General features: G+C 45.2%; 5 protein-coding genes and 6 long non-coding RNA genes across 13 annotated transcripts; 7 read left to right on the forward strand and 4 right to left on the reverse strand.

The window, feature by feature from the left end:
• Positions 1 to 6,589: 6,589 nt before the first annotated feature.
• LOC135365749 (uncharacterized) lies at positions 6,590 to 28,971 on the forward strand. Its single transcript, XR_010413920.1, has 2 exons — positions 6,590 to 6,675; positions 28,821 to 28,971. It is a non-coding gene; the product is annotated as an uncharacterized LOC135365749 (long non-coding RNA).
• Positions 28,972 to 38,934: 9,963 nt separating this feature from the next.
• Positions 38,935 to 46,283, reverse strand: LOC135365760 (uncharacterized). The gene is made up of 4 exons (XR_010413921.1): positions 43,576 to 46,283; positions 43,289 to 43,426; positions 42,993 to 43,229; positions 38,935 to 40,518 (listed from the first exon to the last, which is right to left on the reverse strand). It is a non-coding gene; the product is annotated as an uncharacterized LOC135365760 (long non-coding RNA).
• A 24,600-nt stretch (positions 46,284 to 70,883) lies between these two features.
• Positions 70,884 to 73,308, forward strand: LOC135365771 (uncharacterized). The gene is made up of 5 exons (XR_010413922.1): positions 70,884 to 71,269; positions 72,212 to 72,386; positions 72,462 to 72,752; positions 72,835 to 73,074; positions 73,139 to 73,308. It is a non-coding gene; the product is annotated as an uncharacterized LOC135365771 (long non-coding RNA).
• A 12,611-nt stretch (positions 73,309 to 85,919) lies between these two features.
• LOC135378036 (uncharacterized) lies at positions 85,920 to 90,532 on the forward strand. Its single transcript, XM_064610868.1, has 4 exons — positions 85,920 to 86,371; positions 87,636 to 87,770; positions 88,102 to 89,259; positions 90,515 to 90,532. Exons 1-4 carry the CDS (start codon positions 86,111 to 86,113, stop codon positions 90,530 to 90,532), a joined length of 1,572 nt encoding a protein of 523 aa, XP_064466938.1. The 5' UTR covers positions 85,920 to 86,110.
• A 19,948-nt stretch (positions 90,533 to 110,480) lies between these two features.
• On the reverse strand, positions 110,481 to 180,724 carry LOC135365782 (venom metalloproteinase antarease TserMP_A-like). The gene is made up of 14 exons (XM_064598518.1): positions 180,635 to 180,724; positions 178,722 to 178,894; positions 170,414 to 170,506; positions 170,191 to 170,314; positions 147,319 to 147,363; positions 145,615 to 145,739; positions 137,519 to 137,590; positions 137,315 to 137,457; positions 137,198 to 137,253; positions 136,202 to 136,310; positions 135,985 to 136,152; positions 130,963 to 131,104; positions 112,434 to 112,544; positions 110,481 to 110,582 (listed from the first exon to the last, which is right to left on the reverse strand). Exons 1-14 carry the CDS (start codon positions 180,681 to 180,683, stop codon positions 110,544 to 110,546), a joined length of 1,449 nt encoding a protein of 482 aa, XP_064454588.1. The 5' UTR covers positions 180,684 to 180,724; the 3' UTR covers positions 110,481 to 110,543.
• Positions 180,725 to 182,612: 1,888 nt separating this feature from the next.
• On the reverse strand, positions 182,613 to 184,061 carry LOC135378040 (uncharacterized). Its single transcript, XM_064610881.1, has one exon. The coding sequence runs from the start codon at positions 184,059 to 184,061 to the stop codon at positions 182,613 to 182,615; it is 1,449 nt and encodes a 482-aa protein (XP_064466951.1).
• A 508-nt stretch (positions 184,062 to 184,569) lies between these two features.
• Positions 184,570 to 190,359, forward strand: LOC135378049 (uncharacterized). Its single transcript, XM_064610893.1, has 8 exons — positions 184,570 to 184,735; positions 186,093 to 186,250; positions 186,543 to 186,706; positions 187,173 to 187,257; positions 188,079 to 188,243; positions 188,359 to 188,580; positions 189,956 to 190,130; positions 190,286 to 190,359. Exons 1-8 carry the CDS (start codon positions 184,570 to 184,572, stop codon positions 190,357 to 190,359), a joined length of 1,209 nt encoding a protein of 402 aa, XP_064466963.1.
• Positions 190,360 to 197,384: 7,025 nt separating this feature from the next.
• Positions 197,385 to 211,696, forward strand: LOC135365798 (uncharacterized). Of its 3 annotated transcripts, none has more exons than XM_064598519.1 (6): positions 197,385 to 197,804; positions 197,969 to 198,109; positions 201,911 to 201,986; positions 204,274 to 204,369; positions 206,939 to 207,034; positions 211,440 to 211,696. In XM_064598519.1, exons 1-6 carry the CDS (start codon positions 197,437 to 197,439, stop codon positions 211,512 to 211,514), a joined length of 852 nt encoding a protein of 283 aa, XP_064454589.1. In that variant the 5' UTR covers positions 197,385 to 197,436; the 3' UTR covers positions 211,515 to 211,696. The 3 variants fall into 3 exon arrangements, with proteins under 3 accessions (XP_064454589.1, XP_064454593.1, XP_064454598.1); XM_064598523.1 differs by having other exon boundaries at positions 197,972 to 198,109; XM_064598528.1 differs by lacking the exon at positions 204,274 to 204,369.
• Positions 211,697 to 229,583: 17,887 nt separating this feature from the next.
• LOC135365824 (uncharacterized) lies at positions 229,584 to 236,992 on the reverse strand. The gene is made up of 2 exons (XR_010413944.1): positions 236,867 to 236,992; positions 229,584 to 229,879 (listed from the first exon to the last, which is right to left on the reverse strand). It is a non-coding gene; the product is annotated as an uncharacterized LOC135365824 (long non-coding RNA).
• Positions 236,993 to 267,380: 30,388 nt separating this feature from the next.
• Positions 267,381 to 267,776, forward strand: LOC135365831 (uncharacterized). The gene is made up of 3 exons (XR_010413949.1): positions 267,381 to 267,422; positions 267,549 to 267,665; positions 267,730 to 267,776. It is a non-coding gene; the product is annotated as an uncharacterized LOC135365831 (long non-coding RNA).
• Positions 267,777 to 276,155: 8,379 nt separating this feature from the next.
• Positions 276,156 to 276,443, forward strand: LOC135365838 (uncharacterized). The gene is made up of 3 exons (XR_010413954.1): positions 276,156 to 276,206; positions 276,273 to 276,285; positions 276,377 to 276,443. It is a non-coding gene; the product is annotated as an uncharacterized LOC135365838 (long non-coding RNA).
• Positions 276,444 to 288,358: the final 11,915 nt, after the last annotated feature.

Below are 288,358 nucleotides of genomic sequence, written 5' to 3' on the forward strand. Positions count from 1 at the left end.
GTACATCACAAGGCACTGCGTTTGATAAGTGGTGCTTTCCCCACGTCGCCGATGGCAAGCCTCTATGTCGAGATCAACATACAGGGTGTCCCAGAAAACGTGTCATTGAATTATAATAAAAAAAACTACACCACCTAGAGTCATGCGGTCAATGGCATTTGTTCTTACTGGGTTTTTGCCACCTCCTCGTGTGAATGTCGTGTAACGTAAGTTTAATTATGTAAATTTTTGCAAGCGTAAGTCGGAAATTTGCCTAGTAAAGGTCACTTTTTTACCCCACCAATGTGAAGAGCAATTGAATGAATGCAATGAAGCAATAATGAATTTAGTCAAATTATTGACAGTTGACCGGGATATTCAGAAGCTATCCCATCGGAAAAAATAGCCGAACATCATGCTCTACGGAGGTCGCACAGAATAGCGCACGATGAATTTTTCAGCGCGATCTTTGTCAGTCCGACGAAAGGAGGTTGGAAACCCAGCCCTCCCCGACGTCGCAGAGGGAGATAAAACAGGCACGGCTTATCACGTCCGACTTTCGCTGGGATAATGCTTTCCCTCTCCCAATTTAGGAACTGTTACTTTTTCTACTATCACTCTGTGAGCTGGCTTCGGAACCTCCTTTCGTCGCACTGAGAGCGATTGCGCTCAAAAAGTCATCGCGCGCTATGGTCCGGTGCTCCGAAAAGCATGATATTCGGCTATTTTTTCCGATTGGATAGCTCGTGAATATCACTGTGAATTATCATGAATTTGAGTGAATTCGGCACGCTCTTCGTATTTGTGGGGTAAAAAAGTGACCTTTACTTGGCAAATTTCCGAGTTCAGTTCGCAAATATTTACGTAATTAAACTTGGAGTACATAACATTCCTATTAGGAGGTGGACAAAACCTAATAAGAACAAATGCTGTTGGCCGCATGATTCTAGGTGGCATAGTTTTTTTATTATAATCCAATGACACGTTTTCTGGGACACCCTGTATGCTCACTGGAACGAAAAAGATTTTACTTATCTGTTTCGTACCCTTTGAGGGTAAGAGGGCATCCCAACAGCCCAGCCATTTTCCGTGTGGAACGCACACGCGTCAAGCAGCTCTTTTGGAATAAGCCCAGCGTTGTTCCCCCATTTAACATGCGGGTTCTTCAGGGATGCGATGCTTATAATTTTACACATAATGATTTCACTGCAGTACAAGCTAGCCCACGAGTCCCACCGTGGCAATCTCTTCCATGTTTTAATCGTTCCCTGACTGTGTTCAAGAAACAGGACACACCACCTGACACACCCTTAAAGAAGTCTTGGGCAACACAGACCTTTTTACACGGATGGTTCTAAAACCACACACCTCAGTATCAAGTGCAATGGTAATCGATGGATTCACGGTTATATAGTCTACCTCACATACTCTCAGCTTTCAGTATACCGAGGTGTATGGAATAATCATCACTGGAGACCGGATATTCATGCAAATGCATATTTTTTCCCGAACATGGCTTACATTGGGGGTGACATAAAAGCACATTTGAGCGTTGTCGCAAACGATTTGCAGCATGTTTTAAGTGCATGGAAATGCATATTTCATACGTTGCTGCATATTTCCCTGCTCGTCAGATATGACGTATCGATCTGAACCATATTTCTCTTTGCAAGCCGCCGATTAGAGACTCGGCATCGTGCCGTCTGCTGTGATTCCTTCCCTGCGAGCGTCGACGCCACTCTGGCTGCGCCTAACGCAGCTTGTGTCCTCTCTGGCTGCCACAGAGAGTATGACGCGTTCTCTTCTCTGGCGCCTACCGTGCGTCTGCCGCTTTTACGTCGTTTCCTTACGGTGCCGAGATCTAAGTCATCAATTTCGTGCCTCTACAAGAGATGGACGACAGAGAATCCAGATTTGTGCACCGACGGAAAGATATTATTCTGCAGGATTTGCGAGAAGAAGGTAAGAAAGGAGCGTGCATGGAACGTTCAACTATAGACGAGCAACACTTAAGCTTCATTCCTTGCTATATTTTTGCTTTAGGAATAGCAAACCGACCTTCGGTCAGGCTGACCTTTCCGGAATAAACATATATCCCCCCCTCATCCCTTGACGTTTACAATGCATGGACTTTCATGCATTGAGGAGAATTACGAACGAGAATCTCTCAAGCAAATATGCGTAAATGGGGCTCGCTTTGCGACGCAATGTACGCGCAAAGGCGCCTATTAACGACGCAAAATCAAGGTCGTTCTTTAGTATTTACTTCACAGAAATTCATTGTCAAGGCTGTTTATGTTTCCTGACTCAATTTTTCTTTTTTCTGTCTCTTATAGGTCAACGCAGAAAGGAAGTTCCAAGTGGACCAGCATGTGAGGACGCAGTGCCACATTTCTGAAAAGGCAAAGAGGAGCAGGACTTCACAACCCCTACTTGCCCACGCCGCGAGCTCTCGCCCTGAGTTTGACGAATTTTGTGCGGACCTCTCCGAAGCCGTTGTCGCTGCTAATATTCCGTTGTGCAAACTCGAAAACCCGACGCTAGGAAAATGCCTTGAGACATAGGCGGAGAGTTTTCAATATGCCGGAGGGGGCCGGGGCACAACGTCCTCCCCTCTCCTTTCATGCAGAGAGGTCGGGTAGGGTGTCAAGAAATCCGTGTTGCGACATTGTGAGGCAAATTTTTACAGTATTTTCAAGATCACTCGCATGAAGCACGCGATTCTTGGGATATCCCTCGAAGCTTTTATGTTGAGTGTCATCTGGGTTGACTTCCCGGAGGGCCCCCCCCCCCCCACCTGGGAAAGTTCCGGGGGGGGGCACAGCCCCCCCCCCCCCCGCAGTCGGCGCCTATGCCTTGAGAAGTATACTCACAAAAAGATACCGGTAGAGTCAACTCTCCGCAAGAATTACCTGCCTCTTTTGTACGAGAAAGCCGTGACCGAAATAAGGTCTTCTGTTGGAAACGGCCCAATGTGGGCTGCTGCAGATGAGACGACGGACGCTTGCGGTCGCTACGTAGCGCATCTTGTTGTTGGAAAACTTGATGAAAATCAAAGGTCCAGGCCTTATCTGCTTCCGAGTCGAACACTTAAGAAAACACACCACGGCACTGTAGCTAGATTCGTAAACGATGCTCTCAAGCTACTCTGGCCAGATGGGGGTGGAGAGAACTTTAGGATATTTTACACAGATGCAGCTGCGTATATGATAAAGGCTGCTGACACCCTGAAGGTTTTCTATCCAAACCTCGTGCACGTAACGTGTTTGGCGCACGGCCTCAACCGCGTGGCAGGGGAAGTTAGGGGGCTCTACCCACTCGTCAACAGGATGGTGTCAGTCGTGAAGAAAATTTTTGTGAAGGCGCCAAGTCGAAGAGAAACATACCGAGCAATGATGCAAGACGTTCCTCTGCCCCTGAACCTGTTGTCTCAAGATGGGGCACCTGGTTGGAGGCAGTCGACTTCTATACAACTCACTTCGACGACTTGAAGGACGTGGTGAACACGTTCAGTTCCGAGGACAGCAGCGCTGTCAGAAAGCACAAGCGCTCTTTGAAAACCCAGTTCTAGCTGTGGAGGTACAGTTAGTGAAAACGCACTTCGTCTTCCTTGGGCGAGCCATCCGGAAGCTCGAAACGGGAGGCCTCCTCCTCGTGGAATCCTTGGATGGGGTGAAAGATGTACGCGAGGAGCTCGCAAAGATTACCTGTCCAGTCGGCGCAAAGGTTGTTAGAAAATTTGATGTCGTGCTACAAAAGAATCCTGGGTTTGCCGTTCTCCGAGTACTCGACGATCTGTTTGCTTCGGTTCCTAACGCCACCCTACCGAAGGTTGTGCCCGCACACCTACTTTCAGCCTTCAAGTATGCTCCACTAAGAACGTGCGACGTAGAGAGGTCATTTTCGAACTATAAGAACGTTTTTACTGACAGGCGCCAGAACTTCACTCCAGACAATATTGAACGGTATCTCGTGGCAAACATTTTCTTCAACAGTTCCAATCACTGAAACACGGCCTTGTATTATTTTTTTCTGAATATCCCGCTTTTCGTTGTCTTTCATTGTAACCCCAACATATCCGGTTAAATAAAAAGGACATTACATTTAGAAACCACTCGTCTCGGCGGCGGTGTGCGAGATCGCTTCATATACGGCTCGAGTTTTTACCGCATATATGACACATTTTTACTGCATGTTGTGACCAGGTTTAGTGCATAGTTGCATGGATATTTCATTACTTTTTAGCGCATATAAATCCGGTCTCTAATCATCACACTGAACTGCATCCTACAAAGTGACACAAAGTCTTCGGTCATTTACACATTTTCTCCGAGTTCTTTTCAAGCAGTAGGCAACATAAGGATGTCCAAAAATCTTTTTGTACAGATGGCACAGTGCCTTGCTGGTAAGGTAATAAAAAGGGCCTGTCTTTAACATTCTGCTGCGTACCCAGTCATGTGGGTACACCCGGGAATGAACTCGCTGATTCAGCTGCTACAGCTGCCCATTCATCTGAGGTCAGTTATTTTGATATACCCTTTCATGACCCCCGACTAGCACTTATGAGGAGCATGAATAGCAAGTGGCAGCAGCACTGGGATGACCTGCGAAGCAACAAACTTGGTCTAGTTAAAGCATCCATAATGAAACTAACACTAATACTTAACATATGCTTATAAGTCCCAAACGTCGCCACACCAGCACTGGACAGCTGTTTCTGCCTTATTGGGCCATCGTCAGCAGTACGCAGGTGGGCGACGTTTGGTATTTAACTGATATTTAACAGTCGTCTCCACCAAGTTCTTTCTGCCAGGTTAAGGATTGGCCACACTCATTTGACGCACGGTCACCTCCTCCGCAATGAAGAACCTCCGCATTGCACTCGGTTCGGAGAGATGAAATCTGTCCTCCACATGCTCAGCACGTGTCTGCGTTACGTGCTCAGCACGTAACTTTCACGAGTTTTACACCTACCATTCACCTCTACATCCCTCCCTTTTGCTGGGAGATGAGGCTCTTCTACCGTTTGAACGGGTTTTTAACTTCCTTCAAAATATTGTTCTTTTAAACACATTGTAGTTTTATGGTTTAATTTTATCTCCATTGATGCTTTGGCTGTATAGTTTTATTTTAACCTGAATCCGTATACTCTTAACTAGTACTTTCCTTATCATTGTCTTGGTGCATTATGGCCTACGTCGCTCGTGCGCCAGAAGAACCTGCACCATCACCACCACGGCATGAGGCGGCACGGTGCACCTTCACCCTCTCACATTGGGGATGAAGGAAATACGCGTCTCCGAAGATGCGCAATGAATAAAATAAAGAAAAAACGGTGTTCCTTCACGAATATTTTTTGCGGACGATCTACCGAACGGATTTTTGTTCTGAAAACGGCTACGATATCAGGTGACCGAAAGGAACAGATGTTCTCATGGGGACAACTTCGTAGCTTTTATAATTAAAACGTTTATTGGAAGTTAATTAAGACATTGTCTTAGGAGTTTGCTAATGCCCTCCTAAGGAGTGCCCTTCAGCATATGCTATATTGCAATTGATTTCATCTCGGAAAAAGTAGTATACAGGGTGTCCCAGAAAACGTGTCACTGAATTATAATTAAAAAACTACGCCACCTAGAATCATGTGGTAAACGGCATTTGTTCTTACTAGGTTTTCGCCACCTCCTGATGTGAATGTCATGCATCGTAAGTTTAATTATGTAAATATTTGCGAACTGAACTCGGAAATTTGCCAAGTAAAGGTCACTTTTTTACCCCACCAATATCCAGAGCGTGCCGAATTCACTCAAAAATTCATGATAATTGACAGTGATATTCACAAGCTATCCCATCAAAAAATAGCCGAACATCATGTTTTTCGGAGCGCCGGGCCATAACGCGCTACGACTTTTTGAGCGCAATCGCTGTCAGTCCGAGGAAAGGAGGTTCCAAATCCAGCCACAAAGTGACAGTAGAAAAAGTGACAGTTCAAGTCGGACGCGATAAGCCATGCCAGTGTTATCTCTTTCTGCAGTGCCCGTGTGGGCTAGGTTTCTAACCCCCTTTCGTCGGACTGACAACGATGGCGCTGAAAAATGTGTCGCTCGCTAGCTCCGTAGAGCATGATGTTCGGCTATTTTTTCTGATGGGATAGTCCCTGAATATCACTGTCAATTACCATTAACTTGAGTAGATTAGACACGCTCTTCACACTGATGGGGTAAAAAAGTGACCTTTAGTTGACAAATTTCGGACTTTAGTTCGCAAAAATTTTCCTAATTAAACTTACATTACACGACATTCACGTCAGGAGGTGGCAAAAACCTAGTAAGAATAAATGCCGTTGACCGCGTGATACTAGGTGGTGTAGTTTTTTTTATTATAATGACACGTTTTCTGGGACACCCTGTATATATATTTAAAAAATATGTTCACACTTTGCTTGGACACCCTGTATATAGATAAGCTTGCCGCTCTCCCAATGGTGGTCTTGAACAAGAGAAATGGGGCACATTCTATTCATGGACATTGTTTAGGGACATAACTATTGAATTCCCTTTCGCAGTTGTAGCCCTCATGCTTTTGGCGATGGTAGCGATGAAAGATAATATGGACGCCGAGTACGACCCATCACTTTATCCTGAATTCTACGACTACAACTTCGGTCTCAAGCCCTGCAGCATGGAAGGCGAAATGGTGATCTCTCTTTATTTTTAGCATTCGCGGCAGCGGGAAAACTTAAAAGGAGCGAAAAGTGAATATGAACCCATCGAAATGTTATGTTCATCTGAAAGCTTGTAAAATAGAATCTGTATTTTAGGACCGTATTCTAGGCATGTGTCGTCGAGTTCCCCGTTCCTGTTAGTTTCTTGCAAGTCAGTTCACTTCTAGGGGATGTAGCCTGTCACGTACAGTTCGGTGATTTTGAGGGGTGATGTCTTTCTATTTTTACCTTTTCATCGTTACAGTTTTCTTTCTCCTTTCATTCATTTCATTTCCTTTGTGGGAGTAGCAGAATTCGTCAGGTGACAAATTCAATATCTTCCGGGTTTTTTTTTCTATAATCAAACTCAAACTCATGTAATGTTAAAACGTGCAAAAAAAAAAAAACTCCCTTGCAAGAGCCATATGTTTTAAGGAATTTCAAAGATTGCATGTCGAGGGTGCTGGTGAGAAACCGTGAGTCTTGCAACCATTTCGTCACCGTGCCATCTGTCGAAGACGCATGCAACGCGAGCTCCCGCTCGCAAATCCGGCAAAAACAAAAGCAGATGTGGGCACCTGGGACCTGATTCTTCGTAGACATTGTAGCACCTTCCGAACCTGAGTGCACTATAACTCCGCATTTTCAAACCACGTGCAAACAGAGCTTCTGTTCGTGCGATAGCATCGCCGGAAAGTATGTGCGTCGCGGCAGAACCATCTGAATTTTCCACAGAATCACCGGAGTCGACGCCGTCCTCATTATGAGCTGATTGTGTCGGGAACACGGGCTGGTGAGTGAAATTAACATGTATCAGGAGAAGTACTTGTGTGAGACGAAACAAACGCGATGTCTTTTCGTAGTTCAGGTGTTCATGCGGGAAGTGCAATCCAATGCATACCGTGAACCCGACTTTGTGTTGCTGTCAGGAAGAGAAAAGTCCTGTAAAAAGCAGGTGAACAACTTCATCACCACCAAGGAAGACACCGACATCATGCAAGTTTAGCGCACATACACCCAAGCAAGGAGTATGAGAACATAGGGTAAGGTGGTGCAAGATGAGACAGAAATTTGCAATTGAATATGGAATTTTTATTTTTCGTGTTTAAAAAATAAAACTAGCCATAGGCAGATTCCGAGAGTTCTGGAGCTTCTAATCTGTAAATCAGAACGGATGTAGCCGGTTCTAAAATAAACACACAACCAAAAAATAAAAAAATGCAGATTGTCTGCTCTTGCCCCAACCCTTGGGGCAAGACGAGACATCACTTGGGGCAAGATGAGACACGAAGTAGTAATGGACTATACAAATTGGTTTTTGCAATCCAAGCAGCTTCACACCGCCCACATGACGTGCAATAAAACTACACAGCACCCGGTGCTATTTCCCTCTACCGTCCTTTGCAAACAAGGCACCGCCAGTCTGATGTGTCGCTGGTCGCTCGCTTTTGAGTGCGCCTCTGCTTTGCTGGAAATATCCCAGGAAACGGGAAAATTTGCTGGGAAGTACTAGGCTATATGCAAAAAAGAAATATCTGAGGAACAAGCATAAGGCTACCTTAGTTGACTTCTCAGTTTCTAATTTACATTTAATTTAAATTGTATTAAACTTAAATTACATTAAATTGTCGCGTCTTGCCACGTACATATCACCTGATTGATTATTTTATCTGTTAAACACCGGGTAACCAGGAATGCCCGTATTTTGCATATATAAAGATCAATGAATAAAGAATGAGGATGTTGACTTACATTGACAGAATAATCGTGCGAGAGGCTATTGCACAGATGACAAGAATAAAGGACTACAGAAAATCGCGCATTTTTTGCGGGACTTTACATTCTAGGCAGAAGTAGTCGATTTTTTTTTTCTCGTCACCACAAACATCAATCCTGATGATACTCATGTGCAATAAAGCGGACATGCAGAGCCACTTATGAGTAAAGTTTCAAGCGCATGGAGCAACGGCTATGTGCGACAGGCGGCGTGGATCCCAAAATGTCACGTCTTGCCCTGTGTATCATCTTGCCCCACCTCACCCTACGTGGCAGCGACTTGAACAACTGAGTTTTAGAAATTCGTCTTTGCTTTTATTTTGACGTTGTTCGATTACATGCTCATTGAGCGCAATGGTGGAAAAAGCTTGATATCTGTAGGAAATTCCGTTGTGTCTCTTATTGGCAGTGCACGAGATAGATATGAGGTGCTCTGGGGGAAGACACCATTGAAAGATTCTCCCTGCTTCAGTTGTGCATGCTGTTAGGGAAGTTTTCCCATCATATATCTATAATGGTTTTGCAGTTCCAGACTCATAGAACTATAAGTAGACACTGATGCCAGCACATTTGCATTTCTTGATTGTTGCAAGTTTATTTTCTCATTGATTTTCTGTTTTATTTTCAAACGGCTGCACGACATTATAAATTATTATAATTAATTTGTGACTGGACCGTTAAGTAGCTTTGTAAGTGTATCTGAATATTTGTTTGTACTCATTCCTTGTATAGCATGGCGGCTAGAAGATTAGATACATTTTAATCAGTGCAGTTAGGTGAACTAAGTTAACTTTTTAGATATTTGATAATATCAGGTGGAAGTAAAGGCAAAATAAACAGTGCTGGGCCATTCTAGCCGAAACCAGTCAGAGTTGTAGCTCGACCCCTTTCGATTTTGCTGAACAAATTCTGTGCATTCCCTTAGGCGTGTGTACGTAGAATACGAACGGTTTTTTTTTTTTTTTTAAGATTTTGCTTTCTTGAACGCTGAGAGCCCCGCGAACTCCCGGCTGTCGGACAGGAAACACGGAAAAGTGTTGTTCGGTCTGAGCGCCCTTCTCTCACGTACAGATGATATTTCTGCGCCTTCCTTGCCTGGTGTTAGAGAAGAAGGGTCTATCTGGTACGCGAAGGACATATGGAACGAGAACAAATCTGGTCACGTGGTAAGAGCTCGCGAACGGAGTGCGTTTTGGGCCAAATTTAAGATTACTTTTTGGCAAGTTAGCATTCTCGCAGGAGCCCGAGATAATTTATATCCATTAACTACTGCATGGAGATCACTTTCAACCGAAAATGTCAAGCTGATCTGTGTTCATTGTTTAAATCAGTAATCGAGAACATCGACAATTCGTAAAACAATGTCACTTTTGAGACTGACTTTTCGCATACCTGAGGTTGTCTAGGATGTGAAAAAAGGCGTGCCATTTGTAGAACAGACCCTCTCCTATAACATATAAAAAACTACAAGTATTATTTTTTGGAACAAGAAAAAAAAAATCGTCCGTACATTCACATCCCGCCCTGCCAGGCACCGCTACCGTCTTTGAATCATTTCTGCATTGATATTTTCTTTCTACTATTTTATTTCTATTTTCCTGCGTTAGTTAACCATCAATATTTGCACAGAATCGAATTTCTACAATATTGTCGCTACAGGACATGACACTATTCTCAAAATAATGTATTGTACTGTCGTGCCCCCCTTGTCCTGAAGGCCGAAAAAAATTATGGCATTATGAACACTGCCTTCCTTTCTACAGAGGTGACTGTTTCACCGACGTGCATTTGAGTAGATCAAATAGGCTCAAAATCAGGGTGTCGAACAACAAAAATACGGGTTGGGTTGGGTTTGGGTTTGGGTTCGGGTTCACGGTGCTTGGATTTTGTCTCGGCTCAGTAAGGGTTCGGCCACGCAAAAAATCGAACCGGTTGAAAGCTTCCATTTTACATCTCCCATAAAAGTGCTTTTATCAGCAAATGCGTGTCTAGTAGCTTACTGCTGCTGTCTGCATTGACATTTTTAGTGACCAAGTACTCCCTTTTGTAAGAGAAAGGATAACTGTATGAACACTTGCAAGTAGCATCTACGCTGATGATGCGATGTAGTCACGCTACTTTCTGTTCTCGAAATATCTTTTTTTCACACGCGTAGTGCCGGCAAGATACACTCAAGAGCAGCCTAATAGCAGGGGCAGCATTTAGTGTACTTACCGGCACACTGCATTCGCAGCGTGAACCGATCTGAAACCGTACTGAAGCATGTCGAAAATAAGTCTGCCAGCCTAGCTCTGTTCGGGCTCACAGCAGTGCACAAGTTAATCCACGACACGAAGGCAATGTGTTACGACACAATTGCACTACCAGTAAGCAGAACTACATTTACTTTTCAAACGACGACCAATCAAACAGGCACCGTCCTCCTTCTCCACTTCTCATATTTCTGACTTTTAATTCTTACTGCTTACGTGCACAGGGAAATGTAGGGCGCTTGCTTAATCACGTATTCGTCCTATAGAGCTACACAACCGGCCTACCCCATTCCCGCTTCATTCGACCGCGTGGCACTTGCCGCGGCGCTCACGAGGACAACTGCGCTTCAGTAAGTTAAAAAACATGCTGAAAGCATATTTACTATACGTCCTCGTTACTTCTAGGTGAAAATTTGTAAAATCCATGATATGGAGACCGGTGTGTACTCGTTGGGGGGTTGCGAGACACTTGAGCTCTTATGCTGACTTTGATGACCGACCCGTTTCTTTGCAAACCGGTTACCGCTATTATTTTTTCTGGTGCTGCTCCGGTTAGGGTTCAACAGTGTCATAAAAATTTCGGTTCGGGCTCGTTTCCGGTAAGAATAACAGTTCGGGTACAGTTTTCGATTCGGGTTCGACACCCTGCTCGCAATAATGGTACCTCCTGGTATCATGTATGGGACGTGCCACACTGTGCCTCCTCATCAGTACTTGTCCTTCCAAACGCACGTCTTCGGTGGAGTGCCACAACAGATACACACTCTTCAAATTGTCTTTCATCCAAAGGAACAGTTGTGAAGGGGCCAGGGTATGTCCACTGAATGGTCGCTATAAGCTAGCCATAGCAGCCAACCTTTTAACGGTACCGCCCACGCCGTCGCATGGTCCCTTACCGTGAGATGAGGCAACAAAGTGCCACCTAGCGTCTATGCCGATGTCATGCTTGTGAGGCAAAGATTTGCATTTTTTTTCTCCTGTTTTTGTATTACGACGCAGCACCATCAGAGAAATAACAATTTTTTTTCTGACGTGAGGGAACTGCGCCTTAAGTTGGTCAATAAATAAGCTCTGGACAGTGTCGTGAGTCAGGCAATCTGAAACGATGACGAAGCTGTTATGAATTAACGATTGTGAGTTCTCAGTGGAGCTCTTGCGGTAAACAACTATGGTATGAATTGTTGCTTGTGTCTCATTCCACTAGAATGACTGTGGAGTACTCCGCGCCGCGAAGTTATAGTTTTCAGCGAAATCCATCATTACAATTGCAACGGTCTCTTGCTGTGACGATTTGAGGTCTTGAAGGAATTTCGCTAGCGCCTTAGCCACAAAGTGATGCCACTTCAGGCTTTCTAAGTCTTCCACAAATCGCGTGCAGAACTCGTCTCGTGGTAGGATGATTGTGGATAGTACGAGCCGCCTCCCGGGCATCCATTGCTTGAATTCCAAAGCATCTTTTAAAAGGCCAAAACGGGATGTGAAAGCGCTGAATGTTTTCCGCAGCGCATCTTTTCCGGGACACTGGCGGCACTTCCTTCTAAAGTTCGGTTCACACTAATGGGTTCCAATGCATGCGCGCGGCTGCGTGCGTATGCCTTGGTATTCCTCTTCTGCTTCGGCCTGGAGCGCGGTCTATGACTGCCATACACGGGGCAACGCACAGGATGCCTACTATGGCAACCCGCACGCGCACGCATTCGAACGCAATAGCGTGAACCGGGCTTCATGCAACCTTGGCTTTCTGTATCACAGGCTGTTTTTTCAATAAGGCTTTTGAAGTCGTCTGATATACCGGATGCATGCAAGAGACGCTTAACATTCTTGTGGTGCATACAGACACGGATCGCATGTGTACTAGGGGCACCAGCTAGTAGGAGGTCGCAGGGAAGGGGATGTTGAAAATCCTACTTGTCGTACAGCAGGATCCTGTTTCGATAATACATAAGCCACCCTGAGGTTCGTCAGCATTATCCTCTTTTATTCTCCTTGCTGGAGCTCTTTTTTTCCGGGAAGTGAGTAGGAGATGTTGTCATCCATGTAGAAGTCTCTTATGGTGCTTTTGACACTCTCACTGATTGAACGACGTTGTTGCTCCCCCAAAACACAATCATTCTCTCTTAGTCTCACTGCTTTCTGCGCCATTCATTCATGGGCTTTAAAGTATTTCATTACCTGTCCACGGCTCCATGACCTAGGTGCTAGCTTCTTCTCGAGATCTCTTTCTGACCTTTTTCTTTCGATTGTGGCAGCAACAGTTTGTAATCCTTCGCCAAGCTGTTCTCCTCATACACCGAGTCGATGTCCAGTGTCTTCCTCAAGTGTCACTGAAACGCCTTTCTGATATTTTGTATCTTCTTTTGGGCATATCCTCAACCGTGAAGGGAGGCAGGCGGTACCTGTGATGTTTCGCTTGTAGTAAATATTGCATGTCGGACACATACGGTTACCAGGGGCAAGCAGCGGGCACATAACAACAAAGTCACGTGAGATTACGTACGTCCCGCAGCATTTCTTCTTGTGCACTGTGAATGAGTCACCAATGCTAAGCACGCATTGGATGTGAAGGTGTTGTGGCACCCCTAAGGGCCACAAGAACAGGGTTCACGAAAGGGCAGCAGAGCTCTGAAAGGTACAGCGAATGAACGTTTGCAATCGTGCAATCCCCACCGTATATCGCAGATCAAATAATGTAGAACGTACAACGTCATATTAGAGGCTATCGGTGTCTAGCTAACACGTGGGATTCCTGACATTGGAATCTCTACGTCGGGCTGCTTGCTTGGAAGAACCAGCGGGCTATCTGACAGCAAGGTGATTCCACCGAAAATCAGCCAAGCATGGAACCCCGACATCGCCGATCTCACCGTAAAAAAAAATATGTGTTACCACATCGCAAATGATGAAAAAAGACCATAAAAGAAACTTCCATATTATAATCGTTCTTGAGGGAGAGGAGGAGGAGAAAGAAATGCGGTGTATTGGCGCCTGGTCGTTTCGGTCTACTTTGAGCGCTTCCCAAGCGGCAGCGGTGGGCCGCACGGCAGTTATTTTTTTTATGCTTATCCTCTGGCAGGCGGACAATGGATTGACGGCTTCTTACTGTTCCGGCGCAAAGAGCCACTATTTGAAAAAATGCCAAACTTGGGTGAGAGCGTTAAAATGGCTTCATTTTGAAGCGTTCTGCCGCGCAGCCGACTTGTCGCACATACATGTAACACACACCGTTGTGTTCGCCGTTAAAAGCTCTTTCTGTTGGTATCAAAATGATCATCATTTCTTCAGCGCATCGCATCCATATTGCCCTGAACACAGAAGCGGTTTCATAAAATTGGCAGATTTAGCACGCTTCTGACCCAAAAACTCCACCAAAAACATGCCTCGATTTTTTGCAGAAATCCTTTCCCCGCACACTCACAAAAAATCGTGATTCGTTCTTTATCGTGCTTCACGTGGCGATTTTTTAAATGAACGCAGGGTACGCGCCCTATGGGGTCGCCTGCCGGGAACACCCCAGCGCTGAATTCGTGCGCGCGCTGACCGAAAGCGGTTGATATCTGTAAAATAATTTTAGGAGACAACGTGAACAATTTCACGTTGCGCTTCGTATTGTGGCCTATATGCGTTTGGAAAAAGCGTTTGGACACTTCCTGGGTGACCTTGCACTTCGACAGCAGTCGACGTCAAAGCTGTGGGAACGTGCACCCGTTCTTCAACCCACGCCCTTGGAGCCCTATGTCACGTGTTCACATGACCGAAATGACAATTTTGACTCAAAAAGTGTATGTGTACTTCCAATTCATTCCCCCTTACCTGCACCGCTCGGACAACAGCACAACCTCGTCACCTACGCTTCGCGTCTTTAGGTTCGATCTGTGTGTGAGAGTTGTTTTCATCGCCTGTGATACCTTCTTCTGAAAAGAATGAGTTCGGTGCACAACAGTGAACGTGTTTACTGTGCAGACTATTGCCGTCGACACAAGAAGAATGTTCTACGTACAAAGGACTTCCTATATGTGTCTAGCATCGGTATGAAAGCCCTGAAATCTGCTCTTGGTGCCGAGAGGACAGCGAATGCACGCGAATCGGACATGATCTGCAGAAACTGTTTTGTTCACCTAAAGACTTTGATGCAATCAGAGGAAGTGACAACATCAGTGTCGTCTGGAAGCAACGGCGATTATGTGCCTTTCGCAACGCCCGACGAAACTATTGGAGGAATTAACGAGCTCATACAAAGACAAGGGATCGACGTGACACCAGTGAGGAAACGTAAAAAGCCTTCAACGCGGTATCTGAAGAAAAAGCAGATGGAAATCAGTGAAGCAGTTAACGTGAAGACGCGCCGACAGATCGAGAGGGCTTTTGACGTTTCGCTTCCTGGGATGTCAAGTTCCAGCAAAAGGCTGAGTGAGGAGCTGCTTCGGAACATCAGAACAGCCTACGAAGAAAGCAAGTCACAGTAAGTACGCTGCCAGATTCTCACCCTGCTTCATTCCTTCATGTCAGAGCGGGACATACAGCAAGTCATTCCAGAAGCAACGCCGTATATGATTCGCAAGTCGAAGTGACTGTATTGCAGAGAAGCATGTGTGGGCAACACCTGACCCCTACGAAAGGGGTCACCTGAAGGAAGAGGACTTGCTAGCAGCGATGAGCTTCTACACCGTGGATGAGCTGGACTGCTCCGTCCAGAGCCCAAGAGCAAGAGACGTCGTACAAGTAAAGGAAGGGGGACAGAAGACGACTAAAGCAAAACGTTATATGACCTGTTCTATCCGCGAAGCGTATAGGAAATTTAAAACAAAATACCCTGATGTGAAGCTCAACCTAAGCAAGTTCTACTCAATTCCACCGATATGGGTCAGTGTAAGTCCCTGCAGGGAAGAATGCGTGTGTACATATTGCGCAAAATTTGAATTGACAGCGGCCCCTAGTAGCACGCATTGTTGCCGTGACGTTGAAGCAACATTACAAATGTTGTCCAATGTGGCGGAACGTTTTGCAACATTCGTTAACGTTATTATAATATTACCAAAAGCGGGCCAATGTTACTATCCATTTTACGATGTTCCTGCAACGTGGCAGTGCAATGCTCCCCCGTTGTTGCTAGGGAACAGTGTCTGAATGTTCCTCAGTCACCTTCGAGCAACATTACTCATTCAAGCACCTGACCGTAACATATAGTCGCGCAATATTTTGCAAGACAGCTGTGAACATGTTACTTCAAACACAGCGCGAACGTGGGTAATGTCCCCTTTATAGTTTGTTCCCAGCAACGATGCTGGAGAACATTTCCACAACGTTGAGACAGCGTCCCAGTAATATTTTTGCAACACAAATACAATCTTCCATCCGCATCCGCAACAGATGTCAAGCTAAAGCAAAATACAGATAGTCATGTCACCAGTGTAAATATGTATGTCGTTATCGTTTATCTTACTGTTGTCGTTGTATATTCAGAATTTTATCTGTGTTGTCCTACGAAGTTAATCAAGTAAAATGTGTGCACGTGTACGCGTGTATGCAGTTACTTTGAAGTATCCTCCGCTTTCGGCGCGCACACGAATTCGGCGCGGGGGGGTTCCCTGCAGGCGACCCCGTTGGGTGCGTATCCTGCGTTCATTTAAAAAATCGCTGCGTGAAGCACGGTCACGAAAGAATCACGATTTTTTGTGGGTGTGCGGGGAAAGGATTTCTGCGTAACATATAAAAAAAATCGAGGCATGTTTTTGGTGGAGTTTTTAGGTCAGAAGCGTGCTAAATCTGCCAATTTTATGAAACCACTTCTGTGTTCAGGGCAATATGGATGCGATGCGCTGATGAAATGATGATGGTTTTGATACCAACAGAAAGAGCTTTTAACGAACACAACGGTGTGTGTTACATGTCTGTGCGACAAGTGGGCTGCGCGGCAGAACGCTTTAAACTGAAGCCATTTTAACGCTCTCACCCAAGTTTAGCATTTTTTCAAATAGTGGCTCTTAGCGCCAAAACAGTAAGAAGCCATCAATCCATTGTCCGCCTGCCAGAGGATAAGCATAAAAAAAAAACTGCCGTGCGGCCCACCGCTGCCGCTTGGGAAGCGCTCAAAGTAGGCCGAAACGACCAGGCGCCAATACACCACATTTCTTTCCCCTCCTCTCCCTCGAGAACGGTTATAATATGGAAGTTTCTTTTATGGTCTTTTTTCATCATTTGCGATGTGGTAACACGTATTTTTTTTACGGTGAGATCGGCGATGTCGAGGTTCCATGCTTGGCAGATTTTCGGTGGAATCACCCAGCAGAAAAAGAAAAAAAAAAAAAAGAAAGAAAGAAACTACGCCACGAAAGCCGCACCCAGTTGTCGAATGAGCAGCTGAGTGTGATGACGAAAATAGAATATTTTTTTCTTGATCAAGAAAAAAAGAACACCTGTAATTTTTTTCATGTGTTATCGGAGAGGGTGTGTTCGACAAATGGCACGACTTTTTTCACTTCCTAGACGACCTCAGGTATACGAAAAGGCTGTCTCAGAAGTGACATTTCTTACGAATTGTCAATCTTCTCGATTACCAATTTAAACAATCGACACATATCAGCTTGATATTTTTCCTTGAAAGTGATCATACAGTAGGTAATGAGGATAAATCTCGCCCTTGCGAGAATGCGAACTTGCCAAAAATAAATCGTAAATTTGGCCCAAAATGCGCTCCATTGTCGAGCTCTCCCCACGTCGCCAGATTTGTTGTCGTTCCATATGTCATTCGGTAAGCTAGATAGACCCTTCATCTCTAACACTAGCCATAGAAAGCGCACAAATGTCGTCTGTACCTGGTAGGATGGCGCCGGAATAAAGAACACTTTTTCTTCCTTGGGCGAGTTTGTGGAGCTCTCAGTGTTCAAGAAAACCAAATCTTTAAAAAAAAAGTTACATACACACGCCTCAGGGAATGTACACAACCTTTTTTTTTTTAAGAAATCGAAAGGGGTTAAGCTACAACACTGGCTGGTTTCAGCTAGATTGGCCCTGCACACCTAGAAATGAACTTCACCGCATAGCCAACAGATATCGTTGTCTGCCCTGATATGTTGAAAACGGGATGCGTACGCCATTTTTGTGGCAATTGTGAGCAGCATAAGTGTCCCAAAAAATGCGCACGATTTCCGTTTTCAACAGGGCAGATAACAATATCATTCGAGAAGATGGTTAGTTAGGAGCGTGCTCTGAGGTGAAGTTCACTTTAAGATTGTGCTACAAAATGCCAAAATAATTTATGTAATAATAATTCTCTGGAATTCTTTTCTTTGCACTTGTAATTTTTTGGCCGTTAAATATGCTGATACTTTTCCACGCAGTAAAACCATTTAATAATCAAACTATCTTGAACAGTCCCTGCGAATAACTGCACCCATATCCGTTTCTTTTTTTCGTTTTTGCATCAGTTGTCTGATTCTGTGTCTGAGATACTCCAACCAAATAGACCCAACAATCCTGCAAATAGAAACTACACAAAATAAAGTACTTTAGTTTACACAATTTACACAACGGTCTTGTCAAAACATTTAATTCAAATAATTACATCGCTGAAGCAACAACATTTTGTCACATACTCAAAATATACCTAAACACACAAGGTTTTCATTTCTATTGTTCAAGACGCTTCCGGAGAAGACGGCAGTTTCAGCCTCTCTTATGCTTTGCAATACTTCACACAGATCTAATACCTGAAACAAAGTAACCAAGAGAAATATAAACGGGTTTGTCTTCTTCTGTTTAGGTTAGCAAACATGGTGTGTTATCAGTTATCTTCTCTTGTATTCCTTTGTTGACGAAAAGAATAGAGGAATAAAAAGGTAGCACAACTGTCATCTTCATGAAGCTGTGAGCTTCTCTTCAGTCTACGAGGGAAACATCTTTACAAAAGCGGGAAATCTCAATCGAGTAAAATTTCACACTGGATGTTAGCACTCTGTGTGTAGTTTCTGTCCACAAGTAGGAGTACAAGTTTTCCCGCCCAAATTAACCCTCAGGGGAAGCATATTGTGAGAAAAGCTGTAGCACCGGCGAAAAATGATGTATTCTTGCTTTCGCCTCCTGTTCTGTTTTCTTCTCTTTCTCTCTCTTCTTTATTTCTGCCAGGAAGCCGCCACTTTTGGACAAAAGAAATATACTTTGGAAATAAAAAATGCATAGACATTTCATCGTTCGTTGGGTACTTGGCAGGGAAAGTACAGAACAAAGTATACTTTTTCAAGGATACTATAGTTTCAACAAGCTCTCGATTGGTGACAGTTGCTACATATACGATCCTCCCAGCTGTTCTGTACAATGCCTTTCCAAAAGAACTGGGGATATTCCGATCGTTGCAATGGCTTCCTCGTCACGAGATAACCTAGTTGAACGTGCAGGCTCTATCCCAAATGTCAGCGATTCCTCGTCTTCATCCCACAACAATGCTGTTGTCGAGCTTTCCCGTGATCCCCAAAATGTTGGATCTCCCATGTGCCTGCGTACTATACGTGACGGGAATCGTTCCCAATAGCCATAACACAGGGCCCACTAGAAGTCGCTCAACCACCCCCAGAACATCTGTTCTGTATACCAAAATCTGTGGTTTAATCAATAAACGGGATTATCTTTGCTCCGTCATCGACTCATGCGATGCGGACATTATCATCCTTACTGAAACCTGGCTATCAGCTAAAATATGTAACTCTGAACTCTGTTCCTGTTGTAAACACTGCACTATATATCGTTCTGATAGACCTAGCAGATCTGGTGGCGGGGAATTGATTGCAGTGTCAAATAGTCTTGCCTCCTCTCCCGCACATATAGATTGCAATCTTGAAACCCTGCGGCTAACTGCTGCTTGCTTACGCAAGCCCGTAATTCTTGGCATTTGTTATGGTCCTGCTTCAGAGAATAGGTTTTTCGTTAACGAGCTGTATGACGCATTAAACATTATAAACGTACGTTTTCCTAGTACACCCTTGTTCTTGCTGGGCGACTTCAACTTTCCAGCTATACTTTGGAGCTCGCCTTCGCCTCACGTATGTGTTAGCTCTGGTGACGCTGCTCATTTCATTAATCTATGTCACGACTTTAACTTGACCCAGTTAGTTACTGCATCAACTCGAATAGTTGGAGGGGGTCCAAATATTCTTGACCTTGTCCTCACATCCCACCCCGCTTTGGTGTCTCATATTTTGTACCTGCCTGCCTTAAGCGACCATGATATGCACTTTTTCATCAACCTGCCATGTGTTTCCCGAGTGAGGCATAACAAAATCACCCGCAATTACAAGAGGGCTAATTTCGACATCATCAATCTCGAATTAGGCAGTTTTTAGACAATTTCATCCATGAGTTCTGCGATCGCCTGCTTCAAGAGAACTGGACCTTATTTACAAATAAGGTTAATGACCTTGTTGATCAATTCATCCCTCTCACAACAATTGTAACCATGCCTGAATCTCCATGGTTCAATCGCACCATCAGGCGATTAAGAAATCGAAAAAGGAGGCTTTTCAAAACCTCACGGCGTTCGCGAACTCAACCCAGCTGGTTGCGCTACAAGATAGCCGCTACAAAACTGCCATCAAGGACACAAAGCTTACCTTCTTCTCTTCAACTCTATCGCAGTTATTAACAATCCGAAGCAATTCCGGAACGTTGTCAATAAACAGGTGCCCTCCTCCTTATCTTTAACGGATGATAACGGTGCGGCTGATCACCAACTCGACACGATCACGTTTAAAAAATCCTGAAACACGCGCCTGCGTTAGGATATCCATCCCCGAATTTTGATATACAAATGATCCGAAACTGAAAAAGCGCGCCTGAGGAGCGCATCATCTTCGCCAACGGAGGCTTATCTGGGCGGGGAGGCGCTTTATCTGGCCCGCAGGTCGGTACCTACTCCAATCATCTCCATCGCTCCAAATCACGTCGCCCTCTGACGTGAAATGAGGGCTCCCTGCGTTCCAGGTCGCCGCGGTTTCGGCTCATTTGTCTATCAAAATTCGGGGGCGAATACATTCACGCACGTTCATGTTTCTGGATTTTTTAAATGTGGATTGACTTTCAACTCTCTCATTCTGACCTCCCGTTTTTAATCGAAATGCCCTAATTAAAAAGTTCATTAATGACTTTAGGTAACTAGCATCTTGTAGTTGCATACTTTCTTCGATAGGATGTCAGCCTGGCCGTAGAACGCAACAGCAAAAACGACATATACTGCTCTCATAGCTTTTCTAAAAAAATTCTGTAACGGTTAACACACACACACACACACAAAACACTATGTATATGTTCCCTCACATAGCCAGAATGCGGCGTTAAGTATTTCCCATTAGAATGTTTCGAACACATGACTGTTTTTCTGCAATAACAGTATCTTGTTCGAGATATCCGTGAATCCCAACCTCAAACCTTTTCGTCTGCTTACCGTCGATCGATTGATGAGCTTTCCCTATGGTCAAGTGGCGCAAATGCCATCATAAGTGACCACTCATCGAGTCATCAACAAGTAACTATCAGGTGGTAAAAAGATCAAACGAATGGTATACTGATGTTTGGTCATGTTTTCGCCAGGGCCGGCGCCTCCAAGAAGAATAGACAACCTTCTGAGTGCTGTTGGCATACTCCACCAAAGCTTGGGTCTCACAGGAATTAGGAGTTGCTGTTGTTGTCTACCCCCTTCTTCCATTTTTCCAGCCACATGACGGCTTCTCCTACAAAGCGTTTGAGAAAACGAAAATGCTAGCAGCATTCGCGGACACCCGTCCCATCGGCGCGCTTTTATGCTATGGTGGAAGGCGGCCTTGCAGTGGAAAATTGCGCTTATGCCAATTAACAGCGAAAGGGAATACAAATTTCAAGATGTCATCGTCTAACACGGATTTAAACACCATCGGAACACCATGTAAAGAAACCCTGGAAACATAAAAGGTGCTAACAGGATATAAGTCTAGTGCACCCTAGCCAAATGAACATTAATGCATTGCGCCTATGAGGTTTCGTGGATTTTTGCACAGGTTTAGAGTCGACACCAAGAGCGTGGACTATTCTTTCGGATAGTAAGTCAGCCTTGGAGGCCCTGGCATCGTATTCGCCCAAAGTTATCAACGACATCTACACGGAAATACTGTCGCAAATACTGCACGCCATACTGTCGTCTCTAGGTCACAGTGTGGTTCCAGTGGATTCCGGGCCACGTTGGTATCTTGGGGAATGCCCTCGCCGATCCTGCGGCCAGGTGTACTCGTGCAGCTGGGTCTGTCACTTCTGTCCGCCTTACCCCGTCTGTCTGCCGGCTAGCCATTCACCGATACTGCACAAATAGCTCTCAGGCCTTTTTCCAAGACGCTGCCAGGACGAACCCTTTTCTGCGCTCGATTGGCCCTACGATGACCCACACACTGGCCGCCACCCCATGGAGGAAGAGCCCTTGCTCCACAGGCTTCGACCGACTGAATGTGGCGCGGACTTCACTGCTCCTCTTTAAGATGGGCCACCTTTCGTCACCCAACTGCCCCACCTGTCATGTTGAAGGAGACATCCCGCACTTGCTGCTCAACTGCACCCGTTACCGCCAACATCGTCTTCTCCTACGGTCGCGCGTCGCTCGACTCAGGAATTCGGACTTTTCCCTAGCTACGCAGCATAGTCAGGTGACAAAGACACTTGCTCAGTTCCTGCTGATCTGTGGCCTTCTGGATGAACTGTGATCAATTTCGCGTTTGTTTTCCTTTTTGTTTGTTTATTTATCTTTTTGTCCGTCTTTCTTTTTCTTTTTTTCCCTTTCTTTCCTGGGAATAGCAAGTCGCCGTAGCGCAGCCTAACCTTTCTCTCCTATGTTTACACTATGATTTTTCAAGACAGTCAAATTATTAAAATGTCATCTCCTATTTTGAGTCAGTATGTTCTCCAGGCCATATGCCAACCGCAGCACGACTTGTAACTGTTTACCCTGATGCAAAGATGTCACCGCGACGCGATTCCTTTCCTATAGGCGCTCCACGGACTAAGTCCGAGTATTATCGTAATACCCATGACGTTCTTTATACAAACGTGATAATTCTACACTTTATATCGTTTTGAGATTATACAATTTGATAAAATTGCCCGTGTGCCCCATCACTGTCAGGGGCGGATCTAACCCACGCTTGGGGCAGGGGAGGCGTAGTTTCATTGTCGAAGCGCCTAATAGGGGTGGGGAAAAACTGTGTAACCTAGCGTTTCGGGGAGCATTTCGGGGGGAAGGGGGCCACTGACCAGAGTGCACGTCTCGGAGACGATTTTGTCGAATGCGACCTCTCGGGGTGCAACAGGAGAAACAGGAACGCCTTGGCATCATGATTATTTAATAAAGCGGTTTCGCACGCTTCAAAGGGCTCTAGTACTGGCTTTCCGAACTTTCCGGTTGCCTCTGTTACAGCCGCAGTAGGACGGCATGGCATAAACCGTTGATGATATCTCGTCGGCACCATGATACAAGTCGTTTCAGCCGCTTAGGACATTTTTGATTGTATTCTTATTTGTCATGATATTAAGCACCGAAGATGATGAATTTGCCATTTTGCCATGACAAGTGCAGTTCTGGAAACAATTTTGTCCAACGCGCCCTCTGTGGTGCAACAAGGGAAATAAGTACGAGGCTGAAACTCCGTGATCATAATTTCACATATACACTTTACAAAATCAGCTTAGGAGATCTTCGACATCATTCCTATATATCAGATGATATTAAGCCCCAAATTTGATCGAACTCGTCAATTTGCCTTCGAGAGTGCCGTTTTGGAGGCGATTTTGTCAAACGTGACCTCCTAGGATGTAACAGGATAAACCGGCACGTGGCTCAAATTCCGTGATCTTAATTTCGCATATACCTATTATTCAACTTATCAGTCAACTTAGGACATATTTGATATTATTATTGTATCAAATGATATTACGCGCCGAAGCTGATAAAATTGGCTATTTGACCCTGACGAGTGCCGTCTTCCAAGCCATTTTGTCAAACGCGACCCCTCAGGGTGCAACAGGGGAAAGAGGTCCGAGGTTTAAACTCCGTGATCTCAATTTCACATATACATATTACGGAATCAACTTAGGGCATATTTGGTATCGTATGTAAGTTGGTGAAATTGAGGAAGATCGTCGCATCACTCTGCCTGATTAACAAGCAACTAAAATGATAACAGGAAAACTATTCTGCTTCGCCGTTGTCTCGCTGCGTTTTCCCTCTGTGTTCCACGTCTTCCATGTTATGAAAAGTAGCGGTAGCGGAGAAAGAATCTTCTGCTACCCATATTTGTAGGAGAAATACCTTTTCCGTTACCAATTTAAAATGTAGCTAGATCGCTACTCCGCTACTGAAAAATGTTGCGAATACGGCGAAGTAAGTTTGGGGAACTCACTCAATCGTTAGCGTACTCTCTGTCGAGTGTCACTGAAATATACCGTGTGACTGCACACGAATGACACTTAGCGCAAGTATCACTAAATTAGTACACTATCACGAAAGAAAGGGATACATTTACGCTTACGTCTAACCTTACCCTTACTAAGCGTAAATTTCGACAAAATGGCTGACGCCGTATCCGTCAACCTCTGTTTTATTCCTAGTACCCGTAAACGCGCCAACGCGGCATCGAACGAGACAGCGTCGCACGATGTAGTGGGACGTTGCTTGAACAGCTGTGATTCTCCAAGCTATCTCCGCGCTACAAATTCATATGCGTACACCTATTGTCCACCGTGCTGCTGCCTTATGCGTGATGATCATCTACGAGCAGATCATTTTGTTATAGGTGAGACTCTTTTCGCTCTCCTTTTTCTCGGATGTGGGTTTCTCGCCGTTGAAGCATCTGTGTTAACGACTCCTCAATCCGTTCTTGTAATAGGAGTTCGAATGATTATTGTGTTGACAGGAAGCAAATGGATTTTCTGACTTGTAAAAAGCGGTCACGGTTTTCGATAACGTGGTGCAGGTGGTGGTCGTGCTGCTGCAAAACACGTGTGGAACGCCACTTCTTAGAGACCTAAAATGATTTATGCGTTTGACAATACTCAGCTAAATGTTATTTTAAACGACTAGAGTGTTTCCAGTATAGTAAGTGGTTATTGGAGTTCATGTTACGTTTATGGTTATTTCATTTAAGCGGCCTGGGCGGAGATGGACTCACGTCTGGCAAAGAGCACCTTATCGGCATGATTTATTTCGGCGTTACCATATTTACGAGATTAGCTTTCCCATTTAAACACTAGAAACAGTATCAGTCCCGCGGTATATACCGCTGCACAGACACGTGCACCCATTTGACAATACCACAGAGCACATGAATGACATGATAAAATGATTTACGCTTGTAACAAAATTCAGTTCGATGTTATTTAAGGGACGAGAAAGATTTCAGTATGGTATGTTTGGCAGTCCATGTTACGTCTGTGACCATTTCATGTAGGAGGTCTCTGTGGAGATGACTCAGGTCTGGCGAAGGACACCTTATCTGCATCATTTATTATGGCGCTAGCATATTTTCGAGATTAGCTTTCTCATTCAAATACAGTATCATACCTTTGGAATCAACTGTTGAACAGGCATGCGTAGCCATTTGTCAATACCAGCCAGCACATTATTTTGCGCTTCTGACAATAAACTTATATGTCCAGCACCTCCAGGAACAGGACACGCTCTTCGTGGTCATGCTGCACTGCATAAGACCCGGCATGCACCCTCAGCTTAGGTCGTGCTCCTAAAATTTGTACTGTGCGACACATTGTGGAGAGAAGTACACAAGACTCTACTCCGTCACGCATGTACACCAGTACAACCCACCTGTAAAGATGACTTGTAAGTTGTGAATACTTCATGAATAATGATGCGTTGCTCGATAAATGCAACGTCTGAATACGCTGAACTATACTTCAGTCGTTATAGATAATTAGTTTATTACATGTCTGCAATAGATTTCTTTTTGTGTGTACCTCGATGCCTCATCCTGTGATATGTTCCTGTGTTCCTATGTTCTATGTTCCATATCCTGTGCTCATGAAATGTTTTTACATTATAAACGTCATTTAATCCAATTACTAGCTCATATAGCTAGTCTACAATTTATATTTTGTTCTGTTGAAATGTTGTGAAGATGCACAAATGCCATTTCATATTAGTCTAAAATATTGCAGGTATTGTAATCTGTTGGGCTCTTTCCTCCAATAAAGTGGAATTATTTGGTGAAGTTTTGTTGTATTATGGTTTAGATGCGTGCTACTTACGCTGTGGGAAATACTTCCATGAATTCAGATGTTCTGGTTTAAATGAGATAGCGGCGTACGCGGGGTATGGTGAGAGGATGAACCCGGTTCAAGTGATGCACACGTGCTTCCTATTTTTCTTTTGACCGTCGCAAGAACTCTTGTACAGGGTGTCGACCTTTACTATAGAAGCAATTTTTAAACATAGAAAAATCACTATTTCCCAGTTTTAACCAATGGCGATGTACTCTACGCCTAAAGGCCCACGTTTAGAGGGCACAGCCAAGCTTCTGTGTCGATGCATTAATTAACTTTCGTTAATTAACTTTTTTTAATTATCAACGATAGAAGATGCGGGAGAGGGAAAACACTGTCTCAGGGGGGACAGATTGCATGGGGACAGATTGGTGCGACAGCTGTTTCCCACCCCCATACACAGGAAATGAAAACGGGAGCGCTTCTACTTGAGCGTCGAAGAATGACCACCAGAGCACCTTATTTCCAGGCCCTTTCCTCGCCTCTGCCTGCTTTTTTTGCCAACTGCCTCAATTTTTGTTCTGAAAACGGTAACGTTACCAGTGACCCCAAGGGATGTTCTCATTGGGTCAGTCTTCTATCGTTGATAATTAAAAAGTTAATTAACGAAGGTTAATTAATGCATCGTCACAGAAGCTTGCCTGAGCCATCTTAAGGTGGGCGTTTAGGCGTAGAGTACATTGCCATTGGTTAAAACTGGGAAAAAGTGATTTTTCTAGTTTTAAAAATTACTTCTATAGTTACGGTTGACACCCGGTATATTACTTGATTTGCGCAAGAACGTGCCTTTTATATCTGTTATTCACGTGATGGATGCGTTTGTCTGCGTCATACGATTTTGCAGTGCAGTACGCCTACCTATTGTGGCGTACTTGACTGTCAACTGCAACGTCTTTTGGACGAGCAACAATCTATGCCTATACCATGGATATCGTTTAAGCGATAACATATAAAAGTGAACGGGCTTCCCTGCGTATACATGCTTTGTGCACCTATGTGGTACTGCTGACGAGTCTCGGATGATACGAACTCTTTTTTCATGCCGTGTGAGATTCGTATCATCGAGATCCTGCTGTAGCAGCAGTTCTTTTTTTCCTATGAAACGGTTTCGCATCGTATGCCGTCTTTGCACACACAATTGCACCCCCAGAATGCCGCACAGTACGCATCATATCTGGAAACCTTAGGCGCCGCGTGATGTCAGCGTCCCTTGAGCACGCAACAGCTGCAATGCAAAATGGACAGGCAATCCGATTTTCCGGCTACTGCTCTGGAGCTGCTTTGTGATGCTTTTGGCAATCGGGAACCACATACCCGTTTCCAGAACCGCCGCCGTAAAACCGCATTGCGGGCCATTTCAGAATTGCAGCCATTGCCTGTACAAGGACCGTGAGGTCACGTGACGTCTAAGGTACTCAGGTTTGACGCATACTATGTGGTATTTTTGGGTACAGTAAGCGGTATTATAAGGGTAGCCAAACAGCCCATAGAATAACTGGTATCAAACGCCGCTTAAAATAAGGGTAAAAAATGTGACGTTTTTTACCCTTACTATCCGTCATCCTAGTATGCGTAAGGTGTTGACCCTTAGAATATGGGTCAAAAATTTGATGATTTTTGACACGTACTATCCGGTTTATTTGTGAGAGGGTACGTGGAACGTGGGGGGGAGGGGATATGTTTATTTAAAAAAAAACAGGTAGCAGGAGAGGTGTAACAGGTGTATTATATTCTCGCCGAAGTGTGCATATATACTTCAATCTGAGCGAGCTTGATCATGCTGACAAAGGCCGGGTGACACAATATCTAGCTTATCATTGATAAGGTTAATTGAAGCTTGATCATGCTGTATAATAAGTTATCTATCATACAGCATGATCAAGCTTTGTCGATAGTATGGTCGAGGGGTAAAGTCTCCGTGCGACGATCGAACGTGATGCCCGAACGTGGCGTGACGACCATCACGTGACGAAAACCAGCTTATTAACACGTTCTGTATCAACATAAAAACACAAACACGAACATGAAACACAAACATATTGCATTAGATCGATTTTAGCACCCGATGACACCAGAAATTGAGAGAGGGGTCAGGATATCCAGATTCCCCACTAAATCCGCCCCTGCTTCGCATGAATAGGCACTACGTCTGTGTCTCCTAAGCCTCTATGAATAAGATTCCTGGTGCCGCTGTGAAGCTCGAGGGGTCTCTGCTCATTCTCACCTGCTTTCCTCATCATCTTTCAAGCCATCACCCAAAACATGTTTGAGTGAACTAGCCTTGGCACAAAAACGGACCCTTCGAAGGTGGTGGTGGGGATAATGTTGGGTAGACCCTTTACTAGTAGACAGTAGTAAGTGAGACCATTTAATATAAAAATTCGGTTAAGGTTATAAAACACACTGCATATTTTGCCTCTTGTGTCATTCTTGCAAAGCTATCCGTCTTGTATGATCGTGCGAACCAAATGGACACTGGGACCTCGTCAGGCAAGCAGCCTTTGGTCACGCGACCCATCCAGAAGTACTCGAGAAAGAAAGAAAGAATTTGAATTGCGAAAAAGTCGGTCGCATATTTTCAGACCACAGCTTTCTCGTCGGTGCCCATTTCTTGGGAACACGGAACCGTAATACAAAGTTGAATATGCGAAAGGACAAGCGACGACAAGCGTTGAGCCATCCCCTATCGCTTCCAAAAATGCTATCTGTCACCCTATTCTGAGGCATCCTCCTGACAAGTAGCACATGGGAGCTCGCTTCATCATCACTAGGCCTTCCAGTAAGTTGTGTCCTCGAAGAGCGTCCTCAAAGTCTTTTGCTTCTTTCCATAGTGCGTCGAGAGCAAGACGGGCGGTCCTTTCTGCTGCACAGGCACGTGCGCCCACCTTGTGAGTGAAGGGGAGACCCAGAGAGGAATATGCGCCGCCAACACAGAGAGCGCCTAATACAACTGTGTGTTCCAATAAAGTTCCCTCACCCTCACACGCTTGCTGGGTACATGGCTTCAACTGGAAGCACCTTCAAGAGGGTGCTTCCGGACACAATGCGTACTGATTTCACATTCCATTGTCTACAGGCAATTAATTCCAATGAAAAGTCATGATACCTGTCGTTTTCGGAAGCCGCACTTCAAGGGCGTAGAACTTTAACCTCCCGGACGGCTCAAGTGGCAGTAGCTGGGGCAATGTAGCAACTTATTTGTATCAGGGTGTCAGGAAGAAAAGCGTGTCAAAGGCAGAAACAACTAAGAAACAGACACAAACCACATCATCTCCTCCGAACTGGAACGAATTAAAATAAATAAATAAATAAGCGAGCTTGAACATCCTAAGCAACAAGCAAAAGTTGAAGCAAGCCTGGCAAAAGTCTTGCTGGCCGATTAATAGTTCGGGGCTGTAAAGCCGGCCGCCTGCGTTTTTCTTCCGCAAAAGCTGAGTTTTCACGCCCAGCGCGAAATTTTGTATGTCACAGCTGCTCATAGCGCGTGATTCACTGCATCAGAGCAGGTTTGCTATTTCACGCAGCAGTCAGTTCACGGGCGTCCATAGCAACCCATCACGGCGCAGCAAGTCACTTCTGGTTCCGCTCCAGCATCCTACTTCCCTGTCAGCAGTGGCCGCTCTTACGAAAAAGCTGCAGAAGGACATCTCCAAGTACAACAACTTTCGCTCGTGTGGGTCCATTTTACCGGATGCAAATCAATTACAACGGAACGCACACAACAACCATCATTTCAGGACGGAACAGGAAGGAGAGGAGAATGTTGCCAACACTTCGTAAAGCACAGGCATATACCGTGCTATATCGTACAGGCGTATTTTTTCACGGTGCGTGGTCATGCAGTTTTATGCAGCGCGATATTCACAGAAACACTCACCATGCGGGCCGGCCTTTACGTCGCGAGAAAACTGCGATCATGAGTGAGGCCACCGTTTCTGGGTTTGTTCATTAATTGTGCCCACCTGAGGTTTCTTTAACGTCCGCCGCAATCTCGTCACACGGCATACCACATTTAACTTCCCTCCCGGAAGACGGCGTGTCTGAGCAACTTGTACCCTTCCACCAAGTTGCTGGCGACCTCGACCGGGTTTGAACCCGCGATCTCGGGATCAGCAGGCGGACACGCTACCGACTGAGCCACCGAGGGCGGCTTGGCTGGCCGAACTGACCTTGGTTGGTACACAGACTTGTACACGTTACCGAAAAAATTAGCTAAATACCTTACTCGTTACCACGAAACAAAGGGAACCAAATACAATGTATATCTAAATAGGTAGCATAACTCCCATACAGGTGGGTCAAAGTCGCCATCTTGCCATGTGTTTTGGCCCATTCCCCGCGTAAAACAACGGGGATCGCCATCTTGTGGGACAGTTGTTGCCAACATCGCAAAATCTGCCACCTAGATTTGTACCGAAGTAGAAATTATCTGCAAACAATGTGCACCGATCATGCTATTTCTCAAAATAGCCACTTCAATCCGTATCCAATCCAGCGTGAGTTATGGCTGCCGTCGCTCCTCAATGGGTGTGTGGATGTGTTCACGGTATTTCCAATCACTGCGGACGTACGATCCTGTGCGTTCTGTGCAGTTGTGTCTGTGGACTGTGATGTTCCTTAAATATTGTGATGCTCGCCAGCCAGCTGAGGCTGCTTTGGATGATGTAGGTGAAGAAGGTGCCCAGCGTAACTCTACGACGCATCTCCCTACGACGACATTGTGCGAAGAAGTGACTACATTTGTGCATTCATGCCCGTCGTCCTGCGTATGTTGGCAAAACACTTCTTCGTTAGTGCGCAGATTATGCTTTGTGATTGCCAATGAACGGCAGTACTTGAAGTAGGCAGCTTCGTTTTCGCTTTCGCAAGTGAAGAATGTTTTCTGTCACAAGTGCTTTGTGAAACAATTTTCTTCTGCAACGACCCTGAAAGCTATGTTGCGAAGATTTGCCAATGAAAATTGTTTCAAACACTATTCGTAACTACAAATATTTTTGCGACTGAGTTGTGGAATAATAACACACAGTGTATGATAATGATAGACTGGATTTATTCGCAAATATATATTTGGTAATCGGTTATATTTGATAAAGCAAGTTGCATAACCACTTCGAATCCCTCGCAAGTACTCCATGAATCAATTTTAACCACCATGTAACTTTTCTCTTAAAAGTCTGGTTTGGAAGTGGAACCGCTTTCATGCACCTCTTTTTGCAACCGTATCGTTCACGTCATCCCCTTCCACACTCAAAGAAAGGGTGTGTTTGACGGTGTGTGTTTAGCTGTATCGTAAAAGACCTTTCCCACCATCCAGTCTGATGACATTCCTATTCACACGTAGCATATACCTTTCAGTTCTCCACATATGCAAGCATATTGACGTAACATGAAAAGAGACTGATTGGTGATTCACATGAGTTAACAGAAAGCCTGATTGACTAGATATAACATGAAAAACGGTTAAAACTTGGCCTGGTTGGTGATCACGGGAAGAAAGTTGCAGAATGCCGTAATCATATAGTTTACTCTATACCGCGAAAGTGTGATAAGGTATATATCGGGGGAATCATCAAGGTGCATAAACAGAGCGAGTGTTTTGGCTGGTTGATAAAGCACTGGGGTTTTTTCAGTTGTTTTTAATTGAAAGGTGCATGAACACTCGTTTAAAAGAACATTCAACTAATACCTCTAATAGATACGGTGCATTGGGGGACCACTTATTGACATGTGGATATGACAATGAAAAAATGGCTAGGAAGCAAGCGAGCTGGTGAAGATGATGCATAATGTAAAAACCCCGAGACTAGAGAACACGAAGGGACAGACACAAACGTGACTTCGTGTTTGACTTGTGTTCGTTTGACTTGACTTCATGTTTGACGTGTGTGACTTGTGGGAAAAGACATCGTTTTTGTGTCTGTCCGTTCGTGTTCCCTAGTCTCTGGGTTTTTACAGTATGTGTGGGATGTCAAGCAGAATTCCAAAAAACAAAAATTTTGTTCAGGTGTAAAAAACAAAGTAGCCTTCTCTTTTGAGAGGCGCATGAGATAAAAAAAGCAGGTAGTAACTGCGTCAGTAACCCCTGTATTTATCTTTGTGGTGTAAACAGGAAGTCCAACATGAGGGGGAGAGGAGGTCTCATGTATTTAAGGCTTCGTTTCACAAAATAAAAATTCTTTGGTTGGCAGTTCAGTGTGGTGTCCTCATCGTTTTTGTGTTCCGTTCTCGTCTTTTGCTGCGCAGGGGGTTTTATCGTTTTTAACTATATTAGACGTAAGATGTGAAACAGTGATTACGTTCACAAAGCATATGCACAAATGAAGTTTACTTTGTTGTAGATCACTGATTATAGATTTCTTAACAAAATTTGTTTGCTTCGCTGTCACATGAGTCGAGGCATTCATACAATTAAGAAATCTGTGCAGATGTAAAAGATAAGTAAATGGTTCGTATTACACGTTACTAATATCTGCAAAATTCATATTCACCCACCCATATGCTTGTTGCTTTTTCCACACAAACTCTTCCTACTTGATAGAAGTGAAATATGGAACACCGTCATTGCGTACACAAAATGTGTGCACACATAGTGGCATTACTGTGCTGGACATAACTACTTATTGCCTTGAAGTAAAATTTGTTTATGTATGGACATGTACAACATATCTGGCATGGGCTCTGTCATGTACCATGCTCGTTACCTGTGTCTGACTGGTACGTCGTTCCGAGAACTTTGAAATCACGCGCACTGTGCCTTCACTAAAATATCTCACTTGTGCACTTCCAAAGCGTTGTCTCTATACGAAAATCTAAAATGCACAGATGACAAGTGGTTGCAAAGCAACATATGCGCTTTGCCTGTATGTATGCTCATCACAGTGAAGAAAATTTTCTCCAATAAGGGGGGATAAGCTATATTGAGACTGCTTTCCATACTTAGAAGTATGCTCTTCCCACTGTGATCAACCATCATACCAATATACGCTTACTGTAGGCTACTCGTTTTGGTGCAGGAAGAGGGTGAGAGTTCGTCACTGCTGTACCTTAGAACTGAGCCGCTTGAGTAATCACGATAGAGGAAAAGAGGAAGCATCATGTCAATGATATGTAACGTTTTGGTAGATGTCTTGTTTTTCTTTTTTTGCTATGCCTTCTCTCTGGTCCATGGAGGCTTCACATCAGGATTATGCCATCGAGGTGTGGTCACATTTCGTGGTCTTTGGACGTCTGCATTTATCAATTAGGTTTTACCCTTAGCAGTATTGTAATGCGGAGTGTTGAACGTTCCATCCTCCCCCTCCTTTGCAAGTATATCAAAAAATTTTCAGACAGACTTTGGCTCAACATGTAGTTCCAGATGTGCCTGCATATGATAGATATGTAGCACGCCAAAACCCGCAACCACGAAACCGAAACTATCATTCTAGCTTGTGCATTCGTTACAATGCGAGCGTTACAACAATCGCTAAGAATGTCCAAGGCAACATGGGTTAGTTATTACTAATTTTTACCTGTTTACTGCATCATTTTTCAAGAAATTCGTTTGTTTAAGCAAATATGACAAAGAGACAACAGCGGCGTTTTTTTGCCGCCGTAACTGGCGAACTTCGGGTTTCCGGGTCTGGCAACTGCGTTCCACAAGATGGCAGCCTCCGCTGTTTGACGCTGATTTTACGGCAGCTTGACCCACCTGCTCCCATAGGCCCCTGTGTCTTCAGAATGACGCCATGATAGAGACGGTCAGCGCCATCCATCCGTTGCGTTGAGATGACGTCAGCAGTATGAATAATAAGCAGTGCATAATTAGCCATGGCACGTTTACTATGGTGAGCTAGAAGGACTGGTGTGTTGAACGGCGGTTGCAAACGGGTCGTGCCGACAGGTGGCTACGAAGGGCTCGGCTCGCTCTCGCTGCGCGCGCCCTCGTGGTCACGTGGCCCTATCTGCAAAGGGCAACGCGGAGAACCCTAGAGTACCTGCGATAGGCGAAATTGAAGCAGTACGCCGCAAATTCGAGCGAAAGAAAGATGTGCGCGTGCTGGTGTGTCACGCTGATGAACTCGATAAACTTGATAAACTGCTGACAACGGGGCGTGCTTGAAGTCGGTGCAGGGTTCCGACTAGGAATGGGCAGTGATGTTTTCGTTTTTAATGTATGCTAGAGGTAGCGCCTTAATGTTCAGGAAGAAAATGTCAGTCGATGATTCTCCCGTTTTGGCAGGTGGCGAAATTTTCGCTACAATATTTTGAGTTACCTGGTTACGTTTGGATTTCGTTATACACCCCGTTCCACGCTGCTTGTAGTGAGTGAATGCAGCTTGTGTGCGAAACGTTAAGGTATCCTTGGAATTCTTTGGTGTGAATAAGTTTCGCACATAGAGACACACTGAGATTTAATATAGTATATGTTCTGGAAATCAACTGATGTCGTTCCCGTTGAGATCAGCTATTTTCTATTTTCGAAAACATAGCGATACATGTTAATACATTCAGAGTGTTTGAAACTGTCGAGGAACTAATACTTAAACCAACTCGTGTCACCCAATTACAGAAAGTGAAGAATCATCAGAAATTTACGTTTCTATGAACAGAAGGTGGCTGAGTTGAAAAAAAAAACAGAAAATACTCATTTAATAATGCCTTTGTGAATAAGGAATGTGGCACAGAGAAGATAGGTGGTAGAAACTGTAGAACGGTAGGAACAAAGGAACTGTAGAAATGTAAACGGAACGCTGCTTGATCGTTGCATTGCCGTGGTTGTCCGGCTTCAAAGACAAATATGTGGATACAGTTTATCGCGAAACCATCGGGGGAAGGCGTAACACTGAATCGATACGTCCTAGTAACAACAGCCGGTGATCTTGCCTTATTTAGTGACTCTAATCTTGTCACATACCATCAACATTCCCGAAATGATGCAATATATCGCGTCAAAAAAGTAAAAGGAGCATCAATGAGACTCCTTGAAAAGGGATTGCGAGGATGAGTACGACAATTAGTAAATTCTACACAGGGCAGGTGCTAGGGGTGTGCGGGGCCTGAGGCAAAGGCACATCGCGGGGCCTGTTTCACACGATTAAGTGCACACTTGATAGTTAAAAAAATAAGTTATCCCTGGTTGAAGGCTTCGTGCGCGGGTCTATGCAAGCGCGGGACTTAAGGCGATCGCCTTACTGCCCCCCCCCCCCCACCTACCGCCGGCCCTGATTCTACACGAGGTAATCATTGTGAACATCGTAGGATGAGGTTGAATTCCAAGTGGCACAGATATTCCAAAGATAACTGACGTGATTTTTAGTTACTTGTGGAGGTAATTGCACGCTAGTTGCAAGCAACCGCATGCACATCGTGCACACACATACATGGGATGATGATGGGACCCGCAATTAACCGTCGCCGGTACATTGCTTTTCCAGAAGATCGTTCGCTCTACCGGTACAGTACACGAACTGGACAAAAGTGCTTGTTACAGAAAACTAGAGCTGCGTACAGTATATGGTTGTGCATCGAAAATGACATCCTACAGTAATTATCACAGTTGCGCGATGGCATTCACACCAGCAACCTGGGTGCCAACTGCCAAGGGCACTTGAACAAACTAAGACGTCCATCGGCCAAACTTTTTCTCAAGTGAGAGTATCCAAATGGCACTGAAAGCGTCACGCAACATTACATAAGGACTAGCATGAACCATGAGTTAGCTCGAACTGCAGACTGTGGTGACTAGATTAAGTATTGCTCATGTAAGACCACTTCTGTCATGGGAAGAGCCAGGATATTTTGAACGACGATTGTGCAGTGTACTTGCTTGACACTTTAGCGCTAAAAATCTACAGCGAACGGAAAGTTCATAAAAAAGAAAGTACTTCAAGTATAACAAGAAATATCCGTAACATAGGTACAGTAAAGAGTCCCTAAATTTGGAGAGAGATTCACGTGAGTTGCAGTACTCGAGACCTTGTTAGGACACTTCACATCTCTACCTGCAATTCAGCACTTCGCCAGCTTTTCTTCCATTCGGCACACTCAAATATTCTACATTTGTCTCTAGAAAAACGCTTTATCTGTCCGCGTTATCACGTATTGTGGTCTGTGACGAATGTCGCTGCTTTCTTTTCCTTTTTCTTTCTTATTGATAAAGAAAAGCTTTCTGCGCGCGCGCATGAACAACCCACGATTGAAATGCTCCGTTGTTTCATGATGTATCACTATTTCTTTTTTTTCTTTTTTTTTTTTCTTAGCATCTTGAGAACGAATAATACTTTCTCACTGCCTGCACCTTCCCACGTTAGAGCTGGAGAATAACCGCAGAAGAAAGGCACTGTGACGCAGGGCATTACATAAATATCAGTGATGGCCACTAACTACTTCTACAGTAGTTTAACTATAACTACTAACTACTTTGCGATTGAGTAGTTTAACTAGTAGTTCAACTACTTTTCTGGGGAGTAGTTAAAACTACTTCTTTAACTACTGCAATGTAGTTTAACTACATCTACAACTACTTAACGTTGTCCATCAACACCAATCCCTTGTAGTGTTCTTGGACACCTAAATATGAATCACAAGCAATGATTAACTTTGGCTCAAGCCATTGCTACGATCGTCAAACACAAAGCTTGCGGGGAAATTCTTTTTGTGCCTACGCGATAAACTAAATTGCAGAATTATTTCACAGCAAATGAGGCTTCACTAGACAAGCATTATTTATTTATTTATTCACATACCCCAAAGGCTATACCCTGGGGGACACCAGTTGATACGTGACAAAAGGACGAGGAATGGTTGTTCACGAAAGTGGACTGGAGGCGGTCAGTTAAGAACGTATTAATCCAGGAGAGAACATGTGCATCAAGGCCTAGTTGTGAGAGTTTAACCATTAATCTAGCGTGCGGTACAGAATCAAAGGCTTTAGCAAAGTCCAGGAACACGGCATCTGTTTGAGTAGAACTGTCCATATTCGAGTGGAGGTCGTGGATAAAACCAGCTATATAGTTGTGAGAATTTTTTACGGAAGCCATGCTGGCAGGGGGAAAAGTAAGCATTTGACTCTAGGAAGTTGATTACCTGCGAATATATAATGTGTTCCATGATTTTGCAGGGGACGCGGGTAATGGAGATTGGTCTATAGTTCAACGGTGAATGAATGACACCACTTTTATGCACTGGTATTATCATTCCCCGACGCCAGTCTTCTGGCAGAACTGAACAATTAAGTAGGAAGGGAGTTGCGTCAGGAGAGAAGCCGCCGATATTTCGAACAGAGACTGTTCTTTTTCTGGGCACCGTCCTCATCATTGGCATGGTAGGGTTAGGTGTGACGTGTTCAAAGGTTCATGCGAATTGTCCCTTTAAATCATGCCAATGATGAGGACGGTGCCCAGAAGAAGAACGGTCTCTGTTCGAAATATCGGCGGCTTCTGTCCTGAGGCAACTCCCTTCCTACATCTCTACCGGTTCGCTGGATTTCTACCCATCTATGAACTAGTAAGTGACTGTTGGAATATTGCAGCAAGAAATCTGCTCGAGTGAGCCTTTCTGTTTTTAAGAATTTTGCTGTTTATTCCATCGAAACCAGCAGAGGAGGAAAACTTGATGGAAGAGATAATCTTTTCAATGCCAGCAGGAGATATCGCTATAGGTGACATGCTATTGAAGATGGATGTGTGAGGCGCGGCAGGGGGAGTTGTGTCTTCGTTGGTGAACACGCTTGCAAATGCGTTATTGAAGATAAGAGAACATTGGTTATCTCTAACAAAATTACCATCACGATCTTTCAGTTGGATGTTTACCGATGGAGATTTTGGGTTTATAACTTTGTAGAATGCTTTGGGGTTGTGCTTCAGGAGGTTAACGAGGCCCTCGCTATAGAACCTGCGTTTTGAAGAAGTCACCAATGAGATGTATTTCCGGGCGCACTCTTGATATTAGCAGTGATGATGCAGACTTACAGCGCTTAGCAAGCCTGTACAGACGTTTCTTTTTACGGGCGAGCACTTTGATTTCATGATTGTACCATGGGGCATGACAATGTGTCTTGATGATAATGGAGGGTATATAGGCCTCAATAAGTGCATTAATCTTGGATTTGTATAAATACCAGTTTTCCTCAACTGTCCGTACTTCAAAATTAGCGAGAAAGTTAGCCAAGTAATTGGATAATTCAGAATTTATTTGGTCGTAGTTACCCTTATCGATCTTATGCGTTTGCACGAGGAACGACGGGGCACGCTGGGGACAGGTATTGTAAAGTGTAGTACTTTGTGATCACTCAAGGCGCATAGAGAAAATACAGAACCTACTACAGTCGGACCTCGTTTTATGAACCCTCGATATACGAATTCCTTCAACTTACGAACGGCTCCACAGGGAACCAAACTTTTTTCGTGTATTTTGACCTCGTTTTACGAACCCTCGATATTCGAACTATGAACGGATTATTAGGGAACGGACCCAAAGTAGCCAAGCCATTCTGACCTCGATATACGAACGGGCGTGATGAACGTACAGAGGACCAGGCCAATGGACCGGAGGATAATGAAAGTTCCTCAGTACATGCTGCCGAGGTCAAACATACAATGTCCCAACGTCGCTACGTTCCACAAACATGATTCACCATTTCCTGAAAGAAAAATTCGGGCGTTTACAGCCGAACGGTTGTAAGTTTGAACCATGTTTCCGAGATGGAAACATCTTGCCGTTCCAAGAGAAGGCGTTAAGTCCTGACAGCCGGTGATAAGCGTAATATTTGCCGTTGGAAACAGTCTCATCCGCGCGCGATACCATACGTTTACAATCGCGCACTTCGTTTGCGTTGTATTCCCTTCCCCTGACAGAACCACACTAATCACCCAGGACAAGAATACCAGACGAGAACAGAGTGAAATAAATCATATTAGGTTTAATGAAACATATCAATTCGAAATACATACACTTATCGCAGATTTTGGCAACTCCTAACAGAAGGGCATCTTGATGACCACACGAAAATTAGGAAGGTTCACTTAAGGCCCACTTCTCACCTAGAGCTATATATGTACACGTAGTGATTAGAGGTTTCCATTTCTTTAATGAGTGGCCATTATGGGTTCATTGCAAAAAAGAAGAGAAAAAGACATGACATTGTTGGTGCAGAGCTGATATCTGCTAGCACTCACGCTATGATGGCCGGTCGTGCCATGACGATTTTTTTTTCGCGAGGCCAGCAACAAGGGGGGGGGGGATGCATTGTATTCATGTGTTCACAGGTGTTAATCTTGGTCTACAGCTCCGAGATGTGAACGTCGCTTCCTGTTTAACCCGAAAAGTGTGCGAACTCCGTCATACAATGCACGGGCACACGGCCCGGATACAGAGATGCACGGATAAACAAGCCCACTGTGACGCATGCGCAGGGGAGCGGGATACGGAAACGTACTCGGGTGGTAGATGATTTCGTATATGTGCACGAGTCGGACAACATATAATTTTTCTACATTGAAGTTAGGAATAACCTGTTCGTACACACTCACGCCATGCCATTGTTGTGAAGTTTTTTGTTTTGTTTTGTTTACGATCGTAATTCTACTACAAAAAAAGGGGGGGGGTCACGACTCCCTTAATGGAGTAAATGGCTTGTCCCAAGGAACACTCCATTTTGGAGCAAAAGATACACCCCCTAAGGGGAGTAACATGCTACTACATTTGTGTGGTGTAACCGTGACACCCACTGAAGTAGCTGCCAGCACCTGCAGATGTTGTCCTGACGACCTCCTTCGGTATGGTTCAAATGGAGTTCCCTTCATACCGGGTAAGGTATGCACACTGCCTCTGCTGTGGGAGCAGCAGTGACACTACCCTATGGATCCCCATTAATGCTGTGAAATGGAATAGCAGTAATGCCCACTAGAGGAGTTGATAAAATGCCCTATGGGGATGTTACGGTCATGCCATGCAAGGAAATTTGATACAACCCACAGTGACAGATACGCTGGGAGTAAATACCTATCAGTGGAGTCAAGACAAACCCTAACATGGAGCAATTCCAATGCCCTCTGCAGGCATCAGTGAAACTCCTCTCTCACCCTCTGGAAAAGGGGTGATTCTTACTTTCGCACAGGATATCGAGTATACCTTCCCGACAGGAGCTACCAGCTCATGGAAGGCAGGCGTGTTCAAGTCAATTCATGCAATGGAAATTGGGGCAGTTATATGGCATTCGTAACGGCTTCCATTTAGCACAGAACGTGGAGAAGGTTTATTTGGTATCCTTAAAGCCGCTTTCATTTTCTAGCTTGGTTACCACGCGAGTGATGCCGTGGACTCTTGTGCCAGCCCAAGGACATTTTCAAGAAATGTGAACACCTTCCTCAATCGCCAGGAGTAATGCATGTTATAAACCCAATACAGCGACAGCACAAGTGCCACCGCTGCATTGAGGTTTGTAACATTCACCGAAAAGCTCTCGAGCCGAACCATGATTGAGGAAGGTGCCCACAAAGCAGCAGAGACTTCTGCGCAGGGGTGTGCAGGGTCAGCAGCCAAAGGGTCCTGCAACAAAACAGAATGCTCAGTTTCTTCACCAAAACATGCATGTGGATGACTGCTTGCAGCAACGACACTATCACGTACAGCTATAAATACAAAAATAGAAGTCCATAGCTTTCCACGATTCTACAAAATTTTGCGGAATAAGTAACCTCCAGTGGAACTCATTTCATTGCTGAAGTCCATGGAACGAGTTACCGCAGAACCACATTATTTCTCAGTTTGGGCAATACAGTGCCTGCCTGACACAACAAAGCTACGTACCAACGCTGTCCTGCAAAGGCCAGGCAACAGGCAAAATTGCGAAACGTTCAGCTGGGCTATCGCCAGCAACTCATAATGCGAAGAGAAGGAGATGTTGGGGAATGCACTTACCGCACGTAAAGGTCACGTGGCTGCGAGAAGTGTATGTGCATAACATAATCTACAGTGCATACAGAACTAGTAAGCAAGTTAGCTTTTTACCATGTCATTAATTTTGCCCACACCTTTAAACTCTAAGTAAACATTTTGAATGCTTCTTGAACTGAAGTATACTAGGGCATCGGTATCTTTTTTGTAAGCGAGGATGTGGCCTAAGGGCACTGACAACCTGTACCACTGTGTGCAGTATTATTAGGCAAATTCTCTTCCTCAGGCAAAATGATCTAGTTAAGACTCGGGTTCTGAGGAATTGCAATAAATGTTCGACGTGGCTCTAGAATGCTTGAAATTGCTAACATATTGATGCGCGATCGCAGAACAATTTAATGTTAAGTTGGAGGTGGTCCGCCGGCTTGCTAGGAACGTATTGAGAGAAGACTACGGCTGACTGCCAAATATTTGAGAAGAATTAAACTAAAAGGGGAGAGAAGCCCAATATCCTCCGGTGCTACCACACCTACAACAAAACGTTAAATTGTTTTGTGATCACGTACCAATACGTTAGCAATTTTAATGGTTCTCCACCCCCTGAAGCACTTCTTAGAATTTTTTTCTCTTCAAAGTCAGTTCAGTGTCTTTCTTGACCAATTTTCCCGAGGAAGAGAAGCTGCCTAATAATTCCGCATGCCCTGATACACGATGTCGATGCCCTTAGGCCACACCCTCACTTATTAAATAAATACCAGTGCCTGGTATACTTCAATCCAAGAACCATTTAAGTTTACCTAACTTAGAGTTGAAAGATGTGGCCAAAATTAACGATATGGTAAAAAAAAAAAACAGCTTGTCAAATAATTCTGCACGCAGTGTATATTTTTGCACATACGTGGCCAAGACCTTGATCAGACATATTTTCTAATCTATAATTCATCCATATTCGTCGGCTGCTTCAAGCGAAACCAAATACTTCAGGGACCATCGAGCTTGAACCACTCCTAACCATTCGCACTTGGAGTGCCGCGTATAAATAAACCAGAACACCTTTTAAACAATCAAGGAAGTGCTGCACATTGACTTACTACAACGTCAACTAGAACCGTTGCACACCATCCTGAACATTTTCTCCTAATTTTGGCACATCATGACCACAAGAGGCAATATCACGAGACACCTTTAAAAAATTTCCCAGTACATTTCATTTCGTGGTTTGCCAATTTTTTGACCATATTTGACACATTTCTAGGGAAACTTCGTCAAGTGGTCCAGGCTGCATGTACAGACGCATGTAATTTTATTAGAGATCCCACGTTCCTAACCTCCTGATGGGTTGCCATTATGTCATGTGGTGTATGAAGTTACTGTTGCGGATTGACTTCACCAAGAATAATGTAATATTTGGAACACAGGCATCAAGTTCTGGCTGCCACGACAGCAAGACTCCCACAGCATCATCCCCTCAATACTGCCAGATATTGCAAGCTATTTCTGCGTGAGTGTTCATAGGCTTCCAGCATAAATTGATGTCTTTGTTCCGAACGTTCCGTTGCTCCTGGCAAAATCAAGCCAAGGCGAGTATTTTCTCCTCGAATTTGCACCCCAAACTGAGGTTCCCGTTTCTGGTTAAACCCCATTGCTACGTGCAAAAATGCACCCAAGCTAGACACCTCAAGGCAGCGACAGACTAATCTTTCACAAAATACGCGGTTGATTATTTCTGAAACTCTGGATAAATGGTAGAACAAACGGTAATTCTACAATGAAGCCTGATTCTCCACAAGTTCAGTCTGATCATTTTCCCACCTGAAGTTGCATGATTCTTTTTACATGAAGTTATTGGCCTGATTTTTACCCCAAATTAAAAAAAATAGCTAAATAAAACCCGAAAACTAGGACCTAGAAATACGTCACATGTCATAACAGATGCTCAAAAGTAAGTGACGAATGTGGCACCCTTAAAGGTTATATGTACACGTTACCTGCACCACTCGACAGAGTTTAGCCTCGTGTTTGTGACAAAAGACAGTCGGATACTTTTCGGACAGCCCTCGTATGTAATAAATAATGACGACAATCGAAGCGCACACACTATGATGCCCAAGCGTTTTGTTCCTCACCTCTGTTTCTAGCGCCAAAGCAGGGTACTCAGAAAGCACATCAGCAACGGTGAGGCACTGTCGTTCATCACTATCCTTCTACTCGATCAAGCGGCGTCTCGCAGCATGTGTTCTGGACATTGCATCTGTGATACGATCCCGGCGCCTCTCCTCAGGGCTCCTTCGCATTTCTCTGACCATGAAGAGGCAGTGGGCAGCTAACGCGTCACTGTCTTCCAACTGGTCTTCCGACGGAACCTTGGAGTGTGAATTGAAAAACTTAACCTCGCCAGGGGCGGATATAAATAGAAATATACCGTTGGACGGATGCAGCTGCTTGTGGCTGAAGTCCTTTGGCCCTCCTCCTCCTGTCTCTTTCTCTTTCCATATTTTTCCCGCTGTGCCTGCACCATCTGAATATCACTCGGCGACTTCCGTTGATCCTGTGTCCTGTTCTTGAAGTGGCGCCACCAAGAGTTCAGAAATAACAAGATACATATGAAACAAGAAAGGAACAGGATACAGCTTATATCAAGTACAATTGTCCAGTTAGCACATGTGCCACCTTATAACAAGTGTCTTTAATAATTGCTAGGACACTTACAAATCCTGTGCCTTTGACGTCACGCAGCGCTGGATAGAGATACACTAGCAGTCGTGCCGCCTCATATAACAAATTTCTTTTTCCAGGGTATCTGGGGGAAAGGGTGGTCACACCGCAAACATGCTATAAAATTATTGCATTAACCATTTAAACTAATTTATGCAAATACAGTGTCAAAATGTGGAAGTTGTGCCTTGTCTGCATGAGGCTCATTATGTTTTAACGAAGGGCCAGCCACTTACAGAGAGTGGCGGCAGATGTCCATGTGCAGCTACCTTACTATCTTCGTTCTCAGTTGATCCGACAGTTCACCGCGCTTTAAGGCGGTGCATCACCACCGACGCTCTATGGGAATCCCCATACATTTTTCAACTCGTAGTGCCGCGAAAATTTGGTTGATCTCCGTGCAACTGCTTTTAAATGGGAGAGGATGCTTAGATCTAGTGCCTGATCGAAGCAGATTTTGCGTTTTAGACTCAGAAATTTTTATATCGTCGTCAAAAGGTTTGGGAAAAGCTATATTTCGAGATTCCGCTCGCTTACAAAATAGAGCCGCCCAAAATCGAAAATCTGGCTCGATCACGCACTAGAAAAACATATAAAGAACCAATACCAACAAAAAGATTTCATCTATGTTAAGCCGTTGACTCGGCACAGGAGTTCTTGTCAGGTATGGTCATCAGTGGAGTACGTCCCTTCAGAATGGGAAGCGCAGTGCTGCCATCTATCATCGAGTGTGTCGTCACAAGCAACAACAATTTGACCGCTGGAAATGATATACCGCTGCACATGGGCGGAAGACGACGACGCCGACGTTGACCATGACGCGGGAGCACGGGCACGGGCAGCGTAGCCCAGCCCCAAATTTTGTTTATTGTTTGTTCAATGATGCTCATTTTCTCGGGGAACAGTAGATGAAACTTATTTGTCTTGGAATTCCCAGTCGCAGCCACAGAAATGTGGAAGGATCATGCTTGTAAAAAAAATAGTGGCGCTGGATAGGTTATACAGTGAAATCTTTTCTTTTACAGTGGATGCCGGAAACCTGGCAGCGCTTTTAGCACTCATCCAGTAGGATGTCAACGGGAAGGGGGGTCTATTGTTTCATGGGACAAAATTACAATAGTTATTTGAACCGCACTGGGTATCCCCTCGTCCCATGACGTGGTTAGGAGCGCGGATCAAGTGCGGTCCCCTAGACCCTAAGGATTTGGAATTTCGGGTGGCGGATGGAGCTGGTTGGGGCAGATTTCAGACACGTCCATAACGTTTAGTGTACGATAAGGTACAGCGGACAATTTTGATGGGCAAGTGTGCATATATGCTTCGGCTGAGAAAAGTTATTCAGGATCGAAGTTGAATCAGAATGGAAGCTGAAATGGAATCGGAGCACTTGGGACCCAGGTCGAAGTACGGTAAATAAATTGATAGAAATGTTGGCTCCCTCAGATTGCGAAATGAATATCAGCGTTACGACGTCATGAGCGAGCACTGGGATGGCAGAAGCGTCAAAAACCGGCGGCACGGCAAACCCACAGTGCCGTCTTCCTCACACCGTTACACAATGAGGGCGTCAGGGCGGACACTGATGAACGTGAGCATATGATGACAGTAATACCCTAGTGGTACCTCAGAAAGTTATACATGTGTAGTTGCTCGCACGATGAAGCAAAGATTACAACACCTTGATGCTCACATGCGGATCAGTAGCTTCAAGGCGCTCGGAATCTATCACGCATTCAGTTGTGCACTTGCGGACATGGAAGTCGTTTCTGAACGCAGAAAAGGACTGCGCAGTGAATTAACACTGCAGTGCAAAATGTGCACACTAAAGGGTGTCGCTGACACTGAGGTTCCAACAAGCATCGGACAAGATCATATGGACGTGAACACCGCTGTAGTTTTGGGAGTCCTCTCTAGTGGAACAGCATATTGAGCCGATGATCAGTTATGTGCCGCACTAAGCATGCCGTGTATGGTGACCGGAACATTCGCGAAATATCAGGACCAACTGGCGGACGGTAGCAAGCGTACAGGACAGAGTCACGTACCGGAACTGAGGAAGTGCGGTCTGTGGAAGTGCGCGCATGTCTACTGGTACCAGATCCACGGCCAACTCCACGTATAACCAACCGGCAGTACTGCCTCTTCGTTGTAGGTACTGGACGACGCCTTTCGGAACGAGAAAAGGGTGGTGTACCTTGCGCGAATTTATAACGACTACCTCCTGCCAGAGCCGATTGACCCTCGCTATCCGAATTATGCGAATTAGGGCTCCCGATTACAGAAGGAAGTACGCTAAGCCAGAAGAATTGTAATCAGTGTACCGTGTACCTTTTGCTAATCGAGACAAGCTCATGTGATGTCGGCAGCCTCGACGACGACGTGAAAGAAAGCTAGAGTGGATTTATGGAAGTTCCTGCGCGGATAGGCAAGGTGACACTCACAATGACAATTTGTCATGAAATGCTCTCACTCCGAGATCCACGAGCTGAAGGTCATCTCCACACGAATGGGACATCAAAGACCCAGTTCACGGCTTGCTGATCTGTACATGGGCGAAGTCTGGGGCCGTGGTTAGTGACGACCAGGATGAGCACAACAGACCCGAATTATATACTCGACCAAACTGGAAACCTCAATTCGCACTTTACATTCCAAGCAGCTGTATGGTCCACACACACACATCTTCTTCTTCTTCTTCTACCAATGAGATAATGGCCGTGAGCCACTAAGGGAGATTTTTCTCCTCTACCCTGCTTTTCTTCCCTTTTCTTCTTCTCTTTTGCCTTTCTCCTCCTCCTCCACTGATGTCCAATGATATGGGAAATGCTATGCAGCCTCTTTGCAGTTTTATTTCATTTCCGTTGACTCTGCGAGTAAATCAAGCGTTTTGCACCACCACAACGTGGTCTGAAATTCGTAAGCCCAGGGTGACAGGAAATAAAGAAAACAGGTTGCGGTTTCGTTTCTCAATTTCCGAGTAATGTCGGTAGGCTATAACATGTCGACACAAACTTGTTTCAACCGCGTCCTCTCCAACTTAGGTTTTTTGTGTTACGAGAGATTTCGTTTATTACATGCGCAAGCATTGCAGAAATCACACGAAACGACTGGGGACTAACCCTTCGCCCGACAACAGCACAGCACGGAACAGCAACAGAACAACGAAGAAGTTCAGGAGACAGCTGGACAGCCTGTGCGCATTCAAAAGCCGCGCCACTAATTGTTCCGTCTGGCTGCGCGATATGCGTGTTCACGGTATTGGACTTGGCATGGGTGAGCACGAGCGGTCATATGTTTGCACAAGATTTCGCTTGGCCCGTCGCGTCCCAAGTGAAAACAAAAATAACACAAAAAGAAGACGTTACATCAGCGGTACTGCATTTCCAAGCAAGCGCCAAAATGTTGTGAAGCGGTGACTGCGCAAATCATTTCGCTCGCTGCTCCATCCCTCGGCTGTAGACGACGAAGTGCCGGCTGCTGCTGCAGATCGAGTGGGGGAGTTCGAAGTAAATATTCTCCCGGAACTGCGGGGCAAGAACCATCAGCCCTGGAAAAAAAATTAACTGTTCAAAGCATTCATTTCACAGTGGTGGGTACCACATGAAAAGTAATGCACGCTTAAAAACCGATACCGCATAACTAGGGCCACACATTTTCGGGACATTGTTTCACCCAAATTCGGGTTGCAAGTATAAGGCTTTATAGCCGTGTGGTCAAATTCGTGCAAATTGGGGTTCAAAAAACTACGCACAATGAAGGTCACAGGTAAGAAATGGGCCTTATTCGGTTGCGAGTCATACTTAAATTGTTCCACTGAACGTTATTGTCAGCGGACATATCCATGAATATAAAGGTTAAGGCCTAATGATCCCAAAGTCAATCTTGAGTAGCACATCATTCAGTTTTATGCTTTCCTTGGTGTTAGCAAACCAAACAAATTTTTAAAGCATTTACGAATACTGAAGTAGACAGTAAATATCGCATGTGAAAAAGCTCCTGAAGTTTGTGTTGCGGGGAAAAATCAGGTTTAACGCTACGATTTCTGGCACTATACATAACACGGGGAATAGTCTCATGCCAGGTAATAGGATGAAACGAGCCAGTTTCAACAGCATGCGCCAATATGCCAAGGGGCCGCGCGCCACGTGCTCAACGCCATTCAATGCCGACACACTACAAGCACAGAGCCCCGTCCAGAGGTAGCCACAAGCTCCAATTCGCCCACAGACACAACGAGACACCGGCTGCGTCTACTAAAGTAGCGCCGCTGCCGGCGCTGCCAGCTGATGTCTAATTTCCGTCTACTAGAGCAGCGCGCTTGTTTGGTGGACAACCTGCTGCGACAGCGCCGCTGCTCCCGCTGAGCAGCGCGGGCAGCAGGTTGGGAGCATAGGTGGGCATTTTCCTGCGGCCTCACTCATCCTCACCTCACGAAGCACGGACTTTACTAGCCTCACTCACCCTCACCAAATTTTCCTCACCAGTAACTTAACCTCAGTCGCCCTCACCCTCACATTACATTTCAAATTTTCCCATCACGAATCTCACTTCAGGGCATCGGGATCCCGAAAGGCCTCACCATCCTCATCCTCACATACCTTCACCTAATGAGGCTATTCACGACCCTCATGGGCTCACGTATCTTCACCTCATGAGGGTCCTCATCCTCACTTGTCCTCACCTCATGAGGGCTCTCATGGCCTCAGGAGTCCTCATCCTCACGTGCCCTCACCTCATGAGGGCCCTCATGTCCTCACGGCGCCTCACGTACATTCGCCTAATGAGGACCCACATGGCCTCACGTGTCCTCGTCCTCACGTGCCATCAGCTCATGAGGGCCCTCATGGCCTCACGTACCTTCACCTCATGAGAACCCACATGGCCTCATGTGTCTTCAAATCACTAGGAGACACGTACGTGAGCCTCAAAAGAAGTTTCCGTCATGTTCACATGAGTCGTCGGCGTTTATCTACTGTGTCGGTAGTTGGGACTAATGATACTGCGCGGCATTAAACTGTTTACAGGGTTTCGTGCTGTGCTTGGATAAATGTGCCGACAGTTGTTACTGTCACAGTGAGGTTTAACGTTAGTGTTTGGTATCAGTAAAGTGGAGCACGAAATACTACAGTGCAGATGTACCGCTACGGAAATGATAGGGTGGCGGCGGGGAATAGTGCTTGAAGAGATCCTGTACTCGATTCTCAGAACCGTATGACGCTGCTGCCAGAATCGGAGGATACGCTCACAGATGAAGTGTTTGGGCACAACGATGGTACTTAATCGCACCTGCAATCAGGTCGTGCCTTTTTATTGTTGTTTTTTCTTCTCCTTCTTTTTCATTTCAAAGGCGCGCTACAGTCACGGGGATTCCAGTTTTCCTGGCTTCGTTTTGAGGAGACAAAGAAAGATTTTGAAAATTCTTACAACTCCATGATCAAAAACCCGAGACTGGGGAAAAGACGAAAAACAGACGACGCACACAAACTCTCAATTTCAACGTCTGTTTTTGGTCTCTTCCCCAGTCTCGGGTTTTTCATCATATATCTTTTTTATTGTTATTTGTTTGTTCTGCTTTGTTAGTTCCTTCCTTAGTACTTCCTTCATTATTCCTGTCGCACAGACTTTGGGGAGCCCGGTAAAGGCTGCTTTATATTCAGCTTTATGCTGTTAAGAACAAGAGATGTCAAAATAAAAAGAAAGCCTCGTTACATTCCCAGCAGCGGTAACATTTGTTTAAAAAGAAAATACAAAAACACTGCACATGGCACCTTTGGCACGACACAGCACGCGTGTGTCCAGTTGCAATCATTCGAAATTAGCGGGGGAAAGCATCTGCACGCGCTTTCGAAAACGCGGTACAGGGCCTCTCCAAACGAGGCTGCTATTCCAGTAAACAGGCAGAAAAACGAATCCACAAGACGTAGTGTGGCGCTCAAAACACGACTTCGAAATCGTGTTCCCTATTCTCGGGGTTTTATCTTATGCAACAACATAACGTGACCGCCTAAGAGAGTCATGACTGATCTGTAAGGTCACTAATGAAAAAATTCGCATGCCCAGATTCTTCATGGTAGCCTTCATACAGGGTGGTCCACCAACCCTGATAGAAATTCATAGTAAAAAACGTAGGCCCTGGAGAGACATGCGGTGAAGGGATTTTTTTCTGCCAGTAACTTTTGTCACATATTTGTAATATTTTTATTTCATTTTAATTGACGGAAAGTTAATTTCTTGAATTGAACTCCGAAATTTCCCAAGGCAATCTAACGTATTCTTTGCGGAAATGGGTTCCCCGTCGTCATTTTACTCAGTACAGCGCATAACCCCACTCGTAATGCAATGGTAATTGCCGAAATAAATTCGCCGAAAATCGTGGAAATGAGAGCCCTTGGCACCGCCTCTTTTTTGACGGCTCGAAGTTTGAGCGCAAAGCTGCGAAGAAAGGAGGTTACATTGACACGCCACACGAGGGGGAAAGGGTTACAAACCCAACCCACAGAAGAGTTCCGCTGCCAGGTATCAGCTTTGCCCACGTCAGTTTCAGGGTCGCGCTCTTTTTCCTTTATTCGTGTTTTGCTCAGTGTGTTTGTTTGCTTTGGGTGCGTACGCGGCTATTTTCACTATGACCGCTGATAGCGGTCTCGTAGTTTTTCTGCACCACCTTATTGTCATGAACCTGTGTATGTGTGTGTGTGAGAGAGAGTTGTATGCGCGAACGCCTGTCAGCTCTCTTCTTTTTTTCAATTCGTTTGTTTCAACCATGCTACGGATTTCTTTACATTCAACACACTTCCTGTGTACTTTGATTAGGTTATCATTAGCGTAAAAGCGTTCGAAGCGTTCGCCATCTGCTGCAATGCACAGGTGGGCTCTCCGAATTGTATCTTCCACGGTCCTTTTTATTTCGGATCTGGAAAGCGACGAGCAGAAAGCAGTGATTTTCCCCTGCTGGTCAGCCGGCGATCGTGGTTCGCTTTTGTATACTTCGTCTTTGATGCGGCCCCAGAGGTAAAAGTCCATCGGCGTTAAGTCAGGAGGCCTGGCGGGCCATGACACTGGACCAAATCGGCCAGCCCACTTCTCCCGGAACATGTGACGGAGCAGCTGTGCTGCACGCCGCGCGCTGTGAGGTGGAGCCCCATCGTGCTGAAACCATACGCGGGTCTGTTCAGCAAGAGGCAGGTCATCAATAAAGCTGAACACGGCATCTAAAATTTCGCTACAGTAGCGGTTGGCATTTAGGGGTCCCGTGAAAAAGATTGGCCCAATAATGGCTCCGTTATAAATACCGGCCCATACATTCAATTGTCGATGTCGGACCCCTGGGTCCGACATCGGATCCGGTTACAGAAATCCAGCCGTTTCTGGGTGTCGCCCGGCTGGAAATGTTGATGAAGGCTCACGTGGTATGGGTGGAGTTTGTGCTTGTGTAGTATCCTCAGCACACTTGACTTTGATGTCTGTACTCACTTTGCCAGGGTGCGCAGACTTTACGTGGAGATCATCTCCTACTTCTTTCAGGGCCTGGTCTGTTTGTGTCGACTCACTGGCAGAGATTGGGTGTGACCGGCTCTGGGTACCGGAATGGAAACTTCCTGTTGTGGACAGTCTCGCAAGTGCACGCCTTATGGTACAAGAGCTCACCACCCTAGTTCCTGGAAGCATTGCACTGTATTTGAGGACTGCTCTGTCATAGTCCATACCTGCAGCCCCCAGAGCAATGATCATCCTTGTTTTTTCTTGGTTGGAATACACGGTGCTTGCCATCGCTGCCGTTTACTTGTTCACTGCATTCACTGAGACCGGAGTGCAAAACGGTCCAAAAATGTATTTCCTTCCCTACCTGTCAACACGTCGGGTGACCTCATTTTTTATAAGATAGCTCTGATTCCCGCACTCACCGCGGGTGTTTGTTCCGTGGGTAAGGCTTGTAACCCTTTCCCCCCTCGTGTGGCGTGTCAATGTAACCGCCTTTCTTCGCAGCTTTGCGCTCAAACTTAGAGCCGTCAAAAAAGAGGCGGAGCCAAGGGCTCATCTCCACGAATTTTCGACGAATTTATTTCGGCAATTGCCATTGCATTACGAGTGGGATTATGTGCTATACTGAGAAAAATGACCACGGGGGACCATTTCCGCAAAGAAAACGTCAGATTGCCTTGGAAAATTTCGGAATTCAATTCAAGACATTAACTTTCCGTCAAATAAAATGAAATAAAAATGTTACCAATATGTGGCAAAAGTTATTGGCAGAAAAAAAAAATCCCTTGACCGCATGTCCCTCCGGGGCCAACGTCTTTTACTATGAATTTCTATCATGGTTGGTGGACCACCCTGTATACGGAGGAATGAAACCTAAGAACGGAACATGGCGATCCTCGAAGATCTTCGAATTTCCATTGGCCCTTCGCGCAGAGTGATGTCATCTGACGCACACCTTCTCCAAGCGAGGGGATACAGTGGCTTCCCTCCATCCGTGAGGCTCTTCAAGATTGGACCCATGACCACATCCGTGAGGTTCCTCACGAAAGGCCTCACGGCCTGATCCGTGAGGTTCCTCACAAAGGGCCTCACGGCCTCAACCGTGAGGTTCCTCACGAAGGGCCTCACGGCCTCAACCGTGAGGTTCCTCACAAAGGGCCTCACGGCCTCATCGGTGAGGTTCCTCACAAAAGGCCTCACGGCCTCATCGGTGAGGCTCCTCACAAAGGGCCTCACGGCCTCATCTGTGCGGCTCCTCACGGAATACGTTGTACCCTCACGTATTGATGGCCTCACGACGACTGGCCTCATGAGGGCCCTCACGGTGGGCCTCATGAGGGACAATGCCTCACGACTGTCCTCATGAGGAACTTTCAGCGTGGTCTGGCCTCACTCACCCTCACCTCATCGTCGTGAGGTGAGGGTGAGGCGTCCTCATGACGGTCCTCATGAGTGAGGCCGCCCAGCTATGGTTGGGAGGTGATGCGCGCTTCTGCTGTGCTGAGCATAGAAATCATAAGGAGAGACTAGAAGCAAAGGCCTGAGAAGGAAAATGGGAGAGAGCAAAGGAGTTGAACGGAGGGACTTTCCTCCTCAACGGCAAAGCGCGGGCTTCGCCATATTGTAGTAGCCGAAGCCGACCGGAAGTGCATGAGCGCCAGATAACCAAGCCAATCCACAAAAAACAAAAACAAAAATGGCAGCCGTTGCAGTTACGTATTCGTTTTTCTGCCTCCCGAATGTGCCTCTCCAAATATTGTACGCTGCAACGTCATGCTAGCCTTTTATGTCAGGTCTCGTATACCTGTTTCAACCGCAGGTTGTGCTAGCATGGCAAATAATGTCTGTAAACGTGTACGCTGCGTAATTTCTTACGGGGATGGAACGTCAATACTCAGATTTTCAGTGCGTGTTACCGATATAACTTGGTCTGTGCAAGAAGTTTAGATATTGTAAGCTACTCTGTCATATTGAAAAATGCATGAACGGTGATCTGGATTGCTATGTGACCTCCATTGGGCTCGGCGTTCTTCACTAAGCAGACGTACACACACACACAGGAAAATGGGAGGCCTTAAAGGTGATAGGCGCTGTCATAGTTGTAGCATAAATTTTGAGTAAACGTAGGACGCTTGGTGCCTAAATATTAAAGGAGAATTTGCATATGTAACGAACATGACTGGTTGAACTCGTTTATTGTTCTTGTCGTGACCTCCGCCTCACTGGTTCATGAAGAGCACTTGTTTTGTCAGCTTGCTCTTGGATGTAGGCTTTCTGGGATTTCTCTGCTATCTTGCGGGACAATTCGTGCAGCCTCAACAGCAGGAACCGCTTCATGATCACTTTCACCAGTGAGATGACATGTTCGGGCTCAGAGCTGTAGTGGTCCAATAGATGTTCTTGATCTATGTAGTGGACTTTATGGTAGAGTTATGCTACATTGTTCATGACAATGTGATTAACCAAAACAGACTTCTGTTCAATTCATATCGACTTGAAGGAATTTCACCGCACGTATATGCATGTAGAGACTGTTTTCAAATCTGTTGCTTGCGCGCTCTCATTTTCACAATTTTTTAAATCCTAATTTCACAGGCTGTGGACACTGCAGTCATCTGCTCTGGAATGACATGAATGTGGCACCGTGCCTGGCAAACAGGTGAAAGCGCTTCATCACCTTCAGAAGAAGGTATCGCCAGAGTGTGGAGACAAGCATTAATAGTAAAGCTTTGTACCACAGTACAACTAAACAGTTTTCAGTATTTGCTTATTCATTGTAATACCTGTTTCCTAGGTGCACTTTACTGTGTGCTACAGTACACATTTAGTAAGTGCAACAGCCAGTATCCAGCACTTCTTGTTTGAGCAAAGCGGTAATTTGACTAGTGGACTGCACTCTACAACAGAGTGAATATCCCTGTGCACCATGGTGTGTTTGAGTTGACCATAAGTTTCAGCTAATGTGATGTTTGACTGAAAGAGCATCCACTGTATAATGCTCGAAATTGAGGTATTGATTTTGAACTTGCACGTTAGTTACACCTCAGTCATAGCTATTGCATATCTCTGACATTAGTAAAACGACGATAAAAAGCGGAGTGCTCCCTTGCACTTCTACCATCTGACATTAGTACTTTTCTGGAACTGTTACTTACTTGTACTATAATAAAAATCTTGATTATTACTGCCTACTCCTGCCAGAGGTGACAAGATGTAATTATGTAAGTAACTAAGAAAACAAATGTAAGTAATTATTTTATTGACAGGCATTGTGTGTGTACACGACCTTATTCTTGCTCCAACATTGCTTTCATCTGTCCTGTTATTCAAAGACCATACCACTTTTTGCATATGAAATAAATTGTAATGTACCACATCTTGTTCGAGTGTCATTCCTGCATATTTGGTGGACAAGTGTAGAATGAACATCATGGACCCCCGACCAGTTGCAAACGCTGCCAATACCCCGAAAGTGTGTATTGAACTCTGCTTCACAAAATAAAATTAATATACTACTGTGCTGCTGTCCTGTTTCCAGGAGAAAACACCTGGCTTCAGCCATTTCTTGTTGTGGCTAAAGTAAAATCATGAGGGCTTGAAGTGTTTGTAACATATCCTTTGGGTCTGAGAAGGGTGAAAAGACTGCTCAGATACAGTTTGAAACCACTGTCTCAAAAGTATGGGGTCATGGTGGGGAAACCTGTAATATTGACAGAAGTACGACCTATGGCACCTCAACAATTCCCATCGCCTATGAATAGAAATACTGATTTGATTATTTCTATGTCTCCGATAAAGGTGTTAGGGAATGTCAGTGAATAATGACAACTCACTTGTGGAAAGATACTCCAGATATGGCACAATGACTTGCGTGATACCTTGCGAGCGCAAATGACATGGGCATGACTTGTACCCGAAGCACAAACACAGTTCGGGAAACAAAACTCCAGATACAGTGTAGCAAGATTCGCAAGTTCACCAGCCAACACCAAACACCTTATTACAAACGAAGAAATGTTGACATGACAACAACAGTGGGAATAGTGGGTATTGCCGGTGTACACTGAAGACAAATATTCACCACGATCCTGCGGCCTGGGAAGCTTCCTTGCACTGGCTTAGTGATGGGCGATACTATCGAAACATTCGATACTATCGATAGTTTTTGACTATCGATTGTTCAACTATCGAGTGAACCGAAATTTCGATAGTATCGCGATAGTTTTTCGGACTATCGATAGTGTCGTGACTGCACTTCACCGAGCTTCACGTCGCTTGAGCCAAGCCAATCCAGCACACCACACTATCGATACTTTTATGTGTTTTAGATTTATTTATTTGCCAATTCACTCCGAAATACAGGGTGGGTGCTCTAAAAGGTCAGTCATATTTTCGTGCGTGAAGCGATGCTTCCTTGACCGATACCTCGTTGACGCACAGACTTCCACTGCCTCAGAGTAAAGAAGTTATGCTCAAGAAACCTACGAAAAATCGTGGTTACAAAGCACTGTGCAAGAAAATAAATACGACCACGCAAACTTTCGTTCCAATCCATCGGTATAGCGCATAGGAAATACATGAAGACGAAAGTTTGCGTGGTCGTATTAATTTTCTTGCACAGTGCATGGCAACCACGATTTTTTTGTACATTTCTCTGGCACAAATTATTTACTGTGTGGTGGCAGAAGTCTGTCTCTCAAGTAAATATAACGCCACAGGCGAAAATGTGACTGACCTTTTATTGCACCCACCCTGTATTCACTCCGAATTTAACATTTTAGCTTCTGTCTTTGAAAGGGAAACTTCCCGCGAAATTTGCGTTTCGCTGCTGCAAACTACCAATAGTTTGTTCACTAAAAATTTAAATTTTAGCATGTTTCTTTTGAAGACGATATCTTCTGAATTCGCGTTTCGCTCCTGCAAAGTATCCATAGTTTATTCACTCCGAATTTATAATTTCAGCATGTTTCTTTTGAAAGTGAAACCTTCTGAATTCGCGTTTCGCTCCTGCAAACTTTCAATAATGCATAATGTAAAAACCCCGAGACTAGGGAACACGAAGGGATAGTTCGCTCACTGCGAATTTAAAATGTTAGCACGTTTCTTTCCAAAACGAAACCTTCTAAATTTGCTTTTCGCTCCTGCAGGTTATCAAAGGGGGAGGGGGGGGGGAAAGAAAAAGAAAATGAAAGAAAGAACGAAATATGATCATGGGAAATAAATTATTGAGTTCATGAAATATGAAATATCGGAGTATTATACATGTACAATGCTATAAAGTGGGCATTTCTGAGCAAGTATTAGTGGTCGTTAATTCTCAAAAACCCGTATTACCATGACGGTAACAAACTAATGATAGTTTGACAGCGTATGCGACAGCTCTGATTAATGCTCCAATGCCCCAATGTTAACTATACGCGTAGTGCACAACAGAGGTTCTCGTCTGTTTTCGGAACAGTTCCTCTGTTTTATGTAATCAGTTTTTTCATGCTAACGGTCCGAAACTATTTCAAAAATATCAATACTGTGCAACTATAAATAAAGGCATTTGATTAGATTGATAATACAACTTGGAGCAGTGACTTCTACATTTTTGCAGCAAGCGGCTTTGGACTGTGTCCAGCTTACTATCGATAGTTCAAACTATCGATAGTTTTGAGCAAAACTATCGATAGTTAAATGAGTAGTCGTCTCAACCATCGATAGTACTATCGATAGCATTTGGATGACTATCGCCCATCACTACACTGGCTTCAAAACTGTAATCCACATTTCCAGGAAGCAGGCCATTACATTAAAAAAAAAGAACTACAGAGCCAAAAAGAATCTCTCGGCAAGCTTGTGCTGTGAGATGCCACCCCTTCCCCGGGGGCGCCGAGCCCGTAAACCATTCCAATTCGCCATTCCAATATATGTAATATTTTTGCTGTGTTCGCTATTCCAATGACACTCCCCTTTTGATATCTTGTTCTTTCAATGTGTATTGTATTGTTGACTGATTAGATGAGTCACAACATTAGTGAGCCCATCTTCCTTATCTTAGCCTACGACTCCCTATATCCTTAATTTACTGATTTTCTTTATGTGTATTAATTGTGTATCATTGTGTGAAAAGAAAAGAAAACAAGCCGTCGCACCCGAAAGTTGAACGTAAGAGCATCAGGCATAGAAATTTTGAGGAGAAATTATCCTTATGATTTCTATGGTGTCAGGGCCCCATGTCTTTAGCGACGACAGAATGCACCTGAGGCGGTATGTTTGTTTGTGTGCTTACGAGGCTCTTCCGGGAGAGACGAATATTTTTCGGCTGTGGCGGCAATACCACAAAGGAGGGACCGCCAGGATTACCATCACCAGGGTCAAACCAGTCTTCCAATCGTTTCATTACCCCGTCGGAGTTTCCCCTAATTCCACATGTTCTAACGTTCTAGTCAACGATTTCTGGTCAGTTATTTCAGCCGCATTGTTTCTTGTGATGCAGCGAGCGTCAAAGTCGCACTCTGCGTAATTAGCTTTAGCCGGTAACCGCGGCCGGCTGTCGACAACTCCGGAACCGAAACTGTCCTAGCTTCCCCTTGCACTCAAGACCGCCTTTTCTTTCTAGAACAGGTGATTACAGCACGGGAAGGGCGCAGTATTACTTACTTCATGTTTATTTTATGCTTACTGCACATTTGTTTCCTCGTAAATTGATTACAGTAACAATATTCACCATTGAAACCGAGCTGCCAAGGACAGCGCGCAGACAGCACTGGCACATGGCAACACTGGCCGCCACAACATGGTGCCTCCCTCGTCTTGACGCAGAGCCAGCGCCATCTTTGCTTCTAGCCTCTCCTTATGATTTGTATGGTGCTGAGTGACGTCACACTAGAAGACGACGGAGAAGCTTCACCCGTGTCGTTTGAAAATGGCGTCCACTTCGACCGCCGGGCTGGTTGCAGTTTGCATACGAGCACCAATCGCCACGATTAATGCTTTGATATCGCAAGAGGGAGCGAAGACTGCAGTCCGTATAAAACGAACTTTTTCTTACTTTTCGTAGAATCTGTGTGCTTTGCTGGGGTGCTAAGATAGCGCTCGTTTCAGCAGTGCAAGGTGCAACAAAGCAGTGTAGTTACATACATTATATGATATGTGGGCACAGAAATTTAGACAGCAGTTATGTTCATGTTAATGTATACTATAGGTGGCTACCGGAATCGTCGGATAGGAAGGGGGTTTGTCAGGAACGAGCAAACTGGCTCACGCCACGTTTCGAGTAGTATTGGATAAACACGACTTAACGAGCAATATGACACCTTCCTCCTCTCTCACCCCCCCTGTTACCCCCAATTTTGCAATTTGCACCCCCACCAAATTTTTTTTAAAATTTTTTTTCGATTTTTTCACTTAAAATCGCTCATACACGCATAAGAATGTGATAATAGAGCGTAGAATATAATTTTCAATTAGTAAATTCAATTACTATTCATTCCAACGAGAGAGAGAGAGGAGGAAAATATCAAATTATCGTTAAGTCGTGTTATTCTATAACGAGACACACGAAAAGAAGCGCACATACGCATAAATGCACTTTCTAAACTCATTTAATAATTCAAGTCATTACTATACACATTCAATTCATTAATGTGTCAGTCCAGGTTCGGTAACAGCATCAGCCCATGGGCGCCGCCATTTGCAAAGCGTCACACCAGGCAGGTCGGAAAGCATCACGTCAGGTGGCAGCACCGCTGTCATCATGGGGACTTCCGTGGAATGCAGAAAGAAACAAAACAAAAAAAAGTGCTAACGAGGGGAAAACACGCGCGAAAACAGGCACACACAAACAAAATTTTCACCATCGCGAATATGTGCGGGCATGCACCGACGAGAATAGCAACAAGGGTCATTGACAGAATGGCGTACAAGGGAATTGCGAACATGTTTGGGCATGCACGGACAAGAATAACAACAACAACAAGGGGAAGACTTTCTACTAATCGCAACAAGGTAAATCGCCAAACATACACTACTCCAATACACGCTGTCAAGTAATCGCAGTTAGGGGGTAGGTAAACGCGACAACAGAAGAAGTATTGAAAGGACAACTCACCGGCACCGAAGTATTTCCACACACATCACTCAGTCAAAAACAGTCGCTCGTCACGAAATTCGTGGCGAGGAGAGCACCAACAACATGACCGCCACTCAGAGATCCACCCGAAGCAATGAAGCGTCCGTTAATTTCTCCGCCAGGGCATCAGGAGCTCTGCACTGTCATTGGTCGTGACGTCATCCGTTCCAAAGGTCGTCCAGAGAGGAGAGCTTCGCAAATCCCCCTCTGTTATTCATTAAATATAGTAACCAATTATGACGTCACTGTTTATAGAAATCTTGCATTAAAGCGAAATCCAGACGGGTGCGCACCTACACCACAACCGTTGCCCTAGCTTCCCCTGCGAGAATGAAGCACTGGTCTACCAGACACCGCGCTGTTTGACGTCATCATTTCCTCCCATTGTCTTAGGCTGCTCCTGTGAGCACCCAACCACCTCCCAAACGGTCAACGTTTCAAAGTTCGCTCTTGCTATCAGGAGTGAAGAATGCGCGCCAGACAAGAGTGCTTCATGCTCCCTGGTATTAATTGAATTTACATCGCCATATTATTTTCTTTACTGCGCTATTACTGATTTTTCATTCTTACATTAAAGATTACAAAAACTACTACTACTACAAAAAAAAATGCTCTTGCTCCTGTTATTGAAGATCATATGAAATTACTATAATTTTTAACAGTCATAAATTATATTCACTCATTAAAGGACACACCATCCATGCGCAAAGGCTGAGAAAAAAAATAACTGAGCCTTGCAATTAAGCGCTATTTCCTCGAAGACTTACTAAATGACTAAATAAACATATCAAAAAGCGCTTTTTCTACTTTCAATCATTGTGAACCATATCAACATTTTTTTGTACAACAATTCAAGAAACTAATCATCGCTCTCTTCATGGACGCTGTTGCTTCTGTCTAAAATAACTGCCCCTATTGAAGATGAGAAAATAATAAGCGAGCCTGGACCACTGAAAGTGATCAATAGGCTTACTCAATGCGCGAAAATCATATTTTCTTTCTGATTTTGCTCTTTAAAAGTAGCGCACTATCCACAAAGCGCGATCTCAGTTGTCTCGCGACGTAAACCCCCAATTATTATTATTATTATTATTATTATTAACCATAGAGCGCGCTAAGTTTTCCTCAACCCCCATTTCTGCTTGCTACATGATGTGTCATGCAGTGACGCAGGGCAAGAATGAAAATATTTAGCATATGAAACGCATTTTCACCATTCCGTTTTGCAGCTTGCTTCCATGCATGAGCAGACACACAACCCTACCTTTTTTGTTCACGTTCGCTATGAAATTTAATTACTATTACTTGAAATGGAACAAACTGCAGCAGATTCGTCTCACAGAGACGGAAATTTGCATTGAACGCTCAGATACCCGATTTTCTGCGCTACGACTGCAAAATTAAGCACCATCATCAACACATAAGTCATAATACGTGTCATGCCTTATCGAGCAATGGGCATACCGACAGGCATGACAAAACACAGAACAAACACACATTCCCGTTTCTACGGTCCGAAAATTATGGAACCGCGTAATTGTACGCACCCTGAATTTTACCAGGAAATCTAAACTTGAACAGAGCTAAAAGCCCGACAAAAGCTAACACGGACAAACAACAACTGAAAAACAACAATTAACAAACACACCCATTCGTTTCTGCTGTCTGATTTCGCGCTAAATGCGTGAGCGATTCCAAGAGCAAGCACACCGTTTGAAGAAAGCCTAACAAATGTAGCTCAACACAGCCCTCGCCACAATAGCCGGGTGGGAGGCGGCACAATTCACAAAAAACGACTTCTCTTGCTGATTTTGCTTTTAAAACACGGTTAACTAGCAATTAAGCGCTCCAAGTTTTTCTTACTTCTCATTCCTTCCTGCGTCTTCCGCGTCCTGTCATGCAATGAAGCATGGCAAGAATTAGTAACTTTAGCATATGAAAGTCATTTTCACCATTCCATTTCGAAATTTGCTTCCATGAGCAGGCACACAGCCGCCCGTTTTTTGTTCACATTGGCTATGAAAATCCAATAATCATACTTACTTCCAACAAATTGCAGTGAAATCCAGATTCGATTCACGGAGACGATAATTTCTACCCTCTGCGTTAAGCGCCCAGATACCCGTATTGATGCTGGAATTGTAATAGCTATGACTGCAAAACTTAAGCACCTTCATCAACATAACAGTTATAATGCATGTCATGCTTTATCGAGCAAAGGGCATGCACAAGAATCGTGAAGCATCACAAGATACACGCTAACAAACAACAACTCACAGACACACACACACACACATTTCTCCTCTCAGAAAATTATTAAGCAGCATAATACGACATACTCTGAATTTTACCGATAAAACTAAGTTTGGACACAGCTACAAGCACGACAAACGCGCAGTCTATCAACCTACAACAATAACTGACGGTTAACTAGCAAACACACCATTTAATTCTACGCTAAAGGCATGAGCGATTCGATAAGAACAAAGCACACCGCTTTATGAAAGCCTAACAGCTATGTAGTTTTAATACGGCCCTCGCTGCGATAACAGCGTGCAAGGCTCATAAAATCGGTGCGAATCCTTGTAAATTAGCGTGCCCAAAACAAGCACTTCACCTTGCCCGCAAGTCATTCCACAAAGGACTCTATTAAAAAAACGCGCGCGCGATAAACCTCATTTTTTAAACTAATATTTCGCGCAATCGTACATAACTTCTTCACTCGACCGACAGGAATAGGCATACACAAAGAACTCACTTGCCAAGTGGGGTCCCCGCATAAAATACGCCCGCACACAACAACAACAACAATAAATGATGACGATTAGATTGGGTGTGGTGGGGTGCTGTGGTGGGTTGAGGCACGCACACAGACACACATACAGACTCACATTTTTCATTACACACAACGAGCGTCGCGAGTCTTCACAGTCACAGAAATCCATATTATTTCTCTAAGTCAATAATTATTCATCGCAAAACACTGCCCATATATACTATGTATGCAGCCATGAAACAATAGAGCTTCGGTTCGGATGTAATAGGATTCACCGTCTGCCGACCGACGCGTACGATAGAGAGAGAGAAAAAAAGAAAGAAAAACACGAGTGAAAGCAGGCCAGGAATGCGCGTTGGCTATGGCTATGCGTACAGAAAAAAAGAAAGAAACGGTGCCATCATGCTCATATGCAGCATCTCTAATACCATCTCCCTATTATTATTACTATTTTCAACAACATCAACACCATAATACAGATGGGCTACACGAAATTCTGCTTCTTTCCTTTTCCTTGTATTCGCTTCCACTAAAATCATTTGAAGGAATAATATACAGTGGAACAGGAAAATGAGAACAGAATTTCAGCATACGCTACACGCTGGTTCACCTAACAAGCTCGAAACCTTTCTGAATATATCCTGCAGGTACTGGAATAAAGATTTATCGCAAAGATAATCATCTGCTGCACGTCGTATTTTTTAAAATAAGAAATGGTAAAAACACTCGCTCTCAGCGTGTTAAACGCTATATGTAGCAAATAATAACAACAATATCAGGGCATTTTTGTTCTTTATTTCGTTATTTCCAAGAGCTCATTACTTTGTGCGAGCCATAGAAAAATTAAAAATTTCTGCTTTGCTGCCGTTAAAGTAGCACGAAAACGCACTCGAATAGCAAAGTGCATATTGTCAAGCATAACAAATGCACACGCTAACGACAACAATAACTACTAACAAACACAACCCTTCATTTCTACTGTCTGAATTCGCGGTAGAAGCGTATAAGTCCTTTCACAAGAACAAGCACAGTGCTTGAAGAAAGTCTATAACGAATGTAGCTCAACGCAGCCCTTCCCACAACCACCGTGTTGAAGGCTGTCTTTTCTTTCTGATTTTGCTTTAAAAACGTAGCTTAAACAGTTTTTCGCACATAACATTTCTGCTTGCTACGTGACGCGTCCTATCATGTAATAAAGCAGGGAAAGAATTACTAAATTTAGCACACACAAAAAAAAATGTTTTGCGATACCGATTCGCAATTCGCTTTCATGAGCAGGCACATCCCTTCCCTTGTTTGTTCACAACTTTACAGCGCGCATGAAATTTAAACACGATTTCTTAAAATGCAACAAATTACTGCAGAATCGTCTCACGGGGGCTGGAATTTCTACCATCTGCGTTAAGCGCTCAGATACCCGCATTTTTGCACAAATAGCAAAATAGCTATGTCTGCAAAAAGTAAGCACCTTCAACAAGTTCATAGTTCCTGTCATGCCTTATCGAGCAATGTGCATGCCGACAGGCATGACAAAACACAGAACAAACACACCCATTTCTGCTGACAGAACTGAGCCGTACAATGAGGCACGGAGCAACCCGGGCAAAACAAGGGCTCACACATTCAGTGAGCAGTGACTACTCCTTGATCAGCATAATACCGCATACTGTGAATTTTACCCCAAAAACTCAGCTTGAACACAGCTACGGGCATGATAAATGCACGTGCTAAACAAAAAACTGACAAACACACGCTTGCACTGATACAGTCTGAACTCGCGTCAAGTGAGTGCCAGCATAAGAACAAGCACTCCGGTTCTTGCTGTTGTTGTTGCTCTTAACTAACAAATGTAGCTTGATGCAGCTCTCGCTGTGATGACCGCGTGGAAGGCTCATAAAATCGATTCGAATCCTGGTAAAATAGCGCGTCCACAACAAGCACTTCACCTTGTTTGCAGGGCACCCTGTACCCATCTCTTTTCAGAAAACGCGATAAACTTTATTTTTAATCAATATTTCGCGCTACAGTACTTTTCTTTCACACGAAAAGGCGTACACAATGCGGATATTACTTACTTACTTTTCAAGTGACTTCCTAGCTTCACAAATACACACGCCCACACATATTTTTCATACACACAACGAGCGTCGCCTATTCAAACTCCCAAAAGTGTCTTCCCAGCCACATTATTCCTCGGGTTATATCCAATAATTATCCAACGACAAAATACGCAACACACATATGCGCCAGTGGTACAAAGGACAGCGCGTCTTCGCACCGGATGTAATAGGAACTTCCACGCAGATGACACCGGCTAAAAACAAATAAAGCAGCTCAGAAATGAACATTGCCATTGCGTACAGAAAGACATCGAGCTCCATGCAGTAATAAAAAAAGATGATTAACACAGAATTGGAATTCGTTGCCTCTTGCTTTATTCACTTACACACACAGCACCTCTAAGCCATTTTTAAACCAAACGAGAATGCATGTATTCATTAGTATGCTATAATAATCGTAACAAAAAAGAAAAAAAAGAAAGGAATGCATGTTCGCTATACATCCATGAGAAAACGGTGCCGAGCTTTTGCGCAGCAGTTATGATACAGAAGGGTTATGTTTGCTTTTATTTCGTTGCACCCATATATTTTGCAAGAATACGATAGAGTGGAACGGGTAAATGCGATCATCATTCGCTACACACTGTAGCTGTCATCATTTTTCAACCAATCCAGTTGACATGTGTTCGTCAGCATACGACCTTTCACTAGATAGATAAGTTGCTAATGACACTCACAAAATTGCCATACCAACATCATTGACTGCAAGCTTCAGTGCCCAACAGAGCAATGCGCGCCCATCAGCATGCCTTGGACTCACTTCGCACACATACGATACCTTTCTTAATATGTCCTACTGCCACCGGAATCAAATGTTTATATGTTTATCGCAAGGATAATCATCTGCCTCGTGTCGTATTTTTTATTTTTTAAGAGACGCCAAAAGAGCCTCACTCTCGTCGTGTTAAACAGTACGTAGGGACTGATACAATAGAGGGCAGGGTAATTTTTATTTATTTATTTTATTTTTTCTTTAGAGTTTATTACTTTGTACGAGTCATCTAAATTTAACATGTCTGCTTTGCCGCTGTTAAAGTGATGAAACAGTGGGCTCGCACGGGGAATCGGTAACGGACCGCGCGCGCGATTGAGTCAGCGTATTCAAACCGCGAGAACGGGCCCGCATGCGGCTCGCGTGGGGACGCGGTTCAGGCGCACTGTTTCATCACTTTAACAGCGGCAAAGCAGACATGTTAAATTTAGATGACTCGTACAAAGTAATAAACTCTAAAGAAAGAATAAAATAAATAAAGAAAAATTACCCTGCCCTCTATTGTATCAGTCCCTACGTACTGTTTAACACGACGAGAGTGAGGCTCTTTTGGCGTCTCTTAAAAAATAAAAAATACGACACGAGGCAGATGATTATCCTTGCGATAAACATATAAACATTTGATTCCGGTGGCAGTAGGACATATTAAGAAAGGTATCGTATGTGTGCGAAGTGAGTCCAAGGCATGCTGATGGGCGCGCATTGCTCTGTTGGGCACTGAAGCTTGCAGTCAATGATGTTGGTATGGCAATTTTGTGAGTGTCATTAGCAACTTATCTATCTAGTGAAAGGTCGTATGCTGATGAACACATGTCAACTGGTTTGGTTGAAAAATGATGACAGCTACAGTGTGTAGCGAATGATGATCGCATTTACCCGTTCCACTCTATCGTATTCTTGCAAAATATATGGGTGCAACGAAATAAAAGCAAACATAACCCTTCTGTATCATAACTGCTGCGCAAAAGCTCGGCACCGTTTTCTCATGGATGTATAGCGAACATGCATTCCTTTCTTTTTTTTCTTTTTTGTTACGATTATTATAGCATACTAATGAATACATGCATTCTCGTTTGGTTTAAAAATGGCTTAGAGGTGCTGTGTGTATAGCGAATCCAGATGTATTCTTTGCTCAATTGCTTGACTCACTTCTGTAGTATTGTTTCAAAATATTTTGGTGTAAGTGAATAAAGCAAGAGGCAACGAATTCCAATTCTGTGTTAATCATCTTTTTTTATTACTGCATGGAGCTCGATGTCTTTCTGTACGCAATGGCAATGTTCATTTCTGAGCTGCTTTATTTGTTTTTAGCCGGTGTCATCTGCGTGGAAGTTCCTATTACATCCGGTGCGAAGACGCGCTGTCCTTTGTACCACTGGCGCATATGTGTGTTGCGTATTTTGTCGTTGGATAATTATTGGATATAACCCGAGGAATAATGTGGCTGGGAAGACACTTTTGGGAGTTTGAATAGGCGACGCTCGTTGTGTGTATGAAAAATATGTGTGGGCGTGTGTATTTGTGAAGCTAGGAAGTCACTTGAAAAGTAAGTAAGTAATATCCGCATTGTGTACGCCTTTTCGTGTGAAAGAAAAGTACTGTAGCGCGAAATATTGATTAAAAATAAAGTTTATCGCGTTTTCTGAAAAGAGATGGGTACAGGGTGCCCTGCAAACAAGGTGAAGTGCTTGTTGTGGACGCGCTATTTTACCAGGATTCGAATCGATTTTATGAGCCTTCCACGCGGTCATCACAGCGAGAGCTGCATCAAGCTACATTTGTTAGTTAAGAGCAACAACAACAGCAAGAACCGGAGTGCTTGTTCTTATGCTGGCACTCACTTGACGCGAGTTCAGACTGTATCAGTGCAAGCGTGTGTTTGTCAGTTTTTTGTTTAGCACGTGCATTTATCATGCCCGTAGCTGTGTTCAAGCTGAGTTTTTGGGGTAAAATTCACAGTATGCGGTATTATGCTGATCAAGGAGTAGTCACTGCTCACTGAATGTGTGAGCCCTTGTTTTGCCCGGGTTGCTCCGTGCCTCATTGTACGGCTCAGTTCTGTCAGCAGAAATGGGTGTGTTTGTTCTGTGTTTTGTCATGCCTGTCGGCATGCACATTGCTCGATAAGGCATGACAGGAACTATGAACTTGTTGAAGGTGCTTACTTTTTGCAGACATAGCTATTTTGCTATTTGTGCAAAAATGCGGGTATCTGAGCGCTTAACGCAGATGGTAGAAATTCCAGCCCCCGTGAGACGATTCTGCAGTAATTTGTTGCATTTTAAGAAATCGTGTTTAAATTTCATGCGCGCTGTAAAGTTGTGAACAAACAAGGGAAGGGATGTGCCTGCTCATGAAAGCGAATTGCGAATCGGTATCGCAAAACATTTTTTTTTGTGTGTGCTAAATTTAGTAATTCTTTCCCTGCTTTATTACATGATAGGACGCGTCACGTAGCAAGCAGAAATGTTATGTGCGAAAAACTGTTTAAGCTACGTTTTTAAAGCAAAATCAGAAAGAAAAGACAGCCTTCAACACGGTGGTTGTGGGAAGGGCTGCGTTGAGCTACATTCGTTATAGACTTTCTTCAAGCACTGTGCTTGTTCTTGTGAAAGGACTTATACGCTTCTACCGCGAATTCAGACAGTAGAAATGAAGGGTTGTGTTTGTTAGTAGTTATTGTTGTCGTTAGCGTGTGCATTTGTTATGCTTGACAATATGCACTTTGCTATTCGAGTGCGTTTTCGTGCTACTTTAACGGCAGCAAAGCAGAAATTTTTAATTTTTCTATGGCTCGCACAAAGTAATGAGCTCTTGGAAATAACGAAATAAAGAACAAAAATGCCCTGATATTGTTGTTATTATTTGCTACATATAGCGTTTAACACGCTGAGAGCGAGTGTTTTTACCATTTCTTATTTTAAAAAATACGACGTGCAGCAGATGATTATCTTTGCGATAAATCTTTATTCCAGTACCTGCAGGATATATTCAGAAAGGTTTCGAGCTTGTTAGGTGAACCAGCGTGTAGCGTATGCTGAAATTCTGTTCTCATTTTCCTGTTCCACTGTATATTATTCCTTCAAATGATTTTAGTGGAAGCGAATACAAGGAAAAGGAAAGAAGCAGAATTTCGTGTAGCCCATCTGTATTATGGTGTTGATGTTGTTGAAAATAGTAATAATAATAGGGAGATGGTATTAGAGATGCTGCATATGAGCATGATGGCACCGTTTCTTTCTTTTTTTCTGTACGCATAGCCATAGCCAACGCGCATTCCTGGCCTGCTTTCACTCGTGTTTTTCTTTCTTTTTTTCTCTCTCTCTATCGTACGCGTCGGTCGGCAGACGGTGAATCCTATTACATCCGAACCGAAGCTCTATTGTTTCATGGCTGCATACATAGTATATATGGGCAGTGTTTTGCGATGAATAATTATTGACTTAGAGAAATAATATGGATTTCTGTGACTGTGAAGACTCGCGACGCTCGTTGTGTGTAATGAAAAATGTGAGTCTGTATGTGTGTCTGTGTGCGTGCCTCAACCCACCACAGCACCCCACCACACCCAATCTAATCGTCATCATTTATTGTTGTTGTTGTTGTGTGCGGGCGTATTTTATGCGGGGACCCCACTTGGCAAGTGAGTTCTTTGTGTATGCCTATTCCTGTCGGTCGAGTGAAGAAGTTATGTACGATTGCGCGAAATATTAGTTTAAAAAATGAGGTTTATCGCGCGCGCGTTTTTTTAATAGAGTCCTTTGTGGAATGACTTGCGGGCAAGGTGAAGTGCTTGTTTTGGGCACGCTAATTTACAAGGATTCGCACCGATTTTATGAGCCTTGCACGCTGTTATCGCAGCGAGGGCCGTATTAAAACTACATAGCTGTTAGGCTTTCATAAAGCGGTGTGCTTTGTTCTTATCGAATCGCTCATGCCTTTAGCGTAGAATTAAATGGTGTGTTTGCTAGTTAACCGTCAGTTATTGTTGTAGGTTGATAGACTGCGCGTTTGTCGTGCTTGTAGCTGTGTCCAAACTTAGTTTTATCGGTAAAATTCAGAGTATGTCGTATTATGCTGCTTAATAATTTTCTGAGAGGAGAAATGTGTGTGTGTGTGTGTCTGTGAGTTGTTGTTTGTTAGCGTGTATCTTGTGATGCTTCACGATTCTTGTGCATGCCCTTTGCTCGATAAAGCATGACATGCATTATAACTGTTATGTTGATGAAGGTGCTTAAGTTTTGCAGTCATAGCTATTACAATTCCAGCATCAATACGGGTATCTGGGCGCTTAACGCAGAGGGTAGAAATTATCGTCTCCGTGAATCGAATCTGGATTTCACTGCAATTTGTTGGAAGTAAGTATGATTATTGGATTTTCATAGCCAATGTGAACAAAAAACGGGCGGCTGTGTGCCTGCTCATGGAAGCAAATTTCGAAATGGAATGGTGAAAATGACTTTCATATGCTAAAGTTACTAATTCTTGCCATGCTTCATTGCATGACAGGACGCGGAAGACGCAGGAAGGAATGAGAAGTAAGAAAAACTTGGAGCGCTTAATTGCTAGTTAACCGTGTTTTAAAAGCAAAATCAGCAAGAGAAGTCGTTTTTTGTGAATTGTGCCGCCTCCCACCCGGCTATTGTGGCGAGGGCTGTGTTGAGCTACATTTGTTAGGCTTTCTTCAAACGGTGTGCTTGCTCTTGGAATCGCTCACGCATTTAGCGCGAAATCAGACAGCAGAAACGAATGGGTGTGTTTGTTAATTGTTGTTTTTCAGTTGTTGTTTGTCCGTGTTAGCTTTTGTCGGGCTTTTAGCTCTGTTCAAGTTTAGATTTCCTGGTAAAATTCAGGGTGCGTACAATTACGCGGTTCCATAATTTTCGGACCGTAGAAACGGGAATGTGTGTTTGTTCTGTGTTTTGTCATGCCTGTCGGTATGCCCATTGCTCGATAAGGCATGACACGTATTATGACTTATGTGTTGATGATGGTGCTTAATTTTGCAGTCGTAGCGCAGAAAATCGGGTATCTGAGCGTTCAATGCAAATTTCCGTCTCTGTGAGACGAATCTGCTGCAGTTTGTTCCATTTCAAGTAATAGTAATTAAATTTCATAGCGAACGTGAACAAAAAAGGTAGGGTTGTGTGTCTGCTCATGCATGGAAGCAAGCTGCAAAACGGAATGGTGAAAATGCGTTTCATATGCTAAATATTTTCATTCTTGCCCTGCGTCACTGCATGACACATCATGTAGCAAGCAGAAATGGGGGTTGAGGAAAACTTAGCGCGCTCTATGGTTAATAATAATAATAATAATAATAATAATTGGGGGTTTACGTCGCGAGACAACTGAGATCGCGCTTTGTGGATAGTGCGCTACTTTTAAAGAGCAAAATCAGAAAGAAAATATGATTTTCGCGCATTGAGTAAGCCTATTGATCACTTTCAGTGGTCCAGGCTCGCTTATTATTTTCTCATCTTCAATAGGGGCAGTTATTTTAGACAGAAGCAACAGCGTCCATGAAGAGAGCGATGATTAGTTTCTTGAATTGTTGTACAAAAAAATGTTGATATGGTTCACAATGATTGAAAGTAGAAAAAGCGCTTTTTGATATGTTTATTTAGTCATTTAGTAAGTCTTCGAGGAAATAGCGCTTAATTGCAAGGCTCAGTTATTTTTTTTCTCAGCCTTTGCGCATGGATGGTGTGTCCTTTAATGAGTGAATATAATTTATGACTGTTAAAAATTATAGTAATTTCATATGATCTTCAATAACAGGAGCAAGAGCATTTTTTTTTGTAGTAGTAGTAGTAGTTTTTGTAATCTTTAATGTAAGAATGAAAAATCAGTAATAGCGCAGTAAAGAAAATAATATGGCGATGTAAATTCAATTAATACCAGGGAGCATGAAGCACTCTTGTCTGGCGCGCATTCTTCACTCCTGATAGCAAGAGCGAACTTTGAAACGTTGACCGTTTGGGAGGTGGTTGGGTGCTCACAGGAGCAGCCTAAGACAATGGGAGGAAATGATGACGTCAAACAGCGCGGTGTCTGGTAGACCAGTGCTTCATTCTCGCAGGGGAAGCTAGGGCAACGGTTGTGGTGTAGGTGCGCACCCGTCTGGATTTCGCTTTAATGCAAGATTTCTATAAACAGTGACGTCATAATTGGTTACTATATTTAATGAATAACAGAGGGGGATTTGCGAAGCTCTCCTCTCTGGACGACCTTTGGAACGGATGACGTCACGACCAATGACAGTGCAGAGCTCCTGATGCCCTGGCGGAGAAATTAACGGACGCTTCATTGCTTCGGGTGGATCTCTGAGTGGCGGTCATGTTGTTGGTGCTCTCCTCGCCACGAATTTCGTGACGAGCGACTGTTTTTGACTGAGTGATGTGTGTGGAAATACTTCGGTGCCGGTGAGTTGTCCTTTCAATACTTCTTCTGTTGTCGCGTTTACCTACCCCCTAACTGCGATTACTTGACAGCGTGTATTGGAGTAGTGTATGTTTGGCGATTTACCTTGTTGCGATTAGTAGAAAGTCTTCCCCTTGTTGTTGTTGTTATTCTTGTCCGTGCATGCCCAAACATGTTCGCAATTCCCTTGTACGCCATTCTGTCAATGACCCTTGTTGCTATTCTCGTCGGTGCATGCCCGCACATATTCGCGATGGTGAAAATTTTGTTTGTGTGTGCCTGTTTTCGCGCGTGTTTTCCCCTCGTTAGCACTTTTTTTTGTTTTGTTTCTTTCTGCATTCCACGGAAGTCCCCATGATGACAGCGGTGCTGCCACCTGACGTGATGCTTTCCGACCTGCCTGGTGTGACGCTTTGCAAATGGCGGCGCCCATGGGCTGATGCTGTTACCGAACCTGGACTGACACATTAATGAATTGAATGTGTATAGTAATGACTTGAATTATTAAATGAGTTTAGAAAGTGCATTTATGCGTATGTGCGCTTCTTTTCGTGTGTCTCGTTATAGAATAACACGACTTAACGATAATTTGATATTTTCCTCCTCTCTCTCTCTCGTTGGAATGAATAGTAATTGAATTTACTAATTGAAAATTATATTCTACGCTCTATTATCACATTCTTATGCGTGTATGAGCGATTTTAAGTGAAAAAATCGAAAAAAAATTTTAAAAAAAATTTGGTGGGGGTGCAAATTGCAAAATTGGGGGTAACAGGGGGGGTGAGAGAGGAGGAAGGTGTCATATTGCTCGTTAAGTCGTGTTTATCCAATACTACTGTTTCGAAACGAAAGCGATGTTCAATGTTCCTGGCGTTACCGTCCCAACGCGGAGTTGCCTAAATGAAGCTGCACGTATAGCTGCGTCAACTCTGTCTTACATGCAGACGAGAACTATCTGCGAGACTTCCTCCAGCGCCCCAGTGCAGTCGGCAACGACACTGCGGTGGGCCCCATTGCACATGAGCTCTTGTGAAAAATAATTTCCTTGCACTTACTCGGATTTACTGGTGCACGACACAAAGAAAATGAAGTTTTGTCGACTCAAGACCGTGGATATAGGTAAAATATTTATGGGCTGTGACAGCCAGCACCATTCATAATACGTGAACATATGTGCTATGTTGTGTGTTCCAGACGCCCATTCAAGGACCCCAGCAAGCACCGCTTCATTGCTTGTACTTACTTACCTTCACCTTCCTTCAATGAAGCGGTCAATGAAGGTGAAGGTAAGTAAGTACAAGCAACGTAAACAAAGGGCCCTCATATCTTGTGTCACAGAATTCAAGTGGACAACCGAGAACACACTACTGCTTTTGAATACTTATAGGCTTCATCATCACCAGTACATAAATGCACCGCCAAGGCAGAAGAAGGAAATGTGGGAAGAAATTAGCTGAGACATGAAGAAAACTGGAGGCTATAAAGGTTAATTGTGTAAATGAGAGTTATATATTTTGGTCAATCACGTTTGAGAGGGATCTGTGTCAATGTTTCTATTTATTCGTAGTGTCAGGTGATGCTTGCTCAAGAAAGTACAGAAATTTATTGGCCACCTACAAAGGCATCACAGACAAGGAGTCAAAAACTGGCTAGCAACACAATAAGAGGCAGTTCTACGGCTTCTTCTCAGAACTCTTCCAGTGTGACCCGAAAATACAGCCAGTGGCGCTCCTGATAGCCGGCGCCCAGTACTCCGCCACTGCTGCGACAGTGCCTGAGGAGCAGTCAGTGGATGAGCACGGTCACTGTAAGGAGAGACTTCTTAACAGTACTCTCATTACAAGTTATGATAGAAACTCCTTACTTTACAGGACTGGCGCCATCACAGCACACTGAGAGTGCCACACAAGCATCAGGTGACATGGAACCCCCTTCTAACACAGTGGAGACACCACAAAGGGCAAGAAGAGAGAGGAGACCGGTACATCACCAGTCTGAAGAATTTTTAATTGAATTTAAAATGTATCGGAAAGAGGTTGTGGAAGCCTTGCACGAACGCAATGCAATCTTAAAGGAGCATTAAAGTGGTGTCTAACATCGCCAAAAACTGCTGTCATTTTGTAAAGCAGTATGTGAAAAGCATTCCCACAAAATATTTCTGTCCAAAGATGTTTCACCACGGTGCAATTAATTTGGAAAATCGCTGCCGCGGTGACAAGCCGGAACGCTCCAACTGCAGACCACACCCACTCTATTGTGACGTTGGTGGTAGAGAGCCCCTCATTCGTTCGTAGGAAAAACCGTCTGCTACGAACATTGCGAGCTGTTTCTTGTTGACTTCTATTCTTTATATGATTTATATCACGTTTTCAAAAAAAAAAAAAAAAAAAAAGCATATATGCAGCCTGAGAAAATAAGACTACGGTCACAAGAGTAATATATCCGTGGCTTCTGTGCAATCTCGGAATTCACAGTAGCAGAAAGCAAGCGATGGCGGCGGTATTGTGGCGCCACCTGTTAGCCACTGAACCAACTGCGCGGTGAAAACGGTCAGACAGCCTGCACACTGTCGCGAAGCACAAGGTTTTCGCTGTACAAGCGCAGTTAATTCCGGGCTGCACCACTCGTTCTTCCCGTGGTATCTGCAATCCCAAAAAATCGTGGTTCTGTCGTGGTCAGCCTTCAAACCCTCCGTTTCGGACATCACGTAGCCGGAGAACGCATGGCGTCTCCGAAGCGGTAGCAGACGCTCCGGCCTGCGCGATGTTGCTCACCTCGATCATGTGATCCCAGGTCCAATGGGGAGCGTCCTTTCTACTTGTGTCACATAGTGACGCGCGTGGTGGCGCTCATCACGTGCCTATCGTGAAGGCGAAAGAGGGTGTTTCGCGCACGGGAGGTTCGGCGAGCTATTGCAGGCCTCCCAATTTCGCTACGGTTGCACTAATTGTGGGAAAACTGTTTTCGGCCGCCTAACATTCCATACTGACCAAAAACAGAAACAAAGTTGTGGGCCTCTAGACTGCTCCTTTAAGGGACATTCGAAATGCTCTCTGCACCAACCCTGATGGAGTATGAATAAAGGGAAGAATACTTAACAGTTCGATGCAATCCAGTCACACTTGTGAGATGCTCTGGACATGGCTGACTCTGTATGTTCATCCTCGATGTCTGCTGGGTCTTCGACGTCCAGGTCAGCTTCACTGACCCCATCAACCTTTAACACATGATTGTGCAGAACACATGCTGCTGTGATGACCTGCAGAGGGAATGTGCACTTGTGTTACAACTTCATAATTCTACTGTGCATGCTCTCTACAACACCTCATTGATGAGGAACAGGTTATCCATCTCGAGGTACTTCAGTCTGTGAAATTTTCCCTTGAGAAGATCAAAGGCCCTCTCAATGCAGCTATGTGCTGAGCTGTGGACCTTATTGTAGTTCCGCTGCACAGAACTAAGGTGGCCGTTGTCACGGTACAGAGGGAGCAGCCACGGCAGAAGTGGGTACGCCGAATCACCCAGCAAATGGAGATTTGGAGGGCAGTCGCTCTGCAATTTGCCCGCCACCGCACTCTTTTCGCCACACCCTGGCGTCATGATAGATGCCTGGGCACCCAACACATATGTCAATGAATGGCAGGATGTCGTGACAAGTGCTTGAAAAAACAAAACAAAAAAAGGAGGTCGACAGGAACTAGTCAACTATAGGATATAACATGCTAATGGGCCATACTTACCTTGCAGAACTATTGATGTGAACTTTTTGCGGTTATAGTAGGCGTCTTTGTCTTCTTTTGGCTCCTTTATGGGTATGTGGCAGCCATCAACACACCCAATAATTCCTGGGAAGCCTTTATCATCCTCAAACCGTGCAGCGGTTTCTGCATTTATATAGAGCTACATGAGCACGGTACCACTTGGCTGGCATAGCCGCAATGTGACTCAAGTTTTATGAGAGCGCACTAAAAATCCGACTAATACAAGAATCAGCGGCGACGTTGGAAAAATTCACACGCGTGTATCACTGGTAGTGCTTAATTACCTTTCATCACTTCATGTGTTGGCCAAATTATGAAGTCCGGCGCAATTTTTACCAGCCTCTGCACGTATTTTACGTAGGGTGGTGGGCCAGTCACCTGCTTACGCCAAATCTGTCGCCAATTGTTCGGAACGGTTCTTTCCCCGCAAGAGTCCAGATAGTAAGCAGAAGCCAGACTTCTGGTTCGACAGCGCACGTTTTGCATTCGACTGTCACGATCTTCTGCAAGAGGTCCTGAAATATGAAAGTAATTGTGTATCTTCGCCACACGGCAGTCTATTGACGGCTCCCCGTCGATGGACTGTTTACATTCTACTGCTTGGTTAGCTTATTTTAAATGCTGTGCGAGACATCCTGAAGTCACTCTTGAACTGGCAGTCATTGTTGTGTGGGATGTCCACAACAAGGCTGCTTTGAAGGCAGTTCATGTACAGCTCTTCTGCTTCTCTCTGCATTGTGTGATTTACAATGACCACGGAAGCCGCGCCGTCAAGGCACAGATTCTCGTCAGTTTCGACGGCTTCAGATATCAGAAGCATTAACTACCGCTGACGCGTCGTCACCTGCAGCGTACCCGCCATCTTAGCGTCTAACAAACCAGCAGGTGCTACCGCTAGCAGCGCCCTCTGCGCCTGCTGCCAGCGCTTTTTTAGTAGTCGTGACCAACGAGTAGACATAAGTTGTACAGGGTCGGCCACACTTAAGAGTATCGCGGGAGCGCATGACCTGCAAGTACGCCAGCGTCGCGCAACGGATGATCCTGGGTTTGAGACCTCGCGCATGCCTCGCGCTAGCGAACGTTCGCCACCTCCCGGTTGGGTCCGTCATTGCTCTCGTAACACTGGCGGGCGGGGAGACCCACCTGTTGTTGCTATTCAATCTCTGCTGGCGATGTTTTGATCAGTGCGTGGCGCGGCGTATTCTTTTACTTTTCTTCTTGATTACGATAAGACAGAGATTACGTCGCGCCCCGCACCGATCAAAACATCGATAGAATAGCAACAGCAGGTGGGTCACCCCGCCTGCCAGTGTTACGAGAGCAATGACGGACCCAACCGAGAGGTGGCGAACGTTCGCCAGGCGCGAGGTCTCAAACCCAGGAGCATCCGTTACGCGGCGCTGGCATACTTGCAGGTCATGCGCTCCCGCGATACTTTTAAGTGTGGCCTACCCTGTACACGCTAAAGATAACGTAGAGAACGACTACGTACCGCAGACACAAAAGAATTACAAATTATAACCTGACAACGAAACAAGAAACAACTCATCGGCCGCCACATGCATCCAGAATCGCTATTAAAAAGTAGTGCGGTAGTGGTGACAGTGGGGGACCCTTACAAAAAAATTGAGCATCTTTCTACAGGAAGTGGGTAGAACATTAATCACCCAGCCATGAGACTTTGTGTAGAAAGTATCCAGACTGTCTACCACCCACGTCACCTTTCTAAGGGCTATTGGAACACACCTTTCTGTAGAATGTCTACCGACATTTGGTGACGGCAAGTCTATCCACTGTCTGGCCAAAGTCTATCCACTGTCTGGCCAAAGTCTACCCACCAGAGATGCCCTTTCTACCGAAAGCACGCTGCACTGCAGTCACTCCGTCGTGAGAAATTCCACCGAATCCTCACACACATGCTAGTCAACAACAACAGAAACTACTATGCACTCTTCAATTGCCATTTATATATGCATATTGTTGTCCATTACAACATTAGTATTGCACAAAAAAGTGTGGCCAGATGTGGCACAAAAAAATGGGCAGTTGGGGGCTGTGTTGGGGGCATTGCCCCCCCTAGGGGCTTTCCACTTCTTCGTATTTCTTGTTCTGTTTTTGAAGGAGGGAGCTTAGGGTCCTTTTTATTGGCGCATCAGAACACTGGAACACTGAGCAAGTCTTTCCTGCAAGGTGAGCAAAAAGGATTTATCTATAGAGATACAATGACCTAGGAGATACGTTTGGGCAGAATAAAATTACACTGAAGCTGCATGCAGACCACCTGTACAATATAAGACATGCAACCACCCATTTTGTCCCTGCTGGTAACCTGCAATTGCGCTCAACTTGTATGCTTTAAATTTTTAATACAGCTCCATATGAATTGTCGGTGCACTCTGCAAGTATCTCGGGTCTGTGCATATCTCCTCTCTCAGTTATTCCACTTGAGAAACCTCACTGGCCTTGGCAATGCCCTCCCCGTCCCCACTCATGAACAGAGACACGGTTGCAGAGCATATATCAGGCTTCAAGGCAAAAGTCTGCAACACTGACATCAGGCTGTTTATATTCAGACCCTGAAATTTTCGGTTTTTGTTCTTTTTTTTTTTTTTCAAATTCTGTGGTAAAAAAACCAGGCAGAAAAGTTATCAAACTGAATTTTGGAGGAAAGTGGGCCCTGCTATGGAATTGACGTTCGTCCTACTGTTTGTCTGGGGTTCCAGAAGTATCAGAATCTGAGCTCAACTGCGTAATTTGTGGAAGATTAGTATTGCCTTGAGCCTATTGCCTACCTTTGGTGCAATTTTGCAGGCAGTAGTTAACCTCAAACCTCAATACAGGACGCAAATTCGAAGAAAAACAGGGGAAACCCTAAAACTTCAGTGCGTATTCATAATGTGAGAAAGCAATATCTGTTGAAGTTAGTAAGTTAATCTTATGACCGACAGTTAACGCTACTATACCCATGTACGGGGAGCAGTCCACTACTATTTCATACATGACCTGCAACAAGGCTAATTTTCTACATGCACTTTGGAAAACAATACAGGCTCCTGTGGGTACACCTATGCACCTCTAGCAAGTTCATCATTCAGTGCACATGCATTGTGTTATAAACATACACTACGGCAGAACGCGAAGAGAGACGGAGACGAGAGGTCTTTAGCACCAGGCAGGTCTCTAGCTACAAAGGAGATCTCTGCTGACGAGAGATCTCCTATGTAGCTGGGGACCTGATAGGTTAGCCCAAGTCTTTTTGTGTAATTAAACTTGTTGCTAGTGGACGCTATGGTTGTGTCTCCCCATCGCTCTTCATGTTCTGCCGTAATGTTTGCTTCTCACCAACACGCTCTCCACCTTTTTGCACTTCTGTTAAACATTCTTGAAAACGTAAAAGTCTAACAGCTTTTTTTGTTCTCTGCAATGATGGTGCAAGTCAACACACGAGAGTGATGCTTTTATTCCAGGTTATTATTGGTAAAAGAAAAGCCATGATTAGTTAAAGGGAAGTTGGTCTATATGTCTCGTGGAGGGTAGCTTTGTGTTACTCTAAATTCTTTTTTTGCTGGAAGTGCAATGCTTCATTTACATCATTACTGCACAGAACCACTCAACAGCAGCAACAGGGCATATAAGTGAAACATAGAGTTAAGCTGCAAAATGTTGTTGGATCCAGTACGCTACACCAAAATGTGCTCTACATTAACAATGCGAAACTTTTGGCAAACATACCAAGAACTGCTTTTACACGCCTTGGGTCCAGGGCATCTTTTTCTTCCTGCCCCTTCCCATTGTTGGCGGGCTTTCCAAAGAGACTCTTTTTCTTCAATTCTTCTTCCGTGAAGAGCACCCTCAACAGCGCACGTGCAAAACGGCATGCTGAGCCTCTGTAGGTTTGTTCTAGACGTGCGAGGGTGGATTCTGGAACCATGACACAGTCCCCCAAGTCAACCTGATGAAGGTAGGGGAATAAGAAAAGATAACTTTGCACACGTTTGTAAAAGGTAACAACAGTGCACAGTGTGCATACACAGCAGTTGAGGTACTGATCTTGACCAGGGGCTAAATAGAAAGTAGCACTTTTAATTGGATGCTGAACACTGATACAAGACTACGTACAGGCTGCGCTGTATTTTTGGCAATAGAACACTTCACAGACAGAGCAATAAAAGTAAGTCGGGCAGTATTCTTCTGCTACCATCAGGCGTGATATGAAGGTATCACTTGTTTGTAAGTACCAGAGATGGCCTCCAACTTCCGTTTACTGCTCACACTGTCGTATGCCCTGATCAGTTTTTAATGACACACCCTGTATATACAGTGTCTTTTTCATTGCAAGCATAGCACTACCTAAAAAGGGCAATATAAGGCTGGAAGTTATCTTTTAGGTGCAACTTGAGCTAGAAACAGGTGTGACACAAATAGCACAAATTGTAGCGACCATTTTGCTTTGGGTGCTCTGTTTGTGGAACACTGGTTCCAACAAGAATGACACCCTGTATAGATTACATATGCAACAGTAACGGATGTGCTCAATGCCATTCTGCTTCCAGACCGCCATCTGGTCCTGGTAATTTTCTTTCATTTTAACTGAACTAAAATAAAATTTCTTTAATTGAATTTAATAAAAAATTTCAAAATTTCCAAAGCAACTATGATTTTCTGGGTGAAGCTGAGAAAGCATATCAAATTTTGGCAAATTTACTGTGCCCTACTCTGCAGAGCATCGGAAATAACATACATACAGGGTACCCAGTGAGATACTAGTAAAAAACTAGTTAATAAGCGTGTCTATCAAACTTTACTCTTTTTTAGGTTTTTTCTGACAATTTTCACAGAATTCACTGGCTATCACGGTTTTGTTTGACACGGGCAGAGAAATTTGGGCCTGGACCGCTTCCTGAAGCACAAGGCCCAGCCGAGCCCTGGGCTGGAGGGCTACGACCCACTCTTTTGCAACTACACGTGTTGTCGGTGCCTTACATGCCTTAGACTGTGCACTTATGACACCCGTCCCCGCTTTCATAGCAATAGTAGTGGGCACGTTGGACCAATAAAAGTTCAGGCCAACCCCAAATTTGGCAGAAGCATATGGCCCGCACAAGCCTGGCCACCTAGCCTGTGTCAATCTCTGCCATCCATAACGTTGTTTTACGTCCAAGGCCACTCAGCAAACTAACCATTAACGGAAAATGTGAATCTGACACTGAGTCCCACAAACTGGGATATTGCACCAAATCCGCATTAGTAAACTTCCCTACCTTTCGAGGCATTTTGATATTTTCCTTGACAGTTCCCCAACTTTCACTGCCATGTTGAACCCCCATGACAACTTCCTATCTTCCAGGTTGGTTGACACAACTGTCATCATCATTACATAATATAATGAAAACAGTTATATAACATAATTAGGACGTAGCCTGCTAACATAATTATGGAGATACACCGATGAAACCTAGCACAGTAGGTGACAAAATGTTTGTGAATGTCATCGAACTGGTTGTCAAATTTTGACATTTTCTCAGTGGACACCCTGTAGAATGGCAAGTGTTTTTTGGCTTCTCCCTTCCAATGCTGTGCAACACCGCCTTGAAAACAAGCGACAAAAGGGGGAAGCAGCGTCGCAGCTTCTTTACAGCAAGGAAAGGCGTCCAATTTTCAGACTACCGTCATTAGGCAATTTCTTCCTCCTCAGGGGATGTTTCATGCACAGTTTTTGACATGAAGAAACAGCATTTTTTCCTCTTTCAATAGGTTTTGTTAGCCATTTTGTCGGAAGCAATGAAGGGTGAAATAGGACAAACATATCGTGTTTCAGTCTTGACCAGAAGAATATGAGGCTGTTACTGTTTCTGAGGCGACAAAATGCTGTTGAGCACATTCTTAATCATTGTGGAGACACTTGTAAATGTTTTACAGTTTGGTTGGGACACCCTGAACAGAGATGCAATTTACATACTGTTGTGCTGTGATAATCTCCAGCCTCTACCAGATATCATGGGCTTTGAAGTCCATGCTTTTTCTCTCTTACCTCTTGCTTCCTCAGCTCACCATTATTCATCTTTTTTTTTAGTTTTGTCAGCTGCTGAGCAGCCACTGCCCTAAAAGTGACTTCAAGCCATCGACAAAATTATCACACGTGATCACCTTAAATACGCCATGAAAGAACTCAGCTGGGTTGGTGACAGCAAGTTTGCTGCACGTTCAGTGCTTAGCTATGTATAACATACAACCATGACCTTCCTCATGTTATTTTGTTTATAACAAATTTTGAAGTAAACTACCCCACTCCACTAAATATGCTGGCACATTACACTCCCAACACGAAATGAGTGATCCCAACACCAGCACTGGGCAGTGTGCTTAGGTAAGTTTGGTGAATTTTAGAAAGAAGTTCCCAGATATTTTCATTTGACTAGCCACTGGGTATCAAGCGATGCACATGTCCTCTAAAATGTCACTAGCATGCACCTAAGCACCTATTTGCCTATGTTTACCATGGTAGGCTCGCGTGTGGTGCTCTCTCCTGGGCTTTTTATGTTCCTCACGATACGCTTCAGTGTTCTCACTGTTCTTTGTAAGTCTGAAAATTAAGCAGTTGTTATGCAGGGCCTGCACATATCATCATGCACTCATGACCACTGTTAGCATAGGGCTATAAAAAGCAGGAATCGCTCAGTGGGTGTGGGCTAGTTAATGGGCCTCGCTTTGGTTAAACAAGACCTGGATGCTCACACTTGCAGAAAACGATAAATTGCAGTAATAGATCCAGGTAGGACAACACAGAAGTCAGGGCAACAAAGGAAGAATGTCCCCAATGTTTTCACCAATTCCCACAGCCTTTCCCACATGACATCATGGATATCATTTTGTGTTCAAATGAATAAATGACATCGTGCCACTACATGCTATTGCCACACAACAGTTTCAAAGGACAACTGGAGAACACACAAAACAATGCACAGCTTTCCCTCTTTCTCTGCACGTGCCAGAAGATGCCAGAAGCTTCAAGAGCCATTGCCTGCTTTTTTGTTGATGCTTGTGTTGCTTCTGGAATTTTCAGCTCAGTGTTTAAAAGCATGTGAGCTCCCAGCCAGAGCATTCTTTTGTTTCAGTTCGCTTCAGAGAGCTACTGTTTTAGTGCCCTGCAGCTAAGCAACTCAATAAACAGTGCAGGTTTCCCCACAAGCTCGACTATGTCAATGGTGTAGACCAGAACATAGCGCTGCTTCCTGTTTCCTCCTCACTCCCTCTATTATCCTGGCAAAACAAAAATGATAGCCAAGAACTCGATAGCAATACATTTGGCAGGAGTGATGATGTTAGGATGCAATTTTAGGGAACGGTGGGAAACAATTGATTCAGATATCTGACAAGCAACTTACAATCAGAATATGCAGAGGTGAGGAGCACTTGTGGTTACAAACCGTTTTCGACATCTGGGTATACTTGAATTTCAACCATTAGAAAATACTGTGTTCCTTAATGTTCCCTGCTGCTTTTCGACATGTGGCTAGCCAATCCTACCACCCCTAACTCCGAGATATTGTTGTTTGATTTAAATACACTGTAATAAAACGCTGCTTTGAAGTCAACAACCGTGGTTGGTTTGACCTCCAACCCCGTGGTGGAATGGCTGTATTCGTACATGTTGTTCCATGCGGTCTTTAGTACTTCTCAGTTGGTGGCTACCAAATTCTACCATTCTTTATTCCCTTATATCAAGTGTTGGCAACTGGAAACCAGAAAAAAAAAAAAAAAAAAACTTAGTGGATCATGCAATTTAAGTTCAAAGGAGGGTCACGGTCTTGGAGAGCCCATGGTTGAGATGGGGAGGAAGCTTCTCGTGTGTCTAGTGAGGTTGCTTCCGTCTTACAGCGAGGGGGAAAGGCTGGTGTCAGAGGTTATAGGCGTCCCCTCCCTCTCTCTGGCTACACTGACACCATCGAAAACGTTCTGCTGTGTGGGTCAGCGTAACCTGCACTGATGGGTTCTCTCGGCACCATGCTCACACTGCCGCACTACACTAAGCCTCACCGAAACAGCCAGTGGAGTTCACCATATAGGATTCTTCATTTTCGGGTTTATGCTTTTTCAAATTCTGGAGGGAAAAATCAGGTGCTATTTACGCCCAGGAATTTTGAGAGAAATCGGACGCTATGATCTCTCTTTGATATGTCACTGTGGAATTTTCAGGTGAAACGAAAAGGTATAGGAAACAAGCCACTGCTGTGACACTGGGTTGAGAAACAAGAATCTTTATATTTCCGCTCGTAACTGCGACAGTGAATGACTGCCGTGTTCAAACACCTGCTCGAGCCCCACAAAAGCTCGTCTCTTATACTCATGCAGGAGGGAATCATAAATGGAGGACAAATAGGTTGTCACAAATAGCTCTCTTTGCTGATATTATGATTAATTTTTCTAATGGTTTACCGAGAACGACAAGTTTAAGAACCTCAAGGATTGCAGGTAGATATAGTGTTTTACCCGAATTCTTGAATATTTGTGCGGGAGGAACTATCATGAAAAATCGGTTTAACCCAAAAACGGAGAACCCTAACCATATACAAAGGAGATGTTTACAGATGACAAAAAAACAAACAAACAAAAAACTAGAATCAAATTAAAGAAAAGGAACAACTGTGGTTCAGTCTGCAGCACAGTGGCAAGACCAGTACGCAGAGGTGGGCGTTTGTCCTCACGACCCTCGCCCTCACCTCAATTTTCTGGGAAAAAGATTTTTCTCACCTCACCTGAAATTTTTTTAAAAATATTTTCCTCGCCTCAAATTTTTTTTAAAGACCTCATCAGAAAAATTGGCCCTCACCTCACCTCAAATATCATGAGGTGAGGAAACCCTCACCCTCGCACGCCCTCGTGAGGGTGCTCACCTCTGGCAGTACGTCATCCCTCAGGAAAATTTTTCTTAATTTTAACGAAAAACACATTTGATACTTTCTGGTATGCTTTAGACAAATGCTCGGCCTACGAATTTTGCGCATTAAAGTGATTTGTTAAAAACACCTCCTTTGTACATTTTTATTTCCATAACAAAATGAGGTCCAGATGCCAAGTTATTTCCTTGAACTAGCCACTAGTACTAGACTAGTCGTCAAATAGTAAAGTCTAGTAGATGCTCACCACCAAAGTAAAAATAGCCAGTGAAATCCAGTTTGTGGATACACTGTTAAATTCCTGAGGTTACAATGAACTGACTTTTGCGGCACCAGTTTTCGCGCCCACACTGGGGCAACAAGAGCCATGACTTTGCTCAGCCATAAACGTAAATTTCCTGCACCAGAACGCAACAAGCTGTAATGCTCTATGAGCTCTCGGTGAGTAGCAGCTGGCCCTAGATGGTATGATTGTTTTCTGGTACATGACGTTCAGTGGAACCTGGTGTCTAGACAGTTAGCGTAAGAGCAGAAAATACTCTATTGTGAGGCATCTTGTGTGACCTAGGAGCACCCCACTTTTTCATCCAGAAAGAAAAGACAAGGTCAAGCAGGACCTTGATGTTTTCGTGTAATATTGCCCACCTACTTTCTATGATGGGCTCTCTTAATTTTGGACTTCAACCCTCTGGTGGTGGAATGCTTCAGAATTTAAAACAAGCCTTATCAATCCCACAGATGGAACAAATATTCGTGTCCAAATTTAATGGTTCAGCAACATGACCAGGCCTACTGTTATGGGATAAGGGACGTAGGAAGCTCACTGTTTAACATAATTTCCTCCTCACAGGAATCTTTACTCAGCCCTATTCCCTCCCATACTGTATTGAAGCGACTTATGGCGGAAAACAAATCGTGACAGATGAGATAATGGCCACCAGAGCAGAGCTTTGCCAGCCTATCTAGTGCACAGACCACATTGAAATCAGAAAGGAAGCATTACCTATCATGTCTTGCTGCTCCGCAACCTTCCGTTCAAGGTCTTCGTTCCGTTTCTGCAGGTCTTTTACTTGGTCAACGTGGTTGCAGCAGTTGACCTGCTGTCAAGAAAGTTCGACTAATATAAGTTTCAATTTATAAATAACACTATATTGGACATATTTGATTCTATGTGTATCTGGCGACACAAGGTTGATTCACTTATTGCGTTTAATGGAGCGGATACTTACGTTTTATGAAAGTCAACCCTTTGTCAGTACGCACTTACTTTAATTCAAAGTTATAACACACCTGTGATGCCTGGGTCGATGCTCGCGCTGCCAACCTGTTTCGACGCCGCTCCATTTTTGATAGTTCTCCTGCAAAGCACCGTATTTAGTTCAGTTACTGTTAGTGTTGATCCGGTACTATCCAGTTTTCGAATCACACAGGACAGACGCCTACGCTACGTTCAGACAGAAACATACGAATAATTACAACAACTGTATTACACCAGTTCAACTTCTTCAATCAACAAATGCTCACCTGCAGCTATAATATAGGCTTCTGCTGGGGGTTCCTTGTCCTTCCAAGTTACCATGAATGTGCGTCCCGCAAGCGTCTCCACTACAGTCGGATCAGTCATAATTTCTGTTGCCGTCGCGACATCGGTGATCTTTCTTGTGGGGTACACGTCCCACGCCTCAGCCGTTGCCCATTTGACGAGAATGTGGCTCATTTGTGTTACGACAGAACTAATCAATGATTAAAAGTGGCCCAGACGCCCAAGAGCGAAAGAGAAGTGCAAAGCGCGGGAAGTCCAGACGTGGATTCTTAAATGGCTTGGCTTGTCTTGCGATACTGGCGATACCATCTGGGGGTGGAGGGGGAGGAAATGTTTTAATGGTTTCAGTCATCCCTGGACGAAAAAAAAAAGAAACATATGCAAAGTATGTCTGTAGAAATTATTATTACTACCAGTACTTCTCGGTGCTGTCGATGACCGTGACCTAACATCTCCCGACCATCCCGACCCCGACTGCGCAGCTTTCGCTTTCGTCGGCTTTGCTATCGCGCCTGTCGCGTCTGCAGACGAGTTCGTTTGTTGTTTCAAAATGTATGCATTATCTGCGACGTGGTAATGTGGTTTAGATAGTACGAATGATAGTATGAATGATATGCCGGCGTCCCTTTCTCCCTGTTAACTATGCCGAAAAGATATCGACAATGGTTGTTCGACGACAATGTTCCGAAACCACGCACGACGAAGTTCAGGCACGAAAGAAGCGCCAGGATGTCGTCGCTTTCCTCGGAGCTTGAGCATGCACCACCGACTGGTGACGAAGGACCGAGCGAAGCTCCCGGTGAGGGTGGCAGCGAAACATCAGGTGACGAGGATCGGCAATCAGTGTGGGAAAGTGGACAGGTGGACTGCGGAGCAGGAAGCAGCATGGACGACACAAATATAGTGAGTACGACGTGCTTCCGTTTGTTATTTCTCTTCTTCTTCTTCAGGGGTAGGGTGTGAGATGTGTTGTTTTCGTTACTTTTGTACGGAGTCGCACACACCGTACGTCAACACAGCGCTAGGGGGGGGGGGGGAGCGGTCTTAAGGAAATTTCGTGCTTTGCGGCACAGCATCATCCAGGAGATAGGATTTTTGCGTAGGGAACACAGCCGTATGGGGGAGGGGTCCGTACCCCTGCCCCCTCAGTTCCAAACTTCAGCATGGGGTTCAACTGGTCCACCCCAGCAAGCACCTGCCTTTTGTCCACGCGGACACCCTTTGGAAAAATATCCTGGATCGGCCCTTGGTAACTACTTACATTTCAAAGAAAAGTATAGCCAACCGAAATTTAGTTACTCTTTCTCTGAAAGTAGAGTGAAAGTATCAGTGAAAGTAAGATGCTTTCAAAAATGAACTGAGCTATAGCTACAGTCAATTCCTAAAAATAGTACTTAAGTTATATCGCTGCACGAGTCGACCTCTTTAGGCCAGTGTCCAGCTAAAGCGTCTCGTGTCTGGCACGTGCATGGCCCGAGCCTAAACAGTTCCTTAAGGTTGAAGTCCAACCCTTCTGGCCCAGCCTGGGCATGACAGTTTTCAACTTTTCAGTCTGAGCTACGTTTTTGCTCATCCTCAGATACCAAATTTCAGCCACATAACCTGATTTTATAATTTTTCACTTGCTATAGCAGAGGCAGACCTTACAAGGGCACGCACTGCCAAGTCTGAGCCCAGCACAGGCCCACTGAACTCAGCCTTCACCCATGGCCCGGCCTGCCTGAAAATCGCGGTTTCATCTATTTTGGGTCACAGAACAAGGAACAGGAGTCGAACACAAAAAGGGATTTTCCCCATTACACACACATGTAGCACCCACGAAACTCTGAGAACCTACACTAGGCTTCTCTGGTCATGTACCCTTCAGGGGTTGCCATTGTCAGACTTAACCTGTTGATGCACTTGTGGCTTGCTCGTTAAGCTAGGCTGATCTCTTTGGCCAGTCACAAGAGCAGTTTGGGTTTTCTGGATACATACGTTATATTTAACAAGCCAGTTAACGAGTATGAAACTAGTCAAAGTCACTGACAGATTACTTGTAATTCAACCAATACTGCATGATAAGAATGTCTAACAAAACCTTGTTGACATGTGAACCACTTGGCACATATTCAAAAAGACCAGACAGTAGAGTACAGAGTAAGAATGTTTTCACTCTCGTTTACAGGGCGCACATAGAAGTGATACCCCCAGACAACAAGAGGGCTCTCTTGAATGGGCAAATATTACAGAGAGCTCTTCCACTGACACAAGTGATGACGACAGTGCTTCCATGACAGAAGATGTTGCGAAAACAGAACTGGTAAGCAGTGTGATTCAGCCTTTGCTGTGTGCTTGTTGTCCTCTGATAACAACTGTTTCAAAGAAGACTCTTAGAACAATGAGAATGACTCTGATAGCCTTAAGGGACAGTGTCGTTGTCGTTGTTTCCGGAGCTCCTCTCTAATTACGTTCACAGGCAAAAGGGATTCGTGGTCGTACTGGTCTCTTCTAAAAAAATAATTATAATCATAGAACTTTAAAGAAATACACACACTAGTGTGTGTATGACTGTTGCCTTCGCTTTACGACATCATTCGGATTGAACAAAGGCATGCCTTCTCCAAAGTTGACTATGACTATTTCTTTTACAGGATGAGCCGCTTTACCCTGGATCACGGATCACTAGAGGAGAAAGCTTGGTCCTGATTTTGGCACACAGCCTTCGCCACGGCGCAACAAAGGAGGCGACAGAAAGTGCCTTAAAGCTTCTTGAAGCCCACCTGCCTGAGCATGCTGCATTACCAACATCCAAGTACCTTTTTTTCAAAGAGTTTTTGTCCAGCCATCAAACGATGTCTTATCACTTTTACTGTCCAAAGTGCCTTGAATACCTTGGTAGCAGGGAGGAGGAACCACTTCGCTGCAACACATGCTCTGTGGAGTTTGACATGAACACGCTGACTAAGGAGTTCAGCTATTTTCTTTCTTTTGATATTGGTGAGCAAGTGAAAGAAAAGCTTTCAGCCCCTGAGCTTGATTTTAAGCAGTTGTCCAGGTCTCTTGCTTTTGATGTGGGCGAAATCACAACAAGCAAAGGCTATCACGACTTACCAACTTGTGACAATGACTTATCAGTAACCTGGAATACAGATGGTGTACCCCTGTACGAATCCTCAGGCTACAGTATATGGCCACTGTTGCTACAGATCAACGAACTGCCCCACACACTCCGCTCAAAACACATGCTCCTGGCAGGGCTATGGTTCGGACCAAAGAAGCCAGTCATGAATACCTTCCTAAAGCCTTTCGTTCATCAAATGAACATCTTATCAAGTACTGGGATTGTTTGCGTAGACTCTCAGGGAAATTCAAATACAATTCGCATCTTTCCTGGTCCATGTACCGTGGACACAGTAGCCAGAGCCATGGTCATGAACATGAACCAGTTTAATGGTTCACATGGCTGTGGCTGGTGTGTCCACGGAGGTGAAGTTGTGCCAAAGGGGCATGGCCATGTGCGTGTGTACCCCATTGTGTCACCCCAACCTAGTGCTAGAACGCACCAGTCCTTTCTGGACTGTGCTTCTGATGCTGAGGAGTCTGGAGAACCTACATGGGGCATAAAGGGTCAGAACATACTGTTTTTGTTGACGTTCTTTTCATTTCCAGCAAGTTTTGTCGTTGACTACACGCATGCTGTTTGCTGTGGCTTTGTGCGGCAAACAACATGCATGTGGTTTGACACCAGAACAGCCTTTTCCTATAGCATTGGGTCTCTTGTCAGTGAAGTTGACAGACGGCTTCATGATGTACGTCCCGTGTGGGAAATCGCACGACTGCCTCGGTCATTAACATTACGTAGGTATTGGAAAGCCTCAGAGTGGCAGCACTGGCTTTTATTTTATTCACCCATAGTTCTGCGTGGGCTACTTCCACATGCCTATTATGATAATTGGATTCAGTTTGTGGGACTTATGCACTTCTTTCTGTCAGACACTATCCCAACAGAAAAGTTGAGACAAGCTCGTAAGGACATGATCTCTTTCTTAAAACGGTATCAGGAGCTTTATGGAAAAGAACAAATGACCTACAACTCACATCTTTTGCTGCATCTTCCCGATTCTGTACAGACATGGGGGCCCCTTTGGAACTATTCAGCATACGGTTTTGAAAGCATGAATGGGCAGCTTGTGCGCTTTGTAAATGGGACACGTTACGCACAGTGGCAGGTAATTGAAAAGTTTTCATATCTTTCTGCCCTCCCATTGCTTTGGGAGAAATGTGCACACTTTGAAAGCAAAGACTCCAAGCAGGAACTAATGCAGTACTTTCTAAAGGGCTATCATCTAAGAAGACATGCAATCAGTATTGGAGGTGTCGTCCTTTATGGAAAGGGTAAAACCGAGGGTCAAGGAATGTCATACAAAAAAGTTCGCATTAGTGGGCTAACATACTGTGTGCAGTCCCTGGACAAGTCACGACGCCATAATTCTTACATACGCATTTCTGGCAGCTTTGGGATCATCACCAAGATAACAGCAGTGTGCAGCCTGCGGCATAGTCAGTGTACCTGTGCCAAACAGATCGTATTTCAAGTTACGAGGCTTGCCACAGCACGTTCTTTCCTTGATTGTTTCTGTGGAACGTTGGTATACGAAGTTGTGCACACTGATGAGGTGCTAGACATGGGAAGCGACCATGTAGAAAAGTGCATTGTCCTACAGCATTCACCAAAAATCTTGCTGTGCCCTATCAAGCGTGCATCTATTTTTTCAGCAATGTAAGTTGCATCTTGTTAACTTCCTCTTGCTAGCTCTGTATCCAGTATGCACAGCACACAACACACTATACTTCTCTCCAAAGTTAATAACACTGTTCCACACTGGTTTTGGTTCCTCAAGCACATGTTTGGGATCACGTGATGTCCGAGAACACAACTCTGCTACAACTGCTACACTGCTACAACCAGTTCCTCGCAAATGATGTGCAGCTTCATTTTGTAAAGATTTGCTGTCTCACGCATTATACTCTCCAGAGTGCTAAGCTGTATGTTTCCAATTGCAGTTTCTCCTTGCCAATTGATATTTTTGTTTTTTTCTTTCTGCCATAACAGTATTGTGATGTGGAACTGGTATATTGAGGCAAGGGAACGATGTGTGTTACTTTCTGTGTAGCCAACGTGCCATGATCCGAAGTACTCTATAACTATGTAAATAATTATGTGACTCCTGTGTAAATAAGAGCTGTGTAACACTGCCATATTCATGCTTGATATCTTGTTTGGGTGGTGCTGCTATATATTGTTTGGATGTTTTGCTACTGTTTTGTGCATTTATTACTGCTTTTTCAAAAGGCATGTGCCAAGAAAAAAATTCACGTATGTACCCCATGCTGGGTGTTCTTTTTTTATTTTTTTTATTCAATACAGAGTGCTTCACAAACACAGTGAGAAAAAGACGAGCACTACTGCAACTTGAGTTATAAACTTGAGTTATCAAAAATGGAGCTGGTTTGTAGGTCAAGTAGCAGTAAAGTAGCACATTTTTTTCTTTGTGTTATTGCTACATTGCTATTGCTGTCTTTGTGAAGTGCTGTATATCAAACTAAAAAAAAAAGAACACCGTCTGTTACTTCATTCAGAGTTCGATACGGGCCAGACATAACGAAGGCGCAGCCACAGGCCCCTCCATTTCTTCTCAGTTTTCTAAATTTGTGTTGCACAGGTGCACAACTGTGAAAGGTGTGAGGCAGTTTACAGACAAGTGCCAGCTGCTGCTGCTTTGTCAATGTCCTGTTTGTTTCATGTCATTACATAACTGTGACTCATAACATTGGTATTAAAAATTGTTCCACTCACTGTGGTGCTCTAATTTCTGTGGATTTCACTTATGCTGCCCCATTGCATAAACATCTGCAGTCCTTAATTGTAGAATTATTTGTGATAGAACTCTTAATCAGAAATTTAGAAACTTTTTCTTAGTGAATATAATATTTTATTTGTTTTTGAACGTCTCGCTTTTACAAACTCAGCTCAAGTTAGCTTGCAAGGTCAAGGTCAAGTTAATGCCATTAACGTGTAATGTAATCAGTAAGTACATTCGAAATTATTACCATCCGTAATGAACAGCATGAAAGCGTTATTGTAGTAGTACATTGACAGTCTACCAACAGTCTGTATACCAAGTCGTTAAAATGACCACAGCGGTGAAAGCCAAAGCAAGTATACAAGAGGTAGGTAGACTGTTTGTATACCTGGTACAAAGGAAGGAGCAAACCACAGGAAGGTGACATGGTATAAAAAAAGTACATAGGAGGACCACTAAAAGGTGAAAACTGTTTTTGTAAGGGGAGGCCGGAAGGTGGTGATAATGATGATCTTCCTGGTTGTCCCCTTTGTAGCTGCCGGACAGCGCTGAAGAGCCCAAGTATGGATTTAAAAATAAAAACTATGTATTTTAACGGAATTTCTGTCCACTTTTTTTTCAACCACAGTTACAACCTTACAACCTTCTCTTCGTTGTCCTCACTAGTCCTCACTGCACCCGTGACCAGCATTGCTGAGCCATATTACGGGACCGCGCGTGCTACGGGCTGTAGAAGCCCCAAACACCTCAATTAAGGATGCCAAAGGCACTTCGCAGTAGGCAAAACATGCACACTTCTCCGTTTATGCTGGGCTGCGTGCTATTGATTGTGCTACATCAATGCTGATCACTTACGGAACGACATTAACAGACACATTACGTGCCACGCCGGTTTCCAGCTCTGCCGACCTGTCTCTTGTTGCAGAGACCAGTCTTATCTTGTCGTTGTCTGTAACCACCGGCACCGTCTCCGAAATTCAGATACTCCTCGAAGCCTTTGTCGTAAATCTCAAACAACGATCAAAATGGCAAAATTATACACAGAGATTGCCGCGCAGAAAGGTATGCATTGGCTCATAAGTCACAGGCAACAAACCCTTACCTAGAGTTGCAAGTTGTCGTCCACGACGTCGCTCAGATCCGTTTCCAACAGGGCAGTCAAAATGTCGAGCCTCCTCCTTTTGCCGCCAACGTTAATAATTCGCTTCTTCTCTCCAAAAATTGCAAGACAAAACGGTGTGGCCATTGCGCCGGGGTGACGAGCCGTATATAGACGCAGGGCTCCAGCAAGGCGGAAAAAAACCTGATGCACGAAGCAGAAATGAACAAGGAGGTCCGGGTACGGAGTTCTAACGTGGCTCATTGACCCCACGAACGTGGTCAGCACGTGGAGCACAAGGGAAACGGGAAACCGTCAATGGCAAAGAATGTGAGATTCAAGGAGACTAGTTTTAGCGGTGTTACGGCACGAATACTTTTCGCTTGTTTTGTGAAATTTAACCAGACTATAGGCACTAGACTAATGAAGTATCCAGCGACTGTACACCAAAATCTTTTCCTGCATTCGAGCACTATGCGCATCGATCAAACGAAGTTGTCGGCGGCAGCACGTCAAGTGGATTGTGGTCCGAAACAGAGCTGCACATGATAGTCGTGGGTTCGGCGAAGAATGATGCCGTAAAAAAACAAACGAAAAAACAAGGGCGAAAAAAAAAAAAGGTTCCACGCAACTGCAATCATCATAAAAAAAGAGATAGAAGGAATCGACTTGGCACCGGACTGGCGCGTCACAGGTCACACGCGTGCACATGGGTTCTTCAAGAATAGTACTTATAGGGGATGTGTAGTCCAGGATACAGTAGCGCAACAAAACGAGAAGTCTTGCTGCGCCGAGCGTCATAAACATGAGGAGAAGCTGCGGGGCATAGCGTGCCCTTCATTCAATATGACAATAGGTTGACCAATAATGCAAGAACAGCCCTCGCTGGCCAAGGGTGGATCTGACGGGCCGGAGCTTCCCCCCCACCCTCCCGCGCTGTTTCCCTTCCTGTTTGTGATTTAGTTTCAACCAGTACTGAGCAGTGCTGTACAGATATTCATTTCTTACTTTCTTTTTTAAGAATGGAAGACGTAGGAAGCATCCAAAATTTAGCGATTTATTACGAGCTTTCAGGCAGAGACTGCCCTTCTTCAGTTACACTGCGCACCTGTTACAAAACAATATATAGCACCAACATGGGTGAGGGCAGAAAGGAAGAGGGTGACGGGGTGCATAGTGATGAACTGCTTCACACATTTGATGGCACAAAAATATTCAAAAAGAGAAAGAAAGTAACAACCGGGAAAGAAGACAAAATACTCGTGGCATTGAGACCCGTTGTAGAGACTAAAACCTATGTGAATGAGACTGTGGATATTTTTGCCCCTAAAAGGCGCGTGGCCGCAAGACCCGTCAGGGAGACTAACCATTCTATAAGCACAAGACACATACAAGGAAGTGGACATAAACGAGCCGGACTGGTTACACAATTCTAGGGAATAAAGGCAAGACGGGGTCCAAAGTAGGTTGGAGAACAGTCAGACTCTGTGGCATTGAAACGAGGAGGATACACTGCTCAACAAACAAAGGGGGTCAGTGCGCTAAAAATTATATGGACTAATCCACTGACAGGAAATGCCAAAGAGAGATGACATGAAAAACATACATACAGAAACGGCATGCAGAGCTAACACCTCAACCTAAGTGCAACACAAGCCGATTTTTACTAGCTCCTGATTTTTGGCTCAATTTGCAGATTTTTCAGCCTCGGATCTCCAGACAGATTTCTTTCGGGTGTGGCAACACTGGTTCAAACAATGAGCTTCAGGGGATGAGACCACTGAACATGTCATCTTGGAATGTACGCAAATCTTCCCGGAAGCGAAAGTGAAGGCTCTGGCTGGGGCGCTCGGTATGAGCGACTGTTAGGATGAAGGTGTGGTCGACACAACAAAGAAGCGTTTGGAACAGTGGGGGACAATAAGTGGAGTACGTTACTTCCGTCCATGATTTATGTGTTGTCATTGTGCTGTGTGATGGCATGGTGATGTGGCATCGTCTGCGTTCGACGGGTGTACGATGGAGGCGGCGTGGCCTTAATTTTATTTGCATTATCGGCGGATTATGTAGTTGTTTATTTCCGGCACTGATATTTAGTTGACGTTAATTTAAATTTCTAGCTGATACGCACGTCTTCCTGCGTTGTCCACCCGATACAAAGGGGATGGCCGACAGATCATCATCATCATCTCTTCCGTCGCAAGGTCACAGGTATAGGCGTAGCTCCGTAGCGCACTGAATTTGTTCATTTTCGGTGAGGTTGTAGCGTTGCAGCGCTGAGCCGCTGACCGATAGCTAATGCGGCTAATGTTGAGCCGCGGGCACCGCCGTCAGGACCTGCAGCGAGGAAGTATACTTGTTCAAGCTGAGCGTACTTTTCCCCTGTGTTTCAGCAAGTTATGTACCATATTGCGCTGGTTCACTCATATGAACCAGGCTTCATTGACACTTGTGGGCTGGACGGCTGCAGCAGTGCTTTCAGAAAGTATGACGCCTATCGGAAACACGTGCAAAGAAAACACAGAGGCGTCGTGCGCCCAGCGAGAAGGTCTGGAGTACAGAGCGCAGAAGATGGCAGTGCAAATCCCAACCAAGTGCAACGGAGGCAGACATTGGGGAGAGTAACGAATCTGCGTCACGAAACGGTGCAGCGCAGGACGCTGCTAACTCCATGACACATATGTGCATCCTCAACAAACTAAAGAGACATCGTGTGCTCTTCAGTCTGAAAGTAACGGAAAGTCACCTGCTTCCCCGGACTGTGTGCGACGCAAGTTTCAAGGATGTCAAAGTACTGCTGGACCGTGCTAAACACGCTGTTGTTGTTGTTGTACACCGACGAGCTAGAAGTGGTGAACCCAATTTGTGGTGCAAGTAGCGTGCATAAACTTCTCGTTGTATACGTCAACCTCCTGAACTTGCCATCCCAAATACAGATCCAAGCTGAGTTCAATCAATCGTGTGCTTGTCGTCAAGTATCATCCTGTAAATCAGTACGGACTTCAAAAAGTCATGGACCCGTTAGTAGCCGACCTTAAATATGGGATTGATATTGTGCACAATGAGTTGTCTATCCACTTCACAGCACTCGTGGTCGGATTCAGTGGTGACAACCTTTGGCTACACCGGCTGGGGGGATTCACCTGCAACTTCACAGCGAGCCGGGCATGTCGTCACTGTATAGCAAGCGCCAAGAAATTGCCGTCACTCACAGACGAAACTTGCTGTATACAATGAGGACTGCAGATGTGCACTACAGCCATATCGCTGCTGTTGAATTGAGCAGTGATAATTCAAAACTGTATGGAGTCAAGGAACGGTCTTGTCTCCTTTCACTGGGCAGCTTTGACGTCACGTGCCAGCTCCTTCCAGGCCCCATGTACGATGTCCTAGAAGGGGGCATAACTTGGGGTGTTGAACTCCCTCTTAGTGTCCAAAACACTCCCGCGAGTCCACTTAAGTGCAGTAGAGAAATTTCACTTCAGACAGCACGACATGAAGAACAAGACTCTACCTATAGTCCTCACCAAGTCAGAGAAAGTGCAAAAGATCAAGGGCACGGCTAGCCAGAAGCTCTGCTTATTTCGTCTTCTTCCTCAGTTTTTTGCTGACCACATTCCAGAAAACAACCCTCCAGAAAACAAGGTTTATCTTCAGTACCGGGAGATTGTAAACATTCTTCTGTCGGACGAGACTATTGCAGTTCGTACAAGAAGCTTTGTCAACACTGCTAAGACCGTAGCCACCAGAATGCAGCTTGCACAGTTACAGTTACAACAATTTTTGTCCAAGCGTAAGCGAGCCATTTCAAGTACCTGTTGCCAAAGGTGTTCCGTGGGGAGAGCTTGCCAGTTTTGATAAAGAACTGCTTCACTTTGCAACCATCACCTGGAGATAACCTTTTCGAAACAAGATGTACCACTATTGACTCTAGCATCTACAATGAAGGAGATGGCCTCTGCATCGGGTGGGAAGATGAGGCTCCAGTCTTCGGGCAAATAATGAAGCTCATCATGTTCAGGGGCTCCCTTCTGATTTTTCTCCGTGTCCTGCACACGTGTGGCCTTCTCGCGTCACAGACAAGCATACCAAGTTGTCCGTACGGACACGTGTGTACAGGCCTCTCATGGTGATGAACACAGTTACCATCCGTTAGACGTACAAGTACAAGAGTTATTATGAAATTGTCCCCCATGTTGAATTATTTGAAGTGTAGCGTACAGCAAGGTTTCGTGCCCGTTGACTTATCATATGCATATACACATAATATATATACACAGAATATGCTGTGCATATTCTGTGACACTATTCATGTGATATGAACAATTGAGCTGCACGGTGTGATGTTTGTGTTCTGCATGCATATACTGGGAAATTCAAGAGTAAACTTTAGGTTTCAGGACTTGTGTGAGGCCTCGTTCATGGCGTTCAAATGACATGTCTGCGGACTGGTTTCTGCAAATTTCCCTCATTACATCTGTGTTCATTTACAAATTAAACTGATATCAGGCCAAATGACTAATTAATTGCTCTTAATGGAACTTGCTCCCTACAGGGACTGTTTTCTTTCGACCTCAGCTGACAGGATGCCAACTACCCATTTTGCCCTGCAGGGTATCTCACGTAATCTGTGCGCAGATATTATTGCCCAGTGCGAGATGACAAACTTCAGAATGACGAACAAACACCCGTCCAGCTTCTGACTTACGTTTCGGCAATGTTTGTGGACTGGTTTCTGCAAATCTCCCTCATTATACATCTGTGTTCATTTACAAATTGAACTGATATCAAGTCAAAGGACTAATTAATTGCTCTTAATGGAACTTGTTGCCTACAGGGACTGTTTTCTTTCGACATCAGCTGACAGGGTGCCAACTACCCATTTTGCCCTGCAGGTTATCTCACGTAATCTGTGTAGCAGGTATTATTGCCCAGTGCGAGATGACAAACTTCAGAATGACGAACAAACACCCGTCCAGCTTCTGACTTAGGTTTCGGCAATGCTTGCGGACTGGTTTTTGCAAATTTCCCTCATTACACCTGTGATGCCTTGTTAGAACACGTGATCAGGCAGATCAGTTGGAGGAGGGACAACCTTGAGAAGAAGGCGGAGCTGAATTAGAGAAGATCAGGCTTAAGCGGGTTTTGAATGATAATAAAGTTCTTGGTTTGCCAGTCAGTGCTTGTGTCTGTGTCTGTCTTTTTAGCTCCCCGGCACTGGGGTTTTAACGCTTTTAATCATGATTCCAGAAAACCGAACAGCCCAATTTTTAACCCTTTTTGAAAAACTTAATACATTTCTTGGAGCACAAAATCCAAAGCGTTCATGGATACACACACGCGCACACACGCACGCACACACACACACACACAAATGATTTCACGAAAAATAACTACAGTTCATTACGGGCGATACCGGTCAGGCGGTCTTCTTTGACGTTGAGGGTACCGTCGTGGTTCTTCCAAAGGACTGTTTTTCGTTGGAGAAACGGGCAGGCCTGAAACTCTCTCTACCTGAGGAGACGTCGATAAGCGACCTGAATTTTGGGTGGGTGGCAGGGGTGTTGCTTCTGTAGTGGTCTGCGAGACGTCCTCCACTTGAGCGGTTTCTGTCTCTGCTGACGCGTTAGTGATATACGGCACAGATGCCGTGTCGGGTATGTCGATGCTTGTAGTTACACAATTGGCGGTACTTCCTCTGGAACGGATGTGATCGACGTGTCTTTTTCAAACTTGCGATCCTCGAGGCGGTAGTAACCTGTAAAACATAAGACAGAGGCCCCGACCGAGATAAGACAGTTGCCTCGAGCCACCTAGGGCCACCTCTAACGTTCTTTACAAGCACTTTGGCACCCACTTCGAAGACCCGTGCACAACTTCTTCGCTGGCTGTTTTTGTATTGCTTGTATCGTACCGTAGCTTCGGTGTCAGGTCTCAGCAGATCCAGACGAGTTCTCAACGGCTGCCCCAACAGGAATGATGGTGGAGATGGAGACAGCTGTCGTTTGACCCGTTTTGAGTCGTTTGACCCCCTTCAGCTCTAAATCTGAATCTTGTGGCGTGATGCGCAGGGAGCCTTTTGTTCCTTGCAAGCAGAACGTTGCATATTCTATTGCGCTTGAGTGCGGCTTTGTGTACATCTGCCAGACGCGCCGGGCGCCTGAATGAGCGGATTAGGGAACATGCAGCAAACGTTGAAAGAACTTAACGATGAAAGATGAAAGTCACTGAAAAGGTTAGCCAGCTGTAGGAGTCGAACCCACATCTTCTGGATTGCCGATCCAGGGCTCTACCAATTGAGCTAAGCTAACACGCCTTCTCGACACGCCTCGACACGCCTCAGCGACTTCCAGGGTGTGTCATCTGAAGGGACAAACCAGCCACACTCTCTCACTCATCCTCCTTTCACTATTACATTTTTGCTCACTCATACACACATTCATACGACGATCTCTCATGTTCAACAGTTGCCGCCTGCGTCGATCCCGTCGTATGAATGTGCGTATGAGTGAGCAAAAACGTAAGAGTGAAAGGAGGATGAGTGAGAGAGAGTGGCTGGTTTGTCCCTTCAGCTGACACACCCTGGAAGTCGCTGAAAAGGCGTGTTAGCTTAGCTCAATTGGTAGAGCCCTGGACCGGCAATCCAGAAGATGTGGGTTCGACTCCTACAGCTGGCTAACCTTTTCAGTGACTTTCTCTCATCGTTAATTTCTTAGGCAAATTGAGGCTTTGTATGTTTTTGTCCCTTCTAAGTTATTCCAGCCTCAGAACATCAGTTCTCTCATGTTGAAAGAACGGCTGCTTTTTCGGAACTGGTGTGGATCATTTAAGGGATTGGAAAGGTTGCCAGCCTTCAGGGTTGTTAAGTAACTTAGTAAAAGTATCTGAGTACGTGTACTTAGGTACTTTTGTGTATCTTGAGGAAATATTAGATACATTTTCAAACTCGCACTTCTAACTGTAACTTAATTACTTTTCTCAGTAACTTGTATCTGTCTTTTTGAGTATTTTTTGAGTAAAAACGACGAAACACCGTCGCCGAGCAGGAAGTCGGCGCGAAGGGCGCGCCGACACTAGGGATCCTCCATGCGCGTGAGAAGCTGCAGCAGCCCGTGAAGGCTCCCTAGCCGACACCAGGCACGAGCTTAACTCCTCCTCGCCCTTGCTGCACGTGCTCACGCCCTCGCACTCGCACGTGACATTCCTTGTTCCTCGCCACTCTCTGGCGGCCTTGGTGGTAGTGAAAATAATGGCCGAGGTTCAAGGCGTCGACGCCACCTCGGGCGCGGACGCTGTCTGTGAGGCTGTAACTACGAGCAACCCGAGCAAAGTATTTGTATCTCATCTATCTATTTGTATTTGTAACTGTATCTCAGTATTTTTTCTGTCAGTAACTCTAACTGTAACTTAATTACTTTTGAAGCTGAGTATCTGTAACTGTAACTTAGTTACTTCTGAAAAGTAACTTTAACAACCCTGCCAGTCTTGCGTGGGAACGCTACAAACACCGAAGGTTGTTCCGGGAATCCTTAGTGATCGCCACTAGGGGAAACTAGAGTCAATAAATAGGGAGCAGAGTAGCGACACTGAGCCACGCCAGCGTGCGAGCTCGCCATCTTGGGTCCGGAGCGGCTGCGTCGCCTAGCAATGGCACACCAATCTCCCCCTTCTCCGGCGGAGAACAGTGCGCAGGTGAGCCAGCTCGCAACCGAGGAAACCGGTTTTGGAGAGAGGGGACTCAACATGGACGACGCGTTCTTGGAAGCAGAAACCACGTGACACGATCGACCCAATCACGGACACCGAACGGCGGCTCCGCAGCGGAAAAGGAATGCGATACTTTGTACCCCTATTTAGTGACTCTAGGAGAAACGTAGTTAGTAATGCGTCTTTTAGCCCTCTCGCACCTCTTCGAAGATTTTTAGCTTCGAAGTTGAGATGAACAAATAAAGTATTGCTGTGTCTGAGAACTTACGGGTGTTGTCTTCTGTGTCCGTGTCTCTCGGTCTTCTTGGATCTATACCACCTAGCTTGCACCCTTTTCCTTGTTTCATTGGTTCTTGCAGCCTGGACTGCGCAGAAGGTGCGTGACTTGCTCACCCAAAATTTCGCGTACAATGCAAGCTCATAAACGGACAGCGCCGATTTCAGCAGTTCAAAAGGACGCGAACTTGAGACTTCGTGTTGTGTCTGTCCCTTCGTGTACCCTAGTCTCGGGGTTTTACGTTATGCGAACTTCGCGCCAACCTTCATTAGAAATATCGAAAGTCGGGAAATCTCAGAAGCTCTTTCGAAAAGAAAAATTGCACGTACATCAGCGACAGCACCAGAAACGTTCGCGTGAAAAGATTGGATATCCGGTGAAATCAGCATGTTCGTATATGACGTCATGCTCACCAGGAGAGCTGGAGCTGTAGTCTTGTGGTCTGGTCGTTCTGATCCACAGAAGAGAGCGCGTGCCCCATCCTGTGGTCTGGTCCACAGAACAGTCACTGTGAAACTGAAACCCCACATTGGCGGCGAATTTCAAATTTGGCGGAAGTAGCGCCGTCTGTAGAAGTGGTTATTAAACTGAGAGCCACCTGTTGAACATATGTGGGACTATGCTGTGTTCGTGGCGCCATCTGTTGAAACAAAACTGCTTCACACAAGTGGCGGGTTTTTATGAAAATGTGTTAGTAGGATGCCTGCATGCGCTCTCTCCTCCTCTTCGTCACTAGCAGGGTGGGGACAATGGCTGCTGCGCCGCCATGTTTGCTCACGTACGGGGCTTGTATCACTGTATTGTGATGGCAATTATCAGTCGCTTTCTGTTTTCATTAGGCGTGTGCGTCACGAAGAACCAAAATGAAGTCTGAGAGACCTTTGCAGAGCAAGGAAGGGAGTTGCCTCAGGACAGAAGCCGCCGATATTTCGAACAGAGACTGTTCTTCTTCTGGGCCCAGAAGAAGAACAGTCTCTGTTCGAAATATCGGCGGCTTCTGTCGTGAGGCAACTCCCTTCCTACATCTCTACTGGTTCTCTGGATTTCTACCCATCTACGTTTGCAGAGCAAGGTATTTTGAATAACTCGCTGCAGAAGTATATGAGATTCCTAATACTCCCCGACAAAAAAAGGTAGATAATTCGGTATGGGCACCATTTAAAAGTAGTCGGAGACTGCACTAGTCACAGAAGGGAGCCTGAAGAAATAACATTTTTGTATTTGTTCCCGATTAAGGTAGCAACATGCAGGACGATATCTTGGACAGTCTTGAAAAGGGAGTGAGGGAAGGGTATTGCAGTGGTAATCATGGCAGAGATAAAACCGCACATGTTTTTCTATTTCGCAGGCTTTAAGTTTCAAGTCTTGTGTACTTCGTTCTGTATTCTGCTTCATAACCCTTGTGAAAATAAATTTGGCCTGTCTATTGACACTGTTTGGGCATCTTTTGGCCCCTTTGGCTTTTCTTTTTACCTTGCCTTTTTATAGACAATTGTACAAATAACGTCTAAAGACGTGCTTTGGACACCTTTTTTCCCACCTGTCCAAACCACTCTGCCAAAGGAAGTCTATAGACGTTCTTTGAAAATTCTTTTTCTCCACATTTAATAGACAATAGGAAATAGAAATACAAAAGACAATCCGAAAACTTAGTGAAAGCAATAGACAGCATCGTGCTGTCATGCTATTTCAGTCTCTTCTGTTTCTGCATATACAGCACATTTTCAGAAGCTTGATCGTAATTTTTAATTTGTGTTTATATGTACATGGATGTGTGACTCCCACATGTATAAAGGGATGAGTGCAGATCATATCACGAAAAATGTGTTGTGTTCTCGCAATGATGAAAACTATGACAATCCATTACAAAACAATTTAATGCATTTGTGTCACTGCGCAAAAAAAAAAATAAAAAACGGAAATAAAAGGTCAAACGAACACTAAGGTCATTACATACACAATTACATGCGAAAGCGGTTGACACGCAGAATTGGCCAAGAGATTAAAAAATCTAGATTTCAGAAAAGTTCTGTAGGTCAGTACAACCCACTGGAAAACTGCAGGTATTCATACAACACTGCTTGGCACCTCATGCGAGGGCCACGTGTATCAGTCGTGGTTATCCCCAATGTGGGTCAACGGGGTCATCCAATGAGTCGACAGAACTGGTCAGCCTCCCATTCAGGGGAAAGGCACCATTGACAAAGGGACAAAGTGACCTATTTCGCCATTTGTCGTAGGTGTGCCAGAGTGAAGAGGTCTGTCTTGCCGTGTTCCTTCACAGATTTGCCTTGCAGAAAATGCACGTTTTAGTGAAGTGGCCCCATATGAACGCTTTGTATGTCTACCCGGTGGACCGAATATTTGATGTGGACATTGGTTTGATGTTGTGGTTGCTTGTGTTTGTGGACATTGGTGTGCACGATGCGCGTGTGGTGGAACGGAGCTCCCCGTGAAATGGGATCTGGTCGCTGAACCGTCCAAAGGTTTTATCATTGCAGCTGGTAAGTTACTTGCTTATCTGAGGCTCTTGGTGCCGTCTGTGCCCGTACATTTTACGAGTAGCGTTTTTAGGAAGGTATTCTCTGCTGCATGCATGCGATTCATAATCTCTTCTATTGGTACAGGGGATGCTGCAGCCTTGGAAAAAAATAGGTTAGGAATTCTCAAGGCGCTCGAAATGGTTGCCGACCTATGTGGAAACTACGTAAGTACTCCATGATCGTGATTAATTTATTCTCTCATTGTTTGCCATCCGCAGTTTGGATGATCAAAATGGCTACACGCGTGGCTTGCGTGAAAACGGGATTTGCCGACGGAATGCTCCAATAACCGAGCGTTCATGGAGATCCATCCCAGTACCAAATTTAAGAATGCAATACGTAACTGGAATCGGAGAGTTTGTTGAATGCGCTCGTTCATTAATCAATCGTAACCAGAAAAGAACTCCTTCGAACTGCCGTACGGAAGAGTGAAGGGCTCACCGTTGGCCATGCTTTCATTTAACGATAGATAGGCTTAATAGAGCGGCAATGCCGGAGCTCTAACAGCTCTAACTTTGCCCCTTTTTGTACTTGGATTTGTTTAGACTAGAAAGTGATTGTGACATGGTGCATGGCTATGCGATAAATGTGTGGGATAGTATCGCTGTCAGAGAGGGAGAATCTGGGATATTGAGTACCCAGATATTCTTAAACAGGTTCTTCTGGTAACATTTTTTTAACGCAGGTCACAGCAACACAAGAGCCCACTGGCACTACATGTGACAAGAACCTGAAACGAATAGCTGAGCTAGAAGACGAGAACGAAGCACTGTCCAGAAGGCTTCCGAAGTGTGGGAAGGAAAAATGATGTATGAGGAACAATAAATTTTCTGGCGTTTCACATATCTGACTTGGTCAGTGTGTTATCTACGACAGGACGCGCTTTTTTTTTGGGGGGGGGGGGGGGGAGAACGTGCGAAAACAAATGCATGCACACCACCGTAAGAATTCAAAGAGAACGAGCATTTCAACTGTAATGGGTGGAAGCCCCAGAAGGTGACCTTTATAAAGTCTATAGCATGTCCAACGAAAGATTATCTTTTGCTTTCCAATAGCACAAATGCTATAGAATGTCCGTACCAAATAGCTAAACGGAGGAAAAAGGAAGGAAAGTGGTGTGTCCAAACAGCGTCTATATGCCGTCTATTTGTTGTCTATAGCCTCTTTAGACTTTTCTCTATAGAAATGCTATAATATGACCATAGGATTTTTCACAACGGAATCGAGGAAATGTCGCCGCTTTCTGCCATACGAAAGCTGCGTTTCCCCCAAAGATTCCCGCAATTTATTATGCTGCCCCTCTAAAACACAGGATGAGTCTCCGTCGACACTTGCGCAGTTCGTCGTTGCACGTGGATCGTGTTGATGTGCCGTCACGTTGCTGTGTATACCATGCAGGTCCTCGGTGTTAGCACGAGACTCATCAGTGGTAGCACTTGATAGCGCGTTCCCTAGGCCTAACATGTTCCTCTTTCGGTTGTACATGGTCGTTCGTGGTACAATGAATGAAATTACATCCTTGTCAAGATACTGTTTCTTTCTCCTTTGAGCTCCAGTCCTCCTCCGGCTGGGCAGTTTCAATTGGCAGATTGACGGCCGCACGAAATAAGGCAACAGCGAAATCACGGAGAAATGTGTACCTACTTCTCTTTGCTTTGCGTTTTCTTGTTCAATGTAGCTCTCTGTATGCTGCGCGCCTGTGGAGCTGTCGTTTTTGCGCTCTTTTGCTAGACCGGACGAAATTCTAAAGTTAACTCCCAGTGTTACGAAAAAGATATTATGCATATTTCATCAAGTCAGTTTTATTTATTCGCAGTGTGACTTTTGACAGAAACTGTACCGCACTTTTCGTCTGCTACCTGCCCATGTACCAGCCTCATTATTGTCAACTGCTCCATAACGCGGGCAACTACAAAAAATGTTAAACGGACGTCCTATTAAAAAGCATTCATCTGATAAGATATGCAGCACCGCAAAACTTATACACCACTTCGCAGAGCGGTGCTGTCCGGGAACTAGATGAGCGCACGGACGTATGCTCCGTATGCTCGGTCGTACGTCGTGCTACGGCGCGTAGGACGACTAAAAGAAACCGCATGGTAGTTGCAAGGGGATGAAACTCGCGAGTTCACTTGCGGACTAAAGTGAGGCGCTGCGAGCTTTTCGCGTCATCAAACGTCATGAAACATCAGAATTTTTACGTCGAAGCGCGAGTTCTCAACCGTCACGAGCCCATTGGCTCCTGAGGCCGCTCCCCCGGTATGCGAGTGCTCATTGGTTGGTTTCAAATTATGAACTTTCCTTGGCGCGCTCAAGCCGGCGACCGTGTCGGCGGTGCGAGAGGAACTCCAGCAACTCGCCGCAAAATTTCGAAATGTGTTGGGTGCAGCTGGGACGCAAGCAAAGCACCTACGTCGGTACCGCTTTGGATGGTTTTTAGTGTCCTTCCCTAACATGTTGTCGATACCGACTCTGAAAAACTCGGTGCCTCATGGATACTGCAAGTCAATTGAGTGGTGGATAAGTGGAAGGGCAGGTCTGCTTCGCTTCCTTGGTGCGACAACGATTCAAGAAGGACGAATACTGTGTTTTTCCGCTACTCACTCGATGACAGGTAAGTCAGTTCCTATTCTATTTTGCCGCTTAGCATAACATAGCGCCGCACCTGTGGCATCTACGCAGAATTTTGGCAGGTAGAATTTTTGGTTTTCACGCTTCTGATCCCTATCTTTCTTGTTCAGGTATAAGCACTCAACTCTGCTTCAGAATAGCATCTGCATGGATACAGTAGAATGGACAAGTCACTCAGAGTGGTTGGATCATCATCTTTCGGCATAGCAGCTTCACAATTTCCTTTGTGACGGATCAACTAAGCGCCTACACAAGCAGCAATATGGACATGTTCTCTGTCATGCCGGACCTCTGAATGTGTGTGCCTGTGCAGCCAATATACTGTTGTTCTACTGTGAAATCTTCCACGTGAGACATCAGCTATCAGTGAATGCAAAGTTGCTTCGGCATTTCATTCGAACTTCAGAAACAACGTTCATATCATGTTCGTGTTGTGCACAGCTACATCAGACTTCATATTTGTGCTTTGGAAATACCTATCCCGGAAAACAAAGCACTTTGTGTAACAGAAACAGCCAACGCTTCCACATTTTGTTATTTATTTCACTCGACGCGAACGGAGATCCACAACCACCCAGAACTGCCCCCAAACCGCCAAAGCGGGGGAGAGGGAGAGAACAGATGGGAAAGGGAAAGCCTCGCCAGTGTCACAGGTCAGGTCACCCATGGAGACAAAAAAAGCAAAGCAAAAAGCTACTCAACCGACGTCCAACGATTGGCCCAACGCTTGATGTCACGTGAGTTTTTCCCAACAATAGAATTATACTACACGTTCATTCCCCTGGTAGTTGTTGTTGTTGTACGGCGTGTTTGACACTTTCGCTTTTCAATGCGAGGTATTTGTGGTCCGGGTCGTCCTACTGTTTTACTGCTGTAACGTGATTACGGATCGTTCTTTGGAAGAAGCTCTTATTCGGTGTACACAATGCACGCCTACGTTCAATATGTGGCGGACGGAATGGAAGTGATCGTTCCAGTGAACCTGATGAAAGACTTTACTAACACAACCACACGTGGATTCAAGAAGGTGACAAAGCCGACGTTTTGGTACGGCGGAGATGGACGCATGGCTGATTATTATCCAGCTGAAATTCGTATGCCTGGAGGTAAGTTCCAAAGTATTTTCACGCTTGTCACTTGGTCGCGGCCATGTGTATGTGTCACGTTTAACAGTCATACGGAAGACATTCCGGTTACATGGTTTGTTCTGTCACAGAATCGGAAAGCGACCTTATCAAATTGATGCTCGAGGAAAACTTGGCAATCCCAAGAATTCTAAAGAGCGACGCCTGCGAAAGCCAGGTGAGTGCAAAGTACGGGAACGATTTGGTTGGTGTTGCCCTTTTGCAAGTCGGAACCGTTGCAAGTAGTGAATGGTGGATTTTCAACCGGTTTGATTGCATGTGACAGCCAAATTGATTGCGTTAGCTATACGAAGAAAGTGGAGCCGTAATGACAACAGACATAAAGAACACGGGGACCGGCTGCTGGTTGGGTTAGGTCAGGTCTTTGTTGCGACTTTTCTGTTATGTTAATTTACACTGTGTTCACGATAGGCGAAGTCGCTCTAATTTCCGTTAGGTGCAATGCCAACCAAAAGAATGTCAGTGTGGCACTTCCTTTCAGACTTGATAGAATTCACAATCCCAGCCACTAACGCTTCGACTGCTACTCACTAAGCTGCTTAGTTCTTAGTTTATATTGCATTACTGCAGCACGTAGACTAGCCCGCCGTATTCGGTGACTCTCACGTTGCAGAGTCGCGTCTTGGCTTTCGCCAATTACCTATCGCCAACTTGCTTGCTATCGCTATCGGTGCCTGAGGCTGGAATCGCAATCGTTGTCGCAATTGTGATGAAAAGAGGCGCAGAGGTGCACAAAACCTGGAGTCGGGCTGTTCGCGGCACGCTGTTCACGTTTTCGTTACATTTTCACATTTCGTAATGGGAAAGCAGTCATATCTGTACCCGCGTGCTGGAATCCGACTAAAGACAATCCGTGTTCCCATCGTTGGCACTGTTATATTTGTACGAATTGTAATACGTCTGTTGGTACCCCCAAACATGGACACTGAATTGAATAAGAAAGTCGCTCGTCTTCCCAGGCGTTCTCCTTCTTTTGCTTGTCTCTCTAGTCCATCCGTCGTTTATTATATGGGCACGGATGTTCCCTTCCAGTTTCGATCAAAAGCTCAAAGAGCGACGCCATCTTGGGAAATGCGAGTCCACCGGAGCCACAGCTCGCTGGCCACCGCCAGATGTAGAGCATTGATCTACTCCTCCGGTGGCCGCTGACGTAGTCCCGCATTTCCGCCGCGCCGCGGTTCGCCGAGTGTCCTCGAACTATGAACTCACCGGTGGCGGCTAGCGATGCGCGTCGTTACGCCCCGCTCCGTCGGACTCTAAACCTGCCTTAAAATGCCCCCGCGTTCGCTCCACAATGTTATGAAGTCATAACACTGTGGAGTGAATGCCTATTGATTTCAATGACGTCCCATTCTTGCTTTGGTCGACACTGGTGCTGCTCTCTCTGTTGTATCCCTTGCTTTCTGCAAGCAGTTACACAAAGTGACTACTCCTTTCACCGGCTCCATAATGAGTATTGCCGCCAGCTGAACCTGTTTTGCCTGCCGCAGTACGCATCACCCGACTTACAATTGAAGACGCCTTTTAGCCGACTGAGTTCCTAGTTCTTCCTTCTTGTTTCGACGTAATTCTCGGTTCGGACTTTCTATGTAATAACTCCCCCATCGCTGATCGTGCCCGCCACGACACGCCTTTCAACGACCTTGCACAACGTGATGCGTTGCGAAACTCTGCGCAATCGCCAACGCACCGAGTCGAATCGGGTTCTTTGTTCGGGTTCGAATCGGGAGACTTTGTGCTGTGTCGTCTTTTTTTCGTCTTTTTCCCAGTCTCGGGTTTTCGTCATGAATCGGGTTCTGTCCGGTTAATCGTTTTGTGCGGAGCACGCCGGTCAAGGAACGGGAGGGGGGGTTCTGCACATAACAGCTGCCGCTGTAAATGACAATGTGGACGTCAACTGCCGTTCACTCAGAACGACATTGCGGGTTTCGCAATGCCGTTCTTACTGAACACCGCTGAAGTCTGCATTGTCGGCCTTCTTGAGAAGGAGAGGGAAAGAGTAAACTAGAGTAAAGAAACTAAAGAAAGAGTAAAGGTCCTTTCGCTCATAAATAGGGTTCCCGGTTTTCGGTGCTTAATTTTTCAGGGATTCGGTGGGAGAAATTGGTGGCTATTTCGCTCACCAGGAATCGGTGTGTTTCGGTGGTAATATTTTGAACCGTGAAGACACCCGGTCGAAACCTTCGAGGAACGTGACGGTAGCTTCGCATGCATACAGTGAACCAGTCCTTGTGGTTTTTATTTTATTTTTACATTACAATGCCAACTGTTAAAACCAGTGGTTGATACATGGGTTACATACATACAGGGGTTGAGGTACATGTTAGCGATGCAGGTGACATCGCACACCGCTCTTTTCACTGTAAGGAACTAGCATCTGAGCTTTCTTGTGGAAGGCAAATTTTCAGTCGGTCCGTGCCTTAGTCTTCAGTGTTTGTGGAATAGGCGAATAGCTCGCACAGGTATACTCCATGGTCTCTATAGGCTCTAGCTGGGGCACTTCCTGACCGAACAGATCTATTCTCATTATGCAGATCTATTTCGAACCGGCCTGGATCCTGACTATCGGCAACATTAAGGCCCCATGAGAAGCTAAAGACGAAATATCTGTTCTTTCAAGAACGACCACATGTCCACTGTCTGCTTCCAACCAATTCACAGCGAAGGGACAGAAAATGAAATCAAGACATTTAAAGTCGACATTTCGACGACAATCGGTGAATAATTATTTCCACCAAACTTGTAAAAAATTTACCGACGTACAGTTACCCGTGCTGTTCGGTAAATACCGAAGACCGTGAACCCTACTCATAAATCATGGACGACGCAACGGATCACTTCTGTTCCTTTTGCGTTGGTGTCAAGGCAAGTTTCCGAGAGGAGAATGTTTTGCACTTTAGTGCCCTGTAAAGGTTGCAAGTGGAATGTACTGTGGCATTCTTAACGGCAGATGACAGCCGCGTTGTGAACCGAAATTTTACGTAGTTTTTAGACCACAGTCATTCGTGTAACGTTCCTTTATCATCTTCTTTCCAACGTGCCAGGGCGGGGTCCCACAGCTTTAAGCGAGCAGCAGCAGCACGGCAGCATCAACGCGGCAACATGGCAGCACAAAAGCCTTCTACTGCCGCAGGTCTGCTGCTGGAAGCTTCTCATATAGCTTCAATTGTGAATTAACGGCAGCAGCAGCGAAGGGGGCCCGAAACGCGTCGGCAACGCCGCTATTGTTTACGTTCCGAAAGTGTACGCAGTAGCTAGCTAGCTCTTCTGACATTTCTGGACACCATCGGACTTCGATCGTTATTGTGAAGGGGCTCGTTATTTTATTCCCCCTATTCCATCCAGCAATGGGGTAGAGTATCGCCTGTGGCGATGAAACTCCCCACTCTCCAAGGTCGAAAATAAAGTTGTTGTTGTTGTTAATCCTTGTCCGTGGGAATCGTGAATCGAGCTTGTGTGTGAGATGTATTGTGTATTTGTAGCTCTGTGATGGTCTGAGCCTTGTATTACCTCACTTACTCTTCCTGTCGTGACGTTCAACGTCGTTTCGTCCTGTTGCACTACTGTGCATAGGAGCCTTATTTTTGTGTCGACAGTGTACTGCATAGGTTATACTGTGTGCGGGACACTTTTGTGAGTTGCTAGGTCCTATAACGAAAGCTCTATACAGGGAGAGTCATTCGGGCAGGAAGGAACAGATGACACGAAAAATGCCGCCCCCCCCCCCCCCAGAAAAAAAAGACACACAGTCCAAGATATCTTGCGCAAGCTTTTTACTCGTGCTGAATGCTGAATGTAGCGTAGCCAACAGTGCATGCCTTGAGGTCTCATCCCTTGAAAGGTATGCACACACCATTGAAACATCTCTGCAAAATAACGTTACATGTCAACCTCAAGCACAGCGATGTTCCCTTCGGGCAGAGCAGTAACTTTTAACATGGGATCAGCTGAAACCACATGCTCATTGATGATGCATAAAAATAGTACAGTCGTTAATACTGCGAATCGGAAATGCTCTCATCGCCATCATCATCTTCGCTCACCCGCCGCTCGTTATTACGTCATGTTAAGTTTATTCTGGGCTGTTCAAACAACCCTCAGCATCAATACACAGTTCCTGTTGCGCTGTCACAGTCAATATGTACATGAAAAGTGGGGTGTCCGTTTCTTTCTTTTTTTTTTTCGCTGACGACGAAAAAGAGACGGGGCAATACACAGCAAGTAAACGGTCGAAATAATGGACCGAGCTGTAGACCGACAGTTTTGTGGACCGAATGGACTGATGCGTTTGTGGCGTTTATCGCCTTTCTAGCCGCTATTTTTTTTTTTTTTTTTGGGGGGGGGGGGTTATGAGATTTTGGGGGCGCTAGGGGGTGCGGAGAAAATCCCTCGTTGTCGTTAATGCATTTTTGGGAGTGCTCAGCATTGCGAGGCCTCATTTGCCGATCTACGTGCTACACTGCGAAGATATCGCACATAACTAATTACCGAGGTTGGAAGAAGAAAAAGCACTCGATTTTTTTGTCAACGTTTTGACCGTTTCAATGACGTGTGACCAGGACATGTCTGTAATGCATTGCGTTCGCCTGGCACGCTATTGTTCATGGACCGATATGTGTATTGGGGTACCCCTGCGCAGGCAGCCACTAGCCATTACAGCCTGCCTCTCGCGCTGGTCTTTCTTTCTTCCTTCACTATTACACTCATTGGACCCATGTTTTCAGAATACTCTTGGATGGAGTTGTTCTTTCCGCCTTCTCAAGTCGGGAAGAAACGCAAGCGTATCGTGCATTTCACGAGGAGTCTGCTTCGCATATCATTCAGGACCCGCCTTTGTTGCTGTCATCCTGAACCTGTCATCATGAACGCATCCGTTTAAACTGTAGGCGGTGGTGTATTGCAGAAGATGTTTTACGTTCTATGTTCACATGGGTTGTAAAGCGACGCTCCCACTTTCCCCCCCAGAAAGGGCACCGTCGCTCTCTACCTTCGAGCCAACAAGCGTAATACGTATACACCACACAAGTAGACCAGCTGGGTGCGCAGCTCCCCAGTTCCGCTCTTTCCCCTGTTGCACGCGGAGCGACCTGATTGGTCCCTGTCCCAAATAAGGTGATTTCATAATTTGAAAAAAAAAATCAAAATCTCGAGGTGAGGAGCATGTGGCTTCTTCTGTAGGCCCATGCTGATCTACGAATACATTGCTGTCTTGTGAGTGGGCAGACATTTCGTCACGAGGTTTCTACTTATTTTACCTTTTCCCCTGCGCAGAGACAAGCTGTCGCAGTATATGGTCACAAAAAAATGACGCGCGCGCCTCTTCGTAGATAGGTGATAGGCGTGTATGTTACCATGGCAACTGTCTGAACCTCTCGAGTAAAATTCACCGTTCCGCGTCGCGTCGCGTCCATCGGACTTCGTAGAGGTACGTCATTTGCAGATATTACTATAAAAACGACATTCGGCGAAGGCAACTAACGCTTTGTGTATTGCATAGTTGGACAACAACACTACAAGCAGCGCATTAAACAGATGCGATTGCGGACGCGTGCTCAACCATTTTACGCAGCAAGGTATGTAAAATACTCATATACAAGCACGAGTTGTAACCCGCTGGTTCAGCCATGCTGTGAAACCTTTTCATTTATTTGCATAATGTGCACTCCTCTCGTAGACGAGGACTGAACTCCCCTTAGTTTCAAAAACGCATCACCTACCTTTCCATTACCACAAGACATTGCATCCAAGAGTGGCTTCTTGTAACATTCGTCGAGGTATGGATGTCCGCGGCAGCAGAACAGCCGGCACTCCGCTAAACTGTTTCCGCTCTAGGTAAAAAAGATGGCACCAGACGCAAACAAGTGAATGACAACTGCTAACAGTGAACAATACCGGATAACAACAGCAGAAAACAATTGACTCAGCGCTTCACTCGTTTTCACACGTTTATTTCAACTTTGCGGGTACCCGCAAATGTGCTCGGTAATAACCCTGTCCCTCAATACTCTTCCTGAAGTGAACACTTTTTCTCTTTTCGTGCTTGCGTTTTGCGTGCGTAAGCAGAAGTTCTATTTTAAATATTCTCGAAAAGTATTGCAATCTTTCCACTCAGTTCATATGTAATCATATGTGTTCATATGATCTACACATATCAAGGAGACTTCGCCTGACTCGAGCGCGCTGCATTTCGTGATGATTGTGTACTTCATGGATTTGATTTTGATTTGAAGTTTCCTGTGGCGCAAGGGTTTCTTCTTCTTTTTTCTTTGTCTACAAAACAGCGATGACAGCGATATTCGTTAACAGCTTTTATCGGAGATGTACCGCGATGAGCGTGGTTTGTTGAGTTCCTTCACGTTGATCACTGTGTGACTTGTGTAGCACCAAACACCAAGAACCGTAACATTTTCAAAGGATAGATATTTCATCTTGATGTCAATACAACACCATGTCTTAGGGTACAACTTGCGGGGAAAGGTGCAGTGCCAAGTCGGTTTCGTAAAGGAAGTCCGCTCATACCCCTCAGGCAGCACAGCGCGACGACCCAACGTCGGTGCGCTGGCGGCGACCGACCCGACCGGGTCGGCTCCCGACCATGGTCCGGCATACGGTTTGCAACACGGGGATGTTAATGGTCCGTTATCGGCAGCCTGTATCGTACCCCAACGATTTCCCGAGGTGCAGCCAATCCACACTTACCGGTACCTCCTCCTCCTCAAACAAGAGTTAATTTGCGCGATTTTTAAAAGCAAAATCAATATGTCATTGTAGAAGACTCTTTATTGCATCATAGTCACAAGATACATGGGTTCTTTAATGCATCACTTCACCAGCAATGAAAAAAAATTAGTGTTTCTTTGAAAGTATATAACCACAAGTCCCGCATATGCACTATTTACTTCACAAATATTCACTTAACACAGGTTATATGGAACAGAGATAGAAGTTGGAACTCGTTGCCAGTTAAGTTAGACTGTTGAAAGATGGAAGTCACTGAAAAGGTTAGCCAGAACATAATTGTAGGCCGGTTCCACGTTAGCTCAGACAGGGAGGTCCCATGGACCTCCTGAATTTTCATGATTTTTTATATATATTTAGACGCTCATCGCAGATGATGATCGACATTGGTAAAATTAATCATTCGAATACTTTCCGTGCAAAAAATCGAGAACTCCAGCCCTGAATTCGATTGTTGCAATTTTGCCGTGTTTGCACGTGTATACATCCTGAGTTTGAAAAGATATCATAGTGCAATTTTTTTGTGCTTTAGTATACCTACCTGCCAGCACTCCGAGCGCAAATTTAGGCGCACAGGTGCAACATAGTATCGTATAAAAAGCGGCGAACATGCTCTGTCGCGCAGTTTTGTTCGAACTTCGACGCTTTTTGCTCTGGCTGTAGATATCTCCGACACGTTCGTACGCAGTGGGGCCGCGTTTTAACGCGCTAATCAGCAGTATACGCCTTTGGAGAAGAAGTTTTTGCGTTAGATGAAAGGCCTAACATCGGGCCATACCCTCGCAAAATATATACGAAATCAAGTGGGACCTTTTTGGGAAATAAACGCGCAAAACCTATGTTTATTTCGAAATATGCCTAAACGTTTGCCTATTTCAGCACATGCCGCTAGGAAGTATATGCAGGGTAGATATATCATATGAAAGGGCATTAAAAGCTAAGTAAGCTGATACCAAGTATTGCGATCAGGGACATCTATAGCCAGGGATATCAGGCGTCGAAATTAGACAAAAGTGCGCGAGAGGGCATGTTCGCCATTTTTTATGGCACACAGCGTTGCACCTGCGCGCTAAAATTTGCTCTCTGACAGCTGGCCTGTAGGCATAATAAAGCAGCATCAAAAAATTTCACAACAATATCTCTTAACACTCGGGAGGTATACGCATGCAAACACGGCAAAAACTGATTTTCTCGCCAAACTGGTCGGATTTTCTCGATTTTTTTGCACGAAAGCTATTCGGCAAAAATGTTGATCATAATATACGATGAGCTTAGAAATAAAAAATACTGAAGACCCAGGAGGTCGATGGAATCTCCCTGCCTGAACTGACGTGAAACGGGCACGTAACTAAATTTCAAACGCAGTTACACGTAATAAAACGTAATGAAAATTGTCGTGAAGTTCCTAAGCTACTTTAGAAATGTAACAGGTTACCTTCAAGTTATTTTCTACTCAATATATATACTTTTCAGCTCTTGACCTGTCTATATGGTTAATACAGACCTTGTTGTCACAATGGGCGATTCAAGACGTTTCAAAATAGCCTTGATATACAAAAATGATATCAATATCTGCTACGACAAAAGAAGCCTACATTTATAGGCTTCTTTAGGGAGGGATTTGATGATTTTGATCTCATAATAAGGTACATGAAAAAGGAGCACAAAGCAAGTTTATGCTCTACGAGTTGTCCCCTACATACATATCGTAGAACCGTGCAAAGTTTTAATCCTGCTACTCAATGCCCTCTATCATTATCAATACACTGCTTATCGTTAAGATGCGCGATACCTGAGCTTCCTAATGCTCTAAAACATAATTTGTAACATTCACCGTGTAACAACGGGAGTTAGTCGCGCCATGCACGTGCCATCTTTCACCTCAAGTCATTGGGGGAGGATTCAGCCTTGGATGTTTGTAGACCAGAATCGAACAAAAGGAACTTCGAACTTTCTTCAAGTTACTTTGACGAACTTAACCCCCCACCCCCGAAACAAAAGAAAAAGTGAAAGGAACGAGCTCCTCAAGAAGTTACTGGAGCTCAAAAGCCAGGAGCTATGCAAAAAAGTTACTGAAATAGCTAAGCCGAGTAGCCCAGTTACAGTATCGAGTTACTGGTAACGAGTTACGCCCAACAACATGGAACACGTGAACACCTTGAGAATCCGTTCTACATGTGTCATAATGGTTCTATACCTTCTTTAAGAAAATAGAAGAAATATTTGCACACCTTTGCTAATACGAGGGCAACATACACACAATTTGGGAACCACAATCTAAGAAAAAAGGTGTGAGAATGTGGCAACTTCCTTAGTTACCTCCTAAGCCAACATAGCGTCTGATAAGGGGTGTAAAAAGGTGGTAAAAGAAATTATCATCCATCCAAATTACAACAAAAAGGTGTACGCACCCCTCGCTCACCGAATCAGAAGCGGTAACCCTATTATTCGTGGCAGAGAGTGAGGTAGCAGGTAGAACTTTGCAACCCTTTAGGCACAACATATGCGACAACTATTACCTCCTAAAAGGTCTAATTGCTCCACCCTTTTTTCTGAGAGTGCAGTATGGCACATGAAGTGTGACTCGTGCCTTGTCTTTAGGAGAAATATTAATGTATCAAGAAGATGCCTTTTCTTATGGCTTTCTTGCTACGAAGGCCTCTTATTATGGATACCTGAAGTCCTTTTAAAAGAAAAACAACACAGTATACCAGATTGTATTCCTTTCAAGCAAGCATCACAGCGCGATAGGTTCATAGTGTTGTAACCGAAGTGCGGGGTGGATTCTGAAAGTGGAAGATAGCTTGAGGTCAGGGTTACACTGAGAAAAGTGCACCACACCACAAGATGCACGCGTTATTGAATACACACCAAATATCTAAACTTACAGTTTTCAGCATGACATGACAAGATCCGCTAGAAAAATCTTGACCATCATCAATGGCTCTGAGGCAGAGATCTGGTGGTGGGCACTTCGGTGATACCTTCATCAAGGCATTGATTTCTTTAAGCACGCTCTGGTAGTGGTCCAGCATGACACTGTGAATGAACGATCAGGATAGCTTTTATTCACTCACAGTTTCAAACAAATTGACATATCATGCGTCGATCACATTACGCAAACGGATTAAAGCGCAATAATTTATTCACTTCCGAGGTTCCTTTTTTTTTTTTAGAATGACTACAAAAACGAACCTTGAGCTGAAGTCCTCCAGCATTCCAGTTTTGTACGACGCAGGAGATGGAAAGCACAGCTGCAGCACGCAGTCGTCCTGAGAAATGGTTATATTTCGTTTGATGTCAAATACACAATACATACGATTCCACACTTTACTGAACCATATTTTCACCAAAACGGAGTCCATTATCCTAAAAGCAACGCATAAACCACAATGGATCACTGAAATCGAAACTATGCGATGCTGCGCTGCTAAGTTTCGAGAGAAGCCTTCTAGAACGGTGTCACTCATGTTGAAAAGCAGCTATGAGTAACGTTTATCAATGCGAGGAATACCACAAAAAGAAATAGCACTTACCACTCGATGAATCGCTTAAAAATGTTGGAATTCCTTGAAAGTTTCGGGAGCACGGCCGGATACATTCGTTTCTCGCAGCGAGAGCGACGGGGACTCCGTCAGTGCAAACACGGCTGGATGATCGAGGAACATCATAGGCCAGATTCGAAACTGTCGGTTACGTGATTGCATCACTCGGCGCCTGACAGTCTGGGAAGAGAAATCCGTTGCTGCACCCCGGTCATGTGACTGATTATCGTGAAGTGATCAGATCAGCATCGGGGAGCGATCCTATATTTTGGTCACATGACCAAAGTCAGTCCAGACCGGGAAATGATCAGAGCAGCATCGGGGAGCGATCCTATATCATTGTTTACATGACCAAAAGGAGACCAGAGCGGGAAATTATCAGGGCACCGTCGGGGGACTACCTTATCTTCTCTTATGTTCTACCTCCTCAGTTCCCACACCGCTGGGAACCAGTCGGGCACCCGTTCAGGAGCCGAAGACCCCATTGCGTTCCCATTCTTTTCCCGAGGGTTTGTGCTGCCTGGGCCATTAGTTTGTGCTGAATAGGAAGCGGGGAGAGGGAGGAGAGATGTTTTTCTTTACCTATTCATTTTTCTTGTTTCCTTTCTGTGTGGTCCATTATCTGAGTAGCGAACTCACAAATATGTGAGTAGCACAATTCGTCGGGGGACGAGTTCAATTACCCTCTTTTTTTACATTCAAGCACAAACTAAAGTCTCTTTCAATGTGTCAACTCTTTCAGGTCTACCTGACGTGGTAGGCGAGAGGTGGCAGTTTATCCTGGTAACGGTTTCTTTTTTTTTTTCCTTTTGAACCCCTGTTCCTGCAGTGCGTCAGAAGTTTCTGCGGACCAAAAGCTACGAGACTCTAGAGCTAATTCATGACCATGTATAGTGGTAAAAAATATCGTTTCCTTGTCTTCATCCCGAATTTGAAGCGAAAGGTTGACTCAAGAAACTTTTTGCCTTTCCACCTGCTTACCTCGTTCCGGTTCTTATTTATTTGTCACCAGATACCACCACGTTGTTCTCGTAAGTGTAGCTTATGGGCAATCCCAAACTTTCCTTCCGAGCTAGAATAACAGTGGCCGCTCAGATGATAGTTTCTGCTGAATCTTGCCAGGCAAATTTCTATTGTTGGAAAGCGCTATCAAGCCACACTTCCGAAAGGAGCAAATTCGATCCTGTTAATTTACTAACCTGGCTTCGATCATGTTGGAATATCATTGTTCATTACAACTGGCTGACCAGTCAATTGCAAAACCAGTAGAAATACTTGAAGTGTTCTTCAGAAAGATTATCATGGGATGCTCATGTGCATTATCTTTAAAATGCGCTAGAGCTATTGCTATCTTAGGTAGCTACATCTCTTCCAAAGGTGTGTAAAAATGGCAATGTACAATTCGTTAGTAGTATAATAGTTTACTTATTGTCACCTTGTGTGGGACAGGCACCACATGGAAAAACAACAGCAGTTTATCCGAAAACGATCGAGCGATACGATTTATGGCAGGTGTATCCCCCGGCTCTTACACTGCCAAACTTTCTGACCATTATAATACAGGATTTCTATAACTACCTCTGAAACCTTACCTGTCTACTCTGAAATAGAATCACCTCGTAATTTACACCTCTATTCAAGTTACAACAAACTGCTACGAGGAAAACAAGAAATCGCGCATTTGGAAATTTTCGCGCTCAAGTAATAACTTCGGAAAGCGTCATTGCCTTACAGTGTATCACTGATTTGCGTGATTGTGTAACAAAATGCACTAACATGTTTCTCGACCTTCATTAACAGCCGTGAGTGAGAGCAGAATTAAAATTTTGCATATCAGAAAAAGACAACAACGAACGTTGCAATCTACGCGGCAAGGCTGTAAATTTACGTTCACTGAACTGCAATGTGCCGACTCAGATCATGCACCGTTTCGAGACTTAATTCTTTCTGCTCTGAGCCTGAAACAAACTTTAAAAAATAACTGATCAAATCTTCCCTGAAAACACGCAGTGCTGCGGAAACGTCGTCTGCTCCACGAGGGTGTCTCCCCCCGAACCCGAACGACGCGATCGCCCCCACGCGGAAGCAACTGTCACTCAGTAACCTTCTCTATTGTATTCAAGCGGAGTTTCCTGACCAGAAAGAATGTTGGGGGACCGTGGTAATAATTAGAAGAATTTCGTAATTCGCGGGGCATAGACTGTTTTAGGGTAAGATGGCGAGCCGTTACTTTCGAGAAAAAACGTAGTAAAAGGATATTTCTTTCTGGTAGGCCAAAGATTGTAGTTGAAAGCGAGCGCAGCTGGCCGTGATCCCTGACACATGCGCATTAATTTCATGACTATTCTAAATACGTGGGAAAGCTTCGTATTTTTGATCATCTGTTATCACCTGATATGAAGTAGTGATTGTATGTATGAACATATCTGAGCGGTTGATGACTGTCACATCCTATACTCTAGGTAGGAAATGTTTCTACTTGCTAGGCTATGTAAGGAAGTGGGCAATACGTCTTGTTTTTTTTTTTTTTTTTGCAGAAAACATGCATTCATTTGGAGGAAATCAGTGTTGTTATTTCTCGAGACACAGATTTGTTGCAAAGACGAAGAGTTCGACAAAACACCTAAACAACTAGGAAGAGGTCCGACGATTCTGGTCCGAATTTGTTCAGGACGCCTTGGAAAAAGCCCGAAGCCCGACGTGTTCACACACCGTCCGTGACAAAATCCGCTCGGCAAACATAATTGCTACCTTTCGTGCTAATATCCCTAAACTTACGACACTCAACCGCCATTACAGCATTATTCTGCAATGCTCAGAGGTCGGATGAAAGAGTTTTTCTCGAAACCTGCATGCAGCTTGCAGGCATACCCGCAATCTCACAGCTTATTAGAGAAAAAGTAAGCAAACCACCTACCAGTCGAGCACCCTACCATCTGTGTAATGACAGAATGTACAAAAGAAATAAATAAAATAACGCAAACATTGATTGCAACTCCTCTAATGTAATCTACGTCATTTTTTTTACTTCCGTGTTAGCGCCGCGAAGCAACTGTGGCTATGAGCGGCGTACAGAAGTGGGCGGATTGAGAAAAGAAAAGGGTGGACAGCAGGAAGGAGTGGGGAACAGGGGGTTAGTATGCGTCCTGGGCCGACTTCTGAGGGAACTGTGCCGACATTCACCTGTAACGACTGCTGGAAAACCCCAGACAGCACAGCCGGTGCGGGGATTCAAACCGGCGTTACCTCCCAGTCTCGGCGAGGAAAGCGGCATCCCAACCACTAGGCCACTGGAGCTGCTACGTCATAAAGTGCAATGCCTGTAAGGCACAATATGTAGGCCAGACTACTACGACATCTGGAATTAGGCTTAATAACTGTAGATCAGACGAAACAAACAATAAATACTGATTTAAAGCTCTGGAACCTTAGTCCAAGCAAACAACGAGCACCCATGTTTTTGAGAGAGGAGCGACGTTAAGGTGTGACACTTGCCACATTTGGTATCTCCTTCTCACTTCGAACGACCGCGTGTTGTCGCTGAGCTCGGCTCCACCCGTCCACGTGCTCACGTCATGCTCCGTGAATAATGCACATCTCCGACTAGAGCCGTTCATTAGGAGAGTTTGGCCATTGGGAGGAGCTTGTCTCAAAGCGCGCCATTTGACATCACACGATAGGCGGCGCCGAGACCAGTGGCACCATTTTCGATCAGAGCTATCGCCTTGAAATCTCCCATTCCGCCATTTTGGAGAAGAGGTACGGCCTTGAAATTCCCCCGTGCTGCCATGGCTCGCCTTTCATCCCGGCCAAGTAGGCGGAGCGATGACGGCTCTGACAGCATGGCGGCTCCCCGCCTCCAGGCGGCAAACGATCACAAAATGGCCACTCTCCTCATCAACGACTCTGTCAGCCGGCGGCACTTAAGCGAAACGCACCGCTTCGAAAATGATGTCGCCAGTGGCGCAGCCACTCGGAAAATGTCTAATTGGCCGCGTGATAGATGTGTAAATATGTGGATGCTCATTGGTCTCCGAGAACGGTCGTCAATCTTACTTCGCGATGATTGGGCGAGGGCCATTTGATTGAGGAGCGATGAACCGAACGGCCGGCCGAACGGAGGTGAACGTGAGAGCGGTAACCGCGTGCGACGAATTCTCGACGGAAAACCGGCCACCGTCATCGTTTTTCGGTGAGCCGAGGCGAGCAATGGGAACGTCACCGATCTCTCAACGACAGCGATGGACAGAAAAATCCGACGACGCGCGGAAGCGGTGACTCGCGGCAGTCAATAGGACCGCTCCACGCGCTACCGTTCCACAAGCGGATGTGGCGGCATTTCGGATGCCCGTATCCCGTATGATCAACCTAGGAACTGGGAAGCATGCTGTCTGAGGGCGCTTTTGTAGCGTCTTCTTTGCGCATATGCTTTGACTGTAAGAACTTCTTCTGTGTGTCGCTATAACTGTTTTGTGTGTAGGAAAATACTTATCAGTTAATTTGAAGTCAATATTTAACAGGGACTAACAGAACGCCCGCTAGAGCGCCACCGTCCGGCGAAGTGGCTATCTGTGCACGTGGTTCGTCCCGCCATTTCTCCGTCGAGTTGTCATGCCGGTGAGAAAGTTGGCCGTCGTTGGCCGGTGAGAAAGTTCCGTCAAGAAATCGTCGTATGCGGTTACCGCTGAACGGAGGAGGAACGTTGGAAGTTAGAGATGTGTCAAGTCACGCGTGCTCTTTCGGACTCCGACCGTTGTGCTCGCAGACTCGCATACGCTAGCGGATAGTTTAATGGTTTGGAATGCTTTCGATTTAGATTGTGGCTAACTCCCGTAAACGGCTAATGTGAACACGGAATGGCTGATCCAGCTCATCATCGCAACACTGGAAAGACGGACATGACAGGGAATCCATGCACCTCCAAAGGACGTAGAAAATCGTGAAGAAGTCGGCACACCTCCGATGTTCCGCAGATGAACGGTATGACAGGTTTGGTTACTTTTTGAAGGAAGTGGTGCAGGTTTATCGTGTGAAGTGCATTACAACATTTATAAGTCACTCTGTAACGTTAGAGGCGTTTCATAGTTCGGTGCTTTGCCGTAACTCATGCCGCTAATCAAATTATATGTGCTGATTATACTAGTTGTCCCTTACGTCCCAGCTATTGATTAACTGTGATCCGTGGAACATTTGTGAAACGTGTGCCTTGGTGTTCAACTAGCAAATCAGCAAGGATTGCCTATTCATAAATAGTGCAGTAATTTTCGTCCAGAGTTATGCTTGATCAATAAAGAATTCTTATTTTATTTTTTAGTACTCCCGCAGCAATCGGCAACAACGACACACCTGGATCTACCTGTACATATTGAATGTGTGAACTGCGATTACTTTGAACTGCTCTTGAATGTTTAAACATCTAAAGGTGCAGTGAAGCCTGTTACAAGACATGCGTATGCATGTATACTGTGACTTTTTCGAAACAATGAAGACAAATAAATTTGCTCTATAAACTGGCATCGCTTTTTTCCCTCTACTTTGGGGCAACACGTACGTTACTTAGCAACCGCAGAAGGACGACAGGCGAAGCTGACGGGGGGACAAGCGCAGACGACAAACCCAAACCAGAGGAGGGAAGAGGTTAGGAAAGGAGGTCGGTCTGCGCATGGGCACTTCATCCAAGATTTTTCCCGCGCGTTTTCACAGTGTCAAACCGTCGCGTGCACGCCGTCGCCTCGTACGCGTCGAAAGAGACGCCCGCGAGACGACCTCCGGAAGCGCATTAGACGCGTACAGAGCGGGTGACGCGTACCAATGTTGGCATATTCGTCGACCACAGATCGTATTTGTCTCGCGACATAAAGCCACGAAGTATTACAATTATTATTAGGGAGTTTTACCGAGTCGTTTGTGCCCGAACCAAACGACCAATTCTGCCGATTCGAGAAGCGAATGGGAAGCGAATTACAGGGGCTTTTAGCAAATCGGAAGAATCGTTTATCTCCAAATGTATTCCAGATGGATTTGAGTAACAACTGAATCATTGGCATCTTGTAGTAAATATGACATATCGCAGTGCACTTTCAGGCTTACCCTTTGCGGAAGTTGTCAACGCGCTGTCAAGCACACCCTGGCACAGTTGGGAGACTCGATCTCACATTGATGAATGACGATGATCTTAGAGGCAGCTTTGCTTTGAGAAGGGTTAATCACCCGTGTGCGAGCGTCTTTCGATCGTTAAACCAAACAGGGAACGACACGGGGACCAGCACTTTGCATAGCTTTAATGCGCCTTGCATATACACACAAACTTTCTCACACGGACTACATGTTGAGACGACCCTCTGCTGAGGTCACTGTTAACGCTAAGTGGGTTTATGCGGAGCGAAGGGGAAGAGCCAAACACGCTCAACAATTACAACCCGTTTAATCAAAGAAATAAGTGCAATAAAGTTTCGGCCGAGAAACACGGGATTCGAGAATGGATCTCACCAATGTCATGTCCTCAGGATCACAATTTCACGTCACACGTCGAGTCGATTCCGCTGTTGGTCCTCTTCTGTTCTTTTCTTCACTGTCGTATCCGTGTGTCTCGTCGTTCTTCACCTCCTTCTGGTCTTTGGGACCACGTCTAGGTTTCCGCAAGCCTTCTCGTGTTCCACTCCCTCCTCTTTTCTTCTTCTCTCCCATTCGCTGCTCTTCCTCGTCTTTTTTCAGTACAGTCTCTTCATCACACTCGCCACAACAAAGAAAAAATTCGACTCGAGGGCGAATTCCTTTAACCCAACCACTTCTGATGGTTTGTCGTGTCCAGTCGAACAAATTTCACTGCAGCCACACTCATTCCTCAATCAAACTCAACTCTAACTAAACTCTTTTCCCAGCTCGGCGTGCTGTCTCATTGAGATTAAACCCCCTTGCAGGCAGTTCTATCATGCTGACGGGGCGCTCGAACGGAGCTACACCTGGTATGCTGAGGGTACGGGCCCTCGACTGCGCAAGAAATACCGAGGTTGAGGGTGAGATAACTGTGCTTGATGAAGCATGTTCTGTTGTCGGCACAGTTCGTCAACTATTCCCTCCAGCAGGGTGTGTATCATTACGTCTGGTTGCAGCGCGCCGGATTCGCCTGTATGTGAAGATGAAGATCCGGCAGGGTGGTGCACTGTTACCCTGTCTCGAAGAACCTCAGGTTCCTGTTCCTGTGTACATCCCTGCCTAGTGTCAGTTCCGCTGCCAGGTGAAGTGAAATGTTCGTTAACGGAATCGTCTCTCGTTGTCCTAAGATTAGCCTCATCTGGGCCGTTCTCGTATGGTCCAACGTATGGGGCTGGCTTCAGCCTTGCTGCATGTATAATTTGTTGCCTTCTGTTTGTAATACCTCGTATCCTGTACGTGACGTGAGAGAGTTTCTCGACCACACGGTATGGTCCTTCCCACTTCGGAGCTAGCTTCCTTGTCACCCCTTGTCTCCCTGCCATGATACGTACGTACACCCGATCGCCGACTTCATAATTCGTTTGTCTGCTATCCTTGTCAAGTCGTGCTTTCCTTACTTCAGCCGCATTAGTCAAGGCCTTCCTGGCTATGTCATGAGCGATTGTCAGTCTTTGCGACAGTTCTGCCCTATAATTCTGGAGGGTACCGTAGTGTGGGGTCGGAGTCTTCCTTAGGGCGTTGGGAAATGTAGGGTCATGGCCGTATCGGAGAAAAAACGGTGACTCCTTCGTTCCCTCGTGAACAGCGGTATTATAAGCAAATAGCGCATACGGCACCCACATGTCCCAGTCTTTCTGATCGTGGGCGACGTAGTGCGATAACAAGTTTGTTATTGTCTGATTCAATCGTTCGACAGCACCGTTGCATTCTGGATGATAGGCCGTAGTCTGTAACTTTGATATGCCGAGAAGTTCATACACATCTGTCATCAGCTTCGACGTAAAGTTTGCTCCCCTGTCCGTGAGAAGTTGTCCAGGTACACCGTGTCTAAGGATAACTCCTTCGACAAACGCTTTTGCCACGGTCTCCGCCTTCTGATCTTTCATAGACACCGCTTCAGCATACCGGGTCAAATGGTCGACGAACACGAGTAAGTAACGGTTGCCCATGGCTGTTATGGGAAGTGGTCCCATGATATCCATGGCTGTTCTCTCAAATGGTTTACTGATTTCTCCGAAAAGTTGAAGTGGTGGCCGCGACAGATTTTTCGGTTGTTTTCGTTCCACGCAAGATTGACACTGCGCACAGTATTCTTTAATGTCCTTGTTCATCCCTTTCCAAAAGAAACATTTTACTATCCTAAGCCTTGTCTTCCGTACTCCGAGGTGTCCCGCGTACGGCGCGTCGTGATACTGCCGAAGTATCATGGGTACTATGCTGGTGGGTACAACGGGACGTTGCAACTCACAGTCGTTCTTACCGTTCCTTCTTTCTTCTATGTGGCAGAGAATGCCTCTTTCATCAATGATGTAATGTCCATAACGCTGGTCTTTGCTTAGTTTGACGTTGTCAATGATCCCCTTCAGCCTTGTATCTCCCTGTTGTGCTTCTTTGATTTCGATCTCATTCACAGCCGGGACAAATTCTGTGACTTTCCGTACCACTGCCCTGCTCAGAGCGTCCGCATTGCGATTCAGTTTGCCTGGCTTGTGCTCGATTTCCATTTTATACTCTTGCAACCGTAAGTTCCAACGAGCGAGTCTTGAGTTCGGGTCCCTAGTATTCATGAGCCATCTCAGAGCGCTACAGTCTGTGACAACTCTAAACTTCCTCCCGTATAAGTAGCACCTAAAGTGGCGTACGGCCCAGACAACTGCGAGACACTCCTGTTCTGTCGCTCCGTATCTTGTTTCGGCATCGTTTAGCTGTCTGCTCGCATACGCCACGGGATGTTCTGTGCCATCTATCGTTTGCGACAGCACCGCCGCGACAGCGTACTTCGACGCGTCAGTGATTAACGTGAAGGAACTTGAAAAGTCTGGAAACCGCAAGACCGGGGCTGTCGTGAGAGCGTCCTTCAACGACTGGAAAGCTTCCTGTGCTTCAGCATCCCATTGGAATGGGGTGCGCTTTTTAGACGTTAGCTTGGTCAGCGGTTGAGCGATGCTCGCGAAATTGTTAATATGTCGACGATAATAGCCAGCTAATCCCAAAAATTGTCTGACTTCTCTTACCGTCTTGGGCACTGGGTATTTCTTTACACACTCTACTTTCTTCGGGTCGGGCCTGACGCCATGACGCGAGACGACGTGTCCTAGGTAACTGACTTCTGGCTTGAGGAACTGGCACTTGCTCGGCTTTAGTTTGAGTCCCGCATCGTGGAGTCGGTTGAAGACGTCTTCGACATCTTTCAAGTGCTGCTCGAACGTGCTACTATATATGATAACATCGTCGAGATACACATGACAGACTTTCCCCAGCAGTCCTGAAAGGATCACGTCCGCCGTTCTCTGCCAGACTGCCGCACTGTTGGCTAGCCCCATGGGCATTCTTGACCACTGGTAATGTCCAGAGTGTGTGTTGAAAGCTGTTTTCACCTTGTCGGCGGGGTCGAGTTCGATCTGCCAGTACCCTGACGCCATGTCAACAACGGTGAAATACTGTGCTGATCCGAGCAAGGAAAGGGTTTCGTGAACGTTTGGCAGCGGGTAAGGGTCGATTCGTATCACCTTATTCAGTTCACGGTAATCCACTACCAAGCGGAAAGATCCGTCGGCTTTCTCGACTAGCAGGGCCGGAGCGCCCCACGGCGACGTGGAGTGCTCAACTATGCCTTTATCCAGTAACGCGCTTATCTGTCTATCCATTTCCTCCCTTTGGGCGTAAGGCACCCGATATGCACGGCGGTAGACAGGCACCGAAGAAGTGGTCGGTACGCGGTGCTTTATTACTTCACACCGACCCAGGTCATGCTCCGACATCGCAAATACACGACGATATTTTCTGAGTAACTCTAGCAGCTGTGAACGTTCTCTGTCGCTAATATGATCCAACTTGAACTTGCTGCTGATCTCCTCTTGATTGGATTCTGATATAGTGGCACACAACTCCCCTTCTTCGGTTGGCGACTCTTCTACGATAGCCGGAAAAAGTGTTCCCACGACTTTTCTTCGGGGCAACGAAAGTTCCTTCTCAGTTGTGTTGGCGATTCGTAGTGGAACCATGTTTTCTTTGCCCACCCGTACCAACGTGGCAGCACCTACTAAACCTTGTGTCTCTATCCGGTCTAAGTGGGCCACAGCTGTCGTGTGTAACTCCACCCCTTGAACAAGACCGAAGCATATGTTCTCTGTTCTAGGTGGTAACACCACCTCACGGACCAGTCTGATAGGGACACAGTCGAATCTGTGAACTTCCTGCCTACCTTCAACGTGGCCTTCTTGACCCCCATTTATCATCGGGACTTCGCATCCCTCTATACGTACAACTCCTTTACTCGTAATCAGATCTATGTCTCTCGAACGTAAGAGGTCGTGTCCAATAATGCCTGCAGTTGGGAATACCGCTTCATCCGTGCACACGTGGCAATAGTGCTCGAATGTGACGTTCCCTATACGGAAGGGCAACTTAAACACACCTCTTGTGTCTAATGCCTCACCAGTGATGCCGACCAACTTCGTACGTTCGTCTCGCGAATGCTCGAAAGACGTTTCCCAGCCGGGGTCGATCCCGTAAAGTGTCGACGCTTTGACCAACGTAACCCGGGATCCCGTGTCTAGTAGACAAGTAACCTTTTGACCTCCAACTTCACACTCAATGATTGGACTTGTCTCTGTACATAACCTGACCACCTTGATATGAACCGCCTCTTCGTAGTGGTCTTGCGTAGAGGCTGGCACTAGTTTCCCGGACTAGTACCTGATACGTGCCTCGTTTGGGGAGACGGTTGTCGCGTTCGATCTGGGCCGTCACCACTTTGCTGTCTGCGGCTGATCCAGTTCCTAGGCCTGTCCTGACACTCCCGAGCGAAGTGGCCGAAGTTTCCACAATTGAAGCACCGTCGTTCTCGACTGGTCTGTTGTCGTGGCCCCGTTTGTCTGTCCTGCCTCATCTCGGTGGTCAACTCTGCGAGCATCCGCTCCAACCGCTCTAGCCGGTGTTTCATGTCCTCCGTCTGTTCTGAATTAGTCACAACGGGCCGTACGGGCAGTTGCTCTACTGTCATCTTCTCATTTCTCTCTTCCTTTGCCGCAACCTCGATTGCTTCCCGAAATGAAGACGGGTCGCGTGATAGCACAAATCGTCTGATAGGGTCCTGCAAGCCTGTTAAGTACCTCGTGAGTAACTGACCGTCCAACAACTCTCGAGCCACAGAATTCTTCTGTTCAGAGCCTTCTCCACTAGAATTATCCAATGTATCGTAACCAAGTGCACGGAGGCGGCTAGCAAATGACCTCACTCCTTCTCCATCTAACTGTTTCGCCTTCATGAACCGTTCCATTTTAGAGCTTCGAGTGTCGGTATCATATTGGGCCAGCACTAACGTTTTAAACTCTGCGTACGTCTTTGCATTGGCCAACTCCCTGTCTCGCCAGGCAAAGTCATAAGCCTCACCCACCATCTTGCATCTTGCGATACCTATGAGCTGTACATCATTCCATCCGCCCATGGCCCCTACTTGCTCTAATGTGCGCAAGAAATCTTTTGCTCTGATGCCTTTGTCATCTCCCGTGAACATAGGAACCATATTTCCTAAAGCCAGAACACTGGCCCCTACGACGCTCGCATGAACTGCCTGCAAGTCCCCGGCGCCGTTAGACGCTCCTCCTTCGGGTAAGGGCATGATGTCTTACCCAATAACTCCGCAAAATCCCACCGCTGCCACCAATTGAGACGACCCTCTGCTGAGGTCACTGTTAACGCTAAGTGGGTTTATGCGGAGCGAAGGGGAAGAGCCAAACACGCTCAACAATTACAACCCGTTTAATCAAAGAAATAAGTGCAATAAAGTTTCGGCCGAGAAACACGGGATTCGAGAATGGATCTCACCAATGTCATGTCCTCAGGATCACAATTTCACGTCACACGTCGAGTCGATTCCGCTGTTGGTCCTCTTCTGTTCTTTTCTTCACTGTCGTATCCGTGTGTCTCGTCGTTCTTCACCTCCTTCTGGTCTTTGGGACCACGTCTAGGTTTCCGCAAGCCTTCTCGTGTTCCACTCCCTCCTCTTTTCTTCTTCTCTCCCATTCGCTGCTCTTCCTCGTCTTTTTTCAGTACAGTCTCTTCATCACATGTTCTCACGCCACAACCCTTCGCCGATGCGTGTGAAACGCTCTAATGAATACGTCGTCACATTCAACAACTTACCGCAGAGTATATACGCTCGTATGTCGTCGGCACCAGTAAACATATCGCAGACCCACTGCAGCTGCGCTACTCCGCTACTGTAAACAACAGCCGCCATCTTGCTTCGCGATGTCAATCGGTTGTGCTCGCCGAATGAAACGTAACGACTCAGCGCCAGTGGGTCGTTCATACGAAACCGCACTCCTCACGACTCGTTCGGCGATTCGTAGTGCGCATGCGCGACACTCGAATCGGTCGTTTCGTTCATACGGAAACGACTCGCTAAAACTCCCTATTATCGTCGACCACGAGCGTTCGTTAGAATGTGCCGATGTTGTTGTTTCTACGTTTTCTGCGCTTATTCGTTCTAGATATCGTTCAAACGTAGAAGTAAATTTAGTATGGTGGCGAGTGTCTCAAAAATTCATGTGAAATACTCATACGCAACATGGTCTCCTTCAAGAAAACTCCGCACACGTTGGAAAACTGGCTTTTCTCAGGTCACACGCACGCCGGGCGCCTCGTGAAATCGTTGGAAAAACGCTCCATTCGTTTCAGCCTTTAGCACCGCTCGGCGGCGGAATCTTATTAGCACCACAAATCCCATATAGTGACTAAACGAAGACCTCGGTGTCCTTTCGGCAATGCGAAACTTGAACTCTCAGAAACTACAGATTCTTTTTCATTCATCTTTTTCTTTTTCTTTCTTCCTTTTTTGTTATCCCCTTCCCCCGGGCACACCGTTCAGTTGATATTTCTAAATTGTGTTGAGTCTCGGGCATGGTACAAACAAACACCGACGGCTGAAAACTATCAAAATTCAATACCATACATCGAGCTATTGGGGGACTCGGTCCCTGCTTAACTTCCCATCGTTCGCGCACATGCAGCTAAAGAGTGTAAAGGCAAGCTACTGCATTATCGCTATCAGCTAGGGTGTCTTTTTTTTTCGATACAGATTTTTCATTAAAAAACTATAAGGGCTATAGACATCCTGCTTGCACTTCTATCATCTCTGGGCCGGCGGACGTTCTTGGCCATCTGTTGCTCAACCGTCGAATGACTAATTACCTAATAATCGTTAGTTAACTTTTTAATTTTAAAAGCTACCAAGTTGTCCCGATGAGAACATCTGTTCTTTGCGTCCTGGGAAACGATTAAAAGAAAACAGAAAATGCAACCGAAGATATGGGCAGTTCCGATAGCGTCATCCGATACAAGTGTTTTTGTTTTTTTCCCGCAAGTTAAAGCTCATCTTCGACGCATGAGGCGGCACTGTGCTCCTTCACCCTCTCGCATTGGGGTGAAGGAAAGACGCGTCTCCGAAGATGCGCAATGAACAAAAAAAAGAAAAAAAAAAGGTGTTCCTTCACAAATTTTTTGCGGACGACCTACCGAACGGATTTTTGTTCTGAAAACGGGTACGATATCAGATGACCGAAAATACCAGATGTTCTCATTGGGACAGCTTCGTTGCTTTTATAATTAAAAATTTAATTAACGATTTTTAGGTAATTAGTCATTCGACGGTTGAGCAACAGATGGCCAAGAACGTCCGCTTGCCCAGAGATGATAGAAGTGACAGGATGTCTATCCCTTATAGTTTTTTGTATTAAAAATCTGTATCGAAAAAAAAAGACACCCTGTAGATAATTAGTCTTAACCGTAAAAATTTACTTACTTGTGCAGGGTAGATGCCTGGTTTTTCAGGAAATGCTAGCGTGCAGTAAGTGGAGGCCTTAGTGTAAGAACCAGCGAAACCAAGCTTCAGGTTCTTGAACACTTGCTTCGACACTACATCGAAGCAACTTTGATCCCTTTGTCTGCAAATATAAAGTCAAAACGCGGCGTTTATTTTATTATTTATTTTTGTTTGTTTGTTAAGTTGGGGGGAGCGCCATTAGCCTGTCGTCTAATACCCAAACCCACTGTCGCACACGATATGGATCGACCCGCAATCCTGGACGGTGCAATGACCAGCCAATATGGGCCCAATATTGTGTGCTGCTTGGGGTGAAGCCTCATTGTAGATCAGGGGCCCCTAACGGCACATCAGAGATGTGGAATAGAATGTAATCGCCAAAACATTCCATGCAGGACGCCGTAAAGGACAGAACTGCCAATGCTAACACGAAACATGCGTCCTGTCCTAGTCTTGTCCATTAGTGTTTCCTTGTGTCGAAAGTTCTAACAGTTATAAAAAATGAGCAACGCTGTAGCCGGCGTTCTTCCAGTATTCAATATGGGAGCTCACATTGTCCTGACAGGCCGAGAGAACTCTGACATTCAGGCTACAAATTTTTTATACCGTCATACTCATTACGACTCAGAATATTCTAATATTTCTTCAAGACGCAGTCGTTCGTGACATGTGACCCCCATAAAACTTCCCTAAAACTGATCAGCTCTCAGAGACTCAAGCTGCGAACGCTCCAGCGTGTAAAAACGATTGAGCATCGCGCGACGCTCGCAGCCTATAAAAGGTATTAACTGGGATAAAAAAAACCGTGCTGGGAAACAAACAAAAGGACGACACAACACACAGTACAGACTGACGAACAATATTTTAATTGACAGACCTGCTTCTTAAATAACCTGAGCCTGCAACGCCCTTTTCTGAAAGGTTACCCCTTTTACACCCTCAAGCCTGCCTAGTAACTTTATCTTTTCGAAAGCACAATACTTATCAGGAGTCCCTCCTGTTAGCAACTCCTAAGTCCTATACTTTCGGAAAGAGGCACTAGGCACAGTGTAAGAGGGTAACCTGGCAGAAGAGGGCGTTGTCGGCTCAGGTTATCTAAGAGGCAGGGCCGTCAATAAAAATCTTGTTCGTCAGTCTGTGCTGTGTGTTGTGTCGTCCTTTTGTTTGTTTCCCAGCACGGGTTTTCTTAGCGCTTTTGAAGTATCAAAATACTGAACAGCCCAATTGTCAACAATTTTCTATAATAGGCCACGTGCCATGCGCGAATACCATAAGCATCCATAAAACGACTGGAAGTTTCATAGGTGGACGTCGCTTTCTGTATATCCACAGGATGTCGCGTGTCGGCTGTTTCAAAAATTTCCCTAGTCTTGACGGAATTCTCTGATGGAATGGAGTGTTGCAAGAGAGAAAAATTGCGCGGTGGCACTGCAGGAGATCGATTCTCGATGGATCTACAGAATGCCTAAACCAAAACGAGTAAGAAACACAGACGTTGTCGTAGTCTTGAGTTAATACCCCAAGCCATTCCTCACTTCAATGTTGCGTGTCACCTCACCGCTTCTGTTTAATCGCCGTAGCAAACAGGGCTATCGGATTCGCCAAATCACGAAAGACAAGCTATAAGTATAGTATATGTACTGTCTGCATCCACTTCTATTGTGATGCCAATGCATCAAAGGAAATGGACACTGCCATCCAAGTGAGGTTTCGGTCCTTCAGTTCTTGAGAGCGTTTATTTTATTTTATTTTTACTTTTTCTGTTCACTTCTTGAAATGCGGCGCGCATTGTATATTTTGAGAAATCTTGGAAACAAAAGAGAGAATCAAAGCAAGAAAAAATAAATTCTGTCATGACAGGGTTGGAAAAAGACAGAAAGAAACGCATTTTATTTTTTACTTGTGTGGAGCTCCCATCAGGCCATTAGACCCTAATGATCCTATCAAACCGCTAAACCGTTAGTCGTATTGGAGATGTCCGAAATTACGATAGGCCTATTGGCCTAATGGTTCCATTAGGATTGGCTCTGATGGATTTTTCGATCGGGCGTTTTGAGCGGTATATTGATACGGGCAGCACAGCGCGGCGATGGCAATGATTTAATGGACAGAATGATAATGCGCGTGACATGAGTCGCGTGAGATGAGTCCTCATTGGCATCGTCACAGTCCCCCCCCCCCCCCGAAGTCGTGACCTCCCGGGCACGATGGTCAATGTCGGTCGATGGTCAACGATGGTCAATGGGCACGATGGTCAACGATGGTCAATGGGCACGATGGTCAATGATGGTCAAGTGAGCGGAATATGAAGTGACGCTGTGCTGCCCGCAGTAGTAGCCCGGCGCCTCCTTGGTAGCGGTGCCGCCTTGATGGATGGTGGCGACGTGGACGACAAGGCACAGGGCTAGGAAAGACGTTCGGCACCGATGTGGACGATGAGGCGATGGGGACGCTGTGCTGCTCGCTGGAACGTCGGTGGTCCGAGGGCGGGAGCTGAGCCATCACTGGGTGCTGCTGTCACGGGCGTCGGTTCTCAACGGGGCTGGGGGCTTCTGGTCAGGTCGGGTCATCTTTGGTCTCGTAGGTCTGTCGGCAGGTCGGGGCTGGGGTGTCGATGGCCATGGCAGCAGCAGGTCGGTCGGGGCGAGCCAGCACCTCCACCAAATGATACGGGCAGCACAGCACAGCATGAGTCGCGTGAGATGAGTCCTCATTGTCATCGTCACAATATAGGGTAAGGTGGGGCAAGATGAGACACGGCGCGAGACGCTACATTTTTTGCTTGACGCCGCCTGTCTCAGAGGCGCGTTGCTCCATGCGCTTGAAACATCACCCATAGGTGGCTCTGCATGTGCGCTTTATTGCACGTGAGAATTGTCCGGATTCGTGTATGCGTCGGAGACAAAAAAAATCAGTTAGTTCTGCCAGGAATCTGGAGACCCGCCAAAGGGGCGAGATTTTCTGTACTCCTTTTTCTCATTATCTGTGAAGCAGCGTTTCGCAGGCTGTCAATGTAAGTTCACATCCTTTTTTCTTTATTCATTCGTCTAGATATATTCAAAATATGGGCACTCTTGGTTATCCGGTGTTGAACAGAAAAATTAATGCATCCGATGATATGCACGGTTCAAGACGCGACAATTTAATGTGATTTAAATTTAATATAATTTAGAAACGGATAAGTCAAGTATTAGTTGTCGTTAAGCTTGCTCCTGAGACATTTCCTTTTGCATATCGTCTACGATTTTCCAGCAAATTTTCCTGTTTCCTGAGATATTTCCAGCAAAGCAGAAGCGCGCGCAAAAGCGAACGACCAGCGACACACACTGGCGATGCGTTGCTTGCAAAGGCCGTTTAAGCAAAATAGCTGGGTTCTGTGTGGTTTTATTGTCCATTATGTGCGCGGTATTTGTTCCTGGACGAAGATTCCGAACTACTAGCATCTAAGGCAGAAGTTACGTTTTGTAAAAAGAGCTGGTAGGCTTCATCGGCAGATTGACAATTGTGTGCTAGTGTGTTGATCATGGTCTATAAAACGTACTTCATTACAGCTTTCAATTATCTCTTGTTTTAAGCACTCGCGATATTGCATGTCAAAGAAAGCAGATACAGTGTAATGATCCGTAATATCGATTTCGAGCGCCTCAGATTTCTGTACATTACGTCAGTGCTGATTTCTAAGGGCGTAAGCTGACAATGCGCAAAGCCCATAGCGCCGACCTTCTATTGCGTGCGGACTACGAGGCTAAGCACCGAAAACGAATCGCTGCGCGTATGGCAATAGCAGCAAGGGTGTGTGCCAGTTGCACTTATGTAGCCTAAGAAAGGCGTTACCTTCAAGCAAGCAGGCGAGGCATTCCGACTTGTAGACCCTCTTTTCCGGAGATTTGAGTAGTCCAACAGAACTACCCACAACAGACAACATGCGAGCATCCCTCGGTAGCTTTCATTGGGATGCTCGCTGCATAGCACGGTAACCGCCAGGATTCTTGGCGAAGTCACCCCAATCTATCAACCCGGGTACTTTTCTGAGTTTCCGTGAGGTGTGATGTCGCCCAACGACCATAATGAAATAGTGTATTTGTTCCACAGCAGCTATCGATCATGCATGCGTGTTATGCAGCTTAAACGAGGATACAGTGATTGTGGAATAGTAAACTCAATACCAGTGATGGCCAGTCGTTAACTACATGTAGTTAAACTACTAGTTAAACTCCCTGATTGTAGTTAAAAAGTAGTTATCAACTACTTGCAGAAATGTAGTGGCAACTACTAGTTAAACTACAATTTTAAGTAGTTAACTACAGTAGTTAGGTTACTGAAGGCGCCAACTACTTCCGATTTTGCCGCAAGCTTTACGGCACGATTGTGCTTTCGACTTTTACCTTGCGCTACTTGTTTGATGAGAACGGAGGTGCAGAGCAATTGTGTGGTGCATATGTACTAAATCTTCACTTTTAATGCTTGTCTAGTGAAGTCTCATTTGCTGTGAAATAATTCTGCAACTTAGTTTATCGCGTAGGCACAGAGAGAATCCCGCCGCAAGCTTTGTATTTGACGATCGTAGCAATGGCTTGAGCCAAAGTTTATTATTGCTTGTGATTCATATTTAGGTGTCCAAGAACACTACAAGGGTGTTGGTGGACAACGTTAAGTAGTTATAGATGTAGTTAAACTACATTGCAGTAGTTGAAAAGGTAGTTTTAACTACTCCCCTGAAAAGTAGTTAAACTACTAGTTAAACTACTCAATCACAAAGTAGTTAGTAGTTATAGTTAAACTACTGTAGAAGTAGTTAGTGGCCATCACTGCTCAATACCTATTTTAACGAACTCGAAAAAGGTGTGACGTTTTATTGCGTGACCCGCCGATACTGAACTTGATCGAGGTCGTGATTCTCCTCGTATGCTGAACAGAAAGTGCGGGATTACAATGCCGTTCAAGTAAAAAGTGTCCCCGCAGCAACAGTTATATATCGCATCCTATGACATAGAAACCTACCTGAAGAGTACTTTAAACTGCTCTTTGGAGCAGTTAGAAAACTTGAAATGATTCGCCCCGGTGTCCTTGTAGCTCATTATGTATCCCTCGTTCCAGGGGCACCGTTGAGATCCTTGGTGTCCTCGAATACGCAAGGACGGACCGCTTCCATCATGCACCGCTCCTAGACTAAAACGGTAGAATGAAGTCTTCTTCGCAATACATCTGGAGTACTCACAGATGTGCAAGCTCATGCGTAATGGTGTCGGTACCGTCGAAGGAACCCGGTATGTCTTCCCCTGCCGCCACATTTTCCTTCGTGCACAAGCCGCCGACGTTTGCAATTCCTACAATGTTGTCGTTATGCGTGAACCTTCTAGCCCTTGGCAACATGTGCTTTCTGTTTTTACGCGCTCCAGAAAGAATAACGGCTATTACACTGAATAAATACAAAGTCACAAACATGGTGTGTAGATCTGATGAAGGATGACGTATGTTTCATGATAGGCAGGCCTGTGCGATGGACAAGGCACGTAAACAAACACAACACGAAGGCACAAAACCAACAAAACGTTTCATCGATAACAACTTCGAAAACACGTAGACGGTGCGTGGGAGGCAGAGAGAGAGAAGTATATGGATTTGAGGACAAAGTAAAATTGAAAGAAGGGCACAGGAGGCGTCTGAAGGCTGGGTAGATACAGGCAGAAGGCACACTAACACAATTGCCCACATTCTGTATGATCAAAGCTTTATTTATGGCCAAAGCAAAGAGTTATCCACCAGCTAGCCATTCTATCTACCATGCATGTTTGCATGTGACAACGAAGACAAAGTCCGAAGAAACACGGTTGAAAAGGATGATCGAGGGGTGACCCCGCACAAGCGCATCCGGCATTATCATCTTTAACGACTTTGCATTCGGTACATAACAATGTGCTTGTACATATTTGAAATGTTGATAATACAGAAAAAGCAGTGACTTTCAGAAAGGTCAATAGTGCAGAAGTTCTTTTGTATCTGGTTGGTCATGAAGAGGTCGCTAATATCAGCGAAGATTGCAGCGTCTTACGCAGACAGCGTAATAGTTGACAGTCGTTTTCGTTATGCTTTAGCCACATCATAAAGCAGGGAATGATGAGGCACTTACTGAGCAGAGAGAACGGACCAGCGGTTTCATGTTCAGTCAGAAGAAGCATGCTCACTAAGAAGAAGAGTGAATGACCTTAAATACCTGCGGCTCGCTTCTCGATGCTTTCATCGAAGAGTCCGACAGCAAATATGTCTCGCCTGAAACAGTGAGTGCTCAGTTGTGACTGCTAAATTCGAAGATTACAAATAACAACATTACCCGGTCATCAAGTACAACATGTCGAAGTTTGTTGCAATTGATCCGTTGTGCGCATAGTTTTCTAATGCATCCAGTACAGCATCATCGTGCAGAGACCCTTCGAGTGTAAAGTTTGTGCGCATATTCTGGATGTAGGGTTCGCTCTGAAACAGTTTTACAGCAGTGAGAACCTTCGATATCCTCTCGCAGTGTCTTGTCACCTACTTGACTCGCTTCGACTCCCACCAATATAAGACGTATTTTTGGGTCTTCAACAGTGCTGTATCTCAGATTGACCTGGGCCACCAAACGGAAAGAAATGTTTTTATGATTGACAATTTTCATGCGCCTCGTACACATCTCTTCCTAATGCTGCTATTGCACTCGACGCGTAAGTTCTTTAAATGTCCCGTTTCCTCGAACATTTGAATGTGTCTTACTACCTGTATGTCTCATTGTTCGTTATTTTCTCACATGCTGATCACCAGTCACACGAAGATTTCTCTCACCTTTGCAACAGGAACGCTCCTCAATATTGTTTGCTGAACAAGCGCAAATTAAAAACAGAAAGCGAATGTTTTGTATTGTGTCGATTACACGACATGAGAACACCAGGGGCAATTTTGTGCAGCTATCTGTTGCAAAATGGGCAGGTAAAAGTAATAAATGTCTCACCAAAGTGTACCAATCTTACAATAGCTAAAACGTCACGTCACGCGGCTGAACGCACACAACAGTGAAAGTAATAACGTTTGAAAATCGTCGTTTAACGTTTTCCTTACTGCAGACTTGCTTGCTAATGCTGACCATGGCAGAATGTGGGGCAGGTAGACGTTACTTCCAGCGGCGTGTGTCAGAGATTTCTGGCGCACGTTCAAGAACCCCATGGTGCTCGAATTTATCCGTACTACTACACTGTGACAGGCGGCGCGCGGCGCCACACAAGGGTGGGCGGACTCACCTTACCTGTAAATCTAGTCGTAATTATCTAGTCGACAAGTCCTCGTTTTACTTCGCGAGACAACTTTCAATACGAGGAATGGCACGGTGATCGGCTCGAGGATGGATTTTCCCCAACTGATGTTTCGTATAGCGTGCGGTTACACCGCAGTACATAGCAGCCCTCAGTTAACAACTCCTGAAACTCAAGTGGCTAGCAACTCGCACCCTGCCACGAATTTGCTGACGGCCGGCTAGATTTGTACCCGAAACCGTGGGTTCAGAAAGCGCGCGCTTACCAACATTCCCATTCATGTCTGGTACGTGCTCAGTCAAGTTAGAAAAAACCGACAATAGCCGTCATTGACGTTTGTTGTTCACACGAACCGGCCCTATGGTTGAGTTAGACTTCGTCTAGATGGCTTTTCTTAGTGCTGCTTCTTTTAGCACATCACTGACTGGGTATGGTCAGACGTAGCTTCACGTCCACAAAAATGCAAATATCTGAACTGTCCATAAATAATTACAAAGCAACCAATGGTAAATCGATGTCATGGGATCCTCCCATAATACGCGGCGCAAATATTTTTTTTTGAAATTTCGCGTTATCACCGCGAGGCAACTGTGGCTGTGCGGGCGTACAGGCGTAGACAGACGGAAAATGGGACAGCTGGAATGTGAGTGGGAGTGTTATTATGCGTCCTAGGCCGACATCAGGCCAACATTCTGCGGGATAGTCTGCCACAGGGTATAACTTTGGACTGTACTAGGATTCGAAACCACCACCTCCCAGTATTCGGCATGACCTTCCACCAACGGGTGAGTGCTTCATCCACTCGCCATGCTGCTGGTGGGGTTAGGGTTCAAGTTTGCGTGATTGGACCTGCATTTAGGAACCGAAAGCCACGGCACTACCACATGAGCTGGGCCGGCGAGAGAAATTACGGGCCACAGGGATGGGCACGCCAGGGCCCCCTCCTTACATCTCGACAACATAGTCTAAGTATTTCTTCTATATATGATTACCACGGGTCTTGACTGCGGGCCCCTTAAGTGGATCGGACCTAAGTGGATCGGACTCCGTCGCGGAGCAAGTTTATCTGGTTGTGGTTGTGGTGAAAGGGCTCGCCGTTGTCGGCCTCACAGAGGTGGGCGACTGACGCCCTGGGGTAATGTGCGTCCTGGGCCGACTTCTAAGGGAACTGTGCCGACATATGTCTGAAAGCGTCTGAGGAAAACCCAGGAAGTTGATCTGAAGCGACCAGTGAAACACGTGAGTCCAATCCGAACCGAGCAGTGAACATGCTTTCTCCGCCGCGGAGCAGGAACGGGCGCTAAAACTCGACGAGTCGAATCCGCCAAAAGTCGTGTTGCCGTTTGGGGTAACTCCGCGTTCTGTTTCATTGGACGCAGCACTAATTACATGCTCGGAACATGTGGTAGAAACACGGCACGGTCACACTGCATGTACATCTTTCAGTGAAAGATATAAAAGAGATTATAAACGCGTAGCATTTGCAATGCGTAGCATAGCAAAAAAAAAAAAAAAAACAAACAAACAAACGAAGTAACAGTGCTACCTCGCGCCTCAAGAGCCATGCCTTGATGAAAATAACAGGTGTAGGCAGGCGATGTGGTGTTGGCTGGACGACGTTAACATTGCCTTGAGTTTGAGGGAGAACACAGGACGAGAAGAACACACGACAGACTCTCCGCGTGTTCCTTCTCGTCCTGTGTTTTCCCGCAGACTCAAGGCAATGTTAACGTTGTCATGCCTTCAATTCTGCTCCTTCGGGTGCGCACATGCGGCACACTGAGGGAATACAAATTTTAAGTAGTACGTCATAGATAGGGAACGCAAAAAGTTAGACAATACATGTAATATGCTGGGTGCGTCTGACGAAGTGTATAGTATGTAAGTCTGAAATGCCACTGGCTCTCTTTCTATTGCACAGTCACTGGTTAAAGGGACAGTCGCATTCTCCGAGGTCAATTTCGAAACTAATGCGAATTCTAATTCCTTGCCGACCACTGAAGTGGGCCCGAAAATACCATTTCGATCCGCGGCGTACTCTTCGCGCAATCCGATGAAAAAGAAACCGGAATCCTTGCGCCCTCGCTCTCTAAAAGTGGGAGCAAACGTCACACGGATAAGGCCAATCAGCGCCCGCCCTGGGCAAATGCGAGGCGCGCGGCTGTTTGGCTATCGCGAAGCGAAAAAAGCAAACATGGAGTCGGAAAAGGAGAGTGATGTTTCTCTGTCTGGGGGAGATTCTGACGAACATGTTAGCGGTAGCGGCGACGAGTTAATGCTGGATGATGACCCATACTCTACGGACCCAATGCCTCTGGAACCCGCCGACCATCCACGAGATGTGGCTGCGGCTAACCCGCGGGATGACATTTTTAGGTGACGTAACTCTTTGCATGGTTGCCGTCAGATGTGCGAAACAGTCTAGAATGTTGAAATCGGCAGGTGTCTGTGTGGAGTCTGCGACCCACAGGAGCCCGACGAGCGCCTGTGTTGCCATTCTGTTGCCAGGATGGTAGAAATGTGCAACAGTGCATAACACAACACCCATTACTCATGGTCATCTGCCTCCGTAGAGAACTTCTAGTGGTGTACGCGCCTCAATTCTGCCGCTATAATGAACATTTTAGGCGACTCAATCCTCAGGACCACAGGTAAGCCTGCTGCAGTGCTCTCCCGTTTGCTATATGATTACGACCCTAATGAATTTTTCGGTTTAAATGACCCCCCATCAAGATTCGGAAGGGTAAACTCGGGTGCTAGTCGGGTGTTGTTGGTTGTGCAAATTGTCGCACCTAAAATGGACAAGGGCTGTATACAAAAGGCTACGAAAGACTAAGCACTAAGCAGCAGCTTTTTGGCCTACACAGGTTTGTCCCCCATAAATCATAAGCGTGGACGACAGCCGTGGAACTATCCAGAGAATCCTGGTCCAACAATTCCATTAGGAAAAGTGAAGCAACACAGCCGCCTCAGCTAGTCTCGACATGCTCTCAATTATGCCAGTTAGCCATGTCCTGATTGGCAACACAAAACCCTGATTGATTGACAGACATCCAGTAGGAATTTTAAACTCGGAAGGAAAGTCTTACAAGTCTGAAAACAGAAGCATTTGAGGTGCCAATGAAGGGGGGAAGCATGTTACTGAAGAATGTAAGAGTAACATATTTTGGGAGAAATTGGATTTTGCCGAAATTGGAGGGAGGCTGGTTTGGGAGGGAGTTAGCAGTTGGAATCGGGCTCATCCTGAAAGAGGCGGACATTTTCCTGTTGTACTATGTTGCACACCTGCCAACCTTCCACATTGAAAATGCGGGAGACCCTGGAACTAAGGAAGGAATGCACAGGCTTTGAACTCCAAGGTTGGGATAGTGTCTGTTCTTCTGTTCTGGCCATTGTCTTCCCAACACTGCGGGAGATTTGGCAGGTACGCAAATGCCCACAAGATATGATGCGAAACAAAAGGAAATGTCATGTGGAGTTGTCTTTTCCAGCTGCCTGAGATTCACGGCATACTCGTCATTCACAAGATGGGTCTGGGGATACCTTGGCTTGGGGATATCAAGGCTATCAGGGTTAGGACCATCGAAACAAGGGTGTCTTAACAAGATAGACAAGCTGGTGCATACTGATGGCTGGAACTGGAGACATGTAGTGGCAAGACGAAAATTTTGCTGACATAGCACACTTCGTGTAAGTGAGCCCTTGGTCATCCCCCCCCCCCCCCTGCCTCCCATCAGAGGTTTTCGAGGATACTATAGGTGTGTGGTGTACAGATAGGTTTATCCGTACACCACACACCTATAGTGCTTTTTTGCTTAAGCGCACTTTCGTGTGCTTCAGTAGGAGTGCTTTTCGTACCATTTCAACGGAACACTGAGTGAAATATCTGAGAGGTGTGTGGTATAGCCAACAGGTTATGCACCAGTTAATTATCCAGACAATCCATACATCCACCGAATGTTTGGCGACACCGCCTCCCCTTCTTTCCCATGCACCTCCTACGGGGGGGGGGGGGGGGTCTTTGTTATTTCAACTTTAGAGATACGTCAAGAATAACGCATGAAGCTGTTGCGACGTAGCTGTAATAATTATCCCCCCATCAATCTTTTGCAACACCTTGTAATGCTTGAAAAATGCTGGATGCTCTTATCACAGGTGCTTGCGGATTTAGTGTTTTTGGCGACGACATATAAAATAGTGTAGATCCTAATGCTATTAAGACAAATGTCGGCACCATTCCCTGTAACGTCGGCCCAGGACGTACGATCCTCCCTGCGATACTCGTGACGTTGCCCGCATAAGAGTGGCCGAGTACGGCAAGCAGTTCCATCATCGCCACCACCACCACCAAATATTTTATACATAAGCAAAGACGGAACTTGCTCGTTTTGCTTCATTACAATCTGCAAGATGAATGTCACTGCTGGTGACATGATGATACAACTCTTGTCCTCGCATGTTGAATTGTTTCAGCGCTAAAATGGTTGCATGGTCTTGACAGGGTGATACCTATTGGTTCGAATTAGGGATCACAAACGGTATTTTGTTTCAACTGAAACACATTTTTCAAGACCGAATATTCGTACATGGCTATAAGTTCTCTTAATAACGTACCTGGATAACTTACTCGTGAAGAATACCTTCCCTATTGGGACTCTCTCCCTCACTCCCTCTCTCTCTCTCTCTCTCTCTTTTTTTTTCCTTTTTGAATACAAATGTAAGGAAAGGGAAAATTATGGATTGAGATACCTCCATAGGTGCCTCACCTGGATCATACGGGGTGTGTGCAGAAAAACGTAACCCGCATTTAGGCACTTAGCTTGTTGTCTACCTAACTAACGAACTTCCGGTGGCGCACGAAGGCGCATTTATGCGTGCGAAATCTGCAGAAAAATCGTGGAAGCCATATTCAGCTTAAAAAAAATAAACAGAGCAACGAAAACGTCGGCCTCCGTGCACCAGAATAGGGCAACATGGCGGACGCAGGAGACTTGTGTTCAGGTACCGCTAGGGGAGCTATCGGCGCAGAAATCGAAACGATGTCCCACATTGATGCTCATCGGTAGTGCCCCTAGCGGTGCCTTCACATAACTCTCCTGAGACCGCCATGCACTATCGTGCACTGTCATGACCGCCCTATTCTAATGCATGGAAGCCGATGTTTTTGCGCTCTGTTTATTTATTTTTTTTTACGCTGAGTATGGCTTCCATGATTTTTTCGTAGCTTTCGCACGCATAAATAGGCCGTCGTACGCCACCGGAAGTTCCTCGGGTAAGTAGACAACGAGTTACATGTAAAAATGCGGGTTACGTTTTTGTGCACATACCCTGTATACCTCATATATCTCAATATATTGGGTTCTTGGAACCTATAGCAGCTGGCAGTGGCTTGCTGAATTCCATTCACAGATTGGGGTGACTTTTTTTCTTTTTTTCGCTTTTCAAGTCGACACCTAACCCCAAAATTATTGACATGGTATGTGCAGTGCTGGACAATAGTTTACGAAACACGCTCTGGCGCGTTCCTTCCTCAGAGTGAGACGCTAGCAGTGAATGGTACCGTACGGACTTACAAACAGGTGACTGCGTTACCTATAGGTACATGTATGTAAGTCCGTACGGTCCCATTCGCTGCTAGCGTCTCACTCTGAGGAAGGAATGCGCCGGAGCGTGTTCCGTAAACTTTTGTCCAGCACTGTACCTGTGCCCCCTGCAAGAATGTGCAAAAGAGATATACATCAGTTTAGGTAGCTATAGAATTCAAAAATTCTACTGCACATTTTGAGAATCAGTACCTTCTAATTAAATCTTCAAATTCGAGTGTGCAAGAACATTTGAAAGCTCCGTTCTCACTTGGGAAGATGAGTGGTCATGGGATCACGCTGTTCTCGAAGTTCATATGCAACTTTGAGCACATATGTGTTGAGGCACAGTGCCTGAAATTCGTATGATTCTTTATGCGGTCGCATTGACGTTCTTCAGAGCGGTCCCGAGCTCCTTGCAGCACAAGCATTCGATCTCCTTCGTTGTTACGAAACACACAAGCCTCTTCAACAGCAAGTGCACAATTAAAGATCACGACATGAAAGCTAAGTAGAACGTCGTAACAGCATGCAAGCTGGCTGGTGTAACTCATCAAACTCAAAGATATGCTACCGTCGATTAAATCTTGCACAAAATGCAACTGTGATTGATCGTCATGAACGGTAAAAGCTCATTTACCGGTCCGTCGAAGTAAGACGTCTAACGCTGCAAATCTCATGCATGTCCACTTTCCGTGAAACTTCTACTGCCCTGTGAAGTCGCAGCACTGACGACGTTTTGACGACGAAGCAAGGCTCTTGAATTAAGCATAGTGCAGCAGCATTCCTTTTAAAAGCCACTGAAAAGCTCAGTTGTCATTGTCATCACCGTGCTAGCTCCAACGTCCACTTTCAGAAGCACCAAGAAATGCGTGTGTCATCATGGTGCAATCACGAAACCACAGTAGCTTCCTGTGCGGATATTCCTCCAATAAACATCTACCCTCGTTTTACGTCACATCCAGTGGAAGACCGCTGTATATGCAGGTCGCCGCCGATCGGATGAGTCCATGGGGAAAGCAAAACGACTTTTCACTTCCTCGTTTAGAATAGTGCTGCGTCGCAGAGTGGAAACATTTCTCGTGTAGCCAGCCATCATGCATTTTCTTATTGCTTCAAAATGAAAAGCCGCCCTGAGTTCTGGTCATGGACCGTTTAAATTTCATTACAAATCTTTTGTAATGCTGCTATTGATTGAAATAGTCACCGTCGTAGTTCACCTGCAATCGTTACCGACAACGAATCATTCCAGACCAGCGGCATGGCCGAGCGGGTTACGGCGGCCCGCTCGTTGGTGGTAGCCGAGGTCGTGCTGAAGACTCGGAGGGGGTGGGTTCGAATCTTACCACCGTCTGTGCTGTCTGACATTTTCTGCCTGCGTTTTCCGTAGAGTTTCCACGCGAATGTCGGCACAGTTCCCCTCTGAGGTTGGCCGAGGACGCATACTAACCCCCTTTTCCCCACACCTTCCTGCTGTCCTCTCTCCATCTGTCCACATCTGTACGCTGCTTATAGCCACAGTTGCTTCGCGGCGCTAACACGGAATAAAAAAAGAATCGTTCGAAGAGCACGTTGTTGCAGGTATGTCTGCTAATTATGTTGCAAGGTTCTTAAATTATTTCTGTTCTGTTCTACCACTGCAAGACATGGTATCGTATGTGTCATATTGTATTTTGCAGCCCGATATCCTGTTTAATCTACACGGGAACTCCAGGGCAACGGCGAGACAAAGAGGTAACACGAGAACATCGAAGGTTATACTTTACGCTGTTGAACATGATAGCCACGTATTTGAGAAGTTCATGCGTTGTATTGAAGAACCTGTTGTGATGCGTGTCCGAAATGACGAACACCTCAAGGTGCACAGGATCTGGGTAATCGTTCCCGGGTTCTGCATTAAAAAAAGAAAAGCGAAGCTGATGAATACCAAAATCTAAAAATTGGCAGCTGGAGATAAAGTAATCGGACATGTTGTTTCGGGCTCGCTTAAGTTACCTTAGACGAAGTCTCAGACTGTATTCGTATCAGGGGTATTCGTAGTACGTAATGGTGGCCGAATGCCCGATCTATCAGAAGTTATGTTTGTTATGCAAATTGTTGATCTCGGCAGAATGAAAGCGAGTTTCTCCAGTCCGCCTTTACCAAAGCGCTGGATTTCCCACTGTCTGCACCATAGCAACGGGTCAGGCTGATACCAGGAACAACAGCGAAATGTGGTACTAGAAGCGGTGGTTCAGGTATAGGTACAAATCTTAGTTCTACCGTTTTCTAACTTTTAAAAATACCAAGAGACCAGTCGTATGTTCAAGCCGCCGTATGAACCCCTCAATTATTCAAGCCATGACCATTCAACCTCTGAGTAAATTCTACTTCTATAATAATGATAATAATAATTTTATGTTTGCTATGGTGCCCAAAAACAATCCATAGGGCCTTCTGATTGGTGCACCTCGAAACGTAACATAACAAAAACATATTTATGGTAAACAGCAGACAAAACTGTACATAGTAATACGTAGTAGGTAACAACAGCTATGAACATTAGTGAGATTAGGAAAGTGTAACCGCATGAATGTTTGGGACAAACTTGGGAGCAAAAACGTAAATGGTGTGCTGTTGCGACACATTGTTTAAGATTAATAAGGAGACGTTGATAGGATTAAGCCTGAAGAAAAAGTGAGGATTAAAAAAAAGGAAAAACATGACATCTTAGAGCACGTGACGGCACTAGAAACCTAATGCTTGGCAGTAAGTCAGGAGAATCAATGATGACATGTATGACCTTATACAAGAAATAACACGAAAATCTCTACGATCGTCGAGATATTAACTTCGTGTTAATGTGTGCATAGTTGTAGTACCTAGAGCTACCACGGTGACGAGTGTGATCTACTGAGATGAAACGTCCCTGAACGTATTGTATATTTCGGCACACTGCGTGTTATAATATTTCATTATAATTTCTTCTGCTACAACAATTTGTTCTGTACCTATTCAGCATGAAGAATGAAACTGAGAGAACCTGATGTTCTGAGGCTGGAACAACATAGAAGGGACAATCACACACAAGGGCTCAAGGTCTCTCTCTCACACACACACTATTCAACATACTTTGAAGTCTCCTGAAACTCCAATCGATCATGCTGCATTTACTAAACACAGGCCCCTTCTATCTCAGATAACAAATACACTGCATAGGTATAGGCAATCCAGCGAACCGGTAAGGAAGTGTCAAGGGAAGTGCCTCCAGGACGAGAGCCTGTGATGTATCAGACATAGACTGTTCTTTTGGGAGAGGAACAGTCTCTGTTCGAAATATCGCTGACTCTTGTCCTGATGCTCTTCCATTGGCAACGTGCTGCAAAGTTCTAATGCACGTGAAGGCATGAAAGCGATGGACAGTGTGACAAATGAAAGGGAAAAGAGGAGATACGTATTGTTGTCTACACAGTATTTTGCAGGTCACTTACCTATTCTAGCATGAACGTCTGGGCTGACGTCTCTCCTCATCCGCACTGAAAAAAAAAATAAAATAAAATACGGTTCTGGTCGTTTTTGAGAGTTAAATGGTAAGTTATTACTAGATCCACACTTGTTACATAAATAACAATCGCCACAAACAGAACGTGGTCGCGATAACAGGTAGCTCTAGAAATATGCTTTGCTTGTTTGGTCTTCGTACGCTGTCCGACGAAATATCTCATTTCTTTAACGGGCCTTGTTGGACTAGTTGGTAGTTTTAGAGACAAATCAAAACGGGTCCATCCGCATTGCTGTTGTATTCCTCTTTTCCACGTACGCGATCCTCCTCGTCCTCTGAAGCCTCCACCATGAGCTGGCGAGCCTCCACGATGACAGTTCGTTGCGATGTGGCCTGAGTTTCCACAACTGTAGCACTTGAACTGTTCTTGATCCTTCGGCTTCGGATAGCTTCTCACCTTACATGTACTTTCATCGATAGTTTCATTCTGGATTTGTCGTTGCTCTTGACGTAAGACAGCATATCTCGCCTTCTCGGGTGAGATCGGATATATAATAAGAAACATCAAAACTTCGTGCCGCTCCTTTGTATGACTTTGGCAGTCCTTTGGAAGCGTGTCTGCGAGGGAGGTTAAATACGCTGTGCCGTCTGCAAAGATTGCGGCACACGTAAAGTACCTTCGGTTGCGACAAAATGAATACACAGAGCGGCCACTGTAGCGCTTCTCATGGTCGTAGCTGGGTCATTCCATGCCAAACGTCCCAGACATTGCGCTCGACCATCCCCGATTTCTTTCAAATAAATTGTGGTTGATTATTCTCATGCAGCCAATGTACTCCCGGCTTATTTTTGCCGCAAAAATGTTTTTCGCGCCATGGCCGCCTCTTGAAGATTGCGATTTGACATGTAACCTACCTGGCGAAAAAAATTTCTAACAAAATAGCTTTTGCGCGAATTCCAACCAAATCTCTTCTGAGTGGAGGCAAAGCATAATACTTTCGTGCCAAGACCAGTTGAAGGTTGCTGGACACTTTTTATCGAGAGTTTATGCCCCGAGAAAACTGAAAAATTTCGGGAATTTTGGATTTTTTACGGAACTCTGCAATGTTTTCAGAGCTATTTAAACTGTTTAGCTCCGCTGTGTAGGAGGCATAGAACGTGCTAAAAATATTTTGAGGCGCGCAGACTTGGAAGAGTACGCAGAAAGAAATCAGGAATTTCGGAAATATTGCTTTTTACCACATATTCAGCCGTCAATTGCACACTGAGGTGGTCCTGATAAAAATATGAGACAAATTGCATTTGATAGTGTGCACCTTGAACATTTATTTTACAAAGTTTCATCGAAACACTTTTTGTTTTAGCAGCGAAAAAAAATTTTGAAGTTTACCACCCCCACACTCATCCGGCATTGCCCCTCAAGGCTGCTTCACCCCAAGACGCATCGCCGCCGCTGCCGCCAAACGCACACGGGAGCCACCCAAACCGAAATGTGTTCTTCAGCGAAGAAACAGACAAACAAACAAAACAAAAAAAATCTAAAGAAATTAATCTCCTAAGCTTCAGGTTCACAAGAGAACGGCCTACTGCGGCGACCCTGTTCAGTAGGAGCGCTGGACCTATGGATGTACTTCGGTGACAACGGGCACTAGCGGGCTATTGAATAACCTAATTTGTTCGAGTGATGGCGCACACAGCGCTTACTAACACTGACTCTACAGCTCCAGGCAATGATGGGTGTGGGGGGATATGTTTAATGATGATAAAAAAAAGGAATGGAAAGGTTAGTCATGATGGATGCTTGCTATTCCCAAAAGCAAAGAGAAACAAACAAATAGGAAGAAGAAGAAACAGAGACACAGAAAGTTATGGAGAAACACAGAAAAAAAAAACAGCTCCTTCACCAGTCGACAACAACGATAACTTCACTCTTTCGGCTATCACCAAAGAACACAATAAGAGAAGGAAAGATTTAAAACTGTCCAAGTGACGTCATTGAATATAAGGAGCCAGCTCTGGAGGACGGTGTCGCCTCCGATCAAAGTGAGCCAGATGCAATAGATGCAGACCCGTCGTCGTCGAAGTACATCCCTGGCTCCAGTGCTCACTTGGCTCCTTGTGTACGGCGCCACCGCAGAAGGCCGTTCTCATGAGAACCTGAAGCTTCGAAAGTTAATTTGTAGATAAAACATGTTTCTGCAGGCAACGCAAATCGGTTTGGACAGCTCCCGTATGCGTTTGGCTACAGCGGCGGCTTCGCGTCGATGCGTCTTGGGGTGACGTCTTTGGGATGCGATGGCGATGCGTCTTGGGGTGAAGCAGCCTTGATGGGCAATGCCGGATTAGTGTGGGGGTGGTAAACTTCCAAAATTTTTTCCGCTGCTAAAACAAAAAAGTGTTTCGATGAAACTTTGTAAAATAAATGTTCAAGGCGCACACTATCAAATGCAATTTGTCGCATATTTTTATCAGGACCACCTCAGTGTGCAATTGACGTGTGTGGTAAAAAGCAATATTTCCGAAATTCATGATTTCTTTCTGCGTACTCTTCCAAGTCTGCGCGCCTCAAAATATTTTGAACACGTTCTGTGCCTCCTACACAGCAGAGCTAAACAGTATAAATAGCTCTGAAAACATTGCAGAGTTCCGTAAAAAATTCAAAAATGTTTCAATTTTCTCGGGGCATAAACTCTCGATAAACAGTATCCATCAACCTTCAACTGGTCTTGGCACGAAAGTATTATGCTTTGCCTTCACTCAGAAGAGGTTTTGTTGGAATTCGCGCAAAAGCTATTTTGCTAGGATTTTTTTTTTTTTTTTGCCAGGTAGTTTACATGTCAAATCGCAATCTTCAAGAGGCGGCCATGGCGCGAAAATTTTTTTTTTCGGCCAAAATAACCCGGGACTACATTGGCTGCATGGGAACAATCAACCACAATTTATTTGAAAGAAATCGGGGGTGGTCGAGCGCAATGTCTGGGACGTTTGGCATGGAATGACCCAGCTGTGCCGTACCAGATCTTCATCCTTGCTCGTCTAAGGAAACCGCAGAAAGAGGAGAGGGAGAAAGATGATTTTTCCCACGAGCAGGCACTGAACAGCAGCCAGTCATCCACTAGCTACCTGATGCGAGCGTACCGAGGTACTGTGCGTTCGTGGTCCCTCGGGTAAGGCTGGGATGGACAACTCGGGCGTCAAATCCTCGTGGAGCTTCGAAGTGAATACTCTACAGTTTAATTCAACTCGTTTAGATTTCCTTGGCAATGTTGGCAGAGACCTAGTACTGGCTCCGTGCACTGCACTTGTGCGACCCTCGTCTATTGAAGTAGGATTGTGATCGTGATTGTGAGTTTAATGGCGCAGCGACAACTGAGATCATAATGCGCCAAATATGGTGATGATACATGAGTGCATTATGTTAAGAGTATAGTGATTTAATTAAAAAGTCAGTTGTATAACTACAGTTCCGTGTAAATCAGAATGTAGAGAATTAAAACTTCACAACTGGTTGACTACATTCACCTCTCTAAAAAAATTAAAAACATTTTCAGGAGGGAATGAGAGCCTCATCACCCAGCAAAAGCGCTGGGTGAAGAGGCAAACAGTGGTCATAAAAGAAAGGGAAACACTGCTAAAAGATGTTCCTCAAACAAAGGGCAAGTATGAGCAGGTGCAAAACGGAAAGGTCGACTCCGCACCTTGTGCCCCGACGTCGGGAACTTGGCGCCCCCATCGCCCGGCAGCAGCCGCAGTAGCCCCTTCCTGCACTCACGGTTGGGTCGCCGCAGGAGGGAGACCCCCACGTATAGCTGTGCGCGGCTGTCCCGTGTCTGGGGAAAGGGGGATCCTGGTGGTTGAGTTGAACCAGAGGTTGTTTTGGACCCCTCTGGGAAAGCAATACACCACTTTCGCCTCTGCTTCCCATAGACGGGTGGTCCTGGAAGGCCCGGCCAGGACTATTCAGTCAGTCGCCATCTCTCTTTTCATTGTTTTCTCTTTCTCTAGTTCTTCAGCCTCTCCCTTTCCTTTTCACCTTCTTTGGCGGCAAGGGGCAACCTTGTGCAGTCTTTCACCCTACAGAAGCTGCACTTGGGTATAGCGAACAGGCAAGTGTTAACGTGTGAGACACGTTCGCTTGGTTGGGGTCGGTGGTGGCCGACACACCCTTTGCACTGAATTCAACATTCACTCTCTATGGATAAATCAAATTCCAAAAAAAACTGATCGGCGCCCGAAGCGGCACCGCACCGAAGACATTGCAATGAGCTTCTTTGAAAACGGTCAAGAGCCGTGGTTTCCTAAATTCCTTGTCATACATGCAGAGAATGAAACAAAGTCGTTTGCAGGGCTGTCCCCATTTCTTGTGGCTAAGACATTCGAACAAGTAGTCGGGAAGTCTTACAACGCCAGGAAACTGAACACCGGAGACATACAGGTCGAGGTACAAACTAGGCAACAAAGTACAGCACTCTCCTCACTAAAGACCATTGGAGAAACCCCAGTTTCTGTCACAGTACATCGTACCTTGAACACAGTGAAAGGGGTCATATCTGTCAGTGAGTTGCCACCATGTTCTGACTCAGAGATGACGGAGGGCTTAAAGGACCATGGGGTAATCAATGCTAACAGGATCATCATCCGCAGAGAAGGAAAAGAAATACCCACACCACATGTCGTTCTCACCTTTGAACTCCATAAGCTGCCTTCAAGCATCAAAGCAGGTTATGTCAGCTGCCCAGTGCGACCGTACGTCCCCAACCCGAGACGCTGCTTCAAGTGTCAACGGTTTGGGCACGGCTCGCAGGTCTGTCGAGGTCAGGCTGTTTGCTCAAAATGTGCAGGGACAAACCATTCTTCTGACTCGTGCGAAAATGCCTTAAAGTGCGCGAACTGTCAGGGTGGGCATGCAGTCTACTCCAGGTCGTGCCCACGTTGGCAAGAGGAGAAACAAATCTTGAGAGTAAAGGCAGAACAAAACATAACATACAGGGCGGCGAAGGCACAGGTTGAATTTCAAAAAAAGGTACTTTCTCTGAGGTGGTGCGCAGGGGGATGGCACCACTAGTTTCAGTGGAGACTCAAACGTCTGAGCCTCCACCCCACACCCCCAACACGAAAAGCAGGACACGGAAGTGTCCCTTCCAAGTTCCCTGGCTTGCCAGACGAGCAGCCAGGACACTGCCTCAGGTTCCTGTGAAGCTGATGGCACGCAGTCTATTCGGGACGGGGCCACACAGGCCTCGTCTCAAGATACACAACAAAACATGGAGGTGGAGGAGGACGACTCTCTGTCACAGGAGTCGTCCTCCAGTATGTCAGGTGTTTCCTCTCTTGGAAAAGAACAAAGAGAGAAAACGGCTAGCAGAGGTAGGGGAAAAGTAAAAGAGACATTGAAAATGCCTCCACCGAGAATTACGCCTCCCTAAACTAAACTTTCATGCCCACACACTCCAAGTTACACATCCAAGTTATGACAAAGTCGTTGCTACTTTTTTCCTCCCTTATTTTCCTAATGGGTGCTGGCACCATACTTCAGTGGAATTGCCGAGGTATTTTTTCTAACTTGGATGACGTTAACGACTTGTTTGAGGAACACAATGCAACTAGTTTCTGTCTGCAGGAAACCTACTTAAATCCAGAAAATTTCAACCCCTTTCGTAGGTGCAATATATTCCGAAAAGATCGTGTAGCCAGAGCACGTTCGTCGGGTGGTGTAGCCATTGCCCTTCCTCGCTCTGTACCTGCAATGAATATTCCGCTTACAACAGACCTAGAAGCTGTTGCTGTCCGTGTGTGTCTTGAACAGACTATAACTGTCTGTTCATTATATCTTCCTCCTTCAACTTCCGTCGGTCAGAGAGAGTTTGAAAAGTTAATTGATCAGCTCCCTCAGCCATTGATGATTTTAGGCGACCTCAATGCGCATAATCCCTTGTGGGGCAGCGCAAAGGTTGATAGCCGTGGAAAGATGGTGGAGAGAGTTCTCTTTTCAAGGTCACTTTGCCTCCTAAACACAGGGTCAACAACCTACCTAAACTCTGCAACACAATCCTTCTCTGCTATTGATATCTCTCTTTGCAGTCCTTCCCTTTTTTCCTCTTTAGATTGGAGGGTGGATCACGACCCGCGTGGTAGCGACCATTTCCCAGTTGTTGTCACATTTCGTGGCCCCACCAACAACATTGCAACACGCCCGCCTCGGTGGAAACTACAAGAGGCAGACTGGGACCTTTTCACCAAAGAGGCCAATATCTTGACCCAATCTTTTCAACATCTTCATGATGACGAGGCAAACACTGTAATTACAAATACTATTATAAATGCTGCTCAGCAGTCAATTCCACAAACAAAAGGTGACCTTCCAAGACGTCCAAAGCCATGGTGGACGAGTGACTGCGAGAAGACTCGCAAGCAACAAAATCGGGCGTGGGGTATTTTCAGGAGATACCCCACAAGCACAAACTTACTTCTTTTCAAGAAAGCTCGTGCAAAGGCACGTTGGACAAGGCGTCAAGCCAAGAAAGATTCTTGGAATAATTTTGTGTCGTCCCTGAACTCAAGCACCCCTTCTAAAATAATATGGGACCGGTTGAGAAAAGTTAAGGGTGACTATATCAGTTTTTCTATTCATTTACTGCAGGTAAACGGTACTGTTTGTCAGAACATGGAGGAGCAAGCCAATGTTCTCGGTGAACACTTTGCAAATGTGTCAAGCTCTTCACATTACGCTGATAACTTCTTGAGAGTTAAACATCATGCCGAAAAACAGAACATTTCAAGTGGCACAGGTGATAGGTGTGCCTATAACCAGCCCTTTACAATGCAAGAATTACTCAGAGCCTTGTGCTGCCGTAAAGTCGCAGCACCTGGCCCTGATCGTATCACTTATTCTATGCTTAGTCATTTATCAACTACCTCTTTAGAAAGCCTTCTTGATTATTTCAATCTTGTCTGGCGAGAAGGATACTTGCCTACCAGCTGGAAAATGGCGACCATCATTCCTCTACTCAAACCTGGCAAGGAAGCTTCGGATCCAGCGAGTTATAGGCCTATTGCCCTGACCAGCTGCCTTGGAAAAACCTTCGAACGCATGGTTCAATGCCCGGCTTATGTACTACCTGGAGGAAAATCAATGCCTTGACCAGTACCAATGTGGGTTCAGATTCTCCCGTTCTACTTCAGACCACCTCCTGCGCTTAGAGACTACCATAAGAGAAGCATTTATTAGGAGGCAACACTGTGTTTCCATATTTTTCGATCTTGAAAAAGCCTACGATACAACGTGGCGATACGGCATTCTGACAGACCTGCACTCCCTGGGAATACGCGGCCGGTTGTTCCGTTGTATCAGCAACTTCCTTCAAGGACGTATGTTCAGAGTCCAACTGGGAGCTACGCTGTCTCGCCCATTCGTGCAGGAGAACGGGGTCCCACAAGGCTCCGTTCTCAGCGTTACACTGTTTATAGTGAAAGTGAATTTCGTTACGAGCGTTATTCCGCCATCAATCAAGTATTCCTTGTACGTTGATGATTTGCAAATGTCCTGCTCAGCTTCAAGTATGGCTGTTTGCGAGCGACAGCTTCAGCTGACTCTTAACAAGTTAGACAAGTGGTCGTGTGAAAACGGCTTTAAGTTTTCACCGAGCAAGACGGTCTGTATTCATTAACAAGAATTAGGGGTCTATTCCCAGAACCCATACTCAAAATGAGCGGCCAGGATATTGCCGTTCGGGATGAACACACACTCTAAAAAAAAAAGGTGTACTTTAACTCCTTTTCTTGCCACATATATAACACCCTTTTGGAGAGTACAATTACTCCCAAAACGGTGTCTCCTCACTCCGTCAAGGGAGTAGCATAACACCTTCTGCCTGCCGGAGAGTAATATTACTCTCCAGTAGAAAGAAAGGTGTTATGCTACTCCCTTGAGGGAGTGAGGAGACACCGTTTTGGGAGTAATTGTAGTCTCCAAAAGGGTGTTATATATGTGGCAAAAAAAGGAGTTAAAGTACACCATTTTTTTTAAGAGTGCAAGTTCCTGGGAGTAACTTTTGATAGAAAGCTCACCTTCTCAGCACATATCAAATACTTAAAAGCAAAGGGCGTCAAGTCTTTAAATATCCTGAAAATCCTGTCACACAGGTCTTGGGGTGCCGATCGTGAGACCCTTCATCGCATATATACGAGCACTGTGCGCTCCAAGTTAGACTATGTATGTTTTGTTTATGGGTCAGCACGGCCTTCTGCCTTAAAATGCCTGGATACAGTGCACCACCTCGGCTTAAGGTTGGTGCTTGGAGCGTTCAGAACTTCCCCAGCTCAAACCCAGCTCAAACCCAGCTCAAAGTCTCTATGTTGAAGCAAATGAGTGGTCTCTAGAAAGGCGACGCTTCTATCTTGCAGTGTCGTATGAACTGAGGGTAAGAGGGTATCCTCAACACCCCGCTTTACGCTGTGTGGAGGGCACCCGTTTTGAACGGTTGTTTATTAACAAGCCCAGTGCTGTTGTGCCTTTCAGTCTGCGGTTAAAACGCGACACCGAACACTACGGTTTTCTGAGCTACATCTTGCCTTCTTTGCAATGTAGCAAAATGCTCCCTCCCTGGCAACCTGCTATAACATGCGATATTTCACTATTGAAGTTTAACAAACGGGAAAGACCTGCTGTTGAGATACAGCACGAATTTGAACTTCTCAAGGAGAGCTTCGGTGACCACACTGAAATTTACACCGATGCATCTAAGACCACTTCAGCGGTATCATGTGCCATGGTGTCTGGTGACTGCACAAAATCCCATTGTCTTAGCAGTATCCTGTCCATTTTCAGTGCAGAGATGTACGCTATTGTGGTGGCACTCAACCATGTCTTACAAATGCGCATAATATCTTCTGTTATATATACGGACTCGCTTAGTGCCGTGCATGCAATTAATGCTATAAAAACTCACAAAAATCTTCTTGTGAGGCGTGCACAATACTTAGCGAGTGTCGTACAGGGTAGAGGTTACACCTTAACATTTTGCTGGGTACCTAGCCATGTCGGCATACGTGGAAATGAGAAAGCCGACCGCGCAGCAGCCTCTGCCGAGGGAAACGATGTCACACCTTTTGAAGTTCCCTTATGTGATCTAGTCCGTCAGTTAAAGATAGACATTAATAAAAAATGGCAGGACTTCTGGGAAGCACAAACAGTCAACAAAAGTTACACACAGTAAAACCGCACATTGGAAAGTGCGTGCTACACTTTCAGAGCCGACTGCATGAAGTTTTGTTTAGTCGGCTCAGATTGGGACACACTTTCTTGACCCATAGGCATTTATGACAAGGAGAGGACCCACCAGCGTGCACAGAGTGTAGAACTGACCTGTCCATTTTGCATTTACTTATTAGCTGTCCTTTTCTCGAGGTACATCGTCAACGCCATTTTTCTTTTCTCTATGGACACTGTGTACCTCTCCATCCAGCATTGCTGCTGGGTGATGAGGCCCTCGTTCCTTTTGAAAATGTTTTTAAGTTTTTTGGAGATGTAGGAATCATTAATGAGTTGTAGTTTCACAGTTACCATTTTATGCAGAGATTTACACACCTTTTGAATACTTGAATATTTTTTATCCTTTTAAAACAATCAGTATAATTTTAAATTAAATTTATTTTACACATCAGAGTTTTGGCGCATTATGATCTTTGTTGTCGTTGCGCCACTAAACTCCCAATCATCATCATCATCATCAGCACCTTCCTCTCCCCGGGTGCTTCCTCTCCCCGTAAAATATTTCCATGAGTAAGAATGGTGTGCCTTAGCCTCAGCCGACTCCATATAGGACCTCGTGAAGTCGTTTTGGAAAAAGTTGAACACATGTGCCGACATGAGGTTTGGCTGTGTGAAGCTTGTTGTCTGTTTGTGTTGCCCAGAAACTCTGCCATTTCTTGTTGATATCTTTCTTGAGTTGTAGCACTAAATCACAAAAGGGAATTTCAAAAAGCGTGGTATCACTTCCTTGGGCAGCCGCAGCTGCACGATCAGCTTTCTCGTTTCCGCGAATACCGACGTGGCTTGGCGCCCAGCACAGCCTCAAGCTGTACCCTTTTTCCTGTATCAGACACACTAGGTACCGTGTCGCCTGACCAGTAGGTTTTTGTGTGTTGCAAGACTACCGATTGCACGCAGGGAGCTGAGGGAGTCTGAGTATATCACTGATGTCACAACGTGTTCCTGCAGAATGTGATTGAGCGCTACAATAATAGCGTACATCTCACCACTAAAGATATAAAACAGTGCTTAAATTGTGTGACTTTGTGCATGTGCCAGATATCATTGCACATGACACCCCAATGTTGGACTTCGATGCATCGTTGTAAATCTCAGCATGATCACCAAAGCTTTCTTTTAGGTCTTCGAATTCATGCAGGGTTTCTGCTGCAGGGGTTTCCTGTTTGTTGTAGTACTTCAGAAGAGATACGAGGGTGGTTCCATAAGTTTCCGGCCCGACCAACTTTTAAGAGTCATACAGACGAAACAAGTGTATCACTTTTCGACGTAATCTCCCTTAACTTCGATGCACTTTTGACACCTTTCAACCAGCATTCTTATGCCCTTGAAAGAATAGTCCGAAGTTTTGTCCGCAAAATGCTGGAAAAGTGCCTCTTGCACCTCACTATCGTTTTGAAATCTCCGTCCTCTGAGATCCCTCTTCAAGTTTGAGAACAGGAAGTAGTCACTCGGTGCCAAGTCTGGACTGTAGGGTGGGTGGTGGATTTCTTCGAAGCCACACTCCTTCAGTGCAGCCTTGGCAACAGAAGCCGTGTGGACAGGGGCATTGTCGTGCAGCAACCGGACACCACGACTCAACCTGCCGCGCCTCTTTTCCTTGATGGCGTCTCGCAGTCGGTGCAGGAGTGAAGCATAATAAGTCGCATTCACTGTGGTGTTCCTCTCTTTCTTTCCCCAGTCGATTTTAAGCATTTGGGTTTCAAGTTTTTCACGTGGGAAGAGAAGGTTAGCTTTTTATAAAAGGTCACGCCAATAAATTTGTGCTCATCCTGAACGATGATATCCTGACCATTCATTTTAAGTCCTGGGTCGGCGAAGAGGCCCCTGAGTCGTGAAAAAGATACACACACAGTCTTGCTGGGTGAAAACCTAAATCCATTTTCGCATGCCCACAGCTTGTTAACAGCAAGTTGTAGCTGACGCTCACAGACAGCAAGACTGGAAGATGAGCAAGATATCTGCAAGTCATCTACATAAAGTGAGTATGAAATGGATGGAGGCAGGACGCGTACAAGAGAGTTCACTTTGATTATGAATACGGTGACACTGAGAACAGCACCTTGTGGAACACCATTCTCTTGTGTGAATGCTTGAGAGATGGTAGTGCCTAACTGGACCCTGAATGTCCGTCCTTCAAGAAAGCTGGCGACACAGCGAAATAGACGACCACGAATTCCTAGAGCGTGCAAATCTCTAAGTATGCCATACCGCCACGCTGTGTCGTAAGCCTTTTCAAGATCAAAAAACGACACACAGTGTTGTCTCCTGATAAAGGCTTCCCTTATTGTGGTTTCGAGCCTCAACAGGTGATCTGATGTTGATCGTGCAGCCCTAAAGCCACACTGATATCTGTTCAAGCACTGATTTTCTTCAAGGAAATACATAAGACAACCATTTACCATCCGCTCAAATGTTTTACACAGGCAGCTGGTAAGTGCAATTGGCCTGTAGCTGTAACATGGATCCGATTCATCTTTTCCTGGCTTTAAGAGAGGGATGATAGTCGCCACTTTCCACTGGGAAGGAAGCTGACCTTCTCGCCAGACGAGATTAAAGAAGTCCAGAAGACTGGATAGAGATCCATGTGGCAAGTGCGCTAGCATTGAATAAGTGATTCTGTCTGGTCCTGGTGCTGTGTTTTTTCGAGCAGACAGGGCACTTAACATTTCTGTCATTGTAAAAGGCTTGTTATAAGCACACCTGTCGCATGATATACTAGGGATGTGCTGCTTCTCAGCATGTTCTTTAAGCTTCAAGAAGTCACTACTGTAGTGGGACGAGCTCGACACATTGCAAAAATGCTCGCCAAGGACATTAGCTTGCTCGTCCACACTCTGATAGACTGTCCCATTCACTTGAAGCAAAGGGATAGAAAAACTGGTATAGTCACCTTTAATTTCTCCATTACCTGTGTTATCCGGCGTACCCCAGGGGTCAGTACTTGGACCACTTCTCTTCCTAATTTTTATTAACGATCTTCCTAATTCCCTCTCTTCAAATATTCGCCTCTTCGCAGATGATTGTGTTCTCTACCGCAGCACATCTTCCGTTACTGATCAGCTAGCACTTGAACATGACCTTGATCTCATTTCCGCGTGGTGTTCTAACTGGAAGCTTTCCCTTAATACGTCTAAATGCTCGCACGATTGTTTCACGCGTTCTAGACAACCTTCTAACGCTCATTACACCTTAAATAATTGTCCTATTTCTAAATCTGACTCATATAAATACCTAGGGATTCATCTAGTTTCGAATCTTAGTTGGACGACTCACGTTAATGCAATTATCAACGAAGCTAACCGTAAACTTGGATTCCTACGCCGTAATTTAAAGAATGCGCCACCATCTGTTAAAAGACTAGCATACACTACCCTTATTCGTCCTAAATTAGAGTACATTTCCTCTATCTGGGATCCGCATTTACTTACACTAAATAACTTACTAGAATCTGTCCAAAACCGTGCCGCACGGTTCATATCTAATGTCTATTACTATCCTTCTAGCATTTCATCAATCAAGCTATCTCTAGACCTTCCTGATCTTGTGTTACGCCGGAAGTTTCTACGACTTTGTCTTTTTCACAAGTTTTTTCACAACACCTTTTTACGACCGAATTTCATCACAGCTGCTTCCTATACATCGCCGAGACATGACCACATTCTTAAAGTTGAACGTTTTCTATGCAACACTGACCAATTTTCTCGTTCATTTTTTCCGTACACATCCAACGTGTGGAACTGTCTTCCTCAGAACATTGTCATAATTAACGATTTCATTGTATTCAAGCCAGAACTAGCCAATTTCCTGTGTATTTAATAGTTCCGTGTTATTTATATTCTACTTGTGTTAACTTTTATCTTCGCTTACCCCCTCATGTAATGCCCCAATGGGGCACCTTGAGGTACTACCATAAATAAATAAATAAATAAATTTTCCTAAGCCTGTCGCATACTACTTTAGATGGGGTGTTTCTGTTTAAGGATGACACAAAAGTGCTCAAAGACAGTTTTTTGGCTTGTCGCCGTGTCCAGCGTGCCTTAGCACGAGCTTTTTCGAAAAGAAGAAGGTTTGTCCCAGTAGGGTACCTTCTAAAGATACCCCACGCTCTGTTCTGTTCTTTGCGCATTCATCTAGTCCACCAGGGTTTGGGACGCCTGGGCAGACGGCCAGATGTTTGCGGAATGGACTGCTCAGCAGAGTGTATGATTATGCTGGTGATAGTGTTATTTGCCTCCTCAATAGACATGTGTTCAAAGGACGAAGACGCGAGACTGGCCTCTGTTTGGAACAAGTTCCAGTCTGCCTCGGAAAGTTTCCATCGTGGTGGTCGTGTCATAAGCGAGTTTGTGTGACCACGGAATTTTATAACCACGGGGAAGTGATCACTTCCACGCGGGTTCTGTTCAACTGTCCAATCAGGGGAATGAAACAAAGAGGGACTACACAGTGAAATATCTAAGCAAGAAAAACTTTGAGTCGGAGAATGTACATATGTGGGTAAGCCTGTCTTTAGTAGACAAATGGGCCTTTAAAAGAGCACCCTCTCCAACATTTTTCATCGCCTATCCACTCTTGCACTACCCCAAAAGGGGTGGTGTGTATTCAGATCACCAAGGATCATAAATGGCTGAGGAAGTCGATCAATTAAGTTCTCCGAAGCTCTCTGTTCTATTACAACTGATGGTGACAGGTAGAGCGAACATATTGTGAGGACCCTGTCGAGGCATACTTGAACCGCTACTGCCTCCAGGTCCGTAACAAGTGGAACATGTTGTGTGGGTATTGACTGTGGGAGAACCACAGCCACACCTCCAGATGCACGTGTACTGTCGGCACGATCCTTCCTGACAATGGTGTGTCTGCGAAAAGGATTTAGGTTGTGTTCATGTAGGTATGTTTCCTGTAAACAAATACACACTGCCCTGTATTTCTCTGAAAGATCGTGCACGTCGTCAATGTTTGGCAAAAGGCCCTGGCAGTTCCACTGAAGGATAACTTGTCCCATATTGAAGATGGTGAGCAACAGAAGGAGAGAGTGTATCTGCATTGTCTGTGTGTATGTTCAGGGGGGCTGTACTCTTGGAGGTGGTTGCTTTGCCTTTTCCTTCGAGTTGCATCCCCTTCCTCTGCCAGTTCCTCGTTGTCTTTGTTCTTTGTTGTTGTTGTTGTTTGTTATTTCAGAAGAACTGTTGGGGAGGCTCGACGTTGACTTCTGCGACGAGCAGTATCGCGTCAACCTCCATACTCAGATTCATGGCTTGAGATGAGTCCCTTGAGACACCGTCCCAAACTGAGGGGGCACCGACAACCTCCTTCGAGGCTGTGGCAGCCTTTTGATGACTGCCCACAGAAGCAGCCGGAGCCAGTGGAGGAGAACTCTCCACTGGCTTCTCTTTTGTTTGTGGAGTGTGGGGTAGAGGCTCAGAGGTCTGAGTCTCTACGGACTTTGTCAGTGGCACCACTCCCTTGCGCGCCACTGCGGCGTAACCGCCCTTGTTTGCAAATTCATACTGTGTTTTCGCGTCTTTGTACGGAATGTCTTGAGTTACTTTTATTCTAAGTATATCCTTCTCTTCCTTCCATCGAGGGCAGGATCGAGAGTAGGCGGGGTGGTTGCCCTTGCAGTTTGCAGAGTGGAGCTCTTTCTGACAGGCTTCAACAACATGGTCTTGCTCGGTGTCGGCGCACTTTGGGCAGGTGGTCTTCCCACGGCAAACCTGCGATCCGTGCCCAAAACGCTAGCATTTGAAGCAGCGTCGTGGGTTTGGAACAAACGGTTGGACGCGGCAGTTGATATATCCTGCCTTCACGGTGGAAGGAAGTCTGTGCAGTTGAAAAGAAAGGACCACATGCCTGGTTGGGATTTCCCTACCATCGCTACGCATGACAATTCGTCTGGCTGCTTTTACACCCTCATCTTGAAGTCCTTCTTGTATCTCGGTGTCAGAACAGTCAAGGAGTTGTTCCTCAGATATCATCCCTTTCAAAACATTCAGAGTCCGGTGTTTTGTAACACTGACGGCCACATCACCGATTCTGCTGAGAGAAAGGAGTGAGGAGCTCTGCTGCCTGCTGCCGACTTCGATTTGTAAGTCTCCTGTTGGCAACTTTTTAGCATTGTAAGTTTTCCCAATGATATTTTCTAGTTCCTTTGCTATCAGGAAAGGAGAGATCTTTGACAGTGGCCTTGTTCCATCCTCTGCATGCCGAACAAGGAGCTTTGCATACCAAGGTTCGGAGGAGAAAAACTGAAGTGAGTGCTATTGAGATGCTTCGGTGCGGTGCCTCTTGGGGCCCCGATCATGTTTTTTTGGATTTTGTGGAGTCCATAAAAGAAAAGGAGTGCTTCAGTGCAGGTGGCGTGTCGGCCACCACCGACCCCAACCACATGAACGTGCTCTGCGCGTTAACACGTCCATCCGCACTATACCCTAGTGCAGCTTCTTAAAGAGAGAAAGAACTGCCCAAGGTTCACCCTTGCCGCCAAAGAAGGTGAAAAGAGAAAAAGCAGAGAGGAAAGGGGAAGAAACAAAAAGTAATTAAAAGGAAGATGGCGACTAGCTGAATAGTTCTGGCCGTGCCTTCCAGGACCACCCGTCTATGGCAAGCAGGGGCCAAAGCGGTGTGTTGCTTCACCGGAGGGGACCATAAGGGTCCAACACAACCTCCGGATCTGCTCAATCGCCAGGATCCCCCTTTCCCCAGACACGGGAAAACCACGCACAGCAATACATCGGGATCAACTCTCCCGCGGTGACCCTACCGTAATTGCGGGAGAGGGCTATTGCGGCAACACTGCCGGGCAATGGGGGCGCCACATTCCCGACGCCAGGTGATGAAGTGCGAGGAAAAACGAGTAAACGCTGTTGTACCCTTGCACTCTGCACGTGAGATTGCCCAAGACCTATGTTAAAGCCGTCCTTATTCGTGGTACATTTCATTTGCTTTTTTTCTACTTCCAGCCGTATGACTGGCAACGGTTTCATCGCGAGGTCATCATATGTTATAATAATGGAATCGAACTTTCAAACTTGGGTTGTGTAAAAATAATATATCCTACGCTGTCGATTTCTTAGCCTACTCATGAGAACGTTAAATCTTGCAACTTTGCTCTTGCGTATTCGTAACCGTAATAGAAAATAAATAAAGAAAGAAACAGTAAATGCAAAGTCTCACAACAAAAATTACCACATATTTTCTTGTCTTGGGGACGAAACAACTCGTATACGGAATCTGAAACAACTTTTAATGTAGTTACGACATATGCATGAAACTTAAGCTTCTTCTGGTTAACTAGAGTAGGTGACCTGCCGCCACTCTTTTCTCCTTTTTCTTCTCACTGACACTCGCAAGTGAAAAGGGTAGCTCTTTAAGGAGCAGATGAAGACATTAAAAACCTTCTTAGGTCATACATAATTTCTTGCGTGTTCCGCATTTCAAGAGTTCGACACGTACTGAAAATCACAATGGCGTTGCTCTCTCGGACATCCGAAACAGGTAAGGGCGCACTTACATACACTCCCGGGACAATAGGGATAGGGTGGTAGGATGTGATAGACCGGATAGGTCCTCTGTCAGTGGTGATAGTGGAAGGAACGCCAAAACGGGCAACCCAGGCGGACATGGACCTGGCGGCAACGGTTGAGGCGGTGATGTCGGGTATTGGAGCTGTCTCGCGCCAGTGCTATACCGGTCTATGACCGTAGGACGTAGCGCTGACCGTGGGAGTGTGGCAAGCGGCCCGACGAGGTCGAGATGAACTCTGTCGAACCTCACATCGGGGGAAGGAAAGGAGCAATAGGTGCGTGCGGAAGCGGCACGTCTTCTAGGCACAAACCGGAGCCAGTGTCGAGTCGGAGCTGCGTTAATTCGCCGTCGTTACGCTGCATTAAGCTGCATTAACGCTGCGTTACGCTGCGTTTAGCCAAATCGTCCAGGGAGAAGCGTAGGCCAGCTGACGGGGGTTGGGTGGAGGACAAGCTTGAGATGCGGCTGAGTGCGTCTGCCACGGTGTTGTCGCAACAGCTTACGTGCCGAATGTCTGTAGTGGATTCGGAAACGAACGCTAGCTGGCGATTCTCTCGGGGGGAGTAGTGGCTTCCAAAAGACGTGAACGCAAAAGTTAACGGCTTGTGGTCGGTGCAGATTGTGAAACTTCGGCCCTCGAGGAAATGGCGACAATGTTTGACTGCCAGGAACACAGCCAGGAGCTCGCGCGAGAAGGTGCTGTAGCGTTGCTCTCGATCCGTGAGCTTGCGGGAAAAGAAGGAGAACGGCTGCCAGCCGGCAGGAAGCTGCCGCTGGAGTACCGCCCCGACGGCCGTCGACGAAGCGTCGACCATTAGGCTTGTGGGGGCGTCGTGGAGAGGGTGAGCGAGCAGCGCTTCGGCGGAAAGGGCACGTTTAGCGTTCTCAAAGGCGTCCAAGGTAGGCGGAGACCTGGAGAGTGGTTCGGCGCGACGCTTCGAGGATGCCAACAAAGTCTCTCAGGGAAGGAGTATGGAGGCACACCCGGGGACGAAGCGACGATAAAAGTTGAGAAGCCCCAGAAATTCACGTATCTGCCGGGTGGTGGAGGGCCGGGGGAAATCCTGGATTGCTTGGACTTTTGCGGGCAGGGGAACAATGCCGTTGCTGGAGATGTGGTGGCCCAGAAAGTCCAACTCTGCCACGCCAAACTCACTCTTGGCTGCATTGATGACGACGCCAAAGCTGGAGAGACGAGTGAAGAGGGTGCGGAGGTGAATAACATGCTCTTCAGATGTCGCGCTGGCTATTAGGAGATCGTCCAAGTAGGCGTATACAAACGGCAGGCCCCTGGTGACGGTATTGATAAAGCGCTGAAAAGTTTGCGCGGCGTTTCGCAGGCCGAACGGCATGCGGACAAACTCGAACAGCCCGAAAGGAGTAGTGATTGCGGTCTTGGGCACGTCGTCGTGGGCCACGGGTATCTGGTGGTGCGCCCGCATCAAATGCACTTTGGAGAACGTAGCTGCTTCGTGCAGGTGGCTGGTAAAATCCTGAATGTGCGGGATGGGGTACCTACCTGGGGTACCTACCTGACATACCATGTCAGGAAAGGTAATTCGATTGAGGGCCCTGTAGTCCCCACGCGGCCGCCAGTCCCCTGTCTTTTTGGGAACCATGTGGGGCGCAGATGACCAGTTGCTGGAGGACGGCCGGATGATTCAGAGGTCGAGCATATGCTCAAATTCGTCGCGAGCAACCTTGAGCTTCTGAGGTGGCAGCCGTCGCGGGCGTAAGTGGACTGGCGGGCACCGGGTTTCAATGAAATGTTGCACGTCGTGCTACGCCGGATGCTTCCAATCGGGAGGCTGAGTAAGTGTTAAAACTCCTGTAGCACAGCCTCGAACTCCGTTTGGGGCTTGGACCGACGAACCGTAGGGCTTAGTAGCGGCGTTGGAGACCGAATGCCCTGTATAGAAAGGCTGGTGGTGGCGTCAATGAGCATTCTTCTACCCATGTCAACCAGGCGCCCAAAATGTGCCATGAAGTCGGCCCCTATGATAGCGTGCGGGACTTGGGCGATAACAAAAATCCACCGGAAGACGCGGCGGAGGCCCAAATTAAGCGTTACGAGCTTCTCGTTGTAGGTTGGGATATAGGGGTGGTGTGGACTGCTTGAAGTGAGTTCGTGGGCACACGTCTCTTCAGAATGCCGGGTGATGCAGGGATGACACAGGCCCCGGGGCCGGTGTCTATGAGGAAACGTACGCCGGAGTCGCGGTCGGTAAGGAAGAAGAGACGAGGACGATTGCCGTGCCCGTCAACAACACTTGTCCTCAATAGCTGTTGACACTCCCGTTTCCTGCCGGGAACAAGGGGGCTGGAACTTTCGGGCGCTATCTCAGAAGGTTTGATGGTACCAGCACTCATTGGGGTTGGCAGACTGGCTGCGGGAGGAACGACTGCGTCGGCGACTATGATGACGGTGAGGAGCTGCCCCAGGCGCTCCTGCTCCGACGCGGTCGTTCGCCTGGTCAAAGCAGACTTGAGTGCGTCGTAGGGATTTTCAGGCGGGTGAGATGTAATGATGTCCCAGACCTCAGCTGCTTCTGTAGGCCCAATTGCGCCGACTACATCGTAAAATTTGGTAATCTGGGATGAGATTCCACGGAGGGCGAACTGGGCCTCTGTGTTGGCAAACCAGAGCGCAGGGTTCGCAGGCCAAAATGGCAGAATCTTGACAGCTACCGTGTTGATGGCCGAAGTAGCAGCAGCTGGAAGAGATGATGACGCGACTGGAGCGATGTTCTGATCCATGATCAGGTTGCGTTTAATGTTCGGGTCACCAGTATGAAGGAACTACACAACCTTCATGATAGGTGATCGGAGATGAAATGATTTATTGCTGGCGCAGGCCGTAGCCCGGCACCGGCGCACGACCGGTAGCGGATGACGATTACGGCAGGTCCGCTACAGGGTGATATCAGAAACGGATACGGGAAACGAAAATACTGCAGTAACGGAAATGGAAACGGTAACAAAATACCATTCCCTACTAGAAACTATGCCATGTCTTTTATAACATCCATACACACGAGCACAGGAACAAAGAAAACAAAAGTAAACAAAACGTACAGTTTTTGGACAAAAGTTTACGGAACACGCTCCGGCGCATTCCTTCCTCGGAGTGACACGCTAGCAGCGAATGATACCGTACGGACTTGCAAACGGGTGACTGGGTTAAGTAGGCACATGTATGTAAGTCCGTACAGTCCCATTCGCTGCTAGAGTGTCACTCTGAGGAAGGAATGCGACGGAGCGTGTTCAGTAAACTTTTGTCCAACACTGTATAATCAACATGAAGGATCCTTCCAATTCTTCAGGTTTCGCAGCCGTGATGCCGAACAGAGTTCAATTGGGCAACTCTAATCCACGGGTCGACCACCGTTGCGTCCCGCGTTATCCTAGTTGACTCGCGGCGCAAAACTCCACATTGTTATGATGAACATGGCTACGGGTTGACGGGTACAGTAGACGATATCTTCCGATAACCCCAGCGCGCGGAATAATTCCGCATGAGCTTTCTGTTTTACAATCGTCTACTCCTGGTTTGGCAAATGTAACGGACGACGAGGCATGCGCAATAATTAGGAGGCTGTCTCCTTTGGAGTGGCGGGCGAGTTATGGGGCATAAAAATTATTTTAGTGACATTTAATTTTGTTTAACTAATTAATTTCGTATTTTTATCATTGGAAATTAAATCAGTAACACAAATTGAATTTGTCTAATCTGTACATGTTTAAACAGCATCGCGAAAACGTTACATGAAATGTATTGACTGTGAGAAATATAAAGAACCGGAAATCCCTAAAATTCTACGTCACAAAAATAAATGAACAAAAATTGAAGAAGGTTGACAACAATCACAAGCGGAATACTATTATCGAACAAGGACCAATCTGTGCGTCTGTATCGCCGGCAGCGTCAAACCAGGCAGACGCACGTCATCAGTGACTGAAGCTGGAACGTCGTTCTTTTTGAAGGTATCAGTTCTGCATTCAAGCTACTGTTGATTCCTGTTGTCGTTTACCATCCCTCGATGCTGTGCATAACGCGGATACACGATATTTACACTGCGCGAGAGTTACGTGTAGCTTACGAGTGGCATGTCACGGAACTCAGCCAGGGCAGCACGCAATATTAGTCCAATATTGGCACTATCCCGGTTTCATTGGGCCTATGGCGGCCCAATCAAGTCAATGAAGCGCCAATAAATGGCAGTTTATTTGCTTGAACCGCACCAGAGCACCATTGTTATTGAAGCTTGAACCACGTCGCCCATACCATTACGTTCGAAAATCGCTCAATGAACGATGGCGCTTCATTGGCGTTAAATTGGACAGCCATCGAACCAAAGTGCCAATGTAGCCAGCTTTTAACCAATGCATCTTCATTGGCACCTCATTGGTAACCATGAGCACAGCATGGCTCAGTTTAACAGTATCAAAATTCGTTATGTGAGGAAAGAACAGAACAATATTGATAAAATTTAACTTGTGCTTAAAATGTTCTGGCAACAAATATTTCTATATGTAGGGTTCACATGTTGCTAAATTTGAAATAATTTGAGTTACACTCCTGTCACACGGCAAACTGAATGTCATTCCCAGTGAATGACATTTGCACTGAGTGGCATTCGTTCTATGTCACACGGCGAAACCAAATGACAATACATGCGAACGGCATTCAGCGAAAGAGTTCAGGGAACTCATTCGCTTTTCCCTCTCCCACCGACTGCGCACCCTCGCAGTAGAGAGGTAGCAAAAACAAGAACAATAAACCGTTTGAAGAAATAAAACACGAATGAAAAGTTGTAATTCAATATTTTATCACGAATTTAATAACTTTTGACACGAAGGAACGAATTGTCTTAACACTGTTTCTCGAACTCCCGTCGTTCCCAGTCGCCAGTTTGCCAAGTGTGGTGCAGATTGGCATCTTACTTGTCTTTGCTTGTGATACTTAGCCAACTGAGCGTCGAAAGCGCAACGCTTTTGCGAAATAATCTAATGCTTCGCTAGTTTCGTGAAAAAGATATAAAAACACAACTAAAATACCTGTGTAACGCTTCATATGTTCGGCCCTGGCCTCTTAATTATCGATAGTGACATCATTTGCGAATGACATTCTGTTTCTTCGTGTAGCTCGATGCAAGACAAACGAATGACATTCGGTGCGACTCTCATTCGTTGGGAATACAATTCAGCTTGACGTGTGACAAGGGTATAAGACACTTCAAAGCATTCAAAACATACGTAGATATCGGCTTTATGGGCCGTGAAGCAGATAACGACAGTGGAAGCGGCAGTTCAAATAAAAAACACAGTATTTGATACGTACAGTGGTAAGCTGTTGTACGTAAGGCGCCTCGAAGCAATTAGAGATGAATTGTAAGTTGCTCAGACGTATGCCCCTCACCGTTACAGGAGTGCTACACCCACTTTTACTCCAGGCACGGGTTGCATATGTAATTGGTATAGCTTGCAAACTTTGCCAACAATTCCGGCTGGTACTGCGATGCATCTCAATGAAGGCTACTGAGGGATGCTCGCATATGTTTCCTGTGAATGGCTAGTTCTGAGGGACTACCCAGATCCCAGGGGGAGAGGGATCTTATAATTCCACTCCCGCGTGCCACCGTTGGCGAAGTTGGACAAACACACATAAAATATTATAAAATAAATGAAAATCGTACGGTATCGCGTTTGCGTACGTAAGGGATAGCGTTAATGGTTCTGCGCACGCCCATAATATAAAGAGTGCTTCGCGCAGTGCGCAGATCCACCAACGCTATCCCTTACGTACGATCTACAAAAACTCTGTATTAAAACTACACTTGTATGGCAGTTAACAGCTACAGATCATAAATATTTTGCATTTGCTTACCATACGCTTGCAACATTAGACCATTATTGACAGTTTCATTGGCAGAATATCGGACCGCGTTGCACAGCCAATATTGGACCAATATAACTTACATTGGCTGCCAATGTTGCAACGATATTGATCCAATGACGATGTGTTTCCTGGGAGGGCCCACGCTTATTCGCTGATTCACTCACCTGCACTGTTCCTAAGAGGATCTCGCATGCGTATGCGGCTGACCCTATGTGGGACTGCTCCGTGATCCGACCTCGGCTCTCCCAGTACGGGTTCAATTCGTTGAGTCAAGCTTATCATACCTGTCTGTTTAAGTAAAGAGGCACGACGTCGTATGATACATAAGAACCTGATAGAAATCTCAAAAATGTCCAAACGCGGGTGAAGGAAATGAAACACTCGTACCAACTTAATGACACCGTCAGTGTCATCCAGCATCAATGACGCCATCTTGTGTGGATCGCTGTGTAAGTTTTCCTCGATTTTAGATCCATCAATCTATTTTCGAAAGGAAAAGAACATACACACAAAGTAGGAACAAGCCATAAAGATTCCAGCATGACCGATAGACAAATGATAGATAAAAAGCGCAAATGAAACATGAAAAAAAAGTGGTCTTAGGTATTTCTCGTGCCCTACTTATCGCTCAACAGATATTGCGACACACCCTTTCCACCTTCACAAACAGCCTTGACATCTGGTCATATGACGTCATCCCTAGGTGACCGGCACTGTCGCTAGCAGGCAGATGTGCTGCCATCGGCCGCCATATTGTAGGTCCCAGGCAAGTAGTCACCCATGTCGCACTCACCATATATTTGGGAAGGGAGTTGCCTCAGGACAGAAGCCGCCGATATTTCGAACAGAGACTGTTCTTCTTCTGGGCACCGTCCTCATCATTGGCATGGTATTTAAAGGGTTAGGTGTGACGTGTTTAAAGGTTCATGCGAATTGTGGGTCAACAGCCCGGAGGGAAGAAAGGTTCCGTACGGGTTTTTACGGCCGGAGTGAATGGCTGCTTTCTTAGAATGTGGAGGGGATTATGTGAACGTAGTGATCTAGGCTACAGACCGGTTACAGAAAAATGGAAGGTTCACGAACACGTGGACGAAACAGGACAACAGGCAAGAATTGGCAAGCATAGCGAAAGATAAGGAGGTTAGTGGTTACGTGGGGAAAATTCCAGAACCAGCAAAGGTTTTTTTTCTTTTTTTTTTCTTTTTTTTAATATTTGTAATGCAAAGTTGTGGCATGCAATAAAGAAAGTAGAAAGCAGTGGCCATGCATAACATAACAGATGATAATGGAGGTAGAAGGGAAAAGCATATTTTATTTGTGAAGTGTTTCTAGGGTGCCTTGTGATTTGTTGATACCGGACGGGTGAAGAGCGTTGAACTTGTATATGAGATAAGACTCCCTATCACGTCTGTCACGTGTGGATCTAAACCCGGTTTCTAGAATATATAGTTTAATGTTGTCAAAATTGTGACCAGCAACCTCCCGCGCTGCAGAACATGCAAGCACGTTCAACACGCTAACTCCATTAAAAGCACTGCGAGCAATTACACCCACCCCGTTAACCACGCATTCACATGCACAAGCTCCAATGTCATATACTGCATTGAATGCGGCGACTGCTCTATGCAATACATTGGTGAAACCGGCCAACAAATGAACAACCGCCTTACCGGACACAGAACCGACACGTCCAACAAACTCCCCAAAGCAGTCGCCGAACACTTTAACGTTCCTGGTCACAATTTTGACAACATTAAACTATATATTCTAGAAACCGGGTTTAGATCCACACGTGACAGACGTGATAGGGAGTCTTATCTCATATACAAGTTCAACGCTCTTCACCCGTCCGGTATCAACAAATCACAAGGCACCCTAGAAACACTTCACAAATAAAATATGCTTTTCCCTTCTACCTCCATTATTATCTGTTATGTTATGCATGGCCACTGCTTTCTACTTTCTTTATTGCATGCCACAACTTTGCATTACAAATATTAAAAAAAAAGAAAAAAAAACCTTTGCTGGTTCTGGAATTTTCCCCACGTAACCACTAACCTCCTTATCTTTCGCTATGCTTGCCAATTCTTGCCTGTTGTCCCGTTTCGTCCACGTGTTCGTGAACCTTCCATTTTTCTGTAACCGGTCTGTAGCCTAGATCACTACGTTCACATAATCCCCTCCACACTCTAACAAAGCAGCCATTCACTCTGGCCGTAAAAACCCGTACGGAACCTTTCTTCCCTCCGGGCTGTTGACCCACAATTCGCATGAACCTTTAAACACGTCACACCTAACCCTTTAAATACCATGCCAATGATGAGGACGGTGCCCAGAAGAAGAACAGTCTCTGTTCGAAATATCGGCGGCTTCTGTCCTGAGGCAACTCCCTTCCTACATTCTACCGGTTCGCTGGATTTCTACCCATCTACGTTCGCTACTGACGATCCGATGGCCTCAGGAGGTAAGCAACCCGTCCTCTCTTTCTCACATGTCGCACTCCTCGGGGATAGCTGTTACAAGTACATACACGAACACATCCCACACGGAGAACACGGACCTCACATACACTTTTCAAGCGGCGCAAAAATACGAGACATCATGACAGATGTAACCGCCGCCCCACCGAACATCACGCACTTCATACTCCACATAGGGACCAACGACATCGCACGGTCGACAGCACAACATGTCATCCAGGAATTCGAAGCACTAGTTTCCTTCATCACAAACAACAGACCAGGCGCTGAAATAGTACTGACAACGATACTTCCCCGAAGACAGAACAAACACCGAGCACACATATACCAGGACACATGGCTACACGAGTTCGACAGGAAGGCGCACGCTGTCAACAACCACCTCATCCACATGCGTCAGGTACACACCAACGTTATGGTTATCACACACGCAGCTTTCGAATACCACGCTGAAGCACACCTCGCTCGGGACGGCATCCACCCAAACCACGCAGGCGTACGAGCTATGGCACACAACATCAAACACCTAATGGTTCATAGATGCCGTCCTGCACTGACAAACGCTCAAACACAACATCATCAACCAGCTTACACTTTAAGTGCCAGCACCGCAAACACGCCAGAACACACGATGGCATCAAAGGGGACCACAGCGACCACTGCACCCACGCATACACACGCGGCAAACGACAACACTCCGAACACAACCCGCACACACACAAAGTTCACGCAAACTGTGACACGGAAAACCACAAGCACGCAAACACAGACAGATGACATCGAGGAACACAGCGAGTCTCCACAGCCACTGACCCCACAGCCACCGACCCCACAGACACGACGCACGCGCACATCACGCAGAAAACACCGTTGACTATCTAATCACCAGCCTACCATGCAGTCAACGAACTTTCTACGAATGCGAAAACTCATGGAGAAACGTAGCCGATACCTACATCATCTACGGATCTACACCCACCACCTGGCTCACAACACAGTACCTAAAGGCCTCACCCCTAAAACAGTTCCTGCATTAGGAAAACTGACACCTGAACTAGAGCTAGAGTGGGCATCAGCCCTTAACAACACAGCCCGTACGTTTCTAGAAATATTAAAGAAACAGTGCCACGCGCAACTCGCTACGATCCAGGCCCATATGAACAATATCAGTCTCACCGACGCGGAGGCAAACACTCTCGAACTACACATTCAACAACTCAACCGCGAGCTAGCTAACAAGGAACACTCAAAACTCGGAAAACCTAATTCCAACAACGACACGGATACCGGACCCACTAACACGACACACGCAGCAGCCGAACAAATAATTTCCAGCACCACATCCACAACTCTCCGCAACATCGCTGAGTCACCCCGAGAAAACGCTGACGCAAGCACCGTAATAGATATATCACGCTCACTAACCAGCGACGAACTACAAGTCCTCTCTAGGGGGTTAACATTCTGCCCTACACTCAATTCTGTTAACGAATACGAAATCCACAAAGACATATCAGACTTTGCGAGACGGCTACGCCTTAGAGAATTATTCGCTCATACAACACAAGAAAACAACAACGACCTCCGACTACCATCAACCTGGACACCAAATCACGGCCGAGAACCCGCATTAGACCTGTACATTAAACAAGTAAGCAACGACATCCTTCGCGGTATTTCCCAAAGCTCGCGTGGTCACAACCTCACTAAAACACAGCGTGACATCATCAAAGCGCTAGCTGACAGAGATGATATCATTATCAAGCCCGCAGATAAGGGTGGGAGTATCGTCATCTGGCCCACAGATAAATATATTTCTGAAGCTCATAGGCAACTCAACAATACACAACACTACCTCAAACTAGACCATGACCCAACAAAGGAGTACACGGCGCTAATAACCCATACCATACAGGACCTCCACGAACGAAAGCTCATCACACGTGATGACCTCAGATATATCACCCCATCAAACACAGGCGCAGGTCGTTTCTATTTACTGCCCAAAATCCACAAGGTACACGCCAACGAGCTCTATACGGCTGACATCCCCGGCAGGCCAATTGTATCTAATAACAACACACCAACAGAAAGACTCTCGAAATTCCTGGACCACTATTTAAACCATATTCCGACAACACTGCCATCGCATGTACAAGACACACCCCACCTCCTCAGAATAATCAGAGATATAAACAACACTCGTACATTTGGTAGGGACACAATACTAGCCACGCTGGATGTGACATCACTGTATACCAACATCCCACACAACGACGGAATCACAGCCCTCTGCAATACCCTTTCTACAACAAACACCAGAAAAGACACGGAAACCATACTCGCTCTAATGGACTTGGTCCTTAAACTGAACTACTTCGAGTTCAATGGCGAACACTACCTACAAGTACACGGTACAAGTATGGGCACACCTGTTGCACCCACATACGCAAATATCTTCATGGGGTTCTTAGAAAACAAAGTTCTCAGCGCCCTCTCATTGAAACCCACGGTGTACCTTCGATACATCGATGATATACTGATAATATGGGAACACGGGGAACATGAATTTCAAAAGTTCATAGATCTACTGAACACCGCGCATAGCAACATAAAGTTCACATCACAACAGTCAACTCACTTAATTAACTTCCTCGACACCACAATATCACTAGACAACGGCAACCTCATCACAACCCTGTACAAAAAGCCAACTGACAAACAACAATACCTTCACTTCAAGAGTCACCACCCGCGTCACTGTAAGGTTGGAATTCCTAATGGGCAGAGTGTAAGACTACGCAGAATTTGTTCAAACGACACAGATTACGCTGAGAAGCTTGACGAACTCTGCAGTACACTTGCCCAAAAGGACTATCCAGACTCCCTCCTAACCGAATTCCGTCGCAAGGCACTTACACTCGATCGAGACGAGGTTCTGGAAAACCGAAAAAATCCTGACGCGTGCCAAATAAGCTTCATCACAAGATATTCCAACGCACTTCCAAACATCAAAGCCATTCTACAGAAGCACGAGCCCCTCCTCCAAAGCAGTGACCGACTTAGCAATATATTCACAAATCCTATACAGGTGACATACCGACGTGCAAAAAACCTGGCAGACTCCTTGGTCAATGCGAAAATCAGCAAAACAAGCACCCCGTACACGGGAACACGACCCTGCAACCTCCCGCGCTGCAAAACATGCAAGCACGTTCAACACGCTAACTCCATTAAAAGCACTGCGAGCAATTACACCCACCCCGTTAACCACGCATTCACATGCACAAGCTCCAATGTCATATACTGCATTGAATGCGGCGACTGCTCTATGCAATACATTGGTGAAACCGGCCAACAAATGAACAACCGCCTTACCGGACACAGAACCGACACGTCCAACAAACTCCCCAAAGCAGTCGCCGAACACTTTAACGTTCCTGGTCACAATTTTGACAACATTAAACTATATATTCTAGAAACCGGGTTTAGATCCACACGTGACAGACGTGATAGAGAGTCTTATCTCATATACAAGTTCAACGCTCTTCACCCGTCCGGTATCAACAAATCACAAGGCACCCTAGAAACACTTCACAAATAAAATATGCTTTTCCCTTCTACCTCCATTATCATCTGTTATGTTATGCATGGCCACTGCTTTCTACTTTCTTTATTGCATGCCACAACTTTGCATTACAAATATTAAAAAAAGAAGAAAAAAAAGAAAAAAACCTTTGCTGGTTCTGGAATTTTCCCCACGTAACCACTAACCTCCTTATCTTTCGCTATGCTTGCCAATTCGTGCCTGTTGTCCCGTTTCGTCCACGTGTTCGTGAACCTTCCATTTTTCTGTAACCGGTCTGTAGCCTAGATCACTACGTTCACATAATCCCCTCCACACTCTAACAAAGCAGCCATTCACTCCGGCCGTAAAAACCCGTACGGAACCTTTCTTCCCTCCGGGCTGTTGACCCACAATTCGCATGAACCTTTAAACACGTCACACCTAACCCTTTAAATACCATGCCAATGATGAGGACGGTGCCCAGAAGAAGAACAGTCTCTGTTCGAAATATCGGCGGCTTCTGTCCTGAGGCAACTCCCTTCCTACATTCTACCGGTTCGCTGGATTTCTACCCATCTACACCATATATTTGGTGTTTCAAAGTAATTGTGCGGTGTGATATGTGGCATATCCAAGTAATTTTTACGTTTTCGACGTTAATATTCATTCAAAAAGCATATGGCAGCGAACGAATGCGTGAACATAACCTCGAGGGACCTACGGTATGGCAGCGAGGTAACGTCGGTGAATAAACCATATTCCGCCTTGTTCTTGCTAGCGTGCGACCTTCGTTCATAAAGTGGACGCAAGAGACCGCTCTGATCAGACGCGTTTTTTGCGCGACGGAGAAAGGTCACGTGGTATTTTTGAAAATCCGCGGGCATTTCATGGGACACGGGAAAAATATGAAGCTTAACAGGTAGCCAATTGCACTCATCGGATTTCGTAACCTCATGTCACCGTCAACAACTCTTTCACTTTAATCCTAATAATAAAAATGTTACATGTTTAATTTCAATCAATGAATTTCTTAAGTAGGAAAAAAAAAACGCTTATTATATTTGCACGACTGGTAACCATAGGTGGGCATTTTCCTGCGGCCTCACTCATCCTCACCTCACGAAGCAATACTTCATTGGCCTCACTCACCCTCACCAAATGTTCCTCACCAGTAACTAAACCTCAGTCGCCCTCACCCTCACATTCCATTTTAAATTTTGACCTCACAAACCTCACCTCAGGGCATCGGGATCCCGAGAGGCCTCACCATCCTCATCTTCACATGCCTTCACCTCATGAGGCTATTCACAACCCTTATGGCCTCACCTATCTTCACCTCATGAGGGCTCTCATGTACTCACGACGCCTCACGTACTTTCGCCTAGGGAGGACCCACATGGCCTCACGACTCCTCATCCTCACGCGCCCTCACCTCATGAGGACCTTCATGGCCTCACATACCTTCTTCTCATGAGGTCCCATATGGCGTCACGACCCCCCCATCCTCACGAGCCGTCGCCTCGTGAATACCCTCATGGCCTGACATGTCTACAAGCCACTAGGAGGCAAATGAACCTCAAAAGTACTTTGTCATGTTCACATGACACGTCGACGTTGAACTACTCTGTCGGTAGTTGGTACTAATGATGCTACGCGGCATTAATCTGTTTATAGGGTTTCATGCTGTGCTTGGATAAATTTGGTAAAAGTTGTTACTGTCACAGTGAGGTTTAACGTTAGTATTGGCATCAGCAAAGAGGAGCACGAACCAATCACCTCATCCGTGAGGCCCTCACGAAAGGCCTCATTTGTGAGGTCCCCCTCATGGCCTCAACCGTGAGATCCCTCACGAAAGGCCTCACAGCCTCATCCGTGAGGTTCCTCACGAAAGGCTTCACAGCCTCATCCGTGAGGTTCCTCACAAAGGGCCTCAGGGCCTCATACGTGAAGCTCCTCACGGAATACATTGTACCCTCACCGCCTCAGCAGTCAGGCCTTTGGCCTCACGTATTGATGGCTCCACGACGACTGGCCTCATGAGGGCCCTCACGGTGCGCATCATCAGGGACAATGCCTCACGACTATCCTCGTGAGGAACGTTCAGCGTGGTATGGCCTCACTCACCCTCACCTCATCGTCGTGAGTTGAGGGTGAGGCGTCTTCATGAGGGTCCTCATGAGTAAGGACGCCCAGCTATGCTGGTAACAGCGTGCAGACGGTCTCGTTCCAGTGCGATGCGCCGTTTTTTTATTATTTTTAAGGTGGTGTCCAGTTTAAACGTAACACCCTGTATATCTCACAAGGTGTCCTCAATCTCCTTTATCTCGGCCACACACCCTTGTGACCTATGCAGAGATGCGGTAGCTCATGCGTCACCGTAACACCGGGACCCGGATGTGAACACGAGGCTCATTTTTCTTATGGCGCCTGTCGTGAAGACAGGAAACTTTGCCCCACAACGAGTGTAAGTAAAGTATAACGCGTCCAGACGTCCCGATATAGGTGGGACAAGTTTCGCTTTTAAGGTCGTAGTCCCGCTGGGCCACCAACCTGCTTGTGGGACGGTGCTTTGTCCCGCTTTGGCTGCAACTGACCCCAAATGGTAATTCGGGTTTATTCGGGGTCGAGAAGGTTATTCTGTACTTACATATTTTTCTACGTATTTTCCATTTTCATAGCTGTTGAGTGCAATCATTTTGGCAAACACTGAAGCTTTCTCGAGCCTCAACGTCTGCTCGTCTGTCAAGCGAATAAACTTTCGACCACCTTCTTGTCTGGCTTCCAGCATTGTCGGATAAACAATAGAACCATCGGTGATTCCTGAAAGAAATGGAGTGGCGTAGGAAATCGAGCGAAAGACTTCCACTTATATGTGATTTTAAGCAGTTACGTACGTTGTAATAGCCTAAGAACCACCATTTTTAAAAGTATGTAAAGAAAAATAAATGAAGGAAATATTTTTATTTTACTACTGAATTGACTGTTGCTAAGGCTGTAAAAAAACGGTGTCCTTGAAGTTGTTGCAATAGATTGATGCAAGCGCTGTTCCTAGAAATACCAGAACTTTTTTGACTTGAACTTTCATACCAACTTGGGAAACGGCAGCGAACCACCAGATCAGCGGTGAATGGCCTATCAACCTATGTATATATGTGTCCATGAGTGTGTGTGTGTGTGGGGGGGGGGGGCACGTCACAGCATGGCTACATAATCTGATTGCGCAGCCCGCGAGGAGTGTTGAGGACAAAAAGGGTATTAAAGCACGGGCGTAAGACAGGTCTGTGCCTTGAAGTCCGGTACTAGGCTGAGGCAGTTGACTAGCGGGGTGCGATCACGGTCCGACAAATGGGAGCGAACATCGACACAATAGTAAGCGGTCGATGCCACGTCGTGGTGTTACAACGAAAAATAGATTGCACCGTTTAGCTCGCTTAGAACAAACTGTATTCAACTGCCGTTATATTTCATAAGGAAGAAAAGTAGCCGAAGCTCTTTGGCTGCACGTAGAATACGTGCGTACAAGTGCTCAAACGCTGCCATACCAGCACTGGACAAATGTATCGCCCTGGGCCATCATTAGCATTGCGCAGGTTGGCAACTTCTGGGCGAGTGACGTCTGAAGGCCACGTAGCGCGCGATGTCCTCCCGTCGGACAGCACGTGCTACGTAACCTTCTGACCCCACTCGCTCAGACGTTACCTACCTGCGCAATAAGGCCGATACAGATGTCCAGTGCTAATATGGCGCCGTTTGAGCACTTCTAAATCGTTATATTTCCTAGTTGGACCATGTCCACATGAGGCACAACACCTGACTTCGGTCGAAAAAATATTTTTCGGACACGGAAAATGGTGTGCTAAATGAAATTCGTTTTCAGTATGCCCCTCTCCTTCCTTTAATGAAAACAGATACGTATCATTCGGCGTTCATATCACTTACTATTACATCTTCGTGACTGACACCCGTGCGCCAGGTGCGGGTCAGGTTTATGTACAACAACATAGTTCGCAAGTCGTCGAGCCCCACAAGAAATGTGATTGGTGACGCAGTATGGACGCAGTATGGACGTGAAAGTAATTTGTTTGTACGTTATCACTCAGGTCACGGGTTATAAAGTACTTACCAGAAAACAGGCGAACATGTTATCTGCAACTCTGGTACAACATATGTTTCACGCAGGTTTGCTTAAGGCGAGTGAAAATGCAAGACAATTCCATGATTCTGCCAAAGGTTTTTTTTTTTTTTGTGCTCTGCGATTGCTGTTTCTTTTGTGTATTTATTTATTACGCGCTGCGGAATACACTTCAAGGTATATATGTTTTACATAGCAAGAAGCCCAGCTATCTCACGCGTAGATGTAATTAAAACACAAATATTTTAATGAAAGATGGCTCCGGCTACTGTTTACTCGTTTCCTTTTCAAATTACCGGAAATACGCTGGCATAATTGTCTCTCTTGCCAATACTCCTACCTGCAGTGTTTAATCTACCTGTTCTTACGTGTTACCAATGACTTATTCTGCTCTAATCAATCGCTTGAAAAAGGATGATATTCCTTACCTGCAGCGTGTCGCCAAAACAAAAGCGTCAGAACCAAGGTAACCGACATTCTTCTGTAGAGTCAGAACATGAAAAGAAGGCTACGGTTTTACCATTTAATTGTGGTACCACGTGGTCCAACGGAAGCGCCTTCTGGAAAGCAAGTAAACCTTTTGTCTTCTCCAGGTGTTTTTGCTGTTACTAGGCCCTCTGTGCGGACACCTATCATTATGATGTGAATCTTTTGTAAGAAAACCAATTAATCGTTTGAACAACAATTGTGAGTTGCTCATGACAACAAGTTGCTCATGACTTTTCGAGAATGTGAGGGCAATGGAGAACGAAGATCCAGAGAGTGAAAATTATCAACGAAAGAATTTTGATTTTCATTATATTTTATTTTTCTTAAACGTGCCTGCCAACAGCTGTGGGACAGCCTAGAGGCAGTGCACCGTGTCGGAACGTACAGTAACAGGTACAAAATAAACTTAAGAAATTAATAAGAAATTCAAAACTCCCGATTGTCTCATCTTGCCCCAACCCTCGGGGCAAGACGAGACATCGCGTGGGGCAAGATGAGACATGCCGTGATAATGAACTATACAAGTTAGTTTTTGCAATCGAAGTAGACAAAGTAAAGCCCGCAGGCTCCAACGCAACACCCTTGAGCCCTCCGCCCACATGATGTCCAATAAAACCACACAGAACCCGGTACTATTTTGCTCCGCCGTTCTTTGCAAACACGGCACCACCAGTCTGATGTGTCGCTGGTCGCTCGCTTTTGCGTGCGCTTATGCTTTGCTGTAAATATCCTAGGAAACAGGAAAATTTGCTGGAAAATCCTAGGCAATATGCAAAAAAGAAATATCTGAGGAACAAGCATAACGCTACTTATAGTTGACTTATTAGTCTCTAAATTACATTAAATTTATATTGCATTAAATTTGAATGAGTTACATTACAGTTACAGTTAATGAATTGCATAAATTTGAGGCATGACAGAACCTTGGTCTGTTGCCGAATTTAGAGACAGGATAATTTCTACGTGTGCAAGTATTTCTCGAGAATCGATTCATAGAACGATTGATTCAATGGAAAAACGCTTCATGACTTCAGTGGAGGGAAAACGTTTCGAACATTTTCTGTGAACTTTACTGCAAGTTTACTGTTTATAAGTGCTGAACAATGCATGAGTTACAAAGAATAAACCATTTAATTGAAAATAAAAGATTTCGGAAGTTTACGAAGTTGAGAGCGACGGATTTAGCTTTCCTCTACACTCTAAGAAAAAAGGGGTGTATGTGTGGGAGTAAAAGCAGCTTTTACTCCCTTAGGTTACCTTTACTCCCTTCTCTCGTACAGTACACCCCGAGTCATCACTTGGGAGTTCCGGTACTCCCCTTTACTCCCCTGTTGTAGTGTACGTACGAGCACAGACCAGTCTTCGCTTATGCCCTCAATATGAGATCATGGGATTTCACTCCCAATATTGTGACAGGATTGTTTACTTTTCATTTAGTGGATGCAAATGAATATACTTCTATGTAACTTAGATACATTACAAATGAAATTGATTTCTAAACTAACTCAAGTTAACTCAACTAAGATCTTGCACAACACAGTAACTGCTAAAAGTCAACCTTGGTGTATTTAGAAGCTTTAGTGGGAGAATCGAAAGGGGATGCTGGTATTTCGAACATACAGAAATGCAACGAAGAAATAGAAAAATACAGGTCATTGTTTACTAGTTTTTGGTAGAAGATAGGTAGCATCTTATAACAAGTTAGCATACCGTCCACTACACTAAAAAATGGCACAAGAAACAGCAGTGAAAACCATGCGTGCCAGAATTTGGCAAAAAAGACTGCGCCTCATGCAAGTAAGGCACTGAGCACACGTGGTATCAGGCACTGTCTTGAACTCTCTTGTGTCAGGCGACCACTTTGCACAGGACGCACAGTTGTATAGGGCCGCCTCCTTGATAAGTGGGTGAGCTTCTTCATTCATCGCCCATGAGGTCCCACATTGGCATTACTTTTCCCCCGAAATATAGGTCCAGCATGTGATGAGATGCTTCTTGTCCAGGAAAGCCAATTCTCAATGTACCACTTGAGGACACTTTGCAGAGGCACCTGTGCCTCCAGAAGCCATGTACAATGAGGTCATCTAAAAGAAGGTAAAGCTTCCCTCGAATAACGTAGAGGGCACAAATTTGAGAAAAACGGGGTACATCACCCTTCTCAGCCACCAAGACGTATCTTTTTCTGTATGTGGTTCCATGGAAAGTAGCAGTTTTCACTTCCCAAATTTGCGCTTCTCCTGCCAATTCTTGCACACAAGGCTGTACAGAAGAACTAGCCGATTCTTTAGCTCCCTGTGTTTTGAGGTCTTGGTCAAGAGGAGACTCATGAAGGTAATAACATTGCACGAGCTGATGTCGGTAGGCTAGAGTCTTACAAATATTTCTGAAGTTCTTCACTTTTAACGCCACACTCTTGAAATATTGATGTTTAGCCTCAAAACGCATGCACCAATAATATCTCAGAGGGCCCAAGGCTACCATCATTCGTGGATAGTGCACGAGATAGTGCATTTTAGGAATAACCCGGGCTGAAGGGTACTGTACAACAAAGGATTTAACAAAATCCTGAATTGCTACTTCAAGATATGCGACACAGTCCACGGGCATTTCCTCAGCAAGCGTGATGTCAACTATAGCACGGAACATTAGGTACAGCTTCCAGTGTTCATTGCCTTCCGTTATGCTTGAAGTAAATATTAAAGATAGAAGGCGGAACAGGCACCACTTTTGCGCTGCTGTGCCTGTAAGAGTATGGTGATCCGAGAGGAAGGCAGCAGTGAGCTCTTGTGGTTTATTGCGGTTGTCGTGGAATCCACAGGCAAACGAGGCAGTCTTAGCAAGGTCACCAACGTCAATCACACCTGCATCAACCAAACCCTTCAAAACATGGTGCATTATGAAGGCAAAGCAACCTTCGAATAGGTCATGCATTACATCTGGTGGAAGTTGCAGTGTAACGTCAAAATAATCCAGATTTAGAAGTGGTGACCTGTCATTAACTCCGTACAGCCTACTGTTAGCAGGATTCACTGATATTGCCAAGAGATGTTGAGCGCGGGTAGCCTTTGTCCGAAGCACACAGAGCTCTTCTCTGGTGGTGGCATGAAGATCCGTTGCTAGCGCTAAACAAAAGCGACACACATGTCCACTACGAAAGGATGACGAGAAGCCGCCCAGCTTGTTCATTGAGAGGTTGTCTCCACAAAATGCTTGCACGAAGACATAAGCAATGCATGCCTCACCATTCTTTTTGTATTGCATTCCACTTTGACCAAGAGTGATGAGGTCATTAATCATAGGCTGGAGAACTGTGTGTAAACCATGTGCCAGAACATCTTTATATTTTGCAATGATCACCAGATACATGTTCTGTAATTGTGACCTAAACCTGGGGTGTAGGTTCAACAGTGTAAAGTATACAACAAGAAGTTTGTGTACTCCACGTCTTGGTCCAATGGGGTTTGCAATTTCAAGCTCATCAGTATAAAGCAGGATTTAAAGTGTTTGCGATGAACCACAAGTCAAAAGACTTTGATGTTTCCTGTACACCGCACCATCCCGAAAGTCTCGCAGTGTTGTGGCAACGTCAGTGGTATCTGTCATGTCTACGTGTGCTCTCATTGGTGTCATGACAAACGTGCTCACTAACATCTGACTTTTGCAGAAGGCACCTCAATGTATCCTCAATGGGGACATATTGAAATGATGAATCATTACCTATGCTGTGTTGCTGAGGCTCCACAAAAGGAAAATTTTTCTTTGCAAATTGCTCTCGCCTGTAGCTTGTCTTCACCTCCAAAAATATGTTGTCAACAAATTTGCAACTTAGAAGCTCGCTCAGTGCTTCTTCATGCAGTTCACTTCCGGTGTCAAGATGATGCTTTACATGTCTGCTAAAGTTCTGGAGAACCAGTTGGAGCACAGATTGGAAGCTGTCAAATATACTCTCACTTGTTACCCGTGGAACCTTGTGCACATCGCTAAGTTGAAAAAAGAGATGGCAGACAGTTTTTCTTGTTTCCTGAAGGAAGTCTTCAAATGTTAGATGCTCTTGTTCTTCAACACCTGGCCTCTGCCTCGCACTGTCGTCGTGATCAACCGTGAGGTGCGCATCAGTAGCGCTTTCGTGATGAGCTCCTGTCGCGCTTTGCATTTGCTGATCTGGGGATTATAGATCAGGTGAAGACGTACGACACTCCATGCTTTCGATCAATTCGGATTCTTTGAGCTTGTCTGCATGGAAGCGGTATATGTGCCTTCTGTAGGAGCGGCAGTTTGAGTACGCACTCCCACAAACGGCGCCGTTTTCCGTAAGAACATCGCACACCACGCTGAAGCACGGCTCGCCACTGTGAATACCAGTATGAATAGCCAAGCGAGAAAGACTTGCTGAGAAAAATGGACACCTCTTGCAACGGTAAAGAATCGGCTGCGCCATCGTTTTCCGCCACAAATCATCACAATACACCGCCTATAGCCGCTACCACTGCCTTTGGCGATTAGCCACGAGTTCAGCTATTCGACGTTCCAAAATGAAATAGTATGCCAGTATGCCATACCATATTGCACGGAGTGGATCTTCGTCGCGAGCAAGCCACACTTTTCCAAACGTATTTCGCGCTGCAACTTACGCACTTGGCGCTACGGGCCGTCAAAGCGAAAAACATACATACAAAAATGGAGCAGACTGTAGTGTATTTGCTGGTAGTTACGTTCTAGACAGAAGCTTTAAATAGGGTGACTTATAGTTTTCCTGGTCGATAAACTTACAAAAAAGAGAAACAGAGAAATACTAATATACCGCCGTTTCTTTTTCCTTTTCATAGCGGCGTTGTTCACGGGAACCCAATTGCGGGAAATTCAAACCGTCCAAACTCTGCGCATGCTCATTTCCTCGCCTCGCACGTGAGTGCACCTCGCCCGCTTGCATACTTGCAAGCCATGCCGCCATGCCGAGCACATAGACTCTGTTCACCGTCCTTCGTGTTTTTGCGTTTTGCTACTGTGCAAGTGTTCACAGTGACTTGTCTGCCTCGTATGCGGTGTCTGCAACACCTGGAAGCTTACAGAACGGTATTAGGAGGTAAGTTGTATATTTTCACATGTCTTGTGTCGCGACAAATAGTTGTTATATTGAAGAGCTCAACGAATACCGTGAAACGCGCGTCCCCCAAATACCCTTATCTTTTTCCCTTGTGGTGTTCGAAAAAGTTGTGACACGAATGTAAAATGGAGAAGACAGCGTAGCGTAGTACGTACATCGTTAGGAACCATCGGAGGTGGGTTTATGCTTACCGCAACTGCTTTAGCTATCGCAAATGTCGAAGCGTGAGGGCTGTGGCTTTTGCCTCGTAGCTGAACCGAAGGGCTTTCAGCAAAACGTTTCTGTCGTTGCAGGTTCGGTCATGGAAGGCGACACCATTGTATGTTTAGCAAGCTACGGCGTCTCCACAAAGAAAATACTGGTTCATGGTGACCGAAAATTGACGGACGTGTTGGAGTCCCTGAGAGAGTCATCGTTTGCTGGGCTGGTAACGGAATTCTTGCTGGTGCAGGTAACAAGGAACATTTCTGGTGCCAGTAAGTAAATGGCGTAGTTTTGTTGCTGTTGTTGCTGCCGCTGCATCCGCACATAACGGCAAATTTCCTTTTCGGGGTATTATACGCAACACAAACGCAGGGGTGTTAACCTATGCTTCACTGTATTATGGCATTAGGTGTTGCATGGCATATTGCTGTCATATCAGGGGGCACGTAAAACGTGACATAGCCATGCTCGGGATTTATGCTAGATACTGATGTTTATTTTGCTTACGCATATAACAACTTTGCATGTACATCCTACAGGTACTCGACCAAGACTTGAACAAATATGTTGACATGGATGAAGATACAGTGCTGCAACATCGCTCAGAACTTAAACTTGTTGTTCTACCACAGGGTGTGGGAACGACAGACACAGAAAAAGCGAAAGAAACAGCTGCTAGCGATGTTATGCCAACACCCGCAAAGTAATTTGTGTCCTCCAGTTTTTATGTTGTCACGTCCACGACTTTTCCCTCGTACACTTATTCAGTTTCAGAGGTTTCAACATTTTTCAGCACATCACACGGTGGGACCGCAACCATTACTACATATCCCATGGCCACGACAGAATACCAGCTTCCGGCCACCCCTTTTGACATCACTGAGGCGCTGAAAGGCGTAAAACGAGGGGACGTTCCAGAACCATTAAGACGCAGGATAGTGGACTGGGTTTATTATGACCTGGCCTCATATACCTTGTAAGAACACGAGCTAACAATGTAACAAATGTTTACCGGCCGAAATGGCTGAACCAGAATAAGCATTATGTATTTAAATAAGCAGGAAAGCACCGTTCACCAAAGTTAATTTTGCTGTAAATAGTTAAGGTTGGAAAATTTTACTTAGAACAATTCATTCCTGCAGATTGTTAAGTTGAATATATGTTTTCAGGTACAGCGGCAAAATGTGCAGACCTGCTGCTCAGCAACTCGTAAGGCGCCACCCTCAGCTGAGAGATTTGTCCCTTGATGGTTGTGTAGGTATACTTCATTGTGTTGTGAAGTGTAAAGTCTACCAATCAAACTACTTGTCTTCTTCATGCCTAACAAAAGTACGTCATGAAGGCACAAGGGTAGAGACACATATACCACTAGGCATATCACCGGCTGTATTTTGTACTGTTGATGCTTATTTTCGTGACGAGTGGATTGTGTGACAATTTTTGTTGGCTTCGTAAATACAATTGGCACTGTCAGCCCACCTTGCCATATATTAAGGGTTCTTCGTTTTCGTGTTTTATGATTTTTCAAATTCGGGAAGGGAAAATCGAGTACTGTTTACACAAGAGAAGTTGGGGAGAAATGGTGCATTACGATATCTGTGTGATATGTCATCGGCGAATTTTTGAGTCGAACAAACGGCATATGAAACAAACCACTGCTGTGACACCGGGACGAAAAACAACACTTGTTATATTGCTGCTCGGAGCTGGGATAATGAATGACCGCTGTATTCAAATACTTGCCCGAGCTCCACAAAAGCTAGTCTTTGACTTCTGGGGGGGCATTATAAGCAGAGCACAAATAGGTTGTCACAAATAGCTGTCTTTGCTGATATTATGATTCACTTTTTCGACAGCGTATGGAGAACGACAAGTTGAAGGACCGCAAGGATTTCGCGTAGATATCGGGTTTTACGCGAATTCTGGAAAATTTGTTCTGGGGGAAGTATTGTGAAGAATCGGGGTTAACCCGAGAGCGAAGAACCATGCATATATTCTATGTGTAACAAAGTGCAAAGCTCTGTGGTGATCAAGTGTAACATTGCTTCTAATGTCAATGAGTTTCTGCCCCTTAGGGTTCATGGCATATGTCACTAAGGAACAAAGGAAAAAATGTGAGAAAGGCAATGAGTGGCGTTCCAGAAGTCGATGCGACAAGGTCGAAATCTAGTAAGAAATCGAATGACTGTACTTCACTTCCCACGAGCACCTCTGCCACATCTGTCTGTGTGCCAAGAAATGTAAGAGAAGCCGAGGGTTCAGCTGCTTAAGTTATCTGATTTAATCGTATATTGCTGCATTTTACTGCTGCAAATCCACTTCACACGCAATTCACTGTTTCTTATATGTGTGCAGCCTCCAGCTCCTGGCATATATGGGTCTGGTGAGGACGAGACCACAATAAATGGACATTTATCGCTGATGGTCAAAGAAATGAAAAAGCATGATTACTCAGAAGAAAAGATAAAGTTTGCCATGAACTGCACCTTTACAGCTAGACGCAACTGGATCGACTCCGGGAACGTTTTAGTAGCAGATGTGATTGAGAAATATCCTGCTCTTAAGACGGATGCAGAGGTATGCAACGACTCTGTTATATATATCGCTACAAAGTGCCACAAAAGGAGGTTACATTGACACGTCATATAAGGAGGAGATGGGTTAGAGTCTCAACGAACACAACAAATGCATGGTGGGTGCGGGAACTGGAGCTGTCTTATTAAAAACGAGGTCACCCCACGTTTGGACAGGTTGAGAAGGAAATAAATTTTTTCGTCCCACTTTCGCACTCAACCTAGGGCCGACAACAAGGAGACTGCGCCAAGGACTCATTTCTGCAGATTTTGGGTGAATTTATTTCCGCAATTGTCGTTGCGTTAGTGTGTTGCAGATGCTATAATAACCAAAATGATCACAAGGATCCCATTCCTGCAAAGGAAACGTTTGGTAGGCTTGGGGTATATCAGAGTTGAATTCAAGAATTCAAATTTCTAATTCCAAGTGTGTCAAATTGTTCCTGGCAGAATCAGAAAACCGGTTGTCTCCATTGCCTATGTTATTTACTATGAATTTTTAGCATGATTGGTGGACCACCCTGTGTATTCATATATAACATGTTCTTTCCCCCCAAGCTTACCAAATTCTCATAGAAAAACTTGACGGTTACCTGACTGCAGTTCTCACATCTGAGTTTCACTTGTGCAAGCATTTTCTGACCATAAATAAGCTAACGAAGAATAAGAAATGAACTGTCTATGTAATGGACTAGGATGACATTTTTGGGAAAAGAGAAATGGCAGAATTGTGGGCAGTCGACTTTGATGCCAGTTAGCAATTCAGCCTCAGAATTTCTGGCCGATATTATATACGTAATGGAGTCCACACATTTGTTTTTTTCTTAGGGGGTCGAGCCCCGCCCACAGTATGTTAGGCGTAGAATGACCCGCCTCGATTTGGAAATTTGTGAACAGTTTTTGAGAAACGTTGGCTCTTCATAAATGAAGCCTTTTATGTAATGAGTGTAATTGCGGTTGCAGGGTATTTCATACAAGTTGCCCTCTGCGCCGTAAAACACGGGTATGAACACTGTGTCTAGGTAGCCTTCATAAAATTTGTATAAGAACCATGCATATTGTAATTGTGAAATGTCAGAACGTAGCCGCCTGAAATTTGACTTGCTTACTGTCTTCTCCAAAATATCTAAAAATACAGTAAATGTCCTGTATTTTAAAAATTAAAATTTAAAAAATTGAAAAAAAATTGAAAGTAAAATATCGTAATGGCAACAGTAATGGCAGTTTTCGAGTTTGGTAAGTTTTCGAGATCGTGTCGTGTTGTCCCTCCTCTGTCCCTTTCTCGGGTTCCAATTTTTCACTAAAAATATCGTCTTTAGTTACCTCCAAACATAGCATATGTATTATACACACTGTAATCTCTTTTCACTGTTTCTCAGATCCGGAACGAGTTCAAGAAACTGACTGGTGTTGATGCAGACGCTGCAGTACTGCAGGTCATACAGACTTGCGGTCATAAAGTGTTGGATATTGCTTCCAAGAAAAGGACTTTGAAGGATGAAGTCAAGCGTATGCAGGAGCACATTAAGAAACTGAAAGGGGACGAGCAAAAATGTATGTATGATATAATGGCCCTTTACAACAATTCTAATTGGCATAAACAAAATGTAGCAGTCCATGAGCTGTGTAGCGATTTTGCTTTTTGGGGCTATCTGCATCTCATGGAAGCAGATTAAAATTACTTAGATGACTCTGTTTTTCCCACATAGACTGCTTTGCCGTTGCTGTGCTGCAGTGCTTGCCAGGTCTAGTGAAGGAACTTTGGAACCGGTGGCTTATGTAGCTGGTGTGTAGACTTAAAGCAGATGATTACATCTTACTCGTGTCTGTGTGTATGCACGCTTTTTTTTTTAGATTGTTGGGCTGAGATTTCAGGAGCATTCAGACCCGTAAATCCCTGCTCAACTTTCTCATTACAGTAATAAATAAATCCCCCAGAAACTCAGTTGGGTTTGTTTGACTTATGGGGCCTTGTAGCTTTCGAATTAGTGAGCACATGAACAGGAAATAATATCTGCACTGCATCAGCACGTTGGTTTGAGATAGGCAGGTATTTCCACTTATCCTAGTTTGAATTGGAGTCACCTTGCTGGGATTTTTTCTTTCACCAAAATGTATTTCAAGTGCTGAGCTATATTCACAGTGATGAATATGCAAATGTCATATTTTAGTTACGTATAATGTTTGAAGAAGTATGCTTACAGAAAAATAAAGCATTTAAATATATGTACCTTGATATAGTTGCTAATGGAAATATGTGTTTGTCTCTACATCACAGGACCCAAATGAAAAGGACTACAGCTATCCTACGGTGACTTACACAGGGGAGGATCCTGTTTCTAGCAGCAGCTTCTCTGTTAGTGTGGAAGGACTATCTCTCGATGTCGTAGATGCAACATCAGCAGTGTCATTGCAAATGAGCATGTATTGGGTCTTTAACATGAAATATGCCACACCTTTGCAGCAAACACTTGCTTTTCTTGAACATATGATGGGGATTAATCATACCCGCTTGAACACCCTTTCTCTGAGAGCAGCAACTGCGTTGTGTGCATCATAAGCATCTGCATCGCCAAAATGATTTCTTGTTCAAACCTACCACGGAGGTGATGTATGCTTTCGCGGACACTCCTCGCGGACATTCCTCATTTAATAAATTCAGTTATCACCTCATTTGCATTCTTTCACTCTCAGCATGCATGCACAACCTTGAGGGGTGAAGGTTCCCCTTCCAAGGGGTTACCACATACCCCTGAAGGAGTACTGTTATACTCGCAGAGTGTATTCCGCACACCCAACCTGCTGACTAAGGTACCCCCTTTAGGGAGTTACTGTACCCTACGTCAGGGGAGTAATAGCATGCCATTGTTAGGGGTGTACCTGTACACCCCAAAAGGGAGTTGTATATGTGACAAGCGTTTACTCCCCAAAAAGGTGTAAGGACAAACCCTTTTTTCTTAGAGTGTATCATACCATTTCAGCATTCGTGTTTCTCGTCGTTCTGGAGAAAATCGCCAAATGGTAGACGCCATATCACGAGCATGCGTTAGAGTGTACATACGAAACATCACGCGTGGAGAACCAAAGTAATCTTTTGGCATGTTAAATTTTAAGGACGGTTCTTGTAACCGCACGCCGGCGTTACGAAGCCTCCCCTCTCCCTGTTTAGAGGAACAAAAAAAAAAAAGGAAGAATTAGACACTAGCCGGTGCATCACCACCGACGCTCTATGGGAATCCCCATACATTTTTCAACTCTCGTAGCGCCGTGAAAATTTGGTTGATCTCCCTGCAACTGCTTTTAAATGGAAAAGCATGCTTAGATCTAGTGCATGATCGAAGCAGATTTTGCGTTTTAGACTAAGAAATTCTTATATCGTGGTCGAAAGGTTTGGGAAAAGCTATATTTCGAGGTTCCGCTCGCTTACAAAATAGAGCCGCCCAAAATCGAAAATCTGGCACTAGAAAAACATATCAAGAACCAATACCAACAAAAAGATTTCATCTATGTTAAGCCGTTGACTCGGCAGACGAGTTTTTGTCAGGTATGGTCATCCGTCGAGTACGTCCCTTCAGAATGGGAAGCGCAGTGCTGCCATCTATCATCGAGTGTGTCGTCACAAGCAACAACAATTTGACCGCTGGAAATGATATACCGCTGGACGTGGCCGGAAGACGACGAGGCCGACTTTGACCATGAAGCGGGAGCACGAGCACGGGCAGCGAAGCCCAGCCCCAAATTTTGTTTATTGTTTGTTCAACGATGCTCATTTTCTCGGGAAACAGTAGAAGAAACTTATTTGTCTTGGAATTTCCAGTCGCAGCCACAGAAATGTGGAAGGATCATGCTTGTAAAAAAAATAGTGGCGCTGGATAGGTTATACAGTGAAATCTTTTCTTTTACACTGGATGCCGGAAACCTGGCAGCGCTTTTAGCACTCATCCAGTAGGGTGTCAACGGGAAGGGGGGTCTACTGTTTCATGGGACAACTTTACAATAGTTATTTGAACCGCACTGGGTATCCCCTCGTCCCATGACGTGGTTAGGAGCGCGGATCAAGTACCCTAGACTCTAAGCATTTGGAATTTCTGGCGGCGGATGGAGCTGGTTGGTGCAGATTTCAGACACGCCCATATCGTTTAGTGTACAATAAGGTACAGCAGACAATTTGATGGGCAAGTGTGCAAATATGCTTCGGCTGAGAAAAGTTATTCAGGATCGAAGTTGAATCAGAATGGAAGCTGAAATGGAATCGGAGCACTTGGGACCCAGGTCGAAGTAGGGTAAATAAATGGATAGAAATGTTGGCTCCCTCAGATTGGGAAATGAATATCAGCGTTACGACGTCATGAGCGAGCACTGGGATGGCAGAAGCGTCAAAAACCGGCGCCACGGGAAACCCACAGTGCCGTCTTCCTCACACCGTTACACAATGAGGGCGTCAGGGCGGACACTGATGAACGTGAGCATATGATGCCAGTAATACTTTAGTGGTACCTCAGAAAGTTATACATGTGTAGTTGCTCGCACGATGAAGCAAAGATTACAACACCTTGATGCTCACATGCGGATCAGTAGCTTCAAGGCGCTCGGAATCTATCACCCATTCAGTTGTGCACTTGCGGACATGGAAGTCGTTTCTGAACGCAGAAAAGGACTGCGCAGTGAATTAACACTGCAGTGCAAACTGTGCACACTAAAGGGTGCCGTGTATGGTGACCGAAATATTCGCAAAATATCAGGACCAACTGGTGGACGGTAGCAAGCGTGCAGGACAGAGTCACGTACCGGAACTGAGGAAGTGCGGTCTGTGGAAGTGCGCACATGTCTACTGGTACCAGATCCACGGCCAACTCCACGTATAACCAACCGGCAGTACTGCCTCTTCGTTGTAGGTACTGGACGACGCCTTTCGGAACGAGAAAAGGGTGGTGTACCTTGCGCGAATTTATAACGACTACCTCCTGCCAGAGCCTGTTGACCCTCGCTATCCTCGAAGCATGCGAATTAGGGCTCCCGATTACAGAAGGAAGTATGATAAGCCAGAAGAATTGTAATCAGTGTACCGTGTATCTTTTGCTAATCGAGACAAGCTCATGTGATGTCGGCAGCCTCGACGAGGACGAGAAATGAAGCTAGAGTGGATTTCTGGAAGTTCCTGCGCGGATAGGCAAGGTGACAATCACAATGACAATTTGTTATGAAATGCTATCACTCCGAGATACACGAGCTGAAACTCATCTGCAGCCGAATGGGACATCAAAGACCCAGTTCACGGCTTGCTGATCTGTACATGGGCGAAGTCTGGGGCCGTGGTTAGTGACAACCAGGATGAGCACAACAGACCCGAATTATATACTCGACCAAACTGGAAACCTCCATTCGCACTTTACATTCCAAGCAGCTGTATGGTCCACGCACACACATTTTTCTCCTCTACCCTGCTTTTCTTCCCTTTTCTTCTTCTCTTTTGCCTTCCTCCTCCTCCTCCACTGATGTCCAATGATGCTATGAAATGGGAAATGCTATGAAGCCTCTTTGCAGTTTTATTTCATTTCCGTTGACTGTGCAAGTAAATGAAGCGTTTTGCACCACCACGGCGTGGTCTGAAATTTGTAAACCCAGGGTGACAGGAAATAAAGAAAACAGGTTTCGTTTCGCAATTTCCGAGTAATGTCGGTAGGCTATAACATGTCGACAAAAACTTGTTTCAACCGCGTCCTCTCCAACTTAGGTTTTTTGTGTTCCGAGAGATTTCGTTTATTATATGCCCAAGCATTGCAGAAATCACACGAAACGACAACAGCACAGCTTCGCCCGACAACAGCACAGCACGGAACAGCAACAGATCAACGAAGAAGTTCAGGAGACAGCTGGACAGCCTGTGCGCATTCAAAAGCCGCGCCACTAATTGTTCCGTCTGGCTGAGCGCGATATGCGTGTTTACAGTATTGGACTTGGCATGGGTGAGCACGAGCGGTCATATGTTTGCACAAGATTTCGCTTGACCCGTCGTGCGCCAAGAGAAAACAAAAATAACACAAAAAGAAGAGGTTACATAAGCGGTACTGCATTTCCAAGCAAGCGCCAAAATGTTGTGAAGCGGTGACGGCGCAAACCATTTCGCTCGCTGCGCCATCCCTCGACTGTAGACGACGAAGTGCCGGCTATGATGCACCGCCTTAATGATAGCGTGCACAGCCTTGCATCATATCTGAACGTCGACCTGTTTATCTCTTCAGTGCTGCAACCCTGACCGAAGGTCTCGATGTCGCGTTCATGTGCGTCAGTGCTGTCACAGCCTGTGGTTCCTCGAGGAAAAATAGGAACGTTCCTCTCAGCGCAGCTTGAGCGCTCATATTCGGTTTCTGGATACCATAGGAAGCAGGAAGTAAGCGGTAATTCGAAGCACGCTCTTTTTTTAGGAATTTTTACCAAGTGGAAAGGCTTTCACTAAGAAACGGCGAGGGACCTGTCGGCTCGGTTTGCCTGAAAATCCTCTAATTAAAAAGTTAATTAACGATTTTTACGTTGATGATGATTCGGGTTTTTATGGCGCACGGACAACTAAGGTCATAGTGCGCCAAATCTTACGATTTTTTTTTACGTAATTACTCGTTCGACGGTTGAGCAACAGATGGCAAAGAACGTCCGCCGGCCAAGAGATCTCACATGTGTAAAGACTCTGTATAACATTTGTGTACATACTATCTTCACTTTGTCTCTATCACTTCTGTACAAATTTTGTATATCACAAGTACAAAAGTGTTTGTATACAGCTTGTGTTCACTTTTTTTTTTGCTATACACATAGAGTTGATATACAAGTATATAGAAGTCTATAGCTACTATATACCTGGGATGTAACCTATTTTCATAAGGGAAGGTGAGAAGCTTTCAGAGCAATGCATAACTGGTGAGACGACCTTGAGATGATTTCTACGAGCAAGACCAGACTGAAATGTGAGATAGTTGAGGCCGACGAAATCGATACGCTAGGAGGGCGGTGTGTCAGCACCCATCTAATACACCTACCGCAAAGCAGGTAAATTTCCTGAGGCATTCGCAGGCCTCTAGACCTTTGACGGATTGGAGTTTTCTTTCATTGTATTGTATGTACTTCTTTGTTGTCGTGTATGTACTCCGTGTTCCTCCCTGTGCTCCTGTTTGAATCCGCGCTTGCCGTCAGTTGCCTAAGATGGTTACCTCGGCCTCCTGGGGTCAGTTTCACTGGCGAAGGTATAGCAGACGTGACGAGATGTTGCCGCTCCCAAGTTCGTGGGAAATGAGACCGGAAGAAGAGTTTTGGGGGATCTGTAGGTCGCAATGCGAACAGTAGGAGCAGCTGTTCGGATCGTGCAACAAAGTCGTCAAGTGCACCAAGTACATCCAAATCTTGCGTCGGGCCCACTCTTGGTTTGCCCTTGGTTTGCAGTACGGTACGACTTGACTATTAATGTCCACACCTGTGGAAAAAGCAACTCGCATGGTTTGTCAGCCCGGATACAGCATGACAGATACGCGGCAACCTTGGTGTTTTTGCAGCTAAATGTGACTGGTAAAGCAATACTAGTGCTTTTTTCAACTACTAAGGAAGGCGAATATCATTGCTTGAAGCAACCTCTTTCTTTACTTATGTTTTGTAGAGAACAGTAACAATGCTCGCATATCTCATGATGTACACACAGTGTTTTACCCGTTACCGAAATATAGTATCGCGTTACCGATACTCGTTACTTCAGTAAAAAGTATCGAAATGCCGATATCGATACTTCTTTTTTAAAGTAACTGTGGAAGACATGACAGGAGAGTGGGAGGGGATGAGCTGTTTACTGGTGAAGAGAAAAGATGGGAAAAGACTGAGAATATGGGATCGCGTCAGACGGGACCGGAACGTCGTCGTCTTCGTTCTTGTCTTCAACAGTAACGAAGTACCACTACCGTCACTAAAAAAAAAAAAATAGTCGCGCGAGACTTTGCCCGATACTTTTGTTGAAAATACGAAGTTGATGCAATATAGACATCTCGCTTACGTAAATACCCCATTTGTATAATAGCAAATTGCTAGAAGACAGTGTTGCAGTAAAAGGACAGCATATTTATTATGTAGTTCGAACACTTTGCTTGACTTTTATCAATAGCTCTCAAAGTCTTCTTCTGCCATCCAAGCCAGGCCGTGGTCTCTCCGGCAGCTAACAGAGGCCGTATGACAATTATGTTAGTGTCATGCCCACACATACCGTGGAGTCCAATGACCAAGGAAACCTACACGAAGTTAAAACACCACAGTACATATGTGAGCGTGACTCAGTGCGACACGGCAGCTTAGCATTGGAATCCAGAGCGCACTGTACAGGACTTGACCTCTCTTCGTTGACCTCAACTCCTTTGTTGAGCGCAGCCAGGCCCTCCAGTTCGCCAGGCCAGGCGCCTCCAGGTTCGAAGAAAAAAAGTGAACATGCGTTTGGTATAATTCCCGTTACGGAGCACGTAGGCGTGTCCAGAGGCTTCTTTTGGAGCGCTAGGCGGACCAGTGACAATGAGTAAGAGTCTGAAATATGGTCGGTGAGGAAACGGTGGAGCACTAAAAAGGTATCGGTATCGGTTACGATACGGAGATCGCATTACTGCAAATTTGTAACGGAAATACTTTTCCGATACCGATTCGAAAAAGTATCGCGATCCGCACTCCGATACCGAAAAAGGTGTCGATTACTGTAACGGCGTTACTGTAACGGCGTCTACACATGACAAAAAGGAAGACGAATTTGCTATCTTAGATATCACGAGCGCCACGTTCTCGGTAATATTACGCTACAGCGGCGGCGTTCTTGTGGGCTGTCCACCTTTCTTCATGAACCATGAGCAGCGAAACGAACACCAGACTACATAGCCTCCAAATGTGGCGAATCGGCCATCTGGCATGTTTCCTCTGCACCGTCTTGGCTTCTATGGCCGCATTCAAGACGTTCAAGGAGATGGACAACAAGGTACAGAAATACGCGTTCCGCAAGTGCATCTTCTACGCGAAGCCTCAAACGTTCCTCAGCAGCAAATCGTCGCCTAGTGGGGGGAAGGCGTGCCTCATCGATCTGACCACCTCCCAATGGGGAAGCCCAGCCGACTGCAATTTTGTCTCATTCGCTATCCTGGCTTCTTTTGTTTATGCTATCATCGCCCTGTGGTTCTTCGTGCAGTGCTCTCCAGCGAAAAGTGATGATGGCGGAAGGTAAGGCGCCAGTGTTGCTGACTGTGTCATGAATGCTAATAGACATCGTTCATGTTTACCAGTGCGCATGCGCGTGGCGCCTGTAATCTAATGACCCATGGGAGATTATCTTGGCATTTGAGAGACTTAACAACAATTAACACGTATGAAACATGTTTTATTAGCAGAGAACAGTCATGGCGAATGGTTCTACCGTCGACTGTCTTGTGCACCTTCATGCTTATCCTGACTTTCGCCATGGCGTGGATAGTCACGGGAGGTCTTTTAACCTTCTTCAACAACCTTCAAGATGCACAGAGACATAAGTAAGTTTGCTTGAGCTTTTTTTTTTTTTATCGTCGCTGTTCCCAGAGCTTCTCCAAAGAGAATCGCCCTCGAAATCTGTCCTAAGAAAACGTGCTCGTGAAAGGAAACACACTATAGGGCACAGCACGATAATGGAATCAGCCATGGACAGAGGTTGTACCTGAACGTGACTTGATCTTTACTATTAAAATATTTATAAAGGCGCGCATCACTCTCCAGGCTCTATGGGATACTGTCTACATCTTTAAAATCGCATAGCGCCGCCAGTAATTCCGCAGTTTGCGCGAACTATGTGTCGGCTGGAAGAGTTCACTTATGACTAGCGCGTAATTAGACTAGCTTTTCGCACAGCGCTCATAATTAAGACTACAACAAGAAGACATCTGATTCACAAAATAAAGGCACATCAATGCATTTCAGGTCGTTGAGTCTTCGACATTCTACACGATATTCGACATCCATTGTTGATCAACAAAACACGCTATGATAGGCTTTCAAGCTAGGTGCAATGTGTAGCATAGTCGAACAACAATGATGTGTTCTAGATTTTCCGTGTCACCGCGGTGACGGCATGTTGGCCGGGCAACTTGTCGCAAGCGGTAACGCCACTCAGCTGTAAAAACCACGTTAAGTTTCATCCGGTGAACTATAGCAGCTAATGTAAGGCACTCACGCATCAAGTGTGTAACGCATAACAGAGAAGTAGCATCGCTCTGTCGAACGTGGTTGGACAAACAAGGTTGGAGGATGCACAGCCATGCTAAGAATTGATGGTGTCTGCCTCCCCCATTCTTTTCGTTCTGGAGTGTGTTTGTGGTGTCCAAGGACAGTGTTACAGTGAACAGCGGTACACTTGCGTGCGAACAACAATGGTGAGCCCATTCATGAAAGGGAGACATAGGTTCGCATTACTGATCTCGGTTACTGAGGCACGGGGTTTCCGCGTATGGGAGGGATCACGATCACAGCATGGTCATGGTTGCGTGCAATGTAAATTCTGCACCGGTATGAACAGGTTATAAATGGAGAACTACATGCTGGTTCGAAACGGGGCTGTGGTACAGAGACAGAGAAAAAAGAGACTGTCAGTGAAGTGCAGCAGCGGTTACACGTCGCTGGCAGGACTTCCAGTCGACTTCCCTACGGGCGTCTTTCGGACGGATAAATCACGCACTCCCCTTCTGAACATTATCGCCTTCATTGTTCCACAGATACAGGGTGTCCGCAGATAAAGTACACCCATATTGTCTCACGTATCGCTCTGCAGGCTCTCAGAGACGTGTTCAGCAAAACCGGCCTTTGTGGATCAGCCGGTACCGTGTTCCGCATGCTGATCTCAAGGTTGCGGGTTCGAACCCGGCCAAGGACGCTAGGAAATTGGTGGCAGCGTACAAGTTCTTTAGACATGACGTCTTCCGCGAGGGTAAATACGGTGTGTCGTGTGCTGAGGTATCGGCGTAAGTAAAAGAACCCTCGAGTAGAGAAAATTAATCCACAGACCGACCACTGTAGCGTCATTCGTAATCAAAATTGTCTGGCGATGTGAAGCCACGAATTCTTCATTACCGTGTTCACTTTAACTGAACTTTAGTTTTAGAAAAAAAAAAGGAATACTTGACATCCGCGGTCGCACACACGATCGCCATAATTTTTCTCAGACCAACAGGGCGAGCGGGTTGCGAGGACGCACTCATTTGGTAGCAGACCACGTTAGCGAAATGTATCGCTGGCGCTCCCTCTGCTTCCAAATGATTGCGTCCTCGCGACCCACTGTCGGTCACGTTCATCCTCAAAATCGTCGTCCGTTACGTAGTCCATGAGGCATGCTGATCTCCGTCTTTGTCGCCCTGTTGGTATACAGGAGGCAGATGTTTTTGGTGTCCGCATTTTGGTTCTGTGCTGTCAGATAGGAATTACTTATGAAGATTCTAAAAAAATATTGATATTTCGTGATTGTTGTCACAATGGGGTTTATCTCTAATGGTCTTGAATTACGTAGATGTCGCTGTGCGAGTTTCCTTTCATCCGTTCCTGACGTTAAGTTCAAATGGATATGCCGTTCACGATGTCCGAAACAAAGTATGGATCATCCTACAGTGTTCCTAATTTCTTGTTTCGTGTTCCTGTAGTGTGTCAGACCTTATTCATTATCGAGAAATCCTAAGCTATGGGCGAAGATGCAATAAACAAGACACGACAGAAACCGCTCAAACCAGCAAAAAAAGTTTAATTTGAACAAGGAGCACAGAAATATATGCACGCACTGTGCGAGAGGAACTGTGTGCGTTATTTTGCTGTGCGGTGTGTGGTGTGTCTGTTTTTTGTGTCTTCGCCCATAGCTCAGGCTGTCTTCGTTGCGGAGTTCATTCACCAGCCCTTATCTTGGACATTGAAGCGGTGTACTCAGTGTCTCGCTTCGTGAGAATGTATCATGTTTGTGAGATACATCGTGAGGCTGTTATTCGCTTCTTCTGGCAACTGTGCCCCATGAGGTATTTCCTCAGATGTGTCAGTGTCAAGATTGTTGTCAACCACATTGCGGGGTGTATCCTGCACAGTTGCGAGGTGAAGCAAATAACAAAGCGAATAGATGGAGAGAAGACAGCAGAAAGGAGTGGGGGACAAGGGGTTAGAGTGCGTCATAGGCCCACATCAGGGGGAACTGTGCCGATATTCGTCTGGAAAGTCTGCAGGGACACCCAGAGAAAACCTCCGACAGCACATCCGGTGGTAGGATTCGAACCCACCACTTCCCAGTCTTCAGCACGACCTTTGCTGTGACCAATGAGAGAACGCTTTTACGCCCTCTGCCATGCCGCTCTTTTTGGGGAATGAGCCGCGCTAATTCAGCTTTTGACGGTTTAAAGTTAAGGAGTCCGATCGAACACGTCTCTGGCAATCGTTACGCAAGCAAACGTGGGTGTAATTTATCTGCACACGCTCTACAAACTCTACATCTATCTATGTGCATGTTTGCGAAAAACGCGCTGAAGACAGTCAAGAGCGTGGGTGCCTGCTGTGTTCTTCCGAAATTGGCCCCATCAGCGAGCCGTGGAGAAGTCGTGACAGCGTGGTGTAATGGTTAGCGAACAGTACCAACAATTAAAAAAAAGGATTAAAGGGTTAAAAAGGATTAAAGTCTCGCCTTGCGTTGTTTTTTATTTTTCTCTCTACGACTGCTAACGATATTTCAGGGTTCTCGGCCGTTGATCCCTGTTTGTGTAACAGCCTTGGTGATCTTCCAACATGCTGGTTCTTTGGGTATTCCACTTTGTTTGCTGGAATGACAACTCTGGACTAACAACAGGACTAAGGCCCAGATTCCCCGACGCCAGTTAACACTTCAGCCGTGATTAGACTTCCCTTAACTTGGTGTTGGAACCGTTATTTGATAAAACAAAGATTGGACATAAAAACAGGAAAGTGGGTGCACTGTTGTTTCAAAAAGCCAAACAAGTAAAAAAAAAATGTCCCACGACAAATGTGTTAGCGTGACGTCTGTTTATCTTCCCGAAAAGATCGAAGAGTTCATCTGTAATAGATAAACTAGCAATACTCGACTTCCATCACGATAAGAAGAGAGGGGGAGGGAGAACTAGTATGCTATAAAAAAGCATGTGTACAGGAAATAAAACTTGGTTTGCCAGTACAGTGCAGTGCGTGTGTGTAGTCCTTTTCGTACCCTCGTACTCTGGTTTTACCGTTTTTTAGCGATTTTATTTCGTCCTGCAGCCAGCTGTACAGATTTCGACCACGAAAACTGTTATGTCTGATGGATGTGGTCGTGAATTGCTTTACAGTTGCACACAAAGTGACGGGATTGCCAACTGGGACGAGGATATGATTGCCGTTCACAACCAACGCGTCTTCGTAGAGGTAAGATTTTCCCAGGTCAGAAGTAGTCAACGTCGTGCCTCATAAATGATGATGATGATAATGATTGGTGTTTTATTGGCGCAGCGGTAACTTCGAACATAATTCGCCAATACAGTGATTAAACCCATTAACGATGTAACAGAATATGATTCAGTGACTGATTAAAAAAAGGATGTCAGGATTCGGTTAAAACTAACGCATAAAAGAAAGCTGTAAAGCTACAATGCATTTAAAAACCCAATAGTTTGGACGAAGTTAAAAATACGTTCAAATGGTACAAAAGCTCCATCCCCCAGTACCTTATAAATAAGAGAAGAAGAAAAAAACAATATACAGCAAAACAGTGATTGACCAGCAATGCCAATGGAAGTCGAAAAACACAGTAAGATAACAGCTGATCGATAATGTTCCTTATATGGTCACGTTATAGGGACGACGCACTTCACAGGCGGCGCTTCCGCTCCTTGGCGTTCAGCGCCTCTTGCTGGAAATATGTGCAAACATTTCCTGTAGCATCCCGTGGGTTGGTGTCGTTTCCATATGTTTGCGCGTTGTTGGGCGCAGTGCAGGGTGTTCTTAGGTAAATTGTTGCCATTTTTCAAGCAGGGATGTCGAAAAGCGAAGGAGATTACTGGTATCCTGCACGTTTATAATGTAAAAGAACAAATCTTCCGGTCACACGTAGCGATCTCAGGAAAGTGCTTGGCACAGACAAACCGGTATATTTACCCGCTACACACAACTGCAGCTGCTAGTGTATATTACCACTTCTATACCTACTCAGCTAAGTAGCAGGTGACATTGTGCTAGAAAAGGACGAACACTTCCTCTCTGAACTTGTGCACAAGCTATGAAAGTTCATTTGCATCGGCTAATCTAGATTGAACAACACATATTGATATGTTAGATGCTCCCGCACCATTTAACTCCAAAAAGGTAATTATCATATTGTGCGGATGAAGTAGCCTCATCTGCATCGTTATCGTCATCATATTCGTCACCTTGATCTTCACCCGCGTCCCTCGCAGATTCATTCCTTGGCGAACCTTTAGCGCATTCAATCCCAGTGTCAACCCAACAAGATTGATATTACGTATTGCAAATTGTTTATGTATGTTCCAGCCTCTTAAAGTAGCGCAGAAGTCATTTTAATACCCTGTTTTCTACCTATAAAACTGTTAAGTAGGCCAGTAAGATGCACCATGAGAAGTAATTCACACCACAGAATCATAATTATCGCAGAAATTGAATTTAAAGTACGCCTCAAAAAGCGACAGTGCGCAACGGTGGTGGAGTGCAGGACCAACCTGTGATCTGCCTGTGACCTCGCGCGGACGCTATAGGGTCCGCGCTCGCTGATTGGTTCAGACAAATGTTGTTTGCTTCTTAGCTATCGTCTGCTACTCGGCTGTTCGGGGCTCTGAAAAAGCATTGCTGCTGGCTCGGTCATGATTCGACCGCTCCTCTATCCCCAATTCTCCGGGGGAACTGGCAACGCAGCACATCTTAACCTAGTACCTGAAAAGAATAAATGCTTGGAATCATCTGCCATGATGGTCTGCATTTTATTCGTGATACATAATTGCCGTAACTTCCCAGAGTTAATGATTTCATTTCATACTAGGCCAATTTTCATCGTTGATAATGTACGTTTGGCAAGATTGATAGTCATGTTTTATTCCTTCCTCCTGGCGAGGTATTGGTCTTTGAAGGTTCGTGAGTACATAGCATACATGAAAAATGTCGTCCGTAGATGGTATGAGTGCCAGCGAACTCGAGTACTCACTATGTTACATATCTTGGTGCACGGTATTGCACTTTCCACGTGGATGCGGACTTGAGCTATGTGGTGGTTTCTATTTCTCTTTTCGCCTGCTATCCAGCATGCTTTCTATCAGTTTCGCACGGTCTCGGAGGAAATGCATACGTGGAGCAGCGTTGCAGGCACCTCATTCGTTAATAGTACACCCAAACACGCAGGTGTCTAGCATGACCTTCGGCTGATGTTCTCTATCCCGCCGACATGGAGTCAAGCGAAGGCGAAGTGCCGCTCTTACAGGTTGGTTACGCCCACTAGTGCCGAGCCGTGGCGCTAGTGGTACTGTGAGAGCTAGAGTGCGTCGTCCCTATTGTAGCACAAAGTACGCCTTTGATGGCTCCGTTGGGATTGGCTCATCTGAGGTGCGATCACAACCCGAAGGTGTACGCGAGCAATCATATCTGGTTTACATTAGCTTTGTCTTTTAGGTTATCTTTCCTCGTAAGGTAAAATTATTCTCAATTTCAGCTCTTTGGCTGGCTGATCGTTGTCTTCTGGTTGCTGGCAGAAATCGCACTCATACTTCGCTGTGCTCTAGGAATTGACTTTCCAGTCGAGTCTGAGGTCAGACTCTTCGAAGTTATTTCGTTGCCAATCATTAACCGCAAGCCATGTCTTAGGTCACGGAATTCTGAAGGTATCGCGATATCCGTTAACCGTACCATCATCGCTCCAAGAAACAGGGACGGAAAGACAATAGACATAAGACACATCGCTCTCTTAGAACTAACAAAGCTTTACGTACAGTCGCACATTTTTAAATGCAGTGACGATGATTCGTGGGAAGGCGCTTTTAAAACTGTCTTGTGACTTTTGTATCATTCTTCTTGCTCGTGTTGTTCTCTTCTTCGAGATAACGAATCTCAGGTGGTAGAAGACTTATTGACGGGCTGCTTCATTGGCTCGCTGTGCCTCACCTTGACGTTTGTCAGCGTCCTCTTCCCGTACTCTCTGGTCCCTGCAAGTGGGACTGAAAGAATTCTGTAGCAGCAGAGAAGGAAGTCAGGCGCCAAGGCCACGGATACATTTCCGTATCATAGTATCGCGCATACACCTTTCTGCGCGTGAATTTGAGACCACTTGGATTCCAATGATTTTATGATACCAATAATAAACTGCGGAGCTCGAGTTGGCGAAGAGTGAAGCAGAAACTCGACAAGAATGCACTACCCGCGGAAACGAATATCTACGAATTGATGCTTCGACAGCGAACTACCCCTTAGAGTGCCAGCACATATCCGATTGCCGTGCACTGAATGAAGATACGCAGAGCATATATACCCGTGTTCAACCTATAAGAACGGTACGAAACAGTCCATCAACCCTAAAGCGCGGACTCCATGACAAGCGACGCGCTGTAGAATTTGTCGCTGTCGCGTCTGGTCATTGCGCGACTTCCCGGTCCATTTGAGCAGCGACATTTCGTCGCCGAGAAATGACGTTTTTAGAGAAGCAATGCTTATTCTATTCAAGCTAAGTTGTAAATTGCCATAAATATACCAAAAGTAGTATTTCATTCGTCAAAACGAGGAGAACTTGTAACGAAGGCGCTATGTAATATTCGCCGTAACGCAGTGGCGCTGCGGTTAAATTTCCCAACGCCCCGCCCACTTCTTCGTCTGCTACTTTTGTTGGTTGCCCTCTCCACCGTTTCCCTTGCCCACGCGTTCAGTCCTTGTTTTACACCGCCAAATCTAGCTGGTTTTGTCAAACAACAGGCAACGAAGTCAGCGACATGCTACAAATATCTACTGGGAGTAGATGCAGAAATATTGAGCCGCGACAAAGCTTTTTTGAAGCTCGCGTGGCGGCGGTGACGTCGAGTTTGTCGCTTCTCGCATGTCATGCGATTCAGGCTTAACAGAGTTACTCCGCCGGAGATATTATACCGCAGCGTCACCACGTGCCGCCTATCGATCTACTGCAGTTTTGATGTCGGTGCGTTGCTTGTCCAGACGTAGTGTGAGGGGGCCAGTAGCAACAACCGTGAGGCGGGCCTTAAAGGGACTATCGCATCCGTCCCGATCGATTCCGAAACTACAGTGCTGTTTTACTCCGCGTTCATCACTGATAATAACGCCGAAAACCCGACGCGAATTGGCAGCGTTGTTCCTGTGTAGTTTGCCATAAAACTTCGCAAGAGCAGACGACGCATTCTTGGATTCCCTCTCTGGAAACGTCACACGGACGAAGCCAATCATTGCGCGCCCTTTGACATGGAGAATACCAATCACGGAGCGGCCGGAGGGACCTTGGTAGCCTTGGCAACCGACCGGCAGGAGGGCGGGCGAGCGAGGTGGAATGCCAGGGGATGGCGTCTTCTCTGTTACCGGCTCGCGTAACGTTGTTTCTGGTTAGTGTCGAACGTGTTCGTACAGTCAGGAGCGTAACGCCGTGCTTCACGTAACATGCTCTCACACTGGTAAGCGTATTTACCGAGGACTTTTCACTTAGTATAGTGCGATGCGAACGCCAAGCAGACGATCTCGGAGACAATCGCCTGCGCTGCGCTCCCATTCGTGCGCCTGGCTTACGTCATCATCGTGTTGGCTGCAGATGGAATGCGGACCTGTAAAACTTGTTTACTTAAAATGTAAGCTGTTTTCGGAAGAGAAATTTGGCAAAGTTGAGTCTGAAACGGTGACGAACATTATCCTATCGGTATCATACATACGTTGCCGGATGCGATAGTCCCTTTAAAGGGGCGCTAAAGTGCAAATGTTTGTACGCTTTCCCTTCTCTTTCTCCTTCTCACGAAGCATGAGAACGCCGAAAGGCTTGTGATTGGTCTCATCAAATGGTCCCCCGCAATGATTGGACGAATCGCTAGACAAGACCAGTGAGAGCCAGCACCGCGTTGTCGGCCTTCTCGAGAAGGTGGCTGAGCGGAAACGCGCAAGCTCAGGTTTCGTTCGCGCATACATCACGAACGACTCAATGATCAACCCCGTTCCTTTTGTGTAGTTGGCAAGGTAACGACATCTTTTATTCCGCGAGCAGACATCATTACTTTAATGTCCTTTTAAATGCGCCGTTCGTCGGGCGAACACGGGCAGTTCATTCAATCATCGTGACTAGCCTTCATTTTCGTTCTTCACATACCTTATATGTATATATCTACTTTTACTTAAAGGGATTCCGGCCCCCTACGCCACAATGCCTCGATCCACTCCCAAATACACGAACGACAACGGACATCCAACAACCAGCAGGTCAATCAAGCATACTGGTATGGCACGTTCCTTCTCTCTAGAAACTACACGACGTCACTGTGGTCCTGTAGCGACACAGGCGTCGTCTGCAGAATACGTTTTCGTGTTAATAGGGTGTTTTAGAGAGTCGTTTGCGCCCGAACCTGCCGATTCGAAAAGCTTATTCGGATTCGGAAGTGAAGCTTTTCTTTTCTTTGAACTTTCTTTCAACAGCTACAAGCTAAAGTGTGTTTAATGTGTGTGTTTAATATAAACTTGTTTAGTGAAATTTAATGCTTATTATGTAATCTTCCACTATGCTGTTATTCATTATGTCAGTTTCAGTGTTTGTTGGTTTATAGTGGTTTATTACGTAGAGATGTATAGATACGCCCATTGACGTTGTTTCTTTGTTAATAGGACAGATTTTTCTTCGTTTCTTATTGGAATTGTTCAGTTATACTGCCTTGTATGTATAGTCTATACTTGTTTTCCTCTTGGCACAACTGGCACAACTGGCACCAACTTCGGGGGCCATGGGCACGTCAAGTTGCTTTATGCAGCTTTTTTCCGTGGCTCCGTCCATTGTACAATGGTAAATAAACGAATTTGAATTTGGAATTCAACTACAGCTATTTTTTTTTTTTTTTTTTTTTTTGCAAATCAGAAGAATCGTTCTTTCCGAAATGTATTCCAAATGGATTTGAGCACCAACTGGGTCGTGGTGGATCATTCACATGTTTTCTTGTAGTAAATATGACATATCACAGCGTAATTTCCGGCTTTCTCTTTGCGGAGTTGAGACGAACCACGTTGCGCGGTTACCGTGTTGTCAACGTGCTGTCAAGCAGACGTCGACACAGTTGGGGGACTCGATCTGACATGGATGGATCAAGAGGATGTAGGACGCAGTTTCGCTGTGAAACGGGTTAATCACCCGTGTGCGAACCTCTCTCGATAGTTAGAGCAAGCAGCCCAGACAGAACACTTTCTCCTGTGGACGTCCCAAAAAGATCCCAATGTCCATATCCAGAAATGGATGTCCGTCACATGACTGGGAGCTTCATAGATGGACATCCCTTGCCGTACATCCGCACAATGTCCCGTCTAGAGTGTTTCAGGGATTCAGGTCCCTCACGGTATGTTACGTGGAGCATTTATTGCCAGAGAGAGAGAAACGCGTGATTCTGTGGTAGTGCGAAAGTTCGGCTTTCGATGGATCAACTGAATATCTCAAACAAAAGCTGTAAGAAACACGACGTTATCTTCATAGAGAGTTAATACTCCATGCGATCCAAAAGTACGTAATCGAATTAAACGTAGACACCTCACCCTTCATTATGACTCACAGGCGGAGAGGATTCTAGAATATGCGAAAGCTCACGAGACAAGCAATCTGTAGTATCTGTTTTTCCTTAGGAAGGCCAAGGCAACTAGTGCTGCCTTCCTTTGTGAGCTGTTCGCACTGTGTGGTCTTGGGGGCTTTTATTTTTCGATGTTTTTTCGTTTTATTTGTGTTCGTTTTTGTACGCTAGAACGGCACCGCTCATCGTCGGTTGTAGGAGGTACGAGTAAGAAGCAAAGTATGGCAATCCGTGACTTTACCTCGCGAGACAAGTACGAGGTTGAAAAAAAATGGCGATTTCTATTGCAAACGTGTGCCCACTTAAAAAAAAAAAGCTACATTCAGTGTAGCTACATTCAGAAGTAGTGTCCCATGCACATCCCATCGACGAACTGGCAGGATCATACTAGGACATCCGGAGTACCACAAATTTGCGGCCACTTGGATCCGTTTGGGTCGTCCTGGAGACGTCCACCCCTCAAATACAGCACATCCGACGGACATCCCGATCTTCCAGCCCGATATCCACGGCATATCCACAGAACTGCTTTGTTCCGTCTGGGAGGGGACGACACAGGGATAAGCACTTGGACGCTGACGCGTGTGAAATGCTCTACTGAATACGTCGTTACAACTAACAACTTGCCGCAGAAGATATACATCGTCGGCAACAGTAAACATCTGACGGTCTGACTCCGGCTGCGCTACTGCAATAGGGCTACCTTGCTTCGCGATGTCAATCTGCCGTCCTCGCCGAATATAACGAAACTACTCAGCGCGAGTGTGTCATTCGTACGAAACCGCGCTCCCCACGACTCGCTCATGCGCGACACTCGAATCGGTCGTTTCGTTTAAGCGAAAACGACTCGTTAAAACTCGCTGATAAAGGTCAGTGCCACTAGCAGTGCTTAGTAAAGTGGAAAGCTTTCGCAATACATGACAAACACGAATACTTAGTAGTGAGTTTTAGTGCATCGACAAAATTCAACCAAAACGATACGATAAAAGAAGTTATCAAATCCAAGCTTAGCAATGTGGTGTCACTCGCTCCAAAGAAAGAGGGTGATTGGCGTATGATGTTCTCGGAACTGTTATCGTGAACACCCTGCGATGTACTAAAACACCCTAGTGTGCGCATTTCTCGCACCACTCAACAATACGTAACGCAAACGTGCTACCGGTGTGGTAACTTCACAAATTGTTTCTTCACCCGGTCACCCATACATTAGGGGGTTCAAACTCAAATCGAGTCACGGGCTGCATGACCATAGACCAGATCATGGAGGGCCAAATAGAAAAAAAGGCAGTAATTACTAGAGATGAGTGCGGGTATGAAAATTCGTACCCGCAACCGCACCGCACACGCGGGAGCACGACCTGCATCCCGACGCGTACTTGCATACCCGCAGCCCAATGCGTACGCAGGTTTCAGTTATGCCACATGATCCTCACAGCACGAAACGATTTAGTGATGCATCAGACGCCGTGGCGACTGCTGACCAGTGATTTCCCCAGAAATTCACTGCTGGGGGGGGGGGGGGGGGGCGAGCTTTCAAGGGGGGGGGGGGTATGCTTGGTGAAGGTTCCACTTAAGCAATTTTTCTTAGGCACAGAAAGAATCGTGGCACAATGGTGACACCTCTGCACAGCTTTCCCGTTTTATTTGTACATGTTATTAAGTGAGAACACAGTACATTAGAATACAGATTCATTATGAACGGCATTTCCACATTACGATGCTTAATCACACGACCGACAAAGAAAGAAGACTAGCACCTTGTCTCACGAAGCTCAATGAATACCTAGCACACAGATTGGAAAAATGCATGGTACGATCATCTGCATGACTGTGGTCCTACAGCCCAAGTTTGACAATACAGGATGTAATTCGCTGCGCCGGACTCTCTACCAGAACGTGTTGGTGGCCGAGTTGGGTGGGGTCACCTGAGAAATTTCAGGGAGGGTGTTGCAAAAATGCAGGGGGGGGGGGGTAGGGAAATCCCTGCTGCTGACATGGTTGCCAGCTTACTAACGCGAAGCGTACCAGTCGTGGTGTCGAAAGATAGCCAAAATTAGCCCCATGCGGCAAGCATAGTCAAAGAGTGACAACAAGAACTGCAACTTTATTTTGAGATGATGAATGGGGAGTTTCGTCGCCAAGCGCGATACACTACTCCATTCTTCATTGCCCATACTATCAACCTTCCCGAACCGCACTTTCCGGGTCTCTGAATCAGCTGGACTTCCCCGGAGCTAGTGCGGGGTTATGGTATCAGGGTATTTTATGGTAATTACTAAAGATTAGTGCGAGTGCGGGTCTTACCGCACCCGCACTCATCTTTAGCACACATCTTTATTACCATAAAATACCCTGCTATGCCATCAGATAAAACTATGCACAAAAAATAGGAGCAGTGCAGTTGTCGTGAAGCCCGACGGTTTGTGCAAATTCATTACCGAAAAACTCCACTTGATACACCAAAAACAATAAGTAAACTGCCCTTCAAATCGGTGAAATCACACAACTCAGGAAAAAGGTGCGGACGCTAGAATTCAAACATAGACGCTCCTGATTTCCGGTCCAGGGATGCTACCGCCACGCCGGAACAGCAGGACTTTCTCCTGAGGTAGAGTGCCTCAGGCAAGGTATATCTAGACACGTAGCGAAGCTCCCATAGGCCCCTGCGTCTTCAGAATGACGCCGTGATTGAGACCGCCAGCGCCATCCATCCGTTGCACGGACTAATACGATTGTAAATAAATGACGCTGGGACTATTTTGTTTGCACTAAGCAGCATTTTGAGAGGCACTATAAGACGGTAGAACGAAGAAGGCGAAAAGAACAAAAAGAAAGCTAATGTCCCGTCACGCATCCCCAGCGGCCCCGTCAAGCGTCCCTTCACTAGGTGTTGGCAGTCATGATCAGCAATTTTCTCGTATTTTTCTCTAAAATCAAATCGAAAAATATGAATATTCTTCAGTGCTGCTTTTGCTGTAATATATTGTTGTTTATCGCAGACAGGATTTCTCTAAGACTGTTGGAATCTGCGTAGCTTGCCAGCTAGAGCGCTATACTTGTTCCAATTTGTTCTCGACAGGACGCAACCACAGAGAGAGGATCAGGATCACCTACGTTGCAAGTACGCGACCAGCACACGGTTCAGAGGGTGTGACGCCATCGGCACCGACGCATTCTTTATTCCTCATTTATCCTATATATGCATTGCTTTTTAATAGGTAAGCAGCGCTCAGACGAATGTCTCTCGGCGAATTGATGTGATAAGTATTTCGCGAGAGCAAGGACCAGAAAAAATGTATTCCTGTTACTCCTGACTGAATAAATTATTCCATCTAGATGCAATAGTGTAACATACTATGGGGTAATGCAGTATGATGTCGTGGTGAAATAATACTATTGTCAATTACAGTGAACAGCTGCAAAGTATTAGAAGGCGATTGTTACGAACCAAGGTCCGGTGATTAGCAAACGGTTGATTCGGGCGAAAAGAAACACATGTTTAAGACAAGCGAGTACTACAAATACTGCGTGTCGGGCTTTGCGCATCTAACTCACAAGAGAGCGCTGCAAAGCCCAAGCTCAAGCGGTCGGCGCAGGTATCAGGTTCTCTGTGGGCCCGTGTTGCCGTGCAACCACGACCCTCTTTCCCACCCACAAAAGCAGTCACAGCTGGATCGTGTCCGGTCTGTGTCTGTCGGAGTGGGTACCGATGGCGAATGGTTTCTGTGGACGTAGATGCCTGATCTATTTGTGCATCGGCAGTATTTGTCTAGTATATGTAACCAAGAAATCGGTTGTCGAAGGTGCCCCATTCAATTGTGCTTGTATCTCCGTGTCTGCGGCGTAACGAGTCTATTTGGTCAAGATGACTATAGTCGTGTTCAATTTAAGAAGGAAAAGAAATCGAGTCCCTCACCTCTCAAAATATTACTGCGCCGCAGATAGGATGGCTGGATGCAGAGAGGTCACGCGCTATCCCTGCGCCGGATAATATAATCCATCATACTCACGCTGCTTCCATATTAGCTGTTAAGACTAGCCGCATGACACTACGCTGCAGCAGAAAGTGTACTCGCCTACTGATGGCACATGGTGGCGCTGCGGTATTTCTCCTTGCGCGCTGTCCCTTATAAAAATGCCTGTTGAGATTCTGTTGGAAACATACTGAACTGCCTCAACGGACCCTCTTGATTTTCTGTTGAAAAATAACCTTTTTATTGCCAAAGCTGTTGACGGTCTATTGACAGCTATTGAAAAGTGGCCACCGCGTAGCTTCTGAAATTCTATTGCGCCCCTGTTGCGTGTGAGTGTGTTGCATTTCTATTTACCTTAAGTTGAAATACAACGTATGCCGCTGTGGACGTGCTTTTGCTGACTTCCTGAAGACAAGTTATTTAAAATGCTAATAGGCTTACCAAACACAGAATAGACGAAACAGGCAAAATGTGTACATTTTATTTACAATTAAGTCATACAAAAATCATACAAATAATGTGTACAAATACTTTTTACGCATTATCGGATATACATTATTGATTTGAGTGTTACCTTACATTGCATAATAAATATGCTAAGCGAACTGAGGTGAAATATCGTACAGTATGGATTGATGAGGCCACACTGTACATTAAAGGGGTTGCGACACTTTCATAGATGTGGTTCATTACTTCATGGACGCGTTGTACTGCACGCCAGAATAATGTGGAAAAAAGTATTGTTCTACCTGACGTACTTAGCGAGATACAAGCCTTCGAACACACTTCCAAGCAAAGCGCAGACATCACAGAGCTCAGAGCTGCGTTCATTCTCATTGGCTGCCGTAAGCACGTGACTTCTCAGGGCCCCATGAATTTCGGTATTCGCGGTGCCCATTTTCTTCCCTTCGATTACCCTCTTTGGTGGGGAACTTTCAATACAGGTTCACATCGGTGCAAAGAACTATCTTGTACGTTTATCCCTGATAACCTAGGATGACCTGTCACAACCCCTTTAACTCACCTTAGTTCCTGGGCCAGGAGAGATGCCAAGCTGTTTTTAATGTACGTGACACTTGCCTGCGGAAACTTGGTGCAGGTGTAGGCTGAAAAAAGATGAAACGTCATGTATGAGGGCTTATAAAAGTTGTTACCGAAATATCGTTGACAGCCGCGTCCGTAATTCTGCTATTTTCTTGTTCAACTTCTACGGCTTGCTTGACAGGATGCCAGTATGCACCACAGTCTTTGATGACTCTTAGAAATATAAGCGAAAAGCCCATATCCGGACAAAAATAATGCTGACCGAAGTCAAGGGGATCCGCAGGAGCAGACTTTCTTTGTGTCTATAAAGATATTTACAACAGTTCCCCGCATGCCGCTGATGGCTTCTACGTGCGAGCAGACGAAGATGCGACGACTATGCGAGCAGACGAAGCCCAATGATTGGGTCATCGAGAGGCCATACGTTGTACGAACCCCATTTGCTTTCTGAAAGTCTACTTAATCAGAATGTCGGTCACTGTGATAGCCACCTGCCAGGTTGAACTTTTACACGGCGATCAAGAAACCACAGATGACAATGGATTCGATAATGCCGCCAACTGTCGACAAAGAGCACCAAAACCACGAGCGCTACTGGATTTGCTAGCGGCTAGATATTCATAAAAAAAAAAACTGATGGAGCTGTGAGGGTTGCCTTTTTAGCTTACTAAAAATATTGAGATTTCATTATTCTGAGTTTGAATTGTCCTCCGCGGTGCTTCAGTATACTGTGGTTTCAGCTTGGAATTGAGCTAAAAACAATATAATTACACGTAGTGGATAAATGGTGCGTTGTTTGCTCGTCGCTGCCTCCTGTCGGAAAGAAGATAAAAAAAAAACTGAGACAGGGATAACTAAAGACGAAAACCACAGCAACTTCAAATGAGAAAGCCAAGTTGCCCTCGCGTAACACATTCCTTGTAAGTGCACTTAGAAAGAATGTGTTATGAGAGGGCATATTGAAGGGGTCGTAAGACTGTGCTAAAAGTTATAAATAACCTTACACGCAGTACAATCCGTACATGTTGCAGCCTTTTATGTGGCTTGTCCTCCCAGTGCAACTGTAATGTAAATTAGCATTTAACTTGTAATTTATTATCAATTTTTACTTTTTATTTATATTTACTGTTATTTACATGTAAATACTCCATTGCGTTTCCAAATTTGCGCGGTAGATGAAAAACCTAGCTAAGACGCTAATTTGACGCTTTAACAAAACTGTGTTACACTGTGTCACAAAACGGTCTCACACTGATGTCACAGGCAGAGTCACACGAGAATGGATGATGACCAAAAGACATAAAAACGAAGTAGCAGCAACTTTCTTTTCTGGTCACGTGTTCTGGAGTAGCTTCACCCGACTTCGTCGGGTTTCACATTGCCATAATTTTATCTCTTTATGATGAAAGCTGTTAAACTGCTCGACATAAGCAAATAAAAAGTACTCAACAGATATCGTATTGCCCTTATCAAAAACGTTGTTGAGGATTTGTTTCCAGTCAACAGACCACAGTCAACAGAAAAAACAGACTTTCTTGGGACTTCTTGTTAGCTTCGTGCTGACATCATATCTTTACTTCCTGTTGACTTACGGCCGTTTACTTTCTGTAGACCACTCCAAAAGAAATGCAATATATATTTCTATTGAATTTACACAGACGTTTTGCATACCCTTACGAAAATGGTTGTTGAGCTTTTGTTTCCAGTCAACAGACCAGAGTCAACAGACCAGAGTCAACAGAGTCAACTTTTCGACTCTGACGTTGGGGACTCTGTTTCGACTCTGTGGGAGGCGCTCGGTTTTGAAAATGACGGGGGAGGGGTGGACCAAGACGCGGTGACGGCGACCAAATCTCTATTGAATGACAGGTGGCATAGAAAGATAAATAACTAATAGGATTTTTATTAAATACTAAATACCAGAAATACGGAATACTTTATGAATCAACGAATTTGTAGCTTTATTTGTACTTTAACAGGCTAGGTGGCGTATGTTACCGCCCGATGCAAAGGGAAGGCCATTATCCATCCATCCATCCACAATTTCCAGAGTGAACCGACCTCGATCAGCTCAGATAGCTCAACAATTTTTCATTCTTTTTCTTTTTAGTATTTCTTATTATTTTTGATTCATTTCCAATTCTAATTTCAATTTCAGCTCAACCGCTCAGCGCGCTGACACTAGTGCAACGCAGAGTCAATAAATAGCTGGCATAAAAACAGCGGTTCAATTTCACAGCGTGTGGCAAAGGAACGGAGAACTCTCGCTTCCCTAAGGAGAAGAGTACTCGAAGTATATTCGTGTTTTAAGATTCCTTTTTCCTATACGTTCCAGAAACATACGGTTTCTGAGCCCAGACAATATAGTTGCGAGCGCAGTTGACATACAGAAGTATATACAGATCCCGTACCGTGAAGATCACCACCTCAAACGTGGTTGCCACGGTTTCGGTTTTCGCCCATTTGCATGTCAAAAGTCAGGTATGGATATTTTAATACACGTGCGTGTTTCAAAATTTTTAAACGTGGTGTGGATTTTAACTAGGACAGTCTCCCATATCGGCATCTGGCTTTTGGTCAAGACGCCCTAATTAAAGAGTTAATTAATGAATTTAATTAATTAGTCATCCGTATCAGTCATTACAGTCCTTCTCGGAAAAGATATGCGCCGGACCGTAGAACTCACCTGTGAAAATGACGTGCTCTCGTGGCAACTCACCTGTGAAAATGACGTGCTCTCGTGGCTTTTTCATAAAAATGTGTCCAAGCTGAAACACACACACACACAATAAAGAGGAACGTGCCACAAAGGCATACTTCGTGCTCGTAGCCCTTTTTAATACAGATATTTTTAAATAAAACAACTAGGACTACCCGTGCATTAGTTTCGCATTTACGCGCATGCGAGTGGAGGAAAACCTTATCTGCAAGGTATTTAGACATTCTAATTTCCAGAGTTCACTAAGATGTAATTTTTTTAATGAAGCCGCTTTTCTTTCTTTCCAGAAACAGAAGGAGCGGAATTGCTGGCAATCTTTCTTCATGTTCATTTCTGATATGAGATGAACCCTTCATATCTGCATGCTTCAAATTATTATCCACAGAGGTAACATTTGTTTCTAGTGCACCGTTTCAGATTTTTCATTACGGAGATACCTCGCTCGCACTATTCTACTTCCCTTATTATCCGTAGGGGCGTCGGAAGTCTTTCACGGCAAGGGGGAGCGAGCCCTAACCTAACCTAACCTGCAGGAGAGCACTGCGGGACATGGAGTTAGAGATTGAGAAGTGCGGCATATACAAAAATAGGATCCACTAGCAATGACTCGTCCAAGTGATCTGATGACGGTGTACGTTGTAATGCAGATGGGGAAGGCCATACCGCGTTCTTTATTACCTTGAGGCGAAAAAACTCGCACTAGAGCAGCAGAAACTGAAATGCTTGTTGATGGTTTCACTAAAGGCGGTAAGACAAACTTATAGAAGTGAGCGAGCGATGGCGTGTTTCCTCATGTTTTAAAAATTCATATTAATGTCAAAAGTACATTGATTTCTTCGGCAAATGGTGTTTATTGCTGCACTATACTCTCTTTTACCTATTATTCTACCTATTATTCTAGCTATGGTTGTGGCAAAAACAGCCAGATAAGCTTCACGAGTCATCAAACGTACCAGCGAACTCCTCGCTGCAGGATATGAGCTTCAACTGAAGGCTTCCCTGTGTTGACCAAAAACAAGGCAGTGTCCTTTGCTGGAGAGCAAATCTATGTTTTCTTGTACAATATAAGCAAGGCAGCTCCATGGCATGTCACTTCTCTCCGCGTAGTACAGTACAGTACAAAACACATACAGTATCACGTAGATAGTACCCATTCGGGTGAATTTGGTTTTTTACTCGTCTTCTACGTACTACTTTTTAAACCGGTGTTCATTTTCATTCTGCGGTAAAAGAGCTGAAATAAAATCCGTCTCGGATGAGACTTGCGGACGAAAGATGGGGTGGCGGGATCCTCAGACCGAAGAGGGGGGGGGGGGCAGAGCCACCGTGAAAACTTCTGGAGAGGTGGACTGTCCCCCCTGCCCCCACATTCCGGAGCCCCTGATTACCCCAATTTCCGACGATATTGAAACTAAACGGGAGCAGCTTTCCAAGTCAGGGCTCCGGAACGAACCGACAACAGTAAAAAACGATAAAGGAAAAAAAAAAGAAAAGAGAGGAAGGAAGCAGCGAAAATGGTATATTCGCTGGAACCGCAACGGGACGAAAACCATTGCAAACACGTCTTTCTTGTGCCGGCCATCGGCATTTAGCAGCCTTTCTGAATCCTGATGTGGATTACAGACCCAAATAATTACAAATGAGCAAGCAAGCATCCTCGCTGCTCACTTTTTGGTGTTTTACGTCGTTTGAAGTGCAAATTGTTGCGCCCAACACTAGCGCCTTCGCGTTTACCTCAAATTGCTCCTCTGTCGAACTGTCCTTCTCGGCTCGCATGGCCGCGCCCATGTAATCAGCCATCAGCTGTTCTCGTTTTCTGGAGTGTACACCAGGTGTGTGTACAGGTACTTAATGCGAGTGGGAAAGCCTCGGCAGTCTCCCTGTGGATTCGTGGATGCATCAACGAAAATGGGCATAGCTTTCGGGATGGCTGTGTGTGCGACAGCTGATATCTTTCTTCGTCTGTGCATGTGTGTGCCCTGACACATATACAATAACATAAATGTTATACTACTGTGCGCAAGTGACGTATGCTGTAGGTTCGGGGGTCTTCTCATGATACAGTGAGAAATAATGCAACGGACCTGACGGACAGCACGTTAGCTCGGTTCCCGAGTGTTTGTGTGCGGAACTTATATTTTTGTAAAACAACTTCAATATATTGTAGTTGTAGCGAGATAGTTTCCTTGGTTTTGTCGCATATTGCGTTCAGTTCATCTGCTTTCTCTTTTCGCCAAGTGATGTAACCCCGGCTTTGACTTTTGCGGCATCCCTAAGGTTCATGTGTCAGTTTTGGAAACACTGAGGTATACTAATATTGTTACATGTGACACATTGTAGAGTACTGCTGCCAGCTTCACTGTTTGACTGATAATTTGCACGGTTACTTATTTAATATTATTTGAATAACTTTCATCAACTTTCATGTACCATTAAATAGGATAGGAATCCATTATGGTTTAGAATTATTTTTCCTTTGCGATGTTCCCACACTAATCTTGGTGACAAGTTATCTCTCATTAAATTCCTTTTGAGTTGTATTTCACACTGCTTACAGCATAATATGAGAATGAGAAAATGTATGCTTCACATGTTCTCAGCACCCTCTACAGCAACTGCTCTTGGGCTAAAAATCCAGAAACTACACACGAAAAAAAATTAACAAATGTAGAACAGACGACACAGAAAAACGGACACGACAAAATGATTGGGACTGTGTGATGCTGTAAATTTTTTGTTTGTGTGTGTCTCTGGTTCTGCATTTTTGTGAACGTGTGTTGCCGGCACCCTTGCCCTCTTGTCGTAAAAAGAGCCTCAGACATAAAAATGCAGGTTGCAAGAGGCACATAAACACTGCTTACATTGCCAACGAGTCTATCACAAGACATGTAATAGGATTGCCAAATTAAAATTCAATAATACAAAAAATGAGGCTGAAATACATAATTCCAATAGAAGGGAGAGTAAACATTGGAAAAAGCAGGCAAATGTAAAGCACTGAAGTGTTGGCATTCTTCTGATGTGTATGATATACTTCTCTATTTAACCCATGATATATATGTTGTCAAATATTGTAACTTCTTGCATTCAACATCAAGGTGCTAAGTGATTAACTAAACTAGTGAGAAATGCAAAGCCGCAAGCACTGTTGCATGGCCATGTTCACAATGGGCAATGATGCGTTTCACTTTCCGTACCGCGGACCGACTATGCTCAATGAGTCGTTTGCAGTGTTTATGATTGATGTATGTAGGCCATGGCAACTACAGATGAACTTTGCAGAGTTTGCAATGATTTCTTTTGTGAAAAGGCAAACCACAATATATTCTCTTGTAATTTTGGTCCTACTATTAATTGAGATTAGAGTGTTTCTGGTAGTTAGGTGTGCACCTCTCTTCCGATCTTTAGTGGAAATCGCACATTAGTTACGTGTCTTCTAAGGCTCTTAAAAGAATTGTCTTCTTGAAGTGCACACGAAAGCTACCTTTCGCAGACACTACGCTGCTGGCTTACAAAACCCTTGTACAAAGTGCCTTGGAAACAGTTTGAAAATGGTTCAGTTGAAGGCTGTTAAGTTTATCACTAAACAGTATGCTGAGGATCAGCTTAGAGGATTCATACTTTGTCCTCCCAGGATCCTCTTCACTAGGCTGTGCACATCATCTGAATATTGTTCCCTCTGTTCAGGTATCAAAGTTTTTAAGTACAGCTTTTTGCCTTCTACAATTGCCAAACAGAATGCTATTGGTGGTGGAAACAGGGAACATACTTTGCACAAATCTTTGCAGACTGCTTGTTCCTGTCATAGCCATGATAATGGCTGCAGTATGTATAAATAAGTTTGTAAAAGGCTGAACAAGCAGGTAACACATACTGTCATATTGTGGTTTGGGTATGGTGAATGGGCGGGAAATAAGTATTGTTTCCCAAATTGTGGGTTGAATCTCCCCCACGACAGCTGCAAAAGTAGCACAGGAAACACAGAGAGCTTAAGAAAATGGACAGAACTGCACAGAAGTATGTGGACTTTATATCCTGCTGCATCGATAGATCTCTTCCGGTTGGTAAACAAACGACATCATACTGTTCAACAGCGCCACCAATTTCGTACAGTTGAGCTACGCTCAAATCTAAGGGCGCACAAGGTCGCGCCTAAAAGGCACGGTCTTGAGACGATTACAGTGGTCTCTGAAAGGGCACGCGATTTCCGGTCCTAACTTTTCTTTCAAGAGGAGGCAGCGAACAAATGCCCATTCGTGGAACCCAGCCCTCCCGTTCCGATTTGTTTCAGTTTCAGTCTGTCTACCAACGTCATGATGACATTTATATTCTGTTGAGTTTCTTACGTGCTGTCCGGGACATGTTGTAGGTAGGTATAAATAGTTATGCCAAGAAAGTTTTTATTATTAACCTTTTTTGTAGTTTGAATCCCTTGAAAAACCATTGCACAGCAGATTATATGTCAAAGGGTCGAACGTGCTGGAGGGTACAACGAGCAGGAGGATCCAACGTTCGATGCTTCCACTCGTTGTATACTTTAACACGTTGGATCTTTCAGCACGTTTGGATCCTTTGGAAACTTCTTCACGTGTTCCCCTATACTTTGCGGGAAAGATTAATACCGCAATAACCAGATGGCCGAAAAACATTGCGCGCGTGCGGTTGTTGACTATACTATGCATCCGTGGTATGCACATCACTGCGAACGGAAAGCGAAATCAAAATGAACGGTAGCATTCGTGTGTGTTATTCATACCTGGCTGAATGTCATTAAATTACTGTCAGTGCAACGAATACCATTGCAAAGTCATTACGGCCAGCCAGCCTCATGGCCACGATATGTTTATATTCCTTATAATGCAACTACTTTTAACTGCTCCATCACGTCATAGTTTTTTGCGCATTATGTTCTTTGTTGTGCCCCCCGCCCCCCCCAAACTGAGGCTCTTTCTCTCACTTTACTTCTATGCAGAGTACGTTAGAAGTGTGGCGGCATCATTTTCTGTTATTGTTGGGCCAAATCGCTATGCAGTACGTACAGCGCTTTCACAAAAAAATTATATTTACATATAATTCCGCGGTCTGATAATAACATTTGCGGTCGGTTCATTTCATACTGATCCCTTCACAAAAGGCAGCAATATTTAAACCTGCACAATCCCTTTTCTAGCTGCATGCATTTGTGGTAAAAGAAATAGCTTGAAATTGGAGCAGCGACTCTGGGCGAAACTTGGTGCCGTAATGGAAAATATCTGTGCATTTATTTGGACAATAAACAAAATAGCGCGGAAAGGGACAACACTACGCCTGGGACGGTAAGATTCCTATTGCGGCTCTACAATCCACGTATCTCAGAACATCACTGAAAGTTGTTTGGTAGTTCTCCAGCCACTGCCTGGCACTAACGATGTTTATCTCATGAGGGACGAAACCTCTAAGTACATTTTGTTACGTTATGTCGGAGCTCTCTACTTTACCATTTATTATTGTTGTTATCTATCATTGAGTCCTTCGTCTCGCGCTGTATCCTTCCTCCCGTTGGATCCTTGTTCTCATTGGATCTTCCGTCTCTGATGATGATGATGATGATTCGGGTTTTTATGGCGCATGAGCAACTAAGGCTATAATCTTCCGTCTCTGCTTGGACTCATCTTCAAGTTGGATCTTCACTTGTTCACGGTGTCACGTGACCCGATTGGATCCTCCTCCTTGTTGGACCCTCGTGCCACAAGCGTGCACAGCGCCAGAACACAAAGGCTACATTATGACCCAGTTTCACCAACCTTTTCAGCATATGAACTAAGATGAACGGTCATTAAACTCTCTGCTTCACTAAACGAGTTATTATTACTGAAACATTCACCACATCACCAACCAAAGTTTTTAAAAAGAATTGAGTGCTAGCATGAAGTTTTGGCAATTGTGAGTAGCATTTTAACTGCTTCCTGTGTAGCTGCAGCATAATTACAACTAATTCAGAAAAAAAGTAAGAAAAGTAGTACAAAATTTGAAGGTACTCTACTCTATCTTCCCCTGCATATTACTAAAAATTGTGATCATTCGAAGTGCTCATCCTCTTGGCCCAGATTCTGTAACAGATTTATCAGCCATCTGTGTTCCTATTTCTGGTACTGTTGCAAACTAGCCACTTCACCCACACACCAGCATTCCTAGGTTACATAGAACACGTAGTTATAAGAGTGGTTTAAACCACCTCGCACAAGTTGCAGATACCCTTCAAGAAAGTTATAAGAAATGGAGTTAATCGTTCCAACATCAACTTTATTTTGAGATGGACAGGGAGTATCATCGCCACGGGCAACACTCTACCCCATGGCTGCTGGTGGTGTGAGGAAGGAAATAATGTCCCATGGAGTCCAAAATTACCAAAAGAGCTTTGACGGCAGGCGTTGGTGGGCTCGATTTAGCCATAGGCCAAGCAATTTTAGAGAGAGGGGCAGGAGTCCAGATTATTGAGAGATCCGAAAATGGCAGTTTGGAAAGCTCGGTAGTGTGGGCAATGACGAAGAATATGCTCTGGGTCTTCTACAGCATCTGAGGCAGTCAACTTGCCTCAGGTGGTAATGCCATGAGCTGTAAATGCCGCATTGAGTCACAGTCCATGAGTCACAGTGCACCATCTCGGCGAGAAGTGTTTTGTGGCATCCAGAAACCAAGCTCTGGGTCAACATTTCTCAGTATAGACGGGAGGAAAATGTCAGTTGTCCATTGACAGGAAGACAATTTGTACAATCCATTGATCTGTTCTGTTCGTCAACCAGATCTGCGTTCTACATGACCAGTAACAGTCATTTGCTATCTTTCACTATGATCTAAGTAAACACCTCCCTCCTACGACGGTGTTCCCGGCACAGTTTTACCATGGTCCCTTTATAGCTTTCTGGTCATGCAGCTCCGTCAAAAAGTTGGCCTAGGGACAACGGGAGCCGCGTGGTGGCGCCGCGATCGGAACGCGGTAGAATCTCCCGCTCGGGCCAGTCATGGGAACGGCAGATGCAGTGTTCTTTTTGTGGTTTTCCAGACATCCTATGAGAAAATTATTTGTTGCAATGGTTTCCTGCTACGTTGCAGCAACTATAATCGAATAATCGTTTTCTGTTCGGCATTATTTAATGCGGAAAGCTGCTGCCGACCGCTTCGAGTGGCACGGATGTATTGTCGCGAGTCTCCTATCTTCAAACCCTCAACCGGAGATTCTAGCGCATGCAGTTTATGTGCATAGCACACGGTGGTAAGGTGATCCGTACTTTGCTTAGCTGGTACAGTACCTCTTACAGTTAATTGCGGACAGTTGCTGCGCCCATGACGGCGTACTAATTGACGCGATCGGCCGATCGCAGTCACACCAGTCCTTTCACGAGGTACCAGATGATGAAGACAAAAGTATAGCGTCTAAAAAGATCCCGACTGACAGACATGTCACGAAATTTAACCGCTGTGTCCTCGTCGTTCATCTCTTGTTTTAGTCATCTATCGTCTCGACCTCATTTCTTTTACGGGACTGAAAGGAACCGCCATGTACCGACGTGCTTCCGTGAATCAATCTCGAGCGGCCGTTTGATCCTGCCATGCTAAACAACTTTAATAATGCGTACTTTATTTAGCGTGTAAAGGACTTTCTACAGTTAATCGCAGACAGTTCCATGACCACTTAGAGGCCGCGTTCACATGGAGCAACTCGGTAGCTCCACCCACAAGCAACCTTACGGTGACAGGAGAGTTTGGGTTCGAATCCAACTAGTGGAGTCTTTTCCTTATCAATCGTTTGTCAAATTATAGTCTTTTTTTTTTTGCGCGAATAGATCAATATTACCTTCTAGAATAGCAATTGACATATTTTCGTGACGTTCGTAAAAAAAGAAACAAGTCATTTCTGAGCCGCACGTGCAGGATTTGAACCCGCGAATGCAATAATGAAATCCTCAACGCCCTCGGGAGTCACGTGACAGTACTCCTCTCGCTGATTGGCCAGCGCGCGAGCAACTTTTCGTTCGAGCAGCGATTACGAGCAACTTGAGTTGCTGGAGGTTGCCGGTGTCGGCGTGTCGGCCGACTGCCAATAACTCCAAAGTTCCTTATAGTTGCTGGGAAAAGCTGCCCCGTGTGAACGCTGCCTTAGTATTTGACACGATTATTACAAATGTTGACATCCCTGGGAGCCAAATCAGCTCAAAAGCCCCAGTTGCATGAGAAATTTTCTTTCACATTCTATCCACAAAAGCACTGAGTTCGTTGTTGGTGTCTCAGACGCTTTCTTTTTACGGGGCTGTTTCCCGGGCATCGTTGTCTGACGGAACGGCTTCGCAGTTGCGGCGTGCTCAGATACGAAGGCAGCCGTCGAATATGCGCGGCACTGCATCTTCTCGAAGCTCTGACTTTCCACGCTTTTGTGCAGCACTTTATCGCCGTTGATGACGAGTTCGTCGTGCCATACGACATCGCTGTGGTCAAAGTGCTTCTCGCAGACACGTGTGAGAGTCAAAACTGAACTACCCACCATCAATGTGATTGATGGAACGTCTCTACTTCTCACACTTGTCAGAATACGCAGGAAAAGCGAACATGTATACCTTACCACCTCCCGAATAACCAGAGCGACATTTGGTAACACAGTATGTCTCTGGCATGCTGCTAGCACACGGTTATAACGCGACAAAAGCCGAAAAGCGTGTGCTGCAATGGGAGACGCAGGCGTCTCTCTCCCGCGTTCCGATGGCAGCGCCAGCACGCGGGCGCTCCGGTCCCTGGGCAAAGCTTCCCCATAGAGTTACGGAGAAGCTGCGTGACCAGGAAGCTATCAAGGGACCGTGGTTTTACCTTGCTGATCCACTTTTCGCGGCATTTATCAAACATAACATTAGCCGTTCTTCGTAGTCTGAGGCCGAGGAAAGCAAGAGACGTTTACATGATGTTTACCTGATTAACGTCGTGACAAATGGTTGACACAGCAGTTTTGCGGTACGTTTTATATGTTGCTCATCCTGGACATTTTTCACTACCCGATTTCCTGTCCAAAACAGCTACGACTGCAGCAATGTCCTTCACCCATGAATTCCTTCATGAGTTGCACGCCTCTTAGCACATCAAGGCGTTACACGTCTGAAAAATACCTGACGAAATCGGCAGAAGAAACATATGCTTTATTAGAACTTGCAGTGATTATCCTTTTTATGCAGCACATCCGCAACACCATACGAACCATACGGCTCCGTCGTTACTCCATTTTCTGAGATAGCCTCGTTCCCAATGCTAGCCGAACGGCCGAACCGCTGAAGCGTTGTTTTCCTAGTATTCATACGCGTTGTTATTTACGCCTATAACTTAATTAAATTAATAAACAATTGAGAGATACATGCTGAATACGACACAGAGTTGCATAAAGACTCGTTATTCTGGAGTGTGACCCTCTTAAACACTGATTCTCTCACGTGAAACCACGCTTAACACTGGATTGCATAGACCCAATGTGATTTATTTTGACAGCGTGAATTTCAAAGGGTTGGATTTTGAAGGGTGGATTTCTTAGCGTGGATTTCAAAAGTTTTATTATTAAGAGTGGGTAACAGGGTACACCCGGTAGCAGGAACGTTCACTCAGTGCCGTGTTCATTATTGAGTTGCCAATAATTAGCTCGAAAGGTACGTCGCCAGTTGTGATAGCATGACGGTCCCATTATTTCGAGAATGCCTCGAAGAATGCTAGGAAAAGGTTGTGATACATAGTGCTTATTGTGTGAACAAAGCTCAAAGAAACGTAAAAATGCGACTTTAGGGGTTTGATTGTTGTGGATTCACAGTCTGTTGGATTCACAGTGAAAATATCTATTAACTCATTACTGACAATTGCTGGTTAATAACGGGCGGCACATCTATTTGTATCACACCTACACAGAGGGTCTGTGATGTGAATTCGCACTCTACGGCCAAAATCACTGCAATATCCTGTTGATGGGTATTTGAAGGAAGCTCCCATCTCTGTACAGATGTTAACTGGTGTTGATGAAACCAGGCTTTAGTGTTTCACATGCTCTTTAGGTAACAACAATGGTGTTTCGCTTCAGCGCTGCTTGAGTCTTTATCGTAGCTGATTTCCATTCTGAATGCTCTAGTGCTGATGGGTCCATGCATATTCACCGCAGGTGGCGATTCAAAAATATGGAGGTACAAACGCAAGGGGCGCAATCCAAAGAATTCTGCGTGAACTGATGACGGACGAGGTGGCAACATCCTTCAGTTGGCTGGGCGGAAAACGAAAACTGAAACTATGTGACATTTTGTACAGCAACGCAGTATTCGGTGAGTTTTTCTTCCCAGAGCTCAATAACTTTCGTTGTAAAGCTTCTAGAGAGAATCAGAGTAAAAGTGCAATAAACTAAGTTGTAGTAATGTTGCTGTGAAGTACTGAGTACTCCCCATACATCATCAGGATACGAAAAAGTATGTATGAGTAACAACAATAGAATACTGTGTGTATGATGTGTAGGACCTGACCTTACTGGGTTGTATGTAGGTCTTGGCTTTCTAAGGTTATACCCTATTATGCTCAACGTTTACCCGCCCCTCCCCCCGAAGCACATGAGCACCAACCAGGTGACCCAATGTTTCCCCAAAAACTGCTGGCCCAGGTGGTTCCCAATTCCCCAGACCCAAAGAAAAACAGAGAAAGAAAACTTTTGTTGTAAACAAATAAAATGGTTTATGAAGAGTGCCAAAATAAGCTCACACCTGATTCAACCACATTGAACCCAATCTGGGTTCAGTCAGGTGCTATGCAACACCTTACACGGGGACATTTACCCCCCCCCCCCCCCCAATTTAGTCAAAAAATATAACTCCCAAAAGTCAGTCACTTAGTCCATTGGCCACTTCCAGGCGTGCAGCGCGTTTTTAATTCATTGAAACTGTTTGGCACCGAACGTCAACAATGCCTCGAGGAGACTACGGCCGTTTTCGCTGGGATTCAAACTGCACCGTGCCCAGACGAAGTCGCCACAGGGCTCAAAAGAAAGCGAGGATGGACCTGAACAGCTCTTCCGATGAGACATCCGGGGATGACCAGCAAATAGTCGGTCAAGTCGCCCACACCGGAGCGGTAAAATCCGACGACGTCGGTAGTACCGATAGTGAAGCGGACGAAGGATATCTTTACACGTATCGAAATGTCGTAGAATCGGAAGCATGCCCGACAACAACTGAAAGTGAAAGCAGCGAAGACAGCGACAGCGTACGTTTTGCAACACCTGCGCCATGTGGATTGCTCGATACTACATGTACAGACCTGGAGGGTTCACCACGGAGAGAGAACCAGTTACATGATGACATGGTAATTCACTTCTCACTGTACCTGTTCTGTTAATGCTAGCATTTTCTTCAAGAAAGGCGAGTGTTAACATACAATGTTGCAAATATGGTCATAAGAAACCATGTGTACTATGAGTTGCCAGCATGACCAGATAACAACTTGCCTGTACTCCTTGTCTCAGGTTTTATTCTGCAATACTGGCTTGTCAGCACCATTTTGCTTTTGTCGAAATCAACTGCCATACGTATTATTTCTGCCACGTATGTGGATGTATTTTCTGTGGTCGGTGTGATAGGCCAGATTGAAATGCCTCTTATAGTTTGACTGGTTGGAGTGAGTTATGCATCAGACAATTTTGCTGTTTTTGCATGTTTTTCGCTCTGTTGATTTCAGGACGAGAAACTTTATCCGGGATGCAAGATCACACGTTCAGAAAGCCTTCTATTGATAATGGGTCACAGCTTGCGGCACCACGCTACGAAAGAGGCTACTGAAAGCCTCCTTAAGATTATCGGGGCTCACCTGCCCAAGAATACAGACTTCCCTCTTTCCAAGTATCTTTTTTTCAAGGAGTTCTCTGGTGGCGGATGTGCCACAAGCTTTCATTTCTACTGCCAATCCTGTGTCGCTTACATTGGAAGCTCTTCCAGTGTCGACGCTGAATGCACCTGCCCAAACTGTGAAACAGAGCACTGCTCACAGGCCCTGATTAAGTGCGGGTCATACTTTGTAATGCTGGATATTGAGCGACAGCTGCGGCACCTACTCCAACAACCGACCTTAACCTTCAAATCTGGGCGACGTAGCATGTCACTTGACGTAAGCGACGTCACAGAGAGCAAAGCCTACAACGAACTTCCTTTGGGGGACAATGATATTTCAGTGACGTGGAATACTGATGGGGCTCCAGTATTCAATTCTTCGAAGTTCGCCATCTGGCCACTCCAGTTAGTGGTGAACGAGCTGCCACAAAAACAACGCAATGAACACATCGTTCTCGGTGGCCTGTGGTTCGGCCCATCGAAACCAGAGATGAACTGCTTTCTTCGACCATTTGTTGACGAAATGAACCGACTTTCATCTGACGGAATGACGTGGGAACACAGTAATGGTGTGGAGCACGATTCTCGTGTGTTTCCTGCAGCCTGTTGTGTGGATACAGTTGCACGCTGTCCTCTCATGAACAATGTGCAATTTAATGGCGCATTCGGGTGTGCATGGTGTGAACATGAGGGCTGTGTTGTGGACAAAGGCAGAGGGTCAGCTCGTGTGTACCCCTATCATGCCCCACCGGCAAAGTTGCGGACAGAGAAATCTTTTTCCAAGTATGCTCGAAGGGCACAGCGGGATGGTGCACCGTATCGTGGCGTGAAAGGCTCTAGTGTACTCATGTTGATGTCTTTTTTCTGTTATCCTGCATTTTTTGTAGTGGACTACATGCATGCTGTGTGTTCCGGTTTCGTAAAGTACACAGCATGCATGTGGTTCAAGCAGAAAACATTCCCATACATCATGGCCGACAGAGCGAATGATGTGGACACTCTCCTAACTGGTCTCCAACCTGTTTGGGAGATGTCAAGGCTGCCACGTTCTATTCACCAAAGAGAATACTGGAAAGCCTCCGAATGGCGAAATTGGCTCTTGTTCTTTTCACCCATCGTTCTCAAAGGGATTTTGGCAAAGAAATACTACAAAAACTGGTTAAAGTTTGTTAGACTGATGCACATGCTGTTGGGAACCTCTGTGCCTATAGATTTGTTGATCACAGTAAAGGAAAAAATGTCCTCATTTCTGATAGAGTATGAGAATTTGTATGGCCGAGAGCACATGACGTACAAGCCCACCTCCTCATGCACATTGTGGACTGTGTAAAAGAATGGGGCCCCCTGTGGAACTATTCTGCCTACCCATTTGAAAATGTCAACGGTCAGCTGCTGCGGTTAGTTAACGGTACCAGATACGTGCACATGCAGATAGTGTTTAAGTATTCACTTTTCTCGAGGCTACCTCATCTGTGGCATACGCACTCATCATCCCTATCACAAGAGGGCCCAACAGCCAAGCATATGCTTACACTGTTGAGGGGGTACAAGCTTAAAGTTCATTCATGCCGTCAAGGTTCAGGCATCGTAGTCCATGGTAAAGGAATCAATTGAGACGGCGCTACATTTTATAAGAAGGTAACTATTGCAGGGTTTACGTTCTGTGTTAACACATTGGCCAAGTCAAAGCGTTTAAACTCATATGTACAGCTATCGTGTGCAGCATTTGGTCGAATAACGGCAATATTCACAAGGTGCAGCTCCCAATGCAACGTCGCACTTTGCAGGTGTCCTACAGCGTTGTTTCTTGATGTCGTGCTCCATGCGGTGAAGTGCTCTGTTTTATGCAGTGTCGACCTGCCACAACTGGAAAACCGCTTTGTACATGTGGAGCCGATGGACAGTATCGTCTGTGTTCCTGCAATCAGTGTACGAAAGTGTTTGGCACTGCTTGTTGGTAACGAGTTATACCTGTGCACATTACAGCTTGGCAGTGTGTTTGAGTGCTCATAGTGTTAATTGTCTAGCTGCTTGCCTTTTCTGCCGTTAAAGTGAACATGCTGCACCGTGCCTGCTCATTGATCAAAGCTTCTCTCTACTGGTACCATACAAAATTTCTTGCACAAAATTCTGTTTGAATTTGACTGACAAATGGTGTAGAAGCATGAGAGCTGGTGGTTTCAAGGCTCCATTGCACGAACCTTTTGTAAATATCGTTTTACTGTAGAACAAGTTTACCTGCTGGATGTGACTTGACCTCATTGTTAAGTGTGTGTTTGATAAATACCGGAAAAGCCCAGCGATGGCTACATTAACGTACCTTCCCACCAACTTGTGTCAATAAAAAATTTCAATAAAATTTACATACTCTCCCTTTCCTTAGTAAAAAGGAGGTCGTACACCTGCACCGGTTTCTTTCATCAAGCAAGCAATCATTATTTTTCTGTCTCATGAAATCATTCCTTCCGTCACACTTACCGGCCGTGCCATATGAATGTGAAGAATTGTGTTCTGCATACGCTTCTGCACCCTGCACTAGCCTCTTTGGTCGAGCGAGCTATGCCGTACTTTTTGTATCTCGTGAAATCCTTTCTTCCATCACACTTACCAAACTCTGTGCTTGGCCGTGCCATCTGAATCTGAAGGTTGTATTTGTATATTTTTGTATATTCCTCTGCACCTTGCATCAGTTTATTTCATTAAACAAGCTATATATGTCGAACGCAATTTTTCACATTTACATGGCAGAGCCAATCAGGTATCTCGTTCTTGTTCTGTCTCCTAAAATAATTTGTTGCGTTAACGTTTTGCAATGTGCGTACTCGAAACCAAATTTTCTTGCTTGTGAAAATCTCTCTTTTGTATAATTTTATTTCTCTGTCTTTGATGAGTGCCCCCGCTGCCCTTTTACCTAGCAGGTTTTTCTTTTTTTACCGATCTTAGTGATTGCTGCAAAAAAAAAAAAAATTGACCTGTGATAACCCCAGTCAATCGAAACACTGTCAACCAGTTGCCACCAGAAAGTCAATTGACATTTATTGATGTATTCCAGCAAAATGTCAATGGAAGTAGGATGTCGATAGAGTCAGTAGAAAATCAGTCATCTGCCAATACAAAGTCAATTTTTATTTTTGTAAGGGAACTGCCTTGGCTGGAGGAGATGCTCGTGTGACGATCGCCACATCTCCAGATGAACGGTTTGTGTTATTTCGATCCTTTCGGAATACGTTGTGTCTACGTAAAGGAGTTGGGGAGGTTGTATTCAAGTACGTTTCCTGGAGACAAAGCATGTTGCATTGTAGGTATCAAAAATATCATTTGCATCGTCTAGATTTGAAAACAAACCACGGCAATTCCATTGGAGGAAGTGGTTCATAATGGCGGCAATTTCAAGAAGAAACAAAAAAGGAAGCGCAGCACTTGGTTATGCCGACTAAGTAGCACTTGCTTCATTTAGGAGGTTGGGCCCTTCGCAGGGGTGGCTTCTGTGGTTCGCTTGTCTTTACTCCTCTTCCTCTGCCTTTTTCACGTTTTTCTTTTGGGTGCATTTCAGGGAGGCTTGATGATGACTTTTGCGACATTCTTTCGTTATCATCAACCTCCATGCTTTGAGGGCCTTTCTGGGAGGGGGCTGTCACGCCTCCGTCCCAAATCGACTGCAGACCATCGGCTTTCGAAAAAGCCGTGGCTACTTCTTTTTGGCCAGTTGGACGGCTAACCTCCGTTGCAGCAGGAGACACCTGAGTGCCCCCAGCTTCTTCTTGGGGAGTGTGGTGTGGAGGCTCAATAACCTGCAAGCAGGTTTGAGTCTCCACGGATTTCCTCTGTGGTGCCACTCCCCTGCGCACCACTTCGGAGAAACTGGCTTTCTTTTGAAATTCGTACTGGGTTCTAGCAGCTCTGTAGGAAAACAGTTCGGCCTACGGACCGAACTGTCGCTGTCCGTACGTCCCAAGGCCAAAGCCCTCAGCATCCTGTTCCCCAAGGAGTCCCACAAGGAAGCATTCTCAGCCCGACACTGTTTAACGTGGTGATGGCCGCCCTACAATCAGTAATTCCTCGCAAAGTGTCGTTCTCCGTGTATGCAGATGACGTCGCCCTTTGGACAGTAGGAAAATCACGCCCGGCTCTCCAGCGCCGCCTGCAGCTCGCTTTAAACAATATCCATACGTACCTGACGCACCTCGGGATGGACCTTTCACCCGAAAAATGTGTCGAGCTCCCTTTCACGCGTAAAGCTATGGCCAATTTCCCACTTTGGCTTGGCTCAAAGAAGCTAGAACCAGTACGCTTTCACCGCTTCCTTGGCGTGGTAATCGACTCGGACTTGCGCTGGGCTCGGCACATTAAACACCTTGAAACTAAAGTGCAGCGATGGCTCCCCGCAATCCAACATCTTTCTGGCCCAGGATGGGGCTGTGATCAGCGTTCCCTGCTCGCGGTTCACGCGGCATTGGTGAGGGCAACTGTGCTTTACAGCCTTCCTATTCTGCACAGGATATCAACAACTTCATTAAATACGCTTCGGTCCCTGTTTGCTCGAAGCCTTCGTCGATGCCTCGGAGTTCCAAGAATGGCTGAAACACGACAAGTACTGGCTGAAGCTGGTGAGCTCCCGCTTGAAGTTCTCCGTGAACGGGAAACGGCTCGGCACTACCTCCGTTTGCGTGCTCACATTCCCCGCCACCCGCTACTCAGGAAAATTCGATACCGCCCTGGAAGCGACTTCTATCGAGTAGCGCAGAGGACACGCCAGACTCTCACTGGCTTCATAACTAAGGACACTATACCGCCGGAAGCCCCCTGGTCTCTCCCGGTACCGCCCACGTTTGTACGCCTCCCAAACCTTCTGCAAAGAAGAGATCAGGTCCCCCCTCAAGTCCTCCGAGCCCATTTTCATGCTCTGGTAGACGAGAAGTTTTCTACGTTTACGGCAGCATATACTGATGGCGCATCCCGAAACAACAAGTCCGCCTCAGCCTTCGTCATTCCATCCGAAGGCGTCGTGCACGGAAGACGCCTTTCACATCCAACCTCCTCCACAGCTGCGGAACTCTATGCCATCCTTTTCTTTCTACAACACATCGCTGATTTTCCACCCCGGGAATGGGCAGTCTTTACAGACTCCAAATCTGCACTTCAAGCAATTGAAACTTCCGGCATACGAGGCCCATCCGCACCCCTAGTCACCGACGTGTTAATGGCTTACCACACTATCTACGCCGCAGGCCACAGGCTAGTTCTCCAGTGGGTTCCAGCCCATTGTGGTGTCGTGGGGAACGAGCAGGCCGACAGCGCCGCAGAAGCAGCACTCTTGTCTCGGAACCGGACCCGTATTGTTCTGCTCAGAGGAGACCGCCGTTCAATTCTGCGACGTCTAGTGACACCCCTGGCTTCCCGCCAACGGACAACCGACATTCTTCCCCCCTCTATGTTGAACAGAGTTGATCCCATGCTCGCTTTCCGCATGCCACGAAACACATCTCGTCAGGATGCTGCATTAATCCACCGCATGCGCCTCGATGTGGCCTTTACAGCTCAGTGGCGTTACCGCTTGAGACAAATTGATTCTCCCACCTGTTGCCACTGTGGTGCTCTTGAGGATCTGGAGCACATTCTTCTTCATTGCCCTCACTACGAACCTTCCCGAATCACACTCTCCGAGTCTCTTCGTCAGCTGGACTCTCGCCCTTTCTCCCTACCGAAATTGCTTGGTCCCTGGCCCAATCCAGCCCAGCAACGCTCTGCGCTCAAAGCTCTTCTGACATTTCTGGACACCATCGGACTTCGATCGTTATTGTAAAGGGGCTCGTTATTTTATTCCCCCCATTCCACCAAGCACTGGGGTAGAGTATCGCCTGTTGCGATGAAACTCCCCACTCTGCAAGGCCGAAAATAAAGTTGTTGTTGTAGGAAATATTCTGTTATGTTTTGATTTTGATCACTTCTTTTTCGTCTTTGCAGCGCGGGCATGATCGTGAGTATACTGGGTGGTTACCTTGGCAGTTAGTACAATGGTATTCATTGGTGAAAGACTCTCCTGTGTGGTCTTTGCCAGCGCACTTTGGGCATGTCAGATGTCCGCGACATGCAAGTGAGCTGTGCCCAAAACGCTGGCATTTGAAACAACGCCTCGGATTTGGCACGTATCGTATAACATTACAACTCCGGCGACCAGCCTTTATGTTAGTGGGTATCGTGTGGAGTTTGAAGGACAAAATAATGTGTTTCGTCGCAATCCTTGCCGTCCCTTCTCATCATGATCCTTTTTGCGCTCACTACACCCTGGTCACTCAAACCCTCTTCAATCTCAGGTTCTGTGCATTCAAGGAGCTCGTCCTCTGAGATAACGCCCTTCGTAATATTCAGCGTATGGTGTGTTGTAACATGTACTTGTATGCCTCGAATGTTCCTCAGTGTTTGCAAAGCAGTGCTTTGCTGCCGACTTTGAACTTCAACCTGGATCTCCCCAGTGCTCAGTTTTTTCGCTTTATATGATTTGCCGATGACACTTTCCAGTTGCTTTCCCACAGCAAAAGGAGAGATTTTCGTCAGTGGTTTTTTATCTTCATTGGATTGAATAACTAGAAACTTGAGAAACCAAGGATCTGGGGTAAGATCCATAACGTTCTGCGCAAGCCTTTCGGTGCGGCACCTTATCAGGCGTCGATCAGTGTTTTTGGAGTTTTGCTTATCCATATAAAGAAAAACCAGTATTCAGCGCAGTAAGTGTGTCGCCCACCACCGAGCCCAACCAAGGGAACGTGCCCCGCACGCTAACACGTACTTCGGCACCGTACCCTAATGCAGGTTTCAAAAGAGTGAAAAGACTGCACAAGGTTGGCCCTCGCCGCCAAAGAAGGTGAAAAGGGAAGCATTAGAAGGAAGGATACAAAGGAAGAAAGCAATGACCGTGGGAGATGGCGACTAAGCTGAATAATCCTGGCCGGGCCTTCCAGGACCACCCGTCTATGGGAAGCAGGGGCCAAAGCGGTGTGTTGCTTTACCGGAGGGGCCCCGAAGGGTCCTAAGCAACATCCGGGTCCACTCAACCGCCAGGATCTCCCTTTCCCCAGACACGGGACAGCCACGCACAGCTATACGTGGGGGTCTTCCTCCTGCCGCGACCCAACCGGAGGAGGAGGCTATCGCGGCTGCTGCCGGGCGATAGGGGCGCCAAGTTCCCGACGCCGGGTGCTGTTCTGGTTTCGTGCGATATCGAATCCCAGCAACGAATGCAGAACACTTAATGGGGCACATGGAATATGCATTTGGCCAAGATGTGCATATTAAACTTCTGCGTAAAGGGGAACTACAGTTTTCCTTGAGGAGTGAAATATACCGTTACCTTGATATCAACACAAAAGGAACGGGAGTGACCCGTTGCGTCGTTCGTGATTTATCAGCGAAAGAATCAGCACTTAACGCTTTCCATCTCCGTCTTCTGAGGAAGAAGGCCGACAAAGTGGGGCTCTCATTGGTCTGCGCAAACGATTTGTCCAATCATAGCAGCAGATCGTTGAAGGAGACCAATCCAGGCTTGTACAATATACTCACAAAAAGTATTGAAGTTAATTTCCTGAGCACCGGGCAAAAAAGTGAGTGAGTATAGTAGTAAATACCCAATCTTAAAAAAAGTATTTAAGATAAAGTGCTAAATACTCTCGAAAGTAACTCGTTACTTTCAAGATACTTTGACGTCACATTTGGAATTCGCAAGCAAAAAAACACGAAGTGCGTTAAGTTGAAAATGGCATTACCAAAACGCTTTATTAAGTTCGCAAGAACAGCTCCTTTTCAAAATTACTATCCGATAACCTGACACGGATTTTTTAAAACACATTGCCCCCAATAGTGAACAGGCGGTTTACAAATGCGAAGAACACTCTACAGAAGCGGCAGAGTTTACTGTAGTTCTCATTATCGTTGCTTTACTCTCATAAAGAGTTAACATTTTACGTGCCCTTTCTCACTATGGCTTTCTGCGCAAGTGTTATGCCCTGCCTGACAGGAAATTTCAATTGTTTACTCGGTCACCCTTCAGGACAACACATCGGCTCATGCATTCTCCAAAACTCGAGGCGCTGCACGCAACCCTTTCCCAGGCTCTGCCCTTTCCCAAGAGGGACGTGAATGTCCTGAATATATCAGACGCTATAGGGTATGTACAACACAAAGCGCATTGCCGAGACAAAAGTGAATCCTTCGCTCAACCTCCGTGTCACGCACAGGGAAGTATCTTCAAAGTAACTTGGAGAATGAGTAGAAGTTACTGAAAGAAGTATTTAAGTTAAATGACTAAATAATGACATTTGAAAGTATTTGCGAGATACCAAGTTACTCGCAAAAGTATTTAAGATACCTAACTTAAATACTCTAGCCAAGTTACGGTACAAGTCTGGACCAGTCCGAGGCTTCTAAGCATTGCAGGGCCTCTTGAGAAGGAAAGAAGAGGGAAAGTGCAAACCGCCGGTTTCGTTCGTAACGACGTAACGGATGAATTCAGTTCCTTTTTTGTTGGTGTGAAAGTAACATCATCTATCAATCCACTAGACGTTTTTGCACTTCACTGCTCCTTTAATATGCCGGAGTTTTATGGTAAACTTGTTTCCATACCTTATCTGCACTCCCTTTTCGTGAAGGCACAAGGTGGAACTACCCTTTTGGCATCGGTAGCATAAAATAACAACGTTGTAATGTAGCACGAGCAGTTAGATGAAGTTCTCAGAGATAATAGAATACACTGTTGATAGCGTCACTGTGAAGCTACCGTACCTATATCGGAACCAACGGCAGTGTGCATAACTCGGAATCTTATCTGTTGATTGGAGGTGGTAGACACAGTACTTTGGAATACACGCTATCAACGGTCTATACTAACAGTCGCTATTCATTTTCTACTTACTGTAAGTAACGGATACCAGGAAAAGTACACAGTCTGGCTCCATCAGTAATTGTGCTGCTCCGAAACAATGCTCTTCAACTGCCGTCCGTCTCGAAAGGTCTTCTCATTTTAAAACAAACGTGACTAAATTGCTTGCTTCCTGTCCTGTCGTTTAATTTCCGAGTAGCACCTTCGTGTCTCTAAGGTGTTGAAGTGGGATAGTGGGCCTGCTAATGACGTTTCCATCAAACTGTACAGAACAATTGTCAGATACAACAAGTGGTGGCCTACATCCACTTCCGCTTCCTACAGTTGGTCATCCTCAGCAATTGATTTTGCACAATTGCTCTCCTCGATACAGGTTATGCTTGTTCAGGTAAACGTCGATCAACCATTGTCCGTACGACGGTAATCATTGAAATGGCAAGCGAAGCTATGTGATGAAAATAAAATAGATCAGTAGCGCCTAGATAATTGGCACGCAGTGTTGATTTCAAGAGGAGCGCAATGTCGGGATGTCTGATGCATCAGAGCTGACGAGAATGAGAGCTACGTCGCAACCAGAGATGGGCAGTACGTCGAGTACCAAGCACTAAATCACTACTTACATTTCTGAATGCTTCATTTGAAAGTGTGTACTTTGCACTGCATTAAAAGAACACTTGCTCGGTGCTCTTTCGTCATTTACTCAAGTGCCATACTGGTAATGCAATAAAATATAGGATGACGTAATACAGTTTTGTACCCTGTAGCGTGACTGGCATACGTGTTCATAAACGGGAACTACTACTTTTATATGCGACTGTTGAAATACTCACACGCGAAAATTCGCACACGCGTTATGTACTGAGCTAGGTAGGGTGACTATTTGTTTGAACCTGCACCGTGATCACAAGACTCGATTTTATTGGTCTGTCGTGCCGTTTTTCTGTTGTGGTCTAGGCTCTGGCTTTCTTAGAATGGATTCCGTCTGTTGCACTGTTCCTTTCAGTTTGCAGTTCAATGAGCACAACATTTTGCGATGCCTGATTGGTTTTTAATTAGTGCATGATGAATGAAAAAGAGAGAAACTAAAGGCACCCTTCGTTTCACCGTTTGAGAGATTAGCGATTTTTAGTATACCGTTCATAACGCCACCGTCAAGTTACCGTGCCTACCGGAACCAATGATAGTGTGCGTGACTCAGAATCTTACCAGTTGATTGGCTTCGCTATAGATGCGGTAGCGTACCGCGCTCCCGGTAGCAGTATACGCGAACCTATATACAAAGGGCATTTTGCATTGCGCTTCCCGCTCATTCATGGCTTTATGTTTTTCGTCGTTGAGACAGCCTGTGATATGTTACAAGTCTGCGTGAGTGTGATAATTTACGCTCTCGATGTGTCAACATGTTTCTTGATTTGTTTAACGCATCCTTTTTTGGTTCATATTGTAACCACCGACTGCCACCGCAGTGCTGTGCACTGGGAACACCGATAACTCGAGAAATAGTACCTTGAACTAGCAGACCTGATTGCTTGTGAACGTTTAAAAGCAAATTATTCCATTTCTGTAATTTCCTATTCATGAGTAAACAATGCTTCGTAGCAACCACATGCAAAACTGCAAATGTAAAATCCATTTTCCTGTTTTTGACGCCAACTGTGAGATATGCAATTATACCTTACCTAATGATACCTTACAACCGCTTTAAAGTACTTTCCCTTGGTACTACATTGTACACGCAATGTGGTAATTTGCACCGTATTTCAAGTAACAATAATGCTAGGTAGTTGGTACTTTAAGTTCAGTACAGTTTTGAGGTACGTTGCCCGTCAATGTTCATGGCACAGTACAGTTGTACAGCTCACATCAACCTTAATAATAACACTGGAAAAAATGTGGTCTCGTTCCCGAGCGCGATTACAACAACCCTTGGGGCCATGAGGAAATCTTAATTTAATGAAACTGTTGTGTTAGTGTAACTCAAGGATTTTGTTCACTTAACATTTCCCCAGTGCCCCCAGGGTGGCTGTTATCGGGCTCGGAAATGAGACCGAAGTGTTTCCAGTGTTATTATTAATCTTGACCGGAGATGTACAGTCGACCACACTGTGGGTCACAGGTTAGTTTAATGTAATTAAATCCCGCTACACTGGCGTAGAGTGACGTGACGTTTAACGAAGGGAAATCTGTCCGCCAGATAAATGCACTGTGAACAGCGCAAGTGCTAAATTCGTTTACAGCGACTGTACGCACTGAAAAAAAAAAGAAAAAAGAAAAAACTCTGTATGTTACACAGGAGCGACTGCTAACTCTGTTGCTGGCATATGTGCCATAAAGTAGTTATTTAAAAAATATTGGAGTGCACATTGCACTACGGGATATTAAACTGCGAAAACCCAGTCGGGAACTGTGCACTCTAAACGGATTTTGCGCAGCATATATAGTTTACGGCACATATGCCGGCAACAGAGTTACCAATCACTTGTGCAGTATAAAATTACGGATATTTTTCTTACAGCGCAATCAAAACCGCTGGGAACACAATGCCGCATGATTTCTCACTATGTTGAAAACGGCTTCGCAATTTTTCTCCAGTTATACTCAGAACATATTATGTGCACTCTAAGAAAAAAAATTTATGCACTTATGCGTAGGATGGCAGTTTCTCTTCCGCTATCGCACGTTTTCTACTCCATCCGTGTATGTGGGCACCTCCTTCTACCTTGTTTCTCTCTTCCCCTTCAGAGCAAGGGCGCACCTATCGGGCTTCAGTACAACGGTTTGTAGTGATGGGCAAAATGACTCTTTTTAGTGAATCGATTCATTTGATTCAGTTCGTTTTAGTGATTCGTTTAGTGATTCAATGACGTCACGACACCACGTGACGCAATGACGTCACCAAGTCACGGTGACCGGTGACCTCACAAAGAAAGAGTCAAGCGAAGAGAGGCGCTTCCGGCAGTCTCGCGTTGCTGTGGTTATCTCTGCTTGCTATAACATACTCACAATCGGCACGGCACTCAAAAGAAATGAAGAAACACGAAATAAAAAAGCGGACCTGCAGAGAACAGTTTAGTTTTGCATTCCCACGAGCACATTGAGCTTTCACGCCCTTGTCATATATACCAGTATTGTATCACACAGTAACCAGGAATCTGGACGATCCACCGAGGATGCCTAGTAGTTCCGAAAATCGACATATGCCTACTAGCGTTCACAGCCTGCACGACCACCCTACCTTTCAAACATATGCATGAAAATTCAGTCCACCCACCGGCACAAACGAGTCCCTGAGAGCCCGGCAGCTCACAGAAGATAGCACACGTCGATGAACATACCCCAACCTCGAACTTCAGCCTGGGACTAGCCAACACCAAGTCCTTCACAACGAGCACGGCAACGGTTGCACCCACTTTTGAACGGACGCGCCAGGGCTCCTACCTAATTAAGACCGCTCAATGAAATAGTTAACTTATTAGGTGTCGAACGGATTCATCCCCAGTGAAGGATCAGCCAAAGAACACATCAGCAAACCAATTCAAGCCCCGTCCCCACTCACACGATCAGGAGCGACCAGGCCATTCCGTGGATCACGCCAGGAAGAGCGAACGAACAGTGCCAGAACCGCCCGAAGAGAACGAATCACGTCATGAATCAGCAGCTCAGACTGAGAATTATTCCCCAGCGACCGGCGCGAAGCGAACGGATCGGAAAACTATTCAGTGAGCCCCACAAGCACAGCGCACAACCGAACCACCAAACCGACTCCCATCGCAAATGAATCGCTCAATGAATCGGTGAGCCGCACAAGCACAACCATACAAAGATTATCCCTCGAACTCGAACTGTCCGAAGCGAACGGACTGCTACATGAATCAGTGATCTAAGACGCACAGCAAACGAGTCACCTCGACTCTAGGAGAGCAGCGCAGCAGCCAGCCGTGATTCATACGACTCCAACCACTCAAACTGAATCAAAAGGCGCAGACCGATTCAGTTGATTCGTTCGTTTGATTCAGTCTCGCTTGCGCGCTGCCGTGCCGTGGCCTGCCTCACCATCATCACCATAGAGAGTACCATACGACCACACCGTGTGCGCGCATGCGCACATCATTGTGGATGCGTGCTGTGATTGCAGTTCGCATTCAGAGATGGCGCCGCGCCTACCTCTGTCAAATGTTTTGAAATCAGAATGTTTCCTCCTTTTCTTTGTGGTTTTTGAGGACCCTCATTGAAGGTGAATCAATGAACGAATCATTTTTGTGGAGGTGAATCGATTCACTCATTTCAAGCTACTGATTCGTTCACCAAGAAGGAATCATTGATTCTCGGCCCATCACTAACAGTTTGGGATGCGGTCACTGCACTCCAAACGGTGGCGGCAGTGCGCCGAACATTATATTCCTTCTGATTGGCTCCCGGCCCTAATGTCACACTGCTCGAGGCTGATTGGTGACATTCATTTCAAGTGAAGAATCCGCTACCAGAATCTACTCACACCAGCCTGGCACATGCATCTCTTGTCCGCCCGTTGAGCGGTTTGCTCAGACGCAGGCTGATGTATTCGTGCTTGTAGGCTCTCTGAAAAGTTCTAGAACTCGAAAAGCGATTCTCAGCAGACTTGTAAAGTAACTTGAGTACAGTATTTAACTTGGGTATCTTAAATACTTTTGCGAGTAACTTGTTACCTTGCAAATACTTTGAAAGGTCAGTAATTAGTAAAGTAACTTTAATACTTTTTCAACAACATCTACCCATTTTCCCGGTTGCTTTGAAAATACCTCTCTGTGCGTGACACGGAGGTCGAGCGAAAGATTCTCTTTTTGCCGCTACAATCCGCTTTGTGCTGTACATCTGCTTTAGCGTCTGAGGTATTCTGGACATCCACGTCCCTCTTGGGAAGGGGTAACGTGCAGCGCCTCGGGTTTGGAAGCATGCATTGGGTGGTGTGTTGTACTGAAGGGTATGCGAGTAAACCATTGAGACTCCTATCAGGCAGGATAGAAGACCCGTGCCGAAAGCCGTAGCGAGAGAGAGGGCGCGCAAAATATTAATAACTCTTTATGAGGTTAAATCAACGATACGGAGAAAAACGGCAGTGAATTCTACCGTTTCTGTAGAGCATTGGTTCGCATTTGTGGAGCGCCTGTTCAGTATTGGAGTAATGTATTGAACATTTAATGTACATACATGTGTACAACATATTAATGTATTGGACTTCTGTCATTTGTAATAGAGCAAAAATGCACATGCTATCTCGGAGGTGATTTTAACATAGACCTATTGCAGAATTCCTCCCATAGCCAGGATTTTCAGTCCATACTCACTACTTATGTTTTTTCCAACACCATATCGTCGCCTACGCGCATAACAAGGTCAACATCGAGTCTGTTAGATTTGTTTCTTACAAATACTAACATTGCATCCAAGTCTGGGGTCATAGACACGTCCATCAGTGACCATCTTCCAATATTTCTTTCTCTTAGGCACAGCGTTACGAGACAAAAAGAACACTACATTTTCCAATCGGTCAGTGAAGATAGTGTGATTTGTTGACATCGTCACGGGTATAAACTGGGAGTTTGTTCTCAATACAGATCAACCTAATGAGGCCTACAGCTCCTTTTTCAAAAAGTTACTTGAGGTATACCGCTCCTGCTTCCCTACGGTTAAGAAAACATTGCGCAAAAGCTATAGGAAGCCATCGATGACAGCTAGTTTAATGAAAATTATACCAGAAAGAGACAAATTATATAAAATGTTTTTGAAAGATAGAACTGAAATCAATCACATTACATATAAGAATTTCGGGAATTACGCCACGGCGGCGATTAGACGTGCTAAGAAAGATTATTACGCGAGACTTTTCACTGACGAATCGAGAGGCAATATGTGGAGTACGATAAACAAACTGCGGGGCAAGGGTACAGTTCATGGCTACATCCACAGTGTTATCCATAATAATACCATTTTAACAGGACAAGATATGGCCGAGGGCATAAACGCGTACTTTGCGAATCAATTTCCACCATCTGATCAGTCAACATCAACAAGAATTTATCCAGCACGTAGCAACCTACAGTCATTATTTTTCTCTCTGGTTGATGCTAATGAAGCGTTCTCAACTATTATTTCTTTGAAAAACAGTAAGAACTTGGATGTTTTCGACATGCAAAGAGCATCTATAAAAAGCGTAGCGAGTCACATAGCACCCTTCTCATCACATTTTTTCAATCTTTGTTTCGAGCACGGAGTATGCCCAACAGAAATGCAGATAGCCAAACTTTGTCTGATACACAAAGGGGGGGGGGGGATACGCAGGTCATGTCCAACAGCCGACCGATAAGCATTTTGCCGGTACTGTCTAAGGTATTTGAAAAGATAATATATATAAGAATGATCACTTTTGTTGATCGTCACTCTATTCTAACGCCAGCACAATACGGGTATCGTAAATTAAAATCCACTGAAACAGCGCTTTTAAAAGTGAAGGAAATAGTGACAGAAGGAATTAAAAACAAACAGGTCATACTAGGGATTGTAGCCGATTATTCCAAAGCCTTCGACTCGATAGATCACACAATTTTACTAAGTAAGCTTTCTTACTACGGCATACGCGGACTTGCTTTAACGCTGATAACGTCATACCTTAGCTGTAGGCTACAGTGTGTAGTTATAAAAGAGATGAAGTCATCTTTTAAGCCCGTGAGATCCGGCGTTCCACAAGGCAGCTTGTTGGGTCCCCTTCTTTCTAACGTGTACGTAAATGACATTGTAGACATGTGCTCAGAGACAAAATTTGTAACGTACGCGGACGACACCAACATGTTTTTCACGGGCAGGGACATCAGATATGTTGTTGAAAAAGCTAATGCAGTACTTTTCTGAATGGTCAGATGCAAATCGCCTCCAGCCAAAACCAAGGCAATAATTTTTAGATCTCGCAACCGAAGCTTCCAATTAACAAATGATATACTTTTAAATGGCGAAAAAGTTGAAGTAGTTGAAAAAGTTCAACTGCTAGGAGTGTATTTTACCGCCATTTTAACTTGGGATGTTCACATTCAACATGTCCGGGCAAACGCGTGCTCCAGTCTTGGACTAATATATAAGTACAAATTCCTTTTACCAGCCAACGTTTTAACATTGTTATATCGCACGCTAATTGAACCGCATTTCAACTACTGTCTTCTTGTTTGGGGTACATCCTCGAAACACCCACTCTTCAAACTCCTGGTTCAGAAAAAATTCTTAAGGCTTTTAGAAAACTTATCTTATACACATACAACGTTAGGCTTGTTCAAAACTCACAAATTCACAACTTGTATAACAACAGACTTTCTCTAACATATAAGAAAGCCATTATAGAAAATGAAAATGAGCTTCTTGACATGGCAAACTTGAAACGCGTGAGCCACGTCTATAGGTATCGCAATCCTTGTACATACTCTTTTTTCCAATGCAGGACTTCCTATGGCTTTCAAACATTGCAGTACAATCTAAGTAAGCCGCTAAATACTTTTGACAGTGACCTTAACAAAATATCCAAGCGTGAATTGTTAGGCTATTTTTGTGCATTAGAATAATGTTTCTCGTTGTTTGGCCGCTTCTTCTTTCCTGTTGAGCCGAATGCAGTACTTTCCGCTTTGCTTCACTAGTTGCAGTGCGAAAACCTTTGGGTTTATTGCTAACTATAAGTTACAAATTATTATATTATCATGTTTGTATTATCATGTATTATCAGTGTCATGTATTATGTCTTGAGTTGCATATATGTATTGTCTTTGCTGATAGCGGGTGACTGCGGCCTCTGTCAAGTCCCTTAGAGACTTTTTTGCCTCAGCCTCCCCTTCACTTGTTTCTGTGAAGAAATAGATAAATGAAATGAAAACAAAAAGAAACAAAAAACGGAGCAGGCTGTCGGACAGTGATTTTGAAAAGGAGTTGTTCCTGCGAGTTAATGAAGCTTTTCGGTAATGCCATTTTCAACTTCACACTCTTCGTATTTCTTTGACAGCGAATTCCAACTGTGACGATCGTCACGCTGGATCTCCCTGCCCCCCCCCCCCCTTCCTCTCACATATATATTTTGTTTTTATCCTCGGATTTGCACGATTTGTGTGGGTCAGCCTGTGGTAGGTAGGCGGGCTCGCAGGTATTTCTGCAAATACTGTCGCTAGGTGGGTTGAGGACATGGGTGCAGATTTGGAAATGCAGCTGCGCGATATTTCGACAAATTTCTGTGCATATCCCTTAGCGCTTGACGAATCCACGGACATAAAAGATATTGCTTAGTGCGTGGTGTTCATCCGCGGTGTCACGCACGACTTGGACATATACTGTTCATCTGTTTGATAACCAATAACCATAACGTAACTAACCAAATAACCAAACATAACTGTTTGATCTGCTTCCTCTGAAAGGGACAACGACGGGGAGTGACCTGTGGAGCGCGGTAAAAGGCAGCATCGAAGCAGCAGGTCTCAAGTGGGAGAATCTCACGTCAGTAGCGACTGGTGGAGCTCCTTCAATGGTTGGTCCCAGTGTAGGTCTGGCAGCCCGCCTCAAAGAAACGCTTGCAGAGGAAGGCGTGCCCACGAACCTTCCAGCAACTCACGGTATCCTTCATCAGGAGGCACTGTGCTGCCGCGTAGTTAAGTTTAAGCACGTCATGGACTCTGTCGTCAAGACCGTTATCTTCAATCGGTCGAGGGGCCTGAATCATCGTCTGTTTGCCGATTCCCTTCAAAGCTGGGATGCCACGTACAAAGACCTGCCTTATCATACAGAGGTCAGATGGCTCAGCAGGGCGAAAGTACTTCAACGTTTCTTCGATCTTCGAGACCAAATCAAGGAATTTCTTCACAACATGGGGAAATAATGCCCTGAAATGTCCGACCCCGAATGGTTGCGTGACTTGGCGTTTCTCGTGGACATAACTAACCACCTGAACATCCTGAATATGGGCTTGCAGTGGAAAGCTCGCTTGATTAGACAGATGTACGACAGCGTCAAAGGTTATGTGAGAAAGTTAAAACTTCGGGAGAAACAGCTAACGTCGAAGGATCTCTTCCACTTTCCTTGTCTAAAAGCCGTTGACTGCAAGAACGAGGAAACGCTTCGCACATACTCGTCGGCAGTGTCTCTGCCGTGGTGTGCGTTGATGTCAAGGTTTCATGACTTTGAGATCCTCGAGGCGATGTTTAAATTGTTCGCCGACGCCTTTTGAGTTCTTCCAGAAGGCGTTAAAGGGATAGTGGCATCCGGAAACGTGTTCCGGAACTGTTATGGTCATGTTCCCTGTCGTTCATAATGTACGCCGGCAAATTTTATCCGCACAAATCCACTTGGTTGACTCAGAAACGATTTTTAAATGTTCGCGCTTCCGGCGCGCACGGCAATCCCCGCAAGGCGCCGACACTGGATGACGTCACCCGGATAAACCAACCATCAGGAGGCGCTCCTTTCCGTCGGTGTGTGTCTGAGCGTGCGTCTGACCCTTTTTCTTGTTGTCTTGTCGCGTTTGCTTTGAAGTACTTTGAACCACGGCGTGTGCCCTAGGATTTCACGCCGTTGACGTGCGATGTCGCAGCCAGGAAACCGGTACTACATGCCCGGGTGCACAAAGACTAATAACGCGAATCCCGAGCTTACATTTCACCGACCTCGCAATGGCGGGACGAAACGAAAGCGGGAGGCAGCGATCGCCAGCCACTACTGTGGTGTGGCTCAATGATTGAATATTTCACGCGTCTGTTCCTGTCATTTCGCCGACGAAGTTCGGCTCGGGCTACGGCAGAAACGGAAGCGGCTGAACATTGACGCCGTGCCTACCATATTCGATCAGGAACAAGGGCAGGAACCAGTAACGGAGGTAAGTGACAATCCTGCGTAGTCACAGCTACGCTGCGATGAAAAATATCAGTTGTCACAGTAAACATCATCGCGAATAACTGGCCTCGCCGCCGATTGTAACGTCACAGTCACACCGGCTACTAGTCATCATTGTAATGTATTCTACACATTGATTAGATTGAAGATTGCTAAGGAGGCACTATGTACAAGCATCTTCGCATGGAATCAGCGTTGGCAATCAAAGAGATTTTACACGATCAAACTCTATACAACACCGACACCCGGAGGAACACAAATTATTACAATGATTGCAGCGTCCTGACGCAATAGTACGCGTACTCTCGAGAAAAAAGATTGGTGTGTTGTTGCTGTGCTAATTGTCGCCTGTATTATGCAGGAGTAACGTAACACTCCCACATGACAGCGTTATTCTAATGTTATTGCAGCTAGTGGATGTTTCTACAGTTCATAGTGTAAGCCTGATGGGAGCATTCAGGGATGTGAAAACATCGCAATCTGTGTTTGGCTACGTCCGAGACACTTCACGTTGCATCAGTATTCTACTGCAGCCTTGTTGCTAATTGAACCTCTGTATGCAATAAGGGGATAAGTCGAAAAATCCCAAACCGAGAAAAGGGGCCTGAACTGACGGCCGGTCCCATTGACACGCATGCATTTCTCATTTTTTACCGTCTTGTAGCGGGTCAATAAATAGCAATACGGCCCTAAATTTTGTTTGGCAGGTACATACTGGTATGTATATGTCATTGCAGTAGAAATAGTAAAAATGGGATACATCGACTTATCCCCTTATTGCATACAGAGGTTCAATTTCTGGCTCTATTTCAGGCGGCAGCAAGCACGTCAACGGAATCAACTGGATTTGGTATGTTTTGTCAAGCCACGAAAATACTGCAATTCTTTTTGCAGGTCCCACAAAATAATGAATATGTACGAGCCCTGAAAATTGTCGAGTTCTGTGAAAGGAATCTTGTGTGATGTGGCTGCCAGCGTTTATAACGTAATGTCGACAGGAAAGTAACTGTGCCAGTGAAACAGGGACCGCAAAGGGGAAGATTTATTTGCATAGTCATTTTTATGTTTGTTATTGTACCCCGCGAGGCCCTCAACATATTCTTTTGAGTGTTAACACTTAAGGCCATATTTAAGATGCGGAGGTCATGGCTGAAGCAAGTGCTGGGGACCCACTTCACGGCGCATCTCACAAGGGGGTTGTTATCCCCTGATTCCAGGAAGAGGAAAACAAATGACACAGACTTGCATAGCGTATTAGTACACCAGATATGGATCTGCCAACATGAACCCTCCTAACATCCCTGTGGCAGCATACCTGTAACCACCCAGGCTTCACACCACATTAATTTAGAACCACAGCACAACATAATAAATAGCTTAGGTTTATTTGCCTCCCATACATAATGGGAGGCAAATAAACCTAAGCTATTTTGTTATTCCTTCTCCGTCATACTCCACTGTACAATAAATCGATACAAATATAGGGTCATTCTTCATTCCCGTCACTACACCGCATTGACAATCTGCACATAGTTCAAAATATTCCCACCTCGGCACTAACTGCAGTACAGTCTGGATTTGATGCCAGCGCTAATACCGCCACGTGTAGTAGTTTTTGCTGTACAGACGGGTAGACAGTCTGTTGACTGCAACTGGAGATACAGAGTGACAAGACATAACATCCCCCACACTGCAATGACGAAAAGACGAAAATTTTGCTGACATAGGCACACTTCGTGTAAGTGAGCCATTGTTCATCCCCCTTGCCTCCCATCAGAGCTTTTCGAGGATACTATAGGTGTGTGGTGTACGGATAGGTTTATCCGTACACCACATACCTATAGTATTCTCGAAAACCTCTGATGGGAGGCAAGGGGTATGACCAAGGGCTCATTTACGCGAAGTGTGCCTATGTCAGCAAAATGTTTGTCTTGCCACTACATGTCTCCAGTTCCAGCCATCAGTATGCAACAGCTTGTCTGTCTTGTCAAGACAACCTTGTTTCGATGGTCCTAACGCTGATAGCCTTGATAAGACGTAGACGGGAACTCCCTCCTGATTGCTCGGACAACGCATCCAGGAACCTGTCGTCTGTTCCTTGGACCAAGGTATCCCCAGACCCATCTTGTGAATGACGAGTATGCCGTGAACCTCAGGCAGCTGGAAAAGACAACTCCACATGACATTTCTTTTTGTTTAGCATCATATCTTGTGGGCATTTGCATACCTGCCAAATCTCCCACAGTGTTGGGAAGACAATGGCCAGAACAGAAGAACAGACACTATCTCAACCTTGGAGTTCAAAGCCTGTGCGTTCCTTCCTTAATTCCAGGGTCTCCCGCATTTTGAATGTGGAATGTTGGCAGGTGTGCAACACAGTACAACAGAAAAATGTCCGCCTCTTTCAGGATGAGCCAGATTCCAACTGCTAACTCCCTCCCAAACCAGCCTCCCTCCAATTTCGGCAAAATCCAATTTCTCTCAAAATACGTTACCTCTTACATTCTTCAGTAACATGCTTCCCCCCTTCATTGGCACCTCAAATGCTTCTGTTTTCAGACTTGTAAGACTTTCCTTCAGAGTTTAAAATTCCCACTGGATATCTCTCAATCAATCAGGGTTTTGTGTTGCCAATCAGGCCATGGCTAACTGGCATAATTGAGAGCATGTCGAGACTAGCTGAGGCGGCTGTGTTGCTTCACTTTTCCTAATGGAATTGTTGGACCAGGATTCTCTGGATCGTTCCACAGCTGTCGTCCACGCTTATGATTTATGGGGGACAAACTTGTGTAGGCCAAAAAGCTGCTGAGAATAGTAGCCCTTTTGTAGACAGCCCTTGTCCACTTTAGGTGCGACAACTTGCATAACCAACAACACCCGACTAGCACCCGAGTTTACCCTTCCGTGTCTTGATGGGGGTCATTTAAACCGAAAAATTCATTACTGTCGTAATCATATAGCAAACGGGAGAGCACTGCAGCAGGCTTACCTGTGGTCCTGGGGATTGAGTCGCCTAAAATGTTGATCATAGCGGCTGAATTGAGGCGCGTACACCACTAGAAGCTCTCTACGGAGGCAGATGTCCCTGAGTAATGGGTGTTGTGTTATGCACTGCACGGCGGCACTATTGCACATTTCTGCCACCCTGGCAACAGAATGGCAACACAGGCGCTCGTCGGGCTCCTGTGGGTCGCAGACTCCACACCGACGCCTGCCGATTTCAAGATTCTAAACTGTTTCGCACATCCGACGGCAACCATGCAAAGAGATACGTCACCTCAAAATGTCATCCCGCGGGTTAGCCGCAGCCACATCTCGTGGATGGTCGGCGGGCTCCAGAGGCATTGGGTCCGTAGAGTATGGGTCATCATCCAGCATTAACTCGTCGCCGCTACCGCTAACATGTTCGTCAGAATCTCCCCCAGACAGAGAAACATCACTCTCGTTTTCCGAGTCAATGTTTGCTCCCTTCGCTTCGCGACCGCCAAACAGACGCGCGCTCGCATTTGCCCAGGGCGCGCGCTAATTGGTCTTATCCGTGTGACGTTTGCTCCCACTTTTAGAGAGCGAGGGCGCAAGGATTCCGGTTTCTTTTTCATCGGATTGCGCGAAAAGTACGCCGCGGATCGAAATGGTATTTTCGAGCCCACTTCAGTGGTCGGCAAGGAATTAGAATTCGCATTAGTTTCGAAATTGACCTCGGAGAATGCGACTGCCCCTTTAAGCCCCAGCTCCAGATGGAACTAATAAATCCCCAGTGCAATTCCACATTGCGACAAAAGTTTGACGAAATTGGCGCTCCCGCGTTCTACAAATATGTAGACAGGAAATTGTTTCCCTGTCTGATGTCTGACGTCAGCCGTGTTCTGTTGATGTTTGGAGTCACATACACATGCGAGCAGTTCTTTTCAATGATGCATATCAACAAGACTACGCTGAGGTCCCAGCTGTCCGATGACCATCTTCGAGCCCAGTTGAGAATTGCCACTGCAGTCAACTTACAAGTGGATCTCGGGAATCTGGCGAGGAAGAAGAGGCCTCAAGTGTCGTCAGCGCATCATTAGGAGCGCGTCCTCCTGTAACCTTGTTCGCGTTTAGTTTATTCCGATGCGCATAGCCTCCTGCCGTTGGCTGTAAAAAAGTCGATATTGTCTGTTCTACTGCGTGTTTCCTTTGGGCTTCTCTTCTACACGATAGGACCGTAGCCAACGGCATCCATGCATCGCCTGGAGAACGAGTTCTGTGTCATATTAAAGACAGTTGAGAAAGTTGCAGCTACAGCACTCGGCCTCGGCCACGCGGTTCCCCAAATCAGAGGCAGTTTTTGTGCATGTTCACTATCTGCGGCATGGTGTATCCGCCGTGGTGTAGGCCAGGCCAATGCGGCCCGCGACTCAGAGGGAAGCACTAAAGGAAAGATTTTCTTTATGATAGCCAGGAACGTGCTTTATGCGGCAGTTCCTAGGCGGTGCCTGGCAAGAATGCTCATTACTGAATGACATAATTTTTTTTTCTGTATTCAATAGTGAATGGTACTAATTTTGCGATACACTGGATGTGTTGATGGATGTGTTTATTCTTGAAGGGGTCATGTAAGGCAGCATGGACAGACAGTCATTAACCCCTGGTGTCTTTACAGCATGCAGCTCCTGCTCTGTTCCAAGGGGATCATGCTACTGAACGAAACCGCACCATCAGGGGTGCTTCAGTACAACATTTTACATCCCCAAAATTACTGAAAACACAGAATGAAGTTGTAAAATGACAGCAGAATGGCTGTGTGGTTCTTGCTTGATATGGTGTTCAAATTTGTTATGTTGTTTTTGTGTGAGATTTTGCCATGCACTCATTAGACCTATTGCTCTTATTCGCAACCTTTTCTCGAATGCTTCATAATCACGAACGAATTTTGCGAAACTTTTTTGGTGTTTTCTTCTTGGAAGGCATCTCCAAGTGGATATCACATTAACTATAGAATTTCGGATTCCTCGCGGACACCACCTTTCAGCTGGAGAACTCCCGAATGAGGTTCTACGTGAAAGGGAAATAACTCGGCGCTTCCTCCGTTTGCGTCCGCACAATCGTCGTCACCCGCTCCTTAGGAAGATTTAATACCGCCCCCAGAGTCACTTTTATCGCGTGGCGCAGATGACACGCCGGAGCCCCACTGTCTTTGTAGCTAAGGGTGTAACTCCGCCGCAAGCCCCTTGGTCTCTTCCGGTTCCGCCCATCTTCGTTGTCTCCCAGATCTTCTGGAACGTAGAGACCAAGTTCCTCTCAAGTCCTTCGAGACCATTCTTGTGTTCCAGTAGATGAGAATTTTTCCACTTCTACAGCAGTATACACGTATGACACTTCCAGAAATGGCAAGTACGCATCGGCCTTCGTAATATCATCCGAAGGCAGAGGGCAAGGATGATGCCTTTCGCATCCAAACACATCAACAGCTGCAGGACTCTATGCCATTCTATTCTTGCTTCAACACATAGTTGATTTCAGCCCGCGAGAATGCTCAATATCTGCCCTGCAGGCTATTGAGAACACAGGCATACAAGGCCTATCCGCACTCCTAGTCACGGACGTGCGAATGGCTTACCAGCATGTGTACGAAGCAGGGCACAGGCTTGTTCTCCACTGGGTTCCAGGCCAGCCCATTGTGGCGTCGTGGGGAATAAACAGACTGACGGCTCTCTAGAAGCAGCTCTCTCATCTAGCAGACGAACAAGTACGGCACTATTGAGAGGAGAGCGTGGCTCCATTCTACCATGAGTAGTGGCACTCCTGGCTTCCCGCCAATGGACAACTAACATTTACTCCACGTTTATGCTTGCCAGAGTTGATCCGACACTCGCTTTCAGGACGGCACAAAAGTCCTCTCGACAAGATGCTGCATTAATTCATCAGACGCGACTCAATGTGGCTTTTACAACTCAGTGGCGAAACCGCTTGCGGCAAGTTAAGTCTCCATGATATTGTCATTGTGGTGGTGACCTGGAAGGTATAGGGCACAACCATCTCCATTGCCCGCACTACCAACCTTTTCTAAACGAGCTGTACTCTCGCCCTCTCACCATGTCGAAATTGCTTGGTCCATGTTCAAATCCACCCCACCAACGCTCTGCCCTAAAAACTCTCCTAAACTCTTTGGACACCGTTCCTCATATATTTCACCACATTACCACCAGCAATGGGGTAGAGTATAGCCCCAGGCGATGAAACTTTCCAATCATCATCATTAAAACACAGTCGTTGTGTTCATTCTTAATTATTTAATACTTTCCTTGCTTTTGGAGCACGTGTGCTCGGTTTATTGCAGAACGAGACGCGTTATACGTGCCCATCGATTGGGTACCAGGGCACATCTTTGACACGGCCAAGCTTACTATATGCATGAAAGATGTACGGATGGAACGTTGTGTCTGCTGGATGTCTTGGCAACAACCGCGACGTCCAAACGATACAGCAACCCTGGCCTTGTTCTGAGCGGTGAATATGGTATTTCAACCGAAGCTCAGACCCACTTTTCAACGGTTAAGCCATCTTATTTTGTTGATGTTGGTTCAGCGAAAACCCATGTAACAGTATCCATATCAATCTTGTAAATAAGCTCCCATCGGCGTTTGCGAAGACAACTCACGTCCGACCGGTATCGCACGCTGAGGCACGGTGAGGGGTAAATAGTTTCGTCGCGACGAAATTTCTGCCCTTTCGTTCGGCACTCCAAATAGCAACGCAAATACAACCAGTTCCAATGCTGAGCCCGATCATATGGTGAACGAGTTCTCGGAGATATGGTGAAGACGGGGCTGTCAGCTATCACGATGCCCCCTTGACGAACGTGCGCTAGTGTTCGGCCGTAGCACCTCGTAGTGTTGAGCCGCCAGCTCAGTCATGGTCCTCTAGCTCACCATGTGGAGGACCGAACGACTACCTCCCGCCCATTAACCGCTACTGCTGTCGTTTACCTGGTCATATCTCCCGATTGGCAAGTACGCTAGGACTCCAGCTCAAATACTTCATTCTACATTGTCTACTAGCGCATTGTGAACTACTTGTGCAGGTTGTACTAGAGCAACAGCTGCTGCTCCGAGTTTGTCTCTGTAAGTCTGCCTCACTTTATTCCAAAGCATCCCTACCAATGCTGAACAGCCGATCTACTGGGACACTGCACGGGACCAACGCTTCCTCCATACTGCGGGAACGCTGACCGCCGAAGTGTTTTCTTATCAGAGCAGTGGTAACGTTTTCTATTGTAGACATGACAAAATTAAGTTTAATTTGAGGACCTTTACGAGGCTAGAGTGCCAGCGTTTACTGCTGTGTGAGGGTACTGCGAGAATAGCCTGGCATATACTGAGGTTTCACCACGGGTAGCCTCGAGTCGAGGGCCACCTCCGAATGCAGTGGACGCGCCGCGCGCTTGTTTCTGAGTAGCGGTGGTAGCTACGCCCTTCTCACATCTCCATTATTCCTTTAGAGCTACGGGCAGTTCTGTAAGGCACGAATAACAAGCGGCAAATGGTAGTGAAAGAAAATGCGCACGCTTTTCAAAATTATTGCGAGAAACTGACGACTCTGGAAGTAACTAGCTATTGTACAATAGCTAGTTACTTCCAGAGTCGTCAACTTTCGTCAACACTCGTAACTTTCAGCTGTAACTGGTTACCATTTTCACAAAACTAGTTTTTGTAAAAAGGTAACTAGTTACAGCTGAAAGTTACTTTCTTTGGAACACTAACTAGTTACAGTTACCATACTTCTAAGCTGCTTCCCAGGACGGGTTACCTTTACGGTACCTTTAATATTCAAATTTTATGGGTTTCAAATGCGGATGTATAGCACTTGAAAGGAACCGTCTGACTGAGGGACACCGGAACTGAATTTTTGTGCTGCCAGGCACATGAAAATTACATCATTTGGAGCCGATTTGTGGTAGAACAATTGGGGCGAAGCGAATATGTGCCGAAGTGGCGGCCCGCGTGCCTCATGTGGCCCGCCTGGGGTTGCCCAGCGGCCCGCGTGAACCCCGAGCAAAAAAAAAAAAAAAAAATTCGGCCAAAGCTTCATGAACGGTCGTAGCGTTTTCACTGGGCTCTGTACTCGTGCAGCTTCTTTGGCGTTAATCAGTGGTAGAAAGCTGTTGCCACTGACCTGTAACAGCTGACAACTCTCTCACTAGAAAAGAGGAACGGGGCCGGAGGCCACATGACAATTCAGCGAAGACGACAAAAGTAACACAAAGACAACCATCGAACGTCAAACTTCCAACTCTTAATCATAACCACCCTTTAATCATGTGAAAATAGGTTAAAAGTTTCGACGTTGCCTGTCTTCTCTCTGTTGTTTGCGTCGTCTTCGTTGAGGAATATTTAAACCTGTCCCTGCGTCTGATGTTTACATGATTAATATTACTAGTACATCCCTACTAAAATTTCTAAGCAAACCCTACATGGCCTATTTGTAATACTGGCACCTTCAATCCCACGACAAACGGACCGGTTCAGTCGCAGGCTTGGTGGTCTCCCCAGTGAATTCGCGCAAAGATTCTTCGAGTGCTGGAGGCTTGCAACGGAAGTTTTTCGCTCGCCGTTTTCCGCAGTTGTTAACGACATGCCTGATTAACAAATGGAACTGATTGACCTGCAGTGCGATGCACCGATAAAGAACAAGTTCGCTGAAGTTGGTGCGGCTTAGTTTTTGTCGTACGTTGAACGAAAGTTATCTGAAGAAACTTATGTTGTCGGGGAGAAGCCTGTCGATGTACGATAAATAATAATAATAAGTTGTGGTTTTATGTCGCAAGACAACTATGTGAACGTACGTCTGCGAGCAGGTGTTTTCGGTGGTGAACCTGAATGAGTTACACTCACTAACGAACACCTCAACGCAGTCCTCATTGCAATTGTGCAATCACTTAATGCACGCAATAGTTAAAAAGAAGATGTGCCAAATTTCCTCATGACACAGCAAATAAAAAGGATTGCTGACCCTGCGATTGAGCAACGCTAGGTAACCCCAATATATATGTTATATGTCGTTTTAAGTTTTGTGTTGTGTCATCTATATCATCTATTGTGATGTGTCATCTATATCAGCATACCACAAAGCCGTGGTATGCTGCCAGCGTAGTTCCTCCACGGCTCAATGCGGCCCGCGGCCATGAATGAGTTCGGCACCCCTGACTTACGGGAAGAGAGTGCAGAAAATATATATTAGCGCGTTTGCATTCAATTCGTGCTAAAGACCTCTCTAACATGGGCGGAAAGGGGCGGAAATTGCAGAGGCTGAGGTAATAATTAAGACAAACACAACAGGAAAGCCTCCACAACGCTCAAGATATGAAAGACGGCATTCGTCGAAAACTCGTCTTTCAGATCTGCCAACAGAGGGCTTGAAAAAAAAAAGTTCTTTTGTATTTCAAATAGTATTTTTACAGTTTGTCATGACGATGCAGCGGACGTTCTCTATTATCCAATGACGTATGGCAGATACTTTTATCTGGAGCGCCACATTCCGGAAATACCACTGGAAACTGGACGAAATTTCGAAGATCTCGTTTTCAGACGTCGCTAGCACAAGAGGTACCGCGCACGGAAACACGAAACTTTCTTGATTACGGGTAATATACCACACAATAAGGGGCGTGGTTATTTTACCTGCGAATCGCAAGAAAAAGGAGCTAAAAAACTTGATTTATTGATTCATTCGTGCCCAAGAACAGCCACAGGGGCCTTGGTGTTGGTGCACATAAAGAGAGGCAGGGAAGTAGCAATTACCATACAATGGCAAATACCGCAGATACATCCTAGACGCGCACAAATACGTACAACACAAGGACAGAATACAATGCAACACAATGAGTACTCGCAAATAGACATTGAGTGAATTAATGAAATTGAATGAATTTGTGCCAGTACAGGTAACAACCAATAAATAGAAGAGAATAAAATAGAGAATAGATAGAGAATACAGAATCTATAGAGAATACAGGTAACCACAATGCGCTAGGCTACTATACAGGTAACCTGAAGGCACTAAACTATGATAACACTAACAATGATAATAATGTGATAATACAGGTACCCAGAACGCACTAAATTATGATACACTATGATACACAGGAGGCAATGTCACGCTTGAATGCAAACAAAGCTGAAACCGCGTGTTTTGCGCGGAGCGCAAAATTGGCTGTTGAATGGCGTTAACCCAACAAAGCTAAGGTAATTAGATAGAGAGTGAGTGAGAAATAACATAATCCAATATGTTGAATCTGCCGTTAGCTGTCTTGAGGTTGTGAAAAACCGAATGAAAAATGCTATGCGGCCGACGCTAGCTGATGTATATTTTTTTCCTGCCAATTTAAATAACTTTTTGCCAATAATCACTTGCGTCCCGAAGATTTTTATACTCCACCAGAGCGAGGCGCCGCAGTTCATTGCTTACAGATGGCATTTTTCAATGGGTGCTTTCTTTATTTCTTCATTTCTTAACAACAGTCGATTACAAAGACACCCCTGCACCTGATGTGGTGGAGCTTTCCGCATTGTCCTGTCCTTTACATCAAGAGATTATGGCAGCCCATTAGGAGAATATGGATTTATAAAATACAATTTCGGCGCAGCATTCTTCACAACAGCAACGAGAGATACCACAGCGCATTCATCAATACACAATAGAATTACATAATTCACAAACCTCTTGAGGCAAACCAAACAGCTTTGTCCGGAAGTTTGACACAAGTGATTAGCAAACCATATCTTGCCTATAGGCTTCCTGCATGTGTAACTCCGGCTGACAAGCGTGACCGCTGTGTCGCCGCGCTGCTCTAGCGATCGCCGTGTCGTTTTCTCAATGAAAGACATGGAAGGCCGCCTTTGCAATACAGGTAGCCGCTAAGGGAATACGAACTGACAGGTACGGCAATTCACCACCAGACATAAAGTTTTATGCCTTTCCCAGCAAGCCATATGAAAGACAACGAAGGGAACAATGGGGTGGGGGGGAATATATTTATTAGACGAAAGGAAAAAAAAACGGGGGAAAGCGAACACTGGATTCGACTTGTACGCAGGCAGAACTGCATAGAGAACCGCCGCCGCCTAGATGCATGCGTAGGTAACGTGAAAGCGTGTGAAATATCTAATTTTACAGTGCAGATGGGTCCGACTGGAGACCTGCAGCGCATTCCATAATCTGGTGTGCGCATTTTTTGGGGAAACCAAAGTCTAATGAGAAGAACAGCCCAAGCTACAACCCTTCCATCTTTCCACCCGTGTAGGGTGGAAAGATGGAAGGAGGGCTTTTCATGGGCAAAAGGGCATTTCTTTTGTTTGGCCTTCTTTGGTATGGCGTATGTCAGATGAAAATGTTTCAAGGAGTTTCAGAACTTGTCATAAAGCATTCTTGCAAATACATTTCTCACTGTCTAACTCTCGAAAAGCATGACTCCCTGCATATTGCCTTGAAAACAGCTGCTTGCAATATCTCTCATGTGAAAATATGCAAAGTGACACTAACTTCCACTATGCAGTGTTTGCTCCAGAAAAAAGCGCCAGATGAATGTTGTGAAACAAACACAGGAAGTACGACCTGCATCTCTGCCATGCTGCATTGATCTAGATGAAATGCCTGCCACAAGCGTCGGCGAGTGTACCCCTCACCAGGATGTCGTGCCACCCACTGAATGTAAAACTGTAATTATGTGTATAATATTCTCAGTGCTCGAACCTGTAATATTTTTTCTTACTGTGCATGGCAGTGTTTAAAACTATCATTTGCTTTCTTCCCTTTTGCAGGTGGCAACAATGAACACTAGGAGGACTTCGTTGGTGGGGTTGTTCTGTTTTGTTCCCTTGAAGGTGGAAATGCATCAATCAATCAATGAAGGTGGAAACGCATCAACAACACGGCTGCAAGAGAAGGGCAACGTCATGCATCCCACTATGTCAAAACAAGCAGTGTGGTCCCAATTGCAAAGAACCATTCTTTGGATCAGATTGAGGTTTTAGTGGCGCATGAGCAACGAAGGCTATAATGCACCAACACCATTCTTTGGTGGTTACAGTTCACTGTCGGGACGAGAAAGTACACTGCAAGATTTCACGGCGGTGACATTTCAGATATTTGTCATGTTGCTCACCTTACTGCCAGACAACTCGAGGAGGTCTCATAAACTGCCTTTACAGGACAAACTGCTGCCTTTCCTCATAATAAGGAATCGTGGCACTCCATTTTCCTTTTTCAGTGCAATCTTTGGTGTACACAGCACTGCTGCATCCCACATCTTCCAGCATCCAGCAGCTAAGGACTGCAACTAGATGGAGGATATTTTGGTCACCACGGACTGCCATTCAACGAACAATGCTCACCAGTTTCTGCAGACTGTACCCAGAACGGAGGTTCATCATAGACTGTACAAAGTTGAAAACGGAGATGCCATGCACCCTCTGTGGAGTAACGTAACATGTGGTGCTTCCACTACAAAACAGCCTACACAGTAAAATACCTCATTGGCATCGCACCAAATGGGCTGATTACATTTGTCTCTAAAGGGTATGGTGGTCGAGGTGTAGATGCAGAAATAATAGTTAACTCATGTTTTTGTCTCTGTTGGAGCTTGGAGACGTCGTTTGCGGACAAGGATTTTCCAGGAATATGTGCTGGTGTGGAATCTAAGCAAGCAACACTTGTCATGCCCCCATTTGCCACAAATCCACAATTGACAGAGTCTGAAGCTGATGCAAAGTACAACACAGCGCCAGTGCGCATCCAGGTAGAAAGGGTGATACAAAGATTGAGGATATTCGATGTATTAAATCGTATGACCCCACATGAACTTACTCCATTCCTTGATGACATACTGTACGTGTAGAAGGCAACATTTCCTTGAGCTTGAGGAGGGACGACGAGGACGGAAAACAGCAACAAGACAGGACGAGGCTCAGCCTCGTCCTGACGTGAGGGTAACATCGTGATGGTAGCATCGCCTGGCCGGGAGGTGCATGTCAAAACTTGCATGTAAACCGCCCACCGTGCAGCTGTTGTAGCGGGAAAAAATACGAATGAAGTCGGCCCAGGGTGAAAAATGTGAATGAAGTCTGCCCACTACTTCTAAGTGTGCATGTCCCTACTTGCGTGTAAACCGCCTACCACACAGCTGTTGTAGAGGGAAAAAATACGCGAGTGAAGTCGGCCTAGGTTGAAAAATGCGAATGAAGCCGGCCCAGGTGTGATGGCACCAGCGCTTGGTATGGTTGCTGGTGTGCATGTCGCTACTTGCATGTAAAGTGCCCACGCGCCATCTGAAAGAAAAATGCGAACGAAGTCGGCCCAGGCGGAAAATTCGCCAAAGAAGTCGGCCCAGAATGAAAAATGCGCAACAATAAGGGCACGCTCAGCCCTTCGGCCCGCTGGTAAGCGCTCGGACCGCCCCTCACCTGCGCGCCGCCCATCGCGCGCTGGAAAAAAAATCGCGAGAGAAGTCGGCCCAGGTTGAAAAAGTGCGCGACGGTAAACGAATGCACTGCCCTCCGCCAACGTGCCGACCACGGATCACTTCATAAGAATCTGATTAATTAAATTTGTGCAATATTAGAATATTCAACTTAGCTATTGTGCTTGAAGTTACGTACATCCTATCACAACTTTGTAATTAAAACTCCACTATGGTGCTCACATATAATAATGTTATACTTTTATAATAAAACTTGTCATTTTGATTGTAATCATATTGATTAAAAATATCTGCCTTGATTAAATGTGCTACCCCATTTTAATTCTGATTCATTGAAAACTTGTGTGTATGAACGTTTATATGAAAATGGTGTATGATGTGTGATACCCCTTCAATGCTATAGCATCATACCTGTAATAAGCATATTCTTTATTATGTGTATTGTATTGTGTTTCTTCAGCTTCAGGTTTTTTGGCTGGGTTTTTCTCCTTCACACAGAGTCATAACATAATTCCTTGCACTAATGACTTTAACAAATATATTTTCAGTTGTACTTTTGTGTATAACTATCCTTTGCATGTCTATATTTGCATGTAAACCTCCTAGTAGACACCTGTTGTAGCGGGGAAAAAATTTGCAAGTGAAGTCGGCCAGGCGGAAAAATGGCGAAAGAAGTCGATCCAGGCTCAAAAAATGTGCGAGGGTAAGCGCGCGTAGCCCTCCGGCCACGCGCCGCCCACCAGTAAGCGCGAGCAGCCCTCCACCCGAGGGCCACCCAACGGGCGCCGAAAAAATACGCGAGTGAAGTCGGCCCAGATGCTGTGGGTGTTCGAACCAGGCTCCTAGGGTCCGTACTGGACTGTACTGGACCGTATACTACTGACGTTATCCGCGAATTCGAGCGAGGCGTCCAGCCTACGTGACTAGATATACTTGTTGAGCATGTTACGTAGGGATGTGGTGTCCGAACTCAGAGATGTCGCCGAAATAACTGGGTGCACCGTGCTCCAATAAGACGGACGTGGCTTCGCGTTCGCTCATTTTAGGAGGGTGCCCGTTCACGCATGGCCTGGCATGCATCGCGCGATGCGAGCGACGTGTCCAGCGCCTGATCGCGTCGAGGGTCCAATTCTAGGGCTTTCACGTCTTCGAGTAAACCGAAGTTGTATCGCGATTTCTTTTACGTGAAACAAACGTTCAATTCCGAAAGGGCTTCCCTCAAATCCGTTTCCAGATCCGAGGTAACACGAAAAGACATTTTGGTTTCGACCGTTTCCTCGAAAGAAACCTTGAGTTTCGTATCCGATATTTAAAAAATCGTTGCTTATGCTAAGATCCATCAAACCGACTTTATAGTGATCCGAAAGCTGAAGCGGACTATCGAAAGCTACCGGGAAGGCATTGAGTTTATTCGAGGGAAACTTGTCCATGCTGACGTTGGAGAGGAGGCGTCCGAAAACGTAGATGTCCGACGTCATTTTCCAATCTCGACCACGTCGCTGCTCAGGACCCAACTGTCGTCTTCTTTGTTGTACTCGAACCAAGGAAAAACTCTGACCGTCGACTTTTTAGTTACTGACACTTTAGTTACTGGCCACTTGTGGGCGTCGTCGCGGGTCACCACGAGCCCCTTCTCGGCGTAGAAACATCCGTTCACTTCCTTACCCTGGTAACCTACCAGGTGCATAATGGGAAGGGAGGTGTCTCTCAGGCGGGAGACGGTGAAAATCTGAGGAGATCAATTCCCTTCCGAGATCTTTTGAAAAGGTTTTCTGTGCAGTAGGACCCTAATTTTATCCCCAACTTTAAACTTCTTTTTCACAAAGAGTACGACGAGCTTACGTTTTATTTTATTGAACAGTTCCAATTCCTTTTCGAAATGTGTGTTTCCAAATTCTGTGGTTGGTGGTGGTGTAGTCGCGCACGATTTTGGGAAGCATGGAAACGAAGTGGTATTTTCTGGTCACCCTAAAAAGCTGAATATTCCGTCGCGCAAAGTTCTTATAAATCGTTCGGCTTGTGAAACCTTGATGGGTGAAAATGTGGAATAGAGGACCACCATTTTTCGTGCGAGGTACTACTTGATAGTCTTGTTGTAAAATTCCCCTCCTTTATCGCAAAGGATGCGTGTAGGAACGTTACCTCCACCGAAAAAGTCGTATCATCGCCTTTTTCATTTCGGCAGGACGTTTTGTCTTTAGTGGGAGGGTGCGCATAAATCGGGAGGGATTTATAGAAAAACCTTGATGGCATCTGCCAACATTTCCGCTAGGGGAACACCTACATACCAGTTACCGTTCCTATTGCCCGTTCTTTCAGATAAGCTATCTCAACGGGGAGTAGACGTAACGGTAACCGGCGTTGAAACGTTTGTACTTTGAAAAGTTGACGAGATTCATTTGCCAGACGTCGTTTATATTGAGGGAGATGATGCATCTCCTGTTAAACTTCTTCTCACCGGATGGTGGAGAGCGTATGCGTGCAACTTCTGAGTCTTTCTCAACGATTTTTTGCTCAAGTGACGTGCTTTTCTGTAATGTTCCACGCCACCCACTCCCTTTCTTCCTATCCTTATATCTATGCTTCCATATGTCGACCACGCTACTCAGGCTTGCTGTTGAGGATATACGATAAGACTTTGACATTGCCACTCTCCTTCGAGGAAAGAATGTTTCTGATGGCGCTGGTCACTTCAATTCGCTTGGCCATTGGAGGGGGCGGAAAAAAAGTCTAAAACGGCGGAAAGCAGGAGATGAACCACCGACGAAAGAACGCCCTGTCCTCGCGGCTAAGGGAAATAGCGCTTCAAACGTTGCAGATTCTTATGAATCTTTTTGTGGGCAAGCCGTCGTAAAAAGCGTTTGCGCTTCTTCAAACGCGCGAACATATCCCAGTCAACCAGAAATCTCCTAGGGATGTCCCCATAAAGTAGCAAATGTCGTATAGGTCTGGACGTCCGGCAGTCGTCACATAGACGTCCAAAAATTGACAAAAAGTTCGTTGCATTTTGGACATCACAGGGACGTCAAATAGATGTAGAGAACGAGACACTGAGATGCGCTTTGTTTTTCACCATCATTTTGTCGTCTTATGTTGTTCCAGAAGCATCCTAGCATCTCCTGACGCGAACAAGCTATTGCACCAATCGAGCAGCTACAGAAGGCACTAAAAACATTTATTTGTCCAAATAATGCCTGTAGACATTGATACAGCTGCCGCATCGGTGCCCTATTTCTACCGACCCTTCGCGTTACGCACCTTGTTGATGGATGTGGTGGTGGTTGCCGAATGTAAATAGTGATGACACTTGTGATACGGCTGCAACTGACGAAATTCGGCTGACTAGTGCCATGAAAAATGTATACGATAGTTTTAGAGATAAGACCAACGTTAACTGCCTTCTGATCAATTTATTTAATTTATATGACGTTATTGCTTTTTGAAACGGTCTTAAACTAACCGTTCGTGATTGCATGGTGTCTTTCGCCTATTTCATCCGTCACTCGTTCAGTTAAATTTCTGTGGCGGCATTGTGGCGGCGTCGGTTGTTTTGCATGGCAAAGCGTCGAGTTCTTTGTCATTTGCGGTGTCATGGAGCAAGCGAAACGCAACGTAAATATAATTTTGTTCGTTGTCTACAGGCGATAGAGATTTCTAATTGAATAGATCTTGTATTTGTCTCGTTGGTGAACTGTGCACGACGACGCGTTTTCGTTATGCCGAAACAATGGACAACTTAAAGTACTTGCGTAGCAAGGCTTCGGTACAAGCTCGTAGTGAGATAATAGCTTTCCGCGAAGTGCCGGAAGTTCAAAAAGGTAGTCAACAGGTTCATCCTCTAGTTCATGCCCCTTAACATGTCAGCAGTCGACGTCTAAGAGCGCTGATGACCACATAAGTACGAAGCACTTGTCTAGGACAACCGTAACAAGTTGTAAACCATCGACATCTACGAGTCATAGTGAACAGATGCTTTGCATACATACTGGACCGTTGGCTGGAGAAAGCTCGTCTCAAACATTTTGTCAGCAGTCGACATCGATGACCAATAATGAGCACGTCCGTTGCGTAAATACAGGACTCTCGGATGCAGAGAACACGTCGGAAGTTTTCCAGGCTACAGTTACCGCGAACAATGGTGACAGTTCATCAGACACCATCAGTGAATGTTCTGACAGTCCTGGCCTCAGCTGCAGTGAAGTATGTGCTCATTTAAGAGCATGGGCGATCATTCACAACGTCACTCAAACTTCAGTATCGTCGCTTCTAAACATTCTTAGGCAGCATGATTCCTTGCGTGAACTTCCAAGTCACTGTCGGACACTTCTGCAGACCCCTCGACTCAGCTCTAGATACGTAACAACTCTTCCCCCAGGGGAGTACTATCACTTTGGACTCACAAATTGCATTCAGTATGTTCTTGAAAACGCTGTCAACATTCCAGAACAGATTCACCTAATTTTTAACATTGACGGGCTCCCACCATCGAAGAGCTCAAAAATGGAGTTCTGGCCAGTGCAGTGTAAAATCAAGGAACTCTCAAACGTGCCACCATTTGTTGTCGGTGCCTATGTTGGAGCTTCAAAACCTTCATCACCTAACGACTACCTCCGTAAGCTTGTTGATGAGCTTGTTGACCTCCTCTCTGATCCAATCATAGTTAATGGTTCAGCAAAAGTAATAGTGTTTGACAAAATGATATGTGACGCACCAGCACGTGCCTATATTTACTGCACCAAGGGGCACACTGGTTTTTCAGGATGCGCTAAATGTACAGATGAAGGAAAATATGATGTCAATAGAGTGTACTATGCGACGGAAGTATCAACATTAAGAACAGACGAAACTTTTCGTAATCAGGAAGACTCTGACCACCACCGTGGCCTCTCCATACTGACTGAGCTGCCAATCGACATTGTGAAGACCTCACCGTTAGATTATATGCATCTCGTATGTCTCGGTGTGGTCAGAAAGCTATTACTGCTTTGGGCGTCTTGTCCACTTTCTGTGCGACTGGGTCCATCAGAGAGGAACACCTTGGCTGCAAAGAGCCTGGCTCTGAAAGGACATATTCCTAGAGAGTTTTCGAGGAAGCCAAGGGGTCTCGACGAGTTAGAAATTTGGAAGGCCACAGAACTTCGTCTCTTCCTCCTCTACACAGGCCCAGTTGTCCTCGAGGGCATACTTCCTCAGCAACTGTTTCATCATCACCTAACTCTGCACTGTGCATGCACCATCCTCTCACACCACGAACTGTATCTTACTGAAAATGACTATGCTGGGCTGCTCATGTCAAATTTTGTGGAGAAGTTTGCCTACTTGTATGGTCATCACCTTGTCTCCTACAATGTGCACTGCCTCCTACATCTGGCAGAGGATGGAAGGAATCATGGCCCCTTAGATTCCTTTAGTGCGTTTGACTTTGAAAATAATATGCAGGCCCTAAAAAGGGTGCTGAATAGGCCTGCGTTCACCCTTGCACAATTGTACAATAGATTCCGTGAGAAGCAGCTAGCTTGCATAAACGCCTCTTTAGTGCCAAAGAAAATGGGACTACAAAATCCACACAACAGGGGCCCCCTTCTTCTCGCCTGTACCTCACCACAGTATGAGGTTTTTGTAGGAAATTCTTTCACTCTGAGAACAACCTCTCCTGACAACTGTTGCATAGTGCAGGGACATATCATTGAAATACAGAACTTTGACAGGTTCGAATCCTGTCATCGGCTGTGCCGTCTGAGGTTTTCCCTGGGTTTTCCGAAGACTTTCCAGACGAATGTCGGCACAGTTCCCCTTGAAGTCGGCCCAGGACGCATACTAACCCCCCTGTCCCCCACTCCTTCCTGCTGTCCTCTCTTCATCTGTCCACGTCTATACGCCGCTCATAGCCACAGTTGCTTCGCGGCGCTAACACGGGATTAAAAAAAAAAGAACTTTGCTACAATGCAAGGTACAGGGGAGCCTTGCATCATTGGGCGCGAGCTAGTGCATAAACAGGACCTGTTTTGCAAATCCTTTCCATCGTCCTTGGTTGGAATTCACATTGTGTCCAAAGCAATTAACTGCAACATATGGCCCCTGTCCGGCGTAGCCAAGATTGTTGTATTACCATACGGATAGGATATGTTTGCAATCCCAATGCTCCACCTGCACTAACGTATAGCACCATCACCGTGAAGCAATACTTTTTGTGTGTGTTTGTGTACAAAGTAGTACAGGTTTGTATTCAGAAGCATGACCATATATACAAGAACCTAATCTATATTTTAGACACCGTATGCCATTGTCAACTTTATTCTAAAAGACGAAGTTGGAGCTGTACCATGCACGTGGCTAGAGGGCAACCAATGCAAATGGCCCAGGCGTCCTGCCCACACAGTAGACAAAATGGTCCAAAAAGCTCTCTCTCCTGGTGAAAACTATGAACTGCTGGACGTTCAAGTTAAAGGAGTATTCGGTAAGCTTGAGCTTGAACCCACGCAAAAATGCGTAACTTAGAACTCTGATTTCATTTTTCACAGAAGCAAGAAAAATGCTTTTTTGTTTTGTTTTTGTTCATTTATTTACTTTGTTCGCAGAATTTTGCTGGTGCCTTTTGGCATATACTATATACAACCAGTTTCGTCTCGGGAAAAAAAATATATACCTATTTTTTTTAAATCCCAAAAGTTTAATTTCGATCACTTGCATAATCTTGTGTGACGCTCATGCGCTGTAGATTTGCGTTATTTCAAACGATTCTTGAAATAATAAATTCCAGTAAGCTCAGAAGGTCGGCCACCTTCACAGGCACCAGTGCTTCCATCTGAGAATACCGTATCAAATGCAGGTAATTTGGTAACGTGATTGGCCGACATGGAGCATGTGATGACAAAGTGTGTGGTTATGTGTAAGGCTATTGCATGAAATTGCTGTTTTTGAGTGCATGCTTATTGCAGTGAAACCGCCTGCAAAACGTTCAGCAGCTGACCCCTGCCACTCTCTGTCAGAAGAGTCGTGTTCAGGTAATAACATGACGAGCCGCTCACTGACCAATGAATTTGTATGCATATTTGTGTTGCAGTCCAAAGCATTCCAAGGAACGAACAACACATGCAATGCCACCAAAAGTCTCTTGCGTCATTGCTTTCAGGTAGGCATGCTTGGTGTAATATACCTGTAGTGCTAATTTGGGTTTACTTGAAAAAGGTCAGACTGGTGAGCGCACTGGAAGCCAGCAAACTGCGAATGTCACTGAACAAGCAATAGGTATGGTCAACTAGTACCTCGATGTGTGAGACTCAGAAGCTACGATATGTCACAAGTGAATTTCATGCCCGGTCCGCTACACAGACACATTTCACTTTTTCTTATATTTTTTGTTTTTCCATGCAGATGATCCACAGCTGGATTTCCTTTCCATTGAGGGTTCATGACCAACTTTATGCATAGATCCGAAACACAGATTTCTTTTGTACGCGAAAGAGTGGAGAGGTGGAAACAGTGAGCCAGGTAACTTAATGGTCCAAATGGACAACTGCCTTTGTGACTAACTAGTTGTTCATCTTCTTTTCAGTGCAAGACTCACACATGCTTCATTCGTTGCAGGGAGCCCCTATAGTCATACATTAACTGTCCCATATATATAAGGTGCGTAATTAAAAACTGGCCAGAATTTTTAAAACTTGAAACATTAATTTTTCTCAATTAGAATAAACAGTGATGTAATGTAAGACAACGGGGCCATCTTTGGGAGGTACCAGTTAACTTTGTAACTATATAAGACATAGAACTTGGCTTCAATGAATCCTTGGTACCTTTCCATGCCCTGATGCCATTGTCGTTTTGAGAAAAAGGAATCCGCCGAGGAGGAGTCGATGAAAAAAATAGCAAAGATGCATTTTTTTGCGTCTTTTCTTCATTTTGTTGATTAGCGCACCTGTAATCCTCTCTGGCGTACGTCTTGCTCTCATCCTACGAGAATATGATAGTAGGAAGAGCAGATGAAACTGCCCGTGCCGGCTAGAAGATAGACTGCCCAATAAACCATAAACAGCCCATGGACGTCCTCATCTGGTCCAGACGTCCTCGTCCTATTTAAACATCATTAGGACATCCATAGGCAGTGTCGCAAAGGCTGTCAATAGCGTGACATCCTCGGCATCGTATTTTGACGTTCTCATCAGGACATAATATAGTTCTAAGGTGAGGTGTAGGTGTCACTTTCTGTGCTCCTCCTGATACTTTTCACTTGCTTAAATGTCATCCCAGTGGAATTAGATATGGAGACAATGAGGCACGTTCCCGATACAAGATTTTTCAGTTTAAACGGAGCAAAATGGTGTGTACAGTTTGCTATTTTTGCTTTTTGGAAATATCCAAATGGATACCTACATGTGAATTAATTACCCAGGAAACAGTAAGACACACATCATGTGAATTGTCATTTATTTTACAGAGCCAGGATTCCAGTGCAAGTTTGTTTTCTGTCAGACTTACAGGGTGCTTTTGGAATGTGTCACAAGAAGAAAATTCTGTGCATTTTTATATTCATTTGTTGCAGCAGACTGCACGATAAATATTTATAAAATGTGCCGGCTCAGTCAAAAGGTACTGAATACTTTGTCACAGCCCTGCGACCTTTCATACCTCAAGCTAACTTACCGATGCGTACCGGATAACCCAAAATTTAGTTCGCACATGCACTCATCCATACACAGTATGAAATAATTGTTAAGAGGTTTTCATCACAATATACAAAGTATCTCAGAAAAAATGTGTTACAAACTAAACGACAAAGCAGTGTCCCAGGCAGAAGAAACCTTTGAAGGGTTATCGAGGCATAGCACCCAGGCACGGATCTGGGGGTCCAGGGGTCCGGACCCCCCCTCAATTCCAGACTTGAACATAGGGTTCAGTGGACCAATCCCAGCATGCACGTGGCACGTGTCCACAGCAGACCCCCCCCTCGGGAAAATCCTAGATACGCCCCTGATACCACCCTAATATATTCCATGGCTAATACATCTCAATGTGGTGGGCAATAATTTGTGTAACTATCATAACCAATCCAACATTTATTTTACTAACTATCAGTAGGGCAAAGACAAAAATTGGAAAGCTGCCAGTAATGAGAAGCATCCGAGACGATTTTGTCAACACGCACCTTTGCCTAGCAAACTTTTTTCATGAAATGAGGAAAGTGCAGGTACATTAAAAATTATCAACAATGTGACAAGCTTTCAATGCAGTTCCAGTGTGTGCTAAGTGCATCAAAAGCAGCATATACCTTAACACAAGGAAATCAATTAAACCTCTGTATACAATAAGGGGTGAGTCGAAAAATCCCAAACAGAGAAAACTTAAAGTGACAAAGTAATTACAGCTGGGATTCCTTGAATAATGGAAATGCGAAATGTGTGACATATATGTATGTGGTTATTCTACACGCATGTCCTGTTCGCATGGATTTTGGGTGTGTGACTTAGCACAAATTGAACTAATTTCAGGAACATGACATATCCCCTCTTTCAATGTAACACCGCATGCACAGGATTACTGTGTAGAAACAATCAGTTTTCACGAGTCAGATTTGATGCTTGAACGATGGTAATGCAAGGTGGGGTGAAGTCATTAGTGTGTAGTGGAGCGGGCTTACCGCACTGCTAAACGAGTACAATATTGAAAATAATGTCCAGATGACAAGCATAATATGACGTATTAGCTTAGTGCTCACATTTCTTCATATTACAACGCTCAGTGGCACTGCTGACACAGTCACGTCAGGTAGGGAGAATATATTTTTCAAGTCGAAGTCCATTCCGCATCGTAGCAAGATAAGCTACACCATTTGTATGAGTGCATAGAAAACGGGCTTCATATCTGGCTGTCCCTCCCAATGATGGCATACATACATTTCCTGTACTTTATACCCTCCTGTAGTGAGTCGAAACATTGCAATACAGTCCAAAATTTTCTTTCATATGACATATGAGGTATGTAGATGTCAATGCATCAAATATACTCAAAAGGAGATAAGCTGACTTATCCCTGTATTGCACACGGAGGTTCAATTATTGCACAATTTTTCATGGCATGCTGCATATAATTCACTAATGCTTCAGAACTTATATCTTGGAAATTGCACGAAGGAATCCTTTGCACTTGTGACGCCATGAAGCATAGTAACATTGTGTTTATCACACTGGGTCTCTGTGTGGGATGTTCACCTTGTGGACTGGAAAAGGAGAATGATGCAACGTCATGTCCTCTTGGCCACTGATCGCAGCTGACACATCAGCAGCCAATCAGAGGTGTTCAGCCCCCAGCGATGCATTTCCTATCATACAATCACAGTCAGAGAATTCAGCTAAACCTCTGTTTGGGGTATATATGCCAGTATCAGTTATACTGTTCATCCACCTCACGACAGCCCCGGGCAAAACGACTCAGCTCCCAGAATTCGTTGTATACTCGCCCTGATTTACATTGTTACCACATGAGGGAATGTACCACGCACATAACATCATCCAAGAGCTCCAGAAAAAGTGGTCAAGACAGATCAAGTACACAGAAAAGGCAACGAAACGTAATCAACGAAGGTAGTTAACATTGTCTTTTCTATCTATGTTACCAACGTAAGTGCCTTGACAAGCCTTGTGATGACATTTGGTCCCAACCACAAGAAGAGTGAATGTATTTCAGCGTTTGCACCTTGCACAACTTGAAAGTCCAGCATGATTTCTGCAATGAGGGGAGTACAAAACGTTCAGTGATACAGTAAGTTTCACACAGGCATACTGATACCGTGGTACACTTCCAGAGAGCAACATCCTCTGTTTGTCAATGAACTGAACGAGGAATAGCTATCAAGGCTGAGATGCGTGTTGTGAACGTCATCAAGACTTGGCTTCACTTCCCGCATAACTGTAGCTTTTCCATCTCACCTGGGGTGAGCTGAAAAAAAAATCTCATTTCAACCATTTAGGGTGAACCCATCACTCATTTATGAGCTAGTCTTGTCGCAAAAATCAAGCGCGAAGAAGCACAATGAATCGACAATCTACGTGGAGCGGCCAATCATCGTGCTCCTCTGCACCTGCTGAACTTTCTTCATTTGTGAACTTGCCGACGAGTCTTGCACCCGTAGATGGATTCTTCTATCTACAAGGTTCATTATAAAGATTGACAGAGACATTTGCTTGAGAAAATTCAGCGGGTGAATATGAACATGATGCGTAAATGCACGAATGGTGTGGGCAGACTGTCCAGCAAAGGGTGGAAGATGGTCACCAATAAACCACGTGGACCTGTTCATGAAACTTGAGTTACACCAGCGAACATTGATGGCATTTAGCATGCTATCCTTGAGAACGGGTGAGTAACAGTTCGCGACACTGGCAGCCGAGCCTAACATCTATGTCGTTAGTGTTGAGATAATCATCCATGAGCACTTACTGTTGCACAAAATCTGCACCTTACATGGATGATAGTCTCAGAACAGCCACTGGGGTGGTCTCAATCCAAAGTGGGCTAGTTTATAGTTTATTAAGCAGGTTGTACGTTACTTATATATTCTGTCATGTACAAATTTAGACAAGTGTCCTATACACAAGCTATCGACGCACTTTCTCTCTCCAGCAGTACCCTAGCATGCGGAAGTCGGAACATTCACTCGCTCCGAGGGGTGGAGAAGTGCACTGACAGATAACAACACATGAGAGAAGTTTCAGTGTCTAGTGCTTGCAAAATTATCACCATCAATTTCCCCCTGGGTTTCCTTTTTTTATTTATGTGAGGGTGATTGACTATTTCTTTTCATCTTTTTTAATAAAAGCACACAGAACTGTTCAACCCTAGTGTTTGCTGCTCTTATGAAAAAGACAGCATGGAAGTCGTGGCCGCCCTGGTCGCATGCTTGCACTCAAGAGATGCTGAATGGTGCTAACCTTCCGAGCACACACATACACTGAAACTTCTTAGTGTGCTGCTGACAGCACGCTCCCCCACCTCTCTGAGCAAGTGAATGGGGCCACTTCTGCCTCCTGTTAAGATGTCGCTCCGAAGAAAAGGTACACTGCTGAAATAGAACGTTGCTGTTTCTATGTGTGCCTTCGGTCTTTCTTGTGAGGATGTTCATTTGCAGGCTACGTTGCTATGCGGAACCCACCTTCCAGTTTTTTCAGCTTCGAGCTACCTTGTGCTCATAGCGCGAAAAAAATGCCCGCATCAGAGCATTTGTAAAATGCTGTCCTTACCTTCAACGTCAAACACCCCTGAAATTGGGAAAGTCAAAAGTGAGCCACGCATCGTTCAAGCATTCTTGTTGTTTATCACACAATTGCACATTTTGTTGGGTTTCCGTACGAGCTCGAACAAAAGTAATTTTTGGCAGGCATTAGAAAGTGTGTACTTTCAAGCGTGCATGAAATGTAGAACATTAAGAGATGTTTTACAGAGCAGAATCCACAATTCGATAGCGCTCGCAAATATTGCTAGCACGGCGCGACCATCATGAACAATTTACGTTACAAATAAGCAGCAAGGAAAACAGCTTATGCTCCCTTCTCAAAATACTGAGATATATTTCGCACGGTCACCTTCAGCTGCTGCATGAAACGCTTCCAGTTCTATTTCATTTTAGATATGAAAAGTTGCTACTTACTTCATGGTGAAGAGCATCACTCCTCACTGTAGATCGCCATCTTTGAAGCATGGAAGCATGCTCGTAGCACCCCTAGTGGAACAGAATTCCTAAGTGTACATTAACGCCTTCTAACGCGTCAACATATCCCTGACAGCCCGTTTTAAACTGTTGAATTTTTCTGCTACAGCACAGGCATTTTGTTTCGTGAGCGGAGAACTCTTGGCAAAACTATTTCCAGGGCATCATAGTTTTCGATGTGTTTCAAACGAATTGCATTTTCTCACATGTTTGAGCGCTGAACAATGATTTCTGCGTTTGCCTTTTGAACTTTGACAACACACCGAAGTTTTAGCTGTTGCGCAGCCCGTGTTGTAACATCATTAGCACAGGCATCGACACGACGGCCGTCATCATCATCATCATCATCCAACGTCATTTTGCCGCCCTGCTTTTCCGAGCGTTTTGAAACGAATATATTGCTGCAAGCCAAACGATGAAAACTGAAAGGATATCATCGTCAGGTATTACATTTGTTGTTTTGCTTGTGTAGTGAGGGACTGTTTGGCAGGTGATTTGTTTTCAGAACTAGTAGTGTACACTGCATGCGGGGCACTTTCGAAACTGGGAGACGCAAGCATAGTGTGTGCAGAAGCTTGACTAAGTAGTTCATGTTTTGTGCGATGTTGCTGCCGTAAAATGCCTAAAGCGAGGGACAAGCGTTACTCGTATAATGCAGCACATCGGCAGAGCGAACGTTGGTTTGCTGTTTTTGGTGATGACGTCCCTCCAACAACGTCGACGCATTGTGATACGCCTGCGATAGACGCTGATGTGGACTGTACATCTGTTGGCGAATCTCAAGACAATGATCCAGTTTATTCTAGTGGGTCTTCAAGTGGTGATGATGTCACCACTTTTTCACCTGCTCACGTGGCTATCGAACGTAGACAGATTGAAGTGGCCAGGTCAGACAACTCGGAGCTGTCACCTGGCTGCGCAAGGCGTACCGATGCCAGCACATCCACGGCCAGCGTCTCACACGGTGAGTCGTACTCGGACAATAGCCTGCTCGAAGGACTTCGCGTTTGGGCTGTCACCCGCAGTGTGACGCACTCTGATGTTAGCTCGCTTTTGAAGCTTTTACGGACGCACCCATCCCACTCGGACTTACCTGCAGACGCTCGAGCGCTTTTAAGAACTCCACGCTCCACTGGAACACGAATGATTTCCATGGGAAAGGGCAGGTACTGCCATTTCGGTGTATCAGCAGGCCTTCACACAGTTCTGGATAAGGTGGCTGATGTGCCGCCAGTTATTCCGATTACCATAAACATTGACGGGCTCCCAATTAGCAAGAGTTCACGGAGTCAGCTGTGGCCCATTCAGTGCCTGGCGAAAGTTGGGAACAACCGCCAAATATTTTTGGCAGGAGTGTACTCAGGCGACGAGAAGCCTACATCAGCTAACGATTTTCTGGCACCACTCGTGCGTGATCTGAAGGAGCTGCAGGAGGAGGGCATTACCCTTAATGGTTCACACCATAGCGTTGTACTTGAGAGCATAGTTTGCGATGCCCCTGCACGATCATTTGTGTTTTCAATTAAGTCGCACAATGCACGGTCCGGGTGTCCGAAATGCACTGTTGAGGGTGATTACAAGGAAGGTAGAATTTGCTTCTTGAGAAATGATGCACCGCTGCAAACAGATTCCACCTTTCGGGAACAGCAGGATGATGATCACCATCGGGGGACAACAATTCTAGCGGATCTTCGCATTGACTGTATCGCTGTAGCTCCAATGGACTACATGCATCTCCTCTGTCTGGGAGTCATGAGAAAGCTGTTGAATCTTTGGGTTCATGGGCCAAAATGTGCGCTGGGGCCAGCAGACAGGAACAAGCTCTCAGAGTTAAATGTCTCCCTTCGGAATGAGATACCACAAGAGTTCGCAAGGAAGCCACGCTCCTTAGTTGAACTCGACCGGTGGAAGGCCACCGAGTTCCGTCTCCTACTTCTATACACAGGACCTGTTGTTCTGAAGGCCTGCTTAAGCACAACTCTCTATGCACACTTCTTGACTCTTCACTGTTCTGTGTACCTGCTGACCAACAAAGCTTTGTGCCTAAGATATGCAGACTACTGTGATGCGCTGCTACGATACTTTGTGTCTACTTTCACAAAGCTATATGGCGATCACCATGTGTCTTATAACGTCCACTGCTTGATACACTTGGCTCAAGATGTCAAAAACAAAGGCCCACTGGATGCGTTCAGCGCATTTGCTTTTGAGAATAATATGCAATTCTTAACGCACCAGTTGCGGAAAAGGCATTGTGCTCTGGAGCAGCTGTTCAACCGTATGGCAGAAAGAGAATGTACTTTTGCCTCTGCGAAAGAGCAGCCAGCAGAAACAATTTTCTGTCGTCCCCACTCTGGAGGCCCACTCGTGCCTGAATGTGGTGCACCTGAATATAAAATGATGAAGACCCCACAGTTCGTTCTCAGTGCAAAAGAGGGAGACAACTGCTGCGAAATTTCTGGCGACATTGTGGTGATTTCAAATTTTGCAACGTTACGAGCAACCAATGAAATCTGCATAATAGGAAGAAAATTCCATGTGGCAGATGATTTCTATGTGCACCCATTTCCGTCATCACACATAGGCACCTACGTTGTGTCACAGCTGTCGTCTTGCAGGTATTGGCAGACAAGAAGCCTGCGAAAAATGATGATGATACCATTTCGTGACAAACATGTTGTCATTCCGCTGTTACATCATGAGAACTCCAATTAGTAATAGGGGACATGATGCATCCACACCATTTTGAGGAAAGACTTCAGTTTGTGAATAATTTTTTCGTGCACTATGTTGCAACATTTCTTATTTTTTGTTTGAGGAAAGCTGCCAAACAGTGACTAGGTAGTGTGTATCTTATTAGTTTGGCTCTTTCCAGATGTTTCTGATTGTCGAATTCCTTGAAGAAGTCAGGGATGGAAAATCTCTTGTTGAAATTGTTCCTGCTGCCTGGGTGAAGGGCAGCATTTGTAAGTGGCCCAAAGTGCCTTCTGATAAGGCAAGGCGTCTCATTATCAAGTGTGCTGAGCCATCTGCTTCCTGGGACAACTTTCGAGTTGCGATTAAAGGTTTCTTTTGTGAGTAGTTTTACTATGTCTTGTGTGAATGCTTTTTTAAAGCAAATTACACTGTGTATTATTGAGAAGTGAGCATTCATGTGACACAAAAATTCATATAAAGTTTGTTTCCAGCAACGTACGATGAGGCAAACGACAAGCTTGACTCAGCACAGTATACATCAGACTTCAATTCATCAGCTGCAGAGGGTCGAAAACGAAAGCGGGTTCCACCACAACACCTTGTGGATGATTATACAGAGCTGCCAGGCTCAGGTGACTGCTATTAGTTGACAAATATTACTGCAGCATTGACATTTGGTGGCTGTACTTTTTTTGCAGTTCTAAGTATTCTGTAAGTTATTGCATCTTCAGAAGCATTACTGGGAGCATACTGCACAGTAATATGCAAGGCTGAAAGAGCTACATAACATTTCTTCCTCTAGGTTCCCGACCTACGAAGAAGCGGAAGCACATTCTGCCACCTGAATCCGACACAGACACTGATGAGCCAGATGACCTTCCACCCAGCCTTCCCCCCTTCCCAGGGCCCTTTCCTGAGGGAAACAGCTGTAAGTGTTGCATTTGCATGTCCGCAGCAGATACCGCACCATCATGCTTTTTCACACAAAAAAAGTGTTTTGTTTGCTTCTATGTGAGTTGTGTATGTCAATGCCTAAGGAACTAACACTTGCTAGCTGGCCGCCATGTGACTTCGCCTACCCCAAGTGTAGTGCCAGGCAGCTCCTGCAGCGATCTCTTTGGTATAGAGCACAATATATATGCATTCTAGTTCTCACTTTCTTTGTAATTCCTTTTGTGCTGTCCCACAGAGCTCTTAGAAGAACCCCTGACTCCATACATTTCCCGTGAGAAGCCTTTTAATGGTACACATAGCCTTCTCGGTGACGTGCATGATTTCATTTCACAGTCAGAAGTGCTGCTGCTTTATTATAGAGCATTGCTTGTGTTGCAGTTGGCTCAGGAGGCACTGTTCCGCAGAGGCTGGAGAGCAAACAGCCAAGAAAGACATTGTCCACTGAAGGTGCCCATATTGCTAACTGTACTTGTTTGACGGAAGAATTTCATTTTGCTAGTGCAAATATGTTCAAAACGGATCTGTGCAATAGTGCAATGATTGTCACCAAAACATTTGACTGCATGGGGTCACAGGCCCAGCCTGTAGGCAAAGTGCTGCATGCTTACTGGGATATTGCCCTTCACTGCGAACAGATGGATGTGCCCTGTAACACTGCAGTGCTGTTCTGGTTCTAATTTTTCCCGTTCTGTTGCTTTTGGCTCACTATAAAGAGTGTTTCACGAAAATCCCCCGTCCCCCCCGCTGAATAATTCGTGAACCGGTGTTGCCATCGCAGAAATTTCTTTTTGGTAAAGATCTTTGGGACATCGGCTATGAACTGAGTAGTGAGCAGCTCTTTTGCATACGCTCAATAATTAAGTAAACATGGCATGTTTCAAATTTTACTTTGCACGTTTACGGAACGTTTGTTTTACGCATTGGGACCTTCAGCGGAAAATATTCCAAGGAAAAAAACACGTCGACTCTAAGTGATTTTTCCGAGTAATTAATTGGTTTTGGTTTACATGTTCCAGCCTAAAAGCATTAATTGTCTCGTGTACCAATGCACTCTTTTGATCAGCTATCCGACTGTCAATTTCGTGTTCACCCACCTGGTTGACACAAGGGGGTGACGGAAGATAAGGAACAGCCACAAGACCGCAGAAGACACTTTGGTGTTCCTTCTCCTCTACACTCTTAAGAATGAACTTCACCACATAGCATGATCCTAGTGAACCATTATCCCCAAGGACACACCGTTATCTCTGTTGATTTCATGAAAATGGGAGGCGTGGGCCTTTTTGTACCAATTTTGCCAAACATAAGGACAAAAAAAAAAGCTCTTCCTCCTGTTTTCAACAAAGCGGCCGAAAACGTTGTCATTCGGGATGATGGTTGGCTAGGAGCGTGCTATGTGGTGTAGTTAATTTTTAAGAGTCTACCCCACTAGTTCACAGCGCTCGCGGCACATCTGTCATCATCCACGATAACAGCACGCAATCATACCGACGGAAGGACAGAACTGCCAGTGCTGGTTACCAGTCTCTTTGGGAAGGAATACAAAAGGGTCTCTTGTGGCTTTTCCTAATCTTCCGTCGCGCCCGTGCGTGAACCACGCAGTTGAACATGAAATTGACAGCCGGATAGCTGGTCCAAAGAGCTCATTGGTGCAATGCTCCGCGCAAGAAATATGTAAACCGAAACCACTTAATTACTTGAAAAAAATCACTAAGTGTTGACGCGTTTTTTTCCTTGGAATATTTTATGCTGAAGGTCCCAACGCGTAAAACAGAGGGTCCGTAAGCATGCGAAGTAAAATTGATAAGATACCATGGTTATTTAAGTAATGAGCGTATGCAAATGAGCGGCTCAATACTCAGTTCATGGCTGATGTCTCAGTTATCTTTACCAAAAAGAAATTTCTTCGATGGTGCCACCGGTTCACGAATTATTGAGCCGGGGATTTTCGCGAAACATCCTGTATAGGTGTTACAAACCTGTGCACACTGCTGACGACAGCTGTCTGCACAGCTGACCATAATAAAATAATAGACAATAACAGTGCCACTGTTCTTCTTTTTGACAGAATTTCAAAGACAAGCAGTGAGGCTGCTGCACATGATGCGGCTCACCCAGCTTCAGCAGAGCGAGCAACTGCAGGAGCTGTGCTCTCAACGCATCCGTGCCCTTGAGACTGCTCCAAACCTTGTTCCTCGAGCCTTTGAGAGTGTGGAGGAATTTGAAGACTTCAGCAAATCCCTCACAGAGAGCAAGACATCACAGTTGGTAATTCATTTTTGTGGTTTTATTGGCAAAATTTCGCGAAGAGAGGTAACCAGATCATTACTAGCATTCAGGAGTGCATAGTGCTACCTTCAGTTTCATATAGCGGCAGTTGCTGTAAGTTTTCACAGGCCCTTCTTCAAAGTTGTTGGAGCTATTGATGCATATACTAATCGAAACTGAGTACACAAGTTAAGGAAGCTAATTAGCTGCAGGAGCTCAAGAAATTCATGTGAGAACTGATGTTCTGAGGCTGGAACACATAGGAAGGACAAATACATACAAAGCATAGGCAGCGTTGACATGGAGCAACTTTTTCCAGCAACTATGAGCAACTTTGGAGTTGCTGGCAGTCGGCAGACACCGGCAACCTCCACCAACTCGAGTTTCTCGTAATCGCTCCCCGACCGAAAACTAGAAAGGTTGTTTGTGCACTGGCCAGAGGAGTACTGTCATGTGGCTCCCGAGGGCGTGGTGCATTGTGTTTGTGCATTCATGGGTTCAAATCCTGCAGGGGCAGCTGAGAAATAAATTTTCTTTTTTTACGCACGTCACGAAAATATGTCAATTGCCATTTTAGAAGGTAATAATGATCTATTTGCGCAAAAAAACTGACTATAATTTGACAAACGGTAGGTAAAGAAAAGACTCCATAGTTTGATTCCAACCCACACTCTCCGGTCGCCGTAAGGTTGCTTGTGGGTGGAGCTACCGCGTTGCTACACGTGAACGCGGCCTCGAAATTGCTCGTAAGACATTGGTTCGAGTTGCTTGGCGTTGCTGGGAAATGTTGCCCCGTGTGAACGCCGGCATAGCTTAGCTCAGTTGGTAGAGCACTGGAACGGTAATCCAGAAGATGTGGGTTCGAGTACTACAGCCTGGCTAACCTTTTCAATGACTTCCATCTTTCATCGTTAACTCATGTGTTTACCAGGATGTTCCACATCCTGTGCACAAGAACATATAAGGGATGATTTTGATGGCAGCTTTCTCGAAAAGCACTAATTTGATGTCATACTTCAGAGACTATAGCGATACCTCCCTCTGAGAGGTCTGCTAGCAAATCATGGTACCAGCAGAACCACACTGCACTTACCAATAGCTTAACGGATCAGATCCGCAAAGTTGCGGGTGAGTATCCATCAAGGGTTAAAGGGGCGCTAAAATACAAAAGCAACTTTCTCTCAACTGAAAGTCTGTGTTTCAATTAGTATAATGCAAGCAAAATTATTTCACACAGCGCTACCGTTTAGCAGAAAAACACAGTGCAAGCAGAACCGTATTTGGCTGCAACGAATGGTATCCCCAGCAAGCGACGATTGGTGGCATCCAATGAGACAGCAGGACAAGCGTGCGTTTACCTATCGTGGCCGTGTGGATTTGGAACAGGTCTGATCGTAGTGTTTCATACATGCGCAGCATACGATGTGCACTACTTCATTTTTCAATACCGACTCACTGAATTGTAGCGTACAACAGTTCTTACAAACGTTCCACTGACAACATTTATTTTCACGTGCTTTGGACAACAACGCTGGTCAGCTTCACAGCGCCCACTATGCTTTTCACTAGGACTGCTCCATGGCGTGGCACGTGCATCCATGAACTATAAACACTGATGCACGAGCTGAAATGACGTTTGCTGCTTAGCGCCGAAGCAAGAAAGAGTCCGGTATATTTTTTATTGCAGCTTCACAACGGAATCAAAGTTATGAATTATGATAACACGTACGACATTAACATAGCGTGGAATGTGATTTGGAGTGGACTTGTTTTTGCGTTTTAGTGCCCCCTTTAAACTGTGTGAAACTGCGAGAATGAAAAAATGTAGAGCATGGTTACACACGAATTTTCGATGAAAAATATAGCCCAACATTTACCTCAATTTTTCTGGAAAATAAATCAAGGAGTGATATGAAACTGTAGGGGCAACTTATGTATTTACACATGGTAAACAAAACTTTTGTGCTCTGATTGCACTTCTACAGGTTACAAAAATGTGAGCATGGTACAGGCACATATACAAGGTGTTTCACCTAATGTGGTAAAAAAATCTAAATGTTGATGTACTTGCCGGAGGATTGTGGGACCTTCTGCAATTAACTTCTGGAAGGTTTTGCCACCATTGAGGAAGGCCTTGGACAATTTTCAAATGTGGGAAATTTATTTTTTTCAATTTAACATTCACAAATTGCCACGAGAACCTAACTTTTTTTACAGATATATGCATTCCTCCACTTATAACCACAGACCCAACAAAAACTATTCACCGTATCGCAACAAAAATAGTCGAAAAATATTAGTGAAAATTATTCTTTAGCCCCACCTGCTTGTTTTTCGCAAAGACGCGCGTGCGACATGTGCATCTAGAGAAGGAATTGGAATTGTACCCGCCTTCATTTCTTTTTCCTCCCTTGTGATAAGACGGTTATCTTGTTTCCTTTGTGATACGACTGTAGTCACCAGCATCAAGGCCAAAGCGGGGGAAAGAAAGGCAAAACAAGAGACAGGGACACTTCCTGCCCTAGAAGGACATGTGGTGCATGCTTCTTTGCGAAAGTCTAGCAGACGGGGCTAAAGCATAATTTTCCCTTTTTTTTCAGTATTCTGTTGTGATACTATGCATAGTTTTTGTTGGGTCTGTGGTTATCCATGGAGGACTTAATATTTCTGTAAAAAAAGTGAGGTTCGCTTGGCAATTGTCAGTTAAATTGAAAAAAATAAATTTCTGTCAATTAAAAATTGTCCAAAGCCTTCCTAAATGGTGGCAAACTTTCTAGAGGATAATTGCCGGTAGTCGCGCAATCCTCCAGTGAGTACATCTCCAGTTAGAATTTTTTATCACCTTAGGTGCAACACCCTGTATACAGTTGACAGAAGGGGCTTGAGAGGGTTGAGAGGGTGATGGAAAGGATACAAATAACAAGTATAAATAAAGGTTAAAATGAAAAGAACGTAAATACAAAAAACAAAGCTCAGAAGCGCAACATAACGTGAACTCAAAGGGCTTACGCAGGAAGCGGGAACACAGCTCCTTCTAACTTGCACACGTTGCCTATATACATGCCTGTACATGTCCACATTTTTGTAACCTAAAGTGCAGTCTTGTACACGAAAGTCTCGTTTACCATGTTGAAATAAACAAGTTGCTCCTACCATTTAATATCACTCCTTGATTTACTCACCACCGGCAACTTGACATCGCTCATTTATCTTTTTCTTTTTGGCCTTCTTGTCTCTGTGAAAAATAAATCCATAACAGGACACCCCCTAAGAAATAATAGCCCTCCAATGCCATAGCGTTATGCCACGGCCTATGCACACAGCCCCATGGTATTTGCAAGTGTGGGCCATGCTGCTGTATGCCATATGCAGAAATTTTGCTCAAGTTTATGAAAAAGCTGCTGTTGAGCTTTACATAATCCTTCACCCTTCTGCTTGCATATGCTCTTATTGTTCATGCTCATATTCTTCATTTCTAACGGTGGCATTGAAAATGTTTTGACGGACAAAGATGTCAGGTAGAATTTTTGTGACAGAGCTGCCCACATGTGGTGTCAAAAAGAAGCTCATTGTCAGCGCTCGTACGCATCCTCATTTTTTATGGTTTCTTGTTTGTGTAAAAAGTAAGGAAAAAGATAAAGAAGTAAACCTCTAATAAGAAGTGCCAAAAATCAGTACAATTTAGGCAGTAGAAATTCAAACTCGAGAAAACGTAGCGTTGAGCACATTTTGCAATGCTGGTCCAATAGTGCAGTGCTACAAATTTACGTTCAAATAACGATAACTGTCCTGCAAGTCGCTTTTAATGGAAGACTGTGTATACCTGTACTAACATAACAATGAATTAAAGGAACCATGAAATGATTTTCGGAAATTCCGAGTACTGTGCTGCAAACTGTTCTCATGGTCCCCCACTATAGTACACACATCGACTTTTAACTGTATTCAGTACAACGGAGGCACAGGCAGAAATAGCAGGGCGTGACCGCCGGATATACTGCTTGGAAGTACGGGCTTACGTCATCGCCATGCACTTCTCTCTGCCAACTATGAACAACGAGGAGGACCACACCCCGCGGGACTGTGTGGGTGCATGGCTTTGGTTTGGAAAACAACAGTGTCATATATCTGGAGTCGAAATCATTTGAAATATGGCAAAAGGCAAATTGTCAGCAGTGGCGGAAGAGATTATGCGTCTATGGATTGTTTTTTGGAACTACATTTTTCAACTTCTTCTGTTTTGCACAATCTTATATTGTAAAATTCCAGGTAGACGAACTCTGTCACCTTGGAGGAAACGACCCTGGGCAGGCCACACGCAACATTTTGAGCTATCTCCTGACTGACGGCGTAGCAGAGGAGTACAGGTGGGTAGGCCAAAAAGGAAAGAGGAAATTTGCTGAGCTGAAGCTTCCAGGAATTATTTTTAGTATGTATGCCAGTGTATTCAGTTTACTAGTCTCTGTCAGTCTTGAACCTTTCTTAGCAAATATGTTAGTGGAAGTAGGCAAGATTATATGCACCGAGTGTTTGAGAGACACATTGAGTGCAAGTTGGTGAATTTTGAACGTAACCACCTGATAATTACACAGGGGCGGAACACTTCCCACATTATGTAATGCATGAAAGATGCTTCTGTATGAACCCTGCAGTGTAGTACAGTTACATCCTTGTATGAAATTCAAGCAGCAATGTAAGTTGGGCAGGCACTGCTGTCCCGCGTAAGCCTGGCCGTAGTGAAAGCCTTCTAGTTCATCCCTTTTGTCAACGTTCCATAATCGTTCTTTGCTTTTTACAGGAGCAGTGAGAGCGAATCGCAAGACATCTGCAGCCACCAGGGTTGAAGTAGAGGCATCCATAAAATCATGGCTACGTCATGCAAAGGATCGCGAAAAGAAATCCAGGTCCCAAGATGGCACATCGTCTCAGGGTGGCGCCTGCTAGCTTTGATTCAGCATGTCACTGCATTTGCACCACAGCAACCTGTGGAAAATATCATTTGTTCACAGTAACACCAGGTGTAGGCATTACTTCATGTGTCCTCCTATTGCCTGCATGAAAGCAAACATTGTTTTCTGAGAAGAGTTGTGTCCAGTGAATGTTGCAGACACTCTGATGCAAATGTACAGGGTGAATTTAGCAAAGGCTGCACATTTTAATTGTGTCGTACAAATGTAGGATGACATTTCTGGCTCTTCAACTTTACAGACTGATATTATTTGCCTGCAGTTTTATCCACATTTTTTCGAATGCTGTCACTTGGTAGAAAAAAAGTGATGCAAACCAAATTCACACCCTATGCATTTCCTATGGCCTATACCGTCAGTAAATCGCCATGGTTTCCTATGTCTGCTTCACGTTCACATTCCCACGACAGGTGGCGCTACCTGAAAGCCCTGCATTTGGTTCCTTAGGTTTTGTTTTGCTTCATCTCCAGGCACTACCACCTATACGTGGTGGTCTGAACGTGTGGCAGAGAGGGGAAAAATGGCTGTTTGTGGGTGGTATAGGCCATAGGGAATGCATGGAGGTGAGAATTTGCTTTGCTCCTATTTTCTTTTCTACAAGGTGGTATCATTTGAAAAATATCTGGATAAAGCTTCTGGCAAATGACTATCAGTCTGCAAAGTCTGATTCACAAGAGACGTTATCTTATATTTTGACGACTCAGTCAAAATGTGTAATCTTTGCTGAATTCACCCTGTAGATATGGCTCGTCCAATCAGTTTTGTCACAGATGTTTTGTCTGTCATGCAAGTCTTTGCAAGCAGCTGCATATGTTTAAATGCCATAGGCAACAGGAAATACAAAGAAAAATGCATACTCTGATATGCAGTGCTTGAAAGCTTCTGTTTTTATGGGGGCATGTAAACACATTACTGTGACGGTTCTGCTGCCCTGGTTACATGCTGTGTATCGAAATGAGACTTAAGTTTTCTGTGTACATCCTGTATCTTTTTGTCACCATTCTAGTCAGAATGTTTATAAACCCAGCATTTTTATAAACTCTTCTGTGATACCATTATAGTTTTACCTTACTGTGATACGCGTAGAATGACAAGCCCGCGAGATAAGGTAAAAAGAATGACGATGAACCGGTTAGAAGCCTGATTAAGTTAATTACGAGACTTTCATGCAGTAATTTGCACTTCTTTAGGTAACAAACAACATGGTACAGTGAAACTTTATACATGTTCAGCTCTTGAAAAAAGAGAGAGGGAGGAAGTGGGCAAGGGCTATACAAAAACCTTAGATGGGAGACGGCATAAAATGGGCACACCAGTTTGGGGACGTCAGCAGCAATACGATCTGAGGTTTTTGTATAACACTTCACCACTTTCTCCCTCTCTCTTCTTCATGAGTTGAACATTTATAAAGTCTCCCTGTACAATGTATTTTGTTACCTGAAGAAGTGCAAATTACTGCATGAAAGCCTGGTAATAAACTTAATCAGGCTTCTAACCGGTTCATCGTCATCCTTTTTACCTTACTGTGATATCTTGTCAAGACTATTTTTATGAAAAGCTACTTTACTCACTCAGCACACGAATAAATGTGTGTTACTGCGACACTGCCTCTGCTACTTTGATTACATGCCATGTGATAGAATGTGACTTAGCCTTTTGCTCTGCACACCCTCTATTTTTGTTTCCATTTTCAGAATGCTTATAAGCGCAGCATTTCTATCTGCTCCTAGCTGCTTTGATACTGTTCTAGATTAACCTTACCATGATGTAACTCACTCTAATCAAGACTGTTTTGATGAAAAGACTTTACTCAGTCAGTACACAAATGTGTCTTACCGTGGCAGTGCCTGTGCTCATTACATGCTATGTGATAGAATGTGACTTTTTCTGTGCACAACATGTGTGTCTGTCTCCATTCTAGTTAGCGCTTATGACCCCAGCATTTACATAAGCTCTGCTGTGATAGTATTGGAGTTTTATATCTTACTTTTAATTCATTTTAGTCAACAGTATGTTACAAAAAGCTGTCTTACTGTACTCAGCACACCAATAAAGTTTTAAGCTGAACCAGATATTTGCATCATAACATTTCTTTTACCTAGTAGATATACCTAGTACATATACCTAGCATAACATAAAAAAAATGTCCCAACAACCCACAGAACCAGTAACCGCCCCTGGACAGCCGACAAGGGTCCGAGCATCCTCAGCCTAAAGTGAACATCGATTGAACTCCTCCAGGACGCGTTAGATGGGATGCTCCAATGAGTATACATCAGCAGACGTCCCACGTATATTAACCTGTGGACACCATGCGCACCCCATCCGCAGTGTGTTCACAAAGAGCCGTTTGAGCACCCCTTTTCGCTCTTCACACCCCAGCTCGTTCTTCTCTCCCGGTCTGTCGTCTGACTGCGTTGCCGCCAAAGGAGAAATCTGCGCAGAAGGCTTGTTTTTTTTTTTCGCAACGCGCAGAAGAGAGAGTCATGTGATGCCATACATGCCATAGCCCGTTGTGCGGATGATTTCAAACGCCGCTGGAGACGCTGGAGAAACATGGCGGCGTCTGCAATGGCTCGGAGTAATACGGTAATTTTCAACGCGAACAGCACCAGTACAACTTGAATTTTGTGAAGAGTTAGGTGCATATGCCTTGTAGGTAACGGATTCTCCATCGGGGGCCACTACCTATGACCCAAATGCAGGTAAACGGCAGTGGTGCCTTTGTTTCCTAACGCTCGCGTTTAAGACTCATTTGTCAAGTCGCTTTAACCCACTGGCTAGTGAAAAAAAAAGTGCAATCGATCCTAGCTGAGCTTGTAACATAGGCATATTAGCATTGCGTGCTACTTTTATTATGTGGTTCACTCACTGTGTTCTTGATGATCTTTCAGGAATAAAGGGATATACCGCGTAGCATCGGTCATTCATTGCTGCGTGCGTCTCAGCGTCTTCCAGAGAGTGTATGGTGTTTTCTCTATGAGCAGTCTTGGAATTATTTACTGTGTTATGCGTTACAGGTAAGAACGTTAGGTAAACGAGAAGTACGGCCAAACGCTGGTATGCGTATGTGTCATAGGCAGAGACCGATGATGCCTGATTATGTCTGTTGTTTTTATCAGTGTGCCTCGCTGGAAGAACTTGGCCAGTGAGTTCCAGAGGCCGGAAGACACAGAAAGGAACAATATCAAGACACCGGTAGCCATTCATAAGACGTGAAGGAGTGTGAGGATACAGTTGCGTCGGCTTCATGCAAGATGCCAACTAATTATACGGCGGGTAACATGGATGTTTTTTTTTTTCCTTGTCTTCGTAACGTAGTGATATGGTGATCACGATCTGTATGAACTGGAATGATCCGTATAGGGCACCTTGTCACGTGCTTTCATTATTTGTACTGCTTATGTGCCGGCAGGCATGTGCGAATGCACATGTAAATAAAGTCCACATAGAAATAAAGTATTTTGGGTGCACACTTGCCTCCTTCTGTTTATCTCATGATTAAAATTACGATATTTCTATAGCCGCGCGATACCTGTAGGGCCGGAATAGAGATCCTCCACAGGTCCCTCGGAGATCCGCATCGGCGGTCCTACGACGTCCATTTCGCATAATTTTCTCTTGATTAGCACGGTAGTACGGGCGTAGTTAAAACGTAACCGGGAGCAAATGTGTACGTTCATGAGACGTACCCGACATCCACAACCCGACGTTCGCTGGATGTTGATGGGCGGTTAATGGTTCTGTGGGAAGGTGCCAGATCATGTCTTTAGAAGACATCCCAGTGACATGATATGGATGCTTGTTTTTACATCCATGGGATGTCCACTCTGACATCATCGGGAGGATTGTGGACGTCCATAGGTAGTCCATATGTCCTGGTAAGGATGTCTTGCTGTCATCCTAGGGACATTTATGGTTTACTGGGTGTTTTCCTGTGACTGCAATACCTTGCTTATTTCAAAAGTAACCTTTCCGCTGCTGGGAATGTCACAACTCTAAGCTCCTTGACGTCAGGGGCAGTTGCTTCCTTCCTTCTCTCATATTCGAGGATGAGGGCAGGACGTGCGCCAAAAAGGACTCGAATGAACAAAATAATGAAGAAAAGACGTATCTTTGGGATACTTTTTGAATTGACTCCCCAAAGGCAAATTCTTCTTCTGAAAAACTAATGTCATCACGGCATGGAAGACTCCCAGTGTTGTCATTGTACCGAAATTCGATGTTTTATAATGAAAAAGTTAATCACCGAAAGTAATTAAGACAACGTCCTAACTGGCCACTGGTACCTTTCAAAGATGGCCCCCACACCATACATTACACCACTATTTATTCTAACTGAGCACAATTAATCTGTCTATTTTAAAAAATTCCGGTCAGTTTTAATAACGCACCATGTATATATATATATATAAGGCCGAAACAGCTGTCCAATGCTGGTGTGGCGACGTTTGGAACTTATAAATATATGTATATACATATATAGACTTTATAAAAGCGGTAGAACCTGTATTCCTACATGCTTTGTATTCACTGCAGGAAGCCCCAGCTGCAGATTTACATTGTGCAGTTTACATTATAATATTTATATATGT

Source organism: Ornithodoros turicata, chromosome 1 (assembly GCF_037126465.1).
Source record: "Ornithodoros turicata isolate Travis chromosome 1, ASM3712646v1, whole genome shotgun sequence".
NCBI classification, from domain to species: Eukaryota; Metazoa; Arthropoda; class Arachnida; order Ixodida; family Argasidae; genus Ornithodoros; species Ornithodoros turicata.

What these genes read in the sequence shown, in the direction of transcription:
- LOC135378049 (XM_064610893.1), top strand. Translation starts at nt 184,570, where the DNA reads ATGATGCTTTACATGTCTGCTAAAGTTCTGGAGAACCAGTTGGAGCAC. An exon ending in CCTGAAGGAAGTCTTCAAAT is followed by an intron (nt 184,736 to 186,092) that starts GTTAGATGCTCT and finishes CTGTCGTTGCAG; the next exon opens with GTTCGGTCATGGAAGGCGAC. An exon ending in ATTTGTCCCTTGATGGTTGT is followed by an intron (nt 187,258 to 188,078) that starts GTAGGTATACTT and finishes TCTGCCCCTTAG; the next exon opens with GGTTCATGGCATATGTCACT.
- LOC135378036 (XM_064610868.1), top strand. Translation starts at nt 86,111, where the DNA reads ATGCCGAAAAGATATCGACAATGGTTGTTCGACGACAATGTTCCGAAA. An exon ending in GCATGGACGACACAAATATA is followed by an intron (nt 86,372 to 87,635) that starts GTGAGTACGACG and finishes TCTCGTTTACAG; the next exon opens with GGCGCACATAGAAGTGATAC. An exon ending in ATGTTGCGAAAACAGAACTG is followed by an intron (nt 87,771 to 88,101) that starts GTAAGCAGTGTG and finishes TTTCTTTTACAG; the next exon opens with GATGAGCCGCTTTACCCTGG.
- LOC135378040 (XM_064610881.1), bottom strand. Translation starts at nt 184,061, where the DNA reads ATGTATCTGGTGATCATTGCAAAATATAAAGATGTTCTGGCACATGGT.
- LOC135365798 (XM_064598519.1), top strand. Translation starts at nt 197,437, where the DNA reads ATGAGCAGCGAAACGAACACCAGACTACATAGCCTCCAAATGTGGCGA. An exon ending in ACCAACGCGTCTTCGTAGAG is followed by an intron (nt 201,987 to 204,273) that starts GTAAGATTTTCC and finishes TCTCAATTTCAG; the next exon opens with CTCTTTGGCTGGCTGATCGT. An exon ending in ACTTTCCAGTCGAGTCTGAG is followed by an intron (nt 204,370 to 206,938) that starts GTCAGACTCTTC and finishes TTTTACTTAAAG; the next exon opens with GGATTCCGGCCCCCTACGCC.
- LOC135365782 (XM_064598518.1), bottom strand. Translation starts at nt 180,683, where the DNA reads ATGTCGGTTACCTTGGTTCTGACGCTTTTGTTTTGGCGACACGCTGCA. An exon ending in ACGCATGAGCTTGCACATCT is followed by an intron (nt 136,153 to 136,201) that starts GTGAGTACTCCA and finishes CTACCGTTTTAG; the next exon opens with TCTAGGAGCGGTGCATGATG. An exon ending in CAGTTTAAAGTACTCTTCAG is followed by an intron (nt 131,105 to 135,984) that starts GTAGGTTTCTAT and finishes TTATATTTGCAG; the next exon opens with ACAAAGGGATCAAAGTTGCT.